Source organism: Toxorhynchites rutilus, chromosome 2 (genome assembly GCF_029784135.1).
Source record: "Toxorhynchites rutilus septentrionalis strain SRP chromosome 2, ASM2978413v1, whole genome shotgun sequence".
In the NCBI taxonomy this organism is placed as follows: domain Eukaryota; kingdom Metazoa; phylum Arthropoda; class Insecta; order Diptera; family Culicidae; genus Toxorhynchites; species Toxorhynchites rutilus.
The window spans coordinates 116,421,765-116,710,122 of record NC_073745.1 but is presented as its reverse complement, the minus strand read 5'-3'; the positions used below and the strand labels follow the sequence as shown (position 1 = coordinate 116,710,122).

General features: G+C 39.3%; 5 protein-coding genes across 18 annotated transcripts; 2 read left to right on the top strand and 3 right to left on the bottom strand.

Moving 5' to 3' along the window:
• Window positions 1-13,694: 13,694 nt before the first annotated feature.
• LOC129767282 (nucleolar complex protein 2 homolog) lies at window positions 13,695-16,401 on the bottom strand. Its single transcript, XM_055767987.1, has 2 exons — window positions 16,264-16,401; window positions 13,695-16,203 (listed from the first exon to the last, which is right to left on the bottom strand). The coding sequence occupies exon 2, from the start codon at window positions 16,192-16,194 to the stop codon at window positions 13,792-13,794; it is 2,403 nt and encodes an 800-aa protein (XP_055623962.1). The 5' UTR covers window positions 16,195-16,203; window positions 16,264-16,401; the 3' UTR covers window positions 13,695-13,791.
• Window positions 16,402-23,841: 7,440 nt separating this feature from the next.
• LOC129769744 (M-phase phosphoprotein 6) lies at window positions 23,842-35,753 on the bottom strand. 2 transcript variants are annotated; one of them, XM_055772196.1, is made up of 3 exons: window positions 35,508-35,753; window positions 35,167-35,454; window positions 23,842-24,546 (listed from the first exon to the last, which is right to left on the bottom strand). In XM_055772196.1, the coding sequence occupies exons 1-3, from the start codon at window positions 35,615-35,617 to the stop codon at window positions 24,543-24,545; spliced, it is 402 nt and encodes a 133-aa protein (XP_055628171.1). In that variant the 5' UTR covers window positions 35,618-35,753; the 3' UTR covers window positions 23,842-24,542. The 2 variants fall into 2 exon arrangements, with proteins under 2 accessions (XP_055628171.1, XP_055628170.1); XM_055772195.1 differs by lacking the exon at window positions 23,842-24,546 and having other exon boundaries at window positions 34,808-35,454; window positions 35,508-35,751.
• LOC129769743 (ubiquinone biosynthesis O-methyltransferase, mitochondrial) lies at window positions 33,759-35,094 on the top strand. Of its 3 annotated transcripts, none has more exons than XM_055772192.1 (3): window positions 33,759-33,986; window positions 34,072-34,156; window positions 34,215-35,094. In XM_055772192.1, exons 2-3 carry the CDS (start codon window positions 34,116-34,118, stop codon window positions 35,011-35,013), a joined length of 840 nt encoding a protein of 279 aa, XP_055628167.1. In that variant the 5' UTR covers window positions 33,759-33,986; window positions 34,072-34,115; the 3' UTR covers window positions 35,014-35,094. The 3 variants fall into 3 exon arrangements, with proteins under 3 accessions (XP_055628167.1, XP_055628169.1, XP_055628166.1); XM_055772194.1 differs by having other exon boundaries at window positions 33,759-33,992; window positions 34,073-34,156; XM_055772191.1 differs by lacking the exon at window positions 33,759-33,986 and having other exon boundaries at window positions 33,999-34,156.
• Window positions 35,754-46,420: 10,667 nt separating the features above from the next.
• On the top strand, window positions 46,421-86,219 carry LOC129765353 (coiled-coil and C2 domain-containing protein 1-like). Of its 2 annotated transcripts, none has more exons than XM_055765572.1 (6): window positions 46,421-46,628; window positions 46,700-48,080; window positions 80,919-81,559; window positions 81,636-81,784; window positions 82,265-82,355; window positions 85,769-86,219. In XM_055765572.1, the coding sequence occupies exons 1-6, from the start codon at window positions 46,566-46,568 to the stop codon at window positions 85,886-85,888; spliced, it is 2,445 nt and encodes an 814-aa protein (XP_055621547.1). In that variant the 5' UTR covers window positions 46,421-46,565; the 3' UTR covers window positions 85,889-86,219. The 2 variants fall into 2 exon arrangements, with proteins under 2 accessions (XP_055621547.1, XP_055621546.1); XM_055765571.1 differs by having other exon boundaries at window positions 82,187-82,355.
• LOC129765355 (uncharacterized) lies at window positions 82,459-262,898 on the bottom strand. 10 transcript variants are annotated; one of them, XM_055765577.1, is made up of 9 exons: window positions 262,830-262,898; window positions 262,157-262,583; window positions 247,617-247,770; window positions 220,553-220,612; window positions 202,197-202,351; window positions 154,209-154,497; window positions 145,479-145,814; window positions 124,456-124,665; window positions 82,459-86,934 (listed from the first exon to the last, which is right to left on the bottom strand). In XM_055765577.1, exons 3-9 carry the CDS (start codon window positions 247,701-247,703, stop codon window positions 86,680-86,682), a joined length of 1,392 nt encoding a protein of 463 aa, XP_055621552.1. In that variant the 5' UTR covers window positions 247,704-247,770; window positions 262,157-262,583; window positions 262,830-262,898; the 3' UTR covers window positions 82,459-86,679. The 10 variants fall into 10 exon arrangements, with proteins under 10 accessions (XP_055621552.1, XP_055621550.1, XP_055621557.1 ...); XM_055765575.1 differs by lacking the exon at window positions 262,830-262,898 and adding an exon at window positions 262,698-262,813; XM_055765582.1 differs by lacking the exon at window positions 262,830-262,898 and having other exon boundaries at window positions 154,209-154,376; window positions 154,422-154,497; window positions 262,157-262,812.
• Between the last annotated feature and the right edge of the window lie 25,460 nt (window positions 262,899-288,358).

The following is a 288,358-nucleotide window of genomic DNA, read 5'->3' as shown; positions in this document are numbered from 1 at the left end:
GAAATGGAAATCTAGGCACTGAACAAGTAGGAAAAAATACAAGATTTGGAACGCTTACAACTCGAGCATTTCTCAATAGACCGCAAAGGTTTTTGCATCAATTGATAGGAAATATATCTACGCATCTATCATAATGAATAACATTTCATTTTTCTTGAGATAAATAATTGAATAATTGTGAAATATCAAGCATTGTCCAAATGCACTATGTGCCCATTTTTGATTGGTCCATTTTGTGCTCCTCAAATCGTACCGTCCAAAACGGGCAACCAGAGCAGCAGCAAAATACAATGAAGCACGATTGGAAAGGAAAAAGAAAAAAAATGAACGAAACATTGGCCGCAGTCTCACACATGTGTAATTCTCGAGCCAGCCAGTCAGCTTAAAAATCCCCGCTCCGCTGCCGTAACGATCATTCTCATCCAAACCGTACACCACATCGTTTCGCATCACATCACATCAACAAACCAACCCAAGCAGCCATGTCTGGACATGGCAAAGGAGGAAAAATGAAGGGAAAGGCAAAATCACGCTCGAACCGTGTTGGTGTGGAGTTCCCCGCAAGGGTAGCTAGGCCGAGCGCGTTGGTACCAGTGCACCAGTCCACCTAGCCGGCGTTATATAGTTTCGGCCGCTGAAGTGATCGAGTTAGCTGGCAAAGCTGCTCGCGATGATAAGAAAACCCGCATTCGGAACCGAACACATTCGGTTCGGTGGACATCAAGACAACAGGCAGTTGCAGCGAGTGGCGAGTGGCAAACGCAATCGCAAAACGGCAGCAGGTAGCAGAAGAAAAAAGTTTGTTCTTTATACAAACTGCTTTGCAAATCCAGAACAAGGCGGCATCGAGGGCGTTCGAAATGGTTTTTTCAAAACCACGAGTACTAAGTTTTCTAAATTGGAACCATTCCATAAAACAAGGCGCTTTTCAGGGCCATTAAACCTTCCAAAAAAGAGTTTAGGAAATACAGTTCAATGCTTTCTAAAACAATATCCAAAATAATAATAAAACACAAATTGATTTTTTCATAATTTGTTTGCCAAGATATGATGAGTATGTGAATTTGGCAGTTGTTCTGAGCTTATTGATGGTTGGGGACTTTCCCGATTATTCAATTTTAACCAATTCTTAAATTGTTTCCAGATTGAAAGTACAGTAATTTATATTTAGCTCGACATTTAGCTAACTGGACGGACCAGTAATGCGACATATTTATTTGGACATTTTTGTAAACATAGAGTTCGGGGTCCAAATTATGACCCCACATTGAAAGTCGACACTGTACCACTGTCATCGGAAATGTTCAATTACAGGTTAAAATCGGCTCCAATGCGACACTGAGTGGTGCTTCGGCACGTCGCATTGAATGTAACTTACTGTACAACATGTCACAAGCTGGATGAGAAGAAATTTTCCAGCTGTGAAAGCTGTGGCGAGTGGCAAACGCAATAGCTAAACAGGAAGGTTTAACCGAACAAGATGGGGATATCGAGTGATAACAAAAACACAACATCAAAGGTTCTTTTCAGAACCACCAACATGTTCATAAAGAGTAAACAGTAAACTAATCCATTTTTCAGGTGGATAGGTAGGTATTCACGTAGGAGAAGAAAATACAACAATATATTTAAAATATATATTTAACAAAAGCTGTCCCCTTTGTATAGTCCTACATCACTCCGGTTATGTCCCCGACATTACCCATCCGTCTTTTATTCATACTTCGAGCCCAAGCCCGTATTCTCGCACCTTCCTCTTTACCCCGTCCATAAGGTTCTGTACAACGTCAGGTTGTAGTTTTTTTTGAACAGAAATCCATTTTCTCTTGAAGTCCGCCTCCGATTTGACAACTTTTGGGTTCTTCCGGAGGGCCTGCTTCATAATCGCCCAATATTTCTCTATTGGGCGAAGCTCCGGCGTGTTGGGCGGGTTCATTTCCTTTGGCACGAAGGTGACCCCGTTGGCTTCGTACCACTCCAACACGTCCTTTGAATAGTGGCACGAAGCGAGATCCGGCCAGAAGATGGTCGGGCCCTCGTGCTACTTCAATAGTGGTAGTAAGCGCTTCTGTAGGCACTCCTTAAGGTAAACCTGCCCGTTTACCGTGCCGGTCATCACGAAGGGGCCGCTCCGCTTTCCGCAAGAGCAGATCGCCTGCCACACCATGTACTTTTTGGCAAACTTGGATAGTTTCTGCTTGCGAATCTCCTCCGGAACGCTGAATTTGTCCTCTGCGGAGAAGAACAACAGGCCCGGCAGCTGACGAAAGTCCGCTTTGACGTAGGTTTCGTCGTCCATTACCAGGCAATGCGGCTTCGTCAGCATTTCGGTGTACAGCTTCCGGGCTCGCGTCTTCCCCACCATGTTTTGCCTTTCGTCGCAGTTAGGAGCCTTCTGAACCTTGTATGTACGCAGGCCCTCCCGCTGCTTGGTCCGCTGGACGAATGAACTTGACAAATTCAGCTTATCGGCGACACCCCGGACCGAACTTTTCGGATCACGTCTAAACTGCTTAACTACGCGCTTGTGATCTTTTTCAGCATCCATTTTTGCCGTTCTTCACCTTCCGGTCGATGGTTAGGTTCTCGAAGTATCGTTTTAGTACTCTGCTGACCGTGGATTGGACGATTCCCAGCATCTTACCGATGTCCCGATGTGACAACTCCGGGTTCTCGAAATTAGTGCGCAGGATTAATTCACGACGCTCTTTTTCGTTCGACGACATTTTTCCAAATTTACGAAAAATTTACAGTGAAGCATGTCCAACGTGATCTATACACTCTTATCTGATTATAAGCGAAAGCTGAAGATATAATTCCTAAAAATTAAATTTCTACAGCGTTTTTTCCGTGATGCAATTTGATGTGACACACCCTTTAGAAGCCCATTTAGGAACAAAAGTAATTTTTTTGTTTTTCTAAAAAATAAATTAACGATACTGGAATGGCACATTGGTCTACTAATTACCTACTTTTACGTAGAATTGACTGGAATACCGAAAAGTTTGAAAAAACTTTTAATATTGGAATACTTTCATTTTAAATGGGGTGGATGTTTTTTGCGCCCATCAGTGTATACTCTGCTTAAACTTAGAAAAATCCTTGGTATCGCGTTAACCATCTTTATTGTTGCCATAAGGTAAAACGGAGGTAAGAGTTTGTAAGCATTTTCATTTGCATGCACGTGCATTTTCGCAGGGAAAATGTAGCCGATATTGGGCCTACGAATCATGGTTCTGTGGGACATATATGTTTATTAGTACGGTAGAAAATGACTATAGATTGTTGGCATTTACGAAAAAATTCGTTATATTTCCTAAATATTTCTCTCAGTGTACACACAAAAATATGTCTACTAAAAAAAGCCATTAAATCTTGAAAATGGTGTTTTCGAAAAAAAACAGGAAGTGGGTTATATCTATGGTATAACCGCAAGGGTGACGTAGGACTATCGTTGATTTAGAGATCATTCGTTTGAAGTTGAATCTGAATTCATTCTGAATGAATGAATATTTGGGGGATTTCGAAAACGAGAGCGTTACGTTGGAGGCACAAGGTTTTATGCATCCAATATTGGATACGGAAATATCCTACTGATGGGGAAGAATAATCTTCAGAAGCTATCCTGTTGATTGCGATTGATTGAAAAATCACAAAATCAAATGTATTTGGTCACAGTGTTACATGGATAGAAAACATTCAAATAAACTCTTTCACATGAATGTATTTTTAAATTCCCAGAGGAACTGGCAGATTATTTTCCGGATCATTCTCGATGCTGAATGGCATCCAAACGGAAAGAATTCCGCGCGTGTATGTGTGTGTGTAGCGGCTGCTTCGAGATCTTCCCGGGGATCCGTTTGTGGCATCACTCTCCTCTTGATGGATTCCCTTCTGGCCTAAGGTGCACAAACAGGCTCTTGGTGACACCGTTCATCCGCGCTTTCATGATAAACGAAGAGCTTCACCACAACAGCGTCAACATGCTCCAATCGCTGTTCAATTTGAACTGAGCGGATTTCCGAGCGGCGCTCGCTTATATACCGATTGGTGATTTCAATAGCCTGTTTTGAAAGCAATTTTAAGACTATTGAAACAAGTTTTTGGATCAAAAAGTAACAAGTATAGAGCACGTAGACATTTTATCTTTCGAATAAAGTGTTTATCATACAATTTCGTTCAGTTGTTTAGGAGCTATTAACGCTCAAAATCTCGGTCTCCGGCGTAACGCTTACGTTTTCGAAACTTTGATTTCACACCCCGGTATAGAAATGAAAGACGTAGTCCTACGTCAAAATATGCCAAATGTCTGCAAATTGCGATTTCCTGTACTCCCCCCTTGGGTGAGTACAGGAAATCGAGGTTTGAACATTTTTTGATGCCTAATGTCTTAAAATTCATGAAACGTCGAGATTTACAGTTATCTAAAACAAAGTTTTTTTGTCAAAAATCGACTTTTCAGACGGAAAAAAGACCGAGTGCCAAAAAGTCTTTTTTTGACAAAAACTCATATTTCAACGTCAGTAACACTAGCTGATGTAGTCTGATTGAGCTTATATTTTTCCGCACAAAGTTCCAATTAAAAAATCGAGACTACCACCCTAACCGTACGTGTTGCCTTGTATTCTGAGAAAAAAAAACTTTCCCAGAGTGCCAATTGTTGACAAAAAAAATTTCCGGAGATGTCAGTAGATCCCAACGATTCAAGCAATTTTAAGACTTTTGGCACCAATTTTTTTCCGAAAACACCAATTTCTTGTGCCTGATTTTTCGATTTTCAAAAAACTCAGACTTTGACTGCTTTATGCCAGTCTGATTGAGCTATATTTTTGCATAGGGTGTTTTTTTGAGGTAGCGAACATTTTTTATGGGGTAATTTTTTGAAATTTTAATGTCGATTTTATCCCTTACATTCAATGGCATCCTAATGTACATATTTTCTGTACATAAGGAGTGTATCGAAACTAGTCTTAAACTTTCAAACATCAAAATAAAATTAAAAACGTTCAGAAAGTGTTTACAAAAGGGATTTTTATTAAAGAATATTAAGTTTACATAGCAATGAAATGAAAAAATCAAGGTTATTGTTGATTTCTAAAAAAATATCGAACTTTTAATTAACCTCCACTCGTCAAATTCTGCACAGTAGTCTTTGTGCACTTTCTGGACGCTGCAGACCAATTCATCTTGAACTCTGACATATTTTTAGACACTGTACCATCCTTCTTGAACTTGGCATTGACAATCGCCCAGTAACGTTCAGTTGGCCGCAGTTGGGGACAGTTAGGTGGGTCTTTTTCGGCGAACATGATGTTGTTCTCCGAAAACCATTGTAGAGTGGATTTGGCATAATGTGTCGATGCCAAATCCAGCCAGAATAGAGAAGGGACCTCGTGCTTTCTATAAAGTGGAAGGAATCTCTTCTTCAATGCAACACGTGCAAATAGCTTGCCAACGAGCACTTTTTGGCCGAATTTTTCCATCGCAACAGTCGTATCCGCAAATGGTATACTCTCTCCAATCAATTTGGTATAAAAATGAGGTTCCGGCAGCGTTCTGGAATCTTCTTTGACGTCTTTTTCGTCATTCATGAGAATGCACTGGTTGGGATTGTTCAAAATACGCTCATACAGCTTTTGAGCTCGTGTTTAAGCGCGATTTTGCTGCTCCGGTATTTGTTTGGCCCTTTTTTTTTGATTTTTATAGGTCTTTATACCATGTCTCTGTTTAATCCGCTGATTCATCCCAACACTGATTTTAAACTTCTTGGCCAAATCACGAATAAATGCAGACCTGTTCTTCTGAATATAATTTACAACTTTTCGGTCCAATTCGGGATTACTTGGTCCGGGATTTCACTTACTTCTGCTGAGATCCACGGAAGAACACTCATCACCGAACTTTGCGACGATTCGCTTAACACTTTCTGGACAAACTTGGATTTGTTTTGCTATTTTGTGCTAGAATTCTTGTGCAGAGTTTTCATTTTAGTTTCCAAATCAATCCGCGACATTTCGAAAGCAACTTTATGACCGCGACTAAATGACTTGTATTTCGATTTTCGACATGTGAACAAAGCGTGCTCTGATCACACGACAAAAATATCGGAAGTGGGTTATATCTGTGGTATAACCGCGTGGTATGACGTAGGACTATCGTTGATTTAGTGATCATTTGTTTGAAGTTGAATCTCAATCCATTCTGAATGAATGAATAAATGAATATTTGGGGGAATTCGAAAACGAGAGCATTACGTTGGAGGCACAAGGTTTTATGTATCCAATATTGGTTACGAAAATATTCTACTGGGGGGAAGAATAATTTTCAGAAGCTTTCCTGTTTATTGCACTTGATTGAAAAATCACAAAACGAAATGCATTTGATCGCAGTATTATATAAATAGAAAACATTAAAAAAAACCTCTTTCGCTTGATATAATTTTCAGTTTCAAGGAGAACTTGCAGATTATTTTTCAGCAACGATAACATCGGGGGTCTTCGTAGCCTAATTTGTTGCGTGTCCGCTACTAAGCGAACGATAATGAGCTCATAACTTAGGGCCCCTCAACTGACCATCTTTGTGTGTTATTCTAGCTACTATGTCGACGCAATAATCATCATGTGACGGTAATCCCGGCCCCTTACCGCTTACTTACGCCGGTAAACGCGTTGTGTATCGATAGAATATAAATTCTCTTACGCCTGAACGGCTACTGTGTAATAGAAAAAACAAATGTTTTTCGATGGATACGAATACTCTTACGTTTAAAATATGAAACAAAAGTTCTCTTAACATCTTCGTCGCCAAGAGCGATTCGGTCGAGTTTCTTGCGGGGCCCAAATTCAACTGTTGGTGCGCTAGAGAAATAAGCGGGCAACGATAATAATGAATTCGGGCTCGATTCAGGACTACTTTTCTGTTGAATCCGAATGAAATCAGCGACATTTAGCGACTCCGATTTTTCACGTAATTCGTTTTCATCGTTCTTTACGCTTGGTAGTTGAAAAAATGAAAGAAGAAGCAAGTTGCAAGTTTTTGACGTAGAACTACGTCTTTCATTAAGGGTGCCAAATCAGAAAACAGGTCACGTTTTTATGAAATAAAGTTTACGTTAATAACTATTTTTGCCGCGAAAGGATTTTGGCAATTTGCATACTATACGAATCGGAAATTCCGTAAGATTTGTTTAATATGCTATACATTAGAATTCCCTGGTTTGTAAATGGTTAAAAATCATGAAAACTTTTAGCGTTTTCATTTTCCCATACATTTGTTCTGTACATTTGTGTGCTTTCCCGAACAGAGCAGTCTGTAACGAGCAACTTATCGACGACCAACGGAGGGGAAGTCGTAGGATTTCAAGTCTTCGTGAACAAAGAAAAAGTAGAAGAATGAAGGGGAATTTTTGCTTAGAATATAAACAGTGGATCTCGCTGAGGCAAACTTTCATTCGGCATCGGACTGTTGAGCAATCCAGTTCACTTTGCTTTCGCTGCGCTTCGATCTAAGATTGGACCCCACCAGTGGTAATCCAACTTGGATATCGTCGTGTGGTTTTTTCAGTTCGTTTTTGGTGTTATTCGTATCGTGTGTTTTTCTTTCCGCGTCATAAATTGGACACTTCGCGTAGTGTGTGATGAGCAAGAAGAAGAGGAAGGCAGGCTCGAGCCCTGCAAAAAACGAACGCATTGCCAGGGTCAATAAAATTTCGAGGTAAGCGTCATCTAATGATGCACGCGATGTTGGTGCAGTGAGAAGCGCTCGCACTGAACGAGCCTTCGCGAGTGTGACACCGCATCGAACAACAGCGAAGTAGGCGATTTTGGCGCGTCGGTCGAACATGTAAACGCCGTTACCCAGGCAGCAACCAAATCAAGCTCTCCCCGCTGGTGGTGAAGGCGGTCGCTCTTGACAAACTCATCAGCGAATTCGCATCGAAGGGTGTTACAGCAGGGTACAAGCTGTGTGGCATAATTCAGTCTTTTTCCAAACAGTTAACATTGTTTGTTTTCCGTCATCATAAGGGCTTCGTTGGTGCCTTTGAGGATGCATCAATGCATTAAACTGACGTTATGGCGAAGCAAACGTTAAGATTGTGCGCCAAAGCGTTATAGAATGATATCCGAAGATATAAACAAGCGACTTATATAAAATAACAGCGTAGTTCTACGTCATCAATGCGGTCGTATCTTGGACACAATCTCCTGTAATTTTTTTTCTGAGAATGAGAATAATAATTGCGCAACGCGGATAAGCCTCTGTTTATTCCAAAAAACAATATGTTTATTTTGTATATATTTTTAGACAAACATGTGTTTTTTTAAACGGTTTTATTTAGCTTGCCCTATAATCTGTTTGTATGTTTGTAAGTTTGTAACATGTTTGTCTGTAACGCTTTACCACATTAATAGAAATTTGAAACCCTTCCTGTTTACCGATTGATCTGAAATTTGGAACTTTATCTCTGTAGACTTTATAAAACTGCGTATTTCATGATCTTGAAAATTCAAGATGGCGGCCGCTACAAAATGGCGGATTGCATATTTTCTCAAAACCTTATCAATATGGGTATTTCCAAAACCCCATCAATATGGGTATCAAATGAAAGGGCTTGACTAGTAGAATACGGTTATTTATGGAAAATGTAAATCCAAGATGACTGCCACTACGAAATGGCGGACTACATATTTTCTCAAAACTTCATTAATATGGGTATGAAATGAAAGGACTTGAATAGTAGATAACAGTAGATCATGAAAAATCCAAATCCAAGATGGCCGCAATCACAAAATAGCAAATTACTTTATTAAACGGTTTCATTTAGCTTGAACTGTTTGAATGTCTGTAGGGTTGTCCTAAATTAATATAAATTTGACCAATAGGAACTGACCGGATTTATAAAACACCTTTATCTCTGCTGTCATTTTAGAATTGCCTATCTTGAAAAATCCAATTTGGCCGCCGCTACAAAATAGCTGATTCCATATCATCTCAAATCAAAAGGTTGATTGAGATATGTGTATCAATTGAATGAACTTGACTTGAAAAACATACTATATATTATCGGTAGAGTGATAGAATACAGTAAAATGGTTTTGTTGTAGAGAAAAATTCTAATGAAACAGATAATGTACTAAAAACTAGAAAATAAAATAAGTAAAAAACAGGAAATGGGTTATATCTGCGGTATAACCGCAAGGATGACGTAGGACTATCGTTGATTTACTTGATTTACTTGGTCGTCTTCTCTTCTCCTCCTAATGAATCGACTTTTCTGCGCTCCCTCACAGTTCGAAACAAACTGAATGCGTTTCAGGTCAGGTCAGGTAATGAATCACTCGATCCTTCGCTGTCCAGCTCGTCCAGCAACGATGTTGTTCAGTCGGTGTCCTCACGAAAAATCAATGCGTTTCACCACCAGAATATCGCTTAAGTATGCTTTTTGTCCGTGTTTGAATCGAGAGAAGGTGTGGTTTACGATGGCAATTTGGAAGGCAAACTAGAGGAAATGAACTCTCTGAGTTTGAAACTTTCAACAACTAAGCAATAATCGATTGAAAATTATATGATTTTCGCGATGCGGAACATTTTTCGTTACGCGCGCATCCAATATTCGATACGAAAATATTCTACTGATGGGGAAGAATAACCTTCAGAAGCTTTCCTGCTAATTACACTTGATTGAAAAATTACAAAATCAAATGTATTTGGTTGCTGTGTTATATGGTTACAAAACATTAAAATAAACTCTTTCACATGAATGTATTTTTCAATGCCAAGGGGAACTGGCAGATTATTGTTCAGCAACGATTAGATTTTTCCAGATTTTCCTCGATACTCGAAGCCCACCAGTGGGTAATGCTAACTCGTTAACCACCTGTTAATAGCACTTGATTGACAAATATTTGGTCACAGTGTTACATGGATAGAAAACATTAAAATAAACTCTTTCACATGAATGTATTTTTCAATTCCAAGGGGAACTGGCAGATTATTTTTCAGCAACGATTAGATCTTTCCGGATTCTTCTCGAAACGAATCCAAACCAAACGAAAAGAGTTGCGCGCGTGTATGTGTGTGTGTGGCGGCTGCTTCGATTCCTCAAACGGAACCAATTTTCGATGCTGGTACTTTCTTAGTCGCCTTTTCAGTGGCATCACTCCTCCCGATGGATTCCCTTCTGGCCTAAGGTGCACGAACAGGCTCTTAGTGACACCGTTCATCAGCGCTTTCATGATGAACGAAGTTAGCTTCACCACAACAGAGACAACATGCTCCAATTACTGTTCAATTATAACTGAGTGGATTTCCGAGCGGCGCTCGCTTATATACCTATTGGGGATTTCAATTGTCTGTTTTGCTTGAAACACGTATTCTTGACTTTTATTTAACCATTTGTTTATACATTTCCGACATTTTTAATGAGACTTTCCATTATAATATGAAATTGTTTTCAAAAAAAAAATTTCTCATGAGATTGTTTCACCGCCTACAAACAAAGTGTTTTTCATTTAAATAGAATACTAATTTGACACACAGAAGTTAATTTTCATTCAAAATTTTAATTTTAAAAACGTGTTCATTCTGCCTGAAAATAAATTATTATCTTTGGCGCCCCCTAAACTGGGAAACAAAGCTCAAAGCCGTCAACGCGAATATAATGGCTGATTTAGACGATGCCAGTCAGCGCTCTAGTTGAAGTATCCAGTGAACAGAGAACAGACACTCTGTTCAAGTTACTTGTACCAGTATCGAACAAGTAATTGGCCTCTAACTTAAACAGAGTGTCTGTTCTCTATTCACTGGATACTTCAACTAGAGCGCTGACTGGCATCGTCTAAATCAGCCTTAACAGTTGAAAAGACGGGGGACAAATGAAACTGGACTGATGTCATAACACGAAGAGCGAGAGGCGGTCAGTTCATTTGAATGTTACAGCTCACACACTCTCTGCAATTCTTCAGCTCTTTTCTCTCCTGCATCATTATCAATGTGAGTTGAAGAGCTGTTTGTTTTCGCGAGCTGTTCCGTCTCAACTCACTTAAAAGAGTCGATTCTTCGGAACAACTCATGAGCGGATGGCACATCTCTAACTGTAGCCATGTACAACGGTGAAACAGGTCGGTACAGATACTGCGATTGTACCGAGTTGCTTGCATGGTTCTAGCGCTGTACATGGTTTTTTTTTTTTATTCTTTATTTGAGAGGTTTTCAGCCTCCTGGGCTGGTTCGCCTCTTTATCGACGGCATTGCCGCAAGGTTTCGTTAGGAACAGATTGCACATAAAATTATCACATAAAAATTGGACGTAAAAATTTAACACATATAAATCCTTTTGCGAGACATGACTTAACAAAGAATTTGCTGTTTGCTTGTTGGACCAGATGGCATGGATGTCCTCGGACCATGGGTCCAGGCCAGTGGAGAGGAAGCCGTGCCGTTGAAGATGCCGGCGTGTTCTTATTCCCCTTCATCGTGGAGGGGAAGGAACAAGGATCTTCTTGACTGATCCATTGTTCAGACGCTAGATCTTAAAAAATAGTTCGGCATCTTTTAGGTAGCAGACAAGCGCTGCTACTCTTGCTGGATCGTCCTTCAAGACATTACACTCCCGCTGATTCCATGCAGGTTTCGTAGATCATCGAATTTCGGGCAACCACACAAGAAGTGCTCGACGGAGTTGTGGATTTGGCAGAGGTCGCAGAGTAGATGGAAGGGTCCTCTATTGAATCCGTGTGAGACCGAGCAGTGACCGGTCCTCAATCTGGACAGGATTCGTTGTTCTCTCATTCCTTTAACATCGTCAAACCTGACAATCGTGCCCTTGACTTTTCTGAGGAAGCTGTACATGGTGACAGATATACAATTTTCGAAGTACAACGGTAGTACAGCTGTATATCTGTCATAAATATTAGACAGTCGGCCTGATTCTACGCGGCGTGTGAGGTGAGATGACAATTGTCACATCACCATCACGCAACTCTCCTCACTCTATTCCTACAGTCGTTTCGGATGCCGTGAGAGGTTCATTTGATGTATGTGAGAGGATGAACAGCAAGTGACAAGGCGTTCATTCTGCTGGTTGCCAAATCTGATCAGAGATGCCACATTCGCACATGTGTTCACGAATTTGCAGACATTTAACTTTTATCACAACCTTTTATTCCTGCTGCAGGCTATTTAAAATAGTGACAAAACATTATTGATTCCATATGATAAACGAAGCTGGTCAGTATGTCAGACATTAGCACATATTTACAAATATTTCAGATTTTTATCGCATATATTTGAGAAAAAACATCTGGCATCCCAGAATTTTATTTGTTTCGCTCAGAGAGGTCAGATATTTGTTTTGCTGCAGTCAGTACCGTATCTATAGATCTGATTTAACCTGGCCTGTTGTTAGTGTATCAGGACATTCTGCCGAATTTGCAGGTATTTGATTTAGATTTGGTGAAACAGTTGATTGCATCCTGTAAAGTTTAGCATTTTTGTTTGTTTTGGTCGTAGTTGCTGCTGCTCTCTGCACTCTCAGTGTTAAATTGTTGCTCTGGCTCCGGCTCGGGCATATACCACGGCTTCTGAAATGGATATGCAGTTCGGTGACGATGACTCGCGGATAGATAGATGAAACACAAGACCCATATGATAGATATATTTTAGAGAAAATAAATAGATTTCATGAAATGAAAATAATTCGTCCAATTGAGGAATAACAGACTCACTACCGCTTTCACAAAAAAAACAAACTACTTGCAATTTGTCTTTCGTACTGTGAAAATTGAAGATAAATTGAATTTATTGATACATATAATACCATTACTATCGATTCTATACGACCCAAAAAAACACTTATTATTCCTCTTCCTTTTTTCATTTGTTTTCATGCACTGTCGACACCTCAAGACATGTCGACGATTGTCACCTAGAAATCCCAGTTCATGTGACAATCGTCACGTATATTTGAGAGCGGGAATAAAGTGAGAGTTCATTCAAGTGAGATTTCTCACGGCATACGCCTGGTGGAATCGCGTGACATAAGTGACAATTGTCATCTCACCTCACACGCCACGCAGAATAAGGCCGAGTTACCAGGTATGCTGTAAAAGTCCTCGCATTAGTATTAGTGAAGAGCGTGCAGTTTGGGAGGAATTCTAAACAAAATTTTAGTTCACTTTGTCTCCGAGTTCAATATTGTTCAAAAAAAAGCATACAGAAAAACGGGTTTATATAAAAAAAAATCACAAATTTGTCAATGTTTCTGTGTTTGACAGGGAAAATGAAATGAGATAGTCGAGTCGTAGAGTGAGATAGCAACTAAACGCCCGAATGACTGTTGAGTCATGTTAACGGAGCAACTGCGTGAAGAAGTCAAAACTCATTTCCAATTGAATACGAAAACGAATTTCTTCATAGGCCCCTGACTATCCTCAGTTGAATATGACTATGTCGAGCCCTGGTATACTTTTACCTAAGCTTAAGCTCTAATATTTTGTGAAATCAGAGGACCACTATGTATATCGGTTTGGCATGGAATGCTGAACAATTTTTAACCAATATCGATTAGATTGGCGGGACCAGTTCATTTTAAAAGGAGCGGAAAGTACAAGACATCTGAAAGAAATCGTAGTCGAACAAAAGCAATGAAAGGGTGGCATAATCCCACATTCTCTCGGATGATTGTCGAAACTTCGTTTTATTTGTTATTTTTTTTTAATAGCTTTTTAATGTTTCATCAGTTGGAAACAATTTCATGTTACATCTATAAACGATCACTAGCAGTGAGATTTATCACTCCCAATCATCTAAAGTTAAATCTTTCAGAATATCCACCGCCTCGCCCTGGTCGACCTTCTCCAGAGGGACATCCGCTTCCTGGCTATTAAGCTGTTTCTGTTTCTTCTTCTTCTTTTTCTTTTCGCCATTTTCTGGAGCGCCGTCTGTCTTCACTTTCTTCTCCTTTTTGGCCTTCTTCTTGGGCGTCTCGCTGAGCTCCTCATCCGACCCAATACCCACCTCATTCTCATCTTCATCGTCCGATGGGAACAACTCCACGGGTCCTTCCCGGGGAGCTTTTTGCTTTTTGTTTGGCTTCTTAATCTCAGGCAAATCGTAATCGTTGATGTCCTCCGATTGATTCGCCTGTCTTCGCTTGTTCTTTTCGTTTTCCTGCGCGAAGCTCTCGTAGAATGTCCGCAGAGGTGTGCCATTGGCTTGTCTAGTTGCCTCCCAGCTTTCTATTGCGCTCAAATCGTTCAACTTCACCGGAGCCAGTTTGCGTTCCCTCTCGATGAAGGCGGCATTCTCTACAATTTTGTCGCTTAGTTGTTTTATTTTTCGAGAATATTTGTACACCTTGGTGGACTTGCAGTAGGACCGGAGAGCGGTCACGATCGGCACGGCCAAATCCGGGAAACATAAAGAAGCGGACTCGTGAGCAAGATGCTCTAGAGACAACTCGTAGATTTGATCCAATACGGCATCTTTGAAGCCGTTCTCTTGAATATTAGCCGGAGCAAACCGAAGCAAACAGGTCAAATCGACAGGTTTCATCGAAAGCTTCTTGTGTTCCTCGTTGAAACTGTTTGAATTGAGAACCTCCACGAGGAACGGTAGAACCGGAACAAAGACTCGGGTTCGTGCGGATAAGTCAATCAACATTCGGCAGCAGTGAAAACGCAGAGGGAAATATTGTGCTGAGGGAATCAGTTTGATAACGCCGGTGACGATGCTGACCAGAGGGAAGATGAGCGGTTCCAACTCCTTTTTGTCATATGTAACCGCCAATACATTCGTCCAAAGTTTCAGCGAGTTGACATACTGCCAGTTGTATATGTACTGGAAGCTGTCCTTTTTCTGCAGGATCACCGCGTTTCTCAAATGAATTGCGAGCTGACGAATGTACAGAAAAACATGTTGGTAGGAAACGGACATATCCAGAGTGAACATCTCAGTAAGTGAGCGCCTCATAAAGTTAATTCCCGGGAGCGTATTTGGACTTACGAACTTGCTATTCTTGACATACGCTAAATACATATTTTTCAACACATCGCTGAGAAATCGGCGCATTTGACCGCATGTGATTTTCAAAATGCAAAGGAAAGATAACACTCGGATCGATTCCTCCTCGGAAGTGCTCCAAATGACGATCAGGCGCTTCAGAATTGGTTTGGTAATTATTGGGAAGCACACCATAAACGAACAAAATTGATGCAAATGCTTCAGTAAAACATTCGTTATATGACTGGAGGACACATTTTCCAGTAGATTCGTCAAGTCCACCAAATACATCCGCAAACAAGCTTGCACTTTAGTGAATCGTTTATTTTTCTTCAGATTCTTATAATCCTTTGAGTCTTTCAAGTTAAGATAATCCTTCACCGCATTTCCAAGATGTAAGACACAAAGTTGAACAACGCCGTTAAAAATGGCTGATCCTTCTGCCTTGTAGGCAGGGATAACATTGGTTTCACCGGTAACCGTGACCAGCACAGAGTTAAATGCCTTACAAACAGCGCGAATGGTCTCTACCTTCTTCATTGGACGTAATGTTAACTGGTTTGTCCACTTCTTCAAAAGCTTCAGTGTAATTTTGGTTTGCACTCCTGGCTGCTCTGTTTCCTCCTCCTCATCATCATCATCCTCATCGTCCTTTTTCTCTTCTTCCCCATCAGCCTCCGCCTCGAAGTCACTCTCATCACTCGCAACTTCCAGTTTATCTGGAAGCTCATGCACCGCATCGTCATCCTCATTTTCACTATCAGTGGCATCCTCATCACTTTGTGTCATCCCGCCGAATTTCAACAATTTCTTATCATTTTGCTTCAAGAATGCATACAACTCCGGATCGGTATGTTGCAGTTTATCCAACGCCTGCTGATGTTCGCGCTCTACATCCTTCTGGCCGCCGATATGTTCCGCCTCATCAGCGTCCGACTCCTTCAACTTACTCTTCTTTCGTTTGTCTTTAGACTTCTTACCCGCAGTTCCATTTGTGGGAGGCACCTCCGCAACCAGTTGCTTCTTCTTCGGTTTCGACTTATCTTGTAGTTTTGCTTTCTTTTTCTTGGGAGGTTTTTCCTGCTCGTCGGCTTCGCTGGCTCCGTCCTCCAAATCTGCGTCCATATTATCCAGGAAAGTGTCCAGCGACATGCTTTGCACGTCGGATTTCGTTTTGATATTTTTCGGCTTCATCTTATCGATCTGTAAATAACAATGTTTCAAATAACGCGGTAAAGCAGGTATTGCAAGAAATATACTAACCGATCAAACAAACAGTGGAAATATTATGTTCAAATAGAAATATACCAAGCAATCAACGTTGCAAATGAAATGTACACACGTGCGTTTCAACCGGACCGAACGGTGTGCGGTTTGTTTTGACAGTTCCGAACAGCGTTGCCAGAGCCGCTCGAATAAATAAACAGTTCTAGAGTAACATGTCAAAAGGACCTATCTCGAAAATGAAAACAAACTTTTTAATGCATTTAGTGTTTATGAACTTTTAGGCCATGTTCTCACTGCAGCGAGGCGTCAACGTGGCGTGAGCGGGGCGTGTTCACTTCTCGCAACGACATTTTAATTCACTCTTCATCTTCGGTGTGTTTTATACAAATTGTTAATGTGTGTTTTTGAATGAAAGAATGAAAATTGGTTTATTTTTGAATATTCCAACATCGTTGGACGAACCGGGACAAAAATCGGACGGTGAAAAACTTAAAAACTAAAAAAAAAACGCGAAACATTAAAATTATGTCACTACAAACAAACATATGCAAGAGAGAAGCGGAGAATTACAAATATCGCCGGCGTGGAGTGTTTTCGTTTGCACGCCAGCCACACGCCAAAACAACGCTCACGACACGTCATCCTGGTATGAACACATCGGTAAGAACACACAGAATCAATCGTAAGCATCACACACCCCGCCCAACCACGCTGACGCCCCAGTGAGAGCAAGGCCTTAGGGTGATGCCAAAGTGAACGCACAGTTTTTTGCGCGATGAACGCGCGACAATTGACAAGAATGTCGATTTTATATTTTGTTTACATCATTGCAGAAGATGTTTCTGTGATTGTGTGAGCGGTGATCGGAGTTATACAGTGATACAAGCTCGTAGTCGTACACCATGCAGATCTCTTTTCCCTTCTTTTGGAAGTCGAAAACAAGGTTTCGGAACATTATATTCAGACGAAGTCATAGTGTCATATGAGAGTTAAAAGGTTTGATATCTGTTTTCAGAATAATGGTTTTTATCTCTCTAAAAATTGCGAATGTATGAAAATTTACTCAAACTCATAATCGTACTCTGGTTGAAATTTCAACTCGATTTATAAGGCGTTGATCATTTTTCAGGATTCCATCATTAGTATGGTACCTCTTATTCATTGCAACTATCTTTAGCTATCTTTACGATGTATTGGTGTATTCGCAAGGAATATTCATTAATTTTTTGATCAAGTGGTTTTTAAAATCGTAATATTTAGAAATTTGATGGTTTCTAAATTTCCTACACAGATAACTTCCATATTTTTTAACTGGGATTGATGCTGGGAGATTGGGGAGAAATATCAATAACTTTTGAACAATTATAATGTAACATGTGCGAACTGTATGCGACTTGTGCTTAGGGTCATTGTTTTGGTATAACTTGAATCCTCGATTCAGTTTCATTCTGTTCACATTTTGCTACATGTTTTTCTTTAGGATGTTTAAGTAAACATTCTGATCGATTCACCGACGATGAAAATCACTGTACTGCTAAAAAAAAGGAAAACTTACGAGACATTTTTGGTCGCGAACTGCGAGGGCTGCCGGAGCGAGATCTGGGGATGTTGGTGATGAGAGCATTTCCACGGGCCATATTTCAGCATTCTACTGTTTTTGAAGCAACAAATGAAGCCCAGAAAGTACAGTGGCAACCTCAAGCATTTGGTAACCGACAGCGAGAATACAGAATAATACGGAACGTTGTTACGAAATTCTGAGTCAACTTGAAATGTTACATCGAAACATCCGCGCTACACACATGAAGTGCCTCAGTTCTGACTCCTGCAAATAGCAATTAAACAGAACTAAGGGAAGAACGGCTTATGGAATTAGAGCAGCAATAAAATTATTTGATGTTCTCATGAATAAATTAGAGATAATACTAAAAGTGTTTACGTATACATTTCACGAGTGTAATCATGAAAAAAAACCTTATTACAGCGGCTTATGGATATCGTGGTGAGATTTATCTCATCAGCAACAAATCCTAAGTCAATCAATAGTAACGGTAATTACAGTAATTTACATGCAATGCGACGTGCTGAGGCACCACTCAGCGTCGCATTGGAGGCGACTTTTACCTGTAATTGGACATTGGCGACGAGCGTGGTAGAGTGGCGACTTTCAATGTGGGGCCATAATTTGGGCTCTGATGTTTACAAAGGTGTCCAATTAGAGGTAAACTGTCCAAATAAACGTGCCACATTCCAGGCCCGTCCAATTAGCAAAATGTCGTATTAAATGTAAATTACTGTATATTTTTTAAAATTAAAGTTAAATTAATAATGTTTTTAAGGCAGAATATTTAAATTTAATAGCTGATTTTTAATGTGCAATGCAATTGCGTCTCGACGACGTTGTCCTCGATGGCGAATAGAGTTGCCATCATCGACTCTCCTATTGGACTGTACATAGGGCCCTATTCCAGAAAACGAGACGAGCAATTCGTCTCGTCTCGGCTCCAGTCACCGTCGAGACGAGCAAAATATTCTATCCCAGTACACGAGTTTCGTTGAAATGTTTTATTCGGTAGACTGGAGAGACTTCAGTCACTTTTTCTCGGTATGATCAGTGATGTCAGATGAGAAGACATTTTTGTTATTTTGAGAAAAACAACAATCACTTCAGAATTGATCAATCGATCCTTTTTTGTCAGTGTCAAAATATAACATAACAAAAAGGAATAAGTTTCATATATCTTTTGGTTTTATTGATATTTTTTTCTCGAGCATATGTTTTCATCAATCAGACGTTTTGTTATTATGGATTTATTGGGGGCAATGTTTGTTCACCTAATCAAATCAATATCAAGAAAAGTCTTAAATCTGTATATAAGTATTTCCAATAAAGTAGTTGTTTTGAATTACTCATTCTCGTTCAATATGCTGTGAAGACACTCTTCGTGTCGTGTTAATATATCAAAACAGTCATGTGCGGAGATGCCAACCCAGCAAACATTAAATCGTATAATTTTGCACGTGCCAAGTCTTACAAGAAATCCGAATAAATCATAATCGCATATAATATCAATCTAAGTATGTATCGTGTATATTTGAAATCGCATAAAATGTAAAAACTCGATTTCATATACCATCATCAAATTAAGTCGCAATTCGGTATAATAAACATCAATTTTATGATGTACGTTGTCGTAAAATATATTTAATCCGCATCATATGCGTATATTACGCTGATGCAGTTTGTGTGTCGTATAAGCGTATAATTTGAATCGATTCAGTACTGCACTAAATCGTGTTGCATGCTGAAGAAAATCATGAAACAGTAAATCATATTAGATCCTAATAAAGAACATATTACATCATATCGAAATGTCAATGAAATGCGGATGCACTTGAAAGTTTTAACCGCTGTTGGATTAAATTTCAGATAGCCGCGCGAGATAGCTGGTGGATGATAATCCAGACGACCGGAGTTCGAACCCACATCGGAGCAGTTTTCACTAAACATCAATCTGTGCCATTTTAAACATTCATATTCCACTCCCAACACAAGTCAATCAAACAATTATTATTTCTATAAACATAAATACTCATATATAAAAATGGCGATTCGTGAGGCTATAATAAACATTTCACGAAAATATTTTGCGCCATTTGTTTTTTTTCCATGTCTATAATAAATCGTATATGAGTATGGCAAAAGTCGTATTTGGTGCTTTGACAATTCATGAATATATTCATATTAGATCGCAATTCAATTTCAACATAATCGCTATTATAGCCGGTCAAAGTTGCATATTCATCCAAACAAATTCGGTAAGCATTTGCCATGTATGTATATGGCCTCCACTTTTGCATACATATGCCAGTTAGGCGCATTATATGCCAACCAAATTTTAGGGCATATGATGTTATATATACGCTTGTTATGCGATTTAATGTTTGCTGGGAACCTTCCTGATTTTTCAGGATTTCCCATACTTTTTAGCACACTCCCTGATATCCTGACGAAAACTCAATTTATCCCGATTTTTCGGAAATGATCTTGATTTTTCCTGATTTTTGTATTCTTTACATTATTCGTTATAAATATACTGGTTTCCATGCCAAAGTTTTCTGTCATGATTTTTCTCCGGTGCACACTTGTATATATCTTACATTAAGTTAAATTATCTAGACGCAAAGCTTTTTTTATCTTTACCCTCAATTGTTTCGTGGTTTTCCAAAACAGTGCTAGAAAATTTTATGAAGCCAGATTGTCTGACGAATTTATGAAATTACAACGAGATTAAGTTTGAGGAACAACATTGCTTCATTGAGGATAATTTGTATGTAGATGTATCCCAGAGTTGTAGGAATATGTTTCAGAGGGTAAAAATACTCAAGAGAAAATTTTTGAATCCACAACCAATATGAAATCACATTATATGTAATTTGTTCGTCTTTAATGATGGGACTATTGTAAATATATTTATAACCGTACTAAATATGATAAAAATTAGGAAAAATTCAAGAAGTCTGCCACTGCTGATATGCTTCGCATATTTGTTGATTAAAGATTCATTCCAAAGCATGGATGATGAATTCAGTGAAAATTTGAATATTGATTTCTTTGCAGTGACTGTAGTGATGCTGTAGGTTTTTCGGAAAAAATATAAACGATCAAAAAGTCAGGCGAAACACTAGCATTTTCGCTTATGCGAGGACTTATACCATGCTTATTAATTCTTTGACTTATCCGGTCTGCGCCCGAAGGGAGATATATTCTGTTTCTGGTGGGATTTGGAATGGATTCCGTATGATGAGCTACTACCAAGTAACCTGTTTCTCACATGTATGGCTCGCAGTTTTCGACGAGGAAAAAACATGTTCTGGGAGGATAGAATATTTAAGCTGCGTGAAAGATAGTGAATTGTGATGATTGTGAAACAGAACTATTAATATAAAATTAAATTATAATGCTTTGATTGGAAATGATGTTTTTGTTGTCCCAAAAATCGACATTAGCTTTTCGGACAACCCAATATGATCTATCCTGATTTATCCTGATTTTTATTCTCATTTCTCCTGATTTTTTTAAAATTATAGTTGCAACCCTAGTCATATGGCATCCCTGGATATGCGTTCAATCTTACATTTTGTTGTGTTGTTTGGAAAAGGCCTATTTGAAAATCCGTAAAATCTTGCAATTACTGAATTGAATTTGATGATTGCAGTTGAAAACATACATTGCTTATGCAATACTAGTTTAGCCGTGGAACCATTTTTGAAGATAAAGGTGGAACAGAAAAATACCGATGAACGAGGTTAACAAACACATCAAACAAACTAGACGATTCGACTGATCCATCGGCGAGCGCGGCCAAACGATCGTCTAGTCAGACGAGCTACTCGTCTGTTTTTGGTAAAGCTCATCGGCTCGACTCGTCTTCTGGAATAGGGCCCATAGCTTGGCTGAAATGACTCATCCAACAACGTGAAATCTTCATCATTTATTATCTTCGCCACATTATGGAGCACGAAGCACGCAACGACCATCTGTGGCACTCTTTCCGTTGATTTGCTGACTTTTGATTGCAAAATGGGAAATCGTTTTTTAGCTTATCCGAATACCCGTTCGATTATCACCCTTTCCCTAGTATGCAGAATGTTGTAGCACCTCTGTTCTGCAGATGACGGGCTATTAAATGGCGTCATTAGCCAAGGCGCTATAGGGTATGCTTCATCCACTAGCATAACGGTTGCTGTTGTTGTCGGAGAGCATTTCACGAATGGCGGAATTTCTCCATATTCTGGCATTGTGGACAGAACCAGGCCACCGATACTCAACACTCGTGAACATCTCTCGTCCATTTTACGTTGTGAAGCGCCCCTAATCATCAAACATTGTGTAAAGGTGCTTGGAAGTTACATTCCTTACATTTTTATATTTTCTGAAGAGCCAGGCAATTTCGAGCCCGCGAGTACATCCACCTCTTCGATTTATCTCATACTACAGTCTTGTTCGTCGGCCAGTGTCGCTGACCAGGTTTAACTTTTTTCCAACACGAACTCCAGTATCGCGAGTATAAAAAAATATGCTCGGGTTTCTATGTGGCTCGTGGAGACAGTTCATTATTCACGCGACGAAAATTCCGCGTAAACAAATTACTGTTTACGATTATATATAGCCAATTCGATTGCAATTGTTTAATTGTATTTTCTCTCTCGAAAAACGACTACAAGCACCTCCCATAGGAATTTTTTACGAATAATTAGTTGGTAAGATGAAAGTTGTTAAGAGGGGAGTAATAAAATAGACACGATCGAAGACAGTCACTTTTAAACATTGTTTTTCTTTTTGAATATATTTTTCCGACCGCCCGGATAGTTTCCAGAGAATTCGGTTCCAAGAATCGAGGAGTGTTCCCGTTTGTGTTAGCGGTTTCTAGAACAGTAAACTGACACGGAAGCCGTGTTTGATCCGGCAAAAGTGAAGTTGGAGTGCGGTGAATGGGAGTGTGTGAAGTTCAGTAATCTGGACCTCCCGGAGAAAGGGACGACACTGGAAAAAGTGGCCCCTACAGTTGCCTGAACGTTAAATGACGTGAATCCTTTGCGGTTGACGAGTTCATCGACAAAGTTGTGTGGCCGTTTGATAAGCCTCTATGCAGTCAAGAGTCCCTATGCAGTAAGGGAACATGTACTTTTTGATGCATAGTTTCTTTTTGTGTTCAAAATCTTCCTTCGTTGAAAGGAATTTAATCCACTCGTGGGATTTTTCAACGATCACTCGACAAGTTTGCCAGACAGTTTTTCAAACGGTCGTTTGGTGTAGACTCAAATGAAGGACCGATGACACAAACGAGCGGAAAAAAATATTTGGCGCATCATAATACAGTTTTCGCTTGTTTAAACGCAAGATAGCACTAAACATAAATTGGATAAGATAAACAAAAGAGTTTTCAGAAGTAGAGTATGCTCATGAGCATACTTGACAATGACAAAGTAAATACTTGATTTTATTCATACGAAATCAAGTAATCTTCCATTTTCGAAAAGTTCATACTCAGTTGCTAGTTTTATTCATATCAAACGTAATAAATACCTAATGTCACTGCTCGAGTTCGTGATTCAAGTAAAGTAAAACTAAATTTTGTTTTATTCATACGACTTAGGGGCTGTCCACATACCACGTGGATAACTTTTGGGGGGGAGAGGGGGTTTAGGGTGTAAGACAATGTCCACGCTTGTCCACGGAGAGGAGAGAGGGGGTATACATCGAGCCCAGTACTCTAATTTAGAAAGTACGATACTTAAAATAATTATGCTACTCATTTGAAAGATAAGAAAATTTTACGTAGAATGCAGTAGAACGGACCCAAGTAACTCTTAGAGGTAAAGATGAAACTTAATTTTTTTTGCTTTTATATATATTTTTACATACATGGCAAATGCTTACCGAATTTGTTTGGATGAATATGCAACTTTGACCGGCTATAATAGCGGCTTTTGCCATACTCATATACGATTTATTACAGACATAGAAAAAAAACAAATGGCGCAAAATATTTTCGTAAAATGTTTATTATAGCCTCACGAATCGCCATTTTTATATATATGAGTATTTATGTTCGTAGAAATAATAATTGTTTGATTGACTTGTGTTGGGAGTGGAATATGAATGTTTGAAATGGCACAGATTGATGTTTCGTGAAAATTGCTCCGATGTGGGTTCGAACTCCGGTCGTCTGGATTATCATCCACCAGCTATCTCGCGCGGCTATCTGAAATTTAATTCAACAGCGGTTAAAACTTTCGAGTGCATCAGCATTTCATTGACATTTCAATATGATGTAATATGTTCTTTATTAGGATTTAATATGATTCACTGTTTCATGATTTTCTTCAGCATGCAACACGATTCACTACAGTACTGAATCGATTTAAATTATACGCTTATACGACACACAAACTGCATCAGCGTAATATACGCATATGATGCGGATTAAATATATTTTACGACAATGTGCATCATAAAATTGATGTTTATTATACCGAATTGCGACTTAATTTGATAATGGTATTTAAAATCCAGTTTTTACATTTAATGCGATTTCAAATATACACGATACAAACTTTGATTGATATTATATGCGATTATGATTTATTCGGATTTCTTGTAAGACTTGGCACGTGCAAAATTATACGATTTAATGTTTGCTGGGATATGAATGTTTAAAATGCCACAGATTGATGTTTGGTGAAAACTGCTCCGATGTGGGTTCGAACTCCGGTCGTCTGGATTATCATCCACCAGCTATCTCGCGCGGCTATCTGAAATTAAATTCAACAGCGGTTAAAACTTTCGAGTGCATCAGCATTTCAATGATATTTCAATATGATGTAATATGTTCTTTATTAGCATTTAATATGATTTACTGTTTCATGATTTTCTTCAGCATGCAACACGATTTACTAAAGTACTGAATCGATTTTAATTATACGCTTATACGACACACAAACTGCATCAACGTAATATACGCATATGATGCGGATTAAATATATTTTACGACAATGTATTTCATAAAATTGATGTTTATTATACCGAATTGCGACCTAATTTGATAATGGTATATAAAATCGAGTTTTTACATTTTATGCGATTTCAAATATGTATATTTACGATACATACTTTGATTGATATTATATGTGATTATGATTTATTCGGATTTCTTGTAAGACTTGGCACGTGCAAAATTATACGATTTAATGTTTGCTGGGTGGTCTCTATTCCATCTTTTCTTTCCTTGAAATTCTTTCTAAAAATCTAAGCATTTGAGATAGTTCTGTTTGTTTTTGTGCGCTTCATAAACTCGAAAATATCATCGGACACAGATCATTTATGTACAGAATAAATAAAATGGGTCCTAGTTTTTATTCCAGTTTTTTTTTTCTTGTCGGAGCGTCGGTGGTGCGAAAGTGATATTTCTCAAACGGTCCGAAAAGAAACGTCGACCAGAGATACTTTACATTATAATCATAATACATTCATTCAATTTAAAAGTGAGGAGAAATGCTACAATTATGTAGTTAATGTTCTCGAAAGCGTTCATTTCTATTTTGGAGACATGTTTCGCCCCAGCCGCTGTTTCGGTTAAGTGTAGCTGTGTGCATGTGTGTAAAATTCATAGTGCTGTGGTATTGAAAATACATCCGGCAGATATTTTCTGGAATATCATTGCAGTTAACATTCTCATAGTAATATTTGCTGCCAATTGCGATGAAGTGGTACCCTTATTGATCGGTTTGAGTGTGTTATATTCAGTTGTGTTTATTCTATTTTTTTTTTATCCAAAATATATATTTTATTAAGGCTCATATGGCGTCAGTTGTGTTTATTTGTTTATTTTGTTATTCAACGGGTCAAATTTTGAATGTGAATGTATTCGTGAGCCATCATATAATTTAGACGAATTGGCGTTGAGCAATCTCGGTGGTTGTCAGCTGAGACGTTGCGAGAGGTGTCGTCGCATTGGACTTTGAATTCAGCAGCGGTAGTATCACCATCAGAGGCATCATTACCTGTACAAAAATTTTGAATACCCCAAAGATAAGTACATCGTTCTTTATAGTCGTGAATATATAGATTATAATTTTTTCAAGCGCTGTGAAGTTAGAACTCAAACCCATGTTGCATATGAGGATGAAAGCTATGTTCCGCGTTCGATGTGCTAATTATTTAGAAGAGTTTATTTCTCCTATGTTGTGTAACGACGCGCGGCTGTGTATGTAGTGAGAGGCAGTTTCCTGAGCGTACATACACATATATATGAATACTGTTTTCGGTAGAATTATTTCATTTTAAAATTTTTTAAGTATTGTATGCAAGATTATATTCACTTCGTTTCGTTTTCGCCGTGGGATGGCGTTCGTGATCAGGACCAGGGTTTGATTATGTTAGAGGTTTTTAATTTCAGAATTTAATATTGTCAGAATACTCTAATTTTAGTTTTCATTTTAAGTAAGTTAGCTAGTTGGAAGGCTTTATACATTTATATTAGTTTTTGGTTCCTGGTTTTTCAATTTCAGACACTAGATTGAGTTTATAAACTCAGATTAGAGGGTCTTTATCCATGTAGTTCTCTCGATTAGCTTCTCAGGTTTCCAAAACATAACTCCCTGCCATCATTATTAGAGTTCGATCAGAGTACGCGGGATGAATAACGAAATATATCACCCGTCTTGTTGGTTCCACAGGAATTTACTCGGTTACCTTTTCAGGTTTCGTAAAGATAACTCTTCACCGTCCGATTGGATTTAGATACGTACGTACGATAAAATAACAAAATATAAAGCCAGTCCAATCAAATTAACAGGTTTTCCTTTGTAGGATACAAAAGATAATTTCTGCCGCGTGTTATATCCTTTAAGATATTTAGAATTCTGTTTCGTCGAGTGGTCGATAGTTCGCCTATACATAATCACATCACTTACCTCAGTGAATCCTGATTTTTGCCCCTCCCCATTAACAACTATCCTTTTCATGATAAACGCTAGGGAACCACGCTATAGAGGCGACCCTTCTGGCCTTCGGGCGGCGAATATCATACTAACATTCCTTCCCTTCCCCTGGTGACTGTAAGGACGTGGCCGGCGTCGTTATTGACCATTTAAAGCTCGAATCACCGAAAATTGCACAACGAGAATGATTTGCTAGTCCCAAGCGTCATTCTGTGTGTTCTTTGTGCAATTTGGTTGGTTCAGGTCAATCACGGAGAGCAACTACGAATTGTACAGTCTACCCAAGCTCAAGCTCATAAACTCGAAAATATCGTCACTGCTCGTATTGAATATAAAATAAATATAAAATCCACTTCAAGGATTGTTGTTGCTACTGCCAACCCCCCCGGAATCTTTAAGATTTTCAGATGGAATAAGCACAATTTAAAAAAAACTTAAATGGAATGGAAGCGCAATCCAGTTATTTCCTCAATTATACCAATTAAATAAGCAAAAATGTCCACGTGGACAACAGAGGGAGGGGTATGAAAATGTCCACGCTTGTCCACGGAGGGGGAGGGGGAGTGTAAAATCGTGCTTTTTCTGTCCACGTGGTATGTGGACAGCCCCTTATTTTCGCCAATAAAGTTTTCCAATTAATATTTGTTGATTTTTTGTTGACACCGGTGCAATACGATATCGTTATCGCCTTTGTAGAGCAGCACATATCGCTAGCAACACGACGTGTCGGTCGAAGAGCTAGTTATCGTCCATAGCTTGGCAAGTTTCGTTCATTGAGCAGATTGAGCGTTTTTATTGATTTGGTTTTCGAAGCACAACAAAAAATGTTGCCTGTTGCATATTACGTATTGCAGCCCGCTAGTTGCTTATTGCTTCGGTGTGTGAGCCGCCTAACTCGCAGAATCTCACTCAATCCTGAGAGTCGGAATAAATTCCCACAGTGGAGAAAAACTTTAGTAAATGCAGCTACCAAATCTTTAGTAGTCGAAACATTTGTAAAATGTACACATTTTTTGTAAATATTACCAAAACTTTCTAAAACTGATGTCAGATGCAATGTACATCCCTACCAATGATTCGTACATTTTACTTCATAGCATGTGTAACCTTGAGTATTGACGTAGGACTACGTCTTTCATTTCTATACCGGGGTGTAAAATCAAAGTTTCGAAAACAAAAGCGTTACGCCGGAGACCGAGATTTTGAGCGTTAATAGCTCCTAAACAACTGAACGAAATGGTATGATAAACACTTCATTCGAAAGATAAAATGTCTACGCGTTATATACTTGTTACTTTTTGATCCAAAAACTTGTTTCAACAGTCTTAAAATTGCTTTCAAAACAGGCTATTGAAATCACCAATCGGTATATAAGCGAGCGCCGCTCGGAATTCCACTCAGTTATAATTGAACAGCGATTGGAGCATGTTGTCGCTGTTGTGGTGAAGCTCTTCGTTTATCATGAAGGCGCGGATGAACGGTGTCACCAAGAGCCTGTTTGTGCACCTTAGGCCAGAAGGGAATCCATCAGGAGGAGAGTGATGCCACAAACGGTTCCCCGGGAAGAGATCGGAGCAGCCGCCACACACACGCATACACGCGCGGATTTTTTTTATCGTTTGGATGCCATCCAGCATCGAGAAGATTCCGGAAGAATATTATCGTTGCTGAAAAACAAACTGCCAGTTCCCCTGTGAATTGAAGAATACATTCATGCGAAAGAGTTTTTTTTAATGTTTTCTAACATATAACGCTGCGACCAAATACATTTGGTTTTGTGATTTTTCAATCAAATGCAATTAATTAGCAGGAAAGCTTCTGAAGATTATTCTCCCCCATCAGTAGAATATTTTTGTATCGAATACAGTTCGCGCGCGCAATGGAAAATGTTTCGCATCGCGAAAATCATATAATTTTCAATCAATTATTGCTCAGTCGCCAAAAGTTTCAAACTCAAAGAGTTCATTCGCCTCTAGTTTGCCTTCCAAATAGCCATCGTAAACCACACCTTCTTTCGATTCAGTCACGAACAAAAAGCATACTTAAGCGATATTCTGGTGGTGAAACGCATTCATTTTTCGTGAGGACATCGACAAGACAACATCGTTACTGAACGAGCTGGACGAGCTGGATGGTGAGGGATCAAGGGATTCATTACCTGGCCTGACCTAACCTGAAACGCATTCAGTTTGTTTGGGACTGTGACGGAGCGCAGAAAAGCCGATCCATCAGAAAGAGAAGAGAAGACGACCGAGAGAATATCAGCATCGAAAATTGGTTCCGTTTGATACATCGGAGCAACCGTCACACACACATACACGCGCGAAATTCTTTACGTTTGCTGGTTATCGAGAAGAATCCGGAAAGAAGTGATCGTTGCTGCAAAATAATCTGCCAGTTCCCCTTGGAATTGAAAATTACATTCAAGCGAAAGAGTTTATTTTAACTTCTTCTATCCATATTATACTGCGACCAAATACAATTGGTTTTGTGATTTTTCAATCAAGTGCAATTAACAGATGGTTATCGTGTTAGTATTAACCACTGGTGGTGGACTTCGAGAAGAATCCGGAAAGATATCGCTTCTGCAAAATAATATGCCAGTTCCCCTTGGCATTGAAAATAACATGCTAGCGAAAGAGTTTATTTTAATGTTTTCTAACCATATAGCACTGCGACCAAATACATTTGGTTCTGTGATTTTTAAATCAAGTGCCATTAGCAGGAAAGCTTCAGAAGATTATTCTTCCCCATCAGTAGGATATTTTCGTATCCAATATTGGCGCATAAAACCTTGTACCTCCAAACAAATGATCACTAAATAAACGATAGTCCTACGTCACCATTGCGGTTATACCATAGATATAACCCACTTTCTGTTTTTTTCATTTCTAACAACTGTGTGTGTGCGCAACCGCCATTTCTCTAATGGAAGCGAAGCGATTTGGAGGTAAACATTCGGTTTTTATTATGATTCATTTTACCCTAAATATTTTCCTTTTTCAGCCTAAAATCGTAGAATCCATAGCAAAAGTTTCGTGCAGCCGTAAGCGTTTAGATGAACTAAACATCAGAGGCCAAAAACGGCGGATGTCGCCGTGCAAAATTGATTGCTGATCCGATTACCGTTTGATTTCCCCCCTTATTCTATTATCCGCAGATCACAACCAAAAGCAGCAATGGACCGCCTCTCGATGGATTCGTTGTTCCAGGAAACGATGGATATCAGTTGGGCCAATCGTACTGTCAGCAGCGAGGAAACCAACAACAACCGTTTCACACTGAGCAATCAACAGCTAAAAAGACTACCAGCACCGATTCGGACAACGGATGTTACGGATGCTACGACGAAAGTTCCACAATTTCAAACACAGCGTCACGATAACATTAATTCTACAGCAGTACTTGACGACGGAACCACCATTACCACCACTACCACCGACAGCAGCCCACTAATCCTTCCATCGAAGTATCGGGGCGATATGTATCCTATTTGCTACACAATTTCCTCAGCAAATCACGACTTCAAGGAGCTCAACAACAGAAAATCCGCGTCTGAGGATGATGGGGAGAGTCAGTTTGCGTGGTAAATTTGCTTCATGGCGCTTCGTTGCTGGATCGGAACATGCTGCCTCCGCTCGAACTTGGAGCGTCACATCAAGCAGTAACATCTTTAATTCTGGTCGTATTGTCAGCGCGGAGGCAATCATTAGAAGCGCGGTTGGAGCATTCGATCGGCAATCAAGCAATCCGCCAAAGGAAGGAAGTAGACAAAGGTAAAGATCCATTGGAGAAGGCGGTCAATAGCGGCAATAATGAAGACGATTTGGTGCCGGTTTCGAAACCGGTCGACAGCGCTACGAACCTTTGCTATTTTAGATAAATTTCGTAGTTAGATATGTGAAAGATATTAGGAATATTATTAATAACAAGGGTTTTCTTCCGGCAGATTTGATGTTCCGCTGTCACTAGATTAAAACGACGAGCAGGTGCTGCTGACTTCCGGCTCGGTATGTGGCTGAGCGGAGAATTTCTTATTAAATTTGAAGAACAAGTACTACCAATTTTGATCCACAATGATCAATTAGCCACATAAACTGAGAGATAATTTCACTATGCAGCTTCCATTGGGATTTCCAGTAAAAATAGGTAAATGCTTAATTATTTTAAAAAATTTTTTTGAGCCCCATCAAAGAAAGCGAAGAGCGTACGAGATACATTACCGAGGGTTACTGTTTCGAAGTCCCGTTCGAGTACGTACGACGTGGTGCCGAATTCCGGCGTCAAATAATCTTCGAAGATGAGAACGAGTTGATGCAATTTGCGATCCAGCAAAATTTCGCAAGTGTCCGAAAAAGCACACTTTTAAGTACTGTGATACTCAACTCGCTCGCTAAAAGCCTGCACGAAAAGCTATTCAATATTTTATAAAAATAAGAATAGAATTAGAATATTAATAAGAATAAAAATATTTGAAATAAAAATTATATTACTCAATTATATTGAACCAATGGATGCCCAACAAATCAGCCATTACTGAAGCCAAAATTGAGCCAACACTGGACTTACAAACCATAGTTTTGTTTGACATTTGTGTCTACTAATTTTTTTTCGTAGGATCTACCAATGATTAGTAGGGTAGAAAAGGACTAGTGAATTGGTAATATTTACCAAAAAATTGGTCATATATACAGTAATCGTTCGCTAACTGGTCCTGGTTTAACTGGTCTGCTGTTTAACTGGGCGAACGTTAACTGGTCCTTGGACCAGTTAAAAAGCAGAATTTCGTAAACAATCGACGCCATATTCAAATGGAAGATTTGCTGTGAGGGGCATTCGAATGTAATTTTAAATGTTATGAAAGTTGACATTATTTTCGCACGACAAAAACATTGATTAAACTACAGAAAAATAATTTTCTCAAATCATATGTCATACCTGTTGTCGCACTCAATGCGAAACTTCCATTGGAATCCTTTTGTTTATCCAATTACAGGAACAATGCGAATCAAACAATTCATTGAAGTTTCCCTCGATTTTATTTGACGTTTAACATGCCGGACCAGTTAAAACGCGAATGTCGATAAGTGGTCTTCCCTTTTCGCCCAGTTAGTGAATGTTTACTGTACTAAATTTTCCTCTCAAGGTGGTCGTACACTGTTTGCCCGGAGGTCAAATATTTGATATTTTTTGACAGATAAGGTTTGATTTGATATTTGTACAAACACTATTTTGTTTGCCACTCTTCAATTTTCAACAGTAGTAAACAATATCAAACACCGAACATGGAAAAAATCAACTGAAATATCCAAGGTAACCTAACCATGTACCAACAGGTTCGAAGAACAGACTGAAAAAATATTTTAGGCATCCAATAATTGAATATTTGCTTGTCGTGTTTTGTGTAGAATATATTTGATCAGTACACGTTGACCAAATTTTATCTGTCAAAAAAAGTCAAATATTTGGCTTCGGTCAAACAGTGTATGAGCACCCTCAGTGCATATGCCTAATTTAAAGCCTCGGTACACTGAGAGAAATAATTAGTAAATATAACGAATTTTTTGGTAAATATTACCAATCTATAGTCATTTTCGACCGTACTAATAAACACATATGTCAAGCAGAACCATGATCCGGAAGCCCAATATCGGCTACATTTTCTCGCCGAAAATGCACGTATCAGAATTATATCCTTATTATACCTCCGTATTGCCTTATGGGAACAATGAAAATGGTTAATACGCGCTTTTCTCACCAGTTTTCAGATATGACAATATCCAAGCTTACTAATGTTATCGAGTAAAATATACTAATCACTGGTAGGGATGCGGGTTTGTTGACAATATGTACAAAAAATTTGTACATTCTACTAATTTTGCATTACCAAATGTATTTGGTAGTTTTCGACCAAGGATTTTTCTAAGTGTATAACAACCATAACAACACATTGAAAATCACAAGAATATTTATATCAGTGCTCGACTTCATAACAAAATCAGCTGGTCACGCTGGCTAATAAAAAGAAGATGGAAGTTACTATCAAGACGGGTCTATGGTACTAGGTGAGGCCGTTTCGTCACTAAGTTTGATAGGGGAGCGGTATATAAAAACAACAAGGAAGAAAGCAGAAGGGGAATTATTTCCTTGAAGCGTTAAAGAGACAGACTGATCACGAGCGAGCTTGGCCACAAGCGTATTGTGTTTTGTTTACAAACAAAACACAGTAGACTTCCAAGATGGCTGAAAAGTGGTTTTACCAAGTTGGCCCACCTTAGGATATACTTCTACGTGCCTTGGTTACTATTTGCATAGTGGATTATCAATGAGATACATATCGAGGTGAAGCAGTAGGCGGAGTATACTTGTATTCGTATGCAAAATTTAGTGTATTATTTGCGTTCTCTATGAAATATATGAAAGAAACAAAACAATGGTCAAAATACTCACGGTTCCATGGCGATTTGAGCTCAATCTCTCATGAAATCTTGCAACGGTTTGTTTTTTCAACCGATGGCAATTCTATTGTTACTTATTTACATTATTTATATGGTAAAAAGGTCCATAGAGCAGTCGTATTCTTAGACCTCGGAACCATTAACATTTCCTGTGAAATGCTGCTTAATTGAACACTATTTTCCCACATCACACACATCGGCACTGAGAGCCATAATAATATCAATATGGTATGGTAAAACTAATGAAAGTTCGTTCGTTTCTATGGCCGTGGGGGAGTGAAAATATTGTACTGAAATATCACATTTACTCGCATTTTTCAAATTAATTTCACAAATGTCCACTGAATGCTGTCACATTATATTCATAATCAGCGGGAACATCAATAAAACGTATGTTTTTCATTGATAAAACACAAACTGAAAATAGCATTTTCACATGGATGTCGTAGGCAGTCGAATATAAACACAACGACTGACGTCACAACTTGAGAAATAGTTATGGCAGCGCATGCTATGCAGGGGTACGACTAAAACGTCAAATCTCTCATATTGCCAGTGTACCCAATATTGCGCGGTTTACTGACATTTTGGTTCTATCAATTACTGTTGTTTACAACTCGGTCCGGTTATATAGTCGAATAGTGGCTAACTTTAAACTCCATGTTAAATGTGAACACCTCCATGTGAAACCGAAATATGAAAATCGCTCATGCAGTTAGAATAAAGCAGCGCATTTTTCGATTTCAATCCTCGTAAATGATATGTTGATAAACAAATGACGCCATATTGATTTTGATTTTGGTTAGCCTATATTCAATTTATGTCTAACCCCTGATGCTATGTCGCTCGAAAAACCACCATCTTCATTACCCTTTTTCCAGGACATTGGTGGACTATTAAATACAACAAAGTAAAACCATTCAAATGTTGTCTCACAAATTTCCCCAGTTCTTCAGATTCGCCCGGTAATTCAAATTGATTATGAAATAGATTTCCAAACTAATTCTGAATAAAAATTTGTAGAGCTACATATGTTCGATTATGCCACAGCACCACTCAGCACAGTAATGTTGACCCGCGAGAGATTGATAACCTGGGGAAACTTTCCGAAGAATGGTGGGATCCGACTGGACCGCTGAAAGGACTCCATTCGATGAATGCCATCCGAGTTCCGCTTATTCGTGATGGACTTATTTCTACAGGTTTAGTACAGAAAGACCAAATCAACACAGCAAGCGTGTTGAAGGGATTAAATATTCTTGAAGTGGGTTGTGGAGGAGGACTATTAACGGAAGCTCTGGCTCAAATTCGTGCGGATGTTGTTGGTATCGACCCGGGGGAGAAACTGGTTCAAGTCGCTGAAAGTCATGCTCGAATGAATGAAAGAATCGCTGGACAAATTACCTATTCGGTAGAAACGATAGAGGAACATGCTAAAAATAACGCGGAAAAGTACGATGCAGTGGTAGCTTCAGAGGTGCTGGAACACGTGAATGACAAAGTGTCTTTCCTAGAGCATTGCATAATGGCACTCAAGCCTGGCGGATCAATTTTCATTACCACCCTCAACAAAACAACAGCTTCGTGGTTGGGCGGAATTATTGCTGCAGAATATGTGCTGAAACTTGTTCCCGAGAACACGCATGATTGGGATAAATTTATTCCACCGTTGGATTGTCAGCGTATTTTGAAAACGTTCAATTGCAATACAATACTAGTGCATGGAATGGCATACGAATTCTGGCAGAACAACTGGAGCTGGTGCAAATGGACGGATATTAACTACGCTATACAAGCCGTAAAACTAACCGAAAATACTTAATTAGAATTATTTGTCTAAATAGTTTGGACATTAAAGATTCAAATATGCCTTAACTACTATCTACAATTATACGAGCTTACAGATTAATCATCCTCTTTTGGTTTTTGCATACGTTTGATATTCAAAGGCAAAATGCTCTGCCGTTTGTCGTACTTCTTCTTCATAGTTTTCATAACGCTAGTGTAGAATTTGGCCATCTCTTCATCCGGAACATCCTTCCGCATCTTCTGTCGTTCCGCTGCCTCCGCTTGTTCCTTTTCTATCTTTGCAGCCAAATCCTTGTTCTTCTCTAGCTCCATTAGCCTTTCGATTTCCGGATTCATTCCCCCATAGCTGACACGGCCTTCGATCAAGTCCTCACACGGAACGTAACTTGTTTCGATAACAAACTTTGAAGATTCATGCATCATTTTGTCGGTGATTTCATTCGAATAGAGAGCCCTAAATATTGGAATTCTTGAATCCGGTTCAGCTTGAAATGCATCGACACTTACCTTCCCTCTGCATCATCCTTCTCCTTCTCAATTTTCTCGCGAGTTCTAGACATGAACTTCATTTCCAAAATCCCTTTGGATAATTTAACTTTGTTCATTTTGCTATTCATTTTGAGGGACACAATTTTAAAGTTTCAAAAAGTTTTATTGGAGATCGAAGGACCGAAGCGTGTTCGCAGAAAAAGTAAACATATGATTTGACGTTTAGATAAACGGACCGTTTTTCAAAGATGCCAGACGATTTTTTCAGCAAGGTACAAAATGCAAGACGGGTCTATGGTACTAGGTGAGGCCGTTTCGTCACTAAGTTGGTTAGGGGAGCGGTATATGAAAACAGTACGGAAGAAAGCAGAAGGGGAATTATTTCCTTGAAGCGTGAAAGAGACAGATTGATCACGAGCGAGCTCCGGCACAAGCGTATTGTGTTTTGTTTACAAACAAAACACAGTAGATTTCCAAGATGGCTGAAGAGTGGTTTTAGCAAGTTGGCCCACCTTAGGATATACTTCTACGCGCCTTGACAAAATGTTTACAAGCTTGGCGTAGCCACAAAATACGTAACGCTAAAATATATTAGGCTGTCAAAAAAGTCCTGCGGTATTTCCGCGAGGTGAGGTTTTAAGCGCGTAGTTCTTGTTGTATTCATTGTATCGAGTCATACTATAGCTTGTTGGAAAGGTATTTTTGCGCGCTATAGTCCTTGACAGTGTTTTGTTTGGTTAAGTCGTTCGTGAGTATAGTGTCGCAAGTATGGAGCAAAACAAAGAGAAAATCTGACATATTTTACAGTACTACTATGACAAAGGCAAAAATGCATCTCAAGCTGCCAATAAAATTTGTGCAGTTTATGGACCCGATACAGTTTCCATTTCCACCGCACAACGAGGGTTCCAACGTTTTCGTTCTGGTGTAGAGGTCGTCGAAGATGCGCCACGCTCCGGAAGGCCTGTCGTCGAAAATTGCGACAAAATCGCTGAATTAGCCGAGAAAGACCGGCATAGTAGCAGCCGTAGCATCGGCCAAGAGCTGGGGATAAGTCATCAAACCGTTATTAACCATTTGAAGAAGCTTGGATTCACAAAGAAGCTCGATGTATGGGTGCCACACATGTTGACGCAAAAAAACATCTTTGACCGTATCGACGCATGTGAATCGCTGCTGAATCGCAACAAAATCGACCCGTTTCTGAAGCGGATGGTGACTGGCGATGAAAAGTGGGTCACTTACGACAACGTGAATCACAAACGGTCGTGGTCGAAGCCCGCTGAAGCGGCTCAGACGGTGGCCAAGCCCTCATTAACGGCCAGGAAGGTTCTGCTGTGTGTTTGGTGGGATTGTCAAGGAATAATCTATTATGAGCTGCTTCCCTATGGCCAAACGCTCAATTCGGACCTGTACTGCCAACAACTGGACCGCTTGAAGGTAGCACTCATGAAGAAGAGACCATCTTTGATAAACAGAGGCAGCATTGTCTTCCACCAGGACAACGCCAGGTCTTTGGTGACGCGCCAGAAGCTCCGGGAGCTCGGGTGGGAGGTTCTTTTGCATCCGCCGTATAGTCCGGACCTTGCACCAAGTGACTATCACCTGTTTTTGTCCATGGCGAACGAGCTAGGTGTAGGAAAGTGATGTGGTACAAATAAAAATAAATAAACATTCACCGGATTGTGTACTTAATTCATAAGCATAAAGAAAAAGAAGAAAAATATACCCCTATTAGTATTCTAAGTATTCTTTCTACGCTGAAAAGGTTAGAAAATCAACATTTTACATTGTTTCATTCATAACATATAAGGAATGATTCGGTACAAGTGTTATAAATTACATTTTTTCACCAGGTAAATGATGGGTGGCATTTGTTGCGCTTCAAATATTGCAGATCCTTATCGTATCAGTCAAAAGGAAGCCCCTGCATAATCAATTTAATCAACCAACTTGATATGATATCGATTGCATCAGCATTATTAAAAGTTTGAGCTTCTGAAAAATGTCCGGAAGTTAGTACTTATAACCTATATTCACTAGCAAACATAAAAATTTTCGAAGATTATCTATGGCTTTGGTCCAATCGGGGATTTGTGTTTACGACCTTCCCGAAGGTGTATCGGAAAAAAGGTCGTTAATTTCATAACGTAATTTGGGAGAGTATTCTCGATCCGTGAAGTGTCATGGGGCGCTGGAGCAAAAAGCATACCACTCTGTATTGAGTCTACTTTTTCGAGAACAAAAAAAAAACACTATACCAGAAGAGCCATGCAAACATGTCAAAGCAATATGGAAAGATTAATAGGTCAACAATTCAAAAAAAATAGTCACAATGCTCAGCCGCGGCTGGATCGTATTAATGTCAGCAGTGGTCTGTGCGACCAAATGCGAATAGCACGTGCGTCTGCTCATTCGTCGACCTTGAAGTGCTGATATTCTGTTTGTGCTCTCCCCAAGAACATGGCCATGGGTGTTGGTCCCATCGACTATATCTCCTGACCAGCGAAAACGTTGCAGAATTTCAGTAAAAATAACAATACTGGACCCGTCAACGCAGAAGTTATAGCTCTTGGATTGAGTGGTGACTCTCTTTTGCAATGCACAAGATAAAGCGCTTTTTCAAGTGAAAGTCGAGCCGTGTTCGATGAATTCCACAGTGAACATTCAGAAATTCCACAGTGATATCCGATGAATACCACAGTTAACATTCACAGTGAACATTCAGAGGCGAAGCAAGAAAACCGTCATAACGCAGCTGCAGACAGAGCTGGGTGAAACAATAATCGAGCAGCGAATGATGGAAATGCACAAACTGTCTTCCCTACTTCTTGAAACTATACTTAGAAGAAACGAGAAAAAACTAACGGTGGGTCATAACCTAAGATATAACCTTAAGGTTGACGTAGAATTACCGTTGGCTTAGTAAACATTTAAGTGTATTGATTAAACCAGTGATTGAATGTAGCAATTTCACGATCAAATCCCAATTTAGGTCAATTCATGCATTCGTTTATGTTCGTCGACAATCATAAAATTCTTGGATGTTTCTCGCGTAACTTTTGAAAAGTTCATTCACATCAACTCGAAACATCAACTCGAAAAAAACGAAGTTGAAGATCGGAAAACTGTTCCGCGAATTGTTTCAAAAGGAATCGATCTTTATCAATACTTTTACCACTAGTGAAAAACTAATCGAAACTGTTGTTATGTGATTTTAGTTTGAAATTGAAGCCTCCGAGCGAAAAATGTTACATTGGACAAATAACGTTGCACGATGAGTATTTGAAAATAACTACTGAACAACGACCCAAATACTTGCACTTGTACTAAAAGCAAATCATTATTGTTATCGCTCATTGCATTGAACTAAAAAGGATATCAACACTCGAAAATAACAAAAACTCAAAATGACCGAAGTGCCCAGGTAACTCGAAGCATTACCTTTAAGCTTTATTGTAGCACTAATTCAGCATCTCTAATGCCAAATGGCAGTATATCTGCTTTTTTGATGCTCATAGGCCTTATATCAATATTATGATTGCATATAAACATTAAAGAAAATAAGCATTAATGAAAGTCCTATATGCGCATTTAATGCTACCATATAATGCTTACAAGCATTAAGATAAAACATATGAAAATAAGCATTAATGAAAGACCCATATACGCATATAGTGCTATCATATAATACTTATAAGCATTAGAAGTAAACATTCATGCATTCAGCATTAGATATCTGGATGCAAGTGTTTCTCTCAAAATAAACATAACATGGATAGTTTATGCCAAAAATATGCTTCCAAGCCAGCCAGCAAAACTCGCTCAAACATGATCTTTTTGAGCAGGTACCTGAGCGGTTGTTTTAATATTACTATTTTCAACTCGTTCATCTATATCAACAGTGGTCCAGATAACACAACAGAGAAACACACATGTTGCAGAAGTACCCAGGTTCGAATCTCATAAGATAATTTTAATATAATAATTATTTCTCATTCCAAACAGTGTGAGGTAGATCTAAATAAAGAAGAAGTTGTTATTGAGGTTATAACAGTACCTCAATAACAACTTGGCAATAATCTGCAATAAATCTGTGGGGGTGGGCCCATGAAATGTATATGATTTTTTTTGTTTTCTGTCGAATGATTTCAATGGCTTTTTCCTAGAAAAGACGGAAGAAAAGCATCTTGACGTTTTTATGGAATCATATTTTAGCATGAATGATGCTTATTTAAGCCTGCCATCACAAGTGATGTTTTCAGATAGCCATAAGTAAGCTTTAGTAATGCGTATTTAAAGCTGTAACTGAAGCATTAAAAGAGTCCTATATTTCGCCTTTTAAGCATTATATCCACCCTATATTGGTTTATAGCGCTTGATAAGCATTTATTCAGCATTCTATATGTGGATACAGTGCTGATTTAAGACCGTTTCTAAGTGCTTACTGGTTTTGAGATTTTGAGATTTTATCTTTCGAATAATCACCCTTATTCCGGGATACGATCGGGTTTAAAATTAGCACGATGTTGCATTCTGTAACCCGAACGAGATCGACTTGTAAAATCCATCCGAGATTCGAACATTCTAAAATTCATCCGAGATATAAACCTAATCGACATATGCAGAAAATGGCTTCACTGCCTTGAGGCGAAACAAAATTGTGTGATAGTGATGTTATATTATTATTAGCGGAAATACTTAGAAAATTACAAAAAAATAGTTAAGTTAGGGTGAGACATAGGTGTTCAAAGTATTTGAATAACATCTAGTAATAATTTTCATTCGTATTTCAACAATTTAAAACTGCATTGGGGCATGTTAATGTGATAGAGAGTAAGCATTATAAATACGGATGAATTATTTTTACGTTGGTTTGTGTTATCGCAATGATGCCACCTTTGCATATGTCGAATGGGTTTGAATCTCGGACGGATTTTAGAATGCAGAAGTCGATCTCGTTCGGATTGCTGATTGAAAAGTCGATCTCGATCGGATTCGAAATTTACAAACTCGTTCGGGTTCCGGAATAGAGGTGAATGAGATTATCATTCTCAGATTATCATACCACTCCGTTCAGCCGGCAAAGAGGTATTACCATTCAAAACCTTGCACTTAAAGTGTTACGCTCTCGTTTTCGAAACTTTGAACTTATGCCTTGGTAGAGAAATGAAAGATGTAGTCCTACATCAAAATAATGAGAATAGTTTATTCTTTGAATTATTGTGTGTTATTTCATCAAACGACGAATCATGCATGAGAGATATAACGACGATAGAAATCTGGTCTGCAATAACAGCAAGCATAGATAGCAACATTACATAAATTACATAAATTATTTTGTATCATTTTCAAATATTTTAAGGTATTGGGTTGGGGAAAAAGAAATGTCGTATATTGTCAATATAGGGCAACACTTAAACATATCTTGTGTTGTACTTATCGCATCGGGTCATACTATACGGCTATTTAAAGACGACAATCTGTGCTACAAGTGTCGTTTTCACAGTGTTGTGGTTGTCCTTTTCAGTCTCAAGTTATAGCGCGTCAAAGATGGAGTCCACCAAGCAAGAAATTCGCCATATTTTACTCTTTCACTACCTGCGAGGTAGAACTGCAACGAAGGCGGCCAAAAAAAATCGTGTAGTTTATGGATCCGATACTGTAACGATTCGCACAGCACAGCGTTGGTTTGATCGATTTCGTTCTGGTGTAGTGGCTGTCGAAGATACACCCCGTACTGGTAGGCCAATTGTCGTGGAAACCGATAAAATCGTTGAAATAATCCAAGTGGACCGGCATGTGAGCACTCGCTCGATTGGACAGGAACTGGGTATGAACCATAAAACCGTTTGGAATCATTTGCAGAAGATTGGATTCCAAAAAAAAAGCTTGATGTATGGGTGCCACACGAGTTGACGCAAAAAAAAAACAGGAAGTGGGTTATATCTATGGTATAACTGCAATGGTGATGTAGGACTATCGTTGATTCAGTGATCATTTGTTTGAAGTTGAATCTGAATACATTCTGAATGAATGACTAAATGAATATTTGAGGCACTTCGAAAACGAGAGCTCTTTCGCTTGCATGTTATTTTCAATGCCAAGAGGAACTGGCAGATTATTTTGCAGCAGCGATATCTTTCCGGATTCTTCTCGAAGTCCACTACCAGTGGTTAATGCTAACTCGATTTTGCACCACCAGTGGTTAATGCTAACTGTTAATTGCACTTGATTGAAAAACCACAAAATCAATTGTATTTGGTCGCAGTATTATATGGATAGAAAACGTTCAAATAAACTCTTTCGCTTGAATGTAATTTGCAATTCCAAGGGGAACTGACAGATTATTTTTCTGCAACGATCACTTCTTTCCGGATTCTTCTCGATAACCAGCAAACGTAAAGAGTTGGGCGCGTGTATGTGTGTGTGTGTGTGTGTGACGGTTGCTCCGATGTCTCAAGCAGAACCAATTTTCGATGCTAGTATTCTCTCGGTCGTTTTCTCTTCTCTTAATGATAATGAATACCTTGATCCCTCACCATCCAGCTCATCCAGCTCGTTCAACTCGTTCAGTAACGATGTTGTCTTGTCGATGTCTTCACGAAAAATGAATGCGTTTCACCACCACAATATCGCTTAAGTATGCTTTTTGTCCGTGACTGAATCGAAAGAAGGTGTGGTTTACGATGGCAATTTGGAAGGCAAACTAGAGGCGAATGAACTCTTTGAGTTTGAATCTTTCGGCGACTGAGCAATAATTGAAAATTATATGATTTTCGCGATGCGAAACATTTTCCATTGCGCGCGCGAACTGTATTCGATACAAAAATATTCTACTGATGGGGGAGTATAATCTTCAGAAGCTTTCCTGCTAATTAGTTGCACTTGATTGAAAAATCACAAAACCAAATGTATTCGATCGCAGCAGTACTATGTGGATAGAAAACATTAAAATAAACTCTTCCGCTTGAATATAATTTTCAATTCCAAGGGAACTGGCAGATTATTTAGCAGTAACGATGACATCATTCCGGATTCTTCTCGAAGTCCATCACCAGTGGTTAATGCTAACTTGATAACCACCTGATAATTGCACTTGATTGAAAAATCACAAAACCAAGTGTATTTGGTCGCAGAGTTACATGTTAGAAAACATTAAAAAAACTTTTTCGCATGAATGTATTTTTCAATTCCCAAGGGATCTGGCAGATTATTTTTCAGCAACGATAATATCTTTCCGGAATCTTCTCGATGCTGGATGGCAACCAAACAAAAATAGTTCCGCGCGTGTATGTGTGTGTGGTGGCTGCTCCGATGTCTCAAGCGGAACCGTTTTTCGGTACTGATACTCTCTTGGTCACCTTCTCTTCTCCTTCTGATGGCTCGGCTTTTCTGCCCTCCCTCACAGATCCAAACAAACTGCATGTCTTTCAGGTCAGGTCAGGCTAGGTAATGAATCCCTCGATCCCTTGATTCCTCGCCGAAAAAGAATAATTTTCAGAAGCTTTCCTGTTAATTGCGATCGATTGAAAAATCATAAAACCAAATGTATTTGGTTGCATTGTGATATGGATAGAAAACATTAGAATAAACTCTTTCTCATCAATGTATTTTTCAATTCCCAGGGGAACTGACAGAGTATTTTTCAGCAACGATTAGTTCTTTCCCGATTTTCCTCGATACTCGGAGCCCACCAGTGGTTAATGCTAACTCGATAACCACCTGTTAATAGCACTTAATTGAAAAATATTTGGTCGCAATGTTACATGGATAGAAAACATTGAAATTAACTTATTCGCAAGAATGTATTTTTCAGTTCTTATGGGAACTGGCAGATTATTTTTCAACAACGATGGAATCTTTCCGGAAATTTCTCGATGCTGAATGGCATCCAAACGAAAATAGTTCCGCGCGTGTATGTGTGTGTGTGTGTTGGCTGCTCCGGTGTTTCAAGCGGAACCGTTTGTGGCACCACTCTCCTCCTGATGGATTCCCTTTCGGCCTAAGGTGCACAAACAGGCTCTTGGTGACACCGTTCATCCGCGCTTTCATGATAAACGAAAAGCTTCACCACAACAGCGACAACATGCTCCAATCGCTGTTCAATTATAACTGAGTGAATTTCCGAGTGGCGCTCGCTTATATACCGATTGGTGATTTCAATAGCCTGTTTTGAAAGCAACTTTAAGACTATTGAAACATGTTTTTGGATCAAAAAGTAACAAGTATATAACGCGTAGACATTTTATCTTTCGAATGAAGTGTTAATCATACCATTTCGTTCAACTGTTTAGGAGCTATTAACGCTCAAAATCTCGGTGTCCGGCGTAACGCTTTCGTTTTCGAAACTTTGATTTTACACCCCGGTATAGAAATGAAAGACGTAGTCCTACGTCAAAAATCTTTTAGACCGAATCAACGCCTGCGATGCACTGCTGGAACGGAACGAACACGACCCATTTTTGAAGAAGATGGTGACTGGTGATGAAAAGTGGATCACGTACGACAAACTAAAGCGAAAAAAGACGGGTGGGTAATGTCGGGGACATAACCGGAGTGACGTAGGACTATATAAAGGGGACAGCGTTTGTTAAATATATATTTTTTATATATTGTTTTATTTTCTTCTCCTACGTGAATACCTACCTATCTACCTGAAAAATAGATTAGTTTACTGTTTACTCTTTATGAACATGTTGATGGTTCTGAAAAGAGCCTTTAGTGTTGTGTTTTTGTTATCACTCGATATCCCCATCTTGTTCGGTTAAACCTTCCTGTTTAGCTATTGCGTTTGCCACAGCTTTCACAGTTGGAAAATTTCTTCCCATCCAGCTTGTGACATGTTGTTCAGTAAATTACATTTAATGTGACGTGCCGGGGAAACACTCAGTGTCGCATTGGAGGCGATTTTAACCTGTAATTGAACATTTCCGATGACAGTGGTACAGTGTCGACTTTCAATGTGGGGTCATAATTTGAACCCCGAACTCTATGTTTACAAAAATGTCGCATTACAGGTAAGTCCCCAACCATCAATAAGCTCAGAACAACTGCCAAATTCACATACTCACCATATCCTGGCACACAAATTATGAAAAAATCAATTTGTGTTTTATTATTATTTTGGATATTATTTTAGAAAGCATTGAACTGTATTTCGTAAACTCTTTCTGAAAGGTTTAATGGCCCTGAAAAGCGCCATGTTTTATGGAATGGTTCCAATTTAGAAAACTTAGTACTCGTGGTTTTGAAAAAAAAAACCATTTCGAACGCCCTCGATGCCGCCTTGTTCAGGATTTGCCACCAAAGCAGTTTGTATAAAGAACAATCTTTTTTCTTCTGCTACCTGATGCCGTTTTGCGATTGCGTTTGCCACTCGCCACTCGCTGCAACTGCCTGTTGTCTTGATGTCCACCGAACCGAATGTGTTCTGTTCCGAATGCGGGTTTTCTTATCGTCGCGAGCAGCTTTGCCAGCTAACTCGATCACTTCGGCGGCCGAAACCCTTCACTTTTCCTCCTTTGCCATGTCCAGACATGGCTACTTGGGTTGGTTTGTTGATGTGTTGTGATGCGAACCGATGTGGTGTACGGTTTGAATGAGAATGATCGTTACGGCAGCGGAGCGGGGATTTTTAAGCTGACTGGCTGGCTCGAGAATTACGCATGTGTGAGACTGCGACCAATGTTTCGTTCATTTTTTTCTTTTTCCTTTCCAATCGTGCTTCATTCTATTTCGCTGCTGCTCTGGTTGCCCGTTTTGGTTGGTACGATTTGAGGAGCACAGAATGGACCAATCAAAAATGGGCACATAGTGCATTTGGACAATGCTGGATATTTCACAATTAATCAACTATTTATCTCAAGATAAATGAAATGTTATTCGTTATGATAGATGCGTAGATATATTTCCTATCAATTGATGCAAAAACTTTTGCGATCAATTGAGAAATGCTCGAGTTATAAGCGTTCCAAATCTTGCATTTTTTCCTACTTGTTCAATGCCTGGATTTCCATTTCACCCCCTATATCTTCCGGTTAGACGTAGTCCTACGTCAAAATTCGTGGTCGAAGCGCGGTGTGCCGGCCCAAACCATCGCCAAGCCCGGATTGACGACCAGGAAGGTTTTGCTGTGTGTTTGGTGGGATTGGGAGGGAATCATCCACTATGAGCTGCTCAACTATGGCCAGACCCTCAACTCGATTCTCTACTGTGAGCAGCTTGATCGTTTGAAGCAGGCGATTGACCAGAAGCGACCAGAAATGACTAATAGGAATGGTGTTGTTTTTCACCAGGACAACGCTCGGCCTCACACATCTTTGATGACCCGCCAGAAGCTACGAGAGCTCGGATGGGATGTCCTATTGCTCACACCGTATAGTCCGAACCTGGCTCCAAGTGGATATCATCTCTCCCGGTCCATGCAAAACGCTCTTGGTGGTACTAAGTTGGCCACAAAACTGGCTGTCTAAGTTTTTTGCAAATAAGGAGGGGGGGGGGGTTTATAAGGGGGAGATTATGAAGTTTCCTTCCAAATGGCAAGAAGTTTGCGAACAAAACGGCATATTTGACTTAAATTGGATAATTTTGAGTATGTTAAATAAAGCGTTAAATTTCGATCACAAATACGACATTTTTATTCCCCCAACCCTCTACATATTAAACCAACGTTGAACCGAAGGGGCTTATTTTGGCGATCTGACATTCGTTTACCATTTACCATTTACCATTTTTTCGTGTAATATGTATGAATAATTCGTTCAGCAAAAAATGATTAATCATGGTAATATTTACCAAAAAAAAACCGTCATATATACCACTTTTTTCTAGGAGTGTAGCTTCTATACTAGCACACCTTCTACTTGATTAGTTGTCAAGATATGTGTCAATAAACAGCGCTTTACCCTGTCTTGATTTGTTATTGTTGTTCACGCAACTTGGCAGGTGCACTGTTTTGTGCTTATGAATCAGAACAGAAATCGAAAAACTTTCATTTCTCAGCTAGTTGAAAACAAAACAGTTTTTGGTGAGTTAATCTAATAATGCTATTGCAGTCTTGTGCCGGGAAGCAAAATGTTTAGTTTCAACAAGAAACCAGTTCCTCCAAAGCGGGAAAAGAAGCGTGACCCAACGGAGGTTTGTTATTCTCATTCATACACTGGGAAAGGATTAGTCATCAATATTTTTTCCATTCCATATGATTTCAGTTTGGTCTATTCGGCATTAGCGATGATATTGGCGTAGATGTCGATGGCAACCAAGATGATTCAGACGATGACGGTGATCTGGAAGCGGAACTAGCTGCCATTACCTCCGGCGGTGGATCAAGAAGCAGACCCAAACCAAAGCCGAAAGAGGGAATAGTTGCCCCCGAGGCGCTGGATGCCATGGTGGCTGCAAGTTTGAGAGATATTGGAAGCGATGAAGAGGTTTCCGGCGATGACGATGATCCGGAACTGTTGGGAGAGCTGGCAGAGATTGCTGGAGGTGCGGTGGCCGATGATGAGCCGGAGCTGGAGAGTGCTTCACCACCGAAAAAATCCGCCCCGGCTGACAAAGGCGTGAAGGATTTGATCAAAGCGAGGATCGAAATGTACAGCATGGCGGAGGAAAATGCAAAGAAAGCGGGAGATTCCGGCAAAGCAAGAAGGTTTAATCGAGGATTGAAGACTTTGAAAGATCTGCAGAAACAAACTGATGCGGGGAAAGTGGTAGATCCTAGCGAAATACCACCGGAAGTTAGCGTGAAAGTCACGAATGTTGCGCCCAAACCTGATGCTCCCAAAATAGAAACCCCTGAGGATGTGCCGGCCGTTCCTATTAGACGAGCTCCGGCACCTCCTCCAAGTGATCCTGTACCATTCTTCGAATCTACTACAAGTCAGCCGCCACAAGAACAAAAAAATGAATCAGCGGAGAATCCACAGCTCAAAACGTTGACTGAAAGAAAAAATCAATACAAAGCAGCTGCGATTGAGGCAAAAAAGCAAGGAGATACAGAAAAAGCAATTAAATTTATCAAGATAGTGAAACAATTTGATGTGGTTATACAAGCTCTAGAGAATGGTCAGGAAGTTGATCTGAGTCGAATGCCTCCGCCACCAGCGGCATTCGATAAGCCACCGTCGACATCAGCGCCTCCTGTTGTCCCACCGCCTGTGCCTCCTCGACAATCTCGGAAAGAAGAAGACCACACTCAAAAACATGCCGAAGTGCCTACCGAATCCACAGATCCTGTTGCTCAACCGCAAGAAAATGAAGCGGCGGAGGAGGAGCAGGATGAGGAAGTTCTCATTCAAGCGTCTTCTGTTTTGGAAGCTCTTCAACAGCGACTTGAAAAGTATAAATCTGTCGAAAAAGCAGCCAAAGATGAGGCCAATGCTTCGAAGGCTCGCAGAATAGGACGAATTGTGAAACAATATGAGGATGCAATCAAACAGCACAAGGCTGGAAAGCCGATTGCCGTCGAGGATCTTCCGACGCCTCCGGGGTATGCACCGATTCCTGTGGATGAACTGGCGACGCCAAAACCGGTTCCATCGCCACGACCAGAGCCAAAAGTTGTTCCGGTAACACCGCCCGCTCCTGGTAAGTTTAGTATAGCATAAGATTTTGCTCTCATACGATAGAAATATTTTATGGCTTTTTTGTTATTATTCAGAATTGATTATATTACCGTAATCAAATTACTTCTAGGTTTCGTTCATTTTACTAATTCGTGATGACAGTGGTACGCTGTCGACGCCTGGTGGCGATTTTCAATTAGGGGTCATAATTTGGGTCCCAAACTCGTTAGTGTAATCTCTATCAGATTAGAAGACACGAAGTCATTTTAAAAATGTATTTAACACCCTTAATGAAAGACGTAGTTCTACGTCAAAAAAATTATAGGAGGTTGTGTCCAAGATACGACCGCATTGTTGACGTAGGACTACGCTGTTATTTTATATAAGTCGCTTGTTTATACCTTCGGATATTATTCTATACTGCTGTGAAATTTTAGAAACAACTGCTTAGTAGAATAATCTCTGAAATGATTTTTTCATTGTAGAATCAGTTGACGATAATTGATTGATGACTCATTCTTGCCCTCGCAAAACAATCGTATGTCGCAATTTATTTCATGTCAATGCATTGAAAATTTACCTCGAAGGCTATTCCGGTGGCCTTTTTCGAAATTGACATAGACTCGGCTACAGTCGATTATATACATGTTGCACCAGCACCATTATTCCATATCTCATAACTACTTTGGCACCGCATGTGAACAACAACAATGACAACACTTGCAAGTATCAAATATTGTGCTACATGTTATTTAGTATTGCCTCAAAGGAATCGCACCTCTAGATATCGTTCGTACAAACTAGGCGTAAACCAAGCGCCAAACAAGCGTTCACCATAGCATGCATACAAAGCCATACATTGGTGGCTTGGAACTACTAGCAATATAAACATTTCTCATCATTTTGCGCTATTCTCAAAAGAAACGCTTCTGTTAATATTACTGGCCTCGAAAAGAGTTGCATTACTTTCTCATGCTCGAGAGAAGCGCAGCTGTCACCCTAAGTGGAGGAAGTTTTGCTACTGGCAAGCAAAACCTAATCACATACAAAATTCCAGAACATTTACTTTCTTGATGACTAAACAAGAGAAATAAACTCTTTTTGTTAATAACAACCTCGAAAACAATAGCAATGCTTCATTAGGATCAATATTAGAGCAAATGCAATCCTAGTTGAAGGCATTTTTGCGACTGGTACGCGAACCCAAATAACTTATAACATTCCAGTAAGATATTCAAGATGCTTAGTATTCCCAAATAATTTTTTGGTGCACAACCTTAACCCTTTCAGGACCATAAGGTTACGGTACCTTATTAAATCAATTTAGCTATATGTTATGAATCAATAGGCACCCTAAAAACATAATTTATACTAAAAATTCAAAAAACTTTTACCTTTTTTTTTTAAATTTATGGCACAAATATGTCCCTATGGTCGCTATTATGTATTGCCAGTAAAAATAATAAAAAGGTACATTCCGAAATATTAAAATAAAAAAATAATTTACAATGGTTACGTGAATATTTAATTAATCCATGATTTTTGCTTGGGACATCGGCGTCCCCGTGGTCGTGAAAGGGTTAACGTCTGCTTCGCCATAACGTCAGTTTAATGCATTGATGCATTCTCAAAGGCATAAACGAAGCCCTTATGAAGACGGAAAATAAACAATGTTAACTGCTTGGAAAAAGACCGAATTATGCCACACAGCTTGTACTCTGCTGTAACACCCATCGATGCGAATTCGCTGATGAGTTTGTCAAGAGCGACCGCCTTCACCACCAGCGGGGGAGCTTGATTTTGGTTGCTGCCTGGGCGTTTACATTTTCGACCGACGCGCCGAAATCGCCTACTTCGCTGTTGTTCGGTGCGGTGTCACATTCGCGAAGGCTCGGTTCAGTGCGAGCGCTTTTCACTGTACCAACACCGCGTGCGTCATTAGATGACGCTTACCTCGAAATTTTATTGCCCCTGGCAATGCGTTCGTTTTTTGCAGGGCTCGAGCCTGCCTTCCTCTTCTTCTTGCCCATCGCACACTACAATTCTACTTTCACACTACACACTACTTTCCGCGTCAAATTTATGACGCGGAAAGAAGAACACACGATACGAATAACGCGAAAAACGAACAGAAAAATCAAACGACGATTTCCAAGTTGGATTACCACTGGTGGGGTCCAATCTTAGATCGAAGCGCAGCGAAAGCAAAGTGAACTGGATTACTCAACAGTCCGATGCCGAATGGAAGTTTGCCTCAGCGAGATCCACTGTTCATACTCTAGGCAAGTATTCTCCTTCATTCTTCTTCTTTCTACGATTTCCCCTCCGTTGGTCGTCGATAAGTTGCTCGTTATTGATAGCTTTGTTCGGGAAAGCACTCAAATGGATAGAACAAATGTATGGGAAAATAGAAACACTTAAAGTTTTCATGAATTTTAACCATTTACTAACAAGGGTATTCTAATGTATGGCATATTAAACAAATCTTACGGAATTTCCGATTCGTTTAGTATGTAAATCGCCAAAATCCGTTCGCGGCAAAAATAGTTATTAACGTTAACTTTTTTATTCATAAAAACGTGACATGTTTTCAGATTTGACACCCTTAATGAAAGACGTAGTTCTTCGTCAAAATAGAAATAAAAATTGTTTACAATGTTTTTTCTGCATAGGGCCACACTAATCGGTATTAAACATACGGTAATCGGTACCCTAGCGATATCATATATACAGGAAAACCTTTTTCTGTGCGGGGGATAGAGACCGCACAAAAAAGTCGCATAAAAAAATCATGCAAAACTTCACCAGTAGCTTTAAAAAATCGTGTTCGGTACACATTTTGAAAAAAAAACTTTTTTTGTGCGGTAGACCGCATAAAAAAAATTTCCCTCAAGAAAATAACTCAAATCCACGCAATTCATCGTTCAATTTCCATTTGTTTCCTTGCTTTGCGATGGGACACTTTGCATTTTCGGTTGCGCGTGGCTGTTTTGTGCTTTTAGTTGCATATCGAAATGTGTTGCTACTAGAAATCATGTCATGCAAAACTTAGAGCATTTGATGAGAGGAGAGGAATAATTTCAGAAGTGGATAATTGAGACGCAAATATGCTTTTTTCGCACTGAAATGCATATAAATCAATGAAAAAAAATGGACGATAACTTCGTCAAATATGCTTCTTTTCATACACCGCACAAAAAAAATCGCCCAAAAAAACCGCACAAAAACAGGTTTTACTGTAGCTTACGTCCTATTCTCATGTCTACCAAGTTTTTAGTGCATAATTTCATGACCACGTTCGACCACGAACATCGTGACACGAGATTTATATATATATATATATATAGGGATATGGCTATACATTTCCAACATTGTTACTGAATCTTTTCGTTATAATAAAAAGTTGTCTTCAAAAACAATTTTCGTACGAGATTTAAATAGAATATTACTTTGATACAGAAAAGTTAATTTTCATTCATAATTTCAATTTTAAAAACGTGTTCATTACGTCTGAAAATAATTTATTTTTTGACGCTCCCCTAAACTAGTAAACGAAGCTCAATGACGAAACTCAATGAAAACCTAAATACAGAACAAGCAGGAAAAATTCTAAGATTTCCGATTCTTGTAACTCGAACATTTTTTGATAGATCGGAAGAATATTTGCATAAATGGATAGGAAATATTTCCACGCATCTATCACAATGGTTTAATTGTTATTTTCCATGAGATAAACAATTGAATTATTGTGAAATGTCAAGCGTTATCTAAACGCCCTAACTGTAACGTTTTGGTTGGCCCGAAAACTCAAGGTGCTTGGGGGAATCGGCTTTGAAAATACATGCAAGCTGAGAGTACAGTAGAACCCAGTTTATCCGCGAGCGAGTGATCTTGGTTCTGCTTTCTGTTTTTCTGTATGGATGATAATCCGCACCAGAGGATGATCCGGTTTAACACATACTTTAACATACTATGCTCGTTGTCAAAGGCGTCCGAGAAGCTTCTCAAACACCAAATGACCAACCACATAGATGAAAATGACTTACTGACTGACTGTCGGGCCTGTTATTGTAAAGGACAAAGCATCAAAACCGCAGTTCTACGAGTGTACGACGATTTTGCATAATTTGCATAACAAATTAATTTCCCAGTTTAACTTCACTTCTACTACCGTAAAACTGGTGGAATTATACCTGCGTGGAAGAAGACAGAAAGTTTTCTTTGTTGTTGTTTTCGTTGTTCCAGCAGTGTCGAAGTGTCGTCAGGAGTTCCTCAGGGCTCAGTTCTCGGTCCTCTGCTTTTCTGCTGCCATATCAACGACCTACCAACGGTGCTTATATACTGTTCCATCCAGATTTATGCTGACGATGTACCATTATACGTTGGTAGACTTGGTCCATGTTTCCGTGATTTGATCAGGATGATGAATACTGATCTTGAACGAGTTTCGAATTGGTGGCAACGGAATGAACTCAAAGTGAATCCAGCGAAGAGCAAAGCGCTTTTCATAACAAGCCGACATCGCAGAGCTGGAGGCTTTGTTTCTCCAGAATCAGAACTCCAAATTGACGGTCAGAGCATAGTATTGTCGGAAAGTGCCAACAACCTGGGATTTATCTTTCAATGCGATCTCCAATGGGACAGCTTTGTAATTCAACAATGTGGAAAGATCTATGCTAGTCTCCGAATGCTTTACTGTTGTACCCACACTACACCGATCGCCACCAGACTGAAGCTATTTAAAACATTGATCCTGCCGCATGTTTTGTTCGGCGATGTCCTTTACATCCGCCCAAGCGCACCATCTTTCAACCGGCTACGTGTCGCACTAAACTACTGTGTGAGATACGAATATGAACTGAGCCGCCTTGATCACGTGAGTCACCTGCAACAGAACCTCATTGGGTGTCCTTTACAGAATTTTTACGCGCACCGATCGTGTGTCTTCTTGTGGAATTTATTAAAGACAAAGTCTCCTGGCATACTTTATCGGAAACTTATCCAAACTCGTGGACGCCGCTTGCAGAACCTAGTAATACCAGCAAACAACACGACATGCTATGCAAATTCATTGTTTGTTCGAGGTGTGGTAAACTGGAACACATTACCTCCCGCTGTGAAGCGTTCCCCCTCGGAAGCAATTTTCAAGAGTGGCTGCATACACTTTTGGAACCGAGTAAATTGAATTAAATTATAATGGATAGGATAGGATAGGATAGATAATAATAATAATGTATGTGTCAATTTTAAAACCGGAGGTAGCAAATTTCTCATAAGATTCATATCTTACGCTACTGGACAATAAACAAACAAACAAACTAACAAATTTGGAATCTAAGTTCCCCCATAATCAATTTATTGTTTATTAACAAGTCTTAAAAAAGGTTAATCCGATAAACTAATCCTTTAGAAAGGCTATTTGGAAAGCCTCGCTGCTGTCCGGTCGCTAACTGGATGACTGATAAATCGTAAATGAAGGAATGGTGACTTTTTTCCGATCGATCATTCAATTTTCTAGAATCCGAACATTGTTTCCGGGTTATAAGTGACGGTAATGTGCAGCGCAGTGCTCCTGTGGCCGAGTGGTTAGCGTCACACATTGTCACGGCGGGGGATTTGATTCCCGTTCTGGCCGGGGAATTTTTCGTCAAAGAAATTTCTTCCGACTTGCACTGTGATGACACGTATTTCAGAGCCTGTCACTGAAAATAAAGGGTGTGTCACATCAAATTGCATCACGGAAAAAACGCTGTAGAAATTTAATAATTTTTAGGAATTATATCTTCAGCTTTCGCTTATAATCAGATAAGAGTGTATAGATCACGTTGGCCATGCTTCACTGTAAATTTTTCGTAAATTTGGAAAAATGTCGTCGAACGAAAAAGAGCGTCGTGAATTAATCCTGCGCACTAATTTAGAGAACCCGGAGTTGTCACATCGGGACATCGGTAAGATGCTGGGAATCGTCCAATCCACGGTCAGCAGAGTACTAAAACGATACTTCGAGAACCTAACCATCGACCGGAAGGTGAAGAACGGCAAAAATGGATGCTCCGTCAGTGAAAAAGATCACAAGCGCGTAGTTAAGCAGTTTAGACGTGATCCGAGAAGTTCGGTCCGGGATGTCGCCAATAAGCTGAATTTGTCAAGTTCATTCGTCCAGCGGACCAATCAGCGGGAGGGCCTGTGTACATACAAGGTTCAGAAGGCTCCTAACCGCGACGAAAGGCAAAACATGGTGGGGAAGACGCGAGCCCGGAAGCTGTACACCGAAATGCTGACGAAGCCGCATTGCCTGGTAATGGACGACGAAACCTACGTCAAAGCGGACTTTCGTCAGCTGCCGGGCCTGTTGTTCTTCTCCGCAGAGGACAAATTAAGCCTTCCGGAGGAGATTCGCAAGCAGAAACTATCCAAGTTCGCCAAAAAGTACATGGTGTGGCAAGCGATCTGCTCTTGCGGAAAGCGGAGCGCCCTGTAACAGGATCACTGGACCACCTACATGTAACAGGATCACTGGACCACCTACAACCCGATACACATGCCCTTATGGCAACAAAATTCTAGCAAGTGCGTCACGCTGTGCAACCAAAATAAACATGCGAACCATGTCGTAAATTCAGGCCAAGGTTCCGATGGTTATTTATTGCATAATATGACGCGCTGACCATTAACTTCCTTTGTTTACTTTTGCACTTCTTCGCTAGCTTCGCTAGCGTGAATTTAATGACAAACACATGCTTGCGCAAATGCGCAAACGTTTCCTATTTATGCTTTCGATTCCGGTTGACATCTTTTCGGACACATGTGTTATGTGTTTTACTACAATTCGCCTGACCACGCATAATAATAGAATTTAGGTTGTAGCTAGTTGTAAGAAATAAACGAATTGAATAAAAGGGAGTCTGACCCTGTTGGGCGGACTCAGTACGAACGCGTACGTGAAAGTCTTTTCATATAACCGAAAGAAACTACTGGGTGTCCACATGGCGATCCTGCGACCTGCGACATGGCACACATGCTTGCACACATGGCGACCGAGACCGGGACTAGTGTGATCTGTGCGGTACTAAGGGTGAGCCGGAAAGTGTTGTTGTGCGACTGAACAGAAACCAATTAAGCAAATTAAGGTGCAAACAGTGATCTACAAATTTATTTCTCTCGAAAGAATAAAGTGAGTGATAGACGTTGGTCAAAGATTGTAGTGAAAGAAGAAGAAAATTCCGACAATGAATCGCTTGTTCCGGATTGATTGAACAATAAAGACATGCTGTCGAGCATATACAGCAAAGTGGAAAGCATGTTGAAGGAAAATGATTCCTGCACGGAGTCGGTTGGAGAAGCTCATTTGTTTGTGCCATCGTTGTCTGCTGAGAAGTTTGATTCACGATCGATGTTTACGTTGAACTGCAGGTGCTCTAATCCTTAAAGAGTCATTAACTGAACAAACCTATCCTTACATCAGAACCACCGAGCCGTCGGGGCCCAGCGCGAGACAAAAAGACAAAAAAATTATTTTAGCTGGTGCTGGTGAAAAAAAAAAAAAAAGAGAGTGATTTGTGATTTGTGAGTGCTGATAAATGAGACGCATGACAGAATCAGCGAATCGATATTGAAAGCAGCAAAACAGGTGCGCGAGGGCATGACGCTAAAACACACCACTGGGCAGCCTCAACGGTCAGCCAAAGGCATTCCCATTTAAAGAGGCGTTCCCGCAATACAGTGATTCCGTTGGTACTTGCAATCGTACTGGTACCACCTGCAGCAGTAGCGTTACTTCACCACAGCATCGCTAAGTGTTACCCCCTCGTCAACATAGAAGGAAATCAACTAAGTCAGACAGGAAGCAGCCATCACATGCAGAGGTGCCGGATGGAAAAGCAAGGCGGGTGAGCTCCTGAAATCATTATATATATAAGCAGTTCTAAAAAAAAAAAAAAAAAAAAAAAAAAAAATGATGAAAATGAAAAAAAAATTGATTGGTTCTCAAATGGGGATCAACACTAGGGTAGGAGCCTACCTGTTGGTCTCAAATGTTCCTATCTCACGCCTCCACGAAGATCATATGACGACATTTTTAGATCGGGCGTGAACTGGAAACACACACCTGGTCTTGGCTCCGAGAACGGGTGTCGAAAGTGGCTAAGTGAGGGGGTGCGAGCGAGTCAGAGCGCTATATCTCTCCCGGGGAAGGCCTCCCGGGTCATGGAGGCCTTGCCAACCCGCTGTCTCCCGGGCAAAGGAGATACACCCAGAAAATGGAGCTACGTTCACGAAGAATACTCAGAATGCGATCGCCCGAGGAGGGTCCCCGAACTGGAGCTGGTCCTGGAACGGGCGTAAGAGCGAGCGGCCAGCGGCTGGAGGGCGATGTGCAAGAGCGGGCCACCAGCCGGGTTCAACCCGAAGAGCTACCGCCACACGGAAACAGCAGCCATCGACATCACCAACGAAACGCTGCGCCTACGAGGCGTGTTGCGACTGTCAGACGACAGTCGTCCACACTTGTGGGTACTACTAGGCGACGGATCATGTGGACACATGAAATGAATGAATTCGTGATCCGCGCCTATTACATCTGCACTGCTTTGGAGACGGACATGAGCGGTCGCCCTCGAATACTCGCAATGTTCGAGGAAGCGTATCCAGAGTTCGTCGGGAGGCTTGACCAAAACGCGATGAACGCGAGGCGTAGAGCGATTGTACGCAACAATATGCTCTCCCAAACGCAAGTCGACGAGATCAAGCAGCAGGTGCAGAGAGAACTAAGCTCCAGAACAAGCAGAGCAAGCGATGTGTCGAGACGAAGTTCAGTACGGCTGAGCAATTCATTCGCGAGTGGGGCACGCGAATCAGCACCAGTGGAGGCCACAGTACAACAACCCCCTGAGCCGGAAGATCCACAGCCAGATCAACAACTACTACGCGATCTGGTCTTCCATTACGACGAGGCGATCTCACAGTTCCGCGACACGGACCCTTTGTCGCGCCCCAGGATCCCGAAGTTGCAGCATTCCCGCAGGCTGACAAGTGCAGTAAAGCTCATGAACGAGCACGTTCTTCCGCTGCACTTGGTTGATGCTGAGAACATGGAGGAGCTGCAACTGAAAGTTTACTGTGCTGCTGTGGCGACCGCCAAAAGTTTAGGATACCGTATTAGGCCAAGAGGCGGACTGCTCCAACATCTCCGTGAAAGGCGTGAGCCTCCATGGCGAAGGAGATTGGAGCAACGGATCCTAAACAAGCGCGCCGCAATTGGAAGACTGATGGCGTACAAAAGAGGCAGCAGATCGGCGAAATTATGTCGCCAAGTTGCTGTGATCGTGCGGCCTACTGAACTTCGCCAGCTGGGAGCTCACCAGCTGACGGAAAAACTCGACACACTGGTACAGCAATTGAGCGTCCTAACTAAACGGCTGAAACGTTACTCTGACTCTGCAAAGCGCCAGGAACAAAATCGGATGTTCAGAGATAACGAAAAAGCGTTCTACGACCACATTAACGACGAGAAGCCCGACTACCGCGAAGGTTTGCCAGATATTAGCGATGTGACGAACTTCTGGGCTGGTATTTGGGAGACCCCAGTAGAACATCGCGACGGGCAAATGTGGTTAAGACGGGAGGAGGAGAGTTGTGGTGAAATTGGAGAGATGCCAGCTATCATCGTCGGAGAGAACGATGTCCGCGAAGCCTCGCGGTACCTGAGGAACTGGGCAGCACCGGGCCCCGATGGTGTCCAGAACTTTTGGCACAAGAAGCTGACCGTCGCACATCCAAAGATAGCTGAGTGCTTCAACAAGGTGCTACGTGACCCACACAACCTTCCTGAATTCGCCACCCGTGGCGTCACCTTCCTCCTCCCGAAAGACAGCAACACATTGAACCCATCAAAGTACAGACCGATAACGTGCCTATCGAGTCTGTACAAAATACTGAGCAGCATAATTACCGCCAAAGTTTCTGCTCACTGCGAACAGCATCACATCATCGCAGAAGAGCAGAAAGGATGCAGGAAAAATACGCATGGCTGCAAAGACCAGGCCATCATCGACGCAGCCATAGTCGGCCAGGCGGTATATAACCAGCGGAACCTAAGTATGGCCTACATCGATTACAGGAAGGCTTATGACTCCATACCTCACTCGTTTCTCGTCCGGGTATTGGAGCTCTACAAAATTGATCCCGTCGTCGTTAGGTTCCTGCAGCATGCGATGAGGCAGTGGAGTACGTCTCTGCACCTCAGTGATGGGGAAAATGTGTTGCAGTCTAGAACGCTGCAGATAAAGAGGGGGATATTCCAAGGCGACTCTTTCAGCCCGCTTTGGTTTTGTCTGGCACTGAACCCCCTCAGTAGGACGCTCAATAGAAACGGTCATGGCTATAAAATAAGGTATGGCGACGGCGCCCACGAAGAAGTGACCCATACCTTTTACATGGACGATCTCAAGGTCTACGCTGATTCACGTCAGCGTCTAGGTGTAGCTATCCGGGTTGTCGAAGACATAAGCAGGGACATCTGTATGGAGTTCGGCCTCGACAAGTGTCGCTGTGTCCACCTGCTGAAAGGACAACTTACCGAATCCGGAGGCTACGAGGTCTATGACGGCGAGTTTATAAGAGACATGGTTCGTGGCGAATCCTATAAATATCTTGGATTCCGACAGCTCACCGGGATTCGCCACTCCGACATCAAGACGGAGCTGCGAGACAAGTTCTTGAGTCGAGTGAACTGTGTCCTGAGGACTTTCCTCAACGCGGGGAACAAGGTACGCGCGATCAACACATTCGCGGTTCCCCTGCTGACCTTCAGTTTTGGTGTAGTCAAATGGAGCAAAACTAACCTAGAGGACCTTGAGAGGAGGATGAGGAAAGCATTCAAAGAGGCCGGAATGCACCATCCTCAATCGGCACTGGAGAGAGTTTCACTACCACGCAAAGAAGGGGGACTTGGAATCGTCGACATTTCTGCACTGTGTGTTGCCCAGGTACGACAACTGCGCGAGTACTTCGCAGAACGCGCCAACCAAAACGCGCTATACCGGGCTGTCTGCGCCGCCGACAGAGGATACAGCGCTCTGCACTTGGCGCAAGCGGAGTACCAACTCAACTGCAATCTGCAGACAGTGGAGGAGAAGATTGCAGCTTGGAAGCAGAAGGCAGTGCATGGTGCCCACCCCCATCAACTGGACCGGCCACACGTCGACAAGGCCGCATCTAATCTGTGGTTAACGCGTGGTGAACTCTCTTCAGTAGTAGAAGCCGACATGATAGCCATCCAGGACAGGATAATGCCGACGAGAAACTGCAGGCGGTACGTCTGGCATCAAGACGTTGATGACATTTGCCGGATGTGCCATCAACCAGGTGAAAACATAGAGCACATTATGGGAGGCTGTCCCGTTTTGGCCAACGCAGCCTACACCGAGCGCCACAACAACGTGGCCCGTATTGTTCATCGACAACTGGCGCTCCAATGTGCTCTACTGGAAGACAACGTACCGAACTACCGGTACCTGCCTGCACCTGTCCTGGAAAATGACCGTTTCAAGCTGTACTGGGATCGCACTGTTCTGACCGACCTCTCGATCCACCACAACCGCCCAGATATAATGGTTTACGACAAGAGCGACCGCAAAGTCACCATCATCGATGTCGCTATTCCACTGAACCAGAATCTGGAGGAGACCCACGGTCGCAAAATCTGCAAGTACCGACCATTGGCCGTGGAGCTCAAGGAACTGTGGGGGCTAAGGGAGGTCCCAAGAATTGTTCCAGTCGTTCTCTCTGGAACTGGAATTATCCCGAAGACACTTCTGGAAGCGCTAAAGGTGTTGAACATCGAGAAGGAATTGGCCGGCATCCAAAAGTCGGTCATCCTTAGCACCTGCGCGATTGTCCGACAATTCCTCGGTCAGGACTAAAACAGCACGAGCATGCAGATACGTGCATTCCGCAGAGCCTAGTCCCCCTTTGGCATTCAGAAGCCCGGGGGCAGGTGAAAATTCTGGCTAGGTTCGCCTAGTTAAGAAGTGAGATAAGTCTGCCAAAAAAAAAAAATCTATATATATCTATATCTCTATATAGCTATAGCTATATCTCTCCCGGGGAAGGCCTCCCGGGTCATGGAGGCCTTGCCAACCCGCTGTCTCCCGGGCAAAGGAGATACACCCAATAAAATGGAGCTACGATCACGAAGAATAATTAGAATGCGATCACCCGAGGAGGGTCCCCGAACTGGAGCTGGTCCTGGAACGGGCGTAAGAGCGAGCGGCCAGCGGCTGGAGGGCGATGTGCAAGAGCGGGCCACCAGCCGGGTTCAACCCGAAGAGCTACCGCCACACGGAAACAGCAGCCATCGACATCACCCAAGAAACGCTGCGCCTACGAGGCGTGTTGTGACTGCCAGACGGCAGTCGTCCACACTCGTGGGTACCACTAGGCGCCGGATCATGTGGACACACGAAATGAATGAATTCGTGATCCGCGCCTATTACATCTGCACTGCTTTGGAGACGGACATGAGTGGTCGCCCTCGAATACTAACAATGTTCGAGGAAGCGTATCCAGAGTTCGTTGGGAGGCTTGATCAGAACGCGATGAACGCGAGGCGTAGAGCGATAGTACGCAACAACATGCTCTCCCAAACGCAAATCGACGAGATCAAGCAGCAGGTGCAGAGAGAAATAAGCTCCAGGAACAACAGAGCAAGCGATGTGTCGAGACGAAGTTCAGTACGGCTGAGCAATTCATTCGCGAGTGGGGCACGCGAATCAGCACCAGTGGAGGCCACAGTACAACAACCCCCTGAGCCGGAAGACCCACAGCCAGATCAACAACTACTACGCGATCTGGTCTTCCACTACGACGAGGCGATCTCACAGTTCCGCGACACAGACCCATTGTCGCGCCCCAGGATCCCGAAGTTGCAGCATTCCCGCAGGCTGACAAGTGCAGTAAAGCTCATGAACGAGCACGTTCTTCCGCTGCACTTGGTTGATGCTGAGAACATGGAGGAGCTGCAACTGAAAGTTTACTGCGCTGCTGTGGCGACCGCCAAAAGTTTAGGATACCGTATTAGGCCAAGAGGCGGACTGCTCCAACATCTCCGTGAAAGGCGTGAGCCTCCATGGCGAAGGAGATTGGAGCAACGGATCCTAAACAAGCGCGCCGCAATTGGAAGACTGATGGCGTACAAAAGAGGCAGCAGATCGGTGAAATTATGTCGCCAAGTTGCTGTGATCGTGCGGCCTACTGAACTTCGCCAGCTGGGAGCTCACCAGCTGACGGAAAAACTCGACACACTGGTACAGCAATTGAGCGTCCTTACAAAACGGCTGAAACGTTACTCTGACTCTGCAAAGCGCCAGGAACAAAATCGGATGTTCAGAGATAACGAGAAAGCGTTCTACGACCACATTAGCGACGAGAAGCCCGACTACCGCGAAGGTTTGCCAGATATTAGCGATGTGACGAACTTCTGGGCTGGTATTTGGGAGACCCCAGTAGAACATCGCGACGGGCAAATGTGGTTAAGACGGGAGGAGGAGAGTTGTGGTGAAATTGGAGAGATGCCAGCTATCATCGTCGGAGAGAACGATGTCCGCGAAGCCTCGCGGTACCTGAGGAACTGGGCAGCACCGGGCCCCGATGGTGTTCAGAACTTCTGGCACAAGAAGCTGACCGTCGCACATCCAAAGATAGCTGAGTGCTTCAACAAGGTGCTACGTGACCCACACAACCTTCCTGAATTCGCCACCCGTGGCGTCACCTTCCTCCTCCCGAAAGACAGCAACACATTGAACCCATCAAAGTACAGACCGATAACGTGCCTATCGAGTCTGTACAAAATACTGAGCAGCATAATTACCGCCAAAGTTTCTGCTCACTGCGAACAGCATCACATCATCGCAGAAGAGCAGAAAGGATGCAGGAAAAATACGCATGGCTGCAAAGACCAGGCCATCATCGACGCAGCCATAGTCGGCCAGGCGGTTTATAACCAGCGGAACCTAAGCATGGCCTATATCGATTACAGGAAGGCTTATGACTCCATACCTCACTCGTTTCTCGTCCGGGTATTGGAGCTCTACAAAATTGATCCCTTCGTCGTTAGGTTCCTGCAGCATGCGATGAGGCAGTGGAGTACGTCTCTGCACCTCAGTGATGGAGAAAATGTGTTGCAGTCTAGAACGCTGCAGATAAAGAGGGGGATATTCCAAGGCGACTCTTTCAGCCCGCTTTGGTTTTGTCTGGCATTGAACCCCCTCAGTAGGACGCTCAATAGAAACGGTCATGGCTATAAAATAAGGTATGGCGACGGCGCCCACGAAGAAGTGACCCATACCTTCTACATGGATGATCTCAAGGTCTACGCTGATTCACGTCAGCGTCTAGGTGTAGCTATCCGGGTTGTCGAAGACATAAGCAGGGACATTTGCATGGAGTTCGGCCTCGACAAGTGCCGCTGTGTCCATCTGCTGAAAGGGCAGTTTACCGAATCCGGAGGTTACGAGGTCTATGACGGCGAGTTCATAAGAGACATGGTTCGTGGCGAATCCTATAAATATCTTGGATTCCGACAGCTCACCGGGATTCGCCACTCCGACATCAAGACGGAGCTGCGAGACAAGTTCTTGAGTCGAGTGAACTGTGTCCTGAGGACTTTCCTCAACGCGGGGAACAAGGTACGCGCGATCAACACATTCGCGGTTCCCCTGCTGACCTTCAGTTTTGGTGTAGTCAAATGGAGCAAAACTGACCTAGAGGACCTTGAGAGGAGGATGAGGAAAGCATTTAAAGAGGCCGGAATGCACCATCCTCAATCGGCACTGGAGAGAGTTTCACTGCCACGCAAAGAAGGGGGACTTGGAATAGTCGACATATCTGCACTGTGTGTTGCCCAGGTACGACAACTGCGCGAGTACTTCGCAGAACGCGCCAACCAAAACGCGCTATACCGGGCTGTCTGCGCCGCCGACAGAGGATACAGCGCTCTGCACTTGGCGCAAGCGGAGTACCAACTCAACTGCAATCTGCAGACAGTGGAGGAGAAGATTGCAGCTTGGAAGCAGAAGGCAGTGCATGGTGCCCACCCCCATCAACTGGACCGGCCACACGTCGACAAGGCCGCATCTAATCTGTGGCTAACGCGTGGTGAACTCTCTTCAGTAGTAGAAGCCGACATGATAGCCATCCAGGACAGGATAATGCCGACGAGAAACTGCAGGCGGTACGTCTGGCATCAAGACGTTGATGACATTTGCCGGATGTGTCATCAACCAGGTGAAAACATAGAGCACATTATGGGAGGCTGTCCCGTTTTGGCCAACGCAGCCTACACCGAGCGCCACAACAACGTGGCCCGTATTGTTCATCGACAACTGGCGCTCCAATGTGCTCTACTGGAAGACAACGTACCAAACTACCGGTACCTGCCTGCACCTGTCCTGGAAAATGACCGTTTCAAGCTGTACTGGGATCGCACTGTTCTGACCGACCTCTCGATCCACCACAACCGGCCAGATATAATGGTTTACGACAAGAGCGACCGCAAAGTCACCATCATCGATGTCGCTATTCCACTGAACCAGAATCTGGAGGAGACCCACGGTCGCAAAATCTGCAAGTACCGACCATTGGCCGTGGAGCTCAAGGAACTGTGGGGGCTAAGGGAGGTCCCAAGAATTGTTCCAGTCGTTCTCTCTGGAACTGGAATTGTCCCGAAGACACTTCTGGAAGCGCTAAAGGTGTTGAATATGGAGAAGGAATTGGCCGGCATCCAAAAGTCGGTCATCCTTAGCACCTGCGCGATTGTCCGACAATTTCTCGGTCAGGACTGAAACAGCACGAGCATGCAGATACGTGCATTCCGCAGAGCCTAGTCCCCCTTTGGCATTCAGAAGCCCGGGGGCAGGTGAAAATTCTGGCTAGGTTCGCCTAGTTAAGAAGTGAGATAAGTCTGCCAAAAAAAACGAAAGGTTCTCAAATGGGGATCAACATAGGGTAGGAGCCTGCCTGTTGGTCTCAAATGTTCCTATCTCACGCCTCCACGAAGATCATATGACGACATTTTTAGATCGGGCGTGAACTGGAAACACACACCTGGTCTTGGCTCCGAGAACGGGTGTCGAAAGTGGCTAAGTGAGGGGGTGCGAGCGAGTCAGAGCGCTATATCTCTCCCGGGGAAGGCCTCCCGGGTCATGGAGGCCTTGCCAACCCGCTGTCTCCCGGGCAAAGGAGATACACCCAATAAAATGGAGCTACGATCACGAAGAATAATTAGAATGCGATCACCCGAGGAGGGTCCCCGAACTGGAGCTGGTCCTGGAACGGGCGTAAGAGCGAGCGGCCAGCGGCTGGAGGGCGATGTGCAAGAGCGGGCCACCAGCCGGGTTCAACCCGAAGAGCTACCGCCACACGGAAACAGCAGCCATCGACATCACCCAAGAAACGCTGCGCCTACGAGACGTGTTGCGACTGCCAGACGACAGTCGTCCACACTTGTGGGTACCACTAGGCGCCGGATCATGTGGACACACGAAATGAATGAATTCGTGATCCGCGCCTATTACATCTGCACTGCTTTGGAGACGGACATGAGCGGTCGCCCTCGAATACTAACAATGTTCGAGGAAGCGTATCCAGAGTTCGTCGGGAGGCTTGATCAGAACGCGATGAACGCGAGGCGTAGAGCGATAGTACGCAACAACATGCTCTCCCAAACGCAAATCGACGAGATCAAGCAGCAGGTGCAGAGAGAAATAAGCTCCAGGAACAACAGAGCAAGCGATGTGTCGAGACGAAGTTCAGTACGGCTGAGCAATTCATTCGCGAGTGGGGCACGCGAATCAGCACCAGTGGAGGCCACAGTACTACAACCCCCTGAGCCGGAAGACCCACAGCCAGATCAACAACTACTACGCGATCTGGTCTTCCACTACGACGAGGCGATCTCACAGTTCCGCGACACAGACCCATTGTCGCGCCCCAGGATCCCGAAGTTGCAGCATTCCCGCAGGCTGACAAGTGCAGTAAAGCTCATGAACGAGCACGTTCTTCCGCTGCACTTGGTTGATGCTGAGAACATGGAGGAGCTGCAACTGAAAGTTTACTGTGCTGCTGTGGCGACCGCCAAAAGTTTAGGATACCGTATTAGGCCAAGAGGCGGACTGCTCCAACATCTCCGTGAAAGGCGTGAGCCTCCATGGCGAAGGAGATTGGAGCAACGGATCCTAAACAAGCGCGCCGCAATTGGAAGACTGATGGCGTACAAAAGAGGCAGCAGATCGGCGAAATTATGTCGCCAAGTTGCTGTGATCGTGCGGCCTACTGAACTTCGCCAGCTGGGAGCTCACCAGCTGACGGAAAAACTCGACACACTGGTACAGCAATTGAGCGTCCTAACTAAACGGCTGAAACGTTACTCTGACTCCGAAATAAATACATAGATAGTTGTTGCCCAATGTGTTTTGAGACCAGCATGGGTCTTTTTAGCTCTAAAACTGTAGCAAATACAGGAGACCCTCAGGTCCAAATATTGAACCACTTAGAAAATCATGGTCAAATGCACGAATACCAAGGAACAATCCTTTGTATTCTTTTAGGCGTAATTATCATAACAACGCTCATGAAACTTTTTAAAGCCTACAAAACATGGGTAACAGCTCAAGCTGTGGAGGCGGCACGTAAAATGCAAGCGGCGTCCGACCTAGTATAAAACCAGATGGATCAAACTACAGCTAAGTTACATAAAAACGTCCAAAAACTACAAACAATCAACAAGACGATCCAACAAGAAATAGTAAAAAATCTTAGAAAAACTACATTGAGGGCTAAACTACAAGAAGCAGAGCAATTATATGCCGAAGTAAAACGAATTTTAAAACTAAATATAAATACTATTAAGGGATCGGACTGCACCCACTACATATCAACAGCTAAAGAAGCTATCCAAAATATTAGAGAAACTATAACTAGTAATAAACAGTATAAAAGACGTAGCCTAAAAGAGATTGGACTAGCGGTTTTATTTACAGTAGGATTGAACAAAATAAAATCAAAAATGGCAAACCTTCCAGAAACTATTAAACTCACTTCCTCCATAGTCCCTCAATTTGACGGAACAATCGACAAACTAAAATCATTTTTGGACGCACTGAACCTAGTAAAAACACTAGAAACAAATGACAATAAAACGACTATCATAACAGTTATTTTAACAAAACTCGAAGGAAGAGCTAGAAATGCCTTCCCCGACACACCATCTTCTTTGGAAGAAATCATTCAAACCCTTAAATCGACAATTAAATCCACACCCCCCGCTCAAATAATAGCAAAAATGACCGGTCTGAGACAAAATGGTAATATAGAAAATTTTTGCCAAGATCTCGAAATACTGGTCAACAAATTAGAAAATGCGTACATCGGAATTGAAGTTCCAACACAGGTTGCTAAATCATTGGCAACAAAGGAAGGAATAAAAAGCCTAGCTAACGGACTGAAAAACGAAAAAACCTCTCTAATCATCAGAGCGGGTAGTTTCAACTCATTTTCAGATGCAACAACAAAAGCACTGGAAGAAAATTCCACAAGTTCGAACGTTAACATTCTCTCCTATTCGCAAATTAACAGAAACACAAATCGATACAATAACAATTTCAACCACCCTGCTAACAGGGGCAATTATCAGCGTTATCCATTTAATTCTACCAACAGAGGTAGAAAACAACACAGCTTTAATAATCAACAACGCAGAAACGCACAATTTTTCAACAACTCAACTTTTCCTCAAAGAAATAATAACAACCAGGGCCGACAGAACCAAGTTCGAGGTCAATTTACAAATAATAACACGCAGCGATATCACAACAACCAACACAATGCTAATTTTAACCGTCCGGTACAATACATCCGATTGACGGGAAACGAAGAAATTCCGACGGACGACCTCCAGTCCGAGCCGGTTATGTCATTGGAGGGAAACCAACAGTTAGGAAACCGATGTTAAACATTTACAAATGTGACGTAACTTGTTCAATGTTCGTCACCCTAAAAATGCAAATGACTAAAAGACCATGCACATTAATAATCGACACAGGTGCGGACATCTCTATAATCAAAGAAGACCCAATTAACGGAAAGCAAATAATAGACACCAACAATAAATGCATTATTAACGGAGTTACAGAAGGAAAAATAGAAACAATTGCAAGCACATGCACAAACATTATATTCAATGACATAGAAATTCCACATCAATTCCAAATCGTCAGCAATAAATTTCCAATAAAAGCTGATGGCATCTTAGGTAGAGACTTTCTAACCAAATTTGAATGTAACCTATGTCTGAAAACATGGCTAATGACATTCTTTTATGATAATACGCAGATAGAGATACCAATTCAAGATAACTGGGATAATAATTACGTTATCCCACCAAGATGTCAGTTAATAAAACAATTTTTCTTACCGAACATAGAAGAGGATACCGTCATAATAGCACAAGAAATTAAACCAGGCCTATTCTGCGCAAACTCAATAATCTCTAAAAATTCATCATATATTAATCTCATAAACACTAATACAAGTGAAACAACAATACCAACAGATTTCAAACCACTAGCAATACCTTTAAGCGAATACTCCATTAATCAACTTAACACAACAATAAATCAGGATTCTCCGAATAGAATTACCCAACTACTCAAAGAATTAAAACTGGAAAACACACCAGACAATGCGAAAACTAAACTTATCAAACTTTGTACAACTTATAACGACATTTTCGCTTTGGAAAAAGATACATTAACAACAAACAATTTCTACAAGCAAAAAATATGTTTAGAAGACAAAACTCCAGTATATATAAAAAATTACAGAACACCTGAAGCCCAAACAACAGAAATAAATAAACAAATTAATCACATGCTCGATAATAAAATAATTCAACATTCCATCTCACCATATAACTCACCAATATTACTGGTTCCCAAAAAATCTAACAACCAAGATAAGAAATGGCGATTGGTGGTTGATTTCCGCCAACTAAACAAAAAAATTACACCAGATAAATTTCCACTTCCAAGAATAGACGAAATCCTTGATAATTTAGGTAGAGCAAAATACTTTTCCACATTAGATTTAATGTCAGGTTTTCACCAAATAGAACTTGACGACAAATCAAAAAAATACACAGCATTTTCAACGTCTAACGGCCACTACGAATTCACTAGGTTACCTTTCGGCCTTAATATATCCCCAAACAGTTTCCAGAGAATGATGTCCATAGCTCTCAGCGGACTACCTCCCCAATGTGCATTTCTTTATATTGACGACATAATCGTTGTTGGATGTTCTGTAACTCATCACCTCAACAATTTAGAAAATGTATTTCAACAACTACAAAAGTATAACCTAAAATTAAATCCCCAAAAGTGCTTATTTTTTAGACCCGACGTGACATACCTAGGACACAATATTTCAGCTGTCGGCATACAGCCCGACCAAACAAAATTTTCAGCAATATTAAATTACCCCACACCTTCGACTCCCGATGAAGTCAGGCGTTTTGTAGCCTTCTGTAATTATTATCGAAGGTTTATACCGAATTTCGCAGAAATAGCACACCCATTGAACAAACTGCTAAGAAAAAACGTAAAATTTGACTGGACCCCCGAATGTCAAATAGCATTTAATAAATTAAAGAATGAACTCATTTCACCAACGTTACTTCAATTTCCTGATTTTACACGAGAATTCAAACTAATAACTGACGCCTCGCAAGTGGCATGTGGCGCAGTATTAACCCAAGAACAAGACGGAATAGAACTTCCAATAGCCTATGCGAGCAAAGCCTTCACGAAAGGTGAGGCAAATAAATCAACGATTGAACAGGAATTGACTGCAATTCACTGGGCAATAACGTATTTTAGACCCTATCTTTATGGTAGAAAATTCACTGTGAAGACAGATCATAGACCTTTAGTTTACCTATTTTCTATGAAAGACCCCTCATCAAAACTCACTAGAATGAGGCTGGATCTAGAGGAATTTAATTTCGACGTAGAATACTTACAAGGAAAACTAAATGTAACGGCTGATGCCCTATCAAGAATAAAAATTGACTCTGAAACACTGAAAACAGTGATGGCCATGCAAACTAGAGCCATGACTAGGAAAACACAAAGAATTGTAAATAACCCCGAAAAAGCGAATTTCACTGCACTCGACAACACCGAGTCTGATCAACTTAAAGTGTACGAGGCAGTCGAATCTAGAGAATGGGAGAGTCTACCCAAACTTCAATGCGGACGCGCATTTGAAAGTAATGAAATCACTTGTGAAAATGAAACTGAAATAATAAAATGCGCAATAACAAACAAAACAGGATATAGAGAAAAAATGTCGACATATACTGAAATTGCAAGCAATGACGAAAAATCCCTAGGAAACTTATTACAAAAAATTGAAAATATGACCAAGAAACTGAAAATAAGCGTGATAGCTCTAGCGTTATCGAGCGCAATATTCCAATTATGCAGCGTTCAACTCTTCAAGAAGACTTGTAACGACTCACTAAAAGACTTGCAAATAGTGCTCTACACACCCAAGCGTGTGATAGAAAGCAGTGAAGAAAAACTAAGTATCCTAAAAAATTTTCACAACACACCAATAGGCGGACACGTTGGTGCCAGCCGACTATACAAAAAACTCAGTAGACTCTATTCGTGGACAAAAATGAAACAAGAAATTTATGATTACGTCAGAAATTGCATACAGTGCAAACAGAACAAATACTTAACGACATCTAACGAAAATTATATACAAACCAAAACCCCTCAAAAACCCTTCGACCATATATCCATGGACACGATTGGCCCCTTCAATAAATCAAATTCCGGAAACAGATACGCCCTAACTATCCAATGTAACCTTTCCAAATATGTAATAATAAAACCAACCTCCGACAAACAAGCATCTACAATAGCAAGAGCTTTCGTCGAAAACTGCATCCTTGTTTACGGCACTCCTTCTGTTATCCAAACAGATCAAGGAACCGAATACAAGAATGAATTATTCGAGAACATATCTAGACTATTACAGATAAAACAAAATTTTTCGACACCCTATCACCCCCAATCCATAGGAGGACTAGAAAGGAATCACCGTTGTCTGAATGAATACGTAAGACAATTTGTCAACCCTACACAAAGTGATTGGGATGACTGGCTGCCTTACTACACATTCTGTTACAACACGACTCCTCACACAGACTTTTCCTACACACCTTTCGAACTCGTTTTTGGCAGAAACGCCATACTACCCTTCAATATCCAAAATCCTACACATATAGAACCAATATACAATCTCGAAGACTACCACAAAGAGCTACAGTTCAAACTAAAAGTTACAGCAAAGACTACTAAAGAGTTAATTGATAAAATAAAAAAAGAAGCGTACAGATAAACAAAGTGAACTTGCCAAACCAATACAAATAAAAATAGGAGATTCAGTCCTGTTAACGAATGAGAACAGAAGAAAACTAGATAAAATATACCTTGGACCATTCCAAATAATATCAATTGAGCATCCCAATGTCACAATTGTAGACATTAAAACTAAAAACAAACAGACTATACATAAAAATCGCATAATAAAATGCAACTAATGAGCAACCCATCTCCATTAGGGGGAAGGGAATGCATAACTAAATTAAATTCCCAGACGATCACGAGTTTATAATATTACCTATTCAAATACCTATGTTGTATTGTATACTACAACAGTTTACCAAGTTAGTAATTAGTTAGTTAATTAACTCGAATACAAAAAAAAATGTACATATTCCAAATATTAAACAAACATGTTTATACATACAAAAACCAGAATAATTGTAAGGTCAGACGAATTCTAGGCGAAATTTACTGAACACGAATGATTCCATTAGATTACATCATTCTCAAAAAGAGGGAAGGTGTAACAGGATCACTGGACCACCTACAACCCGATACACATGCCCTTATGGCAACAAAATTCTAGCAAGTGCGTCACGCTGTGCAACCAAAATAAACATGCGAACCATGTCGTAAATTCAGGCCAAGGTTCCGATGGTTATTTATTGCATAATATGACGCGCTGACCATTAACTTCCTTTGTTTACTTTTGCACTTCTTCGCTAGCTTCGCTAGCGTGAATTTAATGACAAACACATGCTTGCGCAAATGCGCAAACGTTTCCTATTTATGCTTTCGATTCCGGTTGACATCTTTTCGGACACATGTGTTATGTGTTTTACTACAATTCGCCTGACCACGCATAATAATAGAATTTAGGTTGTAGCTAGTTGTAAGAAATAAACGAATTGAATAAAAGGGAGTCTGACCCTGTTGGGCGGACTCAGTACGAACGCGTACGTGAAAGTCTTTTCATATAACCGAAAGAAACTACTGGGTGTCCACAGCCCCCTTCGTGATAACCGGCACGGTAAACGGGCAGGTTTACCTTAAGGAGTGCCTACAGAAGCGCTTACTACCACTATTGAAGAAGCACGAGGGCCCGACCATCTTCTGGCCGGATCTCGCTTCGTGCCACTATTCAAAGGACGTGTTGGAGTGGTACGAAGCCAACGGGTCACCTTCGTGCCAAAGGAAATGAACCCGCCCAACGCGCCGGAGCTTCGCCCAATAGAGAAATATTCATAAAGCAGGCCCTCCGGAAGAACCCAAAAGTTGTCAAATCGGAGGCGGACTTCAAGAGAAAATGGATTTCTGTTAAAAAAAACTACAACCTGACGTTGTACAGAACCTTATGGACGGGGTAAAGAGGAAGGTGCGAGCATACGGGCTTGGGCTCGAAGTATGAATAATTTTTTTTTTTCTGTATTATAGTGATTTTCAACACTTTTGGCTGGTTCGTCACTTTTTCTTCCTTTTTTGGAAGAATATCGGGAGTGAGAATTGAACTCGTGATCTTGAGCGTGAGAGGTATGGATGTTACCACTACGCCAGATCGCCTCCACTATGAATAAAAAGAAAATGCCAAAAGTTGTTTAATAGTTTTTATTTTACTGTCTAAAATTTTCAAAAGGATCGGTCTACTGGGCGAATTTCTACAGCGTTTTTTCCGTGATGCAATTTGATGTGACACACCCTTTACATTCAAGGCGTGTTATTTTGGCTAAAGGTATCCCAACTCGGTACTTCTAATAAAAAAACAGGAAGTGGGTTATATCTATGGTATAACCGCAAGGGTGACGTAGGACTATCGTTGATTTAGAGATCATTTGTATGAAGTTGAATCTGAATTCATTCTGAATGAATGAATATTTGGAGAACTTCGAAAACGAGAGCGTTACGTTGGAGGCACAAGGTTTTATGTATCCAATATTGGATACGGAAATATCCTACTGATGGGGAAGAATAATCTTCAGAAGCTATCCTGTTGATTGCGATTGATTGAAAAATCACAAAACCTAATGTATTTGGTCACAGTGTTAAATGGATAGAAAACATTCAAATAAACTCCTTCACATGAATGTATTTTTAAATTCCTAGAGGAACTGGCAGATTATTTTCCGGATCTTTCTCGATCCAAACGGAAAGAATTCCGTGCGTGTATGTGTGTGTGTGTGTAGCGGCTGCTTCGAGATCTTCCCGGGGAACCGTTTGTAGCATCACTCTCCTCCTGATGGATTCCCTTCTGGCCTAAGGTGCACAAACAGGCTCTTGGTGACACCGTTCATCCGCGCTTTCATGATAAATGAAGAGCTTCACCACAACATCGACAACATGCTCCGATCGCTGTTCAATTAGAACTGAGTGGATTTCCGAGCGGCGCTCGCTTATATACCGATTGGTGATTTCAATAGCCTATTTTGAAAGCAAATTTAAGACTATTGAAACAAGTTTTTGGATCAGAAAGTAACAAGTATAGAACGCGTAGACATTTAATCTTTCGAATGAAGTGTTTATCATACCATTTCGTTCAGTTGTTTAGGAGCTATTAACACTCAAAATCTCGGTCTCCGGCGTAACGCTTTCGTTTTCGAAACTTTGATTTTACACCCCGGTATAGAAATGAAAGACGTAGTCCTACGTCAAAACTGGTGGGTAATATCGATGACGGTGACCGGAATAAATCGCCACAGTAAACAACTGCAACAGAAACAACCGCTTAGAAAAAGTGTAGTAGGCTAGAAATATTTGGCGCGGGAAAAACATCATGTGCCTCACATTTCTATTATAAATTTATTCTCTTGTTCTCGTTTTTCGAAATTTATTCTGAGGACAATGTAATGGGGACGAAGTCCCCATTTGGCGAGGATAAGGAATCGAGGCGGCCCATGCCGCCAAGATGACGCAATCCGAGTCCACCGCCGACCCGCCGTCGGAAGCGGCGGTGTCTCGCACGCAAACCTGGGATCCACTGATTGCCCGGTTAGTTTGAAACATAGGATACGATCCTTTAGCAATGTCCGACCGAGCTCTAGCGAGCGTCGGACGGTATACGTCTGCCCGGGGCGTTACGTTTGCCTGGGGCGATACGTTTGCCCGGTTAATTCTTGTTTTGAAATACAATACCGCGCCACAATATTTATAGCCTACTACACATTTTATAAGCGGTGGTTTCTGTTGCAGTCGTTTTCTGTGGCGATTTATTCCGGGAACCATCGATGACATAACCGAAAAGGCGTAAGACTACACAAAGGGCTGTCAATTAAAATATATTGTTATGTTAATTTTGGTTGTTTCGGAAACGAACCTTTGGTGTTGTTGTTGCTGGATCGTTACTTAGGTTTTGTCGACGGTATTGCTGAATGGCTTTTGCGTTCGCGTTAGTGTTGCTGAATTCGTGTGCAAGTACAAGAGTACCCGCAGCTCGCATCTGATGATGATTCAACGTATGCAAATATTATGTCATCGCAATTAAGTCTGTGATTGGAAATGCTCAGCGTGGTCATCAGCTCATTCCCTATCACATATTTCATTATCGAGCAGATGCCATATTGTTGTCTGGTCACACCCCTGGCAGCCCGGCAGAACGGTTTGAATTTCTCGTGGGATTACTAGAAAACACACTGGCTAGGAATTAATATGATAAAAGCATTTCACGAACCGTTTGAGAACCCCACAGAAATGCGAATTTTGCCGGTATTCGGGAGATGCCAGTGAAATGAGAGTGTCGGGTGGGAGACACTTTTTACCGCAGCGGCAGCACGAAATTATGTATGACTGATCTGAAAATTAGAAAAGGTTAGCCTTCATAAAGGTTGTTCAATAGTATAAAGTGGAAAACTGTTTTGTAAACTCCTTCAAAGTAAACAAACGTAATGCGTAAACTTCTCTGTTCGACCACCAATACGCAGTCGCAAATGACGCGCAAAGATGTGGGTTTCTTGTTGTCACAGGCAGCTTTGTCAGCCAACTCTAGCACTTCGGCGGCCGAGCCTCTATAACCGCGGCTAGGTAGACTGGTGCACCGGCAGCAACGCGCTCAGCAAAGTTACCATTGCGGAGTAATCGGCGAATACATTCTACGGGAAACTGCAGACTAGCACGGTTTGATCGGGATTTTGCCTTTCCCTTAACTTTCTCTTCTTTGCCACCTCCGTTGATGCGTGTGTTGTGTTGTTGGTGCGATACGATACATGAGGTGTGGCTAACGATATAATTTTCCGCTTCTCCTTTTTTCTCATTGCTCATGGCGGGTTTACATTAGGGAGATCTATAGCTATAGATGGATTTATTCACGAGAAAATAGATGTAAACGGTGAGAATATATATGATACATTTCTCCGAGGTATATATAACCACTTTGAATAGAATAAATTCAGGCATATGTAAACGCTGGTGAATTTCTCACTGGTGAGAAATCCCAAAAGTTGGATGTAGTTCTACTTGAGGTGAATAAATTCACCGAAAATATCAATATATTCATTATATAAGTTCGCGCTAGTGTCAACGGTTGATGCGATTTCAATAAATCTCATCATATTTCTTCACATGAATATATCCCTAGTCTAAACCCATCCTTAGGAAGAACGATATGCGCGGTGGCTTGCTACGATTGTTTTCGCAGTGGTATTGAAGTATTCAAATTGTATTTCGTTGTTGCTCTAGTTGCTCCTTTTAGACGGAACAATTTGAGGAACAAAAATTGGACCAAACATAGCGCGTTTGGATAATGCTTGACATTACACAATTATTCAATTATTTTTCTCAAGAAAAATAAAATGTTGTTCATTGTGATAGATGCGTAAAAATATGTCCTATCATTTGATGTAAACATCTTTGCGATCTATTAAGAAATGCTCGAGTTATAAGCGTTCGAAATCTTTCATTTTTCCCTACTTGTTCAGTGTCTAGATTTTTATTTTACCCCCTTATATCTTCCGGTTAGACGGTGAAAATTCCATAGGGAACGTTAGATCCATCCGAGAAGAAGAATATGCAGGGCATTTCAAGCGATCTGAAGAAGGTATTTTCAGCGTTGAGAGCGATGTTGAAAACTTCGTTTGAAAACTGAAAGTTAAAATTTGTTTCGATGCTTTTGTTTTTCGCCTCCGCCGCTACCACATGATATATTCGGTTCCGATTTTCTGTTGCTAATTTGCTTGTTCTTTGGAGCTCTAGACAGCGAGCCATTAATATTACATGTTAATGCCTCAATTAAATGTGACAATCTGTTCACATAGTTTTATTGTTTCGCGAAACATTTGAACACCTTATTCAGTGAAGGCATTTATTGCTATTACATTGCGGTCCTCGTGCTATGTACTAAAGAGTTTCATTATTAAAGGTCTTGACCGGGAGAAAAAAGTGCCGCCAAACCAAATCACCAGCTGTATGGCAAATATTGTATAGGAAATTAAATAACATTTTTTTTACTTTTTCGTTTATTTCACGCCATCCTCAAAAGCTTCAAGAAAATATTGAATGTGCATCTTACGGTGTATCAAAAAAAAATTATCCAAAAAAAAATTTCATCGAAAATTGAAGTACAAAAAAAGAAGTTTTAATTTTTTTTGGGATTTAGAGATTCAGTACTACTCTAATTCATTTTTATATCGTACGGCTTGTGTGATATGTGCGATTTTTTTCAGATTTGTTTAGTGTTGCGTGGCTCAAAAAAATTTTTTTTTTATATTTCCAAAGGGTCTGGCTGGGTAGGGGGGAAAAAATCCCCCAAACCAAATCACCAGTCGAATGGAAAATATTGTATAGGGTACTAAATAAAACATTTTGGCAGTAATACCATATATTTTAGTCCTTTCATGGTTCACCACAGGATGTATGGTGAAAAATTCACCATTTCGTTTTTTTCACTCCATTCTCAATAGCTTTGAGACAAAAATATGAAAAAAATACTGAAAGTACATCTTACTAAGGTGTATCGATAAATATGTTCAAACAATTTTTTCATCAAAACATCTAATAATAAAAAAAAAATTAATACGCAGTACAAAATTTTTTTATATTTTTTCTGGCATTTGGATTTTAAAAAAAAAATATGACTTTGAGATCCACTTCTGCTCTAATTTTTATTTAAATGCGTTCGTATGTGTCTTTTTTTCTGCATGTTGCGTAATTTTCTATCCTGATTTTGTAAGAGCATTGCGAGACACAAAAATATTTTTTTTTCATTTTTTATTTTCTTGAAATCGATTATTTTATTGTATTCGTGGTTTTCAATTGTAGGATTAAAATTAAAAAAATAATTCGGATTTTTTAAAGTGTTCTTCTCATTAATCCGAATGATCTTTCCACAAGGACTTTATTTTTTTTCTCACAGAGCTCTATCGTACTGCTGACTCCTGTGAATTTGGTAAACCATCTAAATCCAATGTAAAAATAATCATATATTTTAAGATACGATAAAGAAAAATCTTTTTACAGCGCAATGCTCTAAATATACGGACAAAATTTAGGCATATGAAAAACGAAATTTAAAAACATTAGAGCAGTAATGGGTCTCTAAATTCAAAATAAATTCGCGCAATCCTTTTGAAAATTCAAGAAAAAATTACACTACATGTGCAAAAAAAACACATACGAATGTATTTAAATGAAAATTAGAGTAAAATTGGGTCTCCAAGTTATTTTTTTTTTCAAAATTTCGAAATGCCTGAAAATATATTTTTTTTTGTACCGCGAGAAATCCTGTAAAACTTTTTAAAAAAATCTCATATACCTAAAATAGACGTAGGAAGAATACAAACTAGAGTAGTATTAAATCTCAAAATAAAAAAAGACGGGTGGGTAATGTCGGGGACATAACCGGAGTGACGTAGGACTATACAAAGGGGACAGCTTTTGCTAAATATATTGTATTATTTTCTTCTCTTACGTGAATACCAACCTATCTAACTGAAAAACGGATTAGTTTACTGTTTACTCTTCATGAACATGTTGGGGGTTCTGAAAAGAACCTTTGGTGTTGTGTTTTTGTGTTTTTTTTACAAACTTTCTCAATTTTTTATCACTATCTTATAGTTGCTTCTTGATATTTTTCTGAAGGCTTTTTACTTATTGGATGTTCAACGCCGGGCATCTTTTGGCGTATACACATATCGTAAAATCAAAATGATGGCTATGATAAGGAATGTATAATGGTCCTCAGCTCATTCAGTATCATATATTTCACTATTGAGCACATTACCGTACCTTAAACTGTGGAATTGTAAGATTTGTAGTCTCCTCAAACAAAGTAAATAAAAATGAAAAAGAGCCGAGGTTTTGGAGACGAACTTTACGATCTGTCGAGAAATAGATGAGCTATAAGCGTTCTGAAAAACCTTACTGTTGGTTACAGGGACGGATGACCTTCGGAATAAAGTCCTTTAAAATAAGAACAGAGCAGCAGGAAATACATAGCTCATCGTGTTGTTCCTTATTTATTTCTCTATGCAATGCAGATGTAACGTCAGTCAATTTTCAACATCAGTTATCAACCAAAAGCAGTTCTTGCTACCGAGAAAATTCGTTAATGCCATCCTGCATACAATGTGTTGTAATTTGAAGCCACTTTCAATTCGGGAACCATGCATGGGTTTGGGAAAACTGAATAATCAATTCAAGAGACCCCAACCTCCAATAAGTTCAAAAACAAGCATAAACAAAATAAATATATAGTTCATATTATATGTCATATTATGTCACTTTAGAATGCATTGGTATTGTGAATAACTTTTAATAACTCTTCTTTAAAAGGTTTAATGGCCCTGAAAAGCGCCGTGCTTTACGGTGGCTGGTTTTGCCACCAAAGCAGTCTGTATAAACAAACTTTTTCCTTCTTCTACTTGCTGCCGTTTTGCGATTGCGTTTGCTACTCGCTGAAACTAGTTGTTGCCACCGAACCGAATGTGCTCTGTTCTGTAGGCGGGTTTTCTTATTGTCGTGAGCAGCTTTGCAAGCCAACTGGAGCACTCCGGCGGCCGAAACTCTATAACCGCTGTTAGGTATACTGGGGCTCCGGCACCAATCCGTTCGGCCTAGTTACCCTTGCGGAGCAATCAGTGAATGCGACCAACAGGGAACTGCAGACCTGCACGGTTCGAGTGGGACTTTGCCTTTCCCTTAACTTGTCCTCATTTGTCACGTCCACACGTCCACGATGCTGCTTGTGTTGCTTTGTTGATGTGATGCGATGCGATGTGAAACGATGCCAAACAACTGATTTACTGATTTACGGTTTGAAAGAGAATGATATATTTTCCAGCGGGTCTGCGCATTTTGTACTTTAGCGGTACGCGCTCACAGCATAGAGACAAATCGGCAGACTCAGCCAAAGGGGCGAGTCCAACAAGACGAACGAATGAGCGTTAAAAGGTAGCGATGGCAAAAAAATACACTCATTACGATTTTTTCGCTCGTGGGATTCATATGCACGCTAAAAAGGGTCCTTTTCAGGATCACAAAACTATCCTTAATCTAAAGAGTTTATTGTTTTGTTATCGCTCGATATCCCCATCTTGTTCGGCTAAACCTTCCTGTTCAGCGATTGCGTTTGCCACTCGCCACAGCTTTCACAGTTGGAAAATTTCTTCCCATCCAGCTTGTGACATGTTGTACAGTAAATAACATTTAATGCGACGTGCCGAAGCATCACTCAGTGTCAGATTGGAGGCGATTTTAACCTGCAATTGAACATTTGCGATGACAGTGGTACAGTGTCGACTTTCAATGAGGGGGCATAATTTGGACGCCGCACTCTATGTTTACAAAAATGTCCAAATAAATATGTCGCATTACATGTCCGTCCATTTAGCTAGATGTCGGACTAAATGTAAATTACTGTACTTTCAATCTGGAAGCAATTTAAGAATTGGTGAAAATTGAATAATCGGGAAAGTCCCCAACCATCAATAAGCTCAGAACAAATGCCAAATTCTCATACTCATCATATCCTGGAAAATAAATTATGAAAAAAAAAACAATTTGTGTTTTATTATTATTTGGGATATTGTTTTAGAAAGCATTGAACTGTATTTCGTAAACTCTTTTTTGGAAGGTTTGATGGCCCTGAAAAGCGCCGTGTTTTATGGAATGGTTTCAATTTAGAAAACTTAGTATTCGTGGTTTTGAAAAAACCATTTCGAACGCCCTCGATGCCGCCTTGTTCTGGATTTGCCACCAAAGCAGTTTGTATAAAGAACAAACTTTTTTCTTCTGCTACCTGCTGCCGTTTCGTGATTGCGTTTGCCACTCGCCACTCGCTGCAACTGCTGTTGTTGTCTTGATGTCCACCGAACCGAATGTGGTCTGTTCTGAATGCGGGTTTTCTTATCGTCGCGATCCTCCTTTGCTCCTTTGCCATGTCTGGACATGGCTGCTTGTGTTAGTTTGTTGATGTGATGTGATGCGAAACGATGTGGTGTACGGTTTGGATGAGAATGATCGTTACAGCAGCGGAGCGGGGATTTTTAAGCTGACTGGCTGGCTCGAGAATTACGCATGTGTGAGACTGTGGCCAATGTTTCATTCATTTTTTTCTTTTTCCTTTCCAATCGTGCTTCATTGTATTTCGCTGCTGCTCTGGTTGCCCGTTTTGATCGGTACGATTTGAGGAGCACAAAATGGACCAATCAAAAATAGGCACATAGTGCATTTCGACAATGCTTGATATTTCACAATTATTCAATTATTCGTCTCAAGAAAAATGAAATGTTATTCGTTATGATAGATGATGTATAGATGTATTTCCTATCAATTGATGCAAAAACCTTTGCGATCTATTGAGAAATGCTCGAGTTATAAGCGTTCCAAATCTTGCATTTTTTCCTCCTTGTTCAGTGCCTAGATTTTCATTTCACCCCCTATATCTTCCGGTTAGACGTAGTCCTACGTCAGAAAAAAAATTCAAAATTGAAATTAAAATTAATTTAATTTTTTTTTAGTGTTTGATTTTCTGATGAAGAAATTGTTTGATCGACGCACCTAAGTAAGATGTACTTTCAGTATTTTTTTTCATATTTTTTTTCTCAAAACTATTGAGAATGGCGTGAAATAAAACGAAAAGGTGCATTTTTCACCATAGATCCTCTGGTGTACTATATAAGGACTCAATTATGTGGTACTACTGCCAAAATGTTTTATTCAGTACCCTGTACAATATTTTCCATACAGCTGGTGATTTGGTTTGGGGGACTTTTTACTCCCTTACCCAGCCAGACTCTTTGGACATATAAAAACATATTTTCTTGTACCGCGCAACACTGAAAAAAAGTAGTAAAGCCGTAGGAACACATTTAAATATGTATTATAGTAGCACTGAATCTCTAAATCGCGAAAAAAAAAAATCAAAATTTCAATATTTTTTTTAGTACTTCAATTTTTGATGAAATTTCCTTCTTCTTAATTTCCAGGTCCCAGTAAGGAAACCAGATCACCCCATACTCAAAATGATAAACAAATCGCATTGCTGCTGGAGCGTCAGAAAGAATTTCGCCAGGCCGCACTGGATGCAAAGAAAGCTGGCGAACTGGATGAGGCTAAGGAGTATCTTCGGGTGTGCAAGGGGTTGGACAAACTGCTAGAGGTTGCCCGCGGTGGAATCCCAATAGACATGAGTACCATTCCGATAGCGCCTTCCAAACGGTCCTCCTTGGAGGATTCATTTACGATTGTCGCTCAGGAGGATTGCACGACCGAGGACTCTGATCTGGATCTGAGAACGCGCATGGAGGAACAACTTTCGAAGCAGTTGATTATGTGCAAGAACACTAGGGATCATCACCGAGCGATGGGCGATGTTGCTGGGACGAACCGATTCGAGAATCTGGCTTTGAGCGTGCAGAAGGATCTAGACTTTGTAAGATTGGCGCACCGGAAAAAGCTGCCGATACCAAAGTTCCATTACGAGATGAAGCAGTTCAATGTGGTTAAATGTAACACGGACCTCACGGATAACGAAGTGGAAGTGACTATCGCTAGGGGCATCAACTACAATGTGCCCAATCCAAAGGATGTGGATACTTATGTGAAATTTGAATTTCCCTATCCGCAGGTTGGCTATTGGAATGTGATTTCAATAGTAAATTTTGTTCTAATGTACATTGCCTGTTTGTTCTCGTACTTCCCAGGATCCATTGAAGGCGAAAACCAATCTAGTGAAAGACACTGACAACCCGGAGTACAATCATCGACAGAGCATCGAGATACAGCGGAATCAACGAGCATGTCAACGTATTTTCAAAAGACTCGCGCTCAAATGCGAAATCTATTCGAAAAAGTGAGTTGTATTGATATTTTCGCCTGATTCTCTCAGCGTTGCAAATCTTAGCACAACGATAGACACTGAAATTTAATCAAATCGAAAAACGTTCCGCTGCTTCATTGAAAGCCCGATTCATCACCGATCGGAACGAATGAGTGACAAGCGCATCGAGCACCTCAACCTCAGATGCACTTTGTTTTTTTCTCGTTTATCTCGTCCCAGTTGACACTTGAGTGTTGTGGATTTTGGATGAAAAACGTCCCTCGTTTTCGGTCTCGCACACTCGAAGGTTCCAGATGTGTAAATAGCTTTCATTTTTTCCCTATCTTTCCTTTTTCGGTTTCATCAAATGCTGAAATGAAACGGAAATAACACACACACAAATACAAAAAAACGTGTGACGAGGCGCGTTCGCAGATGTTGGGGTGCTGGATGCTGCTGTTGTTTCCATTGCCTTCCGTCAACGTCAAGATTTTTACCTTCCTCCTGTTTCAGTGGGTTCCTTCGGTCCGACACTCTGATCGGCACGGTCACGGTGAAACTGCTGCCACTGGAGACACAGTGTGAGATTCACGATTCGTTCCCGGTACGTATATGTAGTTTTGAATGTTTGCATGTATTGTCTTTATTCGGATTTTGGGAGTAGTCTTGAAATTAAGGAGCAATAGACAGAAATTTATTTAAATGCCATTATGTGGGGATACTTTTGACGCCTCCTTTATATTTATTATTGTTTAGAATATAATTGCTTTACTAGTGGGTAGATTTCTATTTTGTTCATATACACTAGGGTGCCAATGAATGTATGGGATTTTGAGTTTCCCACGAACTCCCCTAAAACAATGAGTGTAGTGTGGAATATAGTAATTATATTCGTTTAAAAGATTATAATGATAGTTATGTTTTGACCTTTTTCAGTTGATCAAGTTCCTTTGCCTTAACTAATGTTATGCTGAAATGCCGAGTTTCTTTGTTAAGCTAAACTTTTTCAAATGATTGCTGTCCATTGTTGGTTCTTAGTACATTGGTTCCTGATAGCTTACATGCCGGTCTTGCTCGATTAGTTGCAAAATTTATGTAATAAAAAATCATCACATTCTCAATACGATTTGTGAACAACCGAATTTTGTTTACAAAAAAAAAAAGAATTCTCTCCCTCAGAATGTATTCGGACATTTTGGTAATGATGTTTTAAATGATAGTGAACCTTTACAGGTCATCCGTCTTTAGCTTTGAAATTGGCCAATTTGGAATACAAAATTAAATTCTAGGCCTCGAGAAAGGCCATCTAGAATGCCTCCGCATTGTTTCGGAGTTCAAAGTGGTGTCGTTCGAAAGATAAAAGTTGTACGAGTGACGTTTGTTGCTTATTGGCTTGAAACCCTGTTTCAATAGCTTATAAACAGCTTTGAAATAAAACCTTTGAAATCACAAAAATATATAAATATGGGCACTTGTTTGAGAACCAACTCAGTCATGATTGTTTAGCGGTGGACGCGAGCCGTCAGCTGGAAGCAGAAGAAGTTAAATATTGTGTTCTCCCTGGCCAGAGTCTCTTTTCTCGTTGCTACCGTGTTGAACGGACGTGCAAAAATTTCCTCCTCAGAATGCATTCTCAAAATATTCACAAAAGAAGCATTGAAGAGATATTGCACTGACAGGTAGAAGAGAAATATTCTGTTGAACGTAAATCGTCGGTTTTTCAAACCATTAGGTGTAGTAGAGTGTTTGTGTACGATTGAATCGCACGTATGTATTTTTTATATTATGCGTTATCTAAGATAGATAATAATGGTTAAAATATTCTAATATGATAATATGAGGAGTAGTTCTGGGAAACTTTTCTGACACACGTCTCGTGGCCGAAGCATCCGAAAAAATTGCATTGGCAACCGATATGCCAACATTCTCAGCGACTGCTCCTATAGTGATTCGACTATATTCCAATACAATTCTCTACCCTGTTCCAACGTCTTCATCTACTGTTGATTTACTGAAGCATTCAGAGCGAAGTTCTTCATTTGTATCTTCTCGACCATCAAAAAAGGCTTGTTTAACTTTTAAACTTTTTGTCGCAGAGCAAATTCAAAATGGAGCTGCATATTGAGAAACATAAAATCGGTCAGGTCAGGAAAATTGTCCAATTTCGATAGCCTTGTCATTTCTTGATGGATTAAGCGAATTTCGCGCCAATCGATCTGCACTATGATATCTTTTATACTTAAGCCCATTGTAATAAGTTCCATACGGGTGGAGCTTAAGTTGCAATGTATCCTGATTCGCTGTGATGTAGAAACATTGTGTAAAACTAGAAGCTCTCATTTCAACGCCATTTTAGCTAATTTGATTCTGTCCATTGCATTAGGCTTGCCAATAATATTTTCCAAAAAACTGGAAGATTGCTCTTGAAGAAAACGAAAGAAAATTGGATCTCTAAAATCGTTTTATTTCAAGAAGATCGACTTGATATATCTAAAATAATTTTGAACTGAATTGGGTTAAATGCATGAGAAATAGAATTTCTTTCGAAACATCATCCGTTCATTCATTCGAAGCATCATATCATTCGAGCAGATTAAAATGATGTTTCTCCAACCTCTTGAACATTGCAGTGTAACAACATTTGAGAATCTTTTATGCTAGAATCTCTAGAAAATACGGTTTTATTTGAGTAAATATCGAAAAATCCCGTATTTATTGCTTCATACTCATAAAATCGTTAATAGAAGATCGTTGCAATACTGCTCGACAATGTGATTGATAGAGGTGCACGGGAACACGGTTTCTAATCGTGCATCTAGCCTAATACTGCAATGAGCACATTCAATGTTTTAACTTTAAAAAAAAATGGGTGGGTTATATCTATGATATAACCGCAAGGTTGACGTGGGACTACCTTGGCTTAGCAATCATTTGTTTGTATTGATAAAATTTTTGATTGAATGAAATAATTTCCGAATTCAATGTGTTTCAGCCGGATCAAAAATGCCCCCGACTTACATGTGTTTGCAATGCCAATTTCCCTACGCTCCTTGGATTTAAAGTCTGTGTTAGGGAAACATATATCAATCGAAACAAAAATACCCCCTTGCATGTATTTGCAATGCCAGTTTCCCCACGCTCCATGAATTTGAGGTCTATGTTACGGGAACATATTTCAGTCGGAACAAAAATGCACCCGACTTACATATATTTGCAATGCCAATTTCCCCACGCTCCATGGATTTGAAGTCTGTGTTAGGGAAACACATTACAGTCTGAAAAAAATACCCCCGACTTTCATGTATTTGCAATGCGATTCCTCAAACGCTGCTTGGTTTTGAAGTCTGTGTTAGGGAACACATATTGGTGAGAACAAAAGTCCCCATACTTTCATGTATTTGGAATGCAGATTTCCCCAAGGCTGCTTGGTTTTGATGGCTGTGTTGGGGAATCCGTAAATCGGGCCAATCAAAACGAGGCAGTTAGGGCGTTTAGATAACGCTTAACATTTAACAGTTATTCAATTGTTTATCTAATGAAAAACAACATTTTATTAATTGCAATAGAAGCGTAGAAATATTCCCTATCAATTGATGCAAACATCTTCCCGATCCAGTAAGAAATGTTCGAGTTATAAGCATTCGGAATCTTTCATTTTTTCCTGCATGTTCTGTGTTTAGGTTTTCATATTACCCCCCATATACTCCGGTTAGACGTAGTCCCACGTCAAAAAACTAAAATGTCTAAAGTATCCCAGCACAACTGTAATATTGAATCCTAGTTTGTGACAGTTTTCTTTTGCTTAGCAAACAGTGTTAATTGCATTGAAATTGAAATCTCCCACCAGAACAACCCATTAATCAATCAATCTCTCCAGCATTTCTCGTCGCATTGAAACCGAGTGAATGGGGCGAAAAATGCCATTTGTAATGATATTGTTTTCTACTTTTTCATCTCTCAACCCTCGCAACCCCGTGTACTGCAACAAACCGCCGAAACCAAAAACACATCGCGTAGCTGATGGACGGTCGTAAACCAGTTGGTGGCAAACTGGAAGTGAAGATACGTGTTCGGAATCCTATCCAGGCGAAGCAGATCGAACAAATCAACGAAAAGTGGCTGATCGTCGATGCATGAGTTATTGGACCGGCCAATCCACCATTCGGACAACGAAGCATCGTTGCGGATTAAAAACCAACGACAAACACTAGTAGCATGATCAAACTCTATACACACAACATACGGCACCGCAAAGCTGGTGCTTCAGTTTTACTGGAACACGCATCGCGACAATTGTTGAAACGCTTGAAAAACTGTTCACTGTTGAGTGCTGCTGTGGATTAAAAAGTTTAGAAGAGATACTTTTCTAATCGGCATTTTGCTTCTTTAAAATATCCGACAGCAGGACAGTCTTGTGATAATGCAAAAGAAAAGAGTCAATAAGCCAATAAAATGAAAATGTTACACACATATTATATTTATAACTTATATTCCGAAAGCATTTAATTAATTTTCAGAATGCTGTAATCCGCTTTCGGCTTCTCTGTTCGTCGTTTGTGACCCGCGAAACAGAGTAATTCAAAAACGAATGAACAACGATTAATCCGATATTGAATAAAGAAGCAGTACATTATTCTACGAACTCGCTGTTGGTTTGTCGGGATTTTTATGTGGGGCTTCATTGCGCCAGATTCAGTTCAGTGTATTGCTTTTTGCGTTTTCCGTCCGATTGCTTTGACGGATAATACATAAAGCCTTCCGCAGGTAAATGCTACGAATACACTAGCGGTATTCGACTAAAGTTAACCTTACAATGTAAATGAAACATTACAATACAATACACAATATGCGTAGGAATTATACAGATTGATATTCTAACCGTGCAAGGGGTTCCTTCCACTGATACATTTGGCAGCTGGTTCCGAGTATCAATCACCGCCAATCGAAAGGGTGAGACACATCCCAAACGTGAGGATGCCGATCAGACAGACAAGCGTGAAAAAGCACAAATAATGGGCGCTGATTGGCATGCGGAACAGCTTCGCCGACATTTGCAGGGATGAGGCATACAGCAGTACCGTGTTCAGATCTTCCGACTTGGTGTTCCGGTGGACGAACGGTCGAATACTGATTAGATGGCCACAGCTTTGCGTCTGTCGACAGGTCACCGTCAGCGATGCAGCCTGGAATAGATAGGAGAGATGTGTGAGATTCGTAAATCAATGCATCCTGAGAAATGTGGCTATCAAGGAGAAAAATCGTTCGATAATATATTGAGCTGCACTGATTCTGGTTACGAAAGCATGAGTTATGATCCTCTATATATGAAGCATACTATACTTACTCAAGCTTATTTGAGTTATCACTAAATCTACTGAGCTGGTGAGAAGAAAACTTGTTTTTCATAAAAAAGGCGTTATGTTAGTATTGTAGGTTTTTTGAGGAAACATTTTTATTTCCATTACAGATAGTTGATACTCGAAGTTCCCATTGAATTTTTTTGTCGTTCGAAAAATTTTCAGATTCTCCACTTGAAGATAATGGAGACCATATTAAAAAAAAATAGGAGCACGATAAAAAATATGCGGTTCAAAGTATGGCACATTGTCAGTTACATCAGTTACATTATCCCATCTTTCTGACAAATTATGGATACCACGTGAGTAATAATGATCGTATTTTGCCTTTTTGTGTTGCTCATCGAGCATCTTTTCCAGCTATTCGCACAAAGCAAAGCACAGCCCGACAAGTGTTCGATCCATCGATGAAAACAAGTTGTAACAGTTGTCACGATTGTTATAGCCATGAGGTTATCACATATGATTTATTTATTCATTTATCTATTTTTTGTACATATTCATTAAAATATTTTTTTGAACTTATAAACTTACAGTATGAGTACCGGTAAGTTTCTTCGTTTTTTTTCAAAAATTATTGCTTTGTTTTTCAAAAATTGTCACAAATTTATTATTCAAAGTATTGCCCATCGCTAGTCACAACTTTTTCTCATCTTTCTGGCAATTCACGGATCCCTTTGTGGAAATAATCGGCCGGTTTGTCGGCTAGCAACGAAGCGATCCAATTTTCGACTCCATCAAAATTGGGGATGTGCTGGTCAGCCAGGCCATGTTGCATCGATCGGAAATGGTAGTAATCGGACGGATTAATGTCTGGAGAATACGGCGGGTGGGATAGTACCTCCCATTTCAGCGTTTCCAAGTATGTTTTGACCGGTTTCGCGACATGCGACCGAGCATTGTCGTGCTACAAATTACCTTTATCGTGTCTTTGCTCGTATTGTGGCCGTTTTTCCTTCAGTGCACTCTCGAACGCATCAATTGTCGTCGGTAGAGGTCCCCCGTAATGGTTTCATTCGGTATTAGCAGCTCATAGTACACCACACCCAGCTAGTCCCACCAAATAGACAGCATAACCTTCTGGCCGTAAATATTCCGCCCGGCTGTCGATGTTGCTGCATGGCCGGGGTATCCATACGTTGCCCGACGATTAGGATTGTCCTAATAAACCCACTTTTCATCGCCAATAACAATTCGATGCAAAAAAAACCCTTTCTTTTATGCCGTTGGAGCAGTTGTTCGCACGTGAAAAAACGGCGTTCGACGTCTCGTGGCTTCAATTCATACGGCACCCAATGTCCTATCTTTCGGATCATTCCCATTGTTTTTAAACGATCGGATATGGTTTGCTGAGCTACTCTAAGTGTATCTGCAAGTTCATGTTGCGTTTGTGACGGATCTTGATCGAGTAAAGCCTCCAATTATTCATTTTCAAACTTTTTTGGTGGTCCAGAAAGTTCTTCGTCTTCCAAGTCAAAATTACCACTTTCAAACCGTGCAAACATGGTCTCCATAAACTTCCACTAAAATGCGATGACTTTCCGCAGCTTTTTTCTTCATATTGAAGTAATGAAGTAACTCTCCCTCCAAAATACTCTCGTTGGTACGAAATTCAACATTTTCGAAATGGCAAAAAAGTTGTTTACGCTTCAAATTTTTGACATGTACTGAAAAAGACGCGCAATGACAGCAACTTTCCAACAAATGTCTGGAAATTCGATTCACTGGAATAATAATCAAATTACGCCATCTGTTGTAAAACCGAAGAAACTTACAGGTACACCTAATAATATTTTTATGGTTTTGATTTTATGATTTTTTTACACATCCTAAATTTATATTTAGGTGCCATTTCTATCATATTCGGTTTAAAAATCCTATTAAATTTGAACGAGGAAACCGCGACGAGGTGACGGGGCGACGAACGTGTTAAGCTGATCATGCAACAGGGCCCAGGTCATTTCCTTCTATTCGATGATCTTAGAAACCACTATGAAGAGAATGTTAAGGCCTGTTAAGCCGGTGTCAGCTATTGCTGAAGCGATCCAATCAATAACGAACCGAAGAACGACGAACGCACCAATACCATGAAATTTGATGCCCGATTTGTAATGTATGCGGACTCGCCTGTGTAAAAACAGAATACTTCGAAGTAGCTTGTAGTAGCGTCAGAAATTCTGATTCTGACTCATAATCAGCAGTAACTGACAACGTGTAAACTCGGTATGAGGTAATAGAGCAGTAATCGCTGGAGGCACTAATTGATTTCTGGAAAGCATAAGCAAACCTCCGATGAGTGGATCAAATGCTGGATCATGTTAATTGAAGCCGATGCGGATTTCATGGAGGGGAAATTGAAATTAGACGATTAAACCTTTTTTGCATAATGGAGGAAATTTATCGTAACATTTAATGTCCAAAAATTATGTAAAAGAACACGTTCACTTGAGGTTGATCGTGTCTGGACCTTGATTTTTTTCACCAATAAAGAAAAAATCATGCAAAGAAGGTGTAACCGCGATTACTCGGGTTTTGAGAATTTGGAAATAAGTACTCTAGATTAGCGTTGCGAAAATACTTAGCTTTATTGCTACACCGAGTATAAGTATGTACTACGATATTCGGTGTGATGCGTATGCGAATTTATTCACCACTAAGAGATCGACTACTGTGCAGTTTGGCTTTTTATAGTTATGCGGGAAAACTACTACACAGGCAATTATTGAAGCTTCCGGCGTTACAATATCTATAACAATGAATTCGAGCAGTATTAGTTCCATAAATTACGCGTTAACAGAAGGGTAAATCACGTGCGTTGTTTCTATGGGATGAGTTCCGTTTATTCATTCCTCGAATGACATGAGATTACAATGATCGCTCTATAATAATGCATTCACACCATTCGGGAAAACTGTGACTCGAATCATATCACGTCATTCGCCGTTCGAGAAAAAAGCGGGCTTATACTGCCGTTCTACGCATAGTTGTCCCATGTTCCTTTTTGACAATTTTCACTTTTCTTCATACAACTATGTTTTATGCTTAGTCTTCCGGAAAAACACAAAAAAAAGTTATAGTTTGTTCGCAGCTTTTTAAAAACAACATCAAGCTTAATTGTCCCATGTTGATATTCTATTAATAACTGTCCATTTTTTTTTGTAAATCCATATCAAACAAATCGATTTAAGTACAAGAATTTTATCGTACGCTTTCAGCAGGGCTAATGTTTTCATTTCTGGTTTGGAAAAACGAACTAATTCTCAAACAAATAAAAAAAGTTTAACAAGACACGTGTGCACCTTGTTAGCGAATGCCTAATAACTACGAGATTCATATTTTGTAAAGTATTACAGATCACTCCCTTCTTCATAAAACGATGTTTTTATGCATAATCTAAATAAAAACACAAAAAACTTATTGTTTGTTCCCAGTATTTCAAAAAACAACATCAAGTTCAATTGTCCCATGTTGATATTCTAGGCATAACGGTCCCACCATGAATTTTTAAGCTTGTAACCAAGATTGATTGATTCAAATGAGAGGATCTTTTTCATTAAACAATAGTTCTCTGCTTATAAAAATCCCTGTGTATTGCTAAATAGAAATGCGCAAAGCTTCTGGTAAACTAATATGCTAGAAAACTTTGAATGCGTTTTTCTCAGTTGCTGATTTTGGAACATGGGACAACTAAGCGTAGAACGGTAGTATTGATTGTTCGAAATACCCACCCTGGATAGATGGAGGAACATGGTAATTGTATATGCGCTCGCATTGGAAGGAATACCAAACGACTCCACCAAATCAGGAAAGATAAAAAAATATTTGGTATATATTTTACTTGAAAATATTTTGAGTACTCGATTTACTGAAAAGCTGCTACAATTGCTTTCGCGGTGGTTACATTATTTAGAGTATGAGAAAATTTGAAAATCAGGGAATTCGAACAATGTCAAGAAAAATCAGGTAATATCGGGGAATTTTGTCACCAATCAGTGAAAAAAAAACAAATCCGTTGATTGACTGTTACAGTAATAAAAAGTTAATAACACAAAAAAATGTAAATGTATGATAATGTTTGGCATTGCCCCGTATTCTAAATCTGAGCTCGTTGAAACTTTGCATAGTACGAGCTGTATTTCAGACGGTGCATCCAAGGATGGATAGTCTCGAAAAACTCGCCAAAATTTAACGGCAGACAAAAACTACAATTTCGTCTGGAGTTGCCACATTTAATTCTGTAAAATTTTCTGAAAAAATCTGTATATCTGTATTTTTAGCAAGAAAGATAGCTGTATTAAAAATCTGTTTCGCAAAATTGAGGAAAAAATGATCAAATTTTTCAGCAACTTCATTCTTGAAGCTCCTCCATGACCCGATACATAGTTCTTCGCTTTCAAAAGAGAGTCTGTCATTATGGGTGCCAACCGATTTTCGGACTTTGTTTTGTTGGCATTATAAAGCGAAAATATTCGCTCAACACATGCTAATGAATGTTATCGAAAAGTGTCTTAGAAACGACATTAGCAATGGATACAAAAAATTCTCATCACGCCTTTTGACATCCAACAGCTAGGAACCAGTTATATCTGAGTCACTCAATTTTTGCCCCATAAGATAATTTTTTCTTCAGCGAAATTTTTTTCAAAAAAATTTTTGCATTTTTTATGAAAATTCAAACAATTTTCTACAATTGATCCTTTGATTAAAAATTTTCAGGTATAATAGTTTTTGAGTTATGATTTTTTGTTAAAAATCAGGAAAACATTTTTGGCCCTTTTAAAAAGTAGTTTAATTCTTTCTTGAATATCTCAAGTACGCAAAGTTGTTTAAAAGACTCATGCGCTTTTATCCACAACGTTTCGCTGCTATTTGCGATGGTGCTGCCAACGGTCAGTCAAGTTGGCATGAAATTCGTCATTGGTTTTCTTGAATGGTTGAAATTTCGCAGAGTATTGAGATTTTATAAATTTAAAAAATTCATATTTCCATTTTGGTGAGTTCGATACGGCCCCTACACATCAAACTTTGCTAAATTGAAAAAGTTTTATTTATAAAAATATTTTTGAAAATATCGAAGGTGTTTTGAGCCAAAACAAACCTTTATCTTACTTTTCCACTTCCTTAGCATATTCATTTGTATCTGTTGTTTTCGTCTTAGTCTTCCTGAGCCCAATTGGTTTTGATTGCGCGTGGTCTTCACTCGTAGAAGTCACGCTTTGCGACTGCTGGGATTGGGAAGGATCAGTCGGAAAATTTCAACAAGCACTGTTCGCAATCGAACAAATTAACGGCAGTGATCCGGGACAAACATTCAGCCAATATCGTAAGTCGTATGTCAAACATCATCTTTTTGGCAACAGTGTCTGGGTCACCTAATATTGCATCTCCAGATTCCCACTTATTCAGGTCCTTGCAAAATATTGTTAAAGGTAAGCAAGCACTTTGCGCTCTGACAAGTTTTTCGACGCAAAACCAAACAAGTTCTGGGAGGATGTGGTATTCCAAACAATATGTAATATGTAATTGGAAATAGATATGTTCATCTATGAAAATTATGCTTTCGATTTATTCCTAAGAGTCGACACAAAATTTCCGAACAACTCAATATTTTATTTCTCAGAAATGGCAATGTTTTGAATGGCAATTCTTTTTTTTCACGGTTTGATTAACTTAAGAATCATCTAAATCCGTCCATGACAAATTAAATTATTTTCGAAAAATAAGGATTGAAATTTTTCATCAAAACGTGTCGTTTCTCTGAAATGGCACTCTTCCAGAAAGACATAGGGTCTGATCACGAACATCACTGTCACGTACGCTTTCATGTCACTTACACTTCACTTAATCTTTTTGTGTCTATCATCATTGTCACGGACAGTTGCGTGTAAAAATGAACTCCGTGAAGTGAAAGTGTTCATTCCCGTTTATAAGAGACATTTTGGTTGCATAATGTCGGGTGTTTGAACGTTGTGTCGGTTGCATAATTTTGGACGTTTGAACGTTATGTAGATAAAATTAATACAGCGTATTAGATAATAGGTCTTATGAATAAAAAAAAGTATTTACTTATTCTGCCCGTTTCCAAGTAAAGTAAACTTTTCTAGTATTTATTTGAATCCGTATGAATAAAAGTTTACTTTACTAATTTCATTTTAAGGCATATTCGAATTCGAACATAGTTTTTACTTTGTCAAACATCTGTCAACTGATTGTTTAGGTTTCGTTTCAAAACGTTTTTTTTTACAAAGCGATTTTTTGTATTTGCGATGACAAAGGAATAGTGTCGACGTCTGATGGCTTTCAATTAGGGACCATAGTTCGGGTCCCTATCTCATTAGTGTAATACCTATCAGATTAGAAGACACGAAGCCAGTTTCCAAATGTTAAATTTGAATGAAAATTTTCACATCATGTTATTTAATCACTTAAAAACACTTTTTTCCGACGTTTATTTAACCCTTTGTCTATACATTTCCAACATTATTACTGAACTTTTCATTATAATATAAAGTTGTTTTCAGAAACAATTTTCGTACAAGATTTTTTCACCACCTGCAAACAAAAGTGTTTTTCATTTAAACAGAATGCTAATTTGGTACGGAAATGTTATTTTTCATTCATAATTTTAATTTTAAAAACATGTTCATTCCGCCTGAAAATCAATCAATTTTTTTACGCTTCCCTAAACTAGTAAACGAAGCTCAATGCCATCAATGCGAATTGTTAACTTGTTAAACTTCAAGCACAATATAGCAGCATTACACATAAATCGGATATGACATCAAAACGAATGAAAGTGTTTTCAGATCCAAATTATGCTCATGAACATACTTAATAATTACGAAGTAAATACTTGATGAATGATGTTTTATTCATACGAAATCAGCTAAACATCCATTTTCGAGAAGCAAATACTTAGTTGTTACTTTTATTCATACCAAACGTAGTAAAAACTTAATCTCACTGCTCGACTGCTCGAATCAAGTAAAGTAAAGATGAATTTTGTTTTTATTCGTATGGCCTAATATTCCATTTAAATAATGGTATATTTTAGAACGACAAGCTTGCGATTATACCTCGATGATTAGTTTGCTGAATCAAATGCTGGCTCAAAGATGAGGAGGAATACTTGGTTGCTCGAGAATAATGTTGTTATTGAACATATGGGATTTTAATTTTACGCTAGAGATGAAACATGACTATTGTGTTTAATATCGAGTACACCGCGAGTAATCGGTTTTCCACCTTACTAACCATAGATGTAAGAAAATTGTGTATATATATATATAGTTTTAAAAATATATTTAAGAATTCGGCTCCTTTAAACTTATGTAACTGAGCCTGTAAAAATAAACGAATTAATAAAAAAAATATTGTATTTAATAATCGAAATCTCGCATATTCTTGTACTCAGCTCTGTCTTACTCGTTTGAATAGTGAGAAATATTTAGAATATTTTTTTATGAAACGTTTCTTCAATTTTGATGAATAATAATATCTTCTATATATCAAAACAAACCCAACTCTATCCACCTCACGATCAGTATAATCTGAGCTACTCCCATATGGGATTCTGAAATTCAATCCTCTTATCCTTTCCATTCTCGTGTGATTTGATATACGGGACATGAGGTTTGATTTAATTATTTAAACAGAAAAAGGTCAGCAGGGTCGGTCAGAAGCATAATCCTCATAGAAACATCTGATGGGTTTCAAGGAATTCGACAAAAGCGAAAGTGATTCAGATTTTCTTTAGACGGAAAAAATATGGAGAAAGAACTAGAGAAGAATTTAAAAACAGTATCTTATAAATGCTTTGCAATGATAGATTCATTTTTTTCTTGTTTGAAACTTATTATCACTTTTTTAATATTCTTTCATTCAAAGTATGTCTTCAAAACAATACCGTTGAAAATATCTATAACGTAAAAAGTTATAATTATCGTCCTGATTCTGGTCTGGTCCGCCAATTGTAAATGTTTGAATTACAAAAAAAAACTAGCTCTGTAATGTTGGAAAAACTTTACAGTTATTATTTTATATTCAAGATATCAACAAATCAATATTATACATAATCAATCATAATGATCGTATTTGGGCCAGTGGCCTCCGTTGTCATTTTAAGGTGTTGCAACTCTCTCTTAGTCTAATCCTAAAAATAGAAACAAAAAATTTCTGTTCATTGAGGACAATCGGAAGTAGACATTCGCCATGTTTCAATGGGCCTACGGGAACTACATTTTTAATCCTTAATTACATCCCATAGCGCATTTACCGAATCCACATAAACAAATTTTCGGCCTCTGGATAGTCAGAATTTCGTTCGAAAAATAATTTTGCGGGTAATTGCTGTTTGTTTATCGTCCAAACAAACTAAACAAGACAAGATTCAAAATGTTAGCAAAAAAGCTAAATAAATTAAACTTACTCCATTCCGCGTGACTAGTATTCACCCTCTAAAACACATGTGACAAATATACATACCTGTTTTTCTCCGTGACATGACAGTATCGTGGTATTCATAATAACACCGAGTTCATCAAAGTTGTCACGACGGATGAACTCTTCTGGATTCTACACAAACGGTGACAGCCGTAATAAGGTTGTATACAATTCACTTCGATTTCACCGTGAAGTGACGTTCGTGATCAGGCCCATAATCTCACGTAAAAAATATCGAATTCGTCATTGAAAATGTAATTGGTAGGCAAACAACTCTCGTGTCTCAAAACACGCACGATAAATGTAACAACTGATTGATATTTTGAAAATGTGTCCATTCCTTCAATGGAATCTGAATAAACAAGCTATCCATTCGCTCCAAATGCGCATAAATCAATACACAAACGTGATTTTCCACATTCCACGAGCACATAACTAGTGTTAAATTTCACATCCGCGTCATATTAACCAACGAATGTGTGCACCTTTGTCAGAGAAAATCCTTGCCCTGAGATGAGACACCAACTCGTTGGGGGCATTAAACTAGCAAGACCATATTTCAAGCTCAAATATCCGATAAAAAGCACATTTTAACCCAGCCTCCGCTGTAAAGTGTCTATGCTCGTAGTGTCTGGATACGCACGACACTGTTGCCGTTGAAATGGCGTGAGAATACACTCTTCCAGCCAAAAAAGGCCCATATCTTACGGGCTCGTTATGCGTCTCGGCGAAGAGTGTGTGTACAGCCGTGCTGAAGATTTATTATCGCACAGGACACACGTAAAAGATACGTGATGCTCCCTTCGCAGCTGCTGCCGTCGCCACCCTCGGTACTCTCTGGTGACCTTTTTCGTGCTTGGATAAGCTTTACCCAAACACAACTACTCCAGTGTGTGCGGTAGAGCGTATCTCCGGTTGACATCCCCTCGCTGTATCCTGCTGTAACCGCATATCCTCGGGGGGAACGACGGCGGACGGCGGCACTACTCCGGGCGCTCCAAACCGGTCCAACAACTAGCGAACCAACGTGATGTCACCACGTAGACGAGTGAAACGGATGATCGATCCTTAGCTAACAGTGCAGGCGTCACCTGAAAAAGTATCATCAAAAACCAAACCTTCGAAAACGGTGCGGCACCCGGAAGCTATCTCTCTATTCAAACCATCCATCCATTCGAATGGCCATTCGTCATGGATGTGCCGGACAGTGTGTCAGTAATGTGAGTAACGTGTCTAAATTAAATGTACACCGCCAGCTATTGATCAAACCTCAACTCCATCAATCATTCAAAAACAGTGAACCGCGGAACATTATCAATCGTCCCGTCACAAGGCTTCATGCAAGCTCATAATAACTCCTGCACTCGCTGACAATGTGCCATTTAGTGCCATTTCCCCACTATTCTTTGTTATTCCAAATCCACAGTTGACTGATGTGTGATCCTGGAACTGGGGAGTAATATCGCATGGGAAGCACGAACAAGGCATCACTCTTCTCCGGTTCTCTCAGCCGGGTCAGGTTATTCCTAGTGCGGCCCTCCGATAGTGCCATTCCGTTCGGTGGTAGCAGCAAAATAGGCAATACACAAGACGCAAATATGTGACCTTTTCAAAGTGAGGGATGCGGTGCCGAAATGGCCAGGGCTATACAGGGGAAACGGTGGTCGGGGTAGCTTTAGAGATATTGCTGCGATGGGCTAGCTTTGGTTTTAGTTAGCAGTGCTGGCCGGCTCAAACCAATAGGGATGATTATGGTGACAAACATGTGATTACACAAGATGCCTTCAATGGATTCGGGGCAGCGTGCAAACAACTAACAGGCTGTATTATTTTCATTACACTCGTAAAACAACCCAAACGGGGCCAACGCTATGTCCCACGTCGTGCAGCAGTGATTGACACGAAGACGCTCGATTTGTGAGTTGAATCATCGAGGGCCCACAATGCTGAGCCATTGCCGGGAGCCATTGATTGTCCCAATTGGAGCTATGGAGCGAAACGAAAATATCAAGCGGTTGAGAAAATCACAAACCAGATGGTACTGATATTTTGATTCTATTTGGTCTCTAGCCGAGATCTTTTCCAAACTAGCATTTTTATAGTTTGGTCTATTTGGTTTCCGGATGTCAATTTTATATAATCCACGAGTTTTCATTTGCTTCTTTTCGACTGCGCTCATTGAAACCAGATATTTCAGCAAAAGCCTTCGGTGGTCGGATTCCGTTGGTGTGGAAAGAAAATTGAACCAACACGTTGTCACTCATGCATGAAACCTGCGTTCTGTGAGAGGAACCGCTGGCCCGCGGGTGACCATCGAATGACCGAGGGCTGTTGGTTTTGCTGCTCGGCACGAAAACTGCAACTTCAAATCGCACTCCCATATTTACACAGAGCAACAGTATTGGGCAAAACATTTAGAACCAATCATGCACAATCAAAAAATTGTACATTGGATGAATGTTTTAAGCTAATTTTGAGAAAAATACATGCATACAGCAATTCTATGAAAAGGATGCTTGGTATATTGGTTTTGAAACCGCAGCAGTTTATATTTCTTGGGAAAATGAAGGTTATATAACACTAGCAGACCCATCGAACCTTTTTTTACAATATTGTCAGTGGTTTTAATGACAATTTCGAGCGCAATCTGTGTATGAATGAATGGGTATATGGATGATATAACACATTCAAAAATAGCCGAGAAGAGATAGAAGATTTGCCACGTCAAGGAATTCCATCCACCTCTTGAACTGATGAAAATAGACAAAGTAAAATGAATGGTGCTCGGAAATCATTTTAGTTTGAGAGAGCTTGCCAGTGAATTTTGATGATGATGATGATGGTCCCGCCTCCTTACTCTACAGAGGTTTGAGCAAGACGAGTTATCTAAAAGATATTATTTTGTTTTCTCAGCATTGAAATCAGTTTAGCAAAAAAAAACGAACTGATTTTATTTACAGATATAAGTTCAAAAAATTGCAATGTCAAAAGACAAGCTAATACTCAGTCTTGTCCGCTACAAAACCGATACGGCCCTTGCAGCCAAATGGTCCACCAAGGCACAAGTCCAACCGTCAGCCTTGTTTTTGGATTGACTTTAAATATCCCCATTCAGAGAAATCGAGAAATTTTTCTTTACGAACAATTTCTAGACCGGCTCTTACAAAACTTTTGAATTCTTATCCTTTATATCTGTACAACGCGCGCGACGCTCAAACTTTTGTCGACTACTTTTATTTTTTTTTCAACTACTACAATATTAAAACAACAAAAATAAAAATAAAAATAGTCCATCATCACCAAGATCATGACAGACATAACAGAGATGAATACAAATTAAAAAACAAAAAATATAACATAAAAGAAAAATTGTTCAAAATTGTCTAAACAATACAATCCGTTTAAAAAAAACTTCGTCAGGTCATACATTGAGAATAATAAAAACAAAAAAAAAAATCAAAAAACTGTTCACTTTAAGATATCCGTTCGTATAAAACTTCGACAATCAACATCGTTATCAAAATAAAAAAATTTTTGGCTGTTAGGAAAATACAGCTTTAACGTGTGAAATACAGTTTCTCTTAAATTCTGCTAGTGTTGTTGCACGTTTAATATGTCTTGGCATCGAGTTGAAAACATTTACTCTTTTAAAATATAGAGAATTTTGTGAAGCACATGTTAAGAAATGTGGCGTTCTTATTTCATTCGCGTTTCTAGTAATATATCTATGAAAGTCACTTCCCCTTTCAACTCGATCACACAAATATCGAGGCAGCAAACCGTTAACTACCTTAAAAATGAACACCATAGTTAAATACACAATTCTTTGCTTCGTAGATAACCATTGCAGAGCGTCCAGCATCAAATATGAGGAAGTGAACCTACCACATTGTAAAATCAAACGCATTATTTTATTCTGCAAGCGCTGTAATCTTGATATTTGCGTTTCATTGGCCAAAAACAAAATGGAAGAACAAAAGTCTAGATGAGGAGAGATGATTGATTTGTATAGCTGTATTTTACTGCAAATAGTAAATCGTTTCTTAGTCGACACAAAATTCCATACTTCTTGGCTATTTTCTTGATGACATTCTCAATGTGAGTATTGAACTTAAGTTTGTCATCAATAATCACGCCAAGATATTTAATCTCCCGAACGCGATCAATGGTCTCATCATCGATCACAATAGAGACGTTTTCATTTATTCGATTTCGCGAGATTACCATATATTTAGTCTTATTAATGTTCAATTTCAATTGGTTTTACTTCAACCATCTACTTAAAGAACGCAAATCTCCATTCAAGTGTAAAACGACCTCATGTACATTCTTAGCTGCAATGAATAACACAGTATCATCAGCAAAAAGATTAATATCGCAATATCGTAAAACTCGTCGCATGTCATTGATGTACATAATAAATAAAATGGGCCCTAATACACTTCCCTGAGGTACTTTGTGCTCCCGTGGCCGAGTGGTTAGCGTCATAACTAACATGCCGGGTGTTCGGGTTCGATTCCCGTTCTGGTCGGGGGAATTTTTCGTCAAAGAAATTTCCTCCGACTTGCACTGTGATCACGCGTATTCTAGAGCTTGACACTCAGAATGCATTCAAGGCGTGTTATTTGGCATAGAAATCTCAACTAAGTACTAATAAAAATGACGCAAGTAATACTACGTTGAGACGGTGAAGTTCCTCTAGGAACGTTAGTGCCATTGAAGAAGAAGAAGAAGAAGAAGAAGAAGAGGTACTCCAAGATTATTTCCTACGGGACTGGAAATGAAATCGTTGAAAGCAGTCCGTTGAGTTCTGTCATATAAATAGCTTTCAAACCATTTATATGCAGTACTTGTAATTCCAAAGCGCCTAATCGTGTTCAACAACAAGGGCCTTGAAATTGTCTCGAAAGCGCGCTTTAGATCCAAGAAAACAGCAACAATCGTGTCTTTACCTTCTAGTTTTTCGTTCCATTTTGCTAACATCAAGTTCAATGCGGTTTCACAGGAATGACCTTCCCGATATCCCGATTGTTCTGGTATTAGTAGAGAGTTACGATTCAAATATTCAAACAGCTTGTTAAGGCCAGCCAAGTTCCAAAATTTTCTCTAACGTGTGCAACATGTTGATGGGACGAAACTCTTCGGCTTTAATCGTCCCTGCAACCTTTTGAATGGGAACTACTAAGGATTCCTTCCACACTTGTGGTACATAAGTAGTCAGCAATGATGTATTAATGAGGTCCAGCAAGATGTGACAAATTACATGAAAGCAATCTTGAACAACTCTAGCATTAACATTATCTATACCAGCCGTTTTTTATAATGAGAAACAAATATTTCTAAGTTCATTCAACGTAATTGGGTCTTCAAATTTACAACTACTATTAACCGACTGTTTTATTTCATCGGGTTCATTGACCAATTCAATGGATTGATTGATCAATGAAACGCTGTTGACAAAATAGTCGTTGAATTTGGATGCTATTACTTGCTCAGATTGTTCTAATGTGCCATTAAAGATTATGGACCGCGGTTTGCAACTACTAGGTCTTAACAATGATTTTAAAATTCTCCATAACTCTTTGCTGTTATTTTGATGCTGATCAATTTTCCTCTGAAAATATTCACAACGAATTTTCTTTATCGTTTGTGAATATTTATAGCGCGCAATCGTGTACATATTCCAATGATGATTCCTATTTGTTCTACAAAACCTTTTGTACCATTTGTCCCTTTTTCGTTTTAGACGTAAAAGATCCAAATTGTACCAGCTGTTTGAGTTTTTTATAGATGCATACTTTTGATCAACTAGTTTATTTGTACACATTTTCAGAACATTAGTCAAAACAGCTGTATATTTATCTATGTTACCCGAATGGAACGGAAAATCCAGGCTTCTCACGACAAGGTTCGAAACAGCCTGTTTCGAATACTTCCTCCAGCACTTCAATTTTACTAAATCTTCATTGTTATTCAAATTGTCCAAAACGTTAATAATTATAGTCTCATGATCGGTTATTTTCAAATTAATATCAGTTGATGAACAAAATTAGAATACACATGGTCAATTGAAGTTTTATTGTGCCTGGAAATATGCGTAAATTCATTCACCGTTTGTTACAAATTGATAAAATCAGTCAAACGCTTCAAATGATTCGAATTATAGCTGTCACACCAATTTATATTAAAATCACCAGCCAGTATACTTAATTTACTATGATCAATGAACATTTCGAGCCAATTCTCTAAATTTTCAACAAAACGCTGGTCACTGAAGCTGGGAGAGTGATATAAAACACCATAATTACCTATATTCATGCCATGTTCAACTGTAATGCCTAAGAACCAGTTGCCATCAATTACTTCGTTTAGGCGAACATTGAATTGAACTGATTCTTTGACATAAATAGCAACACCGCCAGTATGTCTAGAATGTGATAAGCAAGCAGCAAATTCAATTTCAACAATGTGTGTCTCAGCTAATAAAACTAAAAATGGACGCTTTTCCTCAACAATCTGACGTAATTCTACGTAGTTTGCTGATAACCCCGCAATATTTAAATACAGAATATGAAATTGATTCACAATTCTGCTGGAACATGGTTGCTATTTATTGAATCGCAAGTTGCGTTTTTTTCAAATCATAAAATTCTTGTAAACCGAGCATTCAGAACTAAAGTCTGCTTCATTTAATATTGGAACACAAACAATTGCGTGTAGTTCAGTCATTTATTAACGAATTCATAATTAGTTTTTCATACAAATGCAGCATTTTCTTTACTCTTTCATAAAAAAAAAAAAATTTAAAAAATTATTCATTGCTGTTTCGAAGAAATTCTCGTACTTTTCCCGTAATACGGCACATTAGGCGGCGCACACCCTTTTCGTCCACCGTTTTGGCGATTTGATTCCACCAGTTCTTCATTTGAGTCATGTTCCTAACAAGTTTTCCCTTTGCCTTAAGCCTCCGCTTAGTGATTGCCCAGTATTTCTCTATCGGCCGGAACTGGGGGCAGTTTGGGGGGTTGAGGTCCTTCGGTATTACGCTGACCCCGTTCGTTGCGTAACATTCCATTCCTGTAATGGCAGCTTGCGAGGTCCGGCCAAAACATTACTGGACGGTCGTGGGCACGAATAAACGGCAGAATCCGTTTCTGTAGGCACTCTTTTTTGTAGACTTCTGATGTCATTGTCTTGTCAGTGAGAAAGACTTTGGTTTTCTGTCCACAACTGCATATCCCCTGCCAAATCATGTACTTGCGGGCGAATTTATCCGCAAACACGAACTTAAATTTTGCAGGTACATCCCCCCGAGCCGTCGCCAAATAAAATTTTTGACCTGGGATTTGCCCAAAGTCCGCCTTCACGTAGGTCTCATCGTCCATCAGAATACATCCGTCGAACTTGGTCAGCACTTGATCGTACAGCTTTCGAGCACGGATTCTGGCCACATTGTTCTGCTTCAGCGTCCGATTTGGCTGTTTGGCTCGGAATGACCTTATTCCTTCCCGAATTCGTCGCACCGTACTGTGAGCGGCCTGGAACTTATTGGCGCAGTTTCCGGTCGACAGTTCCACTCCGACGCTTCGAATGCGGCTTCCGAGCCGTCGTCAATGTTTCCTTGTACTGCTTGATAACACGCCATACGGTATTTCTGGGCATTTTAAGATGTTTAGCTAGCTTAGATGCCGACAACAATGGATTTTCAAGAAAACTGTGCACAATTTTATCTCTCCGTTCGGCTTCCATGGCGGTTGTTTACAAAATGCTATCGTTTGGTGTTATGACATAAATACATGGTGAAAGGTAATGAATTTCCCGACACGTGGGTGAAAAAAGTTTCCAAATCCGTCCACTAGGAGCGCCACAATGAGCAAAAGAATTTGTTCCAATATTAAATGAAGCAGACTTTAAATGCGGCATGGTTGACGTCCAAATTCATTTTCCGTTCTATATTCATTTTCAAACTATTAACACATTTCAATACAGTTGACTTGCACTCAGATGTCTTGTGTTTCTGACTACACTTAGAGCACGTTTCACCATTATTGCAAACTGTGCTCTTATGTCCAAATTCTCCACATTTGAAACATCTTAAAACGTTAATCGCGGGAGCAACTGAGCACCGATCGAACCCCACATTTACTTTCTTTGCAACTAACAAATTATTATTAAACTTGTTGTATGTGAAGCGTGGATTTTCGTACATTTTTATTATTTCCACATCTTTTATTGTGATGTCTTCATTTTGACTTTTAAGTCAACTATTTAAGTCAATGAAGACATCGGAGGAATACTTATCGCTCATGCCCACTACTTTCAATCTCGGCACCGACGTGGGAACAACAACTCTATAGTCTTCACCCAGATTGCTTTCGATGTTATTTCTCATATCATTTACATTGGCTCCAGTTGCACACTCAACAATAATGGAGCCATCTCTACCATTTCTAAAGTTACTGATTTTGTGTGTTCTTGGATATAATTTTGGGCTTTAAAGTCGATGAATAGATGGTGCATTGGGACTCTATACTTACGGAATTTCTGGAGGATCTGCCGCACTGTGCTCCCTCAGAAATTCTAGGTGGCATTAAATAGAAAAATGAATGGAAATGCCTTGAAATTCGGTGTACGGGAGTTTTCGAAGGTGCTGAATCTATTTTTGAGTCATTTTGGTTATGAACTCCAAAGCAAGGGCTGGGAAGTGGGTAAAATTTGAAACTTTCGGAAAAAACACGTGTGGGGTTTCTAAATATATGTTTTCAAACTTCCTGAAAACGTTTTCTATATTCTTTTCATCCAAAACCCAAAAGGGGGTGCAGGGGGAGGGGATAAAACTAAAAAAAATCGAAAAACACGTGTGGGGGTATCAATTTTTTCGCAAAGTGGTCGAAAGTGGCCAGAAGTCATAAAGGGAAAGTGTAGAGGGGACCCTAAGAAAGACATTTTGTTACAAACAATTTTGGAGGTATTTGAAGAATTTTGTGTAGGTCTACTTTTGTATAAATTCAATGTAGAAAATGTACTTACTTTCAAACACTCATTTTACATTCGAAATCAGCATAAAATTCTCTATCCAGAACACCATCATATTATTTTTTGGCGTATTTTGTAGCACTTGTGCAAAGTTTGAAAAACATGCGTGTTTATCGCTACACTGGTTCACTGCATCAAACACTTCGTTGCCACATCGTTATCGCAACGAAAATCGTCACGGACACTGTTGCCATGTGTGATATTAGATGCCTTGAAGGTTATAGAACAAAACTAGACAATTCATTCGGTCAGGCATTGTTGTTAATTTTTCTATTTAATGCCACCTAGAATTTCTGAGGGACCACTGTGTGCCGCAAGGCGAAAGCGAAGATCTAGGAAGTAGTAGACCGACCTTCGATGAAGCCGGCCTGAGAACCTCCCACGAATCTGTTTGTAAGTGGTGATAGACGACGGAAAATGGTGTGGGAAAGCACTTTGTAGGCAACATTCAGGACGGTTGCAAGAATATTCTCACAGTCTAGTTTGTCGCCGTTCTTGAAGATGGAGCACATAACCGCATCTTTCCACTACTCCGGTTGCTGTTCTGTTTTCCAAATTCTGACAATTGATGCAGACCATTAACGCGAACTTTCCTCATAAGTTCTGCTTCGATGCCATCTTTTCCAGTTGATTGCCAAATTTAATGCTGTAAAATTTTCTGAAAAAAATCTGTATAACTGTATTTTTAGCAAACAAATTTATATAAAAAATCTGTATCGAAAACATGAGGGAAAAAAAATGAAAATAAAGGTTTATTTCCATTTTGAATTTATTTTTCTTATTTATGGGTTGTTGAAGTCGTATCAATACAAAAAAAAACAAATCATAAAACGGTTTTCTTATAATGCAATTCCGAATGAAATCGTCCTCAAAATACAGATTTTAAAAAACATGTAATTTTGATTCAAATGAAAGTTTGTATTCCGTTTAAGTTGGGGGAAATATGAGTTTTCCACAGTAATTGGGAATTTTTTGACTCATGTGTCACTTTTGAAAAAGGCGTATCGATTTTAGTAAAGGGTGTGTCACATCAAATTGCATCACGGAAAAAACGCTGTAGAAATTCGCCCAGTAGACCGATCCTTTTGAAAATTTTAGACAGTAAAATAAAAACTATTAAACAACTTTTGGCATTTTCTTTTTATTCATACTTCGAGCCCAAGCCCGTATGCTCGCACCTTCCTCTTTACCCCGTCCATAAGGTTCTGTACAACGTCAGGTTGTAGTTTTTTTTGAACAGAAATCCATTTTCTCTTGAAGTCCGCCTCCGATTTGACAACTTTTGGGTTCTTCCGAAGGGCCTGCTTCATAATCGCCCAATATTTCTCTATTGGGCGAAGCTCCGGCGCTTTGTGCGGGTTCATTTCCTTTGGCACGAAGGTGACCCCGTTGGCTTCGTACCACTCCAACACGTCGTTTGAATAGTGGCACGAAGCGAGATCCGGCCAGAAGATGGTCGGGCCCTCGTGCTGCTTCAATAGTGGTAGTAAGCGCTTCTGTAGGCACTCCTTAAGGTAAACCTGCCCGTTTACCGTGCCGGTCATCACGAAGGGGGCGCTCCGCTTTCCGCAAGAGCAGATCGCTTGCCACACCATGTACTTTTTGGCAAACTTGGATAGTTTCTGCTTGCGAATCTCCTCCGGAACGCTTAATTTGTCCTCTGCGGAGAAGAACAACAGGCCCGGCAGCTGACGAAAGTCCGCTTTGACGTAGGTTTCGTCGTTCATTACCAGGCAATGCGGCTTCGTCAGCATTTCAGTGTACAGCTTCCGGGCTCGCGTCTTCCTCACCATGTTTTGCCTTTCGTCGCGGTTAGGAGCCTTCTGAACCTTGTATGTACGCAGGCCCTCCCGCTGCTTGGTCCGCTGGACGAATGGACTTGACAAATTCAGCTTATTGGCGACATCCCGGACCGAACTTCTCGGATCACGTCTAAACTGCTTAACTACGCGCTTGTGATCTTTTTCACTGACGGAGCATCCATTTTTGCCGTTCTTCACCTTCCGGTCGATGGTTAGGTTCTCGAAGTATATTTTTAGTACTCTGCTGACCGTGGATTGGACGATTCCCAGCATCTTACCGATGTCCCGATGTGACAACTCCGGATTCTCGAAATGAGTGCACAGGATTAATTCACGACCCTCTTTTTCGTTCGACGACATTTTTCCAAATTTACGAAAAATTGACAGTGAAGCATGGCTAACGTGATCTATACACTCTTATCTGATTATAAGCGAAAGCTGAAGATATAATTCCTATAAATTAAATTTCTACAGCGTTTTTTCCGTGATACAATTTGATGTGACACACCCTTTAAGAGAAATCTTTGATAACTCATATCTCAAAAACTAAGAGTCGTACCGAAATAGTGTTATGAGACGCGTCCACATTACGCCAATCGGCCTTGGCCGCCCGGTAAAGCCGACTAAATGTGGACGTACCGCCCGGGCATGCCGACGTGCTGAAAACCGACTCGAATCAAACCGAACCCAACCTGAAACAAGTGGGTCTGGATCGAAGAAAGTCGAACCAGAACAGAACGAAGTATAGGAGGAGTGTGTAATACGCACCCCCTAAGCGAGAATGGATTTATCTTGACCGTGCTCTCAAAATTTAAGGTACCAACTACGTCAGTACGTAGATTAGTTAACCCTCAGTCATCTGTAGGGTTAACTATTTTAGATACTGAACAATAAAAGTGCTACGAATTTTATTTTGTAAGGCGCCTAAATTCTAAATTTCCATTCATACGGTGTTAAATGGCCCAGCAGATAATATGCCCATGAGTTGTTTCTCTCTTGTATGAATGAGAGATTCCATCAATCTATTCCCTTCATGCCCACCAGCGAAGAAAAGAATCCGTTCCTCCGGTGAGCGTGTTCTCTCAGTATTCGTGCATTAATTCTCTAGTCCGCGCTCTTGTTTTCCTGCATTCTCTGGGCACACAATATAGATGCCAGATGTGAAGACATGTTTTCGTTGTCAAGACATTTAATTTTGTGAAAACATACTGAGGTCATTTCAAAGTATGTGAAAACAATTGTTTATGTGATTTGTCGAACATGATTTAGAAATGTCGTGATGGTTTGCTCATTTTGTTTATTATGATTACATTTGAAGACATTTATTCGTGCCATGCAGAGATATTTGAAAAAAAAAAACATCTGGCATCCCTCACATACAAGCTATTTCTGTTATCCGGCCGAAAGCGAGCATATTGCCTCGATCGAGAGTATGCCATACTGCCCGATGGTAGGCTGATGCGGAAAATATCAAATTGAGAAAGAAAAGAATCCTTTCTTACCATTTTCTTCGTCTGAGATATTCACTGGGAACTCGATTTAATAAATATGACTCACAGTTATCGCCTCTGAATCAGTTTAAAGCAACAAAAACATTATACAAATGATGTAGAAAATTACATCGGAAATGGCTTCCAAATAAAATTATTTTTCATATTTTTTAAAGCATGTTACAAATGTGAAACTTGCATGGTAGGATTCTATCATTGACTAGCACGATTGCCTATATCCATTGCATTTCTATTCTTGCTGGTTTACGAGAAAATCAGGCGGGTCAAATTGCACGACAGATGCGTTTTAGACACATCTCCTCTAAATTAGCGTTGACGACATTGTGCTTCGTGTGATCGTGACGGCTTCGTGCACCCGATGGGACGTCCACATTACATAACGAACCGGATGTGCCGCCTGGTCCAGGCCGATATGCATCATTCCGCATAATGTGGACGCGCCTTTATAAAAAGTAGTATTATCCTAAATTACCATGCGTCTTCATATGGTAGGGGAGCCCCGCTCTCAGCAAGGAAACGCATGGTACTTTTGAGTCAAAATTGAACACCGTTTGTTTTGATAAATGAGCACGAAGACGAAGGCTTCGATGAAACAACCCATTCAGCAATTTTGTAGTATTTTGAGTGCCAAAGTGTGGCTGATTAACTTTAAGTTGATCTTTATTTCTTCACTCCACAAAAAAGTGTCAAATCGTATTGACGAGGGGACAACACTATATTTTTGGAACAATCTCAAGAATAATAAACCACTGAATAAACTGGCCCAACTTTACGGTGAAACCAGCATGGACGGAAATGTTACTAGCATGCCGGATAATAGTCTTTCAGATATGATGTTCGCATCGAGTTCTGGGAAACAGAAAGGAAAGGAGATAATCGAGTAAGGTGGTTGAATAAGGTTAAGGACTACTGAACGAGAATTGGTGAACCATCAGGTCGGAGAAATGGAGGACTATGGACTGGAAGTTTTCAACTCTCAGTTTCATCTCATCTCAGCGGTATAATTGATCATAGTGCGTCATCTCTGATTATTTGTCCATGATGCGTGATGCGCACTATATCAACGATTATTTATGGGATATGGAGAGGAACCTTAACCTGCCTTCATTCAAATGTGACAATTCTGTTCGATACCTGTTCCTGAAAAAAAAATTTGTCGAAAAATATGGATCGGGACGTTGATGCCCGACGAGCCAATCAATGAACAAAACGTAGTTTAGGTTCAGGTTTTGTTCATAGGCTTTAAATTCTGCAGTACATTCGCCTCTAGTGGTGTAGGATGGTTAACAAGCTACAGTGTTTGTGTTAACTAGATATTGTTTGCTTGAAGGTTCAGGGTTCAGTCTGTTTTTAACTTATCCTAAACTCTTACACTTTAAGGATGAAATTCGATTTCGGTCATATGAACACCACGTGCCCTTCTACAGCGATCGATCCGTTAGACTCAATTTTCCACTACTCGGCTTCACATTTTGACCGGAATGTTGGGAATCTCGCGTTGAATGTGGTCTCTGAGCTGGCTTGTTGGCATAGATCAGTTATTTGACATAAACTCATAAAAGGGCGGTCAATCGACAGGGCCATTTCTCGAAATAACCGACTCCGAATTTCGGTAGTAATATGAAATCATTATTGAGCGTTACAATTCCTTTCGAAGCAGTGTGCTTGTTCTGTCATGAGGCAGTTAATTGCTCACGTAAACGTGTAGTACAAATCATGGATTCCGTAGCAATAACGTGGTTTATCACATGGACGGTGTTAAGTCAGAGGGGACCAAGTCGAAAATATGAAAATTTCGAGCTATTGATTACATTTGGTTAAGCATTATGTAAGCTACATACCACATTTATCAGATTTGGAAAATCACGCATACAGCAGGAATAACGGATCGAAATTGTTATGATTGATCAACGAAAACCTCATAGCATGCAGTCAGAGCGGACCATGTGCCATTTACCATGGCGAAATGGCTCAGGGGTTTTCAGATTTTTTTTTATGGCAGAGCACTTTTTATAGCAAAAATATTTGATTGAGCACCTGCATTTTTTAATCAATGGAACAAATCCTATTTGCCTTAACATTATCCAACTGGAAACAACTTTATATCGGTTGCGCGTTGCAGTTATACGACATCTGATCCGAAGTAAACAAGATAAATCTCTATATGCCCAGTGAAGTCAAATTAAAGAATCCTTGTTTTCAAGGTGGATTTTCAAGTGGAAGCATTCGCTATAATTTCGCGGAGCACAAATTTTCCGCGGAGCACCATTTGAAAACCCCTGCTCTATATCATGTGCAGACAGAGTGGACCATGTATCTATCATTTGTATATTGAATTTATTCGCTTAGTAAGCGATCGATCGTGAGTTCGAAACTCAGGGCCCTCATTGACCATCTTTGTGTTGTTACAGAATAACTACGTCCACGCAACAATCATCAGCGATGGAGATCGATCCACGGTCGAAATATGATCGATTCATCCATACAACTGCTCTGCTCTGCAAGACATATCGGGCTGCTGTTCTATAAATAACTCAACAATGATCAATCAACTGTCTCCGCTGACTACATAAATTCATCCTCTCGGAACAAGCGAGTATAGCTCGGAGTTGGGTGTGCGTTGACTGGCTCGGCACGAGCACACACCGGGGGAGTAGACGCCTGACGGGTGTCCCCAGTCCCGGTTCCGTTCGAACTGGCTCATTCGAGCCACGCGTATTCCGCACAGGGGAATTTCGTGATGTGTGAGCCTCCACGGTCCACGTGCGGTCGATTCGGCACTGCTGTCAGATTCGTCCGGCTCAATAAAACTAAAGTAGCGCAGACCGGGGCGTCGGTTGAACCGGCAATCGAATGAATAAAGTACACTGTGGGATGCAGCTTTTGGGAAATAATTTAATTTATTGCAATACACTCAATTGCACTTGTATTACTGTGTGGATCACCAAACCCGGAAATCGTTCGCACTGTGAGGTGCGAGGGTGTGTGTGCGAGAGAGTGATGGTCAGTTCCGCTGATGTATGAGAAATTTGGAATTTACAAATTGCTGTAGTGCCTCCATCCGGTGGCTTACCAACAAGTTTACTAATCCATGGCGAATGTTTGTGCTGATTGAAAGCAAATAGCCCCGGGGTATTATATACCAGTTTACCTGGGGCTTAAAACTTCAACTTAAATTGGAATGCACTGGATAATATAAATCTTTTCAACGGAATTAGTTTTCGGTTGAACGACTCTCTTCATGTACAGTGTGTAATGATAATGAGTGCAAATATTTAAATGTTTGATAGAGGGTCATAATTCAATAATTCTATGCAAATGGTCGAATCCCAATTATGATTTATTATTATGGACCTTAAACCGTTTGTCTCAACACGTTCGTCGCCCAGCGCAATTCGGCTGAGTTTTTTTTGCAGGGCCTAAATTCGTCTGTCCGACTTCGAGATAAGTATTCAGTCAATCAATCTTGTATTTGATGAGTTGTGCATAGTTGACATTTTTGTCTTTTCTTTTTCACCGAAAGTTCTTTCCAAAGAGAAAGAGATGTGAGAATATCTCTCTCTCTCTCTGAAGTTCAACGAGAATGCTTTTTCGTCTCTCATTTAGTAGGGGAAATTCGAGAAAGACGAACAGGGTGGGGAAGACGGACTCCTATGTATGATTGATAAATTACATTTTTATATAAAATTTTAATGATGTACAAACTTGCAATATACCTTCACCTTTGACACTTTCTGAGTACGCCTAGCTGGCCTTCTGCTAAAATAAAAAAAAAGATCTACAAAAAGCAGCTTGATGTGAATTTTCGACCGCAGAAAATAAGGTGCTCCTTGTTATTGAGTAATTTTTTGGGGTATTTTTCGTTACGTAAGTGTTTTACCATCACTTCTATTACAGTTTATCGAATCAGCGGTGAAGTTTTCTCATTTTTACTCCAGAAATATTGATGAAAAAAAATACTAATAAAGTCGGGTAAGACGGACACTCTGCCGAAGGGGAAACAATTTTGTTGCGAAAACATTTTGCAAGTGCAACCAGATATCATGGACGAATCAGCAGAGCGGTTCTTAAAGCGTTATCCGAGTGCCGGAAGCTATTTTAGGCATGAAAAAATGAGACAAATTATAAGCCCTTCTAGGTGATTTTAGTCTAGCCTTTTTGTTCGATCATTTTTAAGGCCTATTTGAAGACCTCCAAAACTTTTTGTATACATAAACTTGAATTTTCGGTTAGTGTCCATCTTTCCCGCCGTATTTTCCTCAATCTTATTTTTTCAACGATGCCGAACACATTCATTTCGAAAATTTTCTGCCTTAAAGACACATTTTATTATAAAAAGAGATCTAGACTATCAATTTGTGGTGAGATAGCTATACATTTTCACGGAGAAACCAACGTTTATTGAAGGTGTCCGGCTTCACCTTACTGAAAATATGAAGTGAAAAATAAATAAATGAAAATAAACGACCCGCATTTGGCCAGTGTCTGAATTGTACAAATGTTGTTTCATGTTCATTTCACGGTGAAACTCAATGGTACCTGCTGTACCAATGCTGTATTGAAGAATTGAAAAACCATTATCGGCATCAAGAAGTCACTGAGAACGGAACCATTTTCGGCCAATCATAACTCGCCGAAAAATAAAAATCCGCATTGCAATTCTCGCGAGAATCGAAGTGAGCATATAACATTCTCTCTCCTCTTATATTCTCAACTATTTTTCCTTGTGGATGAAACGGACGTTTTTCTCTTAAATTAGCGAGCATTTCGATCTATGATTTTTTGGTATGATTATTCTATATGTCTAGAGTTTATATTTGAGTGTCTATTCCATAAAATTTCTTTTGTAAATCCTATCAAATTTAAACGAGAAAAGTGCTTCCTATGAATGAGTGACGAGACGACGAAGGTGTTAAACATACTCTTATTTAAAAAGTACGCTAATTAGAACGTTTTTTTTGGGATAGGATGAAGCTGTAAACCGTTTTAATTGGTGGAATTAAGTAGCATTCAAGAAGTAAACAACTTAAGAACTATTGTTTCTAAGGTGTTTTCATTGTTTTCCCGCAAAATGCGTGATAAGCTTGTTTATTTAAATCAATTCTCGCAGCTCTCAAAGCGCTCTATAACTCGTTCTTTTACATCACACTGTTATCTCTTTTACAAAAAAAGCACTAGTTGAAACATTAATTGAATGTTTTTTTTCTGTAGCCAAATTGTTTATTTGCCAGAGTCGTATTTTTCCATCTTGAATATATTCTTACTGTTGCTGTCCAATAGATGAAATTACGAGAATTCCGTTATTTATTTTAAGATGGTAGCGAATTTTTGGGGAAATGTTTCATAGCTATAGATAAACTATATATTGAGTTTCCAGATATATATTCTACATTTCATCACTATAGAACCATTGTTTTCCAGAATTATATTAGCTCGTTTGAAATTATGCATACAATCTTCGTTGATGAGACTAGCATTATAACCATTATTGTTTTGTTAGGGCGCGAAACATTCAAAAACCGAAAAACACTTTCATTATTATACAATCAGGTAGAAATTGTTGACATCTCTAAAAAATTAACATCAATACAACAATTTCAAAATGTGGTGAAACGCAAGAATAGATAAGAAGACATTAAATTAAAACGCTTAAAACATTTGCTGTGATTACAGGGATAATATCAATTATTCAATGTTAAAAGGAGAAACAAATAAATTGCAAAAGAAACATTGTGTAAAACAATCGTAATGTTGTTAAAACTAACTCCGGAAATTTCGAAAATTTACTGAAATAAAATTACAAATCACTTGTTGGGTTTTAGTTGTTTGTAAAAGCTTCTCTCCACCCACGGTATTTACTCAAATTATTATTAAAAAAGGGGAAAACGCACATCTATAGGAAAATTTAAAAAAAGGCAAAATAAGTCCTTCGCATAAAACTATAAACTATATGCCTAAAATTTCAATTAATTAAAACCTAATAAAAATAAAATGACAGACTAAAAATATATATCTAGGGTTAAACGATGGCGCATAGTCATACACAACAAGGATTATAAATAGCACATTCAACATTATACGACACATTAAAACATCACAGAGGTTGGCACGATTGAAAGCAATGTAAACGAACCCGAATGAGAATTATCTGGCGGATCTAGAGAGTCCCAGTTGGATCGAGTTGGGACTTACTTGAGCTACCGTATTGAAACAGGAGTGTTCTCGACGAATCGGAAAACCAAAAACCAATTCTCGAAATAAAATTTTCCTCACCATCAAGTCCCTCCACAAATTGGGAGTCGCACTCAGTCCAAGCATTTGACACAGATTTGTGTGGCGGTTTCGTGCTGTGATTGATGAATTTTGCTGGAGACAGTAGCCGTTAACGGCATTATCGCCGAATGGTTGTGCCTGATGTGACGTGATGGATCAACGATCGAGCCGAGGACCAGAGCTTAAATTCCGAGAAGAAGAACCCCTGAAGACATCTCAGCGACGAACCGGATCTAAATATCCGTCGGAAAGCCGAGCCAACGCGAGCGGAAGCAAGAGAGGATCAACGGCGGGCCCTGACACTAGACACTTGGGAGTACCCTGAAAAAGTGAGTGAGTGAGTGATGAACTAGCGAATTAGGGCAGGAAAGAAAGTTCAATGAAAAGTCCGTCTTGTTACGAATCCTGAGAACGTAATGTTTCCCCAGTTTATAACTTGGCTTGGCCAGAGAGATCCTGGGAGGTTAAATGAGAGTCCATTATCAAAATACATAATACTGAGGCTTTGTTCGGTTAGAATCTGTACACAAAAAACAGCTCTATATCGGGATAATTTTCTGTCCAAACATTCCGGGAACCCCCAGTTGGAGTCTTGTTGTAAAATGAGCAGTAAGTGCATATTCCGTAGCAAACTTCAGGTTGGTTGAAATGTTGGCGGATCGTCATGTATTTTCCACTGATTGGAACAAATGTCTAACTGTATTTGTCGTATTCATCATTCGTATGGACGTACACCAGATTTCATCTCGATATATTTATGCCAGTCCCCATTCTAATGTTAAGATGCCTAGATTATGGCAAGATCCGTATCGAATTCGCTAGTTTTGGATCAGAAACGCACTCTAGTGAGACTTCCCCGGTATCAGTGAACTCATTTTCAAAAGAATTGAACTGATTTTGAGCGTCAAATCGTAACTGTGAAGAGACATAGATTTACCACCACGATCCTGAACTGCGACAACAAATCGTAGGGTGGATTGAATTCAAAGCAAACAATTACTTCGAAGCTTAGTGACAACCTGTTTTTCAAAATTACAATAGTGAATTACGAAAAAAGATCAACGTATGAAAATAAACGCAAACAGGGGGCTTATTTCATATGAGAAACTTTGTAATATAACCAAGTTAATTGACATAGTAATGGGTGTTTTTTTCCTAGAGTTATAGTATTATAAGTTGCAAATGGTACATCATGGTTCATTCGAAAAACTCATTGCCAAATTATACAGTGAGTACTTCGAATCGAACTTACATTTTGTTCCACCAGCACCATTATTCTATATTTATTAACCACTTCAATCTACGATTGGAAACTCATAAAAACAACAATTTGTGATGCAAAATATAGAAGCATTCTTCACCAGACAACATGAAAATCGATTCGATGCTTCCACCGGAATAACATTGCAAACCACAAATCCACAGCGGAAATTATTTAGGAAAACTAGTTCGAAAAGATCTGAAAAATTAACTTCTTCTGCTTGGTGAACGGTGATGATGATGATGATATTTTGAATTATAGAGGCTTCACTTCACTTCACTTTCTCACTGCCGCTGCCGTCTGGTCGTTGAGCGAAACATGAATGAAGCGAAACAAAAACACACGAACTGTATTTTCGTGTAGGTTGTATCATGAAAATTCAAACTGCGAAAGTTGCGAAAGTCGAATAGTATAATTTGTGGATCATTTCTTTGAGAATGCTTTTTCTCTGTATTATAGTGACTTTCAACACTTTTGGCTGGTTCGTCACAGTTACTTCCATTTTCGAAAGAATGTCGGGAGTGAGAATTGAACTGATGACCCTTAGCGTGAGAGATATGGATGTTACCACTACGCCAAATCGCCTCCTTTGGGAATGTTGTTTTTGGGAGCGTTGGGGATTTTGTGAAGAGATTCAGAAAACATACACGGATTTTCGATAATTGACCGCTAAGGGTGTAGTCCTACGTCTCTCTAGATATGTCCCCAACATTATTATTAAATCGTTTATTTTTACAGGCTCAGTTACATAAGTTTAAAGGAGCCAAACTCCTATCTGTATAGTTACAAGTATATATAAACATTTTTTATTAATTCTAATGTTAATGAAGTAGAGAACCGATTACTCGCGGCTTGCTCGAGTTTAGAATGGTGACATTTTGTTTCAGGAAAAGGATGGGATATAAGGATATGTTGACAATGTTCACACTCACATTCGCACTCACATTCATCATACTCAATTCTTAAGCCTATCTTATATCTAACATGTATTTACATTTCACCTTATTCTATTGTTAGTAAGAAGGGATTTGATTTCTCGCGAAGGAAAAGGAGAATATAAGGATATAAGGACAATCACACACGAAGATCGATAGCTTTTAGGAAGACATATATTTGGGACATGTAATCGAGGTCTAACCGAGCCAACACATCTCTCACCGGCACATTGGGCTGCCTTCCTCTAGCCCGAAGAGAGTTTTCTAAATTCGATCTGGCAACAAGATACTCCTCGCACGACCAAACAACGTGTTCGATGTCGTGGTAACCTTGGCCACAAGCACAGATATTGCCATCGGCAAGATTAAAACGAAAGAGTAGCGCGTCTAACGAACAGTGATTGGACATGAGTCGAGAGAAGGTGCGAATAAAGTCCCGACTTAAGTCCAGACTTTTGAACCATGGTTTGAGGCTAACCTTAGGGATAATCGAGTGAAACCACCGGCCCAATTCATCTTCGTTCCATTTACGTTGCCAGTTAGCGATGGTATTTTTACGGACTAAACAATAAAATTCATTGAAAGCGATTTGACGCTGATAAATATCGCCTTCAATTGCACCTACCTTTGCCAATGAGTCAGCCCTCTCGTTACCCGGAATTGAGCAATGTGAAGGGACCCAGACAAAGGTAATGACATAACAGCGTCTGGTTAAAGCACTCAAATTTTCTCGTATTCTCTCAAGGAAGTACGGCGAGTGCTTTTCCGGCCTCACTGAACGGATAGCTTCGACAGAGCTAAGACTATCCGTTACAATGTAATAGTGTTCAACAGGTCGTGAGGCGACGCTGTCCAGCGCCCAATGTATTGCTGCCAATTCAGCAATATACACAGAGCAAGGATTCTGAAGACTGTGGGAGGTGCTAAAAATTTCGTTGAACACTCCAAATCCTGTGGACTCATTCATAGAGGACCCATCAGTAAAGTACATATTATCACAATTGACACGCCCATACTTTGCATTGAAGATCGTAGGAACGATCCCCGATCGATGATAATCTGGAATTCCATGGATTTTCTCCTTCATGAACAGATCAAAATGTACAGAGGAATTGATGTAGTCAGGAAAACAAACACGGTTGGGAATATACGAAGAAGGATCAACCTGCATGGAGATGAATTCATGATATGAGCTCATGAATCCTGAATGAAAATTTAGCTCGATAAGCTGCTCAAAATTTCCGATCACCAATGGGTTCATAACCTTACACCGGATGAGGAACCGAAGAGATAATAAATTGAAGCGATCTTTTAGTGGGAGTACGCCTGCCAAAACCTCGAGACTCATGGTATGCGTTGAGGGCATACATCCCAACGCGATACGGAGACAAAGATGCTGAATTCGCTCGAGTTTAATGAGATGTGTTTTGGTTGCTGATTGAAAACAGAAACTGCCGTACTCCATCACTGAGAGAATAGTTGTTCGATACAACATTATAAGATCTTCGGGGTGCCGGTAATTGTACGGAGAAAGTTTATTCTTTGTTGACATTTTTTACTCAGATACCTAATATGGGCCCCTCAAGCACATTTGGAGTCGAACCAAACCCCAAGATACTTGAATGACATAGCATGAGTGATCGGTTTACCCAAAAGTTGAAGCTTTGGTTTTGCTGGTTTATGTTTCCTAGAAAAACGACCATCTCTGTTTTCTCCGTGGAGAACTCAATGCCTAGACCAATGGCCCAGGCTGAAAAATTGTTCAATGTATCTTGTAAGGGTTCTTGCAGGCCGGATTCGTTTGATCCTACGACAGACAAAACTCCATCATCTGCAAGTTGTCTTAAGCTGCAATTTTGTGTAAGACAATTGTCGATGTCGCTTACATAGAAGTTGTACAAAAGGGGGCTTAAACATGAGCCCTGGGGGAGGCCCATGTAGGAGACCCGATTTACTGTCGAATCCCCGTGAGAAAAATTCAACTGTTTCTCACAAAGCAAGTTATATAACATATTATTCAACAGAGGCGGCAGACCCCGAGAGTGTAATTTGTCTGACAAAACCTCTATTGTAACAGAATCAAAGGCCCCCTTTATGTCCAAGAATACTGAAGCCATTTGTTTTTTTTCGGCGTAAGCCATTTGAATTTCTGAAGAAAGCAACGAAAGACAATCATTCGTCCCCTTCCCCCTGCGGAACCCATATTGTGTATCTGAGAGTAAGCCATTCGTTTCAACCCAATGATCAAGGCGAAACAAGATCATTTTCTCCAACAATTTCCGTATACAAGACAGCATTGCTATTGGGCGGTACGAATTGAAGTCGGACGCGGGTTTTCCGAGTTTTTGAATAGCTATAACTCGCTATAACTCGCACTTGTCTCCAATCATCTGGAACAATATTATGCTCCAGAAACCGATTGAATAAATTCAACAAGCGATGTTTCGCCACATCAGGGAGGTTTTTTAACAAGTTGAACTTAATTCTATCCGTTCCTGGAGCAGAATTGTTACAAGAAAGGAGAGCAAGAGAGAATTCTACCATCGAAAACTCGGAATCAAGATCGCACCTATCTTGTGGTATATCTCGAACAATTTTTTGCACAGGAGCGGAATCGGGACAAACCTTCCGTGCAAAATTAAAAATCCATCGATGTGAATATTCTTCGCTTTCATTCGATGAAGAGCGATTTCTCATGTTTCGAGCCACTTTCCATAATTTTTTCATTGACGTTTCTCGTGACAAACCTCCCACGAAATTTCGCCAATAAGCACGTTTTTTTCCTTTGATCAAATTTTTAAATTGATTTTCAAGGTCCAAATACGACTGAAAATTTTCAATGGTTCCACGTTTCCGAAAAGCTTTGAATGCGTTCGATTTATCCTGATAATGTTTGGAACATTGGCTATCCCACCATGGATTGGGAGGCCTTCGACGAATAGTGGAGCCTGGGATGGGTTTCGTTTGAGCGCGAACCGCGCTGTCATATATCAAACGAGAAAGGAAGTTATACTCCTCCAATGGAGGCAAACCATCTCTGGAATTGATGGCTAGAGCAATTGTGTCCGCATATTTTTTCCAGTCAATGTGTCTTGTGAGGTCATATGCCATGTTTATAGATTCAGAAGAATTCGAACCAATGGTGATGGAAATTTTGATTGGCAAGTGGTCACTGCCGTTGGGGTCCTGGATTACATTCCACTTGCAATCTAACGATAGTGTATTCGAGCAAAGCGAGAGGTCAAGAGCACTTGTGTTAGCAGGAGGTTTAGGTACACGTGTTGTTTCACCAGTGTTTAAAACGGTCATATTGAAGCTGTTACAAAGGTCATATATCAACAATTAACGATTGTCGTCGTACTGTTCCCCCCAGGCAGTTCCGTGAGAGTTGAAGTCTCCCAAGATCAATTGTGGCTCAGGAAGGAGTGAGCACATGTCAACAAGTTGATTGCGGCTAACCGCAGCTCTCGGAGGCCAATACAAGCTGACAATACAGAGGTCTTTGCCTCTGATGTTTGCATGACAAGCAACAGCTTCGATCCCTCCAATAGGTGGAAGGTCAATTCGAAAAAATGAGTGGCACTTATTGATCCCCAATAGCACCCCTCCGTATCTGTCATCACGGTCCAGACGTATGATATTAAAATCGTGGGAAGAGAGATCATCTCGCGAAGAAAGCCAAGTTTCGGACAGAGCAAAAACATCACAATTGAACTTATGAATTAAAAATTTGAATGTATCCAATTTAGGGATAAGACTACGACAATTCCACTGTAAAACAGTGATATCTCCGACCTCTCTATTTAAATTAGACATCAAGAGAGATAATCATTGCAAGGAGGGGCCATGTTTGCATCAATTGTTGCAAAATTGTCTTTAATACTGGAAGCATTGAAATGACAATGGTTCTGATGGAGTCGGAAACATTAAAACACTTGAAGATTTGGTCCAAAAGGTCAGACAACTTTATAAATCCCGATTGGGAAGTTGAACTGGACGGAAAAACAGGGACAGTTGGGGTTTTTGATGTCCCCTCGGGTGCTGGGCCATTCGAAAGTGGATTATTCCCACGGAAACCAGGAGGAACCTGATTTTGCTTGTCCGCTGCACTCGATTTTTTAGGCATGCTAACAGGGGGTATCACCGGAGGGGCTTGTCCTTGAACTTTGGGAGTGGTCACATTTTTGCGCCGGGGATTCCCTTGGAAAATGAACGGTGTGCCCCCGTTAGCTGTGTCCGCTTCCATTTCGTCAACGGGCAACGTGGCGAAGACATTTTGTGTGTTGATTGGTTGTTGTTGTTGGGCCAGTGGAGAAGCGCCCTTTAAAATATCCGCAAAAGTGCGTTTCGAGCGTTCCTTCAAAGAGCGCTTCTGTTTCTCCCAGCGACTCTTGTAAGTTTCACAAACTGAGAGCTCGTGTGGGGATCCCCCGCAATATGGACATTTATGCTCAGTCGCACTGCAGGATTTCCCCTCATGTTGCTCTCTGCAAGTGGCACAGCGCTCCTTGTTGGCACAATAATCTGAAGTGTGACCAACTGACTTGCATTTTTGGCAAGTCATGGGCTTTGGCACGAAGAGTCGCACAGGCAATCTCAATTTGCCCACCATGACGTAGTCAGGTAGAGCGGAACCAGCAAAAGTTACTCGAAACGAGTCTGACGGCGTGAATTAAGTTTTTCCCTCTTCTTGGGATACTTTTCCTAGTTGGCGGCTGTCCAAAATTTTAACACCCACCAACGGGAGTCTTTTAAATTTACCAACTCCTTCTTTTATCATTTCGCACGTCAGACCAGTTTCAGTTACCACCCCCGAGATTTCTACGTCATGGGAGGGCACGTAGACGCGATACTCTAGGGAGAATCTCTCGTCGATCACAATTGCATTCGCGTGTTTCCGATCACTCACGACAACACGCAGTTTGTTCGGTCTAACCTTAGAGATTTCGACCACGGAGGAATATAATCTTGCCAGATCTTTTGAAACCTGAATGACATTAATTGACTTTCCTTTTGGTTTAGGCCGGAAAAAAACAACCCATGGACCAGCTCCAAGTGCATCGTCTGGATAGACCTTGACACGAGGAGAGGAAACAACTGAGGGGGAGGACGAGGTCGATTGTTGAACGGGAGCGGGATCAGTAGGGCTGGGAGGCAAGTTCGGTAGTAGAGCGGAAGCGGGAGCGGGAGATTGAGGGGGCGAAGAGGAAAAGTTTGCCAATTTTCTTGAGGGGGGCTTGTTAAGGTAGATTACCTCTTTCTCTGAAGAGACATCTTCTGAGGGGGGAACGCGTTTAAGCGACTCCCCAGCCCCCGTTGTAGCTAGTGAGGAGGAAACAGTAGTTTCAATCTCCATGTCAACATGACCTTCTGCCATTACGGCAGATATAAAATAATATAATTTTTATTTTTTTTTGTATTTCTAAACCTAATATATATTATACCTAAATCGCACACCAATGCGAATGAAATGAAACGGTGTCCCAATCGAACCGCGTGGCAATCGCTCGGCACAGATGCAACGGTATATCGCACCACAACACGATGATGGAATCGATGACGATGCTAAAGCACATACAGCGATGATACGGCACACGCACCGCGCTCGCTGTGGAGGACTTCTTCCTCACGCTGGTAGTGATTACTGCTCTCCTCACTCGCGCAATAAAGAGAACCCCGTTAGGGCGAAATAACTTCACCAGCCACGAACTGATAACGGTATAATCTCCACTCTATAATAGACGCGAACAAATTTGCGACCGATGTCTTCGGACTGCGCGAGCTGAATGATCTTTTGTCCCCAACATTAACCACGAACATTTTGGGGGTTCAAAATGAAGAACGAAAATCGTTCACATCGTGAAAAATGATTGATTTCAAACGCTTATTGCTCAGTCATTTCATGATAGATTGATGAGATTTTCAATCGATTTCAGCACTCCATAACAATTTTCAACATTAAGCAAAACAACAAATGTCGTGAAACTAACTATCGAACAATTGAAAAATCTCAACCATTAGCCAAACAGAAATACCGCGTTCTGATTGGTCGAAATCGAATATATGAGCTCCCTGTTGTGCTCAACATTATTGCTCAGTCATTTCCTGATATATTTACGAGAATTTCGCATCATTTGGGCGATTTGGCCATACCATAACAATTCATTACAGTGAAAATAATAAAATATTATAATAACAAGCAACATTTCGGACATGCAAAATCGCCGTTCGACATCTCTCGCTTTCAATTCGTATGGAGCATCATTTCCTTGCTATTGAATGTATCGCGCGCCTTCGAGTTGTTCAGAAATAGTTTTTCGAGTTACTCAAAATGATTTTGCAAGCTGTGTTTGCGTTTGACACGAATTTTGATCGAGTAATGTCTCTAAATCTTCGTCTTCAAACTTTTTCGCTCGACCCGGACGCTTTCTGTCTTTAACATTATCCGAAGGTGTACCATACACTTTCATAAGCATTCGATGTGCTCTGCTGCATTTTCTACCAATGGAAACAGAAAATCAGAATATCCCGCATATTGTGTTTATTTGCAACGAAACTCAACGCAGTAAAAATTGAACTTGTTGTGCAAAACTCAAAGACTTGTGAACAATAGTTGCTTGACAGATGTCGACACTTCACGATTCAGCAAAATATATTAATTCAGGAACGAATTAAGTTGCATACTAGGGTGGCAATGAAAATGGTCATCTTGAATTTCAAAAAGTTACCCTATTAAAAAATGGTCACCGCCTCGAAAAAACACACTATGCCGAATATCAGCTCAATCGGACTTGAGGGAGAGTGGCGCAAAGCGGCCAAGGTTTGAGTTTTTTGAAAATCGAAATATCACCCAAAGGAGCAGTAAAGGAAATCGGGGGTTTCGAAAAACCCCTTGGGTGATTTTTCGGTTTTCAAAAAACTCAAACTTTGGCCGCTTTGCGGCACTCTCCCTTAAGTCCGATTGAGCTGAAATTTTGCATAGTGTGTTTTTTCCAGGTGGTGAACATTTTGTATTAGGTAACTTTTGGAAATTTTTGTGTTGATGTTTTCCCATACATTCATTGGCACCCTATTGCACACCCAATAAAATAAATCAATCGAAAATTACTCTGGCTGTGTTGAAAGGAACAAGTAAAACATCATTTTCAGTTATGAGTTTAGAAAATGCGAGTCTTGACTGGAGTAGATTCCAAAGTAAACTTGCGACACTGATACCGATAACTTCCGAATATACTGGGGGAAAAGCAATCATGGATTATCCCTCATCTGGAGCCAACCCAAAGAAAGTCTGATCAAAAATTATCACAAATGTTCACTGACTACAAGTAGGTTCGATTGAAGAAATACATCACGATTAATATGTCTTGACAAAACTATTTGCTAGGACATTTCTCTTGTGCATACCGTTCACAAGACGACCGAGTGCGTTACATCCGATTCAACATTCACTGTTTTCCAGCCCAGGAGAACACACTCCGATGGCCTCGAAACAAGGGAGCAAAAGTGTACGCTCCCATAGCTTTTGAAGTGGCAAATTTATTTGAGCTCACTATCAACTGCATCCCGATCCACTGGCGGTACCGACGCACGAACTGAAAACATAAAACTCACATGGTACCAAGAATTATTCTGCTTTATATCTGTGGTTTTGTGTGCACGATGCACAATGAACAATGCCGAGTTGGGAAGAGACCTGTGTTGAGATAGAGCATCATACATCGTCGAGGAAATGCTCAAATGTTATGTGTGTGATGTTTTCCCGTGAAAAAGCTAACAAGCACCGGCAATCGATGCAGACGAACATGGGCTCTGGCCGGAGTAACCTCAGAAGCCACTCGTCGACATTTCCCGCCGGACATGAGCGGCTTGACAGCGGGCGTAATAACACATTAGTACCCCTTTGCCGAGCGGTATGCTAACTGCGAACTGCGATGTGCATAAATTAATTGGACGTTTGTGAAGATGGGAGCCATTTTTCCTAACCATGTTTCCGTTCTCGCACACCGCCGGTCGTGAGGAGGCCTCCAGCATTCCTACATGGCATTGAAAATAACTATATCCATACGGGCGGGGTTGGTAGTACTTACTTGAATGAACGGTGCTAGCGAGATGACCAGCCAGAGCAGAACGTTGGCGATGGTGAAATTGAACACCCTAATTGGACAAGCGTTCACGTCTCGGAACAGATGAACGACGCTGGAGAACGTGTAGCTCAGGTTCAGAAGCGTCAGGCAGGCAACGGGCAGTGAAATTCTCGCATTCAAATGATGTAACAGCTTGCGAAATTCACAAATCTCCTATTCCCAGATAGCGGTAGCGCATCGAGTGGTGGTGATGATGATCATTTTGGAACAAAGCGGTCATCATTTGTACCGGGTGAAGAAATAGAAGGGAAGAAAAAGAAAAATAAACCATGTTACAGATTAGTCGGGTTTAGTTTGGTCAAAGAGAGCGTTCCACTGCGATTCGCAGTCGTGTGTGCGAAAAGTGCGTGTGATGCAGTGATTGTTTGGGCAGTAATTGTAGCGTTCGCACGCAGTAGAATTTGGGTAGAAATGTGGTCAAAACACTGCTTATCAGGGTTTGGCAATTTCTGAACTAAATGATTAAAATGATCTTTAGAAAATTTCAATTTCAATTGTGTGTAATCACTACGCATACAGAAACATCGATTCCTCAACTTCTTTTTCGTTCTGCTGTCGTTTCCTTTGAATTTGAAAGCAGACACTTTCACTTGACGATTGAAACTGTCCTATTCATTATCATTTGAATGGGTTATATGCCACTCTCAGTTTCACATTTGAAAGGACGATCACTGTTTTCAATTGAAATTTTCAGTCGATTTCATTTCTCCAAATTAGTTTTCCCCGTTTTTTGGAAGAAAAGGAAATTAAAAGAAGCATATAAGAGCATATTAGTTTTACAATCAGTGTCGACAACTGATTACAATCAGTGCCGACAACTGATTTCACGTCGTCATTTTCATTCGATAAAAGAACTTTTCATTTTTATTTGAAGATTTTGATAACTTTGCTCCAGTATGAAGAATGAAATAAATGAACGTGAAATGACAATACACTGTACGAAGGTATATTGATATTCACTTTATAGAGCGTGAAGAGAGAGAGAGTAGCACTATTTTCAGCCTGCATGAATTTGCATGAAATTGAAATGCGATAGGCTAATTACTGAGTGACGGTGTGTCAATTGAAGTGAAATTGTAAGGCTCTGCTGTTTATAACAGCAAATTAATCACACAATCGCAGCCGGCAACTGATTAGCCGACTTTCATTTGAATATAAGAAACTGTTATTTTCATTTGACGATTTGATCATTTCGCTTCAGTGATGAATGAAACAAATGAACGTGAAGTGAAACGAAACTGTACTGAGAAGAAATAATGGCTTCTTTACGTGGAGACGAGAGCACCATTATTTCAGCCTGCATGAGTATGTTACGAGTTGAGATGCGATATGATCATTATTGAGTGACGATATGTCATTTGAAATGAAGCTGTAAGGCGCTGCTCTGATGTATATGATGTGCATGATGACGTTTACGATGATCAAATTTCATAGAGTCAAATATGATCATCATTTCTCTGCCGATCAAAGACATAGGCTGATGTGAAGGCAGTTTCGCAATTGGACACCAGAGGGTTCATAGATCTAAATCTTGAGGTGTATTCTTCTTGTTCGTCTGTCTGGATGTCTGTTGAATGGTGTAACTTTCAACCTCGGAGAAGACTTTTTTGATCCTGATGAGCTCTTGAAGAAACTTACTATACAGTGCAAAGAACACACTGAACATTCGCAGCTGACTATATGACTGACTATATCCGTATTCAGTTGGAATTGACTTTTGGCTATTTCACGTCGTTTCTCCGCAAAAACGACTAAACAGTCAGTCGAGCGTTTATTCACTTTCCCCCTCTACGACTCGACTATCTCATTTCATTCTTCCCAGTCAAATTGTCCTCATTGCATTTTGAAGTGACGTCCCCCAAAACGAATTTGTTCCTCTCTCTCCCATATATATTGTATGCATGCATCGATGTTTGAGTTCAACGTGGTTTGACATACGCTATAGGTGAGCTAGATTTTTTTGTATCGTACACGAAAATTACTCACACGTATAAATTAGCGTGCAGTGTGTGTGCGCTATTTTGCACGCTATTTACTAATACTAACGCAAGGACCTTTATAGCAAACCTGATAACTGTCTAAGTTCGTTGGTTTGTGTACACGATGGGTAGACAATAAACCGTTCATTGATGGGGTAACTACTTTTTTGCATCAGAAATCAAGTTTTCGTTCCTCTTTATATGGACGTATAAATAAAATTGCGTACGTGGGTAACAATTTCGTTCCTAGGGTGATAGAAATATGAATTGAAGTCAGTTGAACGAAGAGGCAGATTTGTATTCATTAGTCGCGTCAGTTAGAATAACCACTGACTGGACTAGTTCATTAGTCATCCTCGCTAGTCAACGCTAGTTAATTCATTTTCTAGTCAATTCATTTTTTGTTGACGGCGAATCAGTTCTAGTCGAAGCGAAGCTACTGAGAGTAGGGTCGGTCTTCATTTTTCACCTTCGAAGATTTTGGGCCCTGCGTAGGACTACGTTCAACAGGAAGGTACCCGATACCTTAATCTAAAACCCCATGAAAATCTAAAAACTGAATATGTAAGACCTAATGGAGGATTTTGAACGTTATTAACCCAACGATTTCGACCACTAAGATATTTGCATCAATCGATTGGAAATATTTCTACGCATCTATCACAAGAAAGGTATTTTTTGCAACAAACAACACAATAAATGTAAGTATTTTCTAAACGCGCTAAATCCTTCCTTTCTATCGGCTGAGAGTTTATGTTACGATGATGCTAGTGATGAACTGCAAAAGTTCAAAGCCTCAATCACAGTTTCTGCTTTGCTATTGCGTTGAATGAATTTGCAAAACTTTTGTGTTCAGTATGCATTTTCAGAATATGCACAAAACTAGCGCAGCACAGAGCTTGTATTGACGCTTGCGCAGGAGCAAAACGAAATTGAATTATTAAAATAGCAGTTGCGAAAAATATTCATATCTCAACTAACGAGGAGAGATTTTGTTCGACGTGGATTCGCTTGTTTTCAAATCCTAGGGAAACTCGAAGAAAAATCACGGCGGTTTTCATACCGTTTGGTGAAGGGTATTAGTGTATGATTAAATCGATGATTTTATGTGTTGTCAAAGGTCAGAATAGTTGTGAAATAATACTAAATGTATTGAGATTGGAGCGAAGCTCTTTGTATATTCGAAACTAAAAATGGTCTCAGCTTACATTTTTGCTTACTCGCTATTTATATCCATGCTAGAGATCCTCAAAGTGTACCTAGCTCTAGCATTATCTCATTTTGTATTATTATGTACAATGTTTATGGTAGTTTGTGATTTTATGGCAGGGGTCCGAGTTTTATGGCGGGTCGTCATTTCAGGATGAGTGTTGATGGAATGATACAATATCGATTGGTGTATTATGTGTTAACTGTGAGGTGTGTTGTCAATGCCAATGTTAAGCAAATATACAATCACTTGCGACATGAAGAGCAACATACGGTGTGTACTGCAATCTTTTGCCATAAGGACACACATTTCGACATATGGCCAGCATGTGTGTTGTTCTCGCGAGAAGTATGAATCATAATTCAACCATCTTCAGCTGCCTTTAAAGATCTACGCAAACCATTTGGCCCTTTTCAGGGTCACTAAAATTTTCTAAAGAGTTATTTCAAAAAACCTTCTATGCATTCTAATTGAGAATGTGAGAGCCGTGAGAGGGCTCGTGTGAATTTAGGTGTTCCTCCGGGATTATTAATTACTGTTTCCAACCCATTGTTCAATTTTCGGGCGTTCAAGCATTGGTTCCGGGTTAAAAGTGGCGTCAAAGCAAACTGAATTTTGAAGGTACTAAATTTGTTCCGCTGTGGATGTTGTCGAATTGGTTCGTATTCTCTGTTGTCGTTCTGCAAAAGGTGCTGCATAGTATAGTTTGTGTATTATTTATTTGGGAATGAGAATGAACTGATTTGGGAATGAGAATGAATGACTATATATAATAATATTTATATATCACTGCGAATAAAATGCAGCGTTCGTTCTACGGGCAACCAGAGAGGAGAGAGGAAATATTGTGATTTATGTGCCGCCATGTCACGATAAACCCTACCCCTACCCCTACCTCTTTCCTTTACCTTAGACCTTGCTACCGCCGTCTAGTCGCTAGCTAGATGACTGATGATTCGTATCTGAAGTCTCGTATTTCTGTCAGCCTTCTAGATATATATATTTGATTCATTCGTTTCCGTTAATAAAATAATAGTAAAATAAAGAAGTCGGTTTCTTTCAGAAACGCAATCAACTTGGTTTCTTGGAATTCGTCTCGGTTGAGAGTGTCTTAGGGTCGGGCTCGAACCCCATACTTGATCTATACTGATCCAAGGTTTATTTACAATTGAATGATACTGAACATCTCGTTCTCTATTTATACTATTCTCTATATGGTCATTTGAATAGCCTATAGCAGTTATACTCAACCTGTATATTCATGTGGTCCAGTGGGCTTTTCTGGTTGGCCCATCTCGTGTTACTTTATTTTGAACTATTTTGTATGTGTAACAAAAACGAAAACCTTAGAATTCATTACCAAATTTTTGACGGTTTCAGTTTTTGCCAAATCAGAAAATAGAACACGTTTTTATGAAATATAAATAGCACGTGCAGCGTTCTTTTTACGGATATTATTACAATTTAAGTTCTTTCCGTTTTAAAATTATTGAGAATACAACAATCTATTCGCGATTTCACAGCTCACGATTCATAGTCATCCAGCTAGCATCTAGATGACGGCGAGCTTTTCCAAATGGCTTTTCTCAAGGCCGAGAGTTTAGTTTTTCAAATTTGCATGTTTCGATGTTAAAGGAGAGTGAAGTGTTCAATTTTCAATTTTCTAATATTTGAACCATGGAAAATAGATATCGCACACAGTGGTGCAATTTCGCTTCGGTAAAGGCACCGCGTCGATTTTCAAGCCATCTGGTGAAGAACGCTTCTCTATTTTTGCACCACATCATTTTTGCATCTGTAATTAGATGTAAATTTTAAATTTTGCAAATGGAAGCGTTACGTTCGGGGTGCGTTAATACCTCTTCGTCGGCTGAGCGAAGTGGTATGACAATCACTTTCAAAAAATTAAAGGTGTATCAGTGATGTTCGTTACTTATTAACCAGAAATTTTTATTATGGCTAAAAAACTGATTTGAAAAAAAAACTATTGAATTTACAAAAATTCGTTTAAACGCAGTGCCTTATTTCAGTGTTTTGGTAAACCAACAAACAATAATTGATGCACAGCGATCGCAAATGTTGGCCCCTCCAAATCATGATTACTACAGTATTACAGTAAATAAAAATAGGTTTTGTGAGAGGAAATTCTTTTAAACGCACTCTAGTTTTTATTAATGAAAACAACGATTTAGTAAAAATTTTAAAGAAAACTATTGTCAATATTTAGATTGCTTTCCGTCCTTGCGAATAGTCTCGAAAATTTTGTTCGACATGGAATTAACGAGATTGTCAAGGGTTGAAGCAGCGATGATCCCTCAGGATTCTCTCATAGTAGCTTCTAGTTCCCGAATTGTTCCGTACTGCCTTCCACCGCTGTACGCACGTCGTGCAAGAATTCCCCAATGGTTCTCAATTGGACAAAAAACTACGTGCTGGCCAGTCCAAGATCTTGATGTCTCGCTCCGAAAACCACTGCATACTTCCCTTATTGACATGGATGACTACATTGTCTTGCTGAAAAGTAAAGTCTTCAGGCATAAATTCCTCGGTAACGGGTACCAGATCGTCTTTCGGTAATTCCACGCACTTTTCTAGGTTCATCTTGGTTGAAATTGTAGCAAGAGGGGGTTTTGCATGACGTGAAAAACCACCCCAAATCATGAATGTTCCACCTTCAAAGTTTCGGCTCAGCATGACCGCGGGTTCCTTCCTCAAATTATGCCAGTAATGTGCACAACAATCAGCACCATCTAGATGGAACATCTGTTCATCTGAAAATACAACGTTATCCCATTCATTTCGCCATTCCATATGCTTTTTGACGAAATTTCATCGAGCAAGAATATGTGCTAAGGAGTAAAATTCTGTTTCTTGCACTTTTTTGTGTACTCGAAGTAACCAGATCTCCGCAATATCTTATTGACAAATGAAAGTCCAAGTTCGTTCTTAATTTCGAATGCATTGAACTTTCCAGTTCCGGTCTGCTCCAGAATTTTATTCCTGTAACAATTATTTATTTTCTTATTTGGTATTAGTTTTCTTCCTTACGCCATATTTTTCACCTTTCTTCAGTACATTTCGAATCGATGTTTCGGATCTTTTTACTCTCCTTCCTATTTCCCTGTTACTCATAGCAGTTTTCTTCAGCTCAAAAGAAACTCTTTGTTCTGATTCTCTTCAATATCTTTTTTCGGCATATGCACCTCAGATCAACAAATGTTTTTCGTACTAACACAACAACATAACAGATTGCCAAGGTCTTTGGTGTCATATGTGTGCCAATCACTTATATTCAATTGTGTGCGTTTAAACGAATTTTCCTCCTCAAAATGAAATTTTGTCTCCTATTAAAGGTGTACGCAGTTTTCAAATTAAATGATTGTAGGTCTAAATTATACCCCTGACGACCAATCACACATAGTCGCGAAGACAGATTTATGATCGCTTGTTTGAGGACTTCGAACAAAAATTATCTTGCGTTCAAACGGATTTTCCTCCCTGTATGTTTCGAAGTCAGCATTGGTCAGCGTTTGGTGCATGTCGTCGGATGACCGTGAAACCACAGTAAATAGTGTGCTCGCCCTAGCCAACCTCAGTTTCTATTTTGCTACCGTGTTGAACGACATACGAGATTTTTCGCCTCAGAATATATTCTCAAATAATATGCGCGAAGTAAGCATAGTGCAGAGCTTGCACTGATGAATAGAAGCAAAGCAGAAATGAAATGTTAAAGAGGACATACCGCATCGGTTATCATACCATTATGTGGAGATTGGTGGTGAATGCTGAATCACACGTATGAATTGGTGATTTTATAATCGCCTCGGGTCTAGCACTAGAGAAAAGATTGTTTCCGAAATAAAAGTGGAGCCTCATTCAAGCCAGATGTGAAGAAGGTATTCTAATCAGCATACCATTATCTTTAATTCAAACCATATCCAAAAAAAAAAAATCTAAATAACTTTTGTAAAATAATCGAAGTTTGAATTTGTGTGAAAAACTATTGCACATGGTGTATACATCGATTCAAGCTCGATAGAGCGTTGAAACAATTTTGACCAGCTTGTTTACCCAAATATTTCTCTGTGCATCAGTGTTGTATGGAAAGCTGGAATGGCTTCAATATTTGCTCTCCACTGTTTTGGTATATGGAATAAACTGATACATGAACGATTCGTAATATTGATCAATTCGCACTTTGACTCTGGCTTGATGGCAAAGAAGATAAAAATGACGCGGAAGACGCATCCAAACGCTGTTGTAAAAACACGGCATTATGTTCCGCTATCTGTCGAAACAGAAAATAATTCATGATATTCCGAAGCACTCCCGCGCCTGTTGCTTCGAAGAACATATTCCGAGCCAGCGACGAGAAAACCATAGGTTGAAGGAGAAAGTCAGAATCTGTTGACTTATTTATTCGATGGATTATAACGGTGATTATGCGGAAAATATCCATAATTGAAGGGCCCATTAGAATGGAAACAGGGCGTGAATTAACGCCACGTTTTCGCTTCTCCGATTGGAAATGCCAGTCCGGGTGGATGGGTCCTCCTACACTGAAAGCGGAAATTGTACGACCCACACACACACACACATACACGTTTACCCACCCACAACCGATTTCTGGCATCCGTGCGTGTGTTTTATAATGATGTCGGTATTTCCATTGTATTCTCCCGGTTCGAACCAGCGATCGCCAATTCGACATTCGACACACAAAGATATTGCCACCGCTTACCGGAACGGAGGCCGCCGCCGCCGCCATTGGAATGCTGGCCGCGCGTATGACAACACATGCCTTTTCCATTCCGAACGTTACTTTACGCTCCCGCGTTCGGTCGGTACGGATATTGAACTTTTCGGCAACAAAAGGCTCGTTAATTATGGTGGCGCTTTGCATAATGAGAAATTTTCAAAATATTCCTATAAATCTCGATACGGTCTCCGCGTGCTCTCGTTGAGAGTCAAGCCTTGTGCAAACATTGAACTCTCGGTTGGCGCCGGCCGCACCGGAAGGAATGTGATTTTAATTAGAATCTGTTAGTGCTGAGGGCACATTATTTATGGGAATATTTCAGTATTGGACCGCAGTTTTGCGCAGTGGTGGGAATTTGAGGCGGGGGAAGTACCCGCAATAATTTTCATTAGCGTTTATGGGTTTGATATTTCGGGTAATGAGTGTGCAAAGTTTGCAGACTGGCGGCGGAATATGATTTTCTGGAAAAATGGCATGGTATTACGCATAGTTTAGGGGGTCTCCGTAACCACATTGGTTGCGCGTTCGCTTAGTAAGCGATCGTGAGTTCAAAACTCAGGGCCCTCATTGACCATCTTAGTGTTGTTACAGAATAGCTACGTCCACGCAACAATCATCAGCGATGGAGATCGATCCACGGTCGAAATAAGATCGATTCATCCATCGACTGCTCTGCTCTGCAAGACACATCGGGCTGCTGTTCTATAAATAACTCAACAATGATCAATCAACTGTCTCCGCTGTCCGGTGGTCCAACTGGATAATGGAAGAACAGAAAGAATAATCTTACGCCTAAATGGCTACTGTGTGAATGTACCATATGTAATGGTATAGAAGGAATACTGGCGAATGACAACTGTGTAATGTGCTAATTATATAGATAAGATAACCATGTGACATGTACACGATTTAAATTCGGCTCTGTTACATCTAAAAAAAATGCTAATGAGCCTCAAATAAATAAATGGGATAAAAAAAAATTACGCATAGTTTCATAGAACAACAAAATCACATATGAGCCAGATCATCATATCGGGTCAAATTCGATTCACAATTATGCAATGTCCCGAAAATAATGTGTTAACATTTATATTTCTAGTGACAGACATGTAAAGATCTATTTGTGCTCACCTGCATTCAAAATTAGGATCAGTAATTTTTTTTTGTATGTTATTTCCGGAATGATACGAGTCAAAAAAAAAAAAGGATTTAACATCATAGAAATTGAAGAATGATATTTTAAGTACAAATATTTGGTAACCCTGACAAGCACCGATGAATGAAAGCTAGCACTGAGGGGCGCGAACGAGCAGCACAACAGCAAAGCAGCAAAACAATGGAAAGTTAATTCGAAATTCGTCACTCTCTGATGGAGGGTGTTCGTGCATTATTGCAATACATTATACATTGCTGTTGTTTCTATGTGTTGTAAAATTTAGATCGCAGTAGTTACTATAGTGTTTCATTTTGTTCATCAGAAATGTAGAATTCATACACACGATCATACACAAACAATTTTTGACGTAGGACTACGTCTTTCATTTCTATACCGGGGTGTAAAATCAAAGTTTGGAAAACGAAAGCGTTACGCCGGAGACCGAGATTTTGAGCATTAATAGCTCCTAAACAACTGAACGAAATGGTATGATGAACACTTCATTCGAAAGATAAAATGTCTACGCGTTATATACTTGTTACTTTTTGATCCAAAAACTTGTTTCAATAGTCTTAAAATTGATTTCAAAACAGGCTATTGAATACACCAATCGGTATATAAGCGAGCGCCACTCGGAAATCCACTCAGTTCTAATTAAACAGTGATTGGAGCATGTTGTCGCTGTTGTGGTGAAGCTCTTCGTTTATCATGAAAGCGCGAATGAACGGTGTCACCAAGAGCCTGTTTGTGCACCTTAGGCCAGAAGGGAATCCATCAGGAGGAGAGTGACGCCGCAAATGGTTCCCCGGGAAGAGATCGGAGCAGCCGCCACTCACACACATACACGCGCGGAACTCTTCGTTTGGATGCCATTCAGCAAAATAATCTGCCAGTTCCCCTGGGTACTGAAAAATACATTCATGCGAAAGAGTTCATTTTAATGTTTTTAATCCATGTAACACTACGACCAAATATTTTTCAATTAAGTGCCATTAACAGGTGGTTATCGAGTGACATTAACCACTAGTGGGCTTCGAGTATCGAGGAAAATCAAATCGCTGCTGAAAAATAATCTGCCAGTTCCCATGGGAATTGAAAAATACATTGATGCGAAAGAGTTTATTCTAATGTTTTCTATCCATATGACACTGCAACCACATACATTTTGTTTTGTGATTTTTCAATCAATGGTAATTAACAGGAAAACTTCTGAAATTATTCTTCCCCATCAGTAGAAAATTTTCGTATCCAATATTGTATGCGCGCTCAACGGAAAATGTTTCGCATCGCGAAAATTATATAATTTTCAATTGATTATTGCTCAGTCGCCGAAAGTTCCAAACTCAGAGAGTTCATTCCCCTCTAGTTTGCCTTCCAAATTGCCATCGTAAACCACACCTTCTCTCGATTCAATCACGCACAAAAAGCATACTTAAGCGATATTCTGGTGATGAAACGCATTCATTTTTCGTGACGACATCGACAAGGCAACATCGTTATTGAACGAGCTGGACGAGCTGGACGGCGAGGGATCAAGAGATTCATTACCTGGCCTAACCTGACTTAAAACACATACAGTTTGTTTGGAACTGTGAGGGAGCGCAGAAAAGCCGAACCATCAGAAGAAGAGAAGACGACCGAGAAATTATCAGCACCGAAAAACGATTCCATTTGAGATATCGAAGCGGCCGCCACAACACACATATATATATATATATACGTCCATGATGAGTCCATCCATGAGAAAGAGTTTTTTTTAAATGTTTTCTAATATATAACACTGCGATCAAATACATTTGGTCCTGCGATTTTTCAATCAAGTGCAATTAACAGGTGCTTATCGAGTTAGCATTAACCACTGGTGGGCTCCGAGTATCGGAGACTAAAGGGTGTGTCACATCAAATTGCATCACGGAAAAAACGCTGTAGAAATTTAATTTTTAAGAATTATATCTTCAGCTTTCGCTTATAATCAGATAAGAGTGTATAGTTCACGTTGGCCATGCTTCACTGTCAATTTTTCGTAAATTTGGAAAAATGTCGTCGAACGAAAAAGAGCGCCGTGAATTAATCCTGTGCACTCATTTCGAGAATCCGGAGTTGTCACATCGGGACATCGGTAAGATGCTGGGAATCGTCCAATCCACGGTCAGCAGAGTACTAAAACGATACTTCGAGAACCTAACCATCGACCGGAAGGTGAAGAACGGCAAAAATGGATGCTCCGTCAGTGAAAAAGATCACAAGCGCGTAGTTAAGCAGATTAGACGTGATCCGAGAAGTTCGGCCCGGGATGTCGCCAATAAGCTGAATTTGTCAAGTTCATTCGTCCAGCGGACCAAGCAGCGGGAGGGCCTGCGTACATACAAGGTTCATAAGGCTCCTAACCGCGACGAAAGGCAAAACATGGTGGGGAAGACGCGAGCCCGGAAGCTGTACACCGAAATGCTGACGAAGCCGCATTGCCTGGTAATGGACGACGAAACCTACGTCAAAGCGGACTTTCGTCAGCTGCCGGACCTGTTGTTCTTCTCCGCAGAGGACAAATTCAGCGTTCCGGAGGAGATTCGCAAGCAGAAACTATCCAAGTTTGCTAAAAAGTACATGGTGTGGAAAGCGATCTGCTCTTGCGGAAAGCGAAGCGCCCCCTTCGTGATGACCGGCACGGTAAACGGGCAGGTTTACCTTAAGGAGTGCCTACAGAAGCGCTTACTACCACTATTGAAGCAGCACGAGGGCCTGACCATCTTCTGGCCGGATCTCGCTTCGTGCCACTATTCAAAGGACGTGTTGGAGTGGTACGAAGCCAACGGGGTCACCTTCGTGCCAAAGGAAATGAACCCGCCCAACGCGCCGGAGCTTCGCCCAATAGAAAAATATTGGGCGATTATGAAGCAGGCCCTCCGGAAGAACCCAAAAGTTGTCAAATCGGAGGCGGACTTCAAGAGAAAATGGATTTCTGTTCAAAAAAAAACTACAACCTGACGTTGTACAGAACCTTATGGACGGGGTAAAGAGGAAGGTGCGAGCATACGGGCTTGGGCTCGAAGTATGAATAAAAAGAAAATGCCAAAAGTTGTTTAATAGTTTTTATTTTACTGTCTAAAATTTTCAAAAGGATCGGTCTACTGGGCGAATTTCTACAGCGTTTTTTCCGGGATGCAATTTGATGTGACACACCCTTTATCTGGGAAGATGTTATTGTTGCTGAAAAATAATCTGCCAGTTCCCCTGGGAATTGAAAAATACATTCATGCGAAAGAGTTTATTTTAATGTTTTCTATCCATATAACACTGCAACCAAATACATTTGGTTTTGGGATTTTTCAATCAAGTGTGATTGGCAGGAAAGGTTCTGAAGAGGATTCTTCCCCATCAGTAGGATATGTTCGTTTCCAATATTGGATGCGCGCGCAACGGAAAATGTTTCGCATCGCGAAAATTATATAATTTTCAATTGATTATTGCTCAGTCGCCGAAAGTTCCAAACTCAGAGAGTTCATTCCCCTCTAGTTTGCCTTCCAAATTGCCATCGTAAACCACACCTTCTCTCGATTCAATCACGGACAAAAAGCATACATAAGCGATATTCTGGTGGTGAAACGCATTCATTTTTCGTGAGGACATCGACAAGACAACATCGTTACTGAACGAGTTGAACGAGCTGGACGAGCTGGATGGTGAGGGATCAAGAGATTCGTTACCTGGTCACACACACACACACACACACACACATATATATACGTACGGAACTTCTTTCGTTTAAATGCCATCCAGCATCGAGAAGATTCCGGAAGAATATTATCGTTGCTGAAAAATAATCTGCCAGTTCCCATGGGAATTGAAAAATACATTCATGCGAAAGAGTTTATTTAAATGTTTTCTAACCATATAACACTGCGACTAAATACATTTGGTTTTGTGATTTTTCAATCAAGTGCAATTAACAGGTGGTTATCAAGTTAGCATTAACCACTGGTGGTGGACATCGAGAAGAATCCAGAAAGATGTCATCGTTACTGCAAAACAATCTGCCAGTTCCCCTTGGGATTGAAAATTACATTCAAGCGGAAGAGTTTATTTTAATGTTTTTTTTTTTGTTTTTCTGCGACCAAATACATTTGGTTCTGTTATTTTTCAATCAAGTGCAATTAGCAGGAAAGCTTCTGAAGATTATTCTTCCCCATCAGTAGGATATTTTCATATCCAATATTGGATGCATAAAACCTTGTACCTCCAACGTAACGCTCTCGTTTTCGAAGTCCCCCAACTATTCATTTATTCTTTCATTCAGAATGGATTCAGATTCAACTTCAAACAAATGATCACTAAATCAACGATAGTCCTACGTCACCATTGCGGTTATACCATAGATATAACCCACTTCCTGTTTTTTTTTGTTCATTCTCCTCTATCCTTGAAAAAGGCCAATACGGAAAACAAGACATTGAAGATATTTTGAAGAAATTATGAAATATGAGAAAACATTTCAGTATGGAAGCGCATGTGAATTTTTGAGCGATACTATTTCCAAACTTTTGGCCGAAAATATCCTCAGAAGAAGTAGGGTTTTTGTCCAAGTGTCACTCGCTCGCTTTTTAGTCAGTGTCACTTGTTTACTTTTATTCTTAGTAATCAACGGATACTTTGGTCTCAGGATCATTCACTCGCTTTTTCAAAACTTTTCCAAGCAAAAAACCCACAAGTATATAGAATGAATTCAACAACAAAGTGTCTTTTACTTCAAATTCTGGAGAACTTCAAGCGGTCTGAATACATATTGTCTCTAGAAGACATTAGATCATTTGCATTTGAGAATTCGAATGGAATGGTTGTGACATTGTATTTTTATTTTTTTGGCCTACACTTTACAATAGACAACCTAGATATTTCTAACGACCACTTCACAAATGTAAGGTTTTCCGGTTACATACCGTTTCAATAATTCATTTAATGAATATGATTTGAGTTACAACCAAAACTTAAAAGCTGAAATAAACCAATTTAGTTATCACAGTTGCGTTTTTGTGGAAGAACTGGGGCGATATTCACTCATTCAACGATATTCACGCCAATCAAGCCAATTATCATTATTAAACTCATCAAATTTAGTTCGCAGCTGGGGAATATAGTCTTTGTTCACATTCATTAAATAAACTTCAAAATCTGAAAGTAAGCTTAATGAAATGTGCTATCTAACAAGGCCAATTAGATAAAAACATTGAGTATGCTATCAAACTTTGTTCAAAAGTAAGTTATGAATTTTAATTTCCTTCGGTATGATTGTGAAGGCATTTGAAGACATTTTTTCGTACATTGTGAAAACATTCGAAAAAATCACCTGGCATCCCTGGTCCACCCGATTCAGAAGTGAAGCTTACGTTGCAATATTTTACTTCTCTCTCTCCTGCACTGTATTTGCATTTCGAGCGAACGACTTATTGCGCGACTAATTTGCACAGCAGACTTCGTAATGGAAGAGATATTTGATTAACAATTCTTCAATTCCTTCTGATTTCCTTTTGGCTTCTTCTTCTAAGTTTGTTGTACTGGGGGTTCGCACTTGAACGTCCGTTCGCCGGGGATGTTTTGGTGATGATGATGATGTTGCATTGAATTATAGATGCCGTAAACTTTTTCAGCTCATTCGGGAAATTTGTAAAACTCAACTTCAACTCTCATCTCCCAGTCTACAGAAAGGCAATTTGGACGCCATCGCCGCTGCCGGCGACTGATTACTAGCCGGAGGGATCTTGGCTAAAATTTTGAAACCAAAGAGTGGAAAATGTATGCCTCTCGCTAGATGCAAAGTAATAAGAGCGAAAAAAACTTTCAAATCAGAATAGAGAAAGAACAAAATACTTCTACTGCGCGGCACGAGCAATCGATTTTGAATCGATTAACTCTCAGCTTTAACACATGATGTTAACTGATCGCTGTTTAGAGTATGACTGATTTTCAGAGCGACCGAACGTCATAAATTATAGAGGCTTTAAACTTTTCATTTTTTTCAGTTTCATTGACTTTCCATTTATACCCCTCTCTCTCTCTCTCTTGAGATTGTTGTAATTTCAGCAGTTTGTTTGTTTTAGTTTTTTTTAACATTTTTGAGTCCATAGTTAAAATTAAAAAATTAAAAATTCAAAAATTCAAAAATTAAAAAATTAAAAAATTAAAAATTCAAAAATTCAAAAATTCAAAAATTCAAAAATTCAAAAATTCAAAAAATTCAAAAATTCAAAAATTCTAAAATTCAAAAATTCAAAAATTCAAAAATTCAAAAATTCAAAAATTCAAAAATTCAAAAATTCAAAAATTCAAAAATTCAAAAATTCAAAAATTCAAAAATTCAAAAATTCAAAAATTCAAAAATTCAAAAATTCAAAAATTCAAAAATTCAAAAATTCAAAAATTCAAAAATTCAAAAATTCAAAAATTCAAAAATTCAAAAATTCAAAAATTCAAAAAATTCAAAAATTCAAAAATTCAAAAATTCAAAAATTCAAAAATTCAAAAATTCAAAAATTCAAAAATTCAAAAATTCAAAAATTCAAAAATTCAAAAATTCAAAAATTCAAAAATTCAAAAATTCAAAAATTCAAAAATTCAAAAATTCAAAAATTCAAAAATTCTAAAATTCTAAAATTCTAAAATTCTAAAATTCAAAAATTCAAAAATTCAAAAATTCAAAAATTCAAAAATTCAAAAATTCAAAAATTCAAAAATTCAAAAATTCAAAAATTCAAAAATTCAAAAATTCAAAAATTCAAAAATTCAAAAATTCAAAAATTCAAAAATTCAAAAATTCAAAAATTCAAAAATTCAAAAATTCAAAAATTCAAAAATTCAAAATTCAAATTGGGTAATGTCGGGGACATAACCGTGACGTAGGACTATACAAAGGGGACAGCTTTTGCTTAATATATATTTCGAATATATTTTTTTATTTTCTTCTCCTACGTGAATACCTACCTATCTACCTGAAAAATGGATTAGTTTACTGTTTACTCTTTATGAACATGTTGGGGTTCTGAAAAGAACCTTTGGCGTTGTGTTTTTGCGTTCTTTTTACAAACTTGATTCTTGTTTTTTTTTCTGAAGGCTTTGTACTTATTAAATGTTCAACGCCGGGCATCTTTTGGCGTATGCAAATATCGTACAATCAAAATGATGGCTATTATAGGGAATGCATAGTGGTCCTCAGCTCATTTACTATCATATATTTCACTATTGAGCACATTACCGTACCTTAAACTGTGGTTTCGGAAACGAATGAATTGTAAGATTTGTAGTCTCCGCAAACAATGTAAATAAAAATGAAATGGAGACGAACTTTACGATCTGTCGATAAATAGATGAGCTATAAGCGTTCTGAAAAACCAACAGTGAATACAGGGACGGATGACCTTAGGATTAAAGTCCTTTAAAATAAGAACAGAGCATCAGGAAATACATCACTCATCATGTTGCTCCTTAGTTATGTTTCAATACAATGCAGATGTAACCTCAGTCAATTTTCAACATCAGTTATAAACAAAAGAAAGCAGTTCTTGCTTCCGAGAAAATCGTGAATGCCATCCTGCATATAATGTGTTGTAATTCACTTTCAATTCGGGAACCGTGCATGGGTTTGTGAAAACTGAATGATCAACTTAAAAGACCCCAACCACCAATAAGTTCAAAAACAAGCATAAACAAAATAAATCAGTTCATATTATATATCATATTATGTCACTTTAGAATGCATTGGTATTGTGAATAACTTTTAATAACTCTTTTTTAAAAGGTTTAATGGCCCTGAAAAGCGCCGTGTTTTACGGTGGCTGGTTTTGCCACCAAAGCAGTCTGTATAAACAAACTTTTTCCTTTTTCTACCTGCTGCCGTTTTGCGATTGCGTTTGCCACTCGCTGAAACTAGTTGTTGCCACCGAACCAAATGTGCTCTGTTCTGTAGGCGGGTTTTCTTATTGTCGTGAGCAGCATTGCAAGCCAACTCGAGCACTCCGCCGGCCGAAATTCTATAACCGCTATTAGGTATACTGGTGCTCCGGAACCAATCCGTTGATGCGATGTAATGTGAAACGATGCCATACAACCACACTGATTTACGGTTTGAAAGAGAATGATATATTTTTCAGCGGATCCGCGCGTTTTTTACTTTAGCGGTACACGCTCACAGGATAGAGACAAATCGGCAGACTCAGCCAAAGGGGCGAGTCCAACGAGACGAACGAATGAGCGTTAAACGGCAGCGATGGCAAAAAAATACATTCATTGCGATTTGTTCGCTCGTTGGATTCACATGCAGGCTAAAAAGGGTCCTTTTCAGGATCACAAAATTATCTTTAATCTAAAGAGTTTATTGTTTTGTTATCTCTCGAAATCCCCATCTTGCTCGGTTAAACCTTTCTGTTTAGCGATTGCATTTGCCACTCGCCACAGCTTTCACAGTTGGAAAATTTCTTTCCATCCAGCTTGTGACATATTTTACAGTATATTACATTCAATGACACGTCGCATTACCACTACTCAGTGTCGGATTGGAGATAATTTTAACCTGTAATTGAACATTTGCGATGACAGTGGTACAGTGTCGACTTTCAATGTGGGGTCATAATTTGGACCCCGAACTCTATGTTTACAAAAATGTTCAACTAAATATGTCGCATTACAGGTCCGTCAAATTAGCAAAATGTCGAGCTAAATGTAAATTACTGTACTTTCAATCTAGAAACAATTTAAGAATTGGTGAAATTTGAATAATCAGGAAAGTCCCCAACCATCAATAAGCTCAGCACAACTGCCAAATTCTCATACTCATCATATCCTGGCAAACAAATTATGAAAAAATCAATGGGGTGTGTTTTATTATTATTTTGGATATTGTTTTAGAAAGCATTGAACTGTATTTCGTAAACTCTTTTTTGAAAGGTTTAATGGCCCTGATAAGCGCCGTGTTTTATGGAATGGTTCCAATTTAGAAAACTTAGTACTCGTGGTTTTGAAAAAAAAAAACCATTTCGAACGCCCTCAACGCCATCTTGTTCTGGATTTGCCACCAAAGCAGTTTGTATAAAGAACAAACGTTTTTCTTCTGCTACCTGCTGCCGTTTTGCGATTGCGTTTGCCACTCGCTGCAACTGCCTGTTGTCTTGATGTCCACCGAACCGAATGTGTTCTGTTCCGAATGCGAGTTTTCTTATCGTCGCGAGCAGCTTTGCCAGCTAACTCGATCACTTCGGCGGCCGAAACTATATAACGCCGGCTAGGTGGACTGGCGCACTGGTACTAACGCGCTCGGCCTAGCTACCCTTGCGGAGCAATTGGCGGATACACTTACGGGGAACTGGAGACCAACACGGTTCGAGCGGGATTTTGCCTTTCCTTTCACTTTTCCTCCTTTGCCATGTCCAACCATGGCTGCTTGTGTTGGTTTGTTGATCTGATGTGATGCGAAACCATGTGGTGTACGGTTTCGATGAGAATGATCGTTACGGAAGGAAGGAAGGTTCTGTATCATAGAGACTTTAAACTTTTGCAGTTCATTCGTCTCTAGCCTTGAGAAAGGCCCTTTGAAAACTCTACTCTACTCTACTACTCTACTCCAGCGCTACCACCTCCGCTCTCTTGCCTTGAGAAAGGCACTCGATCCCTCGCCGTCCAGCTCGTCCAGCAACGATGTTGTCTAGTCGGTGTCCACACAAAGAATGATCGTTACGGCAGCGGAGCGGGGATTTTTAAGCTGACTGGCTGGCTCGAGAATTACGCATGTGTGCGACCAATGTTTCGTTCATATTTTTTCTTTTTCCTTTCCAATCGTGCTTCATTGTATTTCGCTGCTGCTCTGGTTGCCCGTTTTCGTCGGTACGATTTGAGGAGCACAAAATGGACCAATCAGAAATGGACACATAGTGCATTTGGACAAAGCTTGTTATTTCACAATTATTCAATTATTTATCTCAAGAAAAATGAAATGTTATTCGTTATGATAGATGCGTAGATATATTTCCTATCAATTGATGCAAAAACCTTTGCGATCTATTGAGAAATGCTCGAGTTATAAGCGTTCCAAATCTTGCATTTTTTCCTACTTGTTCTGTGCCTAGATTTCCATTTCACCCCCTATATCTTCCGGTTAGACGTAGTCCTACGTCAAAAATTGACACATTGTCGTGAACCAAAATGTTGGTTTACCCGAATGTGAATAATTGAACGTTCGCCGATACCACTGATACAAAGAATACACTAAGTTCGTCAATAAATAGACATAAAATTTGGAATGGAAACACTCACGACAACGGACAGCTATGACAGTAGGATATTGGATGCAAAATTGAATTTACAGCATTGCTCCTACATTTCGAAGGTAGGTACGATCGAACTCGAACAGATATTGAACGCTACAGATTAATCTATTTCCTCGCTCGACTATTGGTTCTGTCTTGTGGGAAATTCTTGGCCAAACAGTACCCTCGGTGTTGGAAGAAAATGCAAACCTGTAGCGAGTGGGAAAATGTATGCGCATCAAGACAAATTTAGCATCGTGTTACAAGGCAAACACTGCGACGATATAAAACTTTATTCCTGCCCTTTCGGCTTCCAGCTCTTGTGCACTTTATGGTCCAGAGCTGTGTGTAGAACCGTGTATCCTTCTTTGGTCGAAGTTGATTGAATCCCACCAGCCACCAGAGCCCGGTGGAGTATGGACCGGGAATGCAGCTATGGAAACGGGGAAGTAACGACCGAACGGAACCGAGTTTTCTTGCTTCATCAAAGGCTGAGAAACAATAAACACACTTACTGAGCTGGAATAATGGAGCAAGGCGTATCAAACGATGTATACAGATGTACAGGAAAAGAAACATAGTTCCCGGTTCGGTTTACGATCGATCCCAATGGTGGCGGCGGGGGAAATAGTTGGAGGAGTTGCACCGATGCTTGCTTCGACCCGGAAGGGGGGGGGGTTCATTTTCCATAAGCTTCTCGAACGTCATTAATTTTTCAATATTGGAATGTGCTACACGAGCCACGGCGGCGGCAGCTGAATGGTCCATCAAAGTTTTACTGGATGACATCTGGTGCGAGTATGCAGCTGGGAGAAATAAAATCGTTAAAGTGCGCCAAGACAGGAACTAGGTTGCAACTAACCACGGGAGAAAATGTGCAGGGCGAATATTGAGAAATCAGATTGCTGAATAGGATAAAGAAATCGATTTATCTTAGGGAAACATACTTTCAACGGAGGAATTTCACTTTGTCGAGTATTATCAGCGTTACTCTTGTTGTTGGTTTTTTTACTTGTTAGTCGAAGATTGCAGTCGCTATTTTTTCGTTTACCCGTTCAAACTTGGTGATTGATTTTTTTTGTTAGATTCGTTACTTTCTCAAATTCGTTGATTTTGTGGAATTTTTTCTCAGTTACAAGCTACAATTAATAAAATTTGCGTTTGCAAATCTATAGAATCGTTGACTTTGTGAAATAAATTTCAAGTTGAATTGTTGTGAACAGTAAATGTAACAATATCAAATATCCAAACGTGATGTTTCCCCCAACCCAATGGAAGCAAATCAAAAACCACTGCAATTCTGCTACAGCATAGGTTCATTAATGCATCGTCTTCCGTTGACTTCGTACATCAAAAATAGCACAAGATCAAAACGTTGAGGGTGTTGAAAGCGTTCAACAGCATAAAGACTATTAGACGGATTCGAGGAAACAAAACAAAAAAAACAAAAGAGTTAAACACCATCTTCACGCCTCGCAAGAGCAATAAAAGATAACCGGGTAATCCCCGGTGAGATATACAGAGCGGCGGAACAGCAAAGTAGTAGGAGAAGACGAACAAAAAAAAGGATACTCACCCGCATCCAGTTGAGGGGTTCGATGGTATGCAGCAGCAGCTTCTCCTTCAGCCCCTGCAAGTAGCACCGGAGCAAGTAGCACAGCAGACTGTAGCTGACGATAGTGGCCATCTGGGTCAGATCGTGGAAAAAGAGCACCACAAAGAGAAGACCTCTGACGTAGCATTGAGTGGTTGGATTGAGTTCTCCCATCCATTTCAGGCTGGTGACATACGAATGGTCCAGTGCCTGCAGGCCAATGTATAAGGTCGATCCAACCAGCCAGAGCGTTCCGAGCAGGAAGTAGATCCACAAAGTAGCCACCAATCGGCGGGGAATGCTGCACAGGATGAACACCTGGAAGAAGATTAGTGGTGGTATGGTGGTGAGAATGAATTTTTAACTGCCGCCACCAGTTTTTCTGTCGCAGTTGCCAGCAGTTGGTCGAGCCGGAAATCCACTTTAACCTGTCTTCGCTGTCCTCTCGAAGGCAGAAAAAAGCATAGTGACCGTTAATAATTTATGAGAAGTGCAATCAATGGTGGCCAAGTATCAAATTTTAAACTGGATGAAGCTGTAAAGAGGATTTGGATTATACGACCTACAATTTATAACTGGAGGCTAGGAAGTCATTGTAAATCATAAAATGGGTATGATGACATCCAACAGAGCATCATTAATAAATCCATTTTTTCTGTGCTCCAGTCAACACAATTCATTTTGGCATCTGATGAATATAATTTTGGTTTGGGATGTCTGCCCTTTTTTCTGTCGTGGCAATCACAAAGCTAAACACGAACCAAAGAAGAGTACTTATCGCAGCCATTATATCGCGCTTCAGCCGACATATGGCTCACGGAAACGCTACCACGCTTCCAGGGTCCCATTAGGGCGCGTGAAAAACACTGCACTACCACCGTTCAACGTCCAACATGGGAACATAGATTTCGAAACACGTTGACAAAGCAATTTATGATGGTTTTACGATGAACATGTAACTACTATATTCTCCCCTCACCTCACGTGATGGGGGTTATCCGTATAAAAGTGTGATAAAAAGCGTTAGTTTGGATCTCGAGGGCGAGTGGCGTTAAACTGTGCATCATAATATACGAGTATGTTATGTTGTTCCATTTTTTCCCCTCCCCATGGGATTACTAATAATAATGATGACTACTTCACCGCAAGAGGTGGAAATGATGAGATTAAATTAAAAAAAGGGTCCTTTTGAGGTTGACACGAGCGAGTATCTAATTGACAGTTTGCGGTGATTTATTTAAACCTAAATTAATGAAGATCGCGGCTTGTTTAACCACACACACAAATTAAGTTGTTATTATTTCATTATGGTCCAGAGGATATTCAGTATCTGTTCTGAATGTAGTGTTGCCTTGTTTTTCGTGAACTTTTTTGAAATACTTTCGTCTTTCTACAGTAGTACTACAGTCGTTTTGTATAGTCATTCAGCCATTCCATGTCAAACCGATATAGTGGTTCTCAGATTTTCGTAAGAAGTGGTAATTTTGTTCTTTATCGCAAAACATCAGACCCGTATTTTCTTTATATTTTTTTTTATTAGGATGCCCTTTTCCATTTTAGGGTTGTCAGAGAGGTGTTATTTTTCGTTTTTGAGTTATTATTTTGCAAATTTAACATGTTTTAAGTCTTCGTTCAATATTCCTTTGTGACCAGACTAGACATATGTGACTAGAATCCGATCCTCCCGCAAGTGTGATATTTTTGCAAAGAAGGTTAGCTTATTGGCTTCAATTTGATATGTCGATCATCTAAATCGGTTGAGATTTTTTTGGATGTGGAACCGTTCTGAAAAAGGACGGTCAAAAATCTTTTCATGCCTTACTTTACATTTTAGAGGTCGGGTGTCTTCAAAAAAGTTGCTCAGAATGTTCATTCGGATAATTTAACGGTTTCATTTGAGCTCATACTAAGTTACAGTAAAAAATAAAAAACTAATTTTTATACTTACGAGATAGTTGAGTTATGTCTTGAGCAACATTGTAGAGTTACGAATTTCACGAAACCTTGCTGAAGATACATAATATTTATCTATCAGTTCTTCAGATATATAACTGTTTTTCAGGGGAGACTATCTCAAAACTAGTTTTTTAACTTAAGTTATACCTAAATATATAATAATATGAAAATACATAACTTTGCTTAAGACACTATTAGTGTTAACACTATCAACTCTATTAGTGTGATGTACAGTGGTTACAAAGCGAAAATATATAACTTTTATTCATTAAAGTCTCAAACATTTTAAAAAAATATCAAAGTTTCATAAATATATTTATTTTTGTATCACGGAATACTGCTAAAATTCTGAAAAAAGTATTACACATCTAGAAAAGGCGTATAAACACTAGGGTGGCAATGGATGTTTGGGAAAAATTTCATCATCGAATATCAAAAACCGACCATGTACATTTTGTTTATTGGCCCACAGAAATGATCTGTGCAAAGTTTCAGCTCAATCGGACATGATTTAGAGGTGCCTCAAAACGCTCAAAGTTTTGATTTTTTGACCCTTGAAAGTCTTCCAAGGGGGGAGTAAAAGAAATTTGGAAAACCTAAATTTTTTTATCGATGCCAAATGGCTTAAAAATGCATAAAACGTCGAGATCTGGTGTCATCTAGAAAAAAAAAATTCTTGGCCAAAAATCGATCTTTTGGGATAACCAAGCCAATAAACAAAATGTACATGGTCGGTTTTCGAAATTTTACATGACCATTTTCGCTGCCACGCTAATAGACACATTCTAAACCTTCAAAATTCAATTTACGGAGGGACCAGCAATCAGGATGTTTTTGTAAGATTGCTTATGACATCCGACCCTCTGATAAGCAGCTTGCGAAAACGAAAATCGAAAAAGGTCTAATTGCTATCACCATCTGCAATAAAACTACTGCAAAATAACTCAAATTTGAGCTCTGATAGTGAAATAGAATCAGAAATTGATTTATAAATTAATATATTTCAAATAAGAATCAATAGTAGATAAGGTATGAAAAACAGAGTAAAATTAAGTAAATTGCGCTGTAAAAATTGGTATAAAATGTAATGTTCCCGAGAGTTCCCGAGTTCGAAAAGTGGTTTGCCGTATACTCCAAACCCACAATGAACAAAATGACGTTGAGTATTGATGCACAGACGTGCACATTTTTGAATTATTTAATGAATAAAATTCAATTGTATCTTTGGAAACTCATGTTTTCAAAAATTTAAAAGCAGTTTCTTATAGTTCAATATACTGATTTTTGAAATAACTGGCCAAATGTTTTATAAAAATGTGTTTTTCCATGTTTTTTTTATTGGAAATAAAGCAAGCCGAAAAGTAGAACATTTTTATCGGTGCGGGTATAATGGACATGTAGTGGGGGGGGGGGGGGGGGATATGGACAGTGTTCATAATATACGAAGCGTAGAGGTTTATCGCTCGCGAGAGGAATAATTTCACTCTCTCTCAGTGTTTGAGCTTCCAGTAACTGAAATAGAACAAAAAAAGAAAGCAATATAAAAAAGAGTTCATTATTCTCCCCTTCACTTTCCATCATTCATTGGATGTGATTATGGATCCTCCCCAGTGCAATTATTTCAATAATTCAAATTTACCACTTACGAATGAATTTACTTTTCCGTACATATCTAATATCGCTTCTCTGTCAACTCACAAACTGAAATATAACCATCAGCGGATTCAATTTTACTATTAAACCACTCAAAATGCTTAATATCGAAGCTGCAAAAGTTACATTCACACGCGGAATCATGTTCGATTTTCGGTTTTTGTTTCTCTATTCCACTTTTGATCAGTATTCATTGTCATTGGATGGTTTAAATATTATAGAATAGCATGTAGAAGGGTTTCCCATCAACAGAAATTTGAAATTCATAATGCAACAATACAAATCAACCACCTATCCATACTGTCCGTCTTACCCGCGTCTCCCCTACTTGTCATGGCTCGATTCTTGCAACACAAAACTGTGCGCACTTTTTAATGGAGACGCCACAGTTAACTGGATAATGGACCGCTAGTGCTTTGGCTGGAATCGTATTTGATGATCGACATATCAAAATAAAATCAATTAGCTAGTCTTCTTAATATTAAATATTGAACTTGCAAAAATCCGAAATTTGGTTTCGTAATTATTGATTTTATTGGTTTTTTTATAGTTTCCATGGTTTAGAGATGAAAGGCGTAATATATTTTATATTTTTTTCTTGAAAGTTCATGATTCTTTACACAACATATCCAAACATGAGAGATGTGATTTGTATTGTTTTTGAGTTATGATTTTTCAAAGACAACACGTTTTTAGTCTTCTTACAAATTTTCCTATGTGACTAGACTACTAAGCGCCTACATTGATTTATAGCGATTGTAAAATGGATACATTATTGAAACCCATTGTAATTTCTAGACTATCATGTTATACGTAGGGATTTGATTCAATTTCGATGATTACTTTTGTATTACATAAATTAATTAAATTGAATTTAGGCAATACATCTTTTCCGAACTATAAGGAACTCCATATTTGATTAGATATTTTGATATGATAATCTTATGGTTTCTAACTATGTACGGAATAAAATAAGTTCATCTGTTATATTTTTCTTTTTTTTTTAATTCTAGACATTAGACTTGCCTAAAGCTATTTTTACAATTTCACGAGCTGTTCGTCCGAGATCGAGAATCGCTTCCTGATAATATAATTTTCATTTTCCGGCCTAATACTACATTATGGGAAAAAAGGGGAAAAAAGGAATGTTGATTTAGAAGTGTCGACATCTATTGTTTACAGAATTAGCAGAATTAGAAACATTACTCGACCAAGATTCGTGTCGACAGCAGAGCTTGCAGAACATTGAAAGTAACTCGACAAGCAATGTCTAAACGACTCAATGTCGCAGCAAACATCCAACAATTCACATCCAAAAGCAAGGAAATTGTGTTATGTATTGACATTTTGCATGTCCAAAATGTTTCTTTGGTCGGCACAAAAGGAAGTATTTTGTTACTGTTCCAGCTAAAAATTATTTGGAAAATAGCAGATGGGAAATTATAGTTAACCCGCCCTATAAACCAGACCTTGAGCCTTCCGACTACCATTCGTTTCGATCGATACTGAACGTTTTGAGTGGAATACATTTTACTTTTGAACAGGGTATCAACAATTGGCTGGATTTAGTCTTGGCTACAAAAGATGAACGCATTTTTCGCGACGGAATCCGTGAATTGCCAGAAATATGACAAAAAGGAGTGGCTAGGTATGGCCAACACTTTGAATAATGTTTTAATTCATTCCATCAGATAAATGTGTTTTTCGTGCAAAAAACGGAACGAATTAAGTTGCACATCCAATATATTTATGATATACATCGCGCAGTTCCACACGAATGTGCGAAATCTCAGAAAAAAAATCCTATTTTAAGTTGAATCGTTTTGGTGTTACGATACAAAGAAAGACTTCAACACGATACAAAGAAAACCGCATTTCCAGTGATCTCGCACTTTTGAGGAATACAGTATTTCAGAGAAACCAAATACTTTCATCGATCGATTGCACGAACAAGATCATGTCTGAGTTAAAACTAGACAAACGGATTCTTTGGGGGGTCTTCGTAGCCACTTGGTTACGCGTTCGCTTACCAAGCGATCGATCGTGAGTTCAAACTCAGGGCCCTCAATTGACCATCTTTGTGTTGTTATAGAATAACTACGTCCACGCAACCATCATCAGCGATGGAAATCGATCCACGGTGGAACAAAGATCGATTCATCCATACAACTGCCCTGCTCTGCAAGAAACATCGGGCTGATGTTCTATAAATAACCCAACAATGATCAATACCAACTGTCTCCGCTGTCCGGTCTGCTGAACAATGGAAGAACAGATAGAATGCCCTTACGCCTAAATGGCTACTACTGTGTAATTTACCATAATGTAATGGAACAGAAAACTTAACGCCTAAATAGCTACTACTAACTACTGTGTAATTTACAATTTATAGAAACATAAACATATGTACATGTACACACTTAAAACCCGGCTCTGTTACAGCTAAAATGCTAATGAGCCTAATAAATAAATAAATGGGATAAAAAAAAACGGATTCTTTGTTTAGTCATGCGCTCAGAAGAAACACTTGTGGCTGAATTGTAACCGAATTGCACTGTGCTCGCACTAAGGTAAGGATTTTGGATCGATATTTGGAAAATCGATTTTTTTCGATTTTTTTCTATTTTTTCGATCTTAGACAAACTTTTTGTAAATTTGTTTTGAAGTATACACCGGTTTTAATCTTACCAAAACCACCTGACAAATTTTAAAAATATAATGGCAACGTTTGAACGCTTTGAAGCGCTCCATTTGGCTTGCTAACAAAGTCAGTTTGCTCATTCTTCGATTTAATTCTGTACAAACTCTGACAGGATCAGAACTTGAACTACTAAGGGGTGCAATCTGCTGCAACCAGAGACTCATACAAACGCTGCACTGGAGGAGAAACGTTTCTCTCGCAGTGAAGATAATCACAATGTTAACACATTGTGGACCGCTCACGAGTTTTCTCGTGTTTCGTGATCCATTTATTACGGCCGGATTTCTACACTTGATGGTTAAATCCTTGGTCTGCCAAGAACCTAACATGACCTACCGATGGCTCGCCTTCGTCTCATCCACGCCGAAGGAAACGATCTCATTCGTGGAATCCGTACAAATGAAGCGTACAAGTTTGCCCTGAAACGTGCGGTTTTTAATATGTTAAAAAAATCTAAAGAAGGGAGGTGAAGGTTTCTTATTTAGAATAATATCGCTCAATTTGTATGATTAATATCATGGTATCATAAAACTGATACCAGTTGTTGAGTTTCTAATGATACATTTTCTATTTATTTATTCAATTGAATGATTCCATGATGATACAATATGAATGCCTTGCAAAATATTTTTGTCTGAGATCTGAGTGTTGAGAAACAAAACAAACTGCTTTTGATTTTTGAATAGGATTTGAATTTTTGAATCATGAAATTTGTATTCCATGTTGAAAGAGAAGATGATACTCATATAAAATAAGTAGATAAATTGGAAATAAAATATTTCCGATTTTTTAAAGATTGATTTGGCAAAGATTGATTCCTTTGTACCGATTTGAGCAATTCTTTTATTTTCTTGATCATTTAATGAAAATATGGATAAATGAGAACACTGAGAACACCAACTTTCGTATATATAGAATTATCGTGCCATCAAACGTGCATAAAAAATAGATAACAAATTGAACAAAATATTTTACCTGAAAAATCAGTTCATGCAAAAATGATTCCGAAGAAAACAACGCTATCCTCTTTTTTTATTTTTTGAGCTATGATGATTATAAAAAAGCAGAAAATGATTTGAAGTAAAATAAACCTGGAAGTTATTATTTATTGTAATCTTTATTTCAAAAGGGTATTAATTCCACCCTGAAAATCCATTATTATTTCGGCTTCCCAAATTGTGAGTATGTACTGAAACAAAAGATTTTTATCGCTTATTACTTCACTCTAGACAGCGAGTGCCCAACATCAATATGTTGATTGAAGCTGAGAATTAATTCGGAAATTCTCAAATTGGATTTCAGTTGTTACAATAGTCCGCTCAGTGATTGCTTTCAGTACATTTGAAATCAGTTCATAGAAATAAGAATAAGAGACTGTGTTATGAAGCATATGTATATTGTTTGATTTTGATGATCCGCACCATTTCCGCATTTTACGTTGCATCGAGCGATAGACATGAATTATTCAAGTTTGTGATTTCTCATTTAGTTTTATCCCAGACGGCGAGCAGCCAACATCTTATGTAAAAATTAGTTTGAAAATATTCGAATGAGTTTTTTGTCACTTAGTTGCTGTCCCAATCGTTCACGCAAGCACTCTGTGCAATGGGACAAGTGTTTGTTGCTCAATTAGCTGCTGTTGTGCGGATCGTTTCCACACATGTCACGTTGCAACAAGCGAGAGGTATAAATTATTTTAATTTATGATTTCTTCGTTTCGCTCTAGACAGCGAGCAGCCAACAGCATATGTTGAAGCTGGAACTTATTATGGAAACTTTCAAAGAAACAACTAAAGCACGCATCAGGGCCCTCAAAAAATGATTAAATAATCAAATATTAAATTAATCATCTTTTAGATAATATCGAAAGTGACAAACAGGCGAATTGAATGCAATAACTTCGTGGTCCTGTGTTCCCGTGGGCGAGTGTTTAGCGTCCCACATTATCATGCCGGGGGTTCGGGTTCGATTCCCGTTCAGGCAGGGAGATTTTTCGTCTAGAGCTTGCCACTCCAGAATACATTCAAAGCATGTTATCCGGCATAGAAATCTGAACTAAGTACTACTAATAAACATGACGCTAGTAATACCTACGTTGAGAAGGCAAAAGTTTCACTGGGAACGTTAGTGCCATCCAAGAATAAGAAGAACTTCGTGGTCCTACGTTAGCGATGCGGTCGTTTCCTGGACAAATTTTCATTTTTTCGTTTGGAAGATGTTCCGCTTACAAACTTTGAGAGTGTAATTCCATTAGTTGGTATTGGCCGAAAATACCTTTTTTTTCTAAGATTAATTAATTTTTCTAATTTTAATTTTTTTTGCATAATTTTAATATGGACTCGTCGTGGATGAGAGAACAAAAACAAACATTGATTTCATGAAATGTTGTCACAGATGCTTACCCGTTCAACCAAGCACTGCAGTTTCTCGTGGTCGGCAAAGCGATAAATATATACCGCCGATACATAACCAACAAAATGTAACAGTGCTGGTATGACGTAAATGAACATTACTTTGCCGGTGTTAAGCATCATTGTCTTCATGGAATCACCAGCATCAGCGTCGTCCGTAGAGGCATTTGTAGCGTAGGGAAAGTCTACATCCGTGATCGTTGTTCTGGTTGTAGAAGAAGCCGTGGATAGGTGACTGATGGCGTGGAGATGATCCAGCTCCTGAAACCCATGATCGCGACTGGAAAAAAGGATGGTAAAATGTGTAATGAAGTGTATGCCAGAAAAAGTTGCTGTTAATTTTAAAATGTATATATTGTGTATTGTTTTTATGCGAACTATTTATCTTTAAAAAATATCGAAAACGCGCATTGCTATGGTAACTAATCAATTATGCGTAATGATTTTCAGGATGAATGGTGTATTTCATTCGATACAAAATCGGTTATCTTGAAACCTTCTGAAGACAGAATTCCAAAAACGCATATGTATACAATATGGAGATATGTCTTCTAATTTATTCTGCATGACCAATCTCAATAATCCATTTACTTTAGTAATGAAACGCCTTGGTAAAATCCGGTTCACTCACAGGTTAGAAGCACAAATTGCGAAATATGGAATCGAACAATGTGAATAAGATCATCCTCAAACTGAAACGAGATGGTTCAGCTACAGGAGCTTCATCTATTCATCTCACACTTTTAGTTAGTTGCTTCTAGAAGTAATCACTATTCATGCCACGCTCCACGCTGTCCTGATCGGATGCTGTCCAGTGAGTGTCCGAAAGCCAGCAAAACTGCTGTATCCAGTGTCAGTCAGAGTGAAGTGGAGGCCAAGCTAGAATATGTACTCCATCGGGCAGTGCGCGAGCGGAAGCGTAACGATAAACCGTTCCGAAAAATAAAAACAGAACGCTCACAGGAAGCAAGATAAGCTTGTGCCGGCTGAGCTGCAATATTTTTTATTCAAATTCCGCAATAAATATTAATAATCCCTTTATCATTTTAATAGAGTGGCTGCTTAAAACTATATATTTCAATTCGTATTATGTGTCCCCCTGTACGGGAAAATCAGTTTGTCCGTACGCTTTGAACAATTCGGATGCCATTTTATTTATGTTTTGGGGGGAAGCTGCAGCAAGCAGCGAGACGCGGCAAAACTTTAGCTTTGCATAAATTACGTCGAAGCTGATCCTATTCATTACCATGTGTAATATTTTACAAATAGTTTCCATGTGTTTACAACGGTATTACTGGATAACATCGGAGGCAAAAACTGCCAGGCAAATATACCATAATTGACGCGCAATGTGAATTAAATGAGGAAATGGGATATCGAGCGGTTTCAATTGATTGAAAATATTAAATTCGTATTAACAATTTGTCGTTCTGTTTTTGCATTTGAATCAGCGCTACATTTTTTTTTTGGGGAACCAAAAAAATAATCCAACTGAAAAGCCAACATTTCACGTCTCTCATAAACTAATAGCGTGAGACAAAAACTGGAACAGAATAATAATCATCATTGCGTTTACTTCAGGCATGAAATAAAAATCCACCAAATTCACATCCAACAAAAACATTGAAAAAGCACAAAATCATATTCATCGAAGCGTCGAGAGATGGCGCGGCGCAATAAACAAAAATAAGGATGACGTTCGAAATTTTACGCGCGTCCAAATTAGCGTGCAAAAATTGAAACCCATCATGACGGGGTGTTGTGGTGATGGTTGGGTGTGCGAAACATGGAAATCTGTAGCAGCTAATTCGTGTTTCCCAACGGGCTCCAGTTAAAGTCAATTTTTTTTTGTTTGTTCAGCGTGATCAATCAATTTGCAGTGCGATGATGATGATGTATTCGTTTAATGTGTACCGCTTGTCAGACCATCAGGTACGTGGTAACTGAAGAGAGTGAGGGGTGGAAATTTATGGATGCAACTCGTATTTAACTGTTCGACTTACTCAAGGAAAGGTAATTTTCTTGAAAGCATCAAAGGAGCTGAAGTCCGATCAATGTCTATCAATTTTGTTAAAAATGATAATGAGTTGAAAAATACTTATTTTACTCTACCAAATGCGTGAGAGGTCCATATCGGAGGTGGTTGGGTAGGACTCTGTACATTTAACGTAGAACTGTTTTATGTATTTGAGGGTAAACATGTAAGTTGGGTATGAATAAGAATCATTCATAAACTAAAAAATGCTCCAATTGATGCTAGGATTCGTCAGATGTTCTACAATATACTAGAAAATTTGCCATCGCGAAAAATTTTGTTCCATCCCATCTGCAACGGAACCAAAACACAAAAAGTAATAATGCCTTCATTACTTTCAGTTCATTTCATTGACATTCTAGAGGCTGAAAACAAGTATTGAAAAGCATCGGAAATGCTCGCCGGTAAACTTGTACGGATTCACCAGACGTGCTTACGGACATGGAGGAATCTTAAGGATAATTGTTGTGGGTTTCATGGCGGTATAAGGTCGTGGTCGTTTGCTAAAGGGGGACTAAATAGTGATGTAGCAACAGCACTTTGCGGCGCCGTGTTTTCTTTGTCTCTTCATTCTAATAATATGGATAGCTTCCACAACAACAACATGTGTTTGCTGGTTCGAAAAGCATGGTTCGTTTCCAATTCTGGCAATTCCAGCAGCAACAGCAGAGAGTCGGGGCGGTCACGAAGATATGGGTGGATCGTTACATGTATGTTTAGTCATCCAGGCAAATCCTAGCGATAATCGGAAAATTGTGTAGATTATAATGCTTCGCCCGACCCCGAGCGGTGGGGTGGGATAATTGTTCTGTTGTATGAGGTGTTGCTGTTGTTTGGTATCTTCTACCCGCTCGCATGACCATTAGCGGGTCTATTTTGTGTCTGTTGTGGGTGATTACTTGGAAAAACATTCCCGCGTGTACAAGTATATCATTATGAATACTGCATAATGATGTCAGTTGTTTGTGTTTACAAATCATCATAAACAGACATTTAAAAACTGTGTTCTGTGTACAACTTTTTCATTCGGAAAGTATTGAAATATAAAGTGCAGCATCTATCATATCTGATATAGGTGTTAATTTTGGAAACTGGAAATTGGAAATCCTGGTTTGGGAAAAAAATTACGACAGTTGGTCGGTGTTAAGTCAGAGCGGACCAAGTCGCAAAATTAAAAATTTCGAGTTATTGATTGCATTAGGTTAAACCTTTTGTAAGCTACATTCCACATTAATCAGATTTGGAAAATCGCGCGTACTGCAGGAATAACTTATCGAAATTGTTTTGAACGCTCGATGAAAAACCCTTATAATACCAAACTTCAAACTCGTTTTTCTCGAAATCATAAAAAATTCACATGGTCCGGTCTGACTTAACACCGACCAGTTGATTTTTACAAGCTTTTCATTCAGAGAACTTTTTACCAATCATTCGCTTTAGACACCTGGTTATTGTTTGAAGTTGTGGTGACTGGCTCATTTTTTCTCGCCAGTTATCATTCGTTCCAGAATAGGATCGATCTGGTTAAAATTGAGCTTCTTCTAGTATTTGGCCTCATTGAAATGATTCTAAACGATTTTTGTTTGATGTTTAGCTATTCTGGACAATAAGTGCTCACCCGACTGTCACACTCGGCGAGTTTCATTATTTTATCGAAGTTTCGTCAATTGGTCGATCAGAGCTTGGTGTATCTTCCACATCAAAATTATCGGAATGGAAATGTCTAGCATGTGTTTTGTGCGAAATCATATCTATCTAGCGTCACCTAGTGTTCACAGACATTCTACTAACGTCATATAGATTGTAGTAAATAGATTTGTTTACTTAATTTTATACATCAGCAATTGCTGATTGCAATGTCATTATTTTCGTTGTTTTTTCGTCTCCTCCAATTCTGATGATTTGTCAACAATTCACACACCCTGACATTCAGTTCTTAATTGGAACGTAATTGTTATTTGTTGAAGACACATTTTTTCAAAAAACCCAAATTTTGACGTTTTGCGACACTAGTACACGAAGTGTGATTGAGCTAATATTCTGCATAGGGTATTTTATCGTGCAAATCAACATTTCGCAGGAAGTCCCGTATGAAAAATCAAGATGACCTTTTTCATTGGCACCCTAATCCATAGTTTTTAGATTTTTGACAAAACATTTTGAGATGACAGTAGATCTCGACGTTTTATGCAATTCGAAGACATTTGGTATCTACATATTTTTTTGAAAACCTTTATTTCGTGTACGGCACCACACAATCACACCTCGCCCTTTCCCCCTCACCTCACCTTAGTTCTTGAATTATGCAGAAATTAATGCTTCATTTGTATGGCAGCACCCCCTCCCTCAGAGAGAAGGGAGGAGTGTCTATTTACCATAGAAACGTTTCGTGACACCCAAAACCTTCCCATGCCAAATTTGGCTCCATTAGCTTGATTAGTTTTCGAGTTATGTAGGAATTTGTCTTTCATTTGTATGGCAGCCCTCCCTCAGAGATGGGGGGGGGGAGGCTGTCTAACTACCGTAAAAACATTTATTGCACCCTAAAACCTCCACATGCCAAATTTGGTTTCATATGCTTGATTAATTCTCAGTTATGCCGAAATTTGTGTTTCATTTGTATGGCAGCCCCACCTTAGAGAGGGGGGGTGGAATGTCCAACCACCATAGAAACATTTATTGCACCCTAAAACCTCCATATGCCTAATTTGGTTTCATTTGAATGATTAATTCTCGAGTAATGCGGAAATTTGTGTTTTATTTGTATGGCAGCGCCCCCCCCCCCTTAAAGAAAGGGGTGGAGTGTCTAACCACCGTAAAACATTTATTGCACCCTTAAATCATCACATGCCAAATTTGATTTCATTTGCTTGATTAATTCAGTTATGCAGAAATTTGTGTTCCATTTGTATGGCAGCCCTCCCTTAGAGAGGGGGGAGAAGTATCTAACCACTATAGAATCATTTATTGTACGCACCTTAAAACTTCCACATGCCAAATTTAATTTCATTTGCTTGATTAATTCTCGAGTAATGTAGAAATTTATGTATCATGTGTATGGCAGCCCCCCCTCAGAAAGGAGGGGGGGGGGTGGAGTGTCTAAGCACCATAGAAACATTTATTGCACCCTAAAACCTCCATATTCCTAATTTGGTTTCATTTGCTTGATAATTTTCTCGAGTAATGCAGTAATGCTATCATAAGAATCTCTCCCGATCCCAAAAACCCCTACATACCAATTTTCATGACGATTGGTTCAGTAGTTTCCGAGTCCATAAGAATCAGACAGACAGACAGACAGACAGACAGACAGACAGACAGAAATCCATTTTTATATATTGGGTTGGGGAAAAAGAAATGTCGTATATTGTCAATATATGGCAACCCTCAAACATATCTTGTGTTGTAATTATCGCATCGGGTCATACTATGAGGCTATTTAAAGACGATAATCTGTGCTACAAGTGTCGTTTTGACAGTTTTGTGATTGTCCTTTTAAGTCTCAAGTTATAGCGCGTCAAAGATGGAGTTCACCACGCAAGAAATTCGCCATATTTTACGTTTTTACTACCTACGAGGTAAAACTGCAACGAAGGCGACCGAAAAAATTCGTGTAGTTTATGGACCTGCTACTGTAACGATTCGCACAGCACAGCGTTGGTTTGATCGATTTCGTTCTGGTGTAGTGGCTGTCGAAGATACACCCCGTACTGGTAGGCCAATCGTCGTGGAAACCGATAAAATCGTTGAAATCATTCGAGTAGACCGGCATGTGAGCACTCACTCGATTGGCCAGGAACTGGGTATAGACCATAAAACCATTTGGATCCATTTGCAGAAGATTGGATTCCAAAAAAAGCTGGATGTATGGGTCCCACACGAGTTGACGCAAAAATATCTTTTAGATCGAATCAACGCCTGCGATGCACTGCTGAAACGGAACAAACTCGACCCATTTTTGAAGAAGATGATGACTGGTGATGAAAAGTGGATCACGTACGACAACCCAAAACGAAAAAATCGTGGTCGAAGCGCGGTGAGTCGGCCCAAACCATCGCCAAGCCCGGATTGACGGCCAGGAAGGTTTTGCTGTGTGTTTGGTGGGATTGGAAGGGAATCATCCTTTATGAGCTGCTCAACTATGGCCAGACCCTCAACTCGGTTCTCTACTGTGAGCAGCTTGACCGTTTGAAGCAGGCGATTGACCAGAAGCGGCCAGAAATGATCAATTGGAATGGTGTTGTTTTCCACCAGGACAACGCTCGGCCTCACATATCTTTGATGACCCGCCAGAAGCTACGGGAGCTCGGATGGGATGTCCTATTGCGCCCACCGTATAGTTCGGACCTGGCACCCATTGATTATCATCTCTTCCGGTCCATGCAAAACGCTGTTGGTGATACTAAGTTGGCCTCAAAAGAGGCTTGCGAAAACTGGCTGTCTGAGTTTTTGCCAATAAGGTGGGGGGGGGGGGGGGGGGTTGCTGGGTTATAAGGGGAGGGATAATGAAGTTGCCTTCTAAATGGCAACAAGGTTGCGAACAAAACGGCGCATATTTGACTTAAATTGGATAATTTTAAGTATATTAAATAAAGCGTCAAATTTCGATCAGAAATACGACATTTCTTTTTCCCCAACCCTATATATAGATTCCGAAGAGACTGGAATTACATGTATTTGCAACGTTCAGCCCGCCTGCATGCAATCCTAAATTTATTATGCTTTTTTATTCCAAAAAAATCGACGTGAATCCTATGAGAATGATATCTAGGTTGATGTTCAATAGTTCGTCTCTCTATGCGTATTCTGTTACATGTCATGATACAAATGTTTTGTGCTATTATGATAAGGAAATTATAAACATCGTTCAAATTTCTTGTAAAAAACTCGATACACTATGAAATAGGATACACTTTCTAAACGAGAAATTTAATAAACAGTTCAAATCGTTCATAATTTTAATTTTAAAATATGTTTATTTCTCCCTAACATATTTGTTTCATGCACGCATGCAGTTCTCACTTTCGTATTCGCAAATAAAAAACCGAATATTCGACTGCCGGATGTTTGGTCATCCTGCCTCGAAGATGAACATTCGAAATCCGGCATCCGGTCAAACCTCTATCCGTTTCAACACTTGTCAGGACCATCAAGGGTAAAAGACTGTTACAAGGTAATGCGACCCACTCGGGAGCTGAGAGGCTTCTGAACAGGGCTTGGCTGAGTTAGGAATTAAAAAGTGCCCCCAAACCATACCACCAGCTCTATGGAAAATACTGTATAGGATACCAAACAAGAAATTTTGACTATTTTTTAAAATCCCTCATCATAGTATCTATGTTGAAAAACGTACTTTTCAATTTTTTGCAAAAATTGAGGTACCGTCGATGGGGGTGAGAATGGGTCAAAAAAGGTAGTTTTCGAAATTTTCATTGAATAACTATCGTAAATAAGAGTAAAACGCAATTCTGATCACGTAGATATGTTCTCTAATGATGAACTTACGAGTGTTCAGGGAATTTGTGGAATAATATTAACTTAACTGAGCTGGGATTAAATGAAAGTTGACCCAATCTCACCCCTTGGAGGGGGTGACAATGGGTCAAAGTAGTGAATATTACTTCTATTAAGAATATGTTTAGAAATCAATTTTTCCATGGCCTAGTGGTTAGTGTGGAGCTTGCCAAGATGCTTCGGGTTCCGTCCGGGTCAGAAATTCTATCGACGAAGGTCGTTTTTTTGGCTTGCACTGGTTCAGTTGAACATTGTCTAGGGTGTGATCGGGAAGAGCAAATGGGCATTGTAAGTCTCAAAAAAAACTACAAACACCCGGTAACAGCGAATTGACCGAGTCTTTGCCCAGTCCAGGTGGTACTCGGGACGTAAAACAGCAGTATCACGATGGTTCTCTTGCGAGATAGTGCGGTTGGTCTCAGGCCTTGCAAGCCGCACTACAAAAACACCAAGCAATGCATGATACACAAGACATGGTGAATCAGGCCATGTTGTAAAAACCTTAAACCAAAATAAATAAATAGTCATTTCCGTGTGCCGCTCTCATTGACTATCTCTCGTTTATAGTTGAGGAATTCTTCAAAACTGTCCTCATTTTTAAACGGTTTTATTTAGCTTGCCCTGTAATTTGTATGTTTGTAGGTCTGTATGTTTGTAACGTAACATGTTTGTCTGTAGCGCTTTACCACATTCATAGAAATTTGAACCCCTTCCTGTTGACCGATTGATCTCAAATTTGGAACACATCTTTATCTCTACAGTAATTATAAAACTGCGTATTTCATGATTTACAAAATTTAAGAAAATGGCCGCCACAACAAAATGGCGGATTTAATATTTTCTCAAAACCCCATCAATACGGGAATCAAATAAAAGGACTTGACTAGTAGAACACAGTTATACATGAGAAATGCAAATCCAAAATGTCCGCCACAACAAAATGGCGATATATATTTATTTCCAAAACCCTATCAAAATGGATATCAAATCAAAGGGCTTGATTAGTAGAACACAATTATTGATGAGGAATGCAAATTCAAAATGGCGGATTACATATTTTCTAAAAACCCCATCAATATGGGTATAAAATTTTTGTGTTGTCGTTCGCGAGATGATTGAAATAAAAGAACTATAATGTTGTACATAAAATACTCTAATAACTAAATTTATTCATCTTCATAAAAACGTGTATTGTACGGAAGACAATGATGAAGTGACCACATAGTGTACTTCATCTACCCGGAAACGACAACTCTCCGCTCTATTGTTTTACTCGTGACGTCGATAAAAATGACAGTTGAATCTGTCACTGGCGAGCCCAAGTGGTAGATCCTCTGTGGTATTGCCAGTTGTCTCCAACACAAATAAAAGGACTTGACTAGTAGAACACAGTTATCATGAGACATGCAAATTAAAAATGGCCATCACAACAAAAAGGCGATATAAGTATATTTTTTTCCAAAACCCAATCAATATGGGTATCAAATGGAAGGGCTTGACCTAGTAGAATACAGTTATTCATAGAAATGCAAATCCAAAATGGCTGCCACCACAAAATGGCGGATTACAAATTTTGTCAAAACGAACTCCATCAAAATGGGTATCAAGTGAAGGGGCTTGACCAGTTGATCACAGCTATTTAAAAAATTTCAAATCCAAGATGGCTGCTGCAACAAAATAGTCAATTACTTTTACGAACCGTTTCATTCAATTTTACCTGTTTGTATGTATGTGTCTGTAGCGTTGTCCCACATTAATAAAAATTTGACCCCGTTCGTTTTGATTTGATTTGAAATTTGGAACAAACCTTTATCTCTGCTGTCATTATAATACTGTATATTCCATTATCTTGAAAAACCCAATTTGGCCGCCGGTGATAAAATTTCAGTACTTCTACCAAAACTCGACATTATAATATCAGATTATTTTCAGACACAATTCTCGTGCAAGATTTTTCATCCTCTTGCGAATAACATGTTTCTCCATTATATGGAATAAATGTTTGATACAGAAAATATGATAGAATGAAAACAGCCCTAAATCGAACAATTTCTTTCTCGAGTTTTGCTCTTATCAACACATTCGGCGATCCATTTTTATTTATATAAATAGAAGAAGATATAGGAGTGCGTTCTGTCACATTAAAATCCTTTTCCACTTTCGAACGAAGATCAATTTCATTACCGCAAACATCAAATCGACTAACAACGCTTGTCAGTACACCCATACCTCGCTATACGGCCGCTCTTTATACGGCATTTCGCTATAACGGCTCTCTTCAATTCAGGCACGTTTTCGATTTACTGCCTAAAATGTTTCTTTATAACGGCAAAAAAAAAAATTGAGGATTGGTTCAAAAATCACTTTTCTACAGAAGTGAAAAAATATTTGCGAGACAATAACTTAAGCAACATACAAATTAGGTATATATACATAAAGGGTGTGTCACATCAAATTGCATCACGGAAAAAACGCTGTAGAAATTTAATTTTTGGGAATTATATCTTCAGCTTTCGCTTATAATCAGATAAGAGTGTATAGATCACGTTGGTCATGCTTCACTGTCAATTTTTCGTAAATTTGTAAAAATGTCGTCGAACGAAAAAGAGCGTCGTGAATTAATCCTGTGCACTCATTTCGAGAATCCGGAGTTGTCACATCGGGACATCGGTAAGATGCTGGGAATCGTCCAATCCACGGTCAGCAGAGTACTAAAACGATACTTCGAGAACCTAACCATCGACCGGAAGGTGAAGAACGGCAAAAATGGATGCTCCGTCAGTGAAAAAGATCACAAGCGCGTAGTTAAGCAGTTTAGACGTGATCCGAGAAGTTCGGTCCGGGATGTCGCCAATAAGCTGAATTTGTCAAGTTTATTCGTCCAGCGGACCAAGCAGCGGGAGGGCCTGCGTACATACAAGGTTCAGAAGGCTTCTAACCGCGACGAAAGGCAAAACATGGTGGGGAAGACGCGAGCCCGGAAGCTGTACACCGAAATGCTGACGAAGCCGCATTGCCTGGTAATGGACGACGAAACCTACGTCAAAGCGGACTTACGTCATCTGCCGGTCCTGTTGTTCTTCTCCGCAGAGGACAAATTCAGCGTTCCGGAGGAGATTCGCAAGCAGAAACTATCCAAGTTTGCCAAAAAGTACATGGTGTGGCAAGCGATCTGCTCTTGCGGAAAGCGGAGCGCCCCCTTCGTGATGACCGGCACGGTAAACGGGCAGGTTTACCTTAAGGAGTGCTTACAGAAGCGCTTACTACCACTATTGAAGCAGCACGAGGGCCCGACCATCTTCTGGCCGGATCTCGCTTCGTGCCACTATTCAAAGGACGTGTTGGAGTGGTACGAAGCCAACGGGGTCACCTTCGTGCCAAAGGAAATGAACCCGCCCAATTCGCCGGAGCTTCGCCCAATAGAGAAATATTGGGCGATTATGAAGCAGGCCCTCCGGAAGAACCCAAAAGTTGTCAAATCGGAGGCGGACTTCAAGAGAAAATGGATTTCTGTTCAAAAAAAAACTACAACCTGACGTTGTACAGAACCTTATGGACGGGGTAAAGAGGAAGGTGCGAGCATACGGGCTTGGGCTCGAAGTATGAATAAAAAGAAAATGCCAAAAGTTGTTTAATAGTTTTTATTTTACTGTCTAAAATTTTCAAAATGATCGGTCTACTGGGCGAATTTCTACAGCGTTTTTTCCGTGATGCAATTTGATATGACACACCCTTTACACATTTCCCATGTAACATAAAGTTGTTTCAATTTTGTTTATAGATCATTGTTGGTTTTTAAACAGGAAGGTATGTTATGTGTTTATGTTATGTATGTATTTTGGATTCAAATGAAATAAATTTAAATGTATTTAGTTTTTGATTCAAATGAAATAAAAATAAAAAAAATTAATTAAAGTTGGTTGATAAACCATGATACATATTTGACAAATTTGGTAACGATCTGAATGAATTTGTGTGAATTTGTATTAAAATAATTGATTCCTTATACGGCTTTTGCTTTGCGGCCGTTCATGGAACGTATCTAGGCTGTAAAGCGAGGTATGGGTGTATGTAATTGTAGAACACATACGAATTGAATTTTTCGAATTTTACTATTTTCTTTCAGAGTTTTCCGAAAATTTTCAATTATCATATTTGGTTGGAATATAAGCATTATTTTTATGAGACACCCTCTTTTTTCCAGAGAAGGAAGGGGTGTCATATCATCATAGAAACATTTCTCGTACCCAAAAACCCTTACATTCCGAATTCGGCTCCATTTGGGGATAGATGTGTCGAACCACTCACCACGAACCACTGCTCAGCACCTTCCCCCTCCCTCTTTTTATAATGGGGAAATGAGTGTCACACCACCATAAAAACATTTATTGCTCCCTAAAACCTCCATATGCCAAATTTGGTTCCATTTGCTTGATTAATTCTTGAATTATGCAGAAATGTATGCTTCATTTGTATGGCAGCTCCCCCTTAGAGAGGGGGGGGGGGTGGAGTGTCTAACCACCGTAAAAACATTTGTTGCACCCTAAAACCTGCACATGTCAAATTTGGTTTCATTTGCTTGATTATCCATTTTTATAGATATAAATATCCAGCAAACACATTCTCATGGATACACATAACTATGCGGTATGAGTTGATTCGTTGAATTGTAAAAATAGCAACCAGAATTCATCAATATTTTTTTTTACTTTTAGCTTCTGTTCTACGTATAATTATTAATTATGTTTCATGACAGCAACTTTTTGACGTAGGACTACGTCTTTCATTTCTATACCGGGGTGTAAAATCAATATTTCGAAAACGATAGCGTTACGCCGGAGACCGAGATTTTGAGCGTTAATAGCTCCTAAACAACTGAACGAAATGGTATGATAAACACTTCATTCGAAAGATAAAATGTCTACGCGTTATATACTTGTTACTTTTTGATCCAAAAACTTGTTTCAAGAGTCTTAAAATTGCTTTCAAAACAGGCTATTGAAATCACCAATCGGTATATAAGCGAGCGCCGCTCGGAAATCCACTCAGTTCTAATTGAACAGCGATTGGAGCATGTTGTCGCTGTTGTAGTGAAGCTCTTCGTTTATCATGAAAGCGCGGATGAACGGTGTCACCAAGAGCCTGTTTGTACACCTTAGGCCAGACATGAATCCATCAGGAGGAGAGTGATGCCACAAACGGTTCCCCGGGAAGATCTCGAAGCAGCCGCTACACACACACACATACACGCGCGGAATTCTTTCCGTTTGGATGCCATTCAGCATCGAGAAAGATCCGGAAAATAATCTGCCAGTTCCTCTGGGAATTTAAAAATACATTCATGTGAAAGAGTTTATTTGAATGTTTTCTAACCATGTCACAGTGTTGACCAAATATGTTTCAATCAAGTGCTATTAACAGATGGTTATCGAGTTAGCATAAACCACTGGTGGGCTTCAGGTATCGAGGAAAATGTGGAAATATCTAATCGTTACTGAAAATAATCTGCCAGTTCCTCTGGGAATTTAAAATTACATTCATGTGAAAGAGTTTATTTGAATGTTTTCTATCCATGTAACACTGTGACCAAATACATTTGGTTTTGTGATTTTTCAATCAATCGCAATTAACAGGATAGCTTCTGAAGATTATTCTTCCCCATCAGTAGGATATTTCCGTATCCAATATTATATGCGCCCGCAATCGATTATTGCTCAGTCGCCGAAAGTTCCGAGCTCAGAGAGTTCATTCCCCTCTAGTTTGCCTTCCAAATTGCCATCGTAAACCACGCCTTCTCTCGATTCAATCACGCACAAAAAGCATACTTAAGCGATATTCTGGTGGTGAAACGCATTCATTTTTCGTGAGGACATCGACAAGACAACATCGTTGCTGAGGATGCTGGACGGCGAAGGATCGAGATCTGCCCTGAAACGCAAACAGTTTGTTTGAAACTGTGAGGGAGCACAGAGAAGCCGATCCTTCAGGAGAAGAGAAGGTGACCATCGAAGCAGCCGCTACAAACACACATACACGCACGGAATTCTTTCCGTTTGGATGCCATTCAGCATCGAGAAAGATCCGAAAAATAATCTGCCAGTTCCTCTGGGAATTTAAAAATACATTCATGTGAAAAAGTGTATTTTGATGTTTTCTATCCATGTAACACTGTGACCAAATATGTTTCAATCAAGTGCTATTAACAGATGGTTATCGAATTAGCATTAACCACTGGTGGGCTTCCAGTATCGAGGAAAATGTGCAAATATCTAATCGTTACTGAAACTGAATCAACGATAGTCCTACGTCACCATTGCGGTTATACCATAGATATAACCCACTTTCTGTTTTTGACGTAGGACTACGTCTTTCATTTCTATACCGGGGTGTAAAACCAAAGTTTCGGAAATGAAATCGTTATGCCGGAGACCGAGATTTTGAGCGTTAATAGCTCTTAAACAACTGAACGAAATGGATGATAAACACTTCATTCGAAAGATAAAAGGTCTACGCGTCATATACTTGTTACTTTTTCATCCAAAAACTTGTTTCAATAGTCTTAAAATTGCTTTCAAAACAGGCTATTAAAATCACCAATCGGTATATAAGCGAGCGCCGCTCAGAAACCCTCTCAGTTATAATTGAACAGCGATTGGAGCATGTTGTCGCTGTTGTGGTGAAGCTAACTTCGTATATCTTGAAAGCGCTGATGAACGGTGTCACCAAGAGCCTGTTTGTGCACCTAAGGCCAGAAGGGAATCCATCAGGAGGATAGTGATGCCACGGTTCCGCTTGAAACATCGGCCGCCACACACACATATACACGCGCGGAATTCTCGTTTCTGAAAAATAATCTGCCAGTTCCCCTGGGAATTGAAAAATACATTCATGCGAAAGAGTTTATTTTAATGTTTTCTATCCATATAACACTGCAACCAAATACATTTGGTTTTGTGATTTTTCAATCAATCGCAATTAATAGGAAAGCTTCTGAATATTTTTTTTCCCATCAGTGGAAAACTTTCGTATCCAATATTGGATGCGTAACATGAAAAACGTGAAACATCATCGCTAAAATCAAGTCATTTTCGAGCGATTATTTGCTTTCTACTCATATAATGCTGCGACCAAATACATTTCGTTTTGGATTTTTTCAATCAAGTGCGATCAACCTAAGACCACGTCTTTCGGCAATTTATTAGAGGTGCAATGAATCTTTAGGAATTCCCGCTCTACGCGCACTGGCAAACAATGTTTACTCAACAATTTCTCAAACGAGAAATGGGTGTTGTGAGAAAAGATTAGCGAACGCGAAAACGACAAACGGGAGAAAGATATGTTTGGAGGTTGAAGGAAATTGGCAGAAAACTTCTTCATGATTCGTACCACTTCGTTTTACCAGAAAGAGTTTCTTAATGCTCAAAGGAGGAATTGAGTCCTCCGAGGAAATTACCCAGCGCAAATTAGAGTCGACTATCGATTGCGGCATTCGTACACAATTAATTTTATAATGCAGTTTCATCAAAGTGATTTCTTCGGATATATTCACTACATCATGTCATATATTTCATATCATATTCTTCATTATGAAATCCATATCCATGGCACCTATCGGTATCGAATTATCATCGACACCACGATTTTCGCTAAATGCTCCTTTCTGTTCGGCCTGTAAAAACTTTTCTGAACTCTAATCCATCAAATTGGGAGCCCTGAAAAGGGCCGTTGATTATATGCTAAACTAATATAGCACACTCTCCTCGGATACGATGGGCCAGCTGGATGTCCTTGGGCATGATGTGACGCGTTTTGCATGGATAACACACAAATTGGTATCTTCGAATAAGCCTCCTGCAGCGTCATAACTGCGGAACTTTGGAAGCGCTAGTCGGTTTTGAAGTCCTGAGCAATTCCACGATCCAAATGCTGCAAAGGTAGCTTGCGGATCAGCAATTCGGTCGACTTCTGATAGCGACGAATTTCACGCAAAGTTCCCAGTCGATAGCGATGTGGCTTCTTCACCTATCCTGCTGCTGGTGCGCTTATCCGAGCTGCTTTCATGTGCCTTACCACCGAAAGACTAACGAGCTGTCTGCGAAAGACTAACGAGCTCGAGTCCTCACGGTGCGAGAGTAGAGTAAGAAATGAACGAAAGCAAAGGAAGCGTCATTTTATAAACCATAAAAGTATAGAATCTAAACCCCACCCTTATTATATTCGTAAGTATACAGTAAGCTTATATAATAAAGAGGGTGGGGTTTACATTCGATACTTTTATGTTTTATAAAATTACACTTCCCTTGCTTTCGTTCATTCTGTGTATGTCATTCGTTTCGACAACACGTGATTTTTTTCCACTCTCGCTTATAGCTAAAGACAGGTAGTTTTTAATTTTTGGTTTTTTTCCATTCTTTTTTTTACTCGCATTGGAGGTGGAATCGTCGTCACACGCTTTGGCGTGCTTGGTGGATATCGCCAAGAAAAGGAATATGGGGCGTCAGCGTTCCAGTACTTCAGCCACAGACGGCCCTTCGAAAAAGGTCCGGACTCAGTCCGCTGCCCCAGCGGATGCAGAAACAAATCAGCTGCTACAGACCAACCAATATTCGGTGCTCCCAGAGGACACTGGAAGCAACGATGCCGTCATCAAAAAGGAGCGCGTTCCCCCGCTGTTCACATCTAGGATGGACTTAGTGAAACTCGAGTCTGAGCTTTCCCAACAACATCTCAAGCCGCGATTCAAGCTGTGTAGCGTAGGCATCAAAATCGTATGCTCCAGCCTAAAGGAGTATCAACAAGTCGGAGCCTACCTGAAAACCGAAGGCGTGCAGTTTTACACACACGATATGCAAGCGGCGAAACCTCTGAAGGTGGTTTTACGTGGACTACCGCCTGTCGGCCCGGAGGAAGTTAAAACTGAGCTGTCCAATCTTGGTTTGAAACCGGAGAACGTCTTCGCGATGACTCGTCGCCCAAACAACAACACGTGGAACCAGCTGTTCCTAGTACACTTCGCCAAGGGCACCACCAACATCAGCTCGCTCAAAAACATCAGTGATTTATTCCGCGTCATTGTATCATGGGAGCTGTATCGTCCCCAGCACCGAGATGTCACACTGTGCACGAACTGCCAAAGGTTCGGACACGGTACCAAAAATTGCTACATGCAGGCTCGCTGTGGTAAATGTGCTGGGAATCATTCCACGGCGTCCTGTGGTCTGGCTGATGACCAAAAGTCGAAGTGTGCTAATTGTGACGGTGAACACCAAGCATCCAACCGATCCTGCCCTAAGCGAGCTGAATTCATCACCATCCGACAAAAGGCGACAACATCCAACCAGCCTGGTAGACGCAAGCATAACGTTCGTCCACCACCGATTACCTCGGATGCGGAGTATCCAGCTTTCCAGCAACGCCATCAGGTCCCAAATTTACACCCGCTTCCCCTCAACAGTCAGCGTAACACCAATACATCTCCTGCTACTAATCAAATCGATGAAGCAGTCCGCAATCGTCGTTCAGCACAGCCCCGCCTCGCAGCTGCTGCCACTCAACCGAATCAAGGGCACTCCTCCACCCCTCGTATGTCATACGCTGATGTGGCCGCTGGTGCAACCACGGACAGTACGCTATTCACCACACAGGAGATGCTAACTCTCGTGTCAGAAGTCATCACAATAATGCGTACCTGCAAAACTATACCTGAGCAGCTGCAAGCGGCTTATTCACTGATTAGCAAATATGTCCCGTGAAGCTGTCAGCATTGCAAATTGGAACGCTTGCTCGCTGAGAAGCAAGCATATCGAGCTACTAGATTTCCTCAATAACAAGGAGATCGATGTTGCTGTCATCACCGAGACGCACCTTAAACCGGAAATCAACATCTTTCTTCCGGAGTTTCGGCTCCTAAGACTCGACAGAACCAGCGCAGATAAAGGGGGAGTGGCCGTTGCTGTGAGACGAAACATCGACTGCCGCCTGCTGCCGAACATTCAGCTCAAAACCATCGAAGCCATCGGTATCGAGGCTCGTACATCGATTGGGCCAATCATCATCATTGCGGCATACTGTCCTAAGCAAGTCAACATCAGGGACGGTTCAGCCGCACTGCTACGGAACGACTTGGCCAAGCTTACACGGCGGCGGGCGAAATACATCATCGCAGGAGACCTGAATGCTCGGCATGCGATTTGGGGTAACCGAAGGCAAAACCGGAACGGGATCATCCTTGCGGAGGACTTGGAGAGTGGTTATTACAATATCTTGGCGCCGAACAGTCCAACAAGAATTTCCAGATCGGGAGTTCACTCTATTCTGGACATTTTCCTGACCAACATGGCCATTTCCGAGGATCCACTCGTCTTCGAGGAACTGTCATCCGACCACTTCCCGGTGGTGCTTAAGTTGGGTGCCTCTGCTGATACGGTGGCCAATCATTCCCGACGAAACTATCACCGAGCAAATTGGGGCGAGTTCCAACATGTTGTTGATAACAACATCACTCCCAATCAGCCTTTAGATTCTCCGGAGAATATTGACCTGGCGCTGGAATCCTTTCAACGAGCGATTACCACAGCTCGTGACAGGGCGGTTCCGCTTCAACAACATCAGGTGAGTACCTCTCTCCAAATAGATAGCACAACCAAACACATCATTCGTTTACGAAATATGTATCGACGTCAGTACCAGCGTACTGGCGATCGGAACAAAAAGAAAAAAAAAAAAAAAAAAAAAAGGCCTTCGACAACGTATGGCATGATGGTCTGGTGTTCAAGCTACATCAATACAATTTTCCGATGTATTTGATAAAGATAATTAAAAATTATCTCTCTGATAGATCATTCCGGGTGTCCCTGTATAATGTGTGTTCAGAGCAATTCAACATAAATGCAGGTGTGCCCCAAGGAAGTATCCTTGGGCCCATTTTATATAACATATACACTGCAGACATTCCACCGCTTCCCGGTGATGGAACACTGTCTCAATTTGCTGATGACACCGCGATTATGTTTAAGGGTCGTATAATCAGCGCTCTGACTCGCAAACTACAGTGCGGTCTGGATGCTTTAACAGAATATTACGCAAGTTGGAAAATTGTAATCAATGCGGGGAAGACCCAGACTATCCTTTTCCCGCATTCAAGGTCTCCTAAACTTGTTCCCACTGACAACGTGAGAATTCGGTTCGGAGACTCCCTTATTGAATGGTCCAAAGAAGTCACCTATTTAGGACTCACATTAGACAGTCATCTAATTTTCGAATCTCACGTTGATAAAACCGTCAACAAATGTAACATTTTACTTCGGTTCTTGTATCCTTTAATTTGCAGGAACTCGAAACTTTGTTTAAAGAATCAGATGGCTGTCTATAAACAGATATTCTATCCTGCCATTGAATATGCGGTTCCTGTTTGGAAGGGCTGTGCCCGGACACACAAACTGAAACTCCAACGCGTTCAAAACAAGATTCTTAAAATCATACTGAATTTGTCACCCTGGACGAGAACAACGGAGGTTCATGAAAGAGCCTGTCTGGATACCCTAGAAGTAAAGTTTGACAACGTCATACAAAAATTTGGAGAGAGGTGCTCCTCTTCCGTGCATGAAATTGTACGGAATTTGTATATAGTAGTTTAAGGTCTTAGATTAAGTAGGTAGTTTTATTATAACAATTAAAAAAATACAAATGTTTATCATTAAAAAAAAATTAGATATAGTGAAAACAAACAGTACCTAGCATTCTATTATGCAAATTAAGATGAACAAAGATGTGAAGCGTTAGCTGGCCAATTAAAATGTATAGAACTTTGTATTAACCAAAAACGTATAAGAAATATAAATGAATTTATGCAAAAAAAAAAAAAAAAAAAATATGCTTGCTTTCGTTCATTTCTTTCTCTACTCTTGCACCGTGAGGACTCGAGCTCGTTAGTCTTTCGGTGGTAAGGCACATGAAAGCAGCTCGGATAAGCGCACCAGCAGCAGGATAGGTGAAGAAGCCACATCGCTTTCGACCGGGAACTTTGCGTGAAATTCGTCGCTATCAGAAGTCGACCGAATTGGTGATCCGCAGCTACCTTTGCAGCATTTGGATCGTGGAATTGCTCAGGACTTCAAAACCGACTAGCGCTTCCAAAGTTCCGTAGTTATGACGCTGCAGGAGGCTTATTCGAAGATACCAATTTGTGTGCTATCCATGCAAAACGCGTCACATCATGCCCAAGGACATCCAGCTGGCCCATCGTATCCGAGGAGAGCGTGTTATATTAGCTTAGCATATAATCAACGGCCCTTTTCAGGGATCCCAATTTGATGGATTAGAGTTCAGAAAAGATTTTTACAGGCCGAACTGAAAGGAGCATTTAGCGAAAATCGTGGTGTCGATGATAATTCGATACCGATAGGTGCCATGGATATGGATATCATAATGAAGAATATGAAATATATGACATGATGTAGTGAATATATCCCCATATCGAAGAAATCATTTTGATGAAACTGTTTACCGTTTGTCGTTTTTAATTGTTGGGAAATGGCATTATTTTTGCTGAGTAAATTCCAAGAAAAAATCCATTCCTTCTTTAAGCGTGATTCATTCTGCTTCGGATCAACGGAACAGTATGATAATAATTTCATAAAAAAGATAAAAGGTCCAAGAGTTATATGATTGCTATTTATTGAGTCGAAAAATTGTTTCAATAGCTTAATGATAGCTTCGAAAACAGGTTATTGAAATCATTCGTATCCGTATGTAGCGCGCCCACTTGGAAGCCCATTAATCTTATTGGAATGTGAGATGGGGAAGCTCATACTTACGTCTATGCATTATGCTGTACACTTCAATTAGAGCCCCCGCACACTACAGACTTTTCTTCAGCCGACAGTTTGGTCGGAACGGCTACTGGTGCAAACACCGACCCAACGGAATCGGTGTAATGTGCGCACATGCATACCTCTCCGTACTGATTAAGAAGCCGACCGAACTATCGGTCGACAAGTCAGTCTGCAGTCTGCGGGGGCTCTTAATTTCGTTTTTGCAGGCCGAACCGAAAAATTTTCAGTCGAGTTAACTCTTTTTTACAGTAATGCTTTTGAATCCGGACACTTTGCATTACATTCAATATCATACCACAGCCATAACATTTTTTTCATGTTGAATTTATTTTAGCTACTAATATAGTTACTGATAGTTTCTTGATAGTTACTAATCAATCGCATTAATTTAACATGCAGAAAATGTTGTGGCTGCGGTATGGTATTAAATGTAACGCAAAGTGTCCGGATTCAAATACATTACTGTATACTTACTTCGATGTTATTCGTTTCTCTCTCAGGGTAAGCAACGAATATAATAAGGGTGGGGTTTAGATTCTATACTTTTATGGTTTATAAAATGACGCTTCCTTTGCTTTCGTTCATTTCTTACTCTACTCTCGCACCGTGAGGACTCGTTTGTTTGGGACAAAGCAGACAGCTCGTTAGTCTTTCGGTGGTAAGGCACCACGAAAGCAGCTCGGATAAGCGCACCAGCCGCAGGAAGTGTGGAGAAGCCACATCGCTATCGACCGGGAACCTTGCGTAAAATTCGTCGCTATCAGAAGTCGCTGATCCGCAAGCTACCTTTGCAGCATTTGGTTCGTTGAATTGCTCAGGATTTCAAAACCGACTTGCGCTTCCAAAGTTCCGCGGTTATGACGCTGCAGGAGTCCTATTCAAAGATACCAATTTGTATGCTATCCATGCAAAACGCGTCACATCATGCCCAAGGACATCCAGCTGGCCCATCGTATCCGAGGAGAGCGTGCTATATTAGCTTAGCATATAATCAACGGCCCTTTTCAGGGCTCCAAATTTGATGGATTAGAGTTCAGAAAAGTTTTTTGCAGGTCAAACTGAAACGAGAATTTTCGTTTGGATGCCATACAGCATCGAGAAAATTCCGGAAAGATCTAATCGTTGCTGAAAAACAATCTGCCAGTTCCCTGGGAATTGAAAAATACATTCATGCGAAAGAGTTTATTTTAATGTTTTCTAACCATATAACACAGCGACCAAATACATTTGATTTCGTAATTTTTCAATCAAGTGTAATTAGCTGGAAAGCTTCGGAAGATTATTCTTTCCCATCAGTAGGATATTTTCGTATCTAATATTGTATGCGCGCGCAACGGAAATTGTTTCGTATCGCGAAAATTATATAATTTTCAATCGATATTTCTCAGTCGCCGAAATTTTCATACTCAGAGAGTTTATTCTCCTCTAGTTTGCCTTCCAAATTGCCATCGTAAACCACACCTTCTCTCGATTCAATCACGCACGAAAAGCATACTTAAATGATATTCTGGTGGTGAAACCCATTCATTTTTCGTGAGGCGTCGTACACAAATTACGTAACGCGATAAGGGGGGAGGGGGTAGATGTTGCGTTACTTTCTGTTTATTAGAGATAGGAAATTGCGTTACGTAAGGGGGGGGGGGAGGTGGTTCAAGATCCGGATTTTTAGCGTTACGTAATTTGTGCACGACGCCTGAGGACATCGACAAGACAACATCGTTACTGAACGAGCTGAACGGCGAGGGATCGAGGTATTCATTACCTGGCCTGACCTGACCTGAAATGCCATCAGTTTGTTTTAACTGTGAGGGAGCGCAGAAAAGCCGATCGATCAGAAGGAGAAGAGAAGGTGACCAAGAGAGCATCAAAATACGGTTCCTCAGGAAGACATTGAAGCAGCCACCACACACACACACACACTAACACGCGCGCAACTCTTTTCGTTTGCTGGTTATCGAGAAGAAACCTGGAAAGAAATGATCGTTGCTGAAAAATAATCTGGCAGTTCCCCTTGGAATTGAAAATTACATTCAAGCGAGTTTATTTTAATTTTTTTCTATCCATATAATACTGCGACCACATACATTTGGTTTTGTGGTTTGTCAATCAAGTGCAGTTAACAGGAAAGATTCTTCAGAACAAGGTTTTTTGTATCCAATATTGAATGCATATAACCTTGAGCCTCCAACGTAATGCTCTCGTTTTTGAAGCCACCCAAATATTTATTTATTCATTCATTCAGGATGGATTTAGATTCAACTTCAAACAAATGATCCCTAAATCAACGATAGTCCTGTTTTTTTAATCAAAGCAATTATTTCATACTCATTGTTAACATTTTCAAACAATAATTCTCCTGATGCAATAAAACTCCTTTCAACAGTCTTCAAAAGGCTTCTCATGCTTTAATAAAATTTTATTTACTTCAAATGATGTAATTGCCCTCAGAAATGTTGTACTAAGAGGACTTCGCGATATTTGATTTCGTTGGAAAATTACAGCCAAAAGTATGAGGCCACCTTACGGGATATAGTATTGTTGTACGGATTTTTAAACGCGTTTTTCTGGAAACCATGTTTTTCCAGCTGGTGGTATCGATGCTTCAGGATTTACTCGACCGATTTGACTAAATTTTTTTTAACGTATAGAAATGGATTATCTATAGCGTTACTTAGTCGTTTTCTGATATCTCATTTTTTAGATTTTTTATGAGCTTTCGAACACCGATTTTTCATCAAAAATAACTCATTTTTATCAAAGAGGGTCACCATTCTAATTTTTTTTTCGGTTTATATTCGGTTTATATTCGTTTATATTCGGTATTTTCGGTAATGATCATTATTCGTACATTAAACAATAACCAAAATACCCGAATACTTCACTTTATTCTCAAAATCCGAAAAAAAAATCATGAAAATTCATTATTTTTCGACCTTCCAGACAAGGTCTTGCCCTTGAGCAATAACTGTTAAGCAACGCATAGCATAGAGAAGTGCCCAGGCATACGTAGCGAAGAATTTAAAGGGTATTGGTGTAATGCGACGTGATGTTGCTTCAATTTTGCGAAAATCAAAGAATTTTAATTGCAATTTTTCCCCGTATTCCATGTTTCAATTGAGTGAAAAAAACATCCATCAGAAATAGTTGCTTCTGTCCGTAAATGAAACCAATAATTTGATGTTTTGGATGGATGTTTTTTTTACTCAATTGACACATGAAATATAATACGGGGAAAAATTGTAATTCAAAATTCTTGGATTTTGGCGCCCCAAAGGGTCAGCACCCCAAAGGGTCAGCGCCCCCGGCAAATGCCGGATTTGCCGCCCGCACACTACGCTACTGTTTGGGGGTACTTTCCAATTCCTTACCCAGCCAGGTCCTTTGCCCTTCCTTTCAATACGTGTAATTTTTTATTCAATTGTAGATATCTCAGATCTAAAAAGTCCTACTTTTTGAGTGACACTACCGTTCCCATAGAGACTTTTCTCGTCTCCACGTAGGTATTAACCTGCCTTATTTTTATTAGTACATACTTTGTTGAGATTTCATGTGCCAAATAACGCGTCTTGAATGTATTCTAAGTGACAGGCTATGGAATACGCGTGATCACAGTGCAACTCAGAAGAAATTTTTGCCTGTTGGAACGTGATAGAACTCAAATGAAAGTTATAATACTCTGAAAAATAAAAAAAAGGAAAAAATACATTTATTCTCTTGCGTTTTTTCTATTACGCATGTACAAATAAAAGTAAAATATATACGTACGATATTCCAAAAATAAAAACTTGCAGCTTTCAAATTCTGTATATTTTATCTTTATGTTCATATTTTATGATATCACTATAACTTTAAAATTTCGATGTCACACTTCGCTCTTCTATTTTTTACCGACGGTATGTTCAAACTCGTACGCTGCTCGGTCAATTTGTTTTGCTGACTGTTGTACACGAAGAATCATACTCCCTAATATAAGTGACGTTTATTTTTCATTCACCGCAACATTTTTCTATTATTACTATTATTATATTACATCAAAAACCATTTCTCCAACGATTCGCATCTCGGGAAAGTCTTCAATAGTAGAGACCACCCTCATCTCATCCCGGTGAAACCTGACTGCGACAAAACGTACGAGCGCTTCACAAAGGCATCACAAACGTAAGAAAACCAGCAGGCGATCAGTTTGCGAGAGATTACATCGAACGTTCTTATCATTTTGTCGATTGTGTGCTTCTATTTTATGCTCAGAATCACAACTTCCGCCGCCGCCCGTTTCCCGTTCGTTATTTTTACTCTTAGGTACTGCTTTATTCTTTTTACCCGACATAACAGCCAGTTTGAAAATTGAATATATTTTCCCCTTTGGCATATACATTCAATTTATCGAACAACATCAGGCTTCCACAACAAATAGACCAGACATCCATTTACCTTGAGGTATTATTTTATTTTATCTTTTTCATGTTATCCCCGGAAGCCTCCAACGGTGCGCCAACGCGTTCGTCTATCCGAATAATTCCGTCTTGAAAACGACCGACCGAACGAGCACACGGATAAATTCATTTTTTTCCTTTTAAAATCTGTTTGTTAGCTGTCCAACCTCCATTAAAAACGGAAGATGAATGGTACGGTTCATTTTATTCATCAAAATGTATTCAAATTTAAATGTCCTGTCCACGAATGCAGACAAGATTGTGGGAAAGATGTCGGTGTGGTTGGTGAGAGCGTGACTGAAATACCCAAACGCGATACGCACAGGAAATTCACCAAAGCTAGAGTTTACCATGGCTTCCGGAAATAACTGAAATACACTACGAGAGCTGGAAGGTTTTTATTTTTCTCCGTGAATGAATAAATAATTGTTCTTCTTCAAGTAAGCGTCATTAAAATAATACATGAGCTGTTTGTGAAGTAGATGTCGTGAATGGAAGTTAATTCACGGAACATTCCTACAGTTGCGCCGTTCGGTTCGTTTTCTTCGTAATCCCGTGTTTTTATGACAATTAACAGTCGGAATTCATGCTAATGTTTATTTTCCCTCAATTTCCGACAACACGCCGTTCTCGGCAGTTCCTACGTGAGTGGTAACAGATTTGGCTCACAATACTCGGCTTCGTTTCCTCGTCTTGGCACTTTATCCGTAACATTATTACAAAGCTTGTTTTTTTCAAGCGGTTACCAACCCCTTGATTCGTTAGCATATAGTGTGAAAAGTAATATTATACGGCATTTCGCAGTGGAAGCCTGTGCGCAACCATACATATTTTGAGCTAGAAATATGAGCTTGTACAACTGCTTAGCAGCGGCGTTGGTGGAGGTACCCACTTGTAATTACCTTTCGGCACGTAAGCTGGGGCTCTGCTTAGCCCAGATTACCGAGCAGCAGGTCGCCAGGCTTCCGAGGAAAATAAAATAAACAAACATTGGCTTTCGCAGCTTGGCATCGTCATTCGCATCGGTATCCGCACCAGCTCATATTTTAGTTCACTTTACTGTGGCATTCAAACGATTTCAAAAATTAGAGCGCACCCAAAGTTGTGCGGCCGCTTTACCATTTCTTCTTTTCACTCTCGTTTTAGTTACTTAACTGTGTTTCTATGGTTCATGTGTAGTACTTCGAACGACGCAAGCTGCCAAAGGACATATTTTGCTTGCTGTCAGCTGTGTCAAGAATTCAGGCCTCGTGAGCAGTTTCTTCTGGTGGAATTCATTGCAGCCGGGTTACCACTCTTCACGGGCTCAAGAAATCTCATTCCTTCGTGCTGTGAGGTAATCCTGAATTGTTCTATTTTCAGCATTACATGTTGACCTAGTTTCGTTCGTAGAGGTATTCGAGTCAACGTCCGACCACAATGCTTAGTTGAATATTCTCACTAGTTTTATTGAGTTGTCCGGAAAGTTTATGCAATTTTTAGGATAAATTGAAAGCATCAGTTTCACAGCTACATAGAGTAATTCAAAATGAAATCGTCTTAAACATGCAGATTTTATAAACATGTATTTTTGATTTAATTCAAAGTTTGTATTCCGTTTGGGGTGGAGGGAATATGAGTTTTCCACAACAATTGGGAATTTTTCGACTCAAGCGTATCGATTTTGTGAGAAAAATCTTTGATAATTAATTTATATCTCAAAAACTATGAGTCGTACCGAAATAGTTTTTAAGAAAGAGTTTTAGAGTATTGAAAAAAATATACACCGAGGAAAAAATTAGAACTCTTATTTTCATTTACAAAAAACAACTTAAATTCTCAATATCTGAAATACGTATTTTTCAAGCTTTTTGATTTGTTTTTTATATAAAATAGAAGTTATGTGAAATTTAAAACAAAATGGGTCCAAGATGGTAAGACTATTTTTGACGAACTTTGTGGAACATCGAATTTTTATAATTTTTCGAAACATGGAATTTTTGTATGTTAACCCTTTCACTACGGCAGTGTGCTCCGTCGGAGTGCTTCCGCTGAACGGAGCACTGCGCCGAAAAGTATCCATATCGCACTGGTGTGATTGATGTGCAGTCTCACCCTGACGTCGTCTATAGGCGACACTCGTAGCGAAAGGGTTAACAAACAATTTTAGCCACAAATTATGAATTCTGATGTCATTCAAAATAAAAAAGCTCATTATCAATCTCCTTCTAAATGCACCCATTCTCGAAATACTTAAAAAATATATTTCTAATTTATTATCTTTTTTATAGTAAATAGGCTCTTTAATATGTTTGTTATGTTATACCATCATGTTCGTGAAATTTTATGAATTTGTACAATTTCCAACAACAACAAATACATAATTATGGTAAACATGTATGTTTAGGAGTTACGTTGAAAAACATTTGAAGACATGTGAGTTAATACAAAACGTAACGATTTTATTTATTTTTGACGTGGGACTACGTCTAACCGGAGAATATAGGGGGTAAAATGAAAACCTAAACACAGAACATGCAGGAAGAAATGAAATGCTTATGCCGCAATGCTTATAACTCCAACATTTCTTACTGGATCGAAACGATGTTTGCATCAATTGATAGGGAATATTTCTACGAGTCTATCGCAATTAATAAAATGTTATTTTTCATTAGATAAACAATCGAATAACTGTAAAATGTTAAGCGTTATCTAAACGCTCTAACTGACTCGTTTTGATTGGCCCGATGTACGGTTTCCCTAGCACAACCATCATAACCAAGTAGCCTTGGAAAAATCGGCATTACAAATTCCACGAAAGTATGGAGACTTTTGTTCTCATCGAAATGTGTTCCCTAACACAGACTTCAAAACCAAGCAGTTTTGGAGAAAACGACATTGCAAATACATGAAAGTCGAGAGTATTTTTGATCCGACTGAAATGTGTTTACCTAACACAGACTTCAAATCCATGGAGCGTGGGGAAATTGCCATTGCAAATACATGCAAGTCGAGGGCATTTTTGTTCCGGCTGAAATGTGTTTTTTCTGAACCAAGATGTCTGAGGAAATTGGCATTGGATATTCATGCAGGTAGGGGCTATTTTTGTTCCGACTGAAATATGTTTCCCTAACACAGACTTCAGAATCAAGGTGTCTGGGGGAATTGGCTTTGCAAATAAATGCAAACTGCGAGTACTTTTGTACTCGCTTGTCTTTGTGCAGACTAAAATATTGTTGATTCATGCAAGGCGGGGATATTTCTGCACCCGCATATTTTTTTTGCACTCCGAAAAGTGTTTTCCTAACACGGATTATAAAAGCGGGTTCGAACACAACGCTTTGGCTCGGTTATTCAAGATTGCATTGAAAGATATGCCTCCATATCTTCTGCTCACCGAATTTCTACGCCTACCATTTGACGACTGGGCAAAATGTTGAGACCCATTTACTGCGATAACGCTTAGTAATTAAACAATATGTGTTCGACGTACATGTCAAAATCGAAACTGAATGCCTGAAGTTCATCAAATCAAGAAAATTCACGAGAGATGCTAACTTCAGAGGAAAATGTAAAATAAAAACATTGCTTGATAATTCTTTCATTCACATATTTTGTCCAAATGTATCAATTAAAAAAACACCTTTCCGATCTATTAAGAAATGTTTGAGTTATAAGCATTCGAAATGCACCCGTGGTCGAGTGGTTAGCGTCTCACATTATCATGCCGGGTGTTCGGGTTCGATTACCGTTCTGGCCGGGGGATTATTCGTCAAAGAAATTTCCTTCGATTTGCACTGTGGTCACACGTATTCTAGAGCTTGCCCCTCAGAATACATTCAAGGTGTGTTATTTGGCTTAAGAAATCTCAACTAAGTATTAATAGATGACGCTAGTTGATGCATACGTTGAGACGGCAAAAGTTCCACAGGGAACGTTAACGCCATTCAAGAAGCATTCGAAATACGGGTAGGGTTAGCACACAAATCGGCAGAACAAATGTATGGGAACAAGATAATTCTTCCAGTTTTCATGAATTTAAACCGTTCAGAGATTAGCGAATTGTATAGCATATCAAACAAATCTTAGAAAATTTCCGATTCGATTGGTATGCAAATCATGAGAATTTGTTCTCAGTGGAAATAGTTATTAACGTTAGCTTTATTTCATAAAAACGTGACCTGTTTTCTGATTTGGCACCCTTCACGAAAGACGTAGTTCTACGTCAAAAAATACGTGTCTAATGTTTTGCGATGAAGAACAACATTACCACATTTGCCGAAAATCTGAGGACCACTATATCGGTTTGGTATGTAGTGGTTGTATAATCTCACAAAGTTATGCATAACTGCTTTTTCAAGTACAAAATAATTGCGACTAGTACGACACACATGTCGAAATTTATTAAGACTGCAATTTCGAAACGTTATCTTAGCTTTAGTATCATTGATAGGCATAGTTAGTATGATTTTGACGATGTTGATGGTATCCACGTAAAAACTCACAGTGCTTTAGTAGGAAAACGAGAAACAGTGTTATTTATTTATTGTAAGGTGCGAAAAGATGCAAAAGTCTGCGATGACGCAGACTTTTGCATCTTTTCGCCTTAGATTGAACATGAGAAAGCAGTACAACACGCTACGTATGAATGCCAAAATGTCTAATTTCAAACGTTTATTGTTCAATCATCTCATGATGGATTGATGAGATTTTTGCGTCAATCGATTTTTTTCCCTTATCGAAAATTTTGGTCACCCTATTTTTGACAACATGGAAATGAGTGCTCTATCATATGTAACAACTTTGTCGAAGACAGTTTTGGTCTAGAGAACAACTGTCGAGCTCTAGAGGCTAAATTACACTTAAATGCACTTCCTGGACCATTGGCAGTGGCCAGGTGATGTAAAAGGCATAACATAAAAAAAGGCCATACGCCAAATTTAGAAAATTTGCCAAGCTAACGCCAATTTGAATGAAAAATTGGCTATTTTTCCAACAAAACTCACCATTCAAAACATCATAAAAAATAGAATAATTGAGATATTAAAAAACGGCTACGTAATAATTTAAACGATTTGTTTTTACCTTTTTAAATACCAATTCCAGCCAGATCGGTCCACTAGATTCTGAGAAAAATGAACCACTAGTTTTAGAGAGGGCAACCACGCGTCTAGCTGCCAACAGCATAATAATCACTATATTGGCATCCAAAAAATTAAAAAATACATCTTTGAACATAACCCAACCAATCACCAAAATATCCCAACACAAACTTTGATTTCAACATTCGAAAAACAATCACGAAAATCCGTTATGTTTCGACCTTCCAGAGTAGGTCCCCCTTAATTTACCCCATTTACCCCACTATTATGCTGTACTGGAATTAATACGCCATTGCCCTATTGCTCGAAATGCATACACATAGAACAAATTTAGCCACATGTAAGCGGACACTGTGTAGAGAGGAAATATAGCAATTCAAGCCCCACTCGATGGTAACCAGCAAATGAAAATTGCGGTATAGGAAAAATACGATAGAACTGGCATGCGATCGCGGAACACACACAGGATTTCACATTGACGGTTTCAAGGGACAACTGTATACACTAAACTACTCCATCGGAATTTATTTAATGACGTTTCTTCGCTAGTAGGGGTAGTGGGGGCAAATTGGTCATGGGGGGCAAAGTGGTCACCTGCTTGTTTGGTAGTATATCTATTGACTATAGATGCCGTATTGATAGTCACCTTATGTTTGAAGAATTTAATGACTTTTGAGTCACTCTGTACTTCACTAGAGCTCTCGCATGTCAAAATACAAATGAAAACAGAAATTACTCTCTCGATAGCCATTCGGCCGTAGTTCGGTGCGCATGGTATCTAAGGAATTTTTCATGAAATTTAGTTTATTCAATCTGATATGTTGGACAAATCATCAGTTTGGACGACTGTTCACATATTCTAGGAGAGGTCAACAGATATTTTGTTTAATCTCACCGATTAATTAGCATAGAAATTATTTTGATGTTTGGGGGCAAAGTGGTCATAGGTGAATAACAACTTACAATGTTCTGTTTACTAAAGCTGATATACCTCATCACATTCTGCTCTTGAAGAAGATCCTTTTTTGGTTTTGACCCTGGATAAATATGCCACTTCAACTAAACCAAGCCTCATTATGCGGAACGTTATGTGTTTCTTACTACGTTTTTGTATGCAAGAGAAAATTAAAATTGAGACTCTAGGTGAACAGACCAAGCTTATTTCATACATGTACCTACTGTAACAAATATAATTAATACAAATTTGGACGAAAAAAACGCATAAATCTCTCCTATTTAGCTTGATATGTGTAGGTGACCACTTTGCCCCGACTAGGTGACCACTTTACCTCCAAGCAAAAAAATATGTGGGCGCTGGAAATGGGCATATTCCTTAGGGTTACCACTTTGCCCCCACTTCCCCTAATCGTAGTCAACTACAACGATGATGAGCAAGGTGCCCCGCAGTGAGGTGAATGAGTATTTTTTCAACCGTGAAGCACAAGCAACAGTAGTAGCTAGCAATGCCGTAACCAGTTAAATAAAGGTCAACGTATGTGTTTGTACCGTTTTGTCTCATATTCCGAACACTTAAGCTTTGATGGTCATTTAACAGTGTCTCAGTACTCAAAATGGTACTCTTTCACGGAATTAATTTGATTTTTGGATACAATAGAGCCTTCTTTTTCATTTGATTACAATAAAATTGATTTACAGATACATATTCATGGTAAAAAACTAAAAATATGTTTAATCACTTTTGTCTCAAAATCCGAACACCATTTTTGTCACTGACTCATATTCCGAACACTGTTGTCTCAAATTCCGAACAGCAAAAATGCATTTTTTTAAAATCATAACTTTTAAACTACTGGACCGATTCATATGATCGATATATCAAATTAAAGTCAATTAGCTAGTCTGGAAGAAAGTTATGCACGCAAAAAAAAAATTGGATTTTACTTTTGTAATTATTGATTGTTTTTGTTTCTTTTAGTTTACATGATTCACTAAATTCACATTTAAAAATGAAGTGTTCGCAATTTGAATCACACTCCGAACTCTAATTTTAATGAAGATTTCTGTATAAAATGTCATTTTATTTCATCCATTTATTGTAGATTCTTTCCATCTTTCCATCATTAACACTTAACACGAAAACAACAAACGAAATAGTTGAAAAAAACTACAAAAACTGAAAAATTAACGATGCTTGTTTTTTAAAAAAATTGCAAACGCAAATATTTTATCATTGATTTTGACTGTCACTTTTTTGCAAATGCTTAATATTTCAAATTAGAGGCTGTATCGATACCTGTAAATGATGTTAAAATGAAGGGTATAACCCGAAGAATTTCAGGGTTTTGATTATTCGTTTATGTATAACATTAAACTTCAATAAATTTACATTTGAAAATGAAGCGTTCGGAATTTGAATCATGTGTAGAAACTAGATTCATATTTCGAACACTACTGCAATATAAATTTTAATGTAGATTCCTGCATAAAATATAATATTTTTCACCCATTTATTGTAGGTTGATACATTCTCTAGCACTTAACATAAAAACAACAAACAAAATAGTTGAAACAACTACAAAAACTGAAAAAAGAACGATATTTGCTTTTTGCGGAATTTGCTAACGCAAACATTTTATCATTGGTTTTGACTGTCAGTTTTTTGCAAATGTATAATATTATTAATTATAGGCTGCATCGATACCTGTTAATGATGTCAAAATGAAGCCTATACTTCAAAGAATGTCTGTGTTTTCAATTATTTATAACATAAAAGTTTAGTAAATTTACATTTAAAAATTAAGTGTTCGGAATTTGAGACTGTTTGGAATATGAAACAAAACGGTACTTTGCTCCTGTCGCGTGATAATCGAGCGAATTGACTACCGCGCTGAATCCTGCGTAGTTCCCTAGGAACCGACATTGAGACAGGTTATTGGTTAGGAGAGCGTTGATCACTGGGTCTGAAATGTGACTACTTTCTAGTTAAATTTCTGACTATTTTCTTTTTTTACAATAAATATCTTTGGGAACTGTGATCAACGTGATATGATAATTTTCTAGCCAACAAAGGCAACAAAGTGGTCGTGTCCCGGACATAGCCCTCTTTTTGTCCACCACTCTTGAGAAAAATCAGTGATTGTTTCCGAGGCTGGAAACTTGTAAGAGCTTTACTTTAATCTGGTTCACAACTCTGTTTCATGACGGGGCCGTTATCCACAAGACCGATGTTACATGTTACGTATTACAGAAAACTTGTTAATTAAGAGTTTTGGTACAGAATCATTGGTTCATTCATCACAATCTGTGCCTGCTACAATTAGTTTTCGCGTTGCACAATTCTAATAAATTCTAATAAATAAACCCGTAAAAATATTGAGTTAAACGAGGATTTTTTTTGGAATGCATCGAAACATGGATGCAATGTTTTTTTGTTACCTTTCCAACGAAGGAATTTTTTGCTGAAAAATTCCAGAGAGTTCGAAGGAAGCCGGAAACAGTTGGCGCAAAGGGTTATGGGCCGTGTTCGGGGTAAAGACCGAGTAATGGTCAGAAGGAAGAGTGAGACAATGGTCTCTGTTGCGTAACGGTTAACGGTGTAACGGTATTGCGTATTGCGTAATGGTGTCTATCTTGTGTAACGGGTGAGTCATAAGCAGTGGGTCTAAATTCATGTCACGCGCCAGAGAGAGAAAGACGAACAGCTGTATGTGGTTTTGTTCTCCTCTTCATGGGTGTTTTTCGGCCAAATAAGTGGACCCCAAGGTGGTCCAGACCATAATGGCGAGAGTGCCGGGAATCGTGAGGAAATTGGAAGATGATTTGTCTAATTGATTCACCCCTCAAACGCCCATTGGATGGACTTATGAAAATGCAATGAAGAATTGAAATAAAAAAAACTTTTCTACCGAATATGTTTTCATTTAGTACCGCTACTTATGACTTACCCATTATCCTAACGGTTTATCTAAAGAATGATATTTTCCGCTTCTATCGATTTTCATTTAAACATTGTGATGGTTTTCATATGTGTTGTAGAAGTGTTGCTTTCACTCGGTTACAAACAGCAGCGGTGCTCTTATATGTTCCCAATTTGCAATGAACATTAAACTCTTCTGCAGCTATGTCCACATCGCAGGTGCTCTGCCACTTGCGGTGGATACTTGCATAAATTCAGCCCAGCACACCGGTGACGAGCAATGAGAAAAGAATTGTACTGTGCATTGGCAGTGAGCTCTCTCAGGTGACACACCCCCATTCTAATAACTGTTGCACGTAGCTTGACTTCGGCAATAACCGGCTGGCAAAGATATGCAATAGGTTTTGTACTTCTCACAGTATGGAAGCAAAACTGAGTGTCCTTCGCACCGAAGTGTGCTCCTTCTTACGAGAAGGATGAATGGGAAAAAGGGGCAAAATCCTCCGGTCAAACCTCGTCCTGGGATTAAACACACAACCAAACCGAGGATGTGGTGTGAGAAGGTTACTTTGGGAGGAATATATGAGTTTTTGTTCGGGGGTACACATCTATGCTAATTTGGTGCAATTGTTTTAGATGAGAGCCAGCAAGATACATCCATTGGAAGCTTTGGTCTCGGTGTTTAACATGTTTATTTATTGATTTTTCGGGCTTAATGTGAAGTCTCTGTCCGGCACCGAGAGAGTACTACTGTGAAGTCAATTGCAGGTTTGTATCTGACATAGGTGGATGTGATGTTGGCTTATAAAACATTTTTATTCAATTGTATAAAATTCAATTTACAGCATGCATTGTTCTGGAAACAAGAGCATTGTTTACGAGTAATCCTATCAGTTGATTGAAGCTGTTGTGGAAGTCCATAAAAGTCAAACAAAATTTACCACCGCCATTTGAACACATATTATGAGGATTGTTTACCATAGAAGGTGAACTATCAAAAGCATAATTTCCTTTTCTGAATTAAAATGTCATTGTCCTGGAGTGTCTGTCTAATCTTCGTGGGGAACCCAACGGCGATTATGGCAAACACTCATTAAGGCAACGTGTTTTCTTGAAGAGTCAATCGAGACATCTCGGTTACAAACCAAATTGATCCCCAGAGTAAAATACTCCCATAAAGACGTCTGTGGTTCACGTTAATGAATTCCCATTAGTTTCCCCGGATTGTGATTCGACTTTCTACCAGACATAATCTCGTTCCCACTCGATTGACCCACTGTATTGCGGCGGCGTTCACAAGGAACCATTCCTTGCGAAACCAAGTATGTGTGCAGCAGCAGATAAAGCAACAAAAACAATTTGCATTAAGGAACACGCAATAATATTCGTTATGTATGTGACTCCAGTGGGTTGTTATTTTAATTTAATGCTCTGATTGTTTGAAATGTGTTACGGTTCCTTTCTCGCGACCAGTATCTCCCGCCACAATGTATGGCTCGAGTGTTTTGTTTACTTCCCCAACTCCTGAATCGCTCTCGTTGTTCCAATCGGAGTGTTCTTCGAGGTAATGTCTCATCCAGTTGGAGGTCGTAGGTGAATGACATCATAATATTTTTTTCGGAGTGGGGATAATAATCAACAGCAGCTGAGTACTGCAACAGTGTGAATCCAACGTGAATCCGTGAATCAGTGTGAATTTAAATGACTCGATCATCCATGAAAGAAATTATAAGCAGAGGAAGGTTGCCCTATTCCGACCGGTGGCCCGGAGCCGAACGCCCCTTTGATCTCGGAAATGAGTAGTGTCAAATGAAAGGTGAGCGATTTCAAAGGTCGATCTTATTTTGTATTTTTTTATTCGACACAAATTTTGCAGACGCATTCTCTATGACCGAAAAAAACCATTTGTATCAAATTTGTATCATTTGTTGAGAATAGTATAAAAGAACAATGCTTGGAAATACAAAAAAAAAAATCAGAAACGGTTGGTTCAATTGATTTGGTGTTTTCCGCAATGTTTTAGGTTATTATTTGGGCTATATGGAGAAAGTTAAGTTACTGTTAACAAATGTTTTATTTTTATTCCCGATTTTATGGAAGTACGCATAGTTTGGAGTCTAATAGGTGCAAGGAAAAGCTTTGCTAAATGCTACCGTTTTTAACATTTAACAGAGATTTTAAAATAAAATTTACTGAACATTCTCAACTTGTGGTTATTTTCGAATGTTTTAAGAGTCTCTAGGTTTACTAGAAGTAATTTTTCCTAAAACAGTAGAACATTTTCGACTGCAATTACATTCCAAACGCTCCCAAAAACAACGCTCCAAAGAGCACTCAGAATATCTGAGAGTCTGAGAAAGCCTCCATAATTCAAAACATCATCATCATTACACCAATAAATCAGAACAGAGATTTTACCTGAATTTTCCCCAGGAATTGTTCATATCAATATTGCAGCCAAATTAAGAAAGATAGAATTTATGTGTCAAAGAACAATTTGTAGAGCAAATAGAGAGCTTCAATTTAATTGATAGAAACTATCTAGTTTAATATAATTTTTAGGATAAAATTAATAATTACGCATAAAAAATTATTAACATTTAAGTTTTTCACTTCCAAAATGTTATTAAAATCCACTAATTTAGATGTTACACTACTATATCCTTTGCTAAATTTTCCCATCTTTCAAATGAAAGCAACAGAATTGTCTTCCGTAGCGTACTTTTTAGTGTAGAGCTAGTTTGAGGCAACAGAGTCCAAAACAAAAAAAAAGTTCTATAACTCTTTCATTGTTGAATTTTAACATATGCGTAGAAGGATTTTTTTCATCAAATATGACTGTCTATCACCTCCTGAGAGAATCTGGATAAAATATTTTTTTTCATATGAGAAAGGTGTTTTCTGACGTTAAGGGGATGAATCAAAAATTGAATTTTTCTTTTCTATTCAACAAAAGAAAAATACATGCAAAAAAAACGAATAAATTTTTTTTTACTCGATTATATACAGGATTTGATTATATACAGTGAAAAGAAATCAAAAACTGTATATAATCGAGTCCGCCCTGTAATGAAAATGATTCATAGCAATTCAAGTAAATAAATTATAAGTATAGGAAATAAAGATTCAATAGAGCCAACCATTCTTCAAAAGTAACTCAATATTGCTCTACTTTTGGAGCCGTATTAGCTTTGCAGTAATGTAAATCTTGTTTGATTATAATATTGATTTAACAGATCTTTATTAACTGTGTTTTGCATTTCTCTCCATTTTTTTCAGGATTCCATTTTTGTTGGCTTGGTTTTCTACCGCTAACACTTGCATTATAATATAACCTTCATGTACAGTTTGGTATAGAACAATTCCACGCTAAATCAACTGGTCGTCGCCTCGGCTCATTCCGAAATTTTGTTTCAAATTTCATACATACGTTGTAGGCTATCGAATCACTAGTTTCACTGTAATTTTTTTTATAAGGGCGTATTTTTTAAATCATTGGCCTTTCTTAGAAACCCGAAAACAAAAAAAAAAAAATAATAAGAAACATTGGCTTATCTATTCAACTCAAAAACTGAATTTGACGGATAATGTTGCATGGACAATCTCAGGATAATTTGTATTTTTTTTTTCAGAAACTTATTAAATGCCAATACTTTACAAAATAGTATTTTGGCAAGGAGAGTAATACAAGCAATCGACTCTATATGGAAAGCTGTATAAAGATTATTATCTTGAGACTAGTCGTTCTCGAGATATTCTGTAAGTCATGGTTTTGACATTTTTACACAATTTCAACAACATAGTCATAACATGTATTATCTACTAGCTGACCCGGCAAACTTCGTCCCACCGAAAATTTGTTTTTTTTATCAATACCTTCAAACATTCACGTTTTCTTACTATGAGTAAGTTCATGGGACCAATCGCAGAACTGTTCATTGATTGATCTTCTATTCGACCTCGTTGAATTTATCTTTTACTATAAAATTCCTAGTATTTCTAACAAAATTCATCATTATATTATCAGATTATTTTCAGACACAATTCTCGTTTAAGATTTTTCAACATCTTGCAAATAATATATTTCTCCGTTACATGGAATAAATGTTTTATACAGAAAATATGATAGAATGAAAACAGCCCTAAATCGTACAATTCCTTCCTCGAGTTTTGCTCTTATCAACACATTCGGCGATCCTTTTTTTTGGTATAGATAGAAGAAGATATGGGAGTGCGTTTCATCACATTAAATTCCACTTCCAGTTTCGATGTTTCCGAAAAGTTTCAATTGTCATGTTTGGTTGGAATATTTTTGGTTGAAATATGTGTAATATTTTTATGGGACCCCCTTTCCATTACAGAGGAGGGAGGGGTGTCATACCATTATAGAAACATTTCTCATACCCAAAAACCCTCACATCCCAAATTGTGCTTGATTAGTTCTCGAGTTATGCAGGAGTTTGTGTTTCGTTTGTATGGCAGCCCCCCTAAGGGACCACCGTAAAAACATTTATTGCAACAGTGTTTATATACAATATAAAACTACGCTTCTGATTGAACTTTTATAGAGTTGTTTATTCAAATCATAGTGATTTTCACTGTTACCGAAGGTTTGGATTATGTATGCCTAAAACACGTCCGGATTCAAAAAGTAAGCTTAGTTCACATTTAATAGTAAATAAATACTTTATCAATATCTTTATCTATATTTTTTGAATTAGAAAAAAATGTAGGTTTCATTGTTATTTGTAGGTTTTATTGTAGGTTTTTTGTAGGTTTTATTATTTTTCCTAAAAATTTACAACGAATTTTTATGTTTTCAATGTTTTTAAACTACTCTTTTTTTTAGTTTTAGAAAAATGTACCCATAGTGGAATTAATTTAATGTATCAATTGAATTCTAAAATCGCGTTTTATTTTTTTTTAGTTTTATTTTCAAAATTTGTATTTTTTAAGGATCTCACAAAACAACGTGTTTGAAGTAAAACTGGTGCAATGGCAAAAGTGTTCGGTTTCATAGAACGAATACTACAGCACTGTCCATGTTTGCATAGGTGACTTAACCACCAACACCACTCAGTGATGAAACATGCTTTTTTCTTGTATTCAGCTGAATAATCATGACTGGAAACAATTTATATTGATTAATCTGTCTCTATTCAATAAACATTAACAGTCAAAAGTGACCCGGAGGGGTTATATGATTTTTGTTATTTTAATTCAATAGGAAAACACAGTTGGCGTTTACGTCAACCATGCATATTTGGGCAGAGCAGTATGAGAGTTTTATTTTGGGTTGATCAAAACATTAATGTTTGTTATGTTTTTGAGGTAAAATGACAAAAACTTCTAAAAATCAACATTGATTTTTTTTTTAAATATTCCTGAAACTTGCGGAGAGGGTAAATGTGAGGTCACAGTGGTGAATTATCCCAGTTAAAGAATGTAAGTTCGGAAATCAGAAAAAGTTTTAATATGCATTGTTTAGGAGTATATGATTGTTTAGAATCTGTAATAGTTGATTTCATGAAGAAGCGTAGAAGTCCAATCCTGAGAGATTCTCGATTATCACCCTAACCCTGTAATTAATGCTAAAGGAATACATTTAATTGCGTAAATTCAGTTTCATCCACCAGAATAAAGAAAAGGCCAATCAGCGAGTTCTGTAATAGAACAATTCTACGCCAAATTAACCGATCAGTTTAAACAATTTCGGAGCCTTTCGTTTCACATGTTCTACTATACCGCAGATTAAGTCTGGTACCAAGTGGTCATCGAATAGCTAAAGAATTTGTATTCGGCGACAAAGATCACTCGTACATCTTTTATCTTTCGGAAGTGATCTTCATACCACTGCGTTCAGGTGGCAAAAAGGCATTAATGCTCTCCTTTTTTTGAAATTTTAATCCTACAAACCAGTGCAGATACAGAAATGATGTAATGCAAAAATACAAAAACTCTCTCTACTCTCAGATGGCATGAAAATCGACACGACGCCTCGACTGAACAAAATCGCACGACTTTGTGCGATATCTATCTTCCTGTCTCTCTTCGTATTGAGCAATACAGTTTTGCCTGATATCAGCAATTTCTCGGTTTATTTGCCTCTAGCCTTGAAAAAGGCCAATTTTGCTGAACTAAACACTCGGCCTTGAGAAATGTCATTAGTAAAACTTCGCTGCCGTCTGGTCGGCCTGATGCATCGTGAATACTGTGGAATCGCGAATTGCTTGTTTATTCTCAGAAATTGAAAACTGATGGAACCTAAATTACAAATTGCAAAAAATAGCTAATGTTTTCTTAGGTTTTCGTTTTTGTTACACAAAATGGATAAAAAAGTAGGACCAGTAGGCTAACCAGAAGAGATAAAAAATAATAAGAAAAGAGATAAATTCTGTCATTTTACCAGTTTTGTGTATTTCAAAATAACCCTCCTTCTATTGAACTTCCGCGTTTGTGTTAACAAATTTCTTTGCTGCCGCACTACATAGGACGAAATCCGACGAGCGACCAAATACACTGTTTTTACCTTGATCAAATTGAGCAACCGCCCTGAACTGAAAACAGATTTGGGGAAATTTTTCAACCAAAAGACTGTCGTCGAGTCAGCGTAGCCACCTTTACCTTCTATTGAATGAAAAAACAGGAAATCGTAGGCCGTTGCAATTTAGGGGGTTGGGCTAGGACCATCTTTCCTTAAAGTGAAGAAACGTTTCTTGTTTTTACGTAGCTAAAAAGTGGTAGCTACCTGTAAGGTTTTTCAAACTAAGTAACGGAGTCTATGATTTTAGTCGAAGTTGTTATATTGTCTTAGAAGTTCGTAAACACCAATGAGTGCAAGGTACGATAATGTTTCGAGGTAGAGTTTCTCTATGACACCTAAAAAACCGAAACCTTAAAAAACTAACCGTTAAAAACAAAAGAGAGCCTTTGCTAAATTTTGCCAAATAAGCCAGCGACACCCAGAAACTCGCATTTGCCATTTTCACGCACATATCTCAGCTTCACTCCACCGTTGACAGTGCAAAAATGTCAACGCCAAGAGAAAGCATAACCGTGGCGGATAACCCTTGAAGGATTTGTGTTTGGCTGTGTGTTAACTTTTCAACACTTTTGCAGCTAATATTCTTTCCGGTGTAAAATGGGTTTTTGCGCTGCCACCTCATCATTTTCCGTTTCGGTGCATCACTGTGCTGCAATCCCTGGCAGCCTGTTCCGAAAGAGGAAAACATGGTCGTGCAGTTGTGCGTTGTGCAGATAGATGTTAACACACTTTTGCTTACATACCGAATTAATGTGCAGCTTTGTGCAGAGCTTGTATCACCGGTAGCTGCGGATGGATATTATTTTTTGTTTCGCCGTCCAGGGAATAGCTTCCACCCAAGTGCTGAATAGGTGTTTTATGTGACACACGTGGCGTGCTTCGTGCCTGCAGCCCCGTGGTGGAGGAATGCCACATTTGGTGATAACTTCTCGGTGATTTGGCTTTGTTGGAGTGGTTACTGTCGCGGGTTGTTGATGGTTGGGTAACATAGTTGCCATCCTGGCGAAGGTGAAGGTTGCCCATAAATTAGCGAATGCGAGTGGTTTTCGACGCATGAATGCTTTAATTAGAGCTAGAATACCGGTGGATGCATTGTGGTCGAAGTCTGGTGGAAAATAGCTCTTAAGTATTTAACCATATTGAACAATCTCTGAAGAATCAGTTGTTGAAACCACAAACCGCTCATTGGTAAGTAATGCGAGCTACTAATTCGTAACATTGAATGAATGGAGCTCGAGTTGGTTAGAATCCGGAATCATGAAATAACCTCTATTTGGTTGGATTACATTGACATATTAAAAAAAATCTGCTCTCAGGATGAGACGACGAGAATGAGGAATTCTACGCACAGCTTGGGCAAGCCTATAATAGAGGCTAGAGACTTGGCTCAAACTCGTCATTGGGGACATGAGTGCTCGAATGAGTAACACCAATCACGGTTAGTCAATGGCATCATACATGCATTTCCAGGTAGGAATTCTCAAGTTCGGTGAGATAAGTGTTGGGTCCTTTATTGTAGTGAAAAGCAAACGACGACATTTCGAGTTGTCCATGTGACTCCATTTGAGTGATTGTTTTTTTTTAGAATATTATATTTTTTATAGAATATTGTCTATATACACTAGAGTGCCAATGGATGTATGGGAAGAAAGTGACCTTCGAATTTTCAATTTATTCAATTCAATTCTAAGACATTTGGCATCAAAAAATTCATTCTCAAACTCCCGATTTCGTTTACTCCCCCCTTGGGTGATTTTTCTATTTTCAGAAAACTTAAATATTGACATCTGCGACAATAGTAAATGAAGTCCGAATGAGCTAATATTTTGCATAGGGTATTTTATCGTGCAAATCGTCATTTCACAGGGAGTCCCGTATGAAAAATCGATATGACGATTTTCATTGGCGCCCTAATTCATACCTCGTATGTCGAAGAGTGTCCATTTTCGACAAAAAAAATTTTTTTTTCGAGGTGACAGTTGATCTCGACGTTTCATGCATTTTGAAGACATTTGACATCAAAAAATTGTTTTCGAAAACCCATATTTCTTTTACTCTCTCCTTGGGTGATTTTCCGGTTTTCATAAAACTCAAACTTCAATGTGCGACACTAATAAATGATGTCCGATTGAGTTGATATTTTCGGTAGGGTTGTTTTTAGATTTTAAATCAAGTTTCCTTTGGAAATTTGAGATGGCCATTTTCATTGGCACTCTATACATTTTCTCGGTGCTTAAAAAATGTAAAGATAGATTTTTGACATGTAGGGAAAACGATTTAAATGTTCTTTCAGATGTCGAAAAATACAAGACTAGGCAACTTTGATAGGTGGTCCCAAACCGCCTTTCAGTTTTTGGTTCTATACACCTTTTTTCAACTCCTTGTGTGTTTGTGTGTGTGTGTATATGCGCGTACCTATGTGTAGGCACTCGTGATTGCGTGTCGATCGTTGAGCGTTGAGCATTAGGCATTAAGCGTTATGTATTGAGCGTTGACCTTGTATTTGTTTCCGTTTCCGTTTGTGCATGATGTCTAAAGGCGCGTCCACATTATGCCGAATGATGCCGATCGGCCTGTACCAGGCGGCATATTCGGTTCGTTATGTAATGTGGACGCCCCATCGGGTGCACGAAACCGAAGTCCCATCGGATGCACGAAGCCATCATGAACATACGAAGCACAATGTCGTCAACGCTAATTTACTTCGGATAGAAGGATAGAAGGATAGGATAGGTACCTTTTGAGGCGTCATCATTTTGTTGTATTTGTTGTATTCTGCTGATAGAACAATTTGTATTTAATTGTGATGAGAAAAAGTTTGTTCTAAAGAATTCATATCAAAACAATAATTTTGGGCGGGAAGAAGTTCGCCGCTAATTGATTCCAGATGTCGCAGAATAACAAAAAAATGGTGGACAGACAACGTTGGAAGAGAAAGGAGCTTGAAAGAGCAACGCAGGTCATCAAGAACGGATTTTCTTTGACCAAGCATCGAAAGTCAAGACACCTGGTATCCCAGAACACTGTTACTGATTGTAATATTATCTTGTATTACTTTACATAAACATAAATATGTTTTTTTTTTCAATTAAATACACACTGGACCACATCACTCCGCATCAAATTTTAATGTCCAAAAATCATCTCTTTTATTTTATGATATATTCGGTAGATTGAAGCTTTATATAATTATTAAACGTTATTGATTGAGAGAAAACAAGTGTAGATCAGTGTTCAATGTGCCATTTTTCGTTTAGACCGCACTGGTTTGGAAATATTAGGCGATTTGCTTAGGGGGTTGAAATTCCCTCCTTTTACCCTACCACTAGACACAAAGAACGACATTCTTTTGGAGAAGATTGGTTTTGCGAATAGCTAATGATGGTTAATTTCGCTTGCCCAAAGGTTCTTCTCGCTCAACATTGTTGTAAATGATTGAACCTTTCATTGTCCATCACGATTTGGTTTAAAAGTGCGAATTTTCGTTGCTGGTTGATACGACCATTAAATGTTTTTCGATTAAATAGTGCAGAACAGTCTTCCATGTTTCACAAAAAAACACTGCGTCCGGGATAAACATGTCCACGCTGCTGTTCGCAGTTTTGTGTTTGAATACAAACATGATTTTTTCGTACCTATGTTTGATAATCTGACATGTTTGTATTCGTACTATGTTTGGACATACGACATACATTGTGTACAGTTCCTCTTGCATTATCACCCCAAGCACCGACAGTGCGTAGAGTAGAAGAAGCGGATCGGACACCACACCACCACCACTCAACACGTGGTGTGTTAGTATGATGACATGGAAAAAATGCTTTCCTATCATGACAATGGGTGCTTCGTTTAAAATATTGGGCAAATAAACTTCTTAATCTGTTCTGAACAAAATAAACGTCAATTGATATCAGAGTTGATATCACAATTGTGATCATTATTCAGTGCACGCATGAATTTATATAATGAATTCATGTAACATTCGCTATTATTAGCTATTTGAACAAGTATTAAAATTTAGGCGGAGGTGTTTAGTTAACCACAACAAATTTTGATTACAACATTTCTATAATTTTAATCGAATATAAAGTACCAGAATCATTCAGCAGTGACATGTTAGGCGTGACGCTAACCACTCGACCACTGGAGCAACAATTTTCTCTGGGTCTTTGAATATTTACAAATGGCTAATACCGCTTGTTCGCGACGAACGCGAACCGAGCTATAAAACGAGCGAAGAAGAGTAGAAGAAAAGATGATGCAATCGCATACACACATAGCATATGTAGTGTAGTGTAAGTGTAGCTTTTATTTTTTTCCTCCATTTGGTTTGTGATAACATCGAGAAATTAATGGTGTGTTTAACACTCCTATACTCGCGCATTGGTCTGTCAGACCGAGAAATCAATAATTCGTTCAATTCTCAGAAAATATCAACACTACGACTTTGCGATTCTCTCTAGCTTCGTTATTCGTCGTTCGTCATCGTTTAGCGTATCGCATGTGTTGGTACAAATGGGACGTGTGTCACTTTTTTAACACTTTCGGTCTGACACACCGACGCGAGTATAGGAGTTACATTTTTGGACAAGTGCCTTTTTTCATATTCTAGAATATTATTGAATGAAATGGATTAATTTAATGTTAGTGGCGTGGAATATTTATATAATATAATGCATGAGATCATTACCGGACATTTCTTATTTGATTTCAGTCCCTTTTGTAACTGGATTAAACGGATCCATATATTAACTATTCGTCGTTGGATTCATACGTTCAAAAGCAAAATATAAATGTTTGACTTTTGTATAGTTATTCGCTAAATAGAATGGTCATACATAGACATACTTGCGAAAGAATTTCACTTGTGGAAGAATTGTAAACAGTAAACTATAAACTAATCGGTAGCTTATGGTAATTTTTAACAGTTACAGTTTCGGAGATATTTTTTTTACACAACAAGGAAAAGAAAAGGAAGTTCCTAGAAATCCTTTTATATAATCTTTTTATGCCCCATCTAAAAAGGCATTAATTCTTAGTTTACCAAGAAAACAGAGACAAAGAATATTAGAAATATGCAAATTATATATTCCAGAACCTTTATCATCTGGTAATTATCTAGAAGGTCATTATACATTCTTCTCTTCGATCAAAAACCCGAAAAACACGCAACAACTGCATGAAATGTAAAAAATAGGTTTGTTTCGAGCATGCAGTTATGCTATGTTCTGATTCTTACTCCAATGAAACCACAATCGATTAATACGTTTTTTGAAAATGTGCTCATAAACTCATAGCCTCTTAGTTCATGCAATTTTTGTAATGCGATCTGAATTTCAAGTTCGTTTCTGTGACAAAGTATTCTACGAAGAAATGTTTTAGAATGAATAATTTCTTTCCGTGCATGAAGAGAAACGAAACGAAAGCAATGAATACTGCGACATCGGATGATATGTTTGTACATAATGTTTTTGAATTATAACCATCATGTTTGTTTTCATATGTTTATGTTTGTGTATCATTGTTCGTGTTTGGGATAGACATTCGACACTAGCGAAAATCATGTTCGAGTTCAAACAAAAACATGGAATTTTCACATCGCGTGGACATGTGTAAGTGTTTTTCGGAAGACTGGTGTAGAACCCATTCATTGCAGCGTTTTACGTTACCAAGCATCACCAGATGCTCATGAATAGAAAAAATATTGGTAATGAAAGCAAGATTCTCTAAAACCAATGAGAATAGATCGATCGCTCTCAGTTCATGTACGTTTCTCTCAGAATACAAATTTAGCAAAGAAGTTCAGCGATATGAAAAAATATGGATTTTCGAAGCACTATCAGACAGCTCCAGAGGTGAGTGTTTCTTTTCAAAATATTTATTTCACGTGTCCACGTAAACATTATATGCACTCCTTCCCCCTAACCACAGACAAGCGTGGCTATTTTCGCAACCCCAACTCCCCCTAAAATTGTCCACGTGGTATGTGGATAACCTAAAGGATGTAACATTCGTTTCAAGAATCCGAATCCCCCTAATTGCCCACAAATCCAACCAATTGATGAATTTTAGACATTGAGGAAGACATATCTCAGGAAACATGTCTCTCCAGCAGAAACCATCCAACTTTTTAAAAGAACTAGAAAAAAGCTTGAAAAAGAGTTCGCATGGAGGTGAGTCAGCTTGCATACAATTGATCGATAACAGAAATTGATAACAAAGAACTCAAAGTTCTTATTTTAACAGTACATTTGATTGAAATTAAATCTCAAAACTTTTGTGTTTTATCAATTACTGCGTCCGTATTTTGTGGAAGAGTCTTTATAAAGAAACTGAAACTTATTCAAGTAAATAACATAAACGAATTACACACTTCCATACGGCGGTGTCATATAACGTTCGTCAATTCCAAATTAATTATTTATAGGAATAAGATATATACTGTAATTGAACCGTATTTCAATCGAGCAGGAAGGTTTTTTTTTATTTCTTCGAGAATTCGTTATAAACAATTAAATAAATTAATTTGATTACATTTCAATCATCTGTCGACAAAGAGTTAACTACCTTTGCGCTGTGTGATACGCTAGCATGAAATTTAAAATTGACATTTAATCAGTTCGAATAATTACCTATTACATAAGCAAAATTTAAACCCCGCGCAGGCCACTCATTTCTCCTAATTATTCTATCAAATCTTTTGACAGCAGCTCATCCATCGAGTGATGGTACTCAATCGAATCGTTATTAATTTGCCTTCGAAATCAATGTCTGCCACTTAACCGTAATTACGGCTATTCACCCGACACTGACGTAATTAACGCCCGGTGCTATTACAGCTAGTTAGTGTACAGGTAGTGATATCGTGAATGAGCTAAATGAGCCAGTCAGTGGCTGTAAACACTTATTGTCACATCACAGTTGCCCACCGCCTCCGACTTCCAGGCTTTGATGTAGACATTTTTACGGTCTAATTGGTAGTCCGTGTGCTCACCGGACGTTTATTCATTGAATCATCAACGATGGTCGCTAGCCGTTCAGTCAGTAACCTGATGGTTCCCCCATCCCATGAAACGATTCTATCAAAACATTTACATGTATCAGCATGGGTACGTTTCAACCATCTGTACCATAACATCGGGTAAACTGGATGGGATCCGAAGGGACGAAAGAGTTCAAACGAATCTGCTAGTCATTCTCGTAGTAATTTTGAAAGGATGTTTTTCATCATAATTCAGCTTAGGCGAAAAAAAAAACGCTGACGTTGCAGACAGGCAAGGGGAACCAGTTGTTCGAACGGAAACGTGAATATTCATGCTTCCCATTCGGAATATGATTATTTGAAATATTCGTACCACTGTTGCTTTTGAGAAAACTGTCCATTCATTCATTCAACCCGTTGCTATTAACTTTTAACGAAGCCGTGTCCTTGACCATTTCCCCGTTTGTCAAGAAGTTGATTTGGGATGAAGATAAATACATAATTTGGTATTCTGTTGCATGAATTTATCCTTGAATATGAATTATAAGTTGGGATCATTTTTGAAAGGTAATCATGTGCAAATGTGGGATCAAAATCGAATAAAATCATATCGAGTAAAATTATTCACAAAACAAAAACACATATTCGAAACGACAAAAACCATCGAATGTTGTACTCACCGAAACCCTGCCAAATACTGCAACACATAGCCAATGACGAGCAGTGCTAGCACCATGATCGATTGCAAATGTCCTAGCAGCGAGCAGCAGCCCACTTCGGTAGTGCTTGGCCGCAATCCAGCGAGACCCAGGATGCAGACGTACGGTCGGAGGAACTGAATGACGTTTGGATGTGTGTGTGTGTGTATGGATGTGTTTTTCCAAGTCGGCCACCGAATTTATGGTATTATCGGATGTTGTTGTTTTTTACCAACGAAAAAATAAACTGCACGAGGAATGAGAGAAAATTTTTTTTAGGCGACTACAGTTTATTTTTAAATTTGTGGTACTTATTTTGACTCACCATATCGTGGTAAACGGCGGGGAGAAAATAAAAAGGCAGTCATTTGCAGCAGACGATGTTTTTACGCCCCATTTCACATCCACACAGGAGTGGATGCCCGATTCGGTGCGGTTTGTGCAAGGTAGTTCCGTTTATTTTCGGCAGATCGGAAAGGAAGCAAGAAAATTAAAGCGTGTTAAAATGAATGTATTGAAGATTCGAGTGATTGGATTAAAATCTTAACTTAGTTTCCGCCAATGTTAGAAGGTGTTTATTACAGTTTATTACATTATTAGTATATTACCAACGTTGCTGGTACTTTTTTTAGCTGTGACATTTTGAAATATATTTACTCAGCAAACATATTGTTTTTTGCATAATCAATTTTTTTCTGTCGAGGTCTGCTTCTTCGATGCTACTAACGTTCACAGTGGAACCAGCCTTCTCAACGTAGGTATTACTTGCGTAATTTATATTATTAGAACATAGTTGAGATTCCTATGCCGAGAATCACGCCTGGAGCGCGTGACCACAGTGAAGGTTGAAGGAAATTTCTTTGACGAAAAATCCTCCGACAAGAACGGGAATCGAACCCGTACCCCCGGGCATAATACTACTAGGAAGCACTATCGAGGTCTACTACCTCTACTGAAAGTTATGTTGTATAACTTGTTTTTTGATTTTTTCTCACGAAGATTCTGCAGCAAGCCCTGTCTTGCACATGGTACTCCTTCAGTGTTAACTTTTAAGCTCTCTTTTATACAATTTTTACGCAAACGATATTGTCTTACAGGACATTGCATTCTAAGATAACTTGCAGATGATGGAGTAATGTCTATCGTGGAATCAAAAGAATCTAACCTGCAAGGACCCTTGCGAGATACTTTGAACATTTTTTTAACCTAGCCCTTTAGGATAGGCATTAAGTTCTCCACTGAGAAAACTGAGGTTGTCGTTTTATCTAGGAAGCATCTACCATTACAAACTAAGCTTTATCTTTTGGGTATAACGATCTCCCATTCTATGGTATATGGGTTATTATGGGTTCGAATTTAAATGTACTTAGGGAGCCCACATAAAGTAGCTGAATGAAAATGCCAATAAGGAATATACTTTCTTATAGATTTGCGCCGAATACATACTACTGTTTTTTCTACGAATTCTTTCATTTTTACAGGTTTAGTTTCAGGACCCAAACTTTTGACTCTGTTTTTTAAAACTAATCATATCTCGATATCAGAGATGCTATTTTTTCATTTTTGAGATATGATTTTTCCAAGTTAACAGGTGGTTTGAAAAACCCTTTTTCCCCTTTTTCCAAAAATGTCTTTTTGCAAAAAATCATAACATTTGACCTACTGAACCGATTCAGATGATCAACGTAGTGAAATGAAGCCATTGAGCTAACTTTCTTTGAAAAAATATCACATTTGCGCTTTGGATTCTAGTCGCATAGGTCTAGTCTAGTCATATAGGAATATTGAACAAATACTCAAACCATGTTAAATTTGCAAAATAATAACTCAAAAACGAAAAAAGTAGCATCTCTGATATCGAGATATGTTATGTAAAAAACCCTCAGCTTTCCAGAAAAAATATAAAAAATATCGAGCCCTCTATCTTTAACCGAGAGAACCATAAAAAACTAACTCAATCAATATTAAAAAAAAAAACAAAAATCCAATTTTTCCGCAAAATTTTTTTTTTTCAAAGAAATCTAACTTATAAGCTTCAATTTGATATATCGATCATATGAATCGCTCCTGTAGTTCAAAAGTTATGGGTTTTCATAGTGGAAAAAATGTAAAAAAATGTTTTGTTCGAACCATTTATTAACTTTGAAGAATCATAACTCAAAAACGAAAAAATAGCATTTCTGATATCGAGATATGTTATGTAAACAATCCTAAGCTTTCAAGGAAAAATATAAAAAAAACATAGCGCTCTCTAGTCCAAAGCCATGAAAACAATAAAAAAACAACTACAATCAATAACAACGAAAATAAAATCCATACTTTTTTCAAGTTCAACATTTTTAAAAATAAAAGACTAGCTTATTGGCTTCAATTTGATTTATCGATCATCTAAATCGGTTCAGCGGTTCAAAAGTTATGAATTTTACAAAAAAAGTCATTTTTGGGAAAAAGTGGAAAAAAAATATTTTTCGGACCACCCTAAAATGGAAATGGGCACCCTGTTTCCAATGTTTTGCGATAAAGAACAAAATTACACATTCTCGTAAACGGCTACTGTCAAAATTTCAGCCAATCGGACTCGCAGTTTTGTTTTGACCGTGTGTGGAAGCGAGCGTGTCCGCGGATTTTAGAAAAATGGAAAAAATGGAAATTTCGTCATCACCCCAGTTAAATTGGTCGAATTGCACTACGAACTGCTGCCCTATCGACCGTATTCTCAAGATTTGGCACTGTGCGACTTTTTTTTTCCAAATTTGAAAAAGTCACTCGGCAGGCAGAAATTTGAGTCGAATGAAGATGTCATCGCCGTCACGGAGGCTAATTTTGCAGACATCGAGAAAACGTATTTTTCAGACGGATTAAAGAAATTGAGCATCGCTGGGTAAAGTGTATCAAGCTACAAGGAGACTATGTTGAGAAATAAATCGCCACTTTTCCAATTTTTTTGTTTTTTTTTTGGTAGGCTAAGTACTTATCGGACTGCCCTCGTAGTTATTTTTTGTATAAACAGTTTTTTTCTCTCGAGATCTGCTTCTTGGATGCCACTAACGTTCACAGTGGAACCAGCCTTCTCAACGTAGGTATTACTTGCGTAATTTTTATTATTAGTACTCAGTACTTAGTTGCGATTCCTATGTCGAGAAACACGCCTCGAATGTATTCTGGTGTAGCAGGCTCTAGAACATGCGTGACCACAGTGAAAGTTGAAAGAAATTTCATTGACGAAAAATTCCTCAATCAGAACGGGAATCGAACCCGAACCCCTCGGGCATGATACTATTTAGCCATGGGAGCACTTTCGAGGTCTGCTACCTCTATTGCATAATATGTTGTATAACTTACTTTGTGATTTTTTCTCACGAAGATTCGAAATCTGCAAGATTCTGAATGAAAATGAATATTTTTTCCAATTAGCACCGAATATCTACTGCTGATTTTTTATGGATTCTTTAAAAAAAAATTTTTTTTTATTTCAAATATGACTTATTTCAAGAAGAAAAATAACGTTCCAACGTTAAGGTGAAGTTTAAGTGGCTATTACATGCACAGTGGGGAAAAAATCGTGATTTTTGAAGATTTTGCTTGAATTTTCACCAGGAATTGTTTATATCGATATTGCAGCCAAATTAAGAAAGATAGAAGCTGGGCGTGAAAGAACAAATTGTAGAGCGGTTAAGGAACTTCAATTTAATTGATAGAAACAATCTTGTTTAATATAAATTTTTAGGATAAAATTAATAATAACACATTAAAATTTTTCACTTCCAAAATGTTATTAAAATCCACTAATGAGGCAACAGTGTCCGAAATAAAAAAATGCCTATAATCGTATATAATCGTGCCTATAATCGTATATAATGTATATAATCGTGTCCGCGCTGTACCAACCAACTAAGCTTAATCTTTTGTACATCACGATTACTCATTTTATGTCATTTGTGTATTATAGATTAGATTCAACATGTACTAGGGGAGCCCATATAAGGTAGCTGAATAAAAATGTCAACAAAGAATATACTTTTTTTCAAATTTGCACCGAATAACTATTGCTGATTTTTTATATTATTATTCTTTCATTTTTACAGGTTCATTTATTTGAAAGAGCCAAACTTTTGACTCTAATTTTTCAAAACAAATAATTTATGATAATTCTACTACGAAACCAATACTCGCGGTCCAATCGACATATATTATATTAGTAGAATGAAATAATTTCTTCAGTAAGGGGAATGGATGTTAGATTGCGACAACGGTGATGCCAATTCAGCAATATGCACTACAGTTGTGGGAGGCAGCGTTGCCAATCTTTTAGATTTATCTGGAATTTTCCAGAACTTTTACGGAATATCCGGATATATAGACTAAAAATTGTATTTGAAAAAAGCAATACTTTCTTTTGTGTATAACAACAAGCATGGGTGAAAAATGATAAAATTTTGGTTAAAACAAGTTTAGAGTGTAGTGTTTACATGTGTCAAATTTTGTCACAATCTGTCAAGTGATTATCGAGATGACTCCCAATTAAGAAGGTTAGTCCCACAGGTGGATCGCGAAACAGTTGGAAATCGACAATTCGACCATGCCCCGTGTGGTAAAATCGTTCAAAAAGAACCAGACTGTTCAGCGAAGAACCAAGTCTGGTGAATAAGCCGCATACGGTAGTTCATCCTGATTGAGTAGCTCAACCGCTTCCCTAAACGGTCTTGTGACGGGGCATTGTTTTCAAAAGGTATCGACACGCCATTGATCCCAGAGAATACTCAACATTATTTTTGACCGGGAATGGTCACGCTACGATGCAGAAATGACTCTCTTATGTACTGCCGAGGAAAATCATTCAATGCTTTTCCGGCTTCCTTGTTGTAAGTTAGTCGAAAGATGTGGAAGCCATCATCCAACCTTCAGAATCGTACCCATGGATTTAAAACATCGGGAGACGGTTGACTGTAAAACGTTTAATTGTTTTGTGAATTTTGTTGAGTTTGGCCATCGTCTTCGTCCAATAGAGATCCAAATTACCGCTTTTAAATTTTTTAATAACATTGCGTGAGCTTCCATCAACATTCTATACGAATTTGATGTTATATAATATTGTACATTTATCAGCATTCCCAACAATCATTAGCTGTAATTATCTTGTCAGGCGAATAATGGTCAAACAATAGCATTGAGTGCCTTATGAAACGATATGCTGAACTATACATTGTATAAAATATTCTGGAATGACATTGACGATCCAAAAAGGACTTAAAAAAAGATTATTCAGGTCAAATTGAAGCTTTTGTTCAACCATTGAGTAATACGTTTTGAGGCTGTTTTTATTTTCGCTTGTTCAAACAATCACAAAATGCTGAACAGACGCAATTTAAGCTTCAAATATAGCTTTTATTCGACAATAAACACTTTGGCTGACCAACACGAATCGATGCTTTGATGAAACTAATCAGTTGAATTATGGTCGAACAATAGCATTGAGTGCTTAATAAAACGATACCTGAGTTATACGTTTTAAAAAGATTATTCAGACTAAATTGAAGCTTTCGTTCAAGCATTGATGTTTATCTGGATGAAACACGGATATAAAACGTTTTGAAAACGTTTCTTCAACTGCAAAGAAGCTTTTGTACAACACTCGACGAACTACTGAAATGAGCATTTGTTGCAAGCGTTTTTCGAGCTCATGTTCGACTGTTTGTAGAACTGACCAAAATTTTATACAAATGTTTAAAAAGTTCTTCACACAGTTGCATTTTCCAATGATTCATTCGAGAATATGATGCTGTTATAGTAACTAGACCAGGGTTTCTCAAAGCGGTCGATATCGACCCTTCCTCCTTTGGGGTCGATATCAGTTTCTTAGGGGTAGACAAGATACTGTATAAGTTGTGTTACTTGACCAACTCGTTATAAGAATGACTAATATTTTAGTGGAAAATATTGAAATGTGAAACTTGTATCGATAATTATTAATTACACTTGATATTTTCTGAATTTTATGTCTATTTATTGATGAGAAAATTATATCAAGTACCGTTCTGAATCATGTTTCGGACACTTTGTTCTAATATCTTGAAATGCTTATTGCACTGATATTATAGTTATATCATAAAATTAATATCACAATTGCTTCTTTAGAGTAATCTCATGGTTTCACTATCATTTCATATGAGAACTACATTTGAATTTATAACATAATCGGCAAAAATCTGACAACACTACTCATTGTCGTCTGTGTTTGACGTTTGCTTAGCGTGAGCACTTAGAATTTACCCGTTCATCAATATTTAAACTTCTCCTGTGTTTCAGCAGTTCTCATCATCGTTAACAGTTTACTGTGATTGCTTGGTAAGTGTTTCACAGTTGACTATAAAATGTAATCAAGTAATTTTCTTCCAAAAAAATTACAAACTAAAGTGCCCGAAATTTGGATTCAATCTGTCCGATATTTGATTTTTATATAAATAGTGTCCGAAGTTTGATTCTTATTCGCTTCATTTGAAAAACATTTTATTCGATGATTTTCAATAATATAGGTACCAAAGTAGAAAGCTTCAAAGTATATTGAACTAATTTTTTTAAAAACACCAACCAAATAATACCTGTGCATCAAGTTTAGATCTGTTTTCTGCATCATATGTCTTAAGCGTCCGAAAAATGCTTCAGAACGGTATTCACTGACCAACCACAAAATTTTTGGGGGTCGATGGTATAACTTTATTCTGGAAAAGGGTTCTCTTGCCTAGAATAGTTTGAGAGTCTCTGAACTAGAAGGTAATCTCGCATCACATTTAGGTGGTCTAACGGAGCAAACAGTTCAATGGAGTATCATTGATGAAAAGATCATCAGTTTAATTTCGGCCATTTCATTGATTTCAGTTCAGTTGCTCATAAAAAAGCGAATTCTAAAAAAATTATCCGACTTAAAATGAATTGTTGAAGTTCATTTTTCTCTGTCTTATTTTATTCAAGTCTTTTTCTTTATATGTTTGGGTCAGACTTCTATCGATTCGTTCCGGTTTCACCGGATTTTTTTAAATTAACGTTTAGCAATTACTCAATTGGCGATCTAACGCACAAATCTACACCTAGGCGATGCTGCGGTGAAAGTGATGATGTTTTTAAATTTTGCAATGTTATTAGAAGTTATTAGAAGGTTTGTAGTTCTTTCCAGAAATTACAAAGTTATAATCATACAAAAAATATTTGATTGCGATGGGTATGGAAGAAATTTAATTCTGTCCAGCTGCATATATAACATGTTATTTTTTACCTCTTTCAATTGTGAAAACTGTACGAATATATACAATGGCTGAACCAAAAAAGCAAAATCGAAAGCACAATTCAAAACAAATTGAAAAATGCATGGTTTCTGCATGTCAGAACTACCTCCGAATGTCCGGAAGTAAAATATACGTGATTTATTTTTGAGCTTTTTCTTACATTGGTATCATTTTCTTAGTTTAAAAAAAACAGATGCCTCACCGATCATTTACGTTTTCCGTTAGATCGCCAATAGCATCACTGATTTTACTGTTAATTAGACTAAGGAGTATTTTGACAATGACGAAACCTTTTTAGGCTTCATTTTTTCTGCGAGCTTCTGTTCATTGTTTCATCAATTCAAGCATGCAGCTGTTAAGTATAGAGCCTTTTTTGCACCAATCGTTTTGGACAATCCCTCATAATATTCAGGAAGTATTAAAGTTCGAAGTACTGAAAAGGGATTTTGATTTTTTTGTCGTAGGACTACGACTAACAAGAATATATGGGATGCAAAATGAAAATCTAAACTCGAAACATGCAGGAAAAAATTAAATATTTCGAATGCTTATAACTCGAGAATTTCTTAGTAGATTGGAAAGATGCTTGCATCAATTGATGGGAAATATTTCTACGCAGCTATCACAATTAATAATATTCTATTTTCCTCGAGATAAACGAGTGAATAAAAAAAGTGAAATATCGAGCATTACCTAAGCGTGCCAAATCCCACTTTTTGACCGGCCCGATTTATGCAGCTCAAATGGTACCCACAACCAGAGTAACAGCGGAATACGGTTTCCCCAAAACAGATTTTACCCATTTGCGGTTGTATTAAATTTGAACATGAGTGTCGTACTGGTCAGATCTATCTTGTAAATTTTTTTTTCTTTATTATAGTGACCAGGGCCCGAAAACTTCGAAGGTGAAAAATGGAGATCGACTCTACTCTCAGTAGCTTCGCTTCGACTATACCTGCTTCGGCAGTCGTCGTCAAGAAAAAGTGAAATCACTATACCACTTCTATTACTGTTCAACTTGTTGTCTTTTTATTCCTGTAAAAAAGTTTGCAAAATACTGTTCGTTGTACCCTCAGTTCTCCTATATGGATTATAAAGTTGTAAGGCAGGAAAATGTTCTGCAGAAACATTCAAGGAAGCAGATGATAGCTGAATAATTAAGCTGATTTGATTCTATATAATTTTTATTAGAAAACATGTTTCCAAAGTCTTGATGCTTTTTTTTTAAAGGATGGGGTCGATTTTTTACACTAGGGTGTCAATAAATGAATGGGAAAAAATCAACCCTAAAATTTCAAAAAGTTACCCCGTACAAAATGTTAACAACCTCACCGAAAATCGGGGTTTTCAATTTTTTTTAAATTACACGAAATTTCGATAATTACTGTTATCTCGAAACAAATTTTTTGATTGTGGATTTTAGAAAAAAAAAAATTTTCGAGGTGACAGTAGATCGTTTTATGCAATTATAAGACATTTGGCATCTAATTTTTTTCGAAAACCACGATTTCCTTTACTCCCCTCTTAGTGATTTTTCGATTTTTGGAAAACTCGAACCTTGACCGTTTTGCGCCACTCTCCCTTAGATCTGATTGAGCTGATATCTTGCATAGGGTGTTTTTTCAAGGTGGTGAGCATTTTTTATGGGATAACTTTTTGAAATTCGAGATGACCGTTTTCATTGGCTCCTTAATATACACTCACCCGATTTCCATTCTGGCCAGGGGATTTTTCGTCAAATTAATTTCTTCCGACTAGCACTGTGGTCACGTGTATTCTAAAGTACAATGAAGACGTGATGTTCAGCATACAGCTTGAGTAATTTAATATCAGGACGCACTGTTGGTTTCACCGCAGCGCTCCTAGTGTTCGGTTTCGGAACGTTTTGACGGCAGTTTGGTTTTTAGTTCAGCACTGAAAAGTTCGTCACGATTCATTAAGTTTCAAAGAAGTTATGTTGATGGAAGCCGCAAACTAAGAGTTAATTCTGGTCACCTACTTCGAAAATTTGACGTGGGGAGATTCGAAATTGCGAAGTTTTTGAAATTGGCTGAATCGATCGTCTGTAACTTTTTCAAACTTTTTTTTTTCCGTAGTGGAACTAAGGATCGGAAAGTGTCATAAATATTTGTTTGCTAGAAGGATTTCGATCTTTTCGCATTAGTAAGCAACCAATGTGGCTAAAAAACGAAGAAGTTGTACAGTGAGGTTCTTACGAAGAACGAAGGATGCCTCCTCTTGGACGATGAAACGTACGTGAAATGGATTATGGACAGCTTCTCGTACAAAACTTCTGTAAATCCACTTGGTGATGTCTCTGGCAAATTCAAAATGTTTTTTTTTTCGATAAATTCGTAAGAGAGATTCTGGTCTGGCACGGTATTTGCAGCTGCGAAGCAAGACCCAGGCTTTTTGTCGTAAACAAGACTATGGATTCCAAAATGTACAAGCTGCAGTACATGAAAAACATATTTATCCATACATTAAAGCTCAAAATGGATCTGTGAAGTTTTGGCCAGATTTGACACGGGGTGGATTTTTTCGAAAAGGACATCAGTCCACCCAACTGTTCGCAATTCCATCCAAATGGGAAATATTGTCAAACAGAAGAGTGGAAAGGTAATGATGAGTGGTATTCTCAAAAAAATCAAAACTAAATCGGAATATTTTGTTCGCTATTTTCCCTTTAAAGTGCAATAAATGACCTTCATTTTTAACTTTTTGTGGTCGCTTGTCTGCTCTCAGCCACCATACCTTTTTTACCGTTCTGGTCGTTTGTCTGCTCTCAGCCACCACAGCAAGAAACCATGCTAATCTTTTATTTTGCTCAACCAAGTATCAGTTTATGCTTTTCCTAATCGAACCTTGATCTCTAGTGAACTTGTTTACGAATCAATACGGTGCTCCTATGAGTAATAGATAACGGTACTCAGTATCAAACAAACCCACACAAGACAACGCACAGTGCGTTGAATGCATAGGAATGTGGGACAAAAATCATAACAGCAGAATTCAGCCGTTGTAACACTTTGGTGTGATGGAAAAGATTGTTCATAAGTATCAGAACTACTGTTTGCATGAATGTCTCATGTTAATTGTAATCACATAAGTGTCTCAAGCGACAAAATCTTTGTCCATCTGAAGTTCTGATCATTTCGGATACGCAGAAATCATTATTTGAGTAACTTTTGGTTTAAATTATATTGAAGTAGTTGTTTTTAAAGAGTAGAATAATTGTTTGCATAAGTGTCTTATGTCGTCTGAATAATCGCATGTAAAGCATCTTTGTTTGTAGGGCCATTGGGCTAGGGATCGAATTCTCCACGGAGAAAACAGAGATGGTGGTTTTTTCTAGGAAGCATAGACCAGCAAAACCAAAGCTTCAACTTTTGGGTAAACCGATCACTCATGCTATGTCATTCAAGTATCTTGGGGTCTGGTTCGACTCCAAATGTACTTGGGGGGCCCATATTAGGTATCTGAGTAAAAAATGCCAACAAAGAATAAACTTTCTCCGTACAATTACCGGCACCTGGTGGGGAGCCCATCCCTAAGATCTTATAATGTTGTATAGAACAACTATTCTCTCAGTGATGGAGTATGGCAGTTTCTGTTTTCAATCAGCTGCCAAAACACACTTAATTAAACTCGAGCGAATTCAGTATCTTTGTCTCCGTATTGCGTTGGGATGTATGCCCTCAACGCATACCATGAGTCTCGAGGTTTTGGCAGGCCTACTCCCACTAAAAGATCGCTTCAATTTATTATCTCTTCGGTTCTTCATCCGGTGTAAGGTCATGAACCTATTGGTGATCGGAAATTTTGAGCGGCTGATCGAGCTAAATTTTCACTCCGGATTCATGAGTTCATATCATGAATTCATCTCCATGCAGGTTGATCCTTCTTCGTATATTCCCAAACGTGTTTGTTTCCCTGACTACATCAATTCCTCTGTGCATTTTGATCTGTCCATGAAGCAAGATATCCATGGATATTCAGATTACCAACGATCGAGGATCGCTCCAACGATCTTCGATGAAAAATATAAGGGTATCAATTGTGATAATATGTACTTTACTGATGGGTCCACTATAAATGAGTTCACAGGATTTGGAGTGTTCAACGAATTTTTTAGCACCTCACACAGTCTTCAGAATCCTTGCTCAGTGTATATTGCTGAATTGGCAGCAATTCATTGGGCGCTGGACAGCGTCGCCTCACGACCTGTTGAACACTATTACATTGTAACGGATAGTCTTAGCTCTGTCGAAGCTATCCGTTCAGTGAGGCCGGAAAAGCACTCGCCGTACTTCCTTGAGAGAATACGAAAAATTTTGAGTGCTTTAACCAGACGCTGTTATGTCATTACCTTTGTGTGGGTCCCTTCTCATTGCTCAATTCCGGGTAATGAGAGGGCTGACTCATTAGCAAAGGTAGGTGCGATTGAAGGCGATATTTATCAGCGTCAAATCGCCTTCAATGAATTTTACTCTTTAGTCCGTAAAAATACCATCGCTAACTGGCAACGCAAATGGAACGAAGATGAATTGGGCCGGTGGCTTCACTCGATTATCCCTAAGGTTAGCCTCAAACCATGGTTCAAAAGTCTGGACTTGAGTCGGGACTTTATTCGCACCTTCTCCCGACTCATGTCCAATCACTGTTCGTTAGACGCGCTACTCTTTCGTTTCAATCTGGCCGGCAGCAATATCTGCGTTTGTGGCCGAGGTTACCACGACATCGAACACGTTGTTTGGTCGTGTGAGGTGTATCTTGTTGCCAGATCGAATTTAGAGAACTCCCTTCGGGCTAGAGGAAGGCAGCCCAATGTGCCGGTGAGAGATGTGTTGGCTCGGTTAGACCTTGATTACATGTCCCAAATATATGTTTTCCTTAAATCTATCGATGTTCGTGTGTGATTATCCTTATATCCTTATACCCTCCATTTCTTCCTTTGTGAGTAATTGGTCCGCTTGCTATAAACAGGAGAATGAAATGTAAATTCACAACAGATGTACGAATAGATTTAAGAATTGAGTGTGTGTGATCATCAACATTGTAATAATTTCCTTATACCCCATCCTTTTCCTGAGAAAAATATGTCACCCTTCTAATCTCGAGTCCACCGCGAGTAATCGGTTTCCCACATAACTAACCATAGATTTAGAAAATTGTTCATATATATAGTTTTAAAAATATATTTAAGATTTCGGCTCCTTTAAACTTATGTAACTGAGCCTGTAAAAATAAACGAATTTATATAAAAAAAAAATCTTTGTTTGTTAAAAGTGAAAAGTGCTGATATTTTCGGATACACATTGCTGGCATTGATAAGTTAATACATATTTATATATATATATATATGTATATATATATATATATATATATATATATATATATATATATATATATATATATATATATATATATATATATATATATAGTTCACAAAACAACATTTCAAAAATGTTTAATGTAAATGTTTTTAAAAATTTTCAATACCTTTCAATAACCCAAATAAAGAGCGTAAAATTTTCTTTCTCCAAGAAAATTGCTCTTTGGGCTCCTTAGAAACAGTAGGCGTGTTTGGTTTTGCTGATTTGAATTTAGTCAAAGCAAAGATGGCGTCGAAACAGCACGTGCTCCGCGAACGGATTGTACGGTTCTACGAAACGCATTTCCAGCAAGGAAAAAAGTTCACGGTGGCATATTTTAAGGAAGAAAATGTACCTGTCAGTACGGTATATCGTATCCTGGGTTGCCTGAACGTAGAGCGGAAGGTCGGAAGTGGTCGTCCGGTGACGATAATGACGGAGCAGAGGAAGACATCGTTAAAGAAGCTGTTTGACAACAAGGACGCAACCAGCCTGCGTGACGCCGGTCGGAAATATGGCTGCCCCCACGTATTGCTCCATCGGATCCTCAAGATGGAAGGAATCGTTTGCAGGAAGAAGACGAGGTCGCCGGAGTACACGAAGGAGCAGATTGAGACGGTTAAATCACAGTGTGGGTGGATGACCAAAAAATACCGCGGGACGTCTTTCGTTCTGGACGACGAAAGCTATTTTCCGCTGTCCAAAACGCATATTCCAGGAAATGATAATTACTACTCCAGCGACAAGTCATCCACACCACCTGAAGTGAAATACAAGTTCAAGCAGAAGTTTGAAAAAAAAGGTTATGTTGTACATCGCCATTTCCGACCGGGGCATTTCAAAGCCTTGGTTTAAGCCGAGTGGTCTGGCAATCAACCAACAAATCTATCGAGAAGAGTGCCTCGATAAAATCCTGCTGCCGTTCCTGAACGAGCATCACGCGGATGGGAAGTTCGTCTTCTGGCCGGACAAGGCGTCTTCCCATTATGCCAAGAAGACGCTGGCGTATCTTGAGGAGAAAAAGATACCGTTCGTGCCGAAAGATCGTAACCCAACAAACTTGCCCCAGTGCCGCCCAATAGAGGATTTCTTTGGCTCACTCAGTGCGCTAGTGTATAAAAACAATTGGAGGGCCAAGGACATGAAGTAACTGACTACAAGAATCCGGAATTGTATCCGGAAAATGGACGTAAGTGCCGTACAACGTTCTCACGCGGAATCATGTATGATTTTCGGTTTTTGTTTTCCTTTTCCACTTTTGATCAGTATTCATTGCCATAGGATGACGTAAATATTATAGAATAACATGTAGAAGGTGTTCTCATTAACAGAATTCTGAAATTCAAAATGTAACTATACAAATCAACCACCTGTCCATATTACCCCCACTGTCCGTATTACCCGCGGTTCCCCTAGTTCGTTGTGTATCTCATTATCGTTTGTCCATTTTCCATTTCTCACGATGCTTTTCAAAAAAGCACTAATCAGTTTGATGTTGCACTTTTTCCGTTATTTTTTCCGAATAAATATTGTAACTCAAACGCATACATAGAAAAAGACAGAATCGTTTTATCGTCTCCAATGTCTATTCATTATGTTATTGTTCGCGACCGACAGCGCGAATGTGGAGTAAAGGTAATATTATATTATCAGGCACGTAGCGTAACCGGCACGGCACGTTTCATGGAAGACAAATATTATTGCGTGTGTTTCAAATGTGTATGCGTATATATAGTGGAACGGCTCCGGGCATACACAGCACGCTTCAGACAAATGCATGAAGGAATTCTCGAAAAGAATATTTTGCCGGTGCCGGGCACGAACTACACGGGCGAGAAGCATTGCCAATGTTCCAGTTTATTTTCCTCGATCCAGTCAAACAGTTAGACCCTAAAATCTTCCAGTTTTTTAAAATATTGTCCAGTTTTATCCAGTTTTTATATGCGTGTTTCAGATTTACTAATTTTATGTAAAATAAATTCACAACACATAAATATTATCCGACCTATTCCTTGATCAATTTTGTTTTTTGACATTTTTCGTTAGATCAATTCAAGGTGTACCTACCTTGGATCGACCTTTTTTTACACACTCTCAGTGTTATTTTTCTCCTGCTTACACTTACGAATTCAATATGGTTTGGTGCTTACCCAAGTAGCAAGGGAAACCTGAGAAGGTAACCGAGAGAACTCCTCTAAAGTCAATCGTCCCTGCGATATTTTATGTTATTCATAGCTTACACACATTATAAAACTCCATTTGCGACGACGGAGAGTTATCTTTGGGAAGCCTGAAAAGATATCCGGAAGAACTATAAAACCAATCGTAACGGCGATATATTCCATTATACCATCCTTGAAGGAGGAGAGTTATCTTTTGGAGACCTCAGAAAATAACCGAGAGAACTCTTCTAAAACCAATATTTCCGGCCATATGTTCCGTTATCAATCGCGCGTACTCTGTATCGAACTACAATTGCGACGGTGAAGAGTTATCTTTCTTTACGTAATAGCGATGCATAACAGCTATTACAAACATCCTTCTTGGGGGCTTTGGACCCTCTGCTCTGGCTTTTCGGACATGCTACCATAGAGATCCGCCATTGGCAGGCGAAAGTTTTTTATTCCACATTTTTAGTGAGTGCGGAAAAGATAGCAGCGAAGATGGCCACAAGAAACACTACAGAAATACCAAAAATAGAGTTAGAAGGAAAACAACAGAGGATTGAAGTTAGGTTTGATGTAGTGATCTACGAAAATCGTGTGAACCTCATGCACTAAAATTGATTACATTGTCGGGCAATGAATACGAGATGTTTCATGTTTTATCCAAATAAAACCGTAAATCCTAGAGGTTCTAGAAGAAAAGATCCTCAAATATTGTTTCACAGTAATGTTCGAGTGGTGGAAAACGTTATTTTGATCTGCTCGAATGGTTGTTTATGAACTACATACTCCACGAAGCTTCGAAGAAAATTCTATTACTCAAGCATTGGAGTAGGCAAAAAAAACATTTTAGATAAATCACTTCGAACTTCTTGACGATTTTACAGGATCCAGTTTTCTTCCAGTTTTTTTAATAGCAATTTTCCAGTTTTTTGAAAAATATTATTGGCAACCCTGCGGGCGAGTAGCACCATACATACAAATCAAACATCGGAGTTCGTGGTAAGGGTGCGTTCGTCGCTCTTCGGTACGACATCGGTTCAATCACCAGTAGCTACGCTTGGCTCAATTTCGTCAACGCGAATTTACTCTCCCGCTACGAAAACAAATTTCTCCGCTCCGTCTGCACTGCCGGTCCTTACAGAGAAGTTGCTATGCCTGATAATATACCGTGTCGTACCGTGTCGGTACGTGCCGTTTACGCTACGTGCTGGATAATATAAAACGGCCTTAAGTGTCCCTTAAATTAGATTTCCCTGTCCATCCCTATTCTTACTCCCATCCAATCCTACCCTTCCCTCGAAAATGCAATGTGTGGTGTATAACACAACTACAACAGCAGCATATTCCGATGCCGAACAACATCAAACGCATACAACTAAAAAGTGCATACGAGAATATCCATACCAAATATTTTTTTCATTCCAATTTCAACCATTAACCGAATAAGATAGCAAATAAAAACCATCCAATGTGTGAAAGTATTCCAAGTGTTTGATTTCAAAGTAGTTAGAAATTTCCAAGTGTTTCCCATTCTCCAAACAAGCCGCATTCCAAACCTGAGCTATCATCCTGGCCTCCTTCAGCCGAAGGAACCGCCATTATCTTCAATGGTGTGATCCACCAGTTATTGTGAACTGGAATTTCTCAGAATCATGGAAACAATGTTTCATTTATTGCCTTAAATATGTATGACATTCATAATTATCGTGGAATTGCAATTATTTTCCTGCTTTGAGAACATTCTTTTTTTTGGATAATCATAGCAGTTCTTGTAGTAATTTGAAAAAATCCATATCGGATCGCAAACAAACGCCGACCATAACAGATCAACGTCGTTCCATACTCTTCAAGTCATCCGTAGTTTTAAATCCCCCGAGATGCGGGGTAGTCAAATGCCAAACTTTTTCCATCGATGCTTCCCTGTCCAAAAAGTTTGAAGAACCTTTTAAATTCCTGACAAGTCATCATCCATCTATCTGGAGGGAAACTTCTCAGCTTGAGAAGTCAGCAGCGCTGCACTTTGTAGCAGAATGTATCGCAGCGCAGAATGAAGCGTACCGAATATAATATGCTTCATGAGCTGCAAATGAACTTTTGCATCCTTTTGCACTCCATATAATACGGAATGCACGAGGGGGCGTGCGTCCGTGTGGTGGGTGTGTGTGTGCAAGTTTACTTGCTACGAGCTACATAGTAGTAGCATTTGAGATTCATTTCATCTCGAGTTGAACGATGCACGCTTCCAGGCGTCGTCTTTTATAGGGGATTCCCTTCCGCTTCGATGTCGGTTTTGAACCGTAGTTCGAAAAAACAGGTTTGCGTTTTCGGGTGCTTTACATCCCATCATATTTATATTAAATTTCGCAAGTACTGCGCAGACTAATTTCTTTCGGCTGACTGGGTCAGAGGCTGGGGGCGTCATCTTGGAGTAAATTTCGCCTTTTCTCAGTAGAGTGGAATGTAAAACTTAGACATGTAGCGCCAAATGGTAAACAATGGAGTCGCTTCTCGGTAAACACATGTCGAGAGTGCGTTGTTGGGCAGATCTCGGCTTACAGCGTTCTGCATGATGTAAGTCAGACCTACGAAATATAAAATTAATCACTGTAGAAATGAACCCGGGTTGCGTAATGAGAAAAATATACTGCACCGGTTGTCGCTAAAGAGAAGCACTCGTTTTAAGATAATCCAAAAAAGGATCCATAGTTGTAATCGTAGAATAGTTCGCTACTTTGGCGCTGTTTTTCCTGATTGTTCATCGAATCGTTGTGGCAAACAGTGATAACAAGTAACAACAAATATTAATCGGAATAACTGGAACGCTTTCATTGGTATTGTCGTTCTCTCGGCGATTTCCATCCAAATACCACTTCGGAAAATTCATATGAAATATTCGATTCCACATTTCCTGCTGACGCTACGTGTTCATATACGTAGCAAAACTTGATATATATAGTAGAGCAAAAGGGGGAGAGAGCGAGCCAATACTTTCGAGATTTTATTCAATTTTTCACCGCTCGCTTTCGCTTATAACGATTTTGCGGGTTCGCGCCGGAAGCTGGATTTCGCTCCCGAATAAGAAAAATTGCCAGTCTCCTGGAACGAACAAGTTTCGCAGATAAATCTTACTTGACGTCAGAACGTTTCCTTGGCGATGCGTTTCCCGTTCCGCTGCGAACGCAGCAACGATGCCATAAGTGGGTACGTATAATGTTTGCGATAGTTTAGAGGGAAGTGAGTTTTTTTTCTATCTCTCTCTCTCTCTCTCTCTCTCTCTCTTCCCTGTTACGAAAGCGTTGATGCACTCCATTAGAGTGACTATACTTTACGACCCATTCCGGAATAATCCACTTCTTTATTGAACAATTCGATTTGAATCTTGTTGCGAGAACGTGAAATAAATTGAAGTACCAATCTAAAAGTAGAAACGCGAGCTTCGGTTCGGGATTTAACTGCTAACGAAGTGCGGGCGTTATGATGTGAAAGGACGACGTGCAAAGTGTGCACTTTCTTACCTTGCGTTTGCAGAATCTTAACACTACCGAGGTTGGCTCCAATACGGTAAGTTCATCAATCTGTAAAACGAAAAAAAGGATAAGTTATGACTAAAAGAAAAGATTGATGTTCAAGTGTGCTTCAACTATTTTTTGACAAAACCGCGAGCCAAGGACTTGAAAAAAAGCTGATGAAATATGTTAATCGGAATAGAACACGATAGTATCTATAAAGACTTATATGTGGTTGGACCACTAACAATTGAGAAGGGATGAAATAATTAATACAGTCGTTTATTATTCTAAAAAAAAATGTTTTTATTTCATTCAGCTCAATGCTATTATTAGTCAAAAACAATTTAGATTGATCATTAATAAGTTAGACCGCCAGCGTATAACATATTCTTGGATAATATTAGGCTGTCAAAAAAGTCCTGCGGTATTTCCGCGAGGTGTCGTTGTAAGCGCGTAGTTCTAGTTGTGTTCATTGTATCGAGTCATACTATAACTTGTTGGAAAGGTATTTTTGCGAGCTATAATATAGTCCTTGACAGTGTTTTGTTTGGTTAAGTCGTTCGTGAGTTATAGTGTCGCAAATATGGAGCAAAATAAAGAGAAAATCCGACATATTTTACAGTACTACTATGACAAAGGCAAAAATGCATCTCAAGCTGCCAATAAAATTTGTGCAGTTTATGGACCCGATACAGTTTCCATTTCCACCACACAACGATGGTTTCAATGGTTTCAACGTTTTCGTTCTGGTGTAGAGGTCGTCGAAGATGCGCCACGCTCCGGAAGGCATGTCGTCGAAAATTGCGACAAAATCGCTGAATTAGCCGAGAAAGATCGGCATAGTAGCAGCCGTAGCATCGGCCAAGAGCTGGGGATAAGTCATCAAACCGTTATTAACCATTTGAAGAAGCTTGGATTCACAAAGAAGCTCGATGTATGGGTGCCACACACGTTGACGCAAAAAACATCTTTGACCGTATCGACGCATGTGAATCGCTGCTGAATCGCAACAAAATCGACCCGTTTCTGAAGCGGATGGTGACTGGCGATGAAAAGTGGGTTACTTACGACAACGTGAAGCGCAAACGGTCGTGGTCGAAGCCCGCTGAAGCGGCTCAGACGGTGGACAAGCCCTCATTAACGGCCAGGAAGGTTCTGCTGTGTGTTTGGTGGGATTGTCAAGGAATAATCTATTATGAGCTGCTTCCCTATGGCCAAACGCTCAATTCGGACCTGTACTGCCATCAACTGGACCGCTTGAAGGTAGCACTCATGAAGAAGAGGTAATCTTTGATAAACAGAGGCCGCATTGTCTTCCATCAGGACAACGCCAGGCCATACACTTCTTTGGTGACGCGCCAGAAGCTCCGGGAGCTCGGATGGGAGGTTCTTTTGCATCCGCCGTATAGCCCGGACCTTGCACCAAGTGACTACCATCTGTTTTTGTCCATGGCGAACGAGCTAGGTAGTCAGAAGTTAGCCACAAAAGAGGCCTGTGAAAATTGGCTATCCGAGTTTTTTGCCAATAAGGAAGCGAGCTTCTATAACAGGGGTATTATGAAGTTGGCATCTCGTTGGGAACAAGTCATCGAACAAAACGGCGCATATTTGACTTAAAACAGATGATTGTAACTAATTTAATGAACAAATGAAAATTCAAAAAAAAAATACCGCAGGACTTTTTTGACAGCATAATATAATGACATGTAGAGCTGAGATGACATGTAAGACATATCAATAAGTTTCCGTTCTAATTGACTTGTTTTTTTTTTTGACGTAGAACTACGTCTTTCAGGAAGGGTGCCAAATCAGAAAACAGGTCACGTTTTTATGAAATAAAGTTAACGATAATAACTATTTTCACTGTGAACGAATTCTTATGATTTGCATACCAATCGAATCGGAAATTCTCTAAGATTTGTTTGATATGCTATACATTAACTTCGCTAATCTCTGAACGGTTTAAATTCATGAAAACTGAAAGAACTTTCTTTTTTCCCATACATTTGTTCTGCCCATTTGTGTGCTAACCCTACCAGTATTTCGAATGCCTATAACTCGAACATTTCTTAACAGATCGGAAAGATGTTTGCATCAGTTGATAAAAAATATTTCTACGCGTCTATCACAATTAATAAAATGTTTTTTTTCATGATATGAACAATTGAATAACTGTAAAATGTCAAGCGTTATTTAAACGCCCTAACTGCCAAGTTTCGATTGGCCCGATTTACGGTTTCCCCAACACAGACTTCAAAATCGATGTAGCTGTGGAAATGCGTTCTGCAATTATACATGCAAGTCGGGGGTATTTTTGTTCCCACCGAGCTGTGTTTCCCTAACACGGACTTCAAAATCAATGTGCCTGGGGGAATCCGCTTTGCAAATACATGCAAGTCGAGGGTAATTTTTGGTGTAGAGAACTTTACTGTCGAGTACTGTCGTTGTGCAGACCGGAATATGTTTCCCTAAAACGTACTTTTAAACTGAGAAACCTGCGAAAATCGTCATTTCAGATACTAAAGGTGAATGAACTTTCGCTATTCAAGACCTACGTAAACATGAGATGTGCAATAATTTCAGAGGGAAATGTAAAGTACAATGATCGTTTGACAATTCTTCCGTATGCTAATGTATAGTTACGTTGATCGTTATCGTTTACAGATATGAACTCATTATAATGTTAAGTGTTTATATTGATCTTTGCGCAGTTTTTTGTGTGATAAATAAAGTGTTTAAAACAGGAAGAAAACACAAAATTTTGTGTTTTCTTCCTGTTTGGTTGGCCTGGGCCGTAACAAGGCCTCAGGTTTTATGATGATTTTTTAATTTTATTTCATGGGAGCATCTCTCAGATCCCTAAAAAACAGTCGCATGGCTGAATCTCGAGAATACGACGATAGCGAATGCAATTCATAACATCATGAACTAAGTCTAAACATATGTGAAGCCGCGGGCTTGAGTGTGAAAGTAGAGCAAGGCTTGCGAATTATTGCACAGTCAGGCTTTAGCCAAACAGAATGTAATAGTCTTTCTCAATGCAAATCGCACATACCGGTTAGAACGAATTGCAAGATCGAGGTGCGATTTTGTTCGCAACTTCAAAACAAAGTTGGAAACATTCTTGTAAGGAGTTCATTTTAATATTTCAATGCATCCTAAAATAATCCTCGAAGTGATAAACAAGCGAGTTGAATAAAATAATTTAGTCGTCCTACGTCAACAATGTGACCGTTTTTTCGACAAAAACGCCTATATTTTTTCACAATAAATTTTCATTTCCATGAAAAAATTAACAGCTACAAATTTTATTGTGCGCGTAATACCTTCAATATGGCTATACGTTCAGGGTGGCCACTCAATTTCCATTTTTGAATTCCCGCATGCTTCCCGACTCTTTCCCGCATGATTCACGAAAATACCGGCTCTTTAATAATATTGTATTGTTAGTTAGTTGTTATTTTTTACTTTATTGTTTCCAAGTCCCGCATGTGACAAAAAACCGCCCCCGGGTGCATGATTTTAGGGGTGCAGAATGAACTAAATGAATAAAAATAAATGGAATAAATATGATTGATTCTCCTTTACTGGTGGGTGGTTGGAAGTGCAAATTGACTCTTCCGCCCCGAGTGCGAAAGCTTCACTCGACGCCACTAGATGTTGGGTTCAGAAGATACGGACCCCATCTCTACTTACTCAGAAATCAAAAAGTTTCATTTAATAGGATAATTGACCAGAACCTCGTTGATCACATCCAAACATGTTTCGAGCATGTCCCGAATACCTCCTATGACCAGTTCCAGATTTGAACCAAAAATCCATAGTGCAACTCTTCTATGTAATCGAAATTTTAAAATTAAAAAGTCAAATTAAGTAATTAAGTTACTTGAATCTAATCTCACCCGCATGCCTGATCAATCAAAATAAACAATCATGTTTATGTGATTCAGTAAGATATGTGAATTTGTTCAGGTTTTTATTTAAAATTAAAATCCGTCCGTGCTTAATCATTCAATTAACTATCGTTAATAAAATTACACAGAAAACTTGTCTTGTTAAAATAACACTGAACAAACTTACTTAGCAGAAATAGGAGCATATGAAACGAGATGAAATAAATACAGGTCGGACTCGATTATATACAGCAGGGTTTCTCAAAGTGGTCGAAATCGACCCCTTGGGGATATCAAGTTTACTTACTGACCAACCACAAAGTTTTTGGGGGTCGATGGTATCACTTCATTCTGGAAAAGGGGTCTCTTGTCCAAAATAGTTTGAGAGTCCCTGATATACAGACTCGATTATATACAATTTTGGACTCGATTATGTTGGGTTGGGGAAAAATAAATGTCGTATATTGTCAATATATGGCAACACTTAAACATATCTTGTGTTGTACTTATCGCATCGGGTCATACTATACGGCTATTTAAAGACGACAATCTGTGCTACAAGTGTCGTTTTGACAGTGTTGTGATTGTCCTTTTCAGTCTCATGTTATAGCGCGTCAAAGATGGAGTCCACCAAGCAAGAAATTCGCCATATTTTACGTTTTTTACTACCTGCGAGGTAAAACTGCAACAAAGGCGGCCGAAAAAAATCGTGTAGTTTATGGACCCGATACTGTAACGATTCGCACAGCTCAGCGTTGGTTTGATCGATTTCGTTCTGGTGTAGTGGCTGTCGAAGATACACCCCGTACTGGTAGGCCAATCGTCGTGGAAACCGATAAAATCGTTGAAATCATCCAAATACGGGCATGTGAGCACTCGTTCGATTGGCCAGGAACTGGGTATAGACCATAAAACCGTTTGGAACCATTTGCAGAAGATTGGATTCCAAAAAAAGCTGGATGTATGGGTGCCACACGAGTTGACGCAAAAAAATCTTTTAGACCGAATCAACGCCTGCGATGCACTGCTGAAACGGAACGAACTCGACCCATTTTTGAAGAAGATGGTGAATGGTGATCACGTACGACAACCTAAAACGAAAAAAAGTCGTGGTCGAAGCGCGGTTAACCGGCCCAAACCATTGCCAAGCCCGGATTGACGGCCAGGAAGGTTTTGCTGTGTTTTTGGTGGGATTGGAAGGGAATCATCCACTATGAGCTACTCAACTATGGCCAGACCCTCAACTTGGTTCTCTACTATGAGCAGCTTGACCGTTTGAAGCAGGCGATCGATCAGAAGCGGCCGGAAATGATCATTAGGAATGGAGTTGTTTTCCACCAGGACAACGCTCGGCCTCACACATCTTTGATGACCCGCCAGAAGCTACGGGAGCTCGGATGGGATATCCTAATGCACCCACCGTATAGTCCGGACCTGGATTCAAGTGATTACCATCTCTTCCGGTTCATGCAAAACGCTCTTGACGATATAAGGAGAAGGGGGAGGGGGTTTATAAGGGGGGGGGGGGGGAGGTATAATGATGTTGCCTTCTAAATGGCAACAAGTTTGCGAACAAAACGGCGCTTATTTGACTTAAATTGGATAATTTTAAGTATGTTAAATAAAGCGTCAAATTTCGATCAGATAAACGACATTTCTTATTCCCCAACCCTATATTAATTTTTTTTTAATATTTAAAATATGATTTATTTTACGAAAAAGTACACCTTTCAACGTTAAGGTGAAATTGAGGAAACTTTTATATGTACAGTGGGTTCTAAATTGTGATTTTTGAAGATTCTGCTTGGATTTTAACCAGGAATTGTTTATATCGATATTGCAGCGGAATTGAGATAGATAGGGGTTGGGTTTCATAGAACAAATTGTAGAGCGGTTAGAAAGCTTCAGGCTTCAATGATAGGAACAATCAAGCTCAATATGAATTTTTAGGATAAAATTAATAGTAACACATTAAAAATTACTAACTTTGAAGTTTTTCCCTTCCAAAACATTATTTAAATTCATTAATTTAGATGTTTCACAAAATTTCACTAAATTTTCTCATCTTCCTAATGGGAGCAACAGAATCGTATCCGTAGCGTACAAAAAGTCCTATAACTCGAACATATGTGTAGAAGAATTTTTCCATCAAATATGATCTTATATCACCTCCCGAATGAATTCGGATTTTTTTATTAGAAAGATATTTTATGACTTTAAGTGGATGAATCAAAAATTAAATTCTTCTCATATATTCAAACTACCAAAATTTTATATATATATATATAAATGGATTCCTGTCTGTCTGATTTTTATGGACTCGGAAACTACTGAACCAATCAATATGAAAATTGGTATGTAGGGGTTTTTGGGGACGGGGAAGGTTTTCGTGATAGTTTGAGACCCCTCCCCCCCTTCTCAAGGGGGGTGGGGGGCTGCCATACAAATTAAACACAAATTTCTACATTACTCGGGAATTATTCAAGCAAATGAAACCAAATTAGGCATATTGAGGTTTTAGGGTGCAAGAATTTTCCCTATGGTGGTTGGACTCTCTATCCACCCTCTCTAATGGAGGGGCTCCCATACAAATCAAACACAAATTTCTACATTACTCGAGAATAATTCAAGCAAATGAAACCAAATTTGGCATGTGGAGATTTTAGGGTGCAATAAATGTTTCTATGACGGTTAGACTCACCACCCCCTCCTTGAGGGGGGCTGCCATACAAATGAAACAACAATTTCTGCATTACTCGACAGTAGTTTTGCGCCTAAAACTATTCATAATCATAGGTAGAAGGCAGGACAGAAGAAAAGTTGATTTTTTGTAGCATTGTGTTATTTTCGTTGAAAAGATCTGCATTTGACATATTTCAGCAGTGTTATATTCTGTTGCTATTTTGATCACTGAGGAGCGTGACGAAACGTGGAACATATGAGTTTGAATACCTTTGGATCAGATAAGTTAAAATTGGGCTTACGCGAGTTGAATTATAATTATCAAACGTTAGAACGACATTTTCGAAAAGTATCTAAACAGTGCTAGGTAAACATATCAATACTTAAACCACATCTTGTACACAAAATTGTTTCCTATGGATACTTCTATGAGTAATCTACCGTTCTGTTGCTGAATTCGTCTGGTACACATGATAGCTTTTAATTTGCCCGACAAAAACTGTTTTTGTCTCCATTAACTACAAAACACGTATCCTCATAAAGTGTTTCTTTCTCTCTCTCTCTCTCTCTCTCTCTCTCTCTCTTGCTGGAACAAAAAGGATGCAAACACCACTTACCACGCAAATGACAAAGCTACTCCCCGGCACCATATCGATGAAACGAAGAAATGATAATGTGTCCTCTAACATTTCCTGAAACGAGGAACTATGGGAGCCGAAGTGAAGGCGGCGCGCGTTCGAGCGCCTTAATGCTCCACATCCCGTCTCGAGTGTGTGGGTGAACGCTTCGTTTGCGCCTTTCAAACGAACGGGATTGTTTGCGGCCGCGGCGGAAGCCCCAAGAAGCGTAAATGCTCGCGGTTGGCAGTTAAAAATAATTGTGACGAGCTGCTCGCAAACTCCCCCGAGTGCGCGACGGAACATAATGTAGCGTCGGTACGTGGCAAGTGTTTGTGGATGGTGAGAATGAGTTGAGTGATATGCTTGATGGAGGCACTTTTCATCACATTGTTGAAGGGGGGCGTTTTTTCAGATGTCGTACTATAGTAGGTTCCTTTTTTTGTTCGAAAACGGGACTATTTTGGGTGGGAGTATAACGAAAAACATGTGTTTTTGACCGGTAATGACTGACTTGCTACTCAAAGAAGTGAGTCAAATTAGCAAGATAGCTTAATGATGCTCGGAGCTACCTCCAATAGCATAAGAAAAATGCCATATTGCATTGAAAAATATTCTGTGGCACAAAATATTCTAATCCGAGCCTCATAAACTTCCAGAAGTTTTCAAAATTATCAGAAAAAAACTCATTTAAAGTGTACTCAGTTCATGGCATTATTTGCAGCATTAAAGTGAGCCCTCTTTGCACATGCAGAGATATACACACAAACTCACCCACACGCACCCACTGTTGCTCCAAACTACAAACCGAAAAACTTTAGCCAAAAACTAATGCTCCGTTGCTTCGGTTTGATAAAGCATACTTGCAAGACCCATAGGGGAAGTATTAGTGGAGCTTTAGTTTGGCTCCTATACGGGGCTAACTTTCCTCCGAGCAAGTGTTTCAGCTTTCCGAGTGGTGCAGCCTTTCGAAAGCCAACTTCAACAAAGGATGGAACTGCAGCTTGGTGGGCGGGTGGACGAACGATCTCATCGGCATCAGGAACTTTCCTGCCCAAGAATGTGGGCAGGTGGACGAACGGTGCAGCAATCTCATTACCATCATTCCGTACCGTTTGTTCCGAAATGAAGATAGAAGTTTGAAGGCGACGAGTGAAACTAAGCCAAAGCGACTCTGACGGGATGACAACGATAGTCTGCCGAGGCGGAGAGGAGAGGTGTGTGGGTTTTTCGTAGTGCAAAGAAATTGAGAGGTTGCGCTAGGCAACACGGCAGGGAGTCTAAACATGGCGAAGCGAACTATTTAGCAAGATATTCAGAAATACCGGCAGAACTCATAATCCAGCCGGGAGATAGAAGCTTTTGTGCGTGATGACACTTTGCGCTCGCTGGCTTTGTTAAAGAAATGTAGATCTCTTGGCGGGGGAGTTTCTATGGCCATATTAATGAATGCAGTTGTGAGACAGCGTTCAAAGAAGTGTAATACATTTTTCGGTGAGAAATGTGATAATGCTCAAAATGGAAAATAGCAATCAAAATAAACCAGTATAAAACGACGGACTATATTGAAAATTTGGCATGAGCCTATTGACTACATGATGATTATCAAAACCAATCATTCCCAAATTGCCTAAAATAGAATTTTCAATTTTGAGGCTTCATTTGGCGTTTCGGTTGCTAGTCACAACAGTCATCGCAGCCGTTTGTCCGGTCTTTGTTCATCCCTCTGAATAATGCAGCTCAAATTCCGAAACGTCAATACTCGAAATTGCGATCCTCCCAATGCAATGCTGACACAGGCATCACTTTTTCCAGCCGGGCCAGAGCGGTTGGCGTCTCATTTGAATCCTCTTATTGTGATTATCAGCGAAACCAGGAATCGTTTAAAGTATTTATCGATTTAATCAATTTAATTGATACACGATATACTGGACCTATCGAAATGATGGCGTTAGACTTCAATCAATGAATAGTGTGATAGCCCTCCGGGGGAGAGTGGGCTGTGTCCCAGCATCCTGTTCACAACCTGACGCCTGACGGAGCCAGTACTGTACATAACAGGCAATCGACCCGTAAATCATGCTTCGCTAGCACGTACCAAAACTCTGGCGAAACGAAATATTGATGAGACTCGGGGCAGTAAATCAAACCTGTGATTCATGATCGTGCTTGGGTGTGTGCTTTTCTGCAATGATTTGCAGTGATTAAACGTAATTGGCCTAATAACTCATTAGTTTAATGTGAGAAACCGAAATCAGTGAATTAATAAAATTTGGAAATTTGTAAATAATAATCATGTGGAGAATAGACACAATATTTTATATCTAAAAATATCGAGTTTATTCATTTTTTGAATTCGAAGATCGATTTTTTTTATATGGCTCAAATTTTGCAGACGCATTCTTTATTACCAAAACGGACAATTTGCATAATCGGTCCCCTTTTGAACCTAGCCTTAGTTTTGAGAAGGGCCTAAATAAAAATCGTCTAAAAATTTTAAAATAAAATATTAGGTTGGGGAAAAAGTATTCCATTATTTTTGGGTGAAATTTATCACTATTTTTAATCTGCTTCGGATTGTCCGATTTGGGTCAAATATGCACCGTATTGTTGTAAATTTGTTGCCGTTCTAAAGGTAGCTTCATAATGTCTCTATCTTAGAAGTATTGGTTCTTATTGGCGGAAAACTCTAGCAATAGATTTTTTCAACCTTTTCTTGATCCCAATTTCTCATCACTCCGGAAATTTTGCAATGAGAAAAAAGGTAGCAATCACTTGGTGCCAAGTCCGCACAATATGGTGGGTGCATAAAAACATCCTCTCTGAATTGTGAGGCCTTGCGTTGTCCTGATGGAACACAACTCCTCTTCTGTTGGCCAATTTTGGACGTTTCTGGTCAATCGCTAGCTTCAAACGCTTCCATTTATTGACAGTAGAGATCCTAATTTAATGTATTGCACTAAAAAAATAATGGCAAAAAATAAATAAAAAAAATTAAATTGGTTCTCAAATGGGGATCAACACTAGGGTAGGAGCCTACCTGTTGGTCTCAAATGTTCCTATCTCACGCCTCCACGAAGATCATATGACGACATTTTTAGATCGGGCGTGAACTGGAAACACACACCTGGTCTTGGCTCCGAGAACGGGTGTCGAAAGTGGCTAAGTGAGGGGGTGCGAGCGAGTCAGAGCGCTATATCTCTCCCGGGGAAGGCCTCCCGGGTCATGGAGGCCTTGCCAACCCGCTGTCTCCCGGGCAAAGGAGATACACCCAGAAAATGGAGCTACGTTCACGAAGAATACTCAGAATGCGATCGCCCGAGGAGGGTCCCCGAACTGGAGCTGGTCCTGGAACGGGCGTAAGAGCGAGCGGCCAGCGGCTGGAGGGCGATGTGCAAGAGCGGGCCACCAGCCGGGTTCAACCCGAAGAGCTACCGCCACACGGAAACAGCAGCCATCGACATCACCAACGAAACGCTGCGCCTACGAGGCGTGTTGCGACTGTCAGACGACAGTCGTCCACACTTGTGGGTACTACTAGGCGACGGATCATGTGGACACATGAAATGAATGAATTCGTGATCCGCGCCTATTACATCTGCACTGCTTTGGAGACGGACATGAGCGGTCGCCCTCGAATACTCGCAATGTTCGAGGAAGCGTATCCAGAGTTCGTCGGGAGGCTTGACCAAAACGCGATGAACGCGAGGCGTAGAGCGATTGTACGCAACAATATGCTCTCCCAAACGCAAGTCGACGAGATCAAGCAGCAGGTGCAGAGAGAACTAAGCTCCAGAACAAGCAGAGCAAGCGATGTGTCGAGACGAAGTTCAGTACGGCTGAGCAATTCATTCGCGAGTGGGGCACGCGAATCAGCACCAGTGGAGGCCACAGTACAACAACCCCCTGAGCCGGAAGATCCACAGCCAGATCAACAACTACTACGCGATCTGGTCTTCCATTACGACGAGGCGATCTCACAGTTCCGCGACACGGACCCTTTGTCGCGCCCCAGGATCCCGAAGTTGCAGCATTCCCGCAGGCTGACAAGTGCAGTAAAGCTCATGAACGAGCACGTTCTTCCGCTGCACTTGGTTGATGCTGAGAACATGGAGGAGCTGCAACTGAAAGTTTACTGTGCTGCTGTGGCGACCGCCAAAAGTTTAGGATACCGTATTAGGCCAAGAGGCGGACTGCTCCAACATCTCCGTGAAAGGCGTGAGCCTCCATGGCGAAGGAGATTGGAGCAACGGATCCTAAACAAGCGCGCCGCAATTGGAAGACTGATGGCGTACAAAAGAGGCAGCAGATCGGCGAAATTATGTCGCCAAGTTGCTGTGATCGTGCGGCCTACTGAACTTCGCCAGCTGGGAGCTCACCAGCTGACGGAAAAACTCGACACATTGGTACAGCAATTGAGCGTCCTAACTAAACGGCTGAAACGTTACTCTGACTCTGCAAAGCGCCAGGAACAAAATCGGATGTTCAGAGATAACGAAAAGGCGTTCTACGACCACATTAGCGACGAGAAGCCCGACTACCGCGAAGGTTTGCCAGATATTAGCGATGTGACGAACTTCTGGGCTGGTATTTGGGAGACCCCAGTAGAACATCGCGACGGGCAAATGTGGTTAAGACGGGAGGAGGAGAGTTGTGGTGAAATTGGAGAGATGCCAGCTATCATCGTCGGAGAGAACGATGTCCGCGAAGCCTCGCGGTACCTGAGGAACTGGGCAGCACCGGGCCCCGATGGTGTCCAGAACTTTTGGCACAAGAAGCTGACCGTCGCACATCCAAAGATAGCTGAGTGCTTCAACAAGGTGCTACGTGACCCACACAACCTTCCTGAATTCGCCACCCGTGGCGTCACCTTCCTCCTCCCGAAAGACAGCAACACATTGAACCCATCAAAGTACAGACCGATAACGTGCCTATCGAGTCTGTACAAAATACTGAGCAGCATAATTACCGCCAAAGTTTCTGCTCACTGCGAACAGCATCACATCATCGCAGAAGAGCAGAAAGGATGCAGGAAAAATACGCATGGCTGCAAAGACCAGGCCATCATCGACGCAGCCATAGTCGGCCAGGCGGTATATAACCAGCGGAACCTAAGTATGGCCTACATCGATTACAGGAAGGCTTATGACTCCATACCTCACTCGTTTCTCGTCCGGGTATTGGAGCTCTACAAAATTGATCCCGTCGTCGTTAGGTTCCTGCAGCATGCGATGAGGCAGTGGAGTACGTCTCTGCACCTCAGTGATGGGGAAAATGTGTTGCAGTCTAGAACGCTGCAGATAAAGAGGGGGATATTCCAAGGCGACTCTTTCAGCCCGCTTTGGTTTTGTCTGGCACTGAACCCCCTCAGTAGGACGCTCAATAGAAACGGTCATGGCTATAAAATAAGGTATGGCGACGGCGCCCACGAAGAAGTGACCCATACCTTTTACATGGACGATCTCAAGGTCTACGCTGATTCACGTCAGCGTCTAGGTGTAGCTATCCGGGTTGTCGAAGACATAAGCAGGGACATCTGTATGGAGTTCGGCCTCGACAAGTGTCGCTGTGTCCACCTGCTGAAAGGACAACTTACCGAATCCGGAGGCTACGAGGTCTATGACGGCGAGTTTATAAGAGACATGGTTCGTGGCGAATCCTATAAATATCTTGGATTCCGACAGCTCACCGGGATTCGCCACTCCGACATCAAGACGGAGCTGCGAGACAAGTTCTTGAGTCGAGTGAACTGTGTCCTGAGGACTTTCCTCAACGCGGGGAACAAGGTACGCGCGATCAACACATTCGCGGTTCCCCTGCTGACCTTCAGTTTTGGTGTAGTCAAATGGAGCAAAACTAACCTAGAGGACCTTGAGAGGAGGATGAGGAAAGCATTCAAAGAGGCCGGAATGCACCATCCTCAATCGGCACTGGAGAGAGTTTCACTACCACGCAAAGAAGGGGGACTTGGAATCGTCGACATTTCTGCACTGTGTGTTGCCCAGGTACGACAACTGCGCGAGTACTTCGCAGAACGCGCCAACCAAAACGCGCTATACCGGGCTGTCTGCGCCGCCGACAGAGGATACAGCGCTCTGCACTTGGCGCAAGCGGAGTACCAACTCAACTGCAATCTGCAGACAGTGGAGGAGAAGATTGCAGCTTGGAAGCAGAAGGCAGTGCATGGTGCCCACCCCCATCAACTGGACCGGCCACACGTCGACAAGGCCGCATCTAATCTGTGGCTAACGCGTGGTGAACTCTCTTCAGTAGTAGAAGCCGACATGATAGCCATCCAGGACAGGATAATGCCGACGAGAAACTGCAGGCGGTACGTCTGGCATCAAGACGTTGATGACATTTGCCGGATGTGCCATCAACCAGGTGAAAACATAGAGCACATTATGGGAGGCTGTCCCGTTTTGGCCAACGCAGCCTACACCGAGCGCCACAACAACGTGGCCCGTATTGTTCATCGACAACTGGCGCTCCAATGTGCTCTACTGGAAGACAACGTACCAAACTACCGGTACTTGCCTGCACCTGTCCTGGAAAATGACCGTTTTAAGCTGTACTGGGATCGCACTGTTCTGACCGACCTCTCGATCCACCACAACCGCCCAAATATAATGGTTTACGACAAGAGCGACCGCAAAGTCACCATCATCGATGTCGCTATTCCACTGAACCAGAATCTGGAGGAGACCCACGGTCGCAAAATCTGCAAGTACCGACCATTGGCCGTGGAGCTCAAGGAACTGTGGGGGCTAAGGGAGGTCCCAAGAATTGTTCCAGTCGTTCTCTCTGGAACTGGAATTATCCCGAAGACACTTCTGGAAGCGCTAAAGGTGTTGAACATCGAGAAGGAATTGGCCGGCATCCAAAAGTCGGTCATCCTTAGCACCTGCGCGATTGTCCGACAATTCCTCGGTCAGGACTAAAACAGCACGAGCATGCAGATACGTGCATTCCGCAGAGCCTAGTCCCCCTTTGGCATTCAGAAGCCCGGGGGCAGGTGAAAATTCTGGCTAGGTTCGCCTAGTTAAGAAGTGAGATAAGTCTGCCAATAAAACAAAAACAAAATTTGAAATAAAAAAAAATAAAAAAAAAATAAATTGCACGTATTTTACTGTTGCAATATCGGAACCATAAACGTTATTCAGAATTTGCATTTTCGCATTTATAAAAGAAAAAGTGTTAAATGTACCGAATTTTCTCTTTATTGACCTCCATTGTTAACACCTTGTAACTCACAACTGAATGGAACAAACAAAGACTAACAGAAGAAGCTTTTTTAGTGTGAAACAGGGCTCGGCATAGTCATAGTCATAGTATTCAGTTGAAAATGACTTTTAGCTTCTTCACGTAGTTTCTCCGCCAAAACGACTCAACAGTCAGTCGGGCGTTTAGTCGCTTTCCCCCTCTACGGCTCGACTATTCCATTTCATCCTTCCCAGTCCAATTGTCGTCATTGCATTTTGAAGTTACTTCCCCCGAAACGAATTCGTTCCGCTCTCTTCCATGTATTGGCGATCTAACGCAAAACGTAAACGATCGGTGAGACATCTGGATTCTGTTTTCGAACTAAGAAAATGACGATAAGGTAACCTAAAATTGAAAAACAAATCACGTATGTTTTACTTCCGGACTTTCCAAGGTAGTTCTCACATGTGAGAACCATGCATTTTTCTACTTGTTTTTGGTGGTGCTCTCGTATTTCCGTCTTTGAATCAACCATTGTCAATATTTATACAATTTTCACTACTGAAAGAGATAAGAAAATAACATGTTATATTTAAAAATGCACAGAATTAAATTTCTTAAAAACTCATCGCAATCAAATAATCTTTTATGATTATAACATTGTAGTTTATGGAAAGAACTACAAACCTTCCATAAGCTCACATGGCAAAATTTAAAACCATCATCACTTTCACCGCAGCGCCGCCTAGGTGTAGATTTGTACGTTAGATCGCCAATATCGTATGCATGAATCGGTGTTTGAGTTTAACGTGGTTTGACATACGCTTCAGGTGAGCTAGATTTTTTTGTATGTACACGAAAATTACTCACACGTATAAAATAGCGTGCAGTGTGGCCTTTATAGCATAAAGGATAACTGTCTAAGTTCGTTGGTTTGAGTTCACAATGGTTAGACAATAAACCGTCCATTAAGGGGTAACTACTTTTTTGCATCAGGAATCAAGTTTTCGTTTCTCTTTATTTGAACGAAAAAATAAAATTGCGTACGCGGGTAACAATTTCGTTCCTAGGGGGGTAGAAATGTGGATTGAAGTCAATTGAATGAAGAGGCAGATTTGTATTCATTAGTCACGTCAGTTAGAATAACCACTGACTGGACTAGTTCATCAGTCATCCTCGCTAGTCAACGCTAGCCAATTCATTTTCTACTCAATTCACTTTTTGTTGACGGCCACTGCTGAAGGAGTCGAAGTGAAGCTACTGAGGGTAGAGTCGGTCTCCATTTTTCACCTTCGAAGATTTAGGACCCTGGTGTGAAATGTCACCTTTACAACGAGCCTCAACTTGAAATTGTATGATCAATATTACGCGATATAATGGATAACTTTTTCCCCAACCTAATCTAACTCAGAAACGGTTGGTCCGATTGATTTGGTGTCTTATTTTTTTATTTTTATTTTTATTTTATTTCGAAAATAACACTTAAAACTCAATTTTCCCAAAAAAGGTCTGATGTCGCATTTAAGTTATTTGACTTGCGTTTCCGATGTGCATCTCGGGTTTTTGCCGGAACACGGATGTGTGTCTGAAAAGTGACCCGTTTTATACGACCACGCTATCCGCATAGCTAATGATGCTGTTGCGCATAAGCGTGATAATAATACATCTCATCACAAATTGAAGTTGGAAAGTGTTTTATACTCTTATAAAACACTTTTTTTACACTTTAATTTTACTTAATTAATTTATTAATTTACGAATTTTACTTTTAGAACACTTAAACATAAGTAATGCATGCTTATTTGAAACGTATCTCTTGTTTCGCTCGCTCGTATTGATCTTATATTGCCGTACCATATATAATATGTTATACAAATGCTTTACAGTATTTGAGAGTCATGACATTTTCTGTTATTTTTATACTCATTTGATGTAATAAATCGGGATGACAAAATATCAGTTAAAAATCAATTTTGGGTGTACAGTAAGCGGTTCGTATAGTTATTTTTGTGTTGGTTCGGATATGATACCGTCCAACAAGCCCCTTTGCCTTGTTGTGGTTATACTCATGTATCGTATCCGGGCATGCAACATCAACATGACGCTTGGAGGAGCGTACGAAGCTGGAAACAGTTTCTTGTGAATTCGTTTCTGTCCTTGACTTGATGTCCACGTAAAAGAACGCCAGTCTGACCGGTTTGTTATCTTTCTAAATCGATGCTGAAATGACTGCTTCAAGAACGTTTCCAACATATTCTGTCGAATAGCCGTATGGCATTTCTTCAAAGCTACATTAGAGGGAAGCATGCTGTTGAAGATTCGATCATTGAAATCGGGAAAGCATCGGGGGAAGGAAAGGTCCTCCGTTGAAACCGTGTGAGACCCAGCAGTGGCCGGCCCTCAGTCTGGGCAGGATTCGTTGTTCTCACATCATTGTTACGTCATCGAATCCTGCAATAGAACCCTTAACCTTTCTGAGGAACTGTTTTCCGCGTGCCAAATTCACGGCTACTGTTCTGCCACTGTTCTGAGGATTTTTAGAAGGCGAGTGGCTTAATATTACTTTCATTATTTTGATTCGCAAGTAGTATTGATTGTGATACCATTTTGTTCTGATTTCACTGATAACACGCCTTGCTTAACAAGATCCACATACTCGTAAATTATAGTTTGGCCTATATTCCTCCAGATCCGAACAGGAATTAATCCCGAAGCTTCTACCAGGATTAGAGTGACTACGTTAAACATTTCATACCGAGAGTTGCCATTCAGAATATAAATTGATATGATTATGGATAATTCTATTGGTCAAAGGTATCGTGTGGTACGAGGTACGTATGTCCCGTTTAAAAAAAACCTGGGTATATATAGGAAACACGGATGTATGAATGGTATAAGGCTATCAAAGACGACCGAGAAGAAATGAACGATTTACCATGTCAAAGATACCTGATGAAAGCATTGACTAGACATAAGGAATGGTGCTCGGAAATCGTCATTTAGGTTTGAAGGAGCTAGCCCGTGAATTAAATATCTCTCACGAAACATATTTTGGTTGATTTTGTAGCATGAGAAAAGTCACAGCACGACTAGTCCCAAAAAAGCTAAAGTTTTCGTTGAAAATTTCATCGAAATCAAGTGGCTGAAGACATACTTTAGCGATCGTAATCTGATCCCACGTTTCTCCAATGCAGATATATACGACGTGACTGGGTGTGACTTCTTCCTATTTCCTAAACATAATTCACCGTTTCGTGGGGCCCGTTTTGACAGCATTGAAAAACGAATTCGCTGCGTGAACTGATGGCAATTCCTTAATACTGCTATAAAAAGTGTTTCGATGACTGGATTGTTGATTGGTGAAAGTGTATTGCTTCAAAAGGGGTCTATTTTGAAGGCGATAATATAAATTTATTGAGTTAAGGAATAAGTTCATAAAGTTTTTATATTTCTTTTATTTTACAACGATTTGTTTGCCGTTTGGTAAAGGGTAAGTATTCGTTCGATAGAACTCTTTTTGCTCAACAAAACTATGTTAGTTTTTGAGTTATTAATTTTTCATTAGCTTTGAGGCTTAGAAATGGAATATCGAGAAGGCAGAAATCCAAATAGTCAACACCTGTTCTTCTTTGTTTTTCATCAAGGTTAAAAAGGAGCCAAAGCGGCCCGGAACATTTGCGACATGTATGGAGCACGGGACATGGTTTGCAAAGTACAAAAATGGCGACATTGATGTCGATGACACGTCCCTTCTGAATTCGATGAAGAACGTCTCAAATCACCTTTGAAGCAGAACGGTCACCAAACCAGTCGTGAACCCATATTGATGAGGTTTGGAGAAAATATGTAATCCGCCATTTTGGATTTTAAAGATCATGGAATACGCAGTTTTATAGTGACTGCAGAGATAGAGGAGTGTTCCAACTTTCAGATCAATCGGTCAACGGGGGTCAAATTTCTATTAATGTGGGACAGCGCTACAGACATGTTACAAACATACAAACAGGGTAAGCTAAATTAAACCACCTAATAATTACATTATATCAACTCAACATCTTCCACAAAGTTTTAGATGATATTAAATTCTTTCTTGCCCTTGCGAGACAATACACGAACTGTTCATATGTGGCAGTTTGTTTCTTCAGATCAATGCACGCATTGCACTTAGTATTTATCGCATTCCTAGCGGTCTTTTTCGCATTTGAAACACACTCGGTCACATGCGATTAAGGGCCTGATTCTCCTGCGCGAATGGAATGTAACAGCAATGAACTCATCAAAGTCACATGACACAGGGCGATTGCCCTGACGTGAGAGGTTCATTTTGGAGTAAAATACCCAAATGAATGACAAATGGTGCAGTGTTCATTGAAATATATGTCAAAGCTTGTGTTTTTGCAAAGGCTCTATGCATTCCTTGAATGCGGCGAATATGTAATTGATAATTTTTTTGATAAAATTATTGTTTTTTGTTCAAATAAAAACTACGCTACGAACTTATTCTCCAACCCAATAGATGATAATTAAATCATTTTCTCTAAAAACATAAATTCCCGGTATATATCTAACAAAATTTACTACAATGAGACAGTAAAGTTCTCCTAAGAACATTAGTGCAGTTGATGAAGACGAAGAAAACAAGTTCCGTTGTTACTAATAATGCTGCTGGGTGCATGGTGATGCACACGTCCCCGAACAACCGATTTGTAGTACCGATCAGTAAAATTTTCCACTGGACGTTTCCAGTCAAGTGAGAGTTCCTGTTCAGTTTGAGTGACAAAATCAATTTATATTTAAATTCCAGCACGACACGAAAAGCATAACTTTGCTGTTTGGTGGTTGGTTTTCGTGTCTTCGGGCGATCTTCCGGCTCACTCCGGCGGGAGCAATAATGGTGCACTTCCCCCAGTGCACAGCTTTTGCTTACTTTATGCAGGCGAAGTGATTTATTAGCCCTTGGGAGGCTAAAAGTTCTCCTTCGGAATAAACAGTCGTATGGTGAGAAGAAAATTTTACAAAAGCTAGGATGCCGGCAGAAGTTTTCGAAGTGTTTGGTTTTCGATAGTTGAACTCCGAATACTCTGTTGGGCGGTTTTCTTGATAAATCACAGAAGAATTTGACCCGAAGGTGATGCCAATACTATCCCGTACTTTTTTAATTATTATTTATATACGGTCCCTTTCCTCCTTGAGTTATTGAGATCGAATACTTGCGGGTAAAGTGCTCCCTTGGCCGAGTGGTTAGCGTCATAACTAACATGCCGGGTGTTCGGGTTCGATTCCCGTTCTGGTCGGGGGAATTTTTCGTCAAAGAAATTTCCTCCGACTGGCACTGTGATCACGCGTATTCTAGAGCTTGCCACTCAGAATGCATTCAAGGCGTGTTATTTGGCATAGAAATCTCAACTAAGTACTAATAAAAATGACGCAAGTAATACTACGTTGAGACGGCGAAGTTCCTCTAGGAACGTTAGTGCCATTGAAGAAGAAGAAGACTTGCGGGTAAAGCGTAGAATTGTCTAGAATTTCCCGAACGGGCTGCGAATATTCGCTAGTAAACATTTCATAACTGTTCTGAGAAGCAACTTGCCGCTGCATACAACACTTTGCATATATGGTTCTGAAGTATTCGTAATCCTTTTTAATTTGAGAAAAGTGAGTGAGTTGTTGACGAAAACCTTCCATATAACATGCATGTCAATTTTACGATACATAAAAACTCTACGCAGATCATTAAAAATTAATAACATGGTTTCTATGTTCTATTACACAATGTTGCTCCTTTTAACGAGCAACTAGCATCAAATTGCGGTGTGATTTGCTCGCAACTTCAAAACCGAGGTGGAAATGCTACAAAGCATCCATTTCTATGCCGTCTGGTGCAGACCGCTTGTTTATTTTACACCACACGCACTGTTTAGAAACTGCTTCACAAGTGAAGAAGGCTTCAATTGAATTCAACATATTTGCTTTGCAAATAAAGAATTTGAAAAAAAAGGCATGTAACCAATTCATGCACTGTGATAGATTATGTATGATCATGTATTTGCAAAGCGGATTTCCCCAGGCATCTTAGTTTAGAAGTCTGTGTTGGGGAAACCGTAAATCTGGCCAATCAAAACGTGGCAGTTAGGGCGTTTAGATAACGTTTGACATTTTACTGTTATTCAATTGCTTATCTCATGAAAAATAACATTTCATTAATTGTGATGGATGCGTAGAAATATTTCATATCAAGTGATTCAAACATCTTTCCGATCTATTAAGAAATGTCGAGTTATAAGAATTCGAAATCTTTCATTTTTTCCTGCATATTCTGTGTTTAGGTATTCATTCCACCACCTTATATATTCCGGTTAGATGTAGTCCAACGTAAAAAAGGTACTATTAAGCCACAGACTTTTTTGACAAAAAAAAAATTGTAAGTGTGTTTTTGCTTCACTTATTCACGATTCATCAGTCATCCAACTAGCGGCCAGATAGCAGAGGTTTTCCAAATGGCTTTGCTCAAAGCTGAGAGCTTAGCTTAGGTACTCCAAGTTGACCTTTTTCATGTAGAACTTCGTCTTACATTAAGGGTGCCAAATTAGAAAACAGGCCACGTTTTCATAAAATAAAGTTAACGTTAATAACTATTTTTGCAGCGAACGGATTTTGGCGATTCACATACCAAACGAGTCTGAAATTTCCTAAGATTGGTTTGTTATGCTATATATTACAGTCCTCTAGTGTGTAAATGGTTCAAATTGATGAAAACTAGAAGCATTTCCATTTTCCCATACATTTGTTCTGCTCATTTGAGAGCTTCCCAACCCCGTGCCGTCAATAACGAGCAACTTATCGGCGAGCAACGAAGGGGAATTATTTAGAGGATCCGTGAATAAAGAAAAGAAGAAGATTAAGAACGAAGGGAATATTTGCCTAGAGCATGAATATTGGATCTCGCTGCGACAAACTTTCAGTATCGTTCTAGATACGAAGCAATGAATATCGCTTGTTCTTTCCTTGTTTTGCGTCATCACATGTCTTCGTTTCGGATTGAGCTGTGGACGCAACTAAATTATTTAGGCGGCGGTGACACCGGATGCGGAAAAGTGGTCGTACGAATTGTATGCAATAGTGAAAGTAAACAACCACATTGAGTTGTATTGGTGTGGTTACATTGCTTCCCCCTTGCTTCGTTCGAATTCGTCAGCTTCTATCGAACAAAATTGTTTGTTTCTATTCGTACAATCAAATTTTCGTGCGTACTCCTATCCAAAGTAACCTTAGCCTTACTCGCTGATTTCTTTGGCATTGCAATCATTACATCGAACTAACGCCATTGCATTAAGGTTCTGAACTACACAATTATGTGGGGAATCATCGAGCTAGGCTATCATCGGCTCACCAAGAAAATAATAGTTCTGGAATTACGTGTGTGATTTGGTTTCGCATGACACTACCAAAACTTTCTCCCCCAGGGATGACAGCTAAACTAATCTAGACCGGCAATACTAACAGAATGGACTTCTGTTGAGAAAAGCGCAAAACGGAGATAGGTGTGTGTATATTTAGTTGCTTCAAGCATTCGATATATGGATATTTGTACGTGCGTGCTTCATAACCCGTACGTAAAAATAGTGCATCTTCGCTAAGCTGATACCGTATTTGTATCTGCTCCTGTGTGCATTAGCCTTGTCGCAATGCAATAAACGCCTAATTTCTCGATACTATGATGGACGATTGATTGGTGATGCAAATAATGTAGACGTGATGATAAATATAAACGAGGAGGAGAGCGGGAGGGAAATATTTACGCTAGAGTATGAGTAATGAATCTCTTCTGATGCAAATATTATGTCTTTTTCATTACTCCAAGCAGTTAACATCGAACTGACGCTATGGCGAAGCAGGCGTTAAGGTTGTGCGCCAAATAATTATTTGGGGTATAACAAGCTAGACCATCGTAAATGCCGTGCTGGAATTTTATGAGTTATTTGGGTTCGCATACTCGTCGCAAAACTGCCTTCAACTAGGATTGTATTTAAGGGTGACAGCTACGCTTATCTCGAGCATGAAAAAATAATGCAACTTTTTCGAGGCCAGTTAACATTAACAGAATCGTTTCTTTTGAGAATAGCGCAAAATGATGAGAAGTGTTTATACACTCTGTCCAACTTTTATAAGACCAGGTGATGATCTTGCTGCTTTGTGTCGTTGTGAACAAACAATACTTCTATTTATATTCTAGTGTTTGGGTATTGGTGACTAACATACACTACATGATTTTCATATGTGTGTGTGTGCAATCGTCAATCAATTATGAGCGTAATTGTTTCGTATGTTTTCGTATTTTGAACTGTCAAGTTTCTATAAGACCAGTTACATTTTCCGTTGTTTTAGTTGTTTTGATCAATTAAATCTGGAAAATGCCGAAGGGAAAAGTCCTCACGGAGAGAGAAGGGAGACAAATCGGTGCATTTCACCAAGAAAATGTTGGTATCAGAGAAATTTCTCGTCGGATTGGACGATACAATCAAGTAGTGCTCAATTATTTGACGAATCCTCAAGAATACGGTAAGAAGAAGAGAGCTCCACGTAAATCGAATCTCTCTGACCGGGATAAGCGGGAAATAGCTAGAACAGGTTCGAATACCTCACAATCGCATGTGCAAATAAAGCAATATTTCAACTACTTGACTGCTCGGGTGATAATTCATCAAATTTTGGTAAAAAATCCTCACATAGAGAGGGTTTAAAAGATTAAAGCTTCTCATCTTACACCATCTCACATCGGAAGACGTCTGAGTTTTGCCAAAGCTCACATGAACCGACTGTGGAACATGGTATGTTGTGACAAAGAATGTTTCCAAAAGAATACATTTTGCTATATACCATAACGAAAAGTTCTTGAATGTATAGGTGGAGGCTCGTGCATGGTTTGGGCGGAATTCTGCGAAACCGGAAAGCTCAAAATAGCTTTCACATCATTCAAGGATTACACAAATGTTCTGGAATCCTCTCTCCTACCGTTTTTGCGTGGAAATCGTCACAAAAATTCACATTCCAGCAAAACAATACCAACAAAACAAAACAAATATTCATACCAGCAAGTAAGCTAAGCAATGGATTAAGGACCAAAAACTATTTTTTTTGGACTGGCCGGCTCGCTCTCCAGACTTGAACCCTGTTGAAAATCTTAGGAGAAATCCTAGTACGCAGAATCTACACTAAGGGAAAACGGTACACCACGATTGAAGAACTCAAGGTCGCAATTTCAGAAAAATGGAAAAATATCAGCAGAATTTGGTAAATAGTATTCCAACACGAATTTTCAAGGTTATTGGTCGAAATGGCAAGGTTACCAATTATTGACATGTAAATTAGCCTATCGTTTTGATTTTTTCATTGATAATACTTATGAATTTTGAAGTGATCATCTAGAAACTGGACAGCTGAAATTATGATATTTAAGCACGATTAATAAACATACAACTCATTTGAACGGAATTCACGTTAAATATACTTTATTCTAAGCAGTCTACAATGTATGAATGTATCTTGTTGAAATTGTAACTGTTTGTGTTGCAACGAAATGGAATCAGGGTGGTCTTATAGAAGTTGGGCAGAGTGTATTCCTAGTCGCTTCAAGTCACCAATGTATGACTTTGTATAGTGTTCTGCGCAGGCAAGAATGAATCGTCAACTAATTCTACAATAAAAAAAACATTTCAGAGCGACCAAACCATTCTACCAAACAGTTATTTTTAAAATTTCGCTGCACTATAGAACAATATCCGAAGTTTGAAACAAGCGACTTGAATAAAATAACAGTGTAGTTCTACGCCAACAATGCGGTCGTATCTTGGACACAACCTCCTATATTTTTTATGATTAGAGGTGAATGCAATGAGAATGTTAAAATTCTCTATAATTCAAAACATTATCATCATCTGCTTCGCACCTGTTACAACATTCCACCAAGAAGGATAAATCTATCAATTCCTTTGAGAATAAGATCTAACGTACAGAGGCTCGCTTCAACCGGAAACGTGCGTCATCCGATCAGAGCATGCGCTGTCATGCTGTAGATCCACACACAGTGGAGGAATTTTGTTCGGTGAAAGTATCGCTACGATTGCCGTCTGGTGAAGAGTGCTTCTGTGTTTTGCATCAAGTTAAGGCAAGGTAAATTGATGTGGCTAGAAACATTGTGCTGATGGGACGAAATATGATTGTCAACTATGACCGGATGTTGGTCCACTACGAAAAAGACCACCACGAATAGCGCCCGCTATTAATAATCAGAGAGAGATAGAAAATTAGTTCCGCTACGGTTGCTGTCCCGCCGCCACCACGCAACTCATTTGGTTCCGATTTTCTGTTGCATTTCTGCGAAAGATGTTGTTCTTCGTAACCTTCCTTATTTCCAGGTGTTTACAGGTGCACTGGTAAAACAAAAATCTCAGGAGATTCAGCTTGAGCTAGGGTAGACTGTATATTTCGTACTTGTAGCAAACCATTCTCATTGTGCTAGGATCGATGGTTCGAGCTTTGAATAGTCAATAAGGAAGTCGACCACGTCCTTACAGTCACCACGGGAAGGGAAGGAATGTTAGTATAAAATTCGCGGCCAGAAGGCTCGCCTCTATAGCGTGGTTCCCTTGCGCTTGTCATGGAAGGAATAGTTGTTAGTGAGGATAGATAAGATTAATATATTGAGAGTAAGAGATTCACTGAGGTGAGTTTAGACGCGAACTATCGATCACTCGACGAAGCAAAAATCCGAAAATATCATGTGTCATACATGGGACGAAGGTTATCTTTAGGTAACCTGAGAAGATAGATATTTAAAATTAATTGGACCGGCTATATACTCTATTATTTATCGCACGTACTTCTTATCGAAATCCAATCGCGACGGTGGAGAGTTAACTTTGGGAAACCTGAGAACTAACCGAAAGAACTCATCAGAAATCAATATGAGCGGTGATATATTCCGCGAACTTCCATAACGACGGCGGAGAGTTATATATTGGGAACCTGAGGAGGTAACCGAGAGAACTTCTCCAAAAACAGTTGTCCTGACAGTATGTTCCGTTATGCATCGCGTACTTTTCAGCACTTCAATCGCAACGGTCCACGGGCTCTGTTAGTGGCAGGGTATTAAATTGAACTCACCCGCCCAATCGTTCCTTGGCATGGGTCGCGTCACTCCTTGCAAAAATAGAAATCGCACGGCCCAAGATCGGGGTGTGGAATTGGTTGAAACTTTCGGTTTTTCAGAGCCCCTTCAGTTGCATGCGAAGTGTATGGACGTGTGTTGTCGTGTTGTCCCAATTGGTCAATGATTAAGCCAACACGTTCCTTGTCTTGACTTATAGCTAAATCCCAATCAAAATATCAATACTTATTGACCTTTCGATTGTGTGGTGCAATTACATAATTCAATTAAAATCTAAGATTATGTCGGTGGATTGGTAGATTTGAACGAATCGACAGTTACGTATCAATGACAATTTAGATAATCCAGAGAACAATTGTAGACAGATAGAACAGCTTATAAGATTTACTCTTGCAATTACTGTTGTTGGATCGAATCCCAGTCATCTGAAGACGCAGTGTAAAAACTAGGTTAACGACAATGTGTCAACCTATTAGCTTATTGCAGCCGAAGTATGGTGACGACAGTGTTTCCCCCCCTTCGATTTCCACGAGGAGTTTATAACCACGTTGAACGGAGCAAAACTCTATCCTCCCATGTACCTATTGCACATTAATGTAACAAGCGACAAAATTAACGCCGCTTGTGGTAACGCTGTAAGCGCTAACACTTTGTTCTACATCGCTTCCAGAAGTCAGAAAGTTCGGCTTCATCAGTGGCAGGCGGGGGTCCATAAAGGGAGTACTCCTTTTTTATGCCTGTCTGTTCTCGTCGTTTCGAGGCTTCCAAAATATTCAGCTGCAGATAGTTTGTAGTGATGGAAAACGTTGAACCTCACTTGAAGTAAGCATCAGCAGTAAAAACTGTAGCGGCATCAACGGAATCGATATAGGAGGGAACTTTTATGTTCGATGTAGAAAACCCCAAACTGTAGCTTGAGGTAAGAAAATTTTTGCTTGAATAGTACCATTTTTTCTCTTTTGAACAAGAGAGGAATTCAATCATGACCTCCAGTTTAGGTACCTGTGGAACTCTGTCGAATTAATGAAATGAATCAATAAAATACATTTCTTGAAATTTAGTAATGAAAATATTATGGTACATATGTTATTTACCATCAAATGACACGCAAATCAATTATGGAATGGCTGAAAAAATGATTCAAACTTGCATATTCTAACAATTTCTTGCTGTTTATGTTTATCCTATTCCTCCTCCGATATTTGCCCTGAGCAAAGCATCCAATCATCAAAATGCCTCGCATATTTGCCCATTCGTAAGATCACCAGACGATGTAGTAATGTTATTATGGGGATTGTCGCTTCTTGTGTGTTCGTTCCGAGGAAAAATCGTCCGAAGTCTCCAGCTCGGCACTTTTCCGCATGTAGTTCCTAACCGGTGATAGCGTAATCCATCTTTCCAGAACCATTGCCATTGTCATGCTGTACTACCAGCATGCCAAACAAGCAGCAGCAGCACAAAATGGCAACTGTATGAACATGCAAGTTAATAAATATGGAATTACTTACGACAACATTTTCCTCCAGACATTCCATTTCGCTGTCCTCCGATGTGGTGTGCTGAAGGTTCGATGAAGTAGACGGCGAACAATCCATTTTTGCTGGCTGAGATTTATGGACGATGCTGCTGGCATGGAATTGGATTTATCCACTTTCGGATTTTCTGTGACAGAGAAAATGGAGAAGAAAGAAGTTCCAGTAATCGAACAGTTTGCTGTTTCTGGGAGCAAGGCTACCGACCGATAATTATGTATAACATTGAAGTATTACCGTTTGACCTGTTTTCGCATGTAAACATATTTTCTATCCAATATATTCTTAAACCAATCTGGATTGAAGTACAGGGGATGTTCGGAGGAATCTATCCAATCCCAGCCTAGCGTATATAGCCCTGGCAGCTGTTGAATGAACAGGTGATCAACCGTTCACCTTCGAATGTGTTCACAATATCAACAGAGTATAATTATTCATGATAAAAAAGTAGCTCGGAAACATTTGGTTGTATAGAAAAACTGTATAAAAACAAGCTATATGGTAGGAGAAATGCGGGTAAATTGAACCGGTGATTGAATTTCGATAATTTAAACTTTAAATTAATTGATACTACTTGACCATCCTATTCTCTGAATATTTGAAGCTATTCGAGACACCCTGTTATATATGAAGCTGTCAAACATTGGAAACAATAAACAAAAACAGATAAAAAGCATAATCTTTTCATCACCATTTTCGTCATCATTTCATTTCATTAGACTCTCTGGGACTTCGTTTTTTCCAGAATACAAGGTAAACGTATGGTTTAAGGTGTCAATGAAAATGACCATCCCAATTTTTCATAGGGACTTTCTGCGAAATGTTGATTTGTGCGATAAAATACCCTGTGCAAAATTTTCAAGTGTCGCGGGCGTCAACATTTGAGTTTATCGAAAACCGAAAAATCACCTAAGAGACGAGTACATGAAATCGGAATAAAAAAAATTGCTGCCAAATGTCTCTAAATTGCATGAAACGTCCAGATATACTGTTATCTAAAAAAATTGTCAAAAATTTACTTTTCAGATGGAAAAACGACCAAAAACCCAAAAAGTCGAATTCTGGCAAAAAAATCTAGATAACAATAAATCTCGACGTTGCGATTTTAAGACATCAGACATATTTATTTTTCGAATGCCCCGATTTCTTATACTCTTCCCTTGGGTGATTTTTCGGTTTCCAAAAAAATCGAATTTTCGAAGTTTGACGTTTTGAAAATGAAGTCCGATTGAGCTAATATTTCGCATAGGGTATTCTATCGTGCAAATCAACATTTCGCAGGAAGTCCCGTATGAAAAATCGAGATGGTCATTTTGATTGGCACCTTAAACCATACTTTTTACCTCGTATTCCGAAAACACTACTAATTACCAGAGAGCGTCGATTTTTGAAAATGTACATCTGACATGACATCTAGAAGTTTCATGCAGTTTGAAAACATTTGACAGCAATTTTTTTTTGAAAACCTCGATTTATGTGAACAATATTTTTTTGAAGAATAACTGAAAATCAATAATAATTTCTAAATAACCCAAAACCCATGTTTCCTACTTATTTGACGAGTGAAAACTTGAAATCATATAAAAAATGAGATCAAATTTATAGAGATACTAGCTGACCCGGCAAACTTCGTCCCACCTAAAATTTGTTTTTTGTTGTCAATACCTTCAAACATTCACGTTTTTTACTAAGCGCAAGTTCATGGGTCAAACCGCAGAACTGTTCATTAATTGATCTTCTAATCGACCCCGTTGAATTTACCTTTTACTATAAAATTCCTAGTACTTCTACCAAAACTCATCATTATAATATCAGATTATTTTCTGACACAATTCTCGTTCAAGATTTTTCAACCACTTGCAAATAACATGTTACTCCGTTACATGGAATGAATGTTTGATACAGAAAATATGATAGAATAAAGACAGCCCGAAATCGGACTATTCCTTCCTTGAGTTTTGCTCTTATCATTATATTCGGCAATCCATTTTTATTAGTAAAGATAGAAGGAGATAATGCTCCCGTGGCCGAGTAGTTAGGGTCCAACCTAACATGCCGGGGGTTCGGGTTCGATTCCCGTTCTGGTCGGGGAAATTTTTCTTCAAAGAAATTTCCTCTGACTTGCACTGTGGTCACGCGTATTCTAGAGCTAGCCACTCAGAATGCATTCAAAGCGTGTTATTTGGCATAGAAATCTCAACTAAGTACTAATGAAAATAACGCAAGTAATACTACGTTGAGACGGCGGAGTTCCTCTAGGAACGTTAGTGCCATATAAGAAGAAGAAGAAGGAGATAAAGATATTTCGTTAGCACAAACATCAAATGGACTAACAACGCTTGTCACTATGTAATTGTAGAACATAAGGGAATTTAATTTTTCGAATTTTCACTTTTTCCTTCAGAATTTTCCAAAAATTTTCAATTGTCATGTTTGAGTGGAATATTTTTTGTTGAAATAAAGGGTGTGTCACATCAAATTGCATCACGGAAAAAACGCTGTAGAAATTCGCCCAGTAGACCGATCCTTTTGAAAATTTTAGACATTAAAATAAAAACTATTAAACAACTTTTGGCATTTTCTTTTTATTCATACTTCGAGTCCAAGCCCGTATGCTCGCACCTTCCTCTTTACCCCGTCCATAAGGTTCTGTACAACGTCAGGTTGTAGTTTTTTTTGAACAGAAATCCATTTTCTCTTGAAGTCCGCCTCCGATTTGACAACTTTTGGGTTCTTCAGGAGGGCCTGCTTCATAATCGCCCAATATTTCTCTATTGGGCGAAGCTCCGGCGCGTTGGGCGGGTTCATTTCCTTTGGCACGAAGGTGACCCCGTTGGCTTCGTACCACTCCAACACGTCCTTTGAATAGTGGCACGAAGCGAGATCCGGCCAGAAGATGGTCGAGCCCTCGTGCTGCTTCAATAGTGGTAGTAAGCGCTTCTGTAGGCACTCCTTAAGGTAAACCTGCCCGTTTACCGTGCCGGTCATCACGAAGGGGGCGCTCCGCTTTCCGCAAGAGCAGATCGCTTGCCACACTATGTACTTTTTGGCAAACTTGGATAGTTTCTGCTTGCGAATCTCCTCCGGAACGCTGAATTTGTCCTCTGCGGAGAAGAACAACAGGCCCGGCAGCTGACGAAAGTCCGCTTTGACGTAGGTTTCGTCGTCCATTACCAGGTAATGCGGCTTCGTCAGCATTTCGGTGTACAGCTTCCGGGCTCGCGTCTTCCCCACCATGTTTTGCCTTTCGTCGCGGTTAGGCCTTCTGAACCTTGTATGTACGCAGGCCCTCCCGCTGCTTGGTCCGCTGGACGAATGAACTTGACAAATTCAGCTTATTGGCGACATCCCAGACCGAACTTCTCGGATCACGTCTAAACTGCTTAACTACGCGCTTGTGATCTTTTTCACTGACGGAGCATCCATTTTTGCCGTTCTTCACCTTCCGGTCGATGGTTAGGTTCTCGAAGTATCGTTTTAGTACTCTGCTGACCGTGGATTGGACGATTCCCAGCATCTTACCGATGTCCCGATGTGACAACTCCGGATTCTCGAAATGAGTGCGCAGGATTAATTCACGACGCTCTTTTTCGTTCGACGACATTTTTCCAAATTTACGAAAAATTGACAGTGAAGCATGGCCAACGTGATCTATACACTCTTATCTGATTATAAGCGAAAGCTGAAGATATAATTCCTAAAAATTAAATTTCTACAGCGTTTTTCCGTGATGCAATTTGATGTGACACATCCTTTATGTGTAATATTTTATGAGACACCCTCTCCATTCTAGAGGAGGGAGAGGTGTCATACCATCATAGAAACATTTTTTATACCAAAAAACCCTCACATCCCAAAATGTGCTCTATTAGTTCTCGAGTTATGCAGAAGTTTGTATTCCATTAGTATGCCTCCTAAAACCTTCACATGCCAAATTTGGCTACTTTTTCTTGATTAATTCTCGAGTTATGCAGAAATTTGTGTTTCATTTCCATGGTAGACCCCCCTCCCTTCTTAGAAAGATGGGAGGAGTGTTGAACCACCTTAGATATGTTTCTTGCCCCCTAGAATCTTCATGGATGGCACTAACGTTCCCAGTGGAACTTTTGCCTTCTCAACGTAAGTATTACTTGCGTCATTTTGATTAGTAGTACTTAGTTGAGATGTCTATGCTGAAAAACACGCCTTGAATGTATTTTGGAGTGGCAAGCTCTAGATTACGCGTGACCACAGTGCAAGTCGGAATAAATTTCTTTGGCGAAAAATCTCCCGGCCAGAACGGGAATCGAACACGAACCCCCAGCATGATAATGTGGGACGCTAACCACTCGACCACGGGAGCACAACCCCGTAGAACCTCCACATGCCAAATTTGGTTCCGTTTGCTTAATTAGTTCTTGACTCATGCAGGAATGTATACTTCATTTGTATGGCAGTCCCCCACCTTCCCTCAGAGAGAGGGGAGGAGTGTCTATTCACCATAGAAACGTTTCTTGTCCCCTAAAACCTTCGTATGCCAAATTTGGTTTCATTTTCTTGATTAATTCTCGAGTTATGCAGAAATATGTGTTTCATTTGTATGGCATCCAACGCCACCCTTACCCACCCCCGTTAGAGAGGGGGGAGGAGTGGCTAACCACCATAGGAACATTTATTGCACCCCAAAACCTTCATATGCCTAATTTGGTTTCATTTGCTTGATTAATTTTCGAGTAATGCAGAAATTTGTGTTTCATTTGTATGACAGCCCCCCACTAGAGAGGGGGGTGGAGAATCTAACCACCATAGAAACATTTATTGCACTCTGAAATCTTCACATGCCTAATTTGGTTTCATTTGCTTGATTGATTCTCGAGTAATGCAGAAATATTTGTTTCATATGTACGGCGGCCCCCCTTAGAAACGGGGGAGGAGTGTCTAACCACCATAGAAACATTTATTGCACTCTAAAACCTCCATATGCCTAATTTGGTTTCATTTGCTTGATTAATTTTCGAGTAATGCAGAAATTTGTGTTTCATTTGTATGGCATCCCCCCCTTAAAAAGGGGGAGGAGTGTCTAACCACCATAGAAACATTTATTGCACCCCAAAATCTTCATATGCCTAATTTGGTTTCATTTGCTTGATTAATTCTCGAGCACTGCAGAGATTTGTGTTTGTATGGCAGCCCCCCCCCCTCTTAAAGAGGGGTGAGGACTATCTAATCACCATAGAAACGTTTCTTGCGCCTCAAAACCTCCATATACCTAATTTGGTTTCATTTTCTTGATTAATTCTCGAGTAATGCAGAAATTTGTGTTTCATTTGTATGGCAGCCCCCTCTTAAAGATGGGGAGGAGTATCTTACCACTATAGGAACATTTATTGCACTGCTATACATACATAATTTTATATTATCATAATGTTTTTACATTTCTATACTTATTATGATGAGTTATTTCATTGTCCTTGGAATTAAACTTCGCTGCTACTTTATTTTCGGATATTGGTACAAAAGAATGATATTTTTGGATCTCTTTTTTAAATGGCGTTAACGTTCCCTGTGCAACTTTTGCCGTCTCAACGTATGCGCGCATTAACTAGCGTCATTTATTAATACTAAGTTGAGATTTCTTGAGCCAAATATCACGCCTTGGATGTATTCCGAGGGGCAAGCTCTTGAATACGCGTGACCACAGTGCAAGTCGAAGGAAATTTCTTCGACGAAAAATCCCCCGGCCAGAACGGGAATCGAACCCGAAAACCCGGCATGATAATGTGAGACGCTAACCACTAGGCCACGGGTGCACTAATTTTTGGATATCAATGTTTTCTGAATAGACAAACTCGCGATTTTTGTTTTCTTATTTGGAATTTCGTGATATTTCGAGTTATTGATTGCCTTAGTTGAAAAGTTTGTAAGCTATATACCACATTTATCAGATTTGGAAATATAGAAATTGTTTTGAAGCACAGCGACACCCGCTTATGGCAACAAACTTCAAGCTCGATTTTCTCGAAATCTTAAAAGTGTCACATGGTCCGGTCTGTTTTAACACCGACCATTTGAATGACGACTGGTTTTCTAGAACGCAGTATTCAAAATCATTGATATTTCTTTCATAAAATCGTGACCCACAATCCAAATGCCTGATTAAAATATGATGTTTGACAAAACTGTTGGAAAATTAATGAACTATTTAGGAAAAATAACATTTCAAATGCTCTGTTAAAAATGTTACTCAGAAATTGAATTTAATATTAAAAACTTTTTATCTCTCAACACCCTAACCTTGATATTTTTTTGTATATTTTCATTGGAAACCCCTTCCAATTTAACAAAGTTTGAAGTACAGTGGTGCGTTTACACCAAAATAGAGATATGAATTTTTAAAAAAAATATAAAATTTCAATACTTTATAAAATCGTAACCATTTAAGCAAAGCAACATAAAAAATGGATTCTGCATGCGACTCTAGATCTACAGTTCTCGAGATATAACCATTTTGCCACTCACTTCGGTCAGTGCAAGAGAAAACTCGAAATCTAAGCGCCATAAGCGCTCAGTTGTTCGTAAGTTGAGGAGAATTCGAAAAGTTTCTAATCATCTGCTGTATCAAATGAAATTAAACGTTTTTTTTCCAAAATATATATTTTTATCAAGTTCAATATTTCGACTGTTTTTCTTATTATCTATGTTAGTTATATGCAACCGATTACTCGCGGTCGGCTCGAGGTTAGTATTACAAGTGAGGGGCTTAGAATGAAAGGGGTGTAAGTGATTTGATCGATTTCTCTACATCGACTCTCTCTTCTGGTCATAACTTAGCTGCAAATACATTCCCAGCTGTATTTGACAATGTGGAAGGTAGGTCAGAACCTCATCTATCGGATTGTATAGCAAACTTAAATGGGAACGTTTTTGCAGTTGAGTTATTAACTAAATAAAAAGTTGATGAAGAGAAATCGATCAAGTCACTTACACCCCTTGCATTCTGAGCCCCTCAAGTGTTCTCGTAATTGGGATGTTGCTGTCTCCAATGCTCTGTACGTTTGGCCGACACGGGATACTTCCTATTGGGATGCAGCTGACCATTAATTAGCAACGCCCCCTAGTCTGTACCTCATATCTAGCGTGGTGCGTCTTCTCGACTCGAGGAATCCAGGATAGAATGGTCACTAGCCGGCGCAATCATCAGCTCGTGTAGAGTTGTCATGAGCGATACAACTTTTGGCTCTTGTTGAATAATCAGTGAACTGCACAACCTTCGGCCCGTGTATCTGTAAAGAGTGTGTGTATGTATTGCTGCGACTAAGTAAAAGTCTATAGATCGGATAGGAGGGATATGAAACAGGGACACAACGAAGGAAACATCATTAAACGTTGACATCGGCGTTTCTGAAGAACAGGTATAGATGAAGTAGAAGATCAGGATCGCGGCTGCCTAAGATATCCCAGACGGGGATATCCGATTGTCCGCCTTGTGCTCTCAGTGCTCTAGAGAACTGAGAGCGAGCAGCATACGGAATTAAACGTTTGTAGCTGTAGTTTTTCTAACAGAGCGAATTTATTTACATTGTTGATTGACAGATGGCGATCAATTCGTCTAAAGCCAGGTGGATCGCCGAAGAGCTGAAAGCCTTTTTAAATGAGTATAATGAATTATTCAAATTCTACAAATCACACTTGCCGGATTATAAAATGACCATCACGATATTGTCATCAATTCTGATAAAACACCAACTACGGAGCATGTGTATAGATTCAATTCGCTAGCGTTACTGGAATCATTTTAGAAAATTGCACAATGGCGCGAGAAATTGTGATTCGAAGAAAAACGAAACAATAATCTGGAATTCATCGTTGACACATACCGCTGATACGACTCTCTCCGTGGTCTTCTACAATCGCACTAACGTTCCTAAAGTTCGAATTCTCAACGTAGTAATTCTTGTGTCATTTTTATTAGTACTTAGCTGCAATTTTTATGCTTGGATACAGTTATACTCTAGAATATGTGTGACTATAGTGCAAGTCAGAAGGGATTTTTCGGCGAAAAATCTCCCAGCCGTTCTGAAGAGACAAGACGAGTGTTGCATAAACATTAAAATCGAGACCTCGGCACAGGTACATCATTCATTATAAACATCATTTCTCATTTTTAATTAAATTTATGAACGACAGTTAGAGGAGACGAAACAAACAAGAAGGTGCGCTCCATGCATTTTTATGATGAATCGACATGTTCAGGACAACGCCATTCGAAGAGGTCGTTAGCTGTGCCTACAATTTCTGATCGACATGTACGCGAAGGTAGAGAGCGAATGACTGTGATTCCTACGACGCAATCAACAAATGCAGTGTGAGGAAGAACACATTCACTTGCGAGACGCTATCATGAACAAAGCCGAGACAGCCTTTGCTATTGCCAGGTCAAAACGCAATGCATTATCATGACATTACAGTGCGTGTGTTCAAACGTATAATGAAGTTCTTGATGAGCTTCATTAAAACATTACACGTCTTCGGTCCCACACGTTGCTGGATGTATTCGGTTGAATAGCGAAAGCGATTCAATTCATTCTTTTTTAGATTGGTTAGTCAGCAAAATACGCCCGAGGAAATAGTTTTCCTTGGAAATTCCAAATATGCCTACTGATTTACTGCTCACCCGTATTCTCAAATACGATCGAGTCAGAATTACCCGAACGGATAGCAATCTTGCATTCTGTAATCCACTCAACTCAAGTCCAATCGAGTTGTGCAAATGTGGCAACCTTGCCGCGCAACTCGACATAGACAACAGAGACCTTCTTTTAGATTGTACCTGGCTATTTCGCTGCCTTTTTTTGGTCACCATAGTTTGAGGTATACAGATTGGACCATTCAGAACGTGGGACTTTTGTTGAGAGAATGCCTAACATTTTCAATTGTTCAATAGTTTGTCTTAACAAAATTATTATTCTCTGTATTGTGATAAACAAGACTTGTTGAAAAGCGTGCCCCGCATGTTGAAGGCCGCTCTCCCCATAACACCTTCAAGCACCATGTTGAAAAGCTGACTGGAGAGTCCATGTGGAGCCTTGTCGAAGCCCCATGTGAGTCGCAAACGACTCCGACAGATCGCCTGAGATCCGCACACCGTTCATCGTCGCTGATTGAGTCTTGTCAGGTATCAGGAAAAGTCGTGTTCGTCCATGATTCTCCATAGCTGTCGTTGATCGATTATATCATATAAGGATTCGAAGTCGGCGAAGATGTGATGCTTAGGTATCTTATACTCACGGAACTATTGAAGGATCTTCCGCAATGTAAAAATTTGGTCCGACGTCGAGCAACCGGGCATGAATCCGCCCTGATAACTTCCCACAAATCAACTTACTATTGGCGATAGAGGATCTGAGACAGAATTTTTAAGGCACCATTCCGGATTGCGGTGGCACGATAGTTCCCACAATCCAGTTTGTCATCTTTTTTATAGATGGGGCAGATAACCCCGTCCTTCCACTACTCCGGTAGTTGCTCTGTGTTACTGTCTACACTCTACAAGTTTTCCCGGACCTCCCTTGAAAAGCTCTTTGCCAGCTGCTCTCTGGTTCTTTAGCTAGTTAATGGGCTCCTTACATTCACCTATCAATCACATCAAATAATTCCTTTTTTTTATCCCATTTATTCATTTATTAGGCTCATTAGCTTTTTTTTAGCTGTAACAAGGTTTTAATCGTGTTCATGTACATATGTTCATGTTTCTATAAATTGTAAATTACACAGTAGTTAGTAGTAGCCATTTGGGCGTTAAGTTTTCTGTTCCATTACATTATGTTAAATTACACAGTAGTAGCCATTTAGGCGTAAGGGTATTCTTTCTGTTCTTTCATTATTCAGCAGACCGGACAGCGGAGACAGTTGATATTGATCATTGTTGTGTTATTTATAGAACAGCAGCCCGATGTTTCTTGCAGAGCAGAGCAGTTGCATGGAAGAATCTATCTTTGTTCCAACGTGGATCGATTTCCATCGCTGATGATGGTTGCGTGGACGTAGTTATTCTATAACAACACAATGATGGTCAATTGAGGGCCCAACTGGCTACGAAGACCCCCAATAATTCCTTGTTCTCTATGAAGAAACATGGAAATGAATATTAAAGAATATCAAGATTCTTCCAAGCTTTCACAATATACCGATCACATTCGAAGCGAATGTTTTGGGCAATCATTCGACTACTATTAATAACGACTTACTGCGAATCTCACTTTATTGTTTTCCAACCGTCTCTGTCCGGAATAAACATCGAAGGATCCGAATCCGACAGAGAGAGAGACTGTCGTCCCCACATACAGTGACTCAAATCCGTAATTGTACTCCACCATGCAGATATCTTTTCCTTTCTTTTGAAAGTCGAAAACAAGCTTTCGGAACATTCTATTTAGATAAAATTATAGTGTCATATGAGAGTTAAAAGGTTTGCTATCTGTTTTCAGAATAATGGTTTTTATTTCTCTAAAAATGGCGAATGTATGTGGTAATGTATGGAAATTGACTCAAACTCATAATCGTACGCTGGTTGAAATCTCTACTCGAATTCGAAGGCGTTGCCAATTTCCTAATTCCATCATTATTATGGTATCCCTTCTTCATTGCAACTATCTTTAGCTGTCTTTAGATTTATCTACGAGTTTTTTTATGTATTCGGAAGGTATATTTATAATTTTTTTCATTGAGTGGTTTTTTATTCGTTATTTTTAAAAATTTTATGGTTTCTAAATTTACTACACAGATAACTTTCTTAGTTTTTTACAGGGATTGATGTCGGAAGATTGTGGAGGAATATCAATAACTTTTGAGTAATTGTAATGTAACCATGTGCGAACTTTATATCTCTTGAGCTCTGGGTCATTGTCCTGGCAAAACTTGAATCCTCGATTCCATCTCATTTTGTTCACACTTTGCTACATGCTACACCTTTAGGATGTTCAAGTAAACATTCTGATCCATTACACCATCGATAAAAACCAAATTGAGCAAACAAAAAGTTTGTAATGTGCCTAGGAAGGGCAGCTTAAATGGTGTTTGGTGTTTCCATAGATGGGTCCTAATTTGATATTTTTAGCTCCGATGGTTATCGTTTCGTATGGAGGAAGCCAACGATGAATTAAACGTAAAAAAATCTGAAAACAACGTTTAAACATGGTGGTGGTGGAGGGATGGTATGAGGGTACATGTAGAAACAATTGGATTTTTATCGATTGAGTATTGGATCAGAATGTTTACTTGATCATCCTGAAGGAAAATATGAAACAAAGTCTCAACAAAATGGGATGGAATCGAGGATTCAAGTTTTGCCAAGACAATGACCCAGAGCTCAAGAGATATAAAGTTCGCACATGGTTACATTATCAAAAGTTATTGATATCCTTCCACAATCTTCCGACATCAATCCCTGTAAAAAACTAAGGAAGTTATCTGTGTAGTAAATTTGAAAACCATAAAATTTCTAAAAATGACGATTTTGAAAACCACTTAATGAAAAAAATGATAAATATACCTTCCGAATACACAAAAAAACTCGTAGATAAATCTAAAGACAGCTACGTCTTTACAGATAGTTGCAATGAACAAGGGATACCATAATAATGATGGAATTAGGAAATTGGCCAACGCCTTCTAAATCGAGTAGAGATTTCAACCAGCGTACGATTATGAGTTTGAGTCAATTTTCATACATTAGCACATACATTCGCCATTTTTATAGAAATGAAAACCATTATTCTGAAAACAGATAGCAAACCTTTTAACTTTCATATAACACTATAATTTTATCTAAATAGAATGTTCCGAAAGCTTGTTTTCAACTTTCAAATGAAGGGAAAAGAGATCTGCATGGTGGAGTACGATTACGGATTTGTGTCACTGTACAAGAATTCCTTGTTCTCTATGAAAAAACATGGAAATTGTGTGATACACGTCATCAAGGAATTGTGAAATGAGCTTATTGACTAATAGAAGTGTCAACCGAACTGAACTAGATGTACTCAGGTGACAGGGATATTTGTATCTCATAGCAGGCGATACTTTGGTTAAGGTGAAGGTGGAAGCTAGCCATTGTAGTAGTATAGGTAAAACCACATGTAAAAATGGGGTAATAGTGTTTGTGAGAGAAGAGCAAAGCACATGTAAATAGATCAATTCACTTATCAGGCTGTGTGGCGCTTCATTGACACGAGTCTTTGAATACATTTGAAAAAAAAATATCAATTCAATACTGAAGTTAAATGTATGAACGATATGTTCCGATGAACCATGCCAATTGCAAACATAAATATATAGAAGGGGTATTTTTGCATATGAAGTAAAATTCTGATTATACGCGAGCGTAACATGTGCAAATTTATAACACATGCGAATTGGGGCTCTTTTGATATTAACAAGTTCTACCGCATAGTAACTCGATGCTGATAATTCCTCAATATTTTCCTTCGTTGGTCGTATTGTTTTCACATATTCACGTTGGAGAACCTTAACCCTTCTCTTCGTTGGCTGAGACATTTTGATTGAATGTAATACTTTTCCGTTTATTGTTTTTGAAAGCATAGGCAGCCGTGGCAGTGTTCAGAGCTCTGCAATACAATTTTCTTACCCAATATTAAAGTTGCTAAAATTTACATTATAGACCCATTAAACGTAAAAATAATGATTGTATTGATATCAACACTATTTTATTCTATTGATTTTCATGACATGAAAGGCTATGACTCAGGAATAACATTTTATTGAGTGGTTTTGATAGCTGTTTCGATGATGTTGTCTGGCATCAGTGTCGAAAAAATAACGATGCTTTCACCAATACAAACAAAACCATTGCCGAAGATTGAAAAATGAAAATTTAACTTTCAGAGCACTTGCTCGAGTTTTCCGACGTTTTTCACTATACAGTGCGACAGCAGATGAAAATTTAATATCTTGTGAGTAATCGATTAGATTTTGGTTGATATTACTTCATGGGAAGTGTGCGAAACGATCATTTTCTTCACATAGTTTCGCGCAATTATTGATTTTCGGGCGAGGGGTGAGGGACGGAGATGAAAGAAATGAGCGCCATTGTGGCAGCCATTTGTGGCTAGCTTCCACCTTCACCTTAACGTGTGTAACCATGACTCGTCCTCTTTCCTCTGTGGGCGTTCGTGCTAGTAAGACGTGATCTAACATTGGGGGATTCCTCTTCGGAGCCAGAATTGCACAGAAATGAATATTGAAGAATATCAAGTTTCTTCCAAGTTTTCACAATATACCGATCACATTCTAAGCGAATGTTTTGGGCAATCATTCGACTACTATTAATAACGACTTACTGCGAATCTCACTTTATTGTTTTCTAACCATCTCTGTCCGGAATAAACATCGAAGGATCCGAATCCGACAGAGAGAGAGAGACTATCGTCCCCACATATGCCACCGATCAGTTGCACCCCGGAATCGGTTAAGTCCCTGTTTGCGAGTGAAATATTGATGCCCTTGCATTCAATCAGATCGACATGGCGATGGCGGGAAGTTGAAACACAGAAAATGCATTTCGAGCGCTTAGGAAGCTGCGGGGCGCCAACGAACCTCACTCCATACCAATCTCGCGGTGTTAGTAGTCAATTCGTTCGATATAAAACAAAAGCTCTGCCAATGATACACAGCAGCAGCCGGGAGGGAATGAGATAAAGAAAGGAGCGTTATAAAACTAAAACCAATCGTCGGTGCTGGGAATTCGCAGAGCAGCATCAGCAGCAGCTTGATAGTGTCGGTTCAGTGAAAATTGCATTTTTCAGATGTTTTAGCGTGATTGTAGTTTAGAGCGGGACATGCGAAGAAAAATGCACCGCGGTGTAGTGGAAAGCGGAGAGAAAGAGGTGAAAAAAAAGGTGGGAAAAATTCGAGACTATATGTTTCGTTCCCAAAGCGAAACCATAGGCAGTAAAAAAAACATCGGAGGGAATGGTAACCGAACGACACTTTTCGCAGGGTTCGTTATGGCTTAAACCGTTGGTTGGATTGGGTGACCGGACAAGGCAGGACATTTGTGGGAATTCGGTTTAATTTCGCCTATGCTGCCTGCCTGAATGAAGTGCAGGAGGCTCGAATGAAAAGTTCACCATGTACCGCAGGATTTGCGCAATTGCTTGTTTTGAACTCTTTTTTATCTGGATATAGTGTTTAGCATGTTGGGTCACGCAGCACCAAACGTTGTTTGCTGTGAACCTTCAGACTGGCTACAGACCGGGCTTCAGGTTCAATTCATTATACACTGACCAGCTAGTACTAAACGCGACCCTAGATGAAAAACTACTAACTACTTTTTTCGGGTGGCTCTTTTCGGCGTGATGGCTATACGATTGTGTTTTCGCGCCAAGATGAAACGCCAACGGTAGGAGAGATATGGAAGTTTGTGTACACATTCCGGCGAAATGCTACATCACAGTAAAGCTGCAATTATTCAAACGACCCTAGCGACCGAGCGAATGATGTTAGAAATTAATAATCATTACCTTATCACACTCTTGAAGGTAGCGACGATGAGATGCTCTCGGACCAAACGAGAATCGCTATCTCATTTGCACTTTCAGCTCTTCGCTTAGTGCCAAAGCGTGTTTTGATTAAAGTGCATTTTGTGTATACTTTTTTCTTATTCAAATCTCACTTTGATAATGCGTCTTGTTCACGCTCTCTCGCCCCGGTCAAATGCACACTTCGCAGACCAATTGATGTCGAAAACTTCGCTTTTTGGATTTTTTTTTTCTGCTTCCCGGATATATGTTTTCGTTTTCTCGAAACACTTTTTCTCCCTTCACTGCACTCACAAAAGCTCAGCAGCACAGAAACTATAATGTTAAAGTTTCATTCCGACCGAACACTTGGCTTTCTTCTACTATTTTTATCGCGAGGAAGTTTTTAGCTTAACCTTTTTTCCTCCACCTGGTAGCGGGCAAGACAAAAAAAGCGGAACGTAAGTGGAAAAAAATCGAATAATACTAAGTGCAAAGCAGTATTATTATTGCATCGGTAATGCAGCTAAGTTTTTGTGCCCACCCGCCTTCCGGATTAAATCGACGAACCGGATTTCCGAATGGACACTTTTCGTCGCCTTGGTGCGCTCATATAAAAACACGATCGTTTCAGGGCGCCAAACAGCACCAGCACTGAGGGCTACATTATTGATACCTGTTTTTGCCACCGTTGCGAACCAATCGAGCCGAAGTGTGATAAGGCGTTGTTCATTCGTTTGTACCGTATTGTTCACACTACTTTCCGAGATAAAATGAAACCGCTGTTCGAATGAATTTTCGAGCAGATTTATTTGTAAACAATTCGCTTGGAATGAATTACGCGAGGGATAGGATGGTGTGTTTTGGGTAAATAATAGGGATTTAGTCTTTTCCAAACTATTCCTTAGAAGATCATTTTCATTTTTCAAAATTCTCAGTCTTCATCCAAATACCAGATGAAAGAGGACGGGTTTCGCGTCCACTCGACTAGATGTTGGCATGACCCTCTCAGAACTCAATGAACCTTTCACTGCATTTGTAATCCTTGCAAATCCTGGAGATCACGGCTTGACTCATGTTGCTAAATAATGTCACACTTTCCTTTGTTGAATTCTGATGATTACGCAGAAACGAAATAATGCTATTTCTTTTCCGCCACTTTACATTTGCTGCCGGTCACGACTGGTAATTTTCAAACAACTGCAGAGACATTTTATTCATCCTTTAGGTATCTATACAATCCATCCATTATTATCATATCTACAGTGACTTACAGTGACTCTTAATAGATACCTAAATCTACAACAATTAGTCGATCTTGACCGACCGGTCAAGAGATTTTTGGCAGATGGCTATTGTTTGAGAGCTGTCGTTGGTCTCTGAATTGGAACATGTATTTGACTACAAAAAACAAGCTGAAAACTGTACTTTAGCATCCAAGGGTCATCATCAATCCATTTCTACCTGTTACAGCGCGGACTCGATTATATACAGTTCCCGATTTCTTTTCCAACTTTAAATTCCGAAAGTAATTTGAAATAAAACACACTTAGAATTCGAATTTCGATGAAACTTTTATTTCAAATTAAAGTTTGGTTTATGCCATTATGTGTGAAATACAACATCATTCAAATGTCCACCTAGGGCTTCTCGCGCACCTTGATCCGGAACAGGTAATTTTCGATGACTTTTCGGCACATATGGGGCGGTATCTCGGTCAAAACTTTACGAATGTTGTCTTTCAAATGTTCAAAAGTTTGCGGAGAGTTGGCATAGACACGGTCTTTCGGATAACCCCACGAAAAAAAGTCTAGCGGGTTCAAATCGCATGATCTGGACGGCTAATTGGCATCACCAAAACGTGAAATTATGCGTCCCTCAAATTTCGTTCGCAATATGGCCATGTTCGGTCGTGTTGTGTGGCACGTGGCGCCGTCCTGCTGAAACCACATGTCATCCGTATTCATATCTTCAATTTGTGGCAAAAAAATCGATTAACATGCGGCCATAGAGCTCACCATTCACAGTTACCGTCTCGCCGTCCTCATTTTCAAAGAAATACGGCCCGATGATTCTACCAGACCATAATGCGCACCAAACAGTGACTTTTGGCGGATGCAATGGCCTCTCAACAATCACGTGTGTTTCCATATACGGAAATTTTGGGTGTTCACATAGCCACCGAGCTCGAAATGTGCCTCATCGCTGAAGAAAATTTGATTGAAATTCAGCATTTTGCTGCTGTTGTTCGTTCACCCAATCGACGTATGCCCGACGCATTCCATGGTCACCACGATCTAATTTTTGTACCAGTTGGACTTTATATGGATGTAGGTGCAAGTCCAAATGCAAAATTCGCCACAATGATGTGTTTGACAAGCCCAATTGCTGAGCACGCCGTGGAATCGAAACATTCGGGTCATCCTCTCCACTGGCAGCAACAACAGCAATATTTTTGGCCGAACGCACATTACGATGATGCACAGGTTTCACAATATCCGCTATGGATCCAGTTTGTTCGAATTTACGCACTACATTAGCGATTGTGTGCTCTGTAGGCCGTCCATGAGGACCAAAATCCGTCCGTAATGCTCGAAAAACATTTGTCGGTTTTTCATTTTTATAGTATAATTGACCAAAATTAACACGTCGTGCGATGCTAAAACGATCCATTTTGTAAAATGGCAGACGTTCAACTAACGATATGACGCTTTGGTTGACAGCTATGTCAAACGGTTGTCAGCGCAGGGCTGTATACTCTCGAAGGCCGAAATGGAAAACCCTGTATATTATCGAATTCGAAATTTTAAACAAAAATCTATTCCTAGTTTTTGTCTTATCATACAAAATTCTTACTAATTGAAAGACATTCAGTTGGTTAACTTGTTATAGGGCCGTAACAACTATATTATCACCTACAGAAAATATTTTTTTGCCGCTTTTGGAATATTATTTCGATATTTTGCTTAACCGAAGACCTCTAAAATTATCTGATAATACTGAAATTTTAGAGGACTGCTAAAAATGTATGATATCAATTTGGGAGTCATTTTTATTTAAAAAAAACGCGATTTCAGAGCGCAGGCAAGAAATTCTGTTAAAATTCTATGAGCGTTCTATTTAAGATCTACTGTGTACGTTCATACAGTTTCTTTAATTGAAAAATACGACCGAATTGTAGTACGACCACATTGTTGACGTAGAACTACGCTGTTATTTTGTTCAAGTCCTCAGTCAAGGTCTCGATTAGCTTTGTTGTCGTTCTTGGTGAAGATAGCTTTGTTATCAAGTTGTTGTCATGCGAAACCAAATCACACACAAAATTCCTGAACAATGTTTTGCTTGGTGAGCCGATGATAGCCTAGTTTGATAATTCCGCACAAAATTGTATAGTTCAGAATCTTATTGGAAAGGCATCAGTTTGATGTAATGATTGCAATGCCCGAGACATAAGCGAGTAAGTAATTTGGTCGCACCCACAACTAAATCCGAAACGAAGACGTGTGATGACGCAAAACAAGGAAGAACAAGCGATATTCATTGTTTCGTATCTAGAACGATACTGAAAGCTTGCCTCAGTGATATCCAATATTTATGCTCTTGATAAATATTATCCTTCGTTCTTCTTCTTCTTCTTCTTCTTCTTCTTCTTCTTCTCTTCTTTGTTAACGGAGACTTTAAATCATTCCATCTCGTTGATCGCCGATAAGTTGCTCGTTATTGACGGCATGGGTAGGAGAGCTCACAAATGACAAATGTATGGGAAAATGAAAATGCTAGTTTTCTAGTTTTCTAGTTCTAGTTTTCATCAATTTAAACCGTTTACACACCAGTGAATTGTAATCTATAGCATAAAACAAATCTTAGGGAAATTACGATTCGTTTGGTATGTTTATCGTCAAAATCCGTTCGCGGCAAAAATAGTTATTAACGTTAACTTTATTTCATAAAAACGTGACCTGTTTTCTGATTTGGCACCCTTAATGAAAGACGTAGTTCTACGTCAAAAAATGTTGTATTTGATGCAAAATTCTAATTTCATATTTTTTCTTTGTATGTCTATATAAAACTTTTTTTTCGTTGCACTAGAGATATTCTGTTTTATTTCTGTATAACCACAATAAACACTGAATAAAATGAGCTTACGAGGTAGCGGCAAGCAGTGTTTTTGAGGTTAACGGGCAGTGACAACTACATTACCACCATTTTTTTCAGCTGTTTCGATAGTTTATTTTTTATCAAATATAATGTGTACATTCTCGAGTAAAGATTATCTTCTCTGAAGTTTGAGTCGATTCATTGCCAAGTTTATATGGACTCATAGAGAGTTAAGCCAGGGTTGCCAGGTGTATCGAACAAAAATCTGCATGTTAAAAAATCAAAGGTCTCAATTTGTCTGAATTTTTGACATTTTATTATATTTAATTGCGAATTTCATTGAACATTTTCATGAAAACGTCGTTTGATGTTTGTGAAAGCGGACACGGTTTACTGGCGAGCAGTGACAATGAAGCGTCTTTTCCAAGGCATGTGAAGAAGGAACTTGGATTGAGTTTGTCCACAAGGCCCTTCTCAGGACTAGAACTGCAAAAGTTTGAAGTCTCTATAATTCGATACAATCAATCAATCAACATTTTCACGTCTGATGTGTGAAACATGGTTTAACAGTTATTTCTTCTTATCATAAATCGACGCATTATACTGAAATTTGATGATTGCAGACATGTGCACCAAACCACTTTCTTTGGTGTTCAGTAAATTTTAAGGATAAATTATTTTAATTGCGGGAATGCCATTTCACCACCACGGGAAGATGTGGTTAGAACTTTTCCCCAAAACATGACTACATTGGTTCGTACATCCGGAGAATAGTCTGATAAATCAACATTGCGCAATTCTGAATTCCAATTGGTTGGATCGTTTCTCTGGGAACCAGATTAGCAAAAATTTTCAGTAAGCGGTAGAACGGTTTGATGTTTTCTTCAGCATGGTCAGAATTATCAAAACCGAGTTGTTGAAGTTAGCCTTAAATTCGTTGAGCCGATTAACAGATATTTTTTTTTTCTCCATCATTTGCGTATTCTCTAATAAGTAGTTCAGTCGTTGCCCCGACTCACACATTTTTTGAGCTCTTGTAATTTTGTTGATCAAACGCAACTTTATTCAGATCTTTCAGCATTTGCATGAACAAATTTGAGAAAAAAATATTCAATACCGTGCGGAAATATCTTGAAATGCTCGAATGAAGAATCGGTAGGACTCTCACTTTGAAATAGCTCGTTCATATTGTTAATCACTTAAAGTATGTATGACAAAATGTAAAAAAAATATATGGGCTTTTTCAACATGCAATTTTGTCACTCTTGAACAACGAAACCATCTCGTTAAAAAACGTTCTAGATGTTGGTATCCTGTATACGGCCATAAAAACAATCATTCACGAACAGTATACCATCCTTCCAACATCGAATAGATTCGAAACAAAACACGACAAGCAAATATTCAGTTATTGTATGCTTAAAATATTTTTTGGTCTGTTCTTCGAACCTGTCGGTACAATGTTAGGCTAGCTTAAATATTTCAGTCGAATTTTTACCATGTTCGATGTATGATATTGTTTGCCACCGTTGATAATTGAAGAGAGGCAAACAAAACAGTGTTGATATAAATTTCAAACCAAACTTTATCTGTCAAAAAGTGTCAATTATTTGACCTCCGGACAAACCGTGTACGGCTACCTTAAGGCTAGTGACTATTTCTTTGTCAGATTCGACGATTCGTCGGCAATCAAATTGAACGGATCCCTTCGCAAATGATTAATGGGCTCCTCGTGTTGACTATCCAAACTAGCTATCTAGCTATCCAAACCCACTCAATAAAGTCAAATGTGATTACAGACTAGACAAAAGACGATCTGGATGCTTTACCAAAGTCTGAAAGATTCCAGACAAATCTGAAAATCTGGCAACCGTGGGTTAAGCGGGTTAACTCGACATCATTTTCTCACCAAAATTGAACAAATTAAATTGATGTAAAATTATATAAATATTAATTTATTTGTAAATATGGTAATACAAATCATTCACAAATACAGGAGTAAGCAATCAATGTTTGGAAAAAATATAAAAATTGCACGAAAATTTTAAAAAATAGTGCTATGAGATGAACCTTGTGACTTTTTTCTATTTCTACTAATGTAATCTCTTGAATTAAATTAGTAAATGAATGTATTCAAGTTCAAACAAAATTTCAGAACGCAAATGCCAAATGCACTTGCCAAATCTCTCATGTTGTACGAACTTATGCGCGCTCATCTATTTGTTGAGTTTTTGAAAAGTACAACAACAATACTTTCTACTAGAAATCAAGTTGGATCACGTAATACAACTTATACTGTATCTTGCAAGGTTCTAACAAGAACTGTTTATCAATGGGAGCCAATTTATAGACCTCGTCGACCCCTAAAATTAATTTTCGTTCATGTCGACCCCTAGGGGTCGATATCTGCCACTTTGAGAAACCCTGCTGTATATAATTGCGTCAAAAAAAAAGTTTTTTTATTGGTTTTTTATGCATATATTTTTCTTTCTTTGAAAATGAAAGATGAATTTAATTTTTGATTCATCCCCCTTAAAGTCAGAAAACATCTTTCTTACATGAAAAAAAATATTTTTTTCCAGCATATCTCAGGAGATGATCATATTTGATAAGAAAAAATCCTTCTACGTGTATGTTCGAATTTCAGCAATGACTGAGTTATAGAACTTTTTGTTTTTGTTTCGGACTCTGTTGCCTCAAACTGGTTCTACACTAAAAAGTACGCAAAAAAAAGATAAGAAAATTTAGTACAGGATATAGTAGTGGAACATCTAAATTAGTGGAATTAAATAACATTTTGGAAGTGAAAATTGAAAAGTTTGTAATTTTCATTGTGTAATTATTAATTTTATCCCAAAAAATCATGTTGAACTTGATTGTTTCTATCTAATAAATTAAAGCTCTCATATCACTCTACAATTTGTTCTTTGACACCCAACTTCAATCTTTCTTAATTTCACTACAGTATCGATATAAGCAATTCCTAGTGAAAATTTAAGCAAAATCTTCAAAAATCGCGATTTTTATCCCCTGTACTTATAGTAGCCACTTAAATTTTACCTTAACGCTGAAATGTTATATTTTTCTTGATGTTACATTTTTCTTGAAATAAGTCGTATTTGAATGATAAAAAAAATGATAAAATGAAAATAAAACTATTTCATTCAAACTGTATATAATCGAGCCCAAAATTGAATATAATCGAATCACATATAATCGAGCAGGGTTGCCAACTATTATTTTCAAAAATCAGGGTGAATGAAAATAAAAATTAGTAGAAATCAGGATGCTCATATTGTGTTGTCCGCAAAGTTCGAACCAATTTTTGGAAACACAAAGGCATGATTTTTATAGGCAGACATACAATTTATTCAAATTTATGTGCACAGTTTTGTTCCACGATCTTTCGCCATCTTTCACACAGCTTAAACATTTTATCCTCCCAGAATATGTCTGCTTTCTCGTCGAAAACTGTTTAATATATAAAAGAAAGATATTTCCTATTCTGTCCATAGTGTCCAAGCTCGTGTTTTTGAGAGAATTTCGAAGAGACCTAAACCTGTGATAATCTGAAGTTGCGATATCCGGTTAGTTTAGGTGGTGGGATAGCACAGTCCACCCAGACTCCAAAATAAATTGTCGTGTTGTCAAAGAGACATGAAGTTTGGCGTTGCTCTGATGGAACACGACGGCTATCGCATTGACTAATTTTGGAAGTTCCTTTAGTTTGTTGCGAGCAGTAGTTGTTGGGATTTATCGAATGTTTGATTAGTAAAAGCTCATAATGGAACTTCGAGAATAATGAGCTTCGAGATCAATTTCGTAAGATTATGCTACTGATGATGAGTTTTTTGTGAAGATATCAGGAAATTTATCGGCACAGTTGTGAAGTAAGAATGATAACTACGTGTTTTAAGTATTCAAAAAACAACAAATAATTACCTTCATTCAAAATATAACGATTTAGAATTACCTTTGGGCGTGCTAATCTGATTGAGTATTTTTTTTCACGACAACTTCAACTTTAAGCAACAGGGTATCTTCGATAAAGCGAATCGTTTCGGAACATATAGATAATAAACAAAAAAAAAAGATAAAACATTATACAAATGCGGACTTGAGCCCTCATTTCCAACCAGGAAAACTTCGTATATTTATTACGGATAATTTTCCTTCTAATAAAGTAAAAATACAAAATCAGGGAAAATCAGGATCAAATCAGGCAAAATTTATTGTTTGTCAGGATATCAGGGAACGTATCCAAAAGTCTGGGAAATCCTGAAAAATCAGGAAGGTTGGCATCTCTGTAATCGAGTCTGTATGTAATCGACTCCGACCTGTATTGATTTTTTTTCTATAGCTGTACAAAAAAAAAAATAAAAAAAAAGAAAATTTTCGAGAAAAAATCTTGAAAAAGGTTTTGTTAGAAAAAACTTTTTTGCCTTAAATATGCACAAATTGCGTTGCATGGAAGGATTGGATATTTATTTACCATTTATCTACCATTTCATCAAAATCTGAGATGACCATTTTGAGAAAATCGACTTTTAGTTTTAGAAATCGATTTTTTTCAGTGTAGAATTAAAAAATAATCTTTTTTGTAGGACTTACCATTTTCGAGTGAGAAAATTTTATAAAATGATCAAAAATATTTAGCCCTTTCCATATGTTAGTCTAGATAAATTTTCGGAAAACTAAATATGACAAGTTGCTTAATTAGGTAAGGTCTCCACTCCCAGAAAGTTTCATTAAGTTCTGAGAGGGTCATGCCAATCCCATAGACGAGTTGGCGCGAAATCCGTCAGAGTCTCTACGATTTTTTACTTGACGTGGAATTGTTCATATCATAAACCAAACATTCATGGATATGTAGAAATTCATTTTTTCCACTCTAAGCCCCAAAACAACATAACACTTCCAGTGTTGTTAAATTGAACAAACAAAACAGAATCCGGCCGAGAAGAGGATGATCCATCTACACATATTTCACGTTGATCCCCCGGCACGATAAAGTGTGAAACTGTTGTTCCCGTGCACTCTCGACACATGTTGTTGGGGGACCACAGCAAGTGCAACAGAGTGGGTGAGCAAAAGGCCATTCACAAATCACCACAAAATCCATCGGGGAGTTGCATTTCCGTGTTATTCTGTGAATTGGTTCTGCTACAAACGCACGCGTATGGTTGAGTGTTGTTTTCATGCGCTGAAATACGCTTATCCGGTCGCCTCCTGTTTGTGTGTATGTGTGTGTGTGTGTGCGTACGTGGTTGGTTTGGTAAGTCCACTTGTCCACTATACCATTTGGCCACTATTCACAGCCGGTTGCAGGCTGGTAATTTATGCGTCGCCAGATGTGTGCTGACCTTATTCCTACTTTATTAATTCAATAACAAATTATCTAGCAATAAACACATTATTATAGCTCGTTTGTGTACAGCAAGGGGTAAGATTATTAGGACAGGCTAGTAAAGTAAAGTGTCAGACATGACAAAACGTGATGTATCTTCCTAAAGGTGGCCGTACACTGTTTGCCCGGAGGTCAAATATTTGATATTTTTTGACAGATAAGGTTTGATTTGATATTTGTACAAACACTATTTTGTTTGTCACTCTTCAATTTTTAACAGTAGTAAACAATATCAAACACCGAACATGGAAAAAAATCAACTGAAATATTCAAGGTAACCTAAACATGTACCGACAGGTTCGAAGAACAGACTGAAAAAACATTTTCTTCTTCTTTCTTCTTCTTCAATGGCACTAACGTTCCTAGAGGAACTTCGCCGTCTCAACGTAGTATTACTTGCGTCATTTTTATTAGTACTTAGTTGAGATTTTAATGCCAAATAACACGCCTTGAATGCATTCTGAGTGGCAAGCTCTAGAATACGCGTGATCACAGTGCAAGTCGGAGGAAATTTCTTTGACGAAAAATTCCCCCGACCAGAACGGGAATCGAACCCGAACCCCCGGCATGTTAGTTATGACGCTAACCACTCGGCCACGGGAGCACAAAGAAAAAACATTTTAGGCATCCAATAATTGAATATTTGCTTGTCGTATTTTGTGTAGAATATATTTGATCAGTACACGTTGGACAACATTTATCTGTCAAAAAGAGTCAAATATTTGGCTTCGGTCAAACAGTGTATGAGCACCCTAAGAGGTAAAAGTAGGATGTATGGCGGCAACCAAATATTTGACCCTTTTCGACAGATGAAATTTGATCAACGTGTACTAATTAAGTATATTTCACACAAAACACCACGAGCAAAGATTTAGTTTTGATTTGCTAATATTATTTTCGGCTTGAATATATTTGGATATTTCAATAAGTTTTTTCTTGTTCAAAATTTGACAGTGTTTCCATTGCACAATGGTCCAGAAAGTGCGTTTAACTGGAAAATAGCATCTATAGCTCGACAGTTATTCTCTAGACAAAAACTGTCTTCGACCAAGTTGTTATATATGATAAAGCGCTCATTTTGATGTTGTCGAAAATAGGGAAATAGGGAAATAAAAAATCTAACTTTCTTATCTTTATAGATAAAGGTAGATATGGTTCGACAATATTTTAGCCCCAGTTACTTTAAGTAAATTTGTAGAACAAAGTTTTTTTTCTATCTCTTGAAATAACCGATATAGCGCTTTTTTTTCTGAGTTGCGTTAGGGTCACCATAAAAAAAACGTTTTTTTTTGCTCTAACTTTTATATGGCAAATTTTACATGCAAACTGTCTTCATAAGATTTTTAGAACTTACTAAGAAAAACATTTTGCGATGCAGAACTTGTCAATATCGTAACTCAACTCAAAGTTATTGATATTTTTTCCAAAAAAATACGCTCTCTTCATTCGCTTGTCATTATTTTTGGGGCAAACATGAAAAATATTCGTTGACGGCATTCGAAAGAACATACTTCAGACTACATAACGTGGGATTTTCGAAACTATGTTATTTTTTGTATTTGAGTAAACTCAAATTGAAATCATGAGTTTTTGGGTGAAAAAGCATCAATAACTTTAAGTAGGATTGAAATATTGACAAGTTCTGCAAAATGTTGGTCATGATAAGCTCCAAAAGTCGTCCCAAGACAGTTTTGATGTAGAGGTTGAAATACTCCATCATCTGCAAGTTGTTTTAGGCTGCAATTTTGTGTAAGGCAATTGTCGATGTCGCTTACATAGAAGTTGTAAAAAAGGGGGCTTAAACTTGAGCCCTGGGGGAGGCCCATGTAAGAGAACCGACTTACTGCCGAATCTCCGTGAGAAAAGTTCAAATGTTTCTCACAAAGCAAGTTATACAACATATTATTCGATAGAGGCGGCAGACCCCGAGAGTGTAAGAAAGCAACGCAAGACAATCATTCGTCCCCTTGCCCCTGCGGAACCCATATTGTGTATCTGAGAGTAGGCCATTTGTTTCAACCCATCGATCAAGGCGAAACAAGATCATTTTCTCCAACGATTTCCGTATACAAGACAGCATTGCTATTGGGCGGTACGAATTGAAGTCGTACGCGGGTTTTCCGGGTTTTTGAATAGCTATAACTCGTACTTGTCTCCAATCATCCGGAACAATATTATGTTCCAGAAACCGATTGAATAAATTCAACAAGCGATGTTTCACCACATCAGGGAGGGTTTTCAACAAGTTGAACTTAATTCGATCCGATACTGGAGCAGAATTGTTACATGAAAGGAGAGCAAGAGAAATTCGGAATCAAGATCGCACCTATCTTGTGGTATATCCCGAACATTTTTTTGCACAGGAGCGGAATCAGGACAAACTTTCCGTGCAAAATTAAAAATCCATCGATATGAATATTCTTCGCTATCATTCGTTGAAGAGCGATTTCTCATGTTTCGAGCCAACTTCCATAATTTTATCATTGATGTTTCTCGTGACAAACCTCCCACGAAATTTCGCCAATGAGCACGTTTTTGACGTAGGACTACGTCTAACCGGAAGATATAGGGGGTGAAATGGAAATCTAGGCACTGAACAAGTAGGAAAAAATGCAAGATTTGGTACGCTTATAACTCGAGCATTTCTCAATAGATCGCAAAGGTTTTTGCATCAATTGATAGGAAATATATCTACGCATCTATCATAACGAATAACATTTCATTTTTCTTGAGATAAATAATTGAATAATTGTGAAATATCAAGCATTGTCAAAATGCACTATGTGCCCATTTTTGATTGGTCCATTATGTGCTCCTCAAATCGTACCGACCAAAACGGGCAACCAGAGCAGCAGCGAAATAGAATGAAGCACGATTGGAAAGGAAAAAGAAAAAAATGAACGAAACATTGGTCGCAGTCTCACACATGCGTAATTCTCGAGCCAGCCAGTCAGCTTAAAAATCCCCGCTCCGCTGCCGTAACGATCATTCTCATTAAAACCGTACACCACATCGGTTCGCATCACAACACATCAACAAACCAACCCAAGCAGCCATGTCTGGACATGGTAAAGGAGGAAAAGTGGAGGGAATGGCAAAATCCCGCTCGAACCGTGTTGATCTGGAGTTCCCCGCAAGGGTAGCTAGGCCGAGCGCGTTAGTACCAGTGCACCAGTCCACCTAGCCGGCGTTATATAGTTTCGGCCGCCGAAGTGATCGAGTTAGCTGGCAAAGCTGCTCGCGACGATAAGAAAACCCGCATTCGGGACAGAACACATTCGGTTCGGTGGACATCAAGACAACAGGCAGTTGCAGCGAATGGCGAGTGGCAAACGCAATCGCAAAACGGCATCAGGTAGCAGAAGAAAAAAGTTTGTTCTTTATACAAACTGCTTTGGTGGCAAATCCAGAACAAGACGGCATCGAAGGCGTTCGAAATGGTTTTTTTCAAAACCACGAGTACTAAGTTTTCTAAATTGGAACCATTCCATAAAACAAGGCGCTTTTCAGGGCCATTAAACCTTTCAAAAAAGAGTTTAGGAAATACAGTTCAATGCTTTCTAAAACATTATCCAAAATAATAATAAAACACAAATTGATTTTTTCATAATTTGTTTGCCAGGATCTGATGAGTATGTGAATTTGGCAGTTGTTCTGAGCTTATTGATAGTTGGGGACTTTCCTGATTATACAATTTTCACCAATTCTTAAATTGTTTCCAGATTGAAAGTACAGTAATTTACAATTAGTTCGACATTTAGCTAATTGGACGGACATGTAATGCGACTTATTTAGTTGGACATTTTTGTAAACATAGAGATCCAAATTATGACCCCACATTGAAAGTCGACACTGTACCACTGTCATCGCAAATGTTCAACTATAGGTTAAAATCGCCTCCAATGCGACACTGAGTGGCGCTTCGGCACGTCGCATTGAATGTAATTTACTGTACAACATGTCACAAAGCTGGATGGGAAGAAATTTTCCAACTGTGAAAACTGTGGCGAGTGGCAACAAATCGCTAAACAGGAAGGTTTAGCCGAACAAGATGGGGATATCGAGTGACAACAAAACAATAAACTCTTTAGATTGAAGATAATTTTGTGATCCTGAAAAGGACCCTTTTTAGCCTACATGTGAATGCAACGAGCGAACAAATCGTAATGAATGTATTTTTTTGCCATCGCTCCCTTTTAACGCTCATTCGTTCGTCTCGTTGGACTCGCCTCTCTGGCTGAGTCTGCCGATGTGTGTACCGCTAGAGTATAAAACACGCGGACCCTAAAAAAATATCTTATTTTCTTTCAAACCGTAAACCCGTGTGGTTGTATGGCATCGGCATCGTGGACGTAACAAAGGAGGACAAGTTAAGGGAAAGGCAAGGTCCCACTCGAACCGTGCAGGTGTGCCGTTCCCCGTAGGTGTATCCGCCAATTGCTCAGCAAGGGTAGATAGGCCGAGCGCGTTAGTACCAGTGCACCAGTCCACCTAGCCGACGTTATATAGTTTCGGCCGCCGAAGTGATCGAGTTGGCTGGTAAAGCTGCTCGCGACGATAAGAAAACCCGCATTCGGGACAGAACACATTCGGTTCGGTGGACATCAAGACAACAGGCAGTTGCAGCGAGTGGCGAGTGGCAAACGCAATCGCTAAACAGAAAGGTTTAGCCGAACAAGATGGGGATATCGAGTGACAACAAAACAATAAACTCTTTATATTGAAGATGTTTTTGTGATCCTGAAAAGGACCCTTTTTAGCCTGCATGTGAATCCAACGAGCGAACAAATCGTAATGAATGTATTTTTTTGCCATCGCTCCCTTTTAACGCTCATTCGTTCGTCTCGTTGGACTCGCCCCTCTGGCTGAGTCTGCCGATTTGTCTCTATCCTGTGAGTGTGTACCGCTAGAGTATAAAACACGCGGACCCCAAAAAAATATCTTATTTTCTTTCAAACCGTAAACCCGTGTGGTTGTACGGCATCGGCATCGTGGACGTAACAAAGGAGGACAAGTTAAGGGAAAGGCAAAGTCTCACTCGAACCGTGCAGGTCTCCAGTTCCCTGTTGGTCGCATTCACTGATTGCTCCGCAAGGGTAACTAGGCCGAACGGATTGGTGCCGGAGCACCAGTATACCTAACAGCGATTATAGAGTTTCGGCCGTCGGAGTGCTCGAGTTGGCTTGCAAAGCTGCTTACGACAATCAGAAAACCCGCATCAAGAACAGAGCAGCTTCGGTTCGGCGCTCATCAAGGCAACAATTAGTTTCAGTGAGTGGCAAAGTGTTTCTCCGGCACGTCGCATTAAATGTAATTCACTGAACAACATGTCACAAGCTGGATGGGAAGAAATTTTCCAACTGTGAAAGCTGTGGCGAGTGGCAAACGCAATAGCTAAACAGGAAGGTTTAACCGAACAAGATGGGAATATCGAGTGATAACAAAAACACAACTCCAAAGGTTCTTTTTAGAACCATCAACATATTCATAAAGAGTAAACAGTAAACTAATCCATTTTTCAGGTAGATAGGTAGGTATTCACGTAGGAGAAGAAAATAAAACAATATATTTAAAATATATATTTAACAAAAGCTGTCCCCTTTGTATAGTCCTACGTCACTCCGGTTATGTCCCCGAAATTACCCACCCGTCTTTTTTTTCCCTTTGATCAAATTTGTGAACTGATTCTCAAGGGCTAAATACGTTTGAAATTTTTCAAGGGTTCCACGTTTCCGAAAAGCTTTAAATGCATTCGATTTTTCTACATGAAGCTTGGAACATTGGCTATCCCACCATAAAGAACGAACACGAAATTATTGCGACACATTCAACAGGGCATAACTTTTTTACCATTGGGTAAAAATCAACCAAATTTTGCACACTTCCTCATTGATGTGTATTGTCTACATGCTGTCAAACTCGAAGTCGTGTTTTTCGATTCAACGAAAATGGAGGTGAACCAACGCGAGTCGAGAGAACAAATGCTTTCCAAACATCTGGAACTTCCTGACCTGTCGCACCGGTAGTTGGGAAAAATGTTGAACATTCACCATTCAACCGTCTCCAGAGTGTTGAAGCGGTCCCAGGAGCGGTTGACGTTGGACCACGGCAAAGGAGCTGGAAGAAAACCGGGACCGGAGAACAAAAAGACGGAGGGTAAGGTGAAGCGGATGATTAAAGCAAATCCCAACGTCTCAAGCCGTGATTTGGCTAAAAAGATCGGCATGTCGCAGAGCTACGTTCAGAATGCAATGAAGAGAGCTGGACTACATACATACAAGGTACAGAACTTCCCAAACCGCGATGAGCGGCAACAATCGACGGCTAAAACTCGAGCACGGAAGCTCTACGAGAAGATGCTGTCAAAATATGGCTGCTGTGTGATGGACGACGAAACGTATATAAAAGCCGATTTTAAGCAAATTCCGGGGTTGGAGTTTATCACCGACAAGAGCAAGTTCGATGTGGACGACAAATTTAAGAAGAAGAAAAGGGCACAGTAAATGGCGAGATCTACAAATCTGAGTGCCTTGAGAAGCGTCTTTTGCCGTTCTTGCAGCAGCACGACGAAGCTCCGCTATTTTGGCCAGATTTGGCATCATGCCACTATTCTATGCAGCAACCAAAAACCAGACGGTCGATGCCGGGCCTAAATAAATACATCTCTCCCGTACGATCCTTGTTTGCGGATTCTATTATTCGTATTTCGTTTACTATAGGGCTTTTGTTTATGCTCTGGTGTTACGATAGGATCGTGCTTATCTCAAGCTCGCTTAACATATTGCGATAAGCCCCTAGATGTAAGAAACATTTATATATATTAGGGATTGAAAAATAAAAGGTGTTGGTCAGTTGGTATCTAGACACAGTTAAGAACGATCGTGTTTTCCGTTAATAACGAAAGAAAGCCTAAGACCGCTCGGTCCGACGCATCTAGAAGTGTCCTGGAGTGGTATGAGGCCAATTCTGTCCATTTTGTTCCAAAGGACATGAACCTGCCAAACTGTCCGGAGCTGCGCCCGGTGGAGCAGTACTGGGCAATAATGAAGCGGGAACTTCGGAAGAGCAAGAAGACAGTCAAAGACGAGAAGGACATGTTAAGAAAATGGGAAAAAACTGAGAAACTGGTACCGGATGACACTGTAAAGACTTTGATGGAGGGCATCAAGAGAAAATGCGTTCAATTTTACACTCAAGGTTCCATCGATTACCTTTTCTTTTGATTTTTGAAGTAAATATATATATAAAACTACCCTAAAATTTTGGTTTGATTCTAAGCATTATAAGAAAATTGGCATGACATTTTCGGTGTCGCAATACTTTCGTGTTCGCCCCTTAGATTGCGAGGTCTTCGGCGAATGGTCGAACCTGGGATGGGTTTCGTTTGAGCGCGAACTGCGCTGCCATAGATCAATCGAGAAAAGAAAGTTATACTCCTCCAATGGAGGTAAACCATCTCTGGAATTGATGGCTAGGGCAATCGCGTCTGCATATTTTTTTCCAGTCAATGTGTCTTGTAAGGTCATATGCCATGTTTATAGATTCAGAATAATTCGACCCAATGGTGATGGAAATTTTGATTGGCAAGTGGTCATTACCGTTGGGGTCCTGGATTATGCAATCCACTTGGAATCTAGCGATAGTGAATTCGTGCAAAGCGAGAGGTCAAGAGCACTTGGGTTAGCAGAAGGTTTAGGTACACGTGTTGTTTCCCCAGTGTTCAAAACGGTCATATTGAAGCTGTTACAAAGGTCATATATCAACAATGAACGATTGTCGTCGTACTGTCCCCCCTAGGCAGTTTCGTAAGAGTTGAAATCTCCCAAGATCCATCGTGGCTCAAAAAGGACCGGTCTGTTTCATGTTTGCATCTCTTTTTCAGTCCTTTATTGCGTTATCCGCGATTTTCGTAATTCGCGGTGAGCTTGCCCAACTGTTCCACGGATAACCGGGGTTCTACTGCGATTTTTCGAAAGAAAAATTCTGAAATACGCCGTTTAAAAAACAGTCGTGATTCAAATTGATCATATGATAATGAAAATTATTTTGTAGTTTTCATCGTATGTATCAAATTAAAAAAAAATGTAAGGGGTTGTATCTAGGACACGAACGCATTTTCGGCGTAGAACTGCGCAATTATATTATACAATCCACTTGTTTACCACTTAGAATATTATTTTAGAATGCATCGACATTTTTGAAATAGCTTTTTAGTTTGTTACTACTTCAGTAGTAAAAAATTTCATTAAAATTCGGACAACTTCAAACTGGTAGGTCTGGCCTAGTAAACTGATACAGAATAATATGGATATCGCTACCAGACTGTAGATCTACATATTAGATCTATAACATATTAATGTCTAATGTTTTCGATTGAATAGCGCTGTCCTGAGAAGGGCATTTGAGGAAAAAATGGGTGGGTTATGTCTATGATATAACGGTATGGTTGACGTGGGAATACCGTTGTCTTAGTAAGTATTTGTATTGTATTGCATAAATTATCGATTGAATGAAGCAATTTGCGAATTCAATTGAATTCATCACATTTGCTTTGTAAGTGAAAAGTTTGAACAGTTGCCATGTAATATCAATTCATGCATTGTAAAAGATTATGTTCTTCGTCGCAAGTACATTCGATAAACGTCCTTTTACGTTTGATATGCTGCCTAGGACTACCAACATTTTTCATTTCCCTTTGAAATTATTGCACGCGAAAGTTCATTCACCTGTAGTACCTGAAATGACGATTTTCCTTGGGTTCTAAGTTTAAAGGAACGTTTTAGAGAAACATTCCGGCCTGCACAACGACAAGTGAGTACAAAAGTACTCAACTCCAAAAAATATCCCCGACTTGTATGTATATTTGCAAAGCGGATTTCCACAGGTACATCGATTTTGAAGTCTGTGTTGGAGAAACCGTAAATCGGGCCAATCAAAACTTGACAGTTGGGGCGTTCAGATAACGCTTGACATTTTACAGTTATTCAATTGTTCATCTCATGAAAAATATCATTTTATTAATTGTTATAGACGCGTAGAAATATAATTGATGCAAACATCTATCCGATCTATTAAGAAATGTTCGAGTTATAAGCATTCGAAATACGGTTAGGGTTAGCACACAAATCGGCAGAACAAAAGTATGGGAAAAAGGAAATTCTTCCAGTTTTCATGAATTTGAACCGTTTAGAGATTAGCGAATTGCAATGTATAGAATATCAAACAAATCTTAGAACATATCCGATTCGATTGGTATGCAAATCATGCAAATCCGTTCACAGTGAAAACAGTTATTAACGTTAACTTTATTTCTTAAAAACGTGACCTGTTTTCTGATTTGGCACCCTTCCTGAAGGACGTAGTTCTACGTCAAAATGGAGAGGGTCGGGTCAGCGGTCAGCTGATCTGGCGCGGAATTGCTCTCACATGAAATATGTTGCTCAATGAAACGAAACCGTATCCAGAATCCCTCGCGTCGCACTGTGACTCCGCTTGTCGCATACGATATGCTTCGAGAGTGATAATGTTTGTGTGTATGTGCACTACTACTGCGTGGCTATTACTGGCCCAAAATGGTACTTCGGGAGAGATTCATCAAATGAACCTAAAATTTACCGACCATCATGGTGCACTTTCGCCATCACCCATAAGTATCTTCCAAACGGCCATATGTTGTCCCCAGCGGAGGAGGAGTGCATCGGCCGCCTGCAGGCATGCATCGAGCGGCACGAGTGCGTCCGAACGCGCTCCAATGGCTTTGAGTGTTTGATGTTTGAGTATGCCTGCAATTGTGATCACACATTCAGCTTCAAGCATTTTCAGTGTCGCAAAATATCTGCAGCTCTCTGGTGGATAAAAGCTGACATGGTGGGAGAGACGACAGGAGGAAAGGAAAGAAGATGGAAACCGACATTGTCATGTTAGAAGATCGATTTGCTATGGCATCATCACCAGCAGCAGCAGCAAGTGTCTTCTTCGCTGAAAACAATGAATCTTGATATATTTGCCTCGAGTGAGATTTATGGCATTGATAACACCAGGTTCACTTGTATTTCACACTTGCCAACGGGTGGAAAAATCGACCCGAGGGATGTATAACTATCGAGAACATTTTAAGATGCATCTGAAAGCAGTACACAGCCAGATCTACTTTTCCGATACTTCGTTTAAATTTCCCTGGGTATGGCTGAAGCTAAATATTTTCGTCCAGCTATTCCCACAACAGAACTGCCAGAGCAGCGAAAATGTGAAGGCAGAAACAAACAGAAAAGAGCACGATAACGAATCAAACTTTCAATGTCTTTTTTGTAGTTTTAGCGGTTGCCACGAGCTGCAGAGACCAACAAAAATACAATTTGTTGGGATGGTCATGGATCTGGAATGGAAAAGCTTCCCGCAGATCCCATTAGCATAATTAGGCTAGAGCATTGAGTTTTGTTGTTTAATAGATTGTCTGGGCAATGTGTTACTGTTTTGGAAATATAACAATTGCAACCATAACACCCATTTCCGATATAATGCACAATACCCATTTTTCAATTACACGATGCACTCTGAATCCAGCCTTTTTTTGTAAAACTATTTTGTGACGGTATACGATACACATACAGACACATATTTAGAAGATCAAAACCAAATCTCTCGTAGCATTTCAATAGTTAAAAAAAGCGAATTTCTCTTTTTGTAACACGTCATCATAATTTTAACTCTTGGCCTTAAAAAGGCTATTGACTATTCAAGACTAAACAAGACTAAATTGAAAATCACAAATAACATATATTTCATACTCTCACTCGGTGCAAGGGGGCGAAGATTAAGTTGCCAATTTTCTCTACGACTTTTCTTATGTGCGTCAGTGCAAAATCTGCCCTGAGCATATGAGCGTTGTGCATATCAAACAAAACCGAAAGAAATTCCGATTCGATTGGTATACAAAGCATCAAAATCCGTTTGCAGCAAAGAGAGTTAATAATTTTAAAACTATTTCATGAAAATGTGACATGTTTCTAGCTGTAGCCCTGCACCAGAAAAAGTTTGAAAACGTTGAAATGTACCATTCGCAAATTATATAGTATCATTTTCAAATATATCCGCTATCACTGTGGTGGTTAAATATGTCGAGTGGTTACCACGCTCAATCATTTATATTGTTGCAGCCCACTTACAGACAACATTTTCCGCAGTGAAAGAAAAATGTGCTTGTAAGAGGTGCCATTATCTACTCAACTGTTGTGATTTCGAGGAATGCGCTCATAGCGCTATACATTGCTTGGTACTTGGCATTCTGGTATCCCTCGAAAAGCGATGATGCTATTCGAAGATGCACTTCAATTATTTGACCGGGCGAAAAGGAAATTAGTCGTGCTTTGTGCATTATTTCTCAATCAAAGCAAATTTGTAGTATTTTATACATTTATTTATTCATCTGCGACATAACATCGCACAAATATCTTATCTACTAAGTCTAAGCCTGAACGCATTTTTGATACAACAAACATATTATATACTTCGTTGAACTTTTTAACATACCCTCCTTTCCTTCCTTTGCGGGTAATTCGTCCCCTTGGTATAAACAGTAGAATAAGTTGGAACGTAAATATAGGCAAACCTTTTTTTTGTGCGGGAGATAGGACCGCATAAAAAAGTCGCATAAAAAAATCGTGCAAAACTTCACTAGCAGCTTTAAAAAATCGTGTTCGGTACACATTTTGAAAAAAAAAACTTTTTTTTTGTGCGGTAGATAGGGACCGCATGAAAAAAAAATTTCCCCCAAGAAAATAACTCAAATCCACCCCATTCACCATTCAATTTCCTTTTGTTTCTCTGCTTTGCGATGGGACACTTTGCATTTTCGGTTGCGCGTGGCTGTTTTGTGCTTTTAGTTGCATGTCAAAACGTGTTGTTGTTAGAAATCATGTCATGCAAAAACTTAGAAAAACTTAGAGCATTTGATGAGATGAGGGGAATGATTTCAGATTTAGATAATTGAGACGCAATTATTCTTTTTTCGCACTGAAATGCATATAAACCATCAAAAAAATCTAAATGGACGATAACTTCGTCAAATATGCTTCTTTTCATACACCGCACAAAAAAAACCGCACAAGAGTAGAAAATCGCACAAAAAAAAAATCACACAAAAAAACCTCACAAAAACAGGTTTTACTGTACACTATAGATATACGAATAGATTTAATAATTGAGTGTTCATCAACATTGTTACAATTTCCTTATATCCCATCCTTCTCCTAAAAATATGTCACCCCTCTAAACTCGAGTACACCGCGTGTAATCGGTTTTCCACCTTACTAACCATAGATGTAAGGAAATTGTTTAAACATATGTAGTTTTAAAATTATATAACTGATTTTATAGAAACAAAAATTTGGCATAAATCGACACTCTGGGACTTTTTTTTAGGAATACGAGTCAAAACTTGGTTTGGTATTGGTTTTGGGTACCAATAAATTTCCGGAGAATTTTCGGTCGAGATAACTATTTTTATTGGTACCCAAAACATGCAAAAAAATGCAAAAAAAAAAAATTCTAATTTATAATCTTTTTTATAGTAAATAATCTCTTTTAACATGTTTGTCGTGTTATACCGTCATGTACAATTTTATGAATTTTCTTATAATTTCCAACAGTTTTTTTGATTGATTGAAGTTTGTATTAAGATAAAAATTAAGATAAAGATAAAGATTTTTTAGTTTTGCTACGTTTTGTATTAACCCACATGTCCTCGAATGTTTCGTAACGTAACTCCTAAACATATGTCTTTACCATAACGATGTATTTGGAAAGGTTGTTGGAAATTTTAAGCGAATTCATAAAATCTCATGAAAATGATGGTATAACACGACAAACATATTTAAAGGGCCTATTTACTATTAAAAAGACAATAAATTACAAATATTTTTTTAAATATCTCGGGAATGGCTGCATTTAGAAGGAGATTGATAATAATCTTTTTTGTTTTAAATAACATCAGAATTCATAATTTGTGATTAAAGATGACTGCTAACATACAAAAACTCGAAGTTTCGAAAATTCCTAAAAATTCGATGTTCCACAAAGTTCATCAAAAATAGTTTTACCATCTTCGGCACATTTTTTAAATTTTCTACATGACTTCTATTTTATATGGAAAATTTGAAAAAAAAATATAAAAAAATACATATTTTTTTTATATCGCAAATTAATATTTTATTTTATAAATAAGAAAAATAGTACTAATTTTTCTTCTCAGTGTATATTTTTTTAAAATTAAGCCAACAATATTCTATAACTCTTTCTAACACACTATTTCGGTACGACTCATATTTTTTTAGATATAAATTAATCGATACGCCCTTTTCAAAAGTTACGCTTGAGTCCAAAATGAAACATGATGATGTATCTGGAAAAGATGTTGAAAATTATAAGCAAATTCATAAAATTTCATGAACATGACGGTATAACACGACAAACACATTAAAAGGGATTATTTACTTTAAAAAAGACAATAAATTAGAAATATTTTTTCAAATATTTCGAGAATGGCTACATTTAGAAGGAGATTGATAATAACCTTTTTTGTTTTAAATCACATCAGAATTCATAATTTGTGGCTGAAAATGATTGTTAACATACAAAAATTCGAAATTTTGAAAATTCCACAAAGTTTGTCAAAAATAGTTTTACCATCTTGGGCCCATTTTTTAAATTTTCTGCATGACTTTTATTTTGTATGATAAAATTTAAAAAAAAATTAAAAAATATGTATTTTGGATATTGCAAATTGAATTTTTATTTTGTAAATAAAAAAAAGAGTACTTATATTATTTTCTCAGTGTACATTTTTTTCATATTCAACCATCAATACTCTATAACACTTTCTAAGACACTATTTCGGTACGACTCATAGTTTTTGAGATATAAATTATCAAAGATTTCTCTTACTCAAATCGATACGCCCTTTTCAAAAGTTACGCTTGAGTAAAAAAAATTCCCAATTGCTGTGGAAAACTCATATTTCCTTCAACCCAAACGGAATACACACTTTCATTGGAATCAAAAATACAAGTTTTTAAAATCTGCATTTTTAGGTCGATTTCATTTGGAATTGCTGTTATTTTACTTCAAAATGTTCAAAACCCACAAATTTCTCTAGATGTCTAGAAACAACTGTTAATAGAACATCATATCTCCGGCAAAAACTAGAAATAGCTTATATATACTGACTGAACGAAGATACGTTTGCTATAAAAGATGGAAAGTTCACCAGAAATACAAGTCGGACTCGGTTGAATACAGACTCGATTATATATGATTCGATTATATACAATTGAAAACTCGATTATATACAATTTAAAAAAACTATCTCAAGTATGACTCATTTCAAGAAAAAAGTAATATTTGACCGTTGAGGTGAAAGTTAATTAACAATTAAAGTACAGTGGAGTAAAATTCGTATTTTTGAGGATTCTAATTGAAGACTCACCAGGCTTTGTTTAGAATTATATTGCAGCGGAACCAAAAAAGAGAGAAGTTGGGTGTCAAAAAGTAAATTGTAAAGTGATTAGACAGCTTCGACTTGGTTGATAGAAACAATCGGGTTTATAATGCATTTTTGGGATAAAATTAAAAATAACACCTCTTGAACCCATAACTTATATGTTTGTTACTTCCAATAACATGAATGTTCCACATCTTCACAACCTGTATTATTTTTTTATCTTTCAAAGGAAATTTACAGTATCGTCATACGTAGCGAACTTTTTGAGGGGGAGCCAGGTTGAGGCAAACAAAGTCCGAAACAAAGAAAACGTTCAATAACTCGGTCATTGTAGCAATTCGAATATATGCATAGGATTATTTTTATTCATCAAATATCAACATCAAAAATCAATCAATTACCTCCTGAGAGATTTCGAATGCACATAATGTTGTGATGTGAGAAATGTGCTTTCTGACTTCAAGGGTATGGACAATAAAATTAAGTTTTTCTTTTATATTCAAAAAACGAAAAATGAATGTATATAAAGTAATTAAAACAATTTTTTTCTCGATTCGATCATATACAGTGAATACAAATCGGAGACTGCATATAATCGAGTCCGCCCTGTATTCCTACGCGTTTATCACCATGTAGAAAATTATAATTGTGTAGAGCATATTTTATGTTTCATTCCAATTGTTTATTAGGGTAAATGATCTTGGTTTGTCCAGTCGAAAATATGATCATGGTTTGCCCACTTTTTTGAATGCTCCAATTCAGCGCTCCTGTGTCAAATAAGGCGTTCGAATGTTTCGAAACATATAAATGAAATTGCCTTTTACATGATTACATTTACATGATAGTTTGATAGTATATTTTTACGAAATCACATGTTTTAAAGGATTATAAAATACACCTTCTATTTGTGTCAATGCGCCCCCATTCGAGCTAACTTTTAATCGATCACCAGATGACTATTTGGCACGTATTCAGACCTTTTCTGGTTTACAACACTTATAAATATTGTAAACATCATGCTTGCTCACCATTTGTATCGGATTTACATAGCTAAACCATTAAATTAACGCAGTTTGATGAACTCAATTCTGATCATGAGTTGTCCAATTCAATAATGTTGTTTTGTCCACATGATTTCTATGGCAACCGCTTGGCGCGCTGCAGTTTGTTTATGTTTGTTTATGGTGTGCTTCGCGCATAGAAGAAGTATGGTTTTTTTTCTGTGTTGATTGTGTTGAGGTGAACACTTCTTAAATGCCCGAGAAAAGGCAATATTCTGAAGAAAGCCTAAATTATGAATGAATCAATATGATGACAGTAAACTCAAGCAATGATAAATGCAACATCTAATTGTGAATTCGAATGGTTTCATTCAAAAATGGAGATTTCTAAAACCAGACAAACCATGATCATTTTTTTGGGCAAACCATGATCAGAGGTGGTCAAACCATGATCATAATTCTTCTTTAAGGAAAATCGTTAAAAAACATAAAAATTTGAATAATTTCAACACCTTATGGTAGTATTAGCAACTAGAGACTTGGGGCTTTCCAACAAACCCAAACTCGTATCGATTATGTGTGATTTTCATGAAGAAAAATCGATTTGCATTTACTAGTTGCGTAAAAACACCCCAAATTGGACAAACCAAGATCATTTACCCTATTAGCATTTTCAGCGGTAACAGAGCTGAACTTCGAATATTTATCGTGTCGACACATGCGGTAAATTACACAATATTACCTTTTTGTGCGTAAGAGTATACTCCATTTGTTCCGTTTTTGGATTTGACAAAAGCCAACACATTGTTTTTGTTGCCAGCAGCAAAGCGTATGTGAACGGAGAGAGGCTAGATCACCGTTAGAGTAGCGTGGGTCAAAGGTGCGTACCAAACTGTTGTCGTCCAATAACTCTTGAATTAAAAGCAAATAAAAATCAGTTTGCTGACCAATTTGTAACTTTATATACGAGGGTTACTATTTATATTTCGGGAATTGGCAACACTGATGTCATGTGAGTCCATCTGACGGTTCCATCGTAAAGTTTGACATTTTTGACGATATACGTACTCAGAACATTTTGTCATACGGACGCTATTTGTTTATTTTATATTTAGTTGAAAGTTTGGTCTCGGCAAAAAAATGGAACCGAATCGTGAACATTTTCGTGCGACGATTTTTTACGACTTTCGACGTGGATTATC

Bases quoted from the DNA above. Each gene is read 5' to 3' on its own strand.
- LOC129769743 (XM_055772192.1), top strand. From the start codon at position 34,116: ATGTTGTCTCACAAATTTCCCCAGTTCTTCAGATTCGCCCG. The intron at 34,157-34,214 runs GTAATTCAAATT...AAAAATTTGTAG, and splicing joins CAGTTCTTCAGATTCGCCCG to AGCTACATATGTTCGATTAT.
- LOC129769744 (XM_055772195.1), bottom strand. From the start codon at position 35,617: ATGAATAGCAAAATGAACAAAGTTAAATTATCCAAAGGGATTTTGGAA. The intron at 35,455-35,507 runs GTAAGTGTCGAT...TCCAATATTTAG, and splicing joins AAGGATGATGCAGAGGGAAG to GGCTCTCTATTCGAATGAAA.
- LOC129765353 (XM_055765571.1), top strand. From the start codon at position 46,566: ATGTTTAGTTTCAACAAGAAACCAGTTCCTCCAAAGCGGGAAAAGAAG. The intron at 48,081-80,918 runs GTAAGTTTAGTA...CTTAATTTCCAG, and splicing joins GGTAACACCGCCCGCTCCTG to GTCCCAGTAAGGAAACCAGA. The intron at 82,356-85,768 runs GTACGTATATGT...CACATCGCGTAG, and splicing joins AGATTCACGATTCGTTCCCG to CTGATGGACGGTCGTAAACC.
- LOC129767282 (XM_055767987.1), bottom strand. From the start codon at position 16,194: ATGAAGCCGAAAAATATCAAAACGAAATCCGACGTGCAAAGCATGTCG.
- LOC129765355 (XM_055765577.1), bottom strand. From the start codon at position 247,703: ATGGATTGTTCGCCGTCTACTTCATCGAACCTTCAGCACACCACATCG. The intron at 202,352-220,552 runs GTAAGAAAGTGC...AACGTCATTCAG, and splicing joins TAAGATTCTGCAAACGCAAG to TTCCTCCGACCGTACGTCTG. The intron at 86,935-124,455 runs GTAAGTACTACC...TATCTATTCCAG, and splicing joins CGCTAGCACCGTTCATTCAA to GCTGCATCGCTGACGGTGAC.